Source organism: Globicephala melas, chromosome 20 (assembly GCF_963455315.2).
Source record: "Globicephala melas chromosome 20, mGloMel1.2, whole genome shotgun sequence".
Taxonomy (NCBI): domain Eukaryota; kingdom Metazoa; phylum Chordata; class Mammalia; order Artiodactyla; family Delphinidae; genus Globicephala; species Globicephala melas.
The window spans coordinates 44,621,892-44,907,952 of NC_083333.1; the positions used below are offsets into that span (position 1 = coordinate 44,621,892).

Here is a 286,061-nt window from a genome sequence, read left to right on the forward strand (position 1 = left end):
GGGTATTGTATGAGCGTAGATCTGGGTTCCGACCTAGTCTGGTGAGTCCAAGGAGGCCTGGGGGTGTGTGAAGGTGGCCGGTATATCACACCCCAGCAGAGAAAGGAGGAAACAGGAGAGTGCCCCCGGCTTCAGCCTGAAAGCAGCCTTCCTGTCCCCAGATCACATCCTCTCTAATAGCAAAGGCCTAGCCCAGAGCCAGCACCCTCCCTCTGCCTTCACACCCTGAGAAGGAAAATCCCGTGTGGGCTCTCCTGCCCGGGGGGCACAGCGGTGTGTCCCCCAGAGCGGTGGGAGACCCTCTGTGTGACCACAGCAGGCCCAGGGGCCCTGCCCCACTGCCTCGCTGCTCGACACACCCAGCCCCAGATGTTCTCACGCCCCATCGCCCCAGACACAGCCCCGGACAGCTGCACAGCTGGCCGGCCTGTGGGAGAGTGGGCCTGCCAATAGCCCTGGGAAGGAGGACAAAAAGGGGACACCTCAGACAAACAGATATGGCTCCCGGAGCCAAAGCATACACCCCGGTCAGAGGCCTGAGCAAGCAGGCTGGGGGGGGGGGGCTTAACCCCTTCTCTCCCAGCAGGGCTCCAAGCAGTCCCCAATACACTCATCTCTGCCATGCCCCTGCCTCCAGCCGGATGTCCCCGCCCCTCGGCCAACCCAGCAGGCTCTCCGGCTGGACAAGGGGAATCTTTCCCTGCTCCCTGGGGGCAGCTTCATTCATTTTCCTAGAAACAAGACACGGGTCTTGTCCCCAGGGAGCCAGGGTCTGGAAGTTCTTTCTGCTGTCTGACCTTGCTGCCACTCTCTGACTTGGTCACTGCTGTCCATCTGCTCCCCCTTGATCTCCAAGCAGAGAAACAGGAAATGCGTCCGGGAAAGGCAGGAGCAGAAGTGGCGGAGGCAGGGTCTGGAGGAGGCCCCAGAGCCTTGGTGTCCTGAGGGCGTCCCCTTGTTCTGGACGAGGCACATGCAGCGGGTGAAGCCTGGGCTCCCGACACAGTCCCCCACCCGCTGACAGCGTGTCCCCAGGCAAGATGCCGAGGTCTCTGCTGACCTGTGTGTCAGATGGAGTGAATGTCGGAGCTGCCTCCCTGGGGCTCAGAGGAAGAAAGATGCATTTTGTGCAAAGAGACGGGCCTAGACCCCTGGGGGCCACGGTAAGCGCTCAGACAGCGCTGCCAGCCACTGCTCGGGCGACAGCAGGGCCAGCGTGCTCCAGGCAGAGGCAGACCCGAGCCGTCTCGAGCTCCCACGCTAGTGGCAGGGGCAGACATGGAACATGTCAGCAATCAGCAAACGAGATCATCCCAGGCTGTGACGGGTGACAAGAAGGCATTCAGAGCGGGCTGGCTGGGGGCCTGGACAGATGGATAAGAGGCAGCGTGGGGAGGGCCAGGGTGCCAGGGAGCACCCACTTGTCCATCTCTCTGAGTCTGTGTCCCGCTGAGCAGACGGAGACTTAACGGTGAGTGGCCGCCAGGCCCCGTGACAGAGACCTCGCAGTGCTGACAAACGCTCAGAGAGACATGAGGTTACAGGAGCACAGAGCAGGCATCCTTCATCCCCGGGGCAAGCAGAGGGAGAAGAGAGGCTTGGGGCTCTTGGAGAGAACGTTCAAGGCTGGGATGAGGCAGGGAAGCCCTGTGAGACCAGGTATGAAAGGCTCTGAATGCCAGAGAAGGAGCTGGGCATGGTCTCCTAGGGCAATGGAGAGCCATGGGAGGTTTGGGCCCAGAAGCGACAGTTCAGATGTGGGTTCTGGCTGCGGTGAGGAGACGAAATTGGAAAGGCTGGCCTGAGGGGAGGCAGGGAGCCCAGGCAAGGGCCAAGCCTATGTTTTATGGAGGAAAACCAGTAGTTCCTGGCGACTGATGGGACCTGCAGAGAAACACTGGGTTTCCCTGAGCTGCACTGTGACTCTTCCTGCCCTGTTCAGTCCAACACATCTCAACACATCTGCTGGGGGCGAGAGACAGCCGCGAGCAAGCCAGGTGAGGGCCTCGAGGAGATCTTAGCTGGTGGGGAAAAACAGACAAGACACAAACCGCACTGAGAGTGGCGGTTTCTGAATTATTAAAGGAAAGTGGGACGGGCTGTCTGCTTTAGACCTGAGCTCCCTGAGGGCAGGGGCTGTGTCTCCCCTCCACACTCCAGATGCCTGAGGTCGGGACAATGTTTTCTCCATGAGGCTGGAGGCTCCCTAAGAGAGGGTCTGTTTCCCGCCGGTCCTGGGGCTGTAGTAGGGCAGCCAGGCGCCTGCCCACTCCCCACCCATCCTGAGGGGGCAGGAACAGAGGGAGCGGGTCATGTCATTCTGAAACACTCGCCAGCCGCCCACCATTTCCTGAAGCCAGCCCACGGCTCCCAGGGTGGCAGGACCACCCGCTCTATCTCAGAAGCATCTCTTGGGGTGTGACCGGGCCAGGGGAGGATCAGTTCCCCATGGAGGGTCTCCGCTGGGGCTCACCACCCTCCCCCAGCTCCAACCTTACCTGCCTGCGCTCCCCCAGCTGTAAGCTCACTCAGTTGCCCATGTCAGGGGAGACTGCTAAAAGGGCCCCGGTGGGCGCTGGGCAGAAGCCGAAGGTCCATAGTCATCCTCAGGAGGGGCCTGAGGGGGCAGGACCAGGGTTGGAAGAAGACCCTGGAGAGATTTTGCTAGAACAAGGAGGGTCTAGGAACAAGAGCTGGGAGACAGAGCCCCCAGCCTCTGCCCTCCATTCCTGTGGGCCTAGGGCAAAGCTCTTCCATTCTATCAGCCTGTTTACCCACAAGGTGATGGGCCTGGGGTGGTCATTGCCGTCCCTCTGGCCCTCAGTCTTTTTTTATTCCAACAGGGACAATCATCTTAGAAAACTGTAAGGTCAGGAGACCTCATGTGAGAGTGCCAGAAAGCCAAATGAGAGGGAATGCTGTAGAGCATGAGGGGTGTGAGGCTGACACTGAGGAAGCCTTCCTGGAAGGACGGGCAGGAGCCCCTGGACAGGCCCTGGGTCACTGCTGTCCAGGGCTCCATCTGGCTGGGCAGCAGGAGGGACCTGTGACCGAGGCATCGGGGGCTACCTCCTGCCCTTGTCGCCGGGATGGCCGGACTTCGTCCCGGTCCGGCTGGATATCCCCTCCTGGCACGCATGAGGTTTGACCTTTGACCTTTGGCTTAGTCATGGGGCGAGGCCGTTTGTCCACTCATCCCATGCCATTAGGTTCATGCGGAGCCCTTTGCAGGCTCTGAGCGGGGCGGGCAGTCTGTCTGACGGGGAAGACACAGCCTCTGCCTTCAGGAGCCCAGTGGAGGAAAGGAGGCAGCCCCTCCCTCAGGGGAGAGGCCTATCACCTGGAGAAATGACCTAGGAGTTAGGCAAACACCAACCCCCCCTCCTCTGGAGGCAGCTGGACCCCCAACTGCGTGTGAATCTGAAACTGGATCAGGGAAGCAGGGCTGGCAGCATGCCCAGCAGTGAGTGCAGTGTGTTGGGGAGCTGGTGGGGGTGAGGAAACCCCCATGCATCCCCCTGCCCCCGGCCTGTCTGCAGACATGTGCACGGGTGTAAGGGAAGAGGGCTGGGTGGGGGACTGTGTGCGCATCCTTGGGCAGGTGTCCTGGTACCTGTGTTCAGGCCCGGGAGATGGGTGTGGTCACCATGGGGGCGTGGTCATGGGGGCGTGGTCCTCAGTGCTGGTGACGTGCTGTGCACAGGCTGCATGGAGGGTCTGCAAGGGTGTGAGGTGCAGCTGTGTGACTGCTCCTGCAACATGTGTGCGTGAGTCAGGATGCAGACCCCCCGGGGGAGTGGGGAGACTGGGCCCAGTGTCTGCCCCACGAGGTCATGCTGGGTAATCTGCCCGCCCTCCCTGGACCTCGAGTCCCCTGCACACAGGGAGGTGTCAGCAGAAGGCTGTGTGAGGCTTCCCCAGCTCCATCAGTCTGTGCTCTGAGCACCAGGGAAGACCCCAGGGGCCCTGCCTGCCCACCGCCAGGCCTTCTGTCTGCCCTTGATCCCTCGCTTTGGCGCCTGAACAACTGTGCCTGACCAGCGAATGCAGGCCGGGCCAGCTGTCACTGTGACATCCATTCTCCTCGGTGGGCCTGGGAGCTCCCACCCAGCTCCCCCAGCTCCTCTCGCCCTTCTCCCTCCCTGTTGCACCCACATCTGGAAATTAGGCAGGGTGACACCTGGAAGCATCCCATGGCCATGGGGTCTCGTGGGGTTCTGAGCCTTAATCCAGGAGCTGGGAGAGACGAAGGTGACAAGGAGTTCCGCTCCCAGCACCCCCAGAGCCCCACTTTCCACTGTCTCTGCCCCCAGCGTTCCCGGAAGATTCCTGGGGCCCCAGCCCAGACCAGGAAGAAGCCTTCTTATTTGCATATCACGTACATCTGATTTGCATGTGCCTCCTGGTTGGCCATTTCTAAACAACCCTGGAATTCGGATCTCACAGGACGCTGAGCCTTTTCTAGGAGTTTGCTCCTCTCCGTCTCCCCTTGACCCAGGTGTCTCCTAAAGGACAGTCACACACACACAGACCCCTCCCTACACACACCTGTTCCTGCACACAGGCACAAGAGTATACCAGCCTCCACCTACATGCAAAAATGCAGAGTCCTGGGCTTCCCTGGTGGCGCAGTGGTTGAGAGTCCGCCTGCCGATGCAGGGGACACGAGTTCGTGCCCCGGTCCGGGAAGATACCACATGCCGCGGAGCGGCTGGGCCCGTGAGCCATGGCCGCTGAGCCTGCGCATCCGGAGCCTGTGCCCCGCAACGGGAGAGGCCACAACAGTGAGAGGCCCGCGTACCGCAAAAAAAAAAAAAAAAAAAAAAAGTGCAGAGTCCTGTTTCTTATCCCTGTGCACCCTCCCCCTTGCCCTGTGGAATACGCGCTGAGTATACCTCACACATGCAACTGCACAGATGCCCGTGCTTCTGTCCTCACACACACTCAAAACTCACACACATTTGTCTACACACATGCCCCCACAGCCCCAGTGCACAAGCAAACACAACTCAGCTTCACGTAGGAGTTGGGGGGCTGCACACAGAAGCTGCCAGTGAAGTGCCCTGAGCAATAGATCCCTCCCAGACCCCCAAGTGGGCAGGACTAGCAAGGGCGCTCCCGTGTGATTGGCTGGGAGGAGACAGCGCGGGTCAGGTGGCTGTTTTCAGTGGTTTTACCACCAGTGGGTCCCTGGTGGTAAGAGTAGCACAGTCAGAGTAGCGGTCCTTGAGAGTTTTGTCTTCCCTGAAATATGGCTCCATCCTGCATTTTCTGCATCATTTCTGTTGCTCTCACCCCAGGCCTCCTCCCCTTATTGGTCCCCAAACACAGCTTCCTTGGGTGGCCCTGCCTCTGACCTTTTTCTCCCTGCTCCCCACCAAGAACACCTCCCTGCCTTCCTCCACCATAAACACTCACACCTTTTTTTTGTGCTGTGCTGTGCCCTCTTCCTGGATGGGCCTCTTTCTCTGTCCACCCAGCACACTCCTATACATCCTTCAAGTCCCACCTCCTAGGTGAATCCTTCTCTAATCTTACCAGGCAGAAGTAATCTCGTTCCTCACTCTGAACATCCAAAGGCAGAGCAGTGGGGTGGAGAGACATGGTTGGTCCTAAATATCTGTACGGGGGATGCCTAGGGGCTTGGAGGCTGCAACCTTTCATTTGTATGGAGGGGACAGACTTTTCTGAAAATTGCAATTACATGGTGAGCACTTCGACTTAAATGATATTTTGTGTTCATTTTCAGGGGAAGAGAATAGGCACAAGAATCAGAAAATGCTGCTTCCATCCCTTCTGCTGTGCACCTTTGGGTGATTGTTGCAGCCTCTCGGGGTCTCAGTTTCCTTGTCTGTAAAATGGTCTCACTGTTGGGGATTATGAGAAGCCAATTAGAACTTGAACAGTTATGGCCTTAAATTCTCATTTCATTGAACAGTAAAGATTATTTTTGCTCAAAGGATTTTTGCTCACTTCTCTGTCTCCCCACTGGACTAGAAGTTCCTTCACAGCAAGGGTTATATCTCTATCTACAAAATGGGGATAATAATGGGATAGACCTCATTTGTGAGGATTAAATGAATTAGCTCACGTAATATGCTTAGAAGAGTTTGCTGGCACTACTCAGTGTTCACTATTATAGTTATTACCACATACCTTATCATTTAATTCTTACAGCCATCCTGTGTCGTTGGAGATATTGTTATCCCACTTTACATAGCATTTAGGAGCTTCCTTGCCAAGGTCACACAGCGAGCAAGTATCAGAATCTAGATTTGAACCTGGATTTAGCAGAGTCTTAACCACCGATCAGGATGTGACAGTTCTGGGCAGACAGATCAAATGTCCAGCCCACGACTTCCTGATACAGTTTATTTGCACATGCCCACATCCCTTACTGTGTCCCTACAGCACATAGGCCTGTGTTCCATCTGGACTCAGCAACTGATAACAGTGTGGGGCACCCTGAATAGGAGCTGCCCATTGGCCCAATCCCCACAGCTGACTGAGGTTCGTAGGTACCACCCTGAGAACAGGATTTCACCTGGGGAGGGGGAGACAGGCCCGGGGTGAAGCCTTTGTCCACACTGGCCCAGGATGCTGGTCATTCAGCCCCACCCCACATATCCATTCAGCCTTCCAGCCCAGAGCACCTGGATGGAGAGACACTCTCTACCCCACATGTCATCCCGTGAGTGCCGGACACTCGTGCTGGAAAGCTTGACCTGGAACGTGTTTCCATGCAGCAGGCCAAGCCTCACTCACACCACCGCGCACCAAATACTCTGGTGCAACAGCCTCATGGGGCCCCCCAGTCCTGCTGGGGAGAGCCCTGGGGGCAGCAGAGGTCCAGGGAGGAAGGGAAACATGGAGTTCCCCAGTGTGCGTGGCAGCTGAATTCCTCCAGATCACACAGCCCGGCTCCCGGAATCAGTGGGAGCCCCTTTTCCTGGGCCTGCTGGGGGTTTGGCCAACAGGCAGCTGGAGTCCTTGGATGTTCTGCTGAGGGCCTCTCGTCCTATCCGTGTGCCCAGTAGCTCCAGAGAGCATGGCCCAGATGGCCAGAATCCCAGGAGGGAAAATCTCGGCTGGAGCCCAGCCAGCTCTGGGCTTGGGGAGGGCTGCAGGGAGAGAGCAGGGGAGCAGAAGATTAGACGCAGGGGCATGGAAGGAATGATTTCTCGAACCCCTTCAGGCTCCAAATCCAGTCTGCCCACTTCGGCCCAGGCTCAGAGAACCGGACACCCGAGACCTGTGGACACGGTCGTGACCAGGGCTGTGGAGAGAAGAATCTGACGGATGGGGAGGCAGCGGACTGCTGGGCACACCCAGGAGGACCTCAGCTTCAGCAAACGGCTCAGGGACGCGCTGAGCCCAACCAAGTACTGCGGTGCCGCAGCGCCCTCTGTTGGCCAGAGGCGGAGGCCGCCTGTCCAGAGCTCTGCAATGGTTGGGGGAAAGCGGATGCCCGCAGGACTCAGGCCCAAACACAAGTTCCCTAAAGGGCCCCAGGAGTCAGCGCCCATTGAAGTGGTCATCCGAGCTGGGAGAACCTTGGCGACTCCTGCGTCAATCCCTATTTTGTCGCTGGGAAAACTGAAGCCAAGAGAGGGGAGATGATTGACCGCCAAATGGGCTGGCGCCAGGGACTGGATTACGGGGCTGGCTAAGTCCCAGTGCTGGTGCCATGGGATGGCCTGGGATTTCCCAGTCACCCCCACCGCCATGCTCCCCACCAACCACCCGGAATCGACCTACATCCGGGCAACTCCAGACAGGTCTCCCAGCCCCGTCTCTGCCCCACCTCTTCTACCCAGACCCCTCCTATAACAATTCTAGAACCTCCCTGTCTCGCCACCAGCCCCCTCCTCAGACACCATACCCTCCAATCTTCTTCAGCACCCCGTCCCCCAGACTCAGGAGGCTGCCTGTGCTCCCCAACAAGCAACGATTTCCCACGTAAAGCCTCCGGCTTTTTTCTTATTTTTTTCCCCAGGAAATGAAAACTTCAATTTATTTCTTTTCTTTTCTTTTTTTAAATTAACTTTATTGGATTTTCTTTTTAATTACAAACCACAGTACTACATGTTCTTTGTAACAGCTAAACAAACCAGAGGTATCTAAAGAAAAAGTCGAGAATCTCCTCTCTCCCTTTCCAGCCCCACACCCCTGAGATCACTAACGTGGTCGAAGGAGTGTTGTCTTTCCTTATTGCTCTAAGGCTGTTCACTCAATAGGTAGGAAGACTTGAAACCTGCTGTGCATCGGGCCCTGTGCGAAGCCTGGGCTACTGAGGAAAATAAGACAACAGCCACGATGCCCACTGCCCTCAAGGGGCTTACATTCTAGAAGCAGGAGGAGAGGCAATAGAGAGTAAATAAGAATATTTCAGGCAGTGATGAGTTCTCTGGGGGGGAAATGGTGGGGTGATGGGCTGGGATTGATGGGTTCTGAGTCAGGGACCCGGCCGCTTTGGGTGGAATTGCAAGAGGAGGGACATTTGAGTTGAGGCCCAATAGAGGGCACTGTAGGCCACTGTTCGAATTGTTATTCTAAGGGCACCAAAAAGCCACTGAGCATAGGAAGGGGTTGCACAAGGACCCCTTGGGAGAATGGATTGAGGGTGGGCCAGTATGGCTGCCATGAGACAGAGGGAGAGAGAGAGAGATTTCTACTTTTAGATATTCCTTCTTTTTTATATAAAAATGGGCTTAGACTACATCCATTGCTCTGCTCATGTTCTTTTTCCTTCCAGTGCTTCAGTCAGAAAATGCAACTCCAGTTCCAAAGGGTCGGCAGGTCACACACACCCTGGGCAGCCAGCACCCCTCAGCTGCCGTAGCCCTGGTGGTTAAATCAATCTTTTAATTTTTCCAATCCAAAGGGTAAAAATTATATCACAGCAATTTAAGCAACAAAATTAATAAAGGAGTATTGGATTATAACCCAAAGTATAAAATAAATATCCATGAGTCCATACTGATTTAAATACATGACTGAATAAATTAATAAATGGGGAAAGAAGAAAGACATCTCCGGTGCAGAAGAATTCCAAGTAAATGACGTAGATACTTCATCCTAAAAGAGAAACGTATAATCCCCCACTCCTTACCTGGGGGCTGCACATAACGACTTCCTTCTAAAGGCATAATTTTACAGGGAAAAAGCCTGGCAATTAAGTCAAGAACTGTCATAAGTCACGTTGACAGTGTCTGTGACCGAGTCCAAATTGGCTCGTCCTGCTTGCCACACAACAGGCCAATGAGACGATGAGTTGTTCGGGGCAAGGAATAGCAGCTTTATTTGGAAAGCCAGCAGACGGAGAAGGTGGTGGACTAGCGTCCCAAAGAGCCCTCCTGGCTGGGTTTGGACGCAGCTTCTTTTATAGAACAAAGAGGGGGAGGTGAGGAGGTGAAGTTAAAAAGGCGATAAGTCGCTGCAAATATTTCCTGGTTCCGGCCAGACTCTGGAAGGGATGTGTTAATTTCTTCTTTCCTGCAGACCTGGGCAGGATGTTTCCTGTGAGCTAAGGCTCAGGCATGGAGGCAGGTTTCCCAGAGATGAGCCATTACGTATACTTTAAGCTCTGCGCAACATCCTTTCACTGATTAACTTGTAGCAAAAACAATATAATACAAAGGTTAATGTGAAAGAAACAGATCCAATATGGAGTCAGGTTTGTTCTTCCCTATTACGTATGTACCCTTGATATGATGTGATAAGAATGGCGCTTTACCTCTGTGGTCAACCTCCCCAAAAGGCATAGCCCCCGCCTATGAGAAAAAGATCAAATTCCAGCAGAGGGGCATTCTACAAAATCCTGACCAATACTTCTCAAACTGTCAAGTCATCAAAAATAAGCACAGGGCTTCCCTGGTGGCGCAGTGGTTGAGAGTCCGCCTGCCGATGCGGGGGACACGGGTTTGTGCCCCGGTCCAGGAGGATCCCGCGTGCCGTGGAGCGGCTGGGCCCGGGAACCATGGCCGCTGAGCCTGCGCGTCTCTGCAACGGGAGAGGCCACAACAGTGAGAGGCCCGCGTACCGCAAAAAAAAAAAAAAAAAAAAAAAAAAAAAAGCACTGTCTGAGGAAAGGTCACAGCCAAGAGGAGCTTAAAGAGATTAAATGTAATGAGGTATCCTGGATGGGATCCTGAGACAGAAGAATGTAAAAACTAGGAAGATCTGAATAAAGTATGGACTTTAGTTAATAATAATATACCAGTATCGTTTCTTTAATTGTAACAGATGCACCATGCTAATATAAATTGTTAATATCAGGGGAAACCGTGTATGGGGTGGGGGGAGGGTTGCCTATGGGAACTCTCTATCTGCTCAATTTTTTCTGTAAGTCTAAAACTGTTCTGAAAAATAAAGTCTACTAGTTTAAAAAATACATATCTCATGCAACTGACAAGGGCTTAATTTCCAAAATATACAAACAGCTCATACAACTCAACAACCCAATCGAAAAATGGGCAGAGACATAGATATTTCTCCAAAGAAGACATACAGATGGACAACAGTCACATGAAAAGATACTCAACGTCACTAATTATTAGAGAAATGCAAATCAAAGCTACAATGAGGTACCACCTCACACCGATCAGAATGGTCATCATTACAAAATCTACAAATAACAAATGCTGGAGAGGGTGTGGAGAAAAGGGAACCTCCTACTTTGTTGGTGGGAATGTAAATTGGTGCAGCCACTATAGAAAACAGCATGGAGGTTCCTCAAAAAACTATAAATAGAGTTGCCATATGACCCAGCAATCCCACTCCCGGGCATATATCCAGAAAAAACTATAATTCAAAAAGACACAAGCACCCCTATGTTCATAGCAGCACTATTCACAATAGCCAAGACATGGAAACAACCTAAATGCCCATCAACAGACGAATGCGTAAAGAAAATATGGTACATATATACAATAGAATACTACTCAGCCATAAAAGAGAATGAAATAATGCCATTTGCAGCGACATGGATGCAACTAGAGATTACCATACTAAGTGAAGTAAGTCAGAAAGAGAAAGACAAATACCATATGATATCACTTCTATGTGGAATCTAAAATATGACACAAATGAACTTATCTACAAAACAGAAACAAAATCAGACATAGAGCACAGACTCGTGGTTGCCAAGGGGTTGGAGGAGGGATGGATTGGGAGTTTGGGATTAGCAAATGCAAACTATTATATATAGAATGGACAAACAACAAGGTCCTATTGTATAGCACAGGGAACTATAGTCAATATCCTGTGATAAACCATAATGGAAAAGCATATGAAAAAGAATATATATATGTATAGCTGAATCACTTTGCTGTACAGCAGAAATTAACACAACATTGTAAATCAACTATACGTCAATAAAATAAGTTTTAACAATACATATCTCATTGTTGTTTTAAATTGTATTTCTCTGACACCTGCTGAGGCTGACTGACTTTCCATATATATTTTCTGTTAACTGCTTGTTTATACTTCTGCCCACTCTTTTATTTTTTGCCTTTTTCTTATTGGTTTATAAAATTTTTTTCATAGTAAGGATATTAACCATTTGTCTATTACACATGTTGCAAAGGTATTTTTTTTCAGTGTGTTGTTGACCTTTCTATTTTGTTTGTGGAAACTTATGTCCCTCTGAAATACTTTCTTCTGTAACCAAATCTTTCTCTCTCTCTTTTTTTTTTTTAAAGAGAAAGTCTTTTCTTTGTTAATTAATTAATTAATTAATTTGGCTGCATTGGGTCTTAGTTGCGGCATGCAGGATCTTCATGGTGGCACACGGGCTCTTTGTTGTGGCACGCGGGCTTCTCTAGTTGTGGCGCGTGGGATCTAGAGCACACGGGCTCAATAGTTGAGGCACGCAGGCTTAGTTGCCCCGTGGCATGTGGGATCTTAGTTCCCTGACCAGGGATCGAACCTGCATCCCCTGCAGTGGAAGGCGGATTCTTAACTACTGGACCACCAGGGAAGTCCCTTTCTCTCTCTTTTTTATGGCTTCTGGGTTTCCTGTTCCCGCAAGGTTAAAGAATTATTCTTCGAATTTTTCTCCTAATATCTTTAGCTTTTATTTTTCACTCTAAAACTTTAATCCATCAGGGGTCTATTTTGTAGGTGTTGTCAGGTCAGAGGGAAGGATTTGGCTTTATTTTCTTCCCGATGGGTCACCGATATGGCAGCATCATTTATTAAATAAATCGACTTTTCCCCTAAATTGACATTCCCCTTTAATAAATAAGTTCCCATACAGATCCTTACATCTGCGTCTGGAAGACTGAATTCCCCAGTTCTCCATGCTGCCATCGACATCCAGCTCAAGAGCCCATACCCACCTTCTCCTTAAAGGCTGTAATCCCCTACCCCATTCCTCCCAGCTGGAATCTGCCTTATCCCCACCTGACTTGCCATGGAATTCATCCATTCAAATTGCATACACGTTTATTGAGCTCCTCCTGAGTGTCAGGCATTGGACCAAAGAAGACTGTCCCTGTCTTCTAGGAATTCACAGCCTGGGGAGAGAAGGGAGAACAAAGTGAGGACAGGTGACTCTGGGGGAACAATGGTGGGAGAGGTGTCAATTCCATTCAGAAAAGCTTCAAGAAGGGAGTGCTGCCTGAGGTTGGTGAATGGTCCAATGGAGAGCAGGTGTTCACCCGACAGCCACGGAGGAAGGGGCCGCCAGGTGGCAAGAACTGTGTGTACAAAGGCACGGAGGCAAGGCAAAGCCTGGTGTGTCTGGGGAGCTGCAAGTGGTTCAGAGGCCCCAGGAAAGGAGTGTAGGTAGAGAAGAGAAAGCAAGGGGCAGTCTGCAGAGTGAAGCGTGAGACAGGCTGGGACCTGGAATCTGGGACCCTTTGCTGCCATGCTTGCACCTGGACAAAATACAAAGAAACTACAAGGGACTAAAAATAACTGCGTGCATGTACAGTTGGGGCAAATTATGGACAAAAAGATACAAAAAGACCAAAAATCCCGATTGCCGCTTCTGAAGAACGGAGAGCAGAAGCAGGGTACCGGGCATGCCCCCTGCACACAACACCGCCGAAGGGGTAGGCAAACCCCCTAAGCCCCCCCTCAGGCATGACCCCTGGACCCAGCTTGCCCTCCCTTTGGAGCGACTGAGCAGGGGAATCTGTTGCTTGTTCTCACTCCCCTCTGCTGCAGCAGGGGTCCCAATAAAGCCTTGCCTGAATTTCTTGTTTGGCCTCTGGTCAATTTCTATTGGTTAAGGACGTCAAGAACCCTGGTCCGTAACAAGTGGGGCCAGAGCACATGCAAGCGTACTGCAGAGTCTGCCATTTCTCCCGAGAAGCACAGCGTCGCAGCGAGTGCACCGACGCTCATTTCCCAGCTCCACATTCCGCCCAGGCTGTCACGTACTTAGTACTTTGCTTTCAGTTAGCTACTCTTTTCCCTTAAAATAAATTAATTTTAAAGGGTCACTTTGTATCACCTCCATAAATGGGAAACCAGTATCCCTTGCTATAAATAAAAGAAAATAGAACAAAAGCCTTAAAAGGAAACATTTCTATGAAAATTAAAATTGTTCATCTGTACTACTTTTTTTTTTAAAGGAATCTCCCAGCCAACACAACAAATACTTCACTTTAGGACACACTGGTGTGGTGAGTAAAAGCATGGGTTCAGCAAGCCAGGCCGCCTGGGTCCAAATCTCAGCTCTGAAGAGTATTAGCTACGGATCCTCGGGGAAGCCAGCTTATCTCCTGAAGCCTCAGTTTTCTCATCTGTAAAATGCGGTAGTAATAGAAGCTACCTCAGTAGGTTGTGTGATTAAATGAGAGGATGTTGGTACCATTTCATGAATGTTCTCAATATGCATTGTCTAGTTTGGGGCTGCGGAAAGCCTTCCCAGGATTTGAAATAGGAGAAGGAGATCATCTAATTTGCATCTTGGAAATTAACCTCCCTTTGGCGTGAGGTACTTAAGGAATGATTGGGAGAGACCATTCCGGGCTGCTGTGGTCCCAGTGAGCAATGATGGAGTCCTGAAGCCTCCAGTGGGTTGGAGGAGAGGCAACTGGACGTTGGGAAGAGAGGCAGGGGGCAAGGCTGGCACCAAGATTCCAATGAGGTGGATGGTGGCGCCCTTCAAGGAGGGAGGAACACAGGACGCCACAGGACTGTGGCTCAGGATGTGAAGAGGATGATTTTGAATACTTGGAGTTGGCAGAGTCTGTGGAATCCCACGTCCAGAGTTGGCTGACTTTGGGCCTGGCGTTCAGGAGTGAGTAGGTTATGCCTTTGGGCTGAGGTCAGTCCCCGACCCCCAAGCCTGAAAGGCTGCAGAGCAAGCCAGTGCTGAGTCTGTGTGACGCAGGTGTGGGCAGCCGTGGTGGTCCAGGGCAGAACAAGGGTCAGAAAAGCACCCCCAGTGGCGTCCTTCCTGCTGCCTCTTCATGGCTGCGCTGACCCTTCCAGGAGTGGCCTGACTGAGGTCCCTTTCAGCCTGTGGCCACTCCCAGGCTCATTCCCCCCATGTTCTGCCCTATATTGAAATGTGGGAAGGGCTATGGCACCAAAGGGGAACAGTGATGACCCCAAATGGGGTGGAGGGAGAATACTAGGGAAGTCTTCCTCCCGAACTCTCTGGGGTCTCATCTGGCTACCACCCCAACCCTGCCCCCCTCCTCAGTGCCCTTCGACTCCCCCTGCCCCTTTGATCAGATTTGGAATCGGAAGGTCTTGATGGCATCTCCGCAACAGAAGCTCAGGTCGGTGCTGCTCTGGGAAGCCCTTCAACCTCCTGGATCCCCCTGACACTGTCTCCTCATCTCCCCCACCCCCAACGCCCCGGCCCCACCCAGCGGTGCCCAAGAGTTTAGATAGGAGTTCCTTGAGTGGAGGTTCCGGTTGTCCTTCCTTCCGCCGCCAGGCGTCACCATCGGCCTGGAAATGGAAGGTGCAGGCAGGCCGTCTGGACGCCCGGGCGACCGTCGGAGGGCGAGGGGGTGATGCGCCCCGCCAGCCCTATGGGGGAGGAGGGGAAGGGACCCAGCGGGGTGGACGCCTCGACCTCCGGAGGAGGCTGCCACGGGGGGCTCTGGACCCAGTGTCCGTTGGGGGTCCAGAGGGGCGCGCGCCCCTGAATTCGGGCCGGAATGGAGGCGAACCCGAGGGCCAGGGTGCAGGTGAGCGTGGCCTCTACGCCCACCCTGAACCCCTTCCGTGAAAAGGAAGCGGGAATTTCTCACTACAGATGTTGTACTGACCCTTTCACAAATAAAGAACTCGAGGCTCCCTTCGCGTGCCCGAGGGGGCACGACCCCCCTCCCCGTCTCAGTCGAGGCTATTTTCGCTCCAGAGCTGCCTCCTGGTCCGACAGCGACGTGAAAGCCTGTGGTTGACTGAATAACTGAATGCGTATATAAGAATAGGCGGCGTTTATTGAGTACTAACTATATGCCAGACGCCGTTCCCAACAAATTTATACTGTTATTATCCCTATGAAGAAACCGGGCACAGTGAGGCGTAATCATTTGCCCAAGACACAGTGGCAAACGCAGGATTGGGACCCAGGGGATCTGGCTCCAGAGCTCGATCGCGCAACGACGTCTCTGAGCAGCACAGGCCCTTCATTGTCTTAAGGCGTTGTCATCAAACGCCTGGGCACCGGGCACTGGCGAGCGAGAGGGGGCAGCGCGGCGGTCAGGTGAATCCTCGCCTTCCTCGCGGCGCAAAGCGCCCGCAGGCAGCGTCCCAAGTGCCCACCAGGCGGCGCGCTGACCCCACTCACGTCCGACACGACACGCCAGCGCGGTCTCCTTATCATCCCCCGGGGGAGTTGGCTTTGACCACGGCGACCTGTGTCCAGCCGACAGGTGGAGAACAGATGACCTGGTGCCAGGTGCGGGGCCCCTGCCAGGTGCCCTGCAGTCTAGCGGTGCAATTCAGGCCCTGTTTCTCCCCCTTGCTTCCCACCTCCGAAGATAACTGACGAGTAGCTGGAAGGGGCACGGCCAGACTCCTTTTGTTCAAGTGCTTCACTGTTTACAAAGCACTTTCCACCAGCTCGATGCAGATAAAGGACCAGGGTGTACATGTGCCCAGTGGAGAGCCAGACGTTCTCACCCTCACCAAGTCCTCACCCCAGGAGAGGGGCAGTGTGATCCCCCTTTACAGACAGGGCAGCTGAGGCCCAAGGAAGACAAGAGGTTCTCCCAGATCACCCGCACAGCCGATCTCAGAGCCAGACCCTAATCCAGGAGGGCTGGACCCCACGTCCTTATCCTTTCCTCTCAACAAGAGCACACGAGGGAGCCTTTTGAACAGGAGGGCCCTCCTGGCTGGAGAGACCTGTGAGAGGCAGGGGCATAGACAAAATGACCCCTCAAAGCCGGAGGCAGGAGGTAGGTACAGTGTGGGATGTGAGTAGCTTCCCTCAGGCTTCTGAGGCCAGGGGGTTCCCACCTGCTTCCTGGCTCCCCTGTCCCTCCCCTGCCCCATCCCCCCTCTCTTCCATCACTCTTCCCTGCATGACTGGCCCTGGCAGCCCCATTCTGCACCCTCACTGTGCTCTGTCCTTTGCGACTTCCTCCCACTCTCACCTCTGATAACTCTCGAGGCTCACACGCCTCCCAGTCTGGTCCCTTCAGTGGGAACTCCACTCTGCACCCAGCTCTTTGCTGCACCTGAAGCACCTGACGCCACCTGTCCAGGGTGGGGCTCTGCATCCTCCCACAAACCTGCCCTCCGTCCTGTGTCCCGCGGGCCAGAAAGCTGGGGGCATCTTTGACCCCTCAACCCCAGTCCTAGAGCCTAACTCCTCTCCATTCCACTCCTTAAATGTCTGTCAAGGCCATCCCCTCCTTCCCATCCCAAGGGGTTCTGCCCTAACCCAGGACATCATCACCTCCCAGCTTCCAGTGTCACCCACTCTCTTAAATCCTCTGCCATCAGAGTGATCGTTCTAAAGTGCAAGTCTGCCCCTTGTTTAAAACTTGTAAATTAAAAACCTGTAATACAAAACAAACACCTTTATCACAGGAGGAAGCCCCAAACCTTTCACTAGACCCATAGAGCCCTGAGCCGTCCAGCCCCGGCGCATCTCTCTGGCTCTGGCTCACTCCCCACTCCTTCACAATCCTTACTGCCTATGGCTTCTCCAAAGCACCAAACTCTCCCTAGTCTCTGAGCCTTAGCATGCGCTGTTCCCTCTGCCTGGAAGCCCCGTCCCCAGCTCAATGGCTGGCGACGCCTCCTCGCCCTTCTGGTCCCAGCTGAAACGTCACATCTCACAGAGCTTTCCCTGACCACTTCCAGGTAAAGTGGGCCCCCTACTTGGTTTCTCTCTTACTCAGAACTTGGTGATCTTCATCCTTCATACCACCTTCCAGCATCTCAGAGCTTGTGTTTTTGTATGCTTAGCTATTTAATCTCTGTCTCTCCCAGAGCCCCAATTCTCCACGCGAATAAGGACTGCCATCTCTCAATCACAGCTGTACCCTCACACCCAGCCCAGGACCCGACATACAAGTAGACACCCGATAACTATTTGTGGAACAAACGAGTCTTTCATCTTGTCCTCATCAGAACCCCATTCCCAGCCTTTCTTTCATCTCTGGCCTTTGCATGAGCTGCTTCCTCTGCCTGGAAGGTTCTTTCCTTCCCCTCCCACCTGAGCTGATCCACATATCACAAGACCAATTTCTCTGGGATTCGTCCTTGGCCCCCTCATTAGAATTAGGGTTTTCCTCTGGGCTCCCCTGGTTCCCTCTATGTAGCATTCTATCATAACACTTAAAAATTGCAATTTTCCAGGTAAACATGAGAGATTGTTAGCAATAATGAACTACTCCCCCCTCTCCCCCGCACCTCTCTGCTCCAAGCGGCTCAAGGGCATCCATTCTCTGCCTTTCAAAGCATCAGGAGCCCCATTTCCTATTTATTCAATAAGCGCTGACCGGGCACCCCTCTGTTGTTTTCTTTCCTCCAGCACTGGGGTGGTAGGGAGGAGGGGAGGCATATAGACAGGATTCTTCCAAAGGTGAGACTGAGGCAGGCGAAAGCATCAGGGGTGCTAAGCAAATGCCCAGTCGACCGACATCCAGGGTGCAAGTGGGTGCCAAGGAGGCTGGGGGCCGCGGGGCGGTACTAGCAGGTTGAGTTCTTCCCCTTTCGTTGGGCATCTGCTGTGTGCAAGGTGTGGTGGGGAGGGCATTGGGGGTAAGAGGAGAGGTGAGCCTGCATGGCAGACACACCTGGGGTTACCTCCAGCACAGCTGCGCACAGAGTTCACTGAATCTGCCATCTGTCTCCCCACCCTGGGAGCAGGTGGAAGGACCGAGGTTGGGTACAGTTGCCGGAGGAATCTCGGCCAAACCTGTGGTCACTTTTTTGTCTCTGCCTTGCCAGGCTGCTCTGCTCCTCTGAGCTGCTGCTTGTTCCCTCTATCCTGACACTCCCCATACACCAGTTTATCAAAGTGAAGTCCAGAGACCACCTCCATCGGCATTACCTGGGAAGGGGGCAAAAACGCCTGGTCCTGAGCTCCCATCTGCTGACCCTGGGGTGGCACCCTAGCATCTGCATGTGTACAATAACCTCTGCTTGGCACTCTCGAGTGTGAGAGCCCCAGTACTTCCGCTGCTTCCAGGATCAGCCCACACGCCCTCCTTGCCCCTGGCTGCTGGCTCCTGTCTGGGATCCTTTGGGGGCTGTTCTTCCTCTGCCCACCCCTTAAATGCCAGGGTGCCCAGGGGTCCTCCATCCAAGCCCCTTATTCCTCTTTCACATCCACACCTCCAGTACCCCCAGCTAGACTTTCATCTGCCCTTGTTTGGCCAACAGCACCCAGATTTGACATGACTGATACTGACCTCCCCACTTCCCCAGAAGCCACCTTCTACCCCCCAACACATCCTCTCGCATGTAGTGCCCACCTCAGCGAGCATCCTGCCTATTGCCCAAGCCAGAAACTTGGGTATCATACTTGACTCTCTGTCTCCCTTCCTTCCTCATTTCAGCAACAACTCGATCCTGATTTGCCTCCGTCCTAAAGATGTTTTCAGTCTACCCCTCTCTCTCACCCCAGACCACTGCATTTATCCCCTAACTGGTTCCTTTCCTCAAGTCTTTCCTCTTTCCAGTGAATTTTCCAAAAGCTTTCTAAACTGCAAATCTGACTACACTCACCAGCCCCCTTAAAACCCTTCAAACGATTTTCAAGGTCCTAACCCCCTTGACCTGCAGGAAGGACCTTCCGCCACCTGGCCCCAGCTTGCCGCTCCAACTTCCTCCCCTCCCCACTGAGCTCCAGTAACAACAAACTGCTTCTTGTTCTGGCCTCCAGACCTTTGACCATTCAGTCAGTCCTTCGGCATCACCTCCTCCAGGAAGCCATCCCTCTCCGATCCCCCCACCGCCCCCGCCACCCCCCACCCCACCCCACCCCACCGCGCATGGTCCTTAGTGTATCCATCCTGCCTGGTAGAGGGATCTGTTATTCTACTCACCACACTGAGTTATACTCATTGATTTTCATGTCTCGGTTCCACGCTACGCAGTGAGATCCTTGAGGGCAGGGATGGTGTCCAATTCGTCTCCGTGTCCCAACCCCTGGCCTGGTGCCTGGCACTGAGGACAGGCTTGGCCGATGGATGATGGATGAATGCAGAGGGGAAACTTGAAGGAAGTGACAGCCAGGAAGAGCCAATAGGGCAGTGAAGGCCAGCCTGGCAGGAGGCGCAGCCAGAGCAAATGTGTGGGTAGTAGAAAAGCAAGAGCTTCCCTTCATCGAACGCCATGACTGCCTGCCAGCCATTGCGCCTGGGCTTCGCTTGCACATTCGGTCTCATTTAGTTCCTGCAACAACAGATCAAGACACTGGCATCAGAGAACCAAAGCAACTTGCCCAAGGTCACACAGCCAGGCTTGGAGTGGAATCCAGGGCTGTCTGGCCTGAAGACCTGTGCTCTTTCTGCTGGGTCACACTGCTCTCCTGGGGATAGCACCTCCTGGAGATGGACAAGGAGTGGGCCCAGCTACACACCTGCCTAGCTGAGGGCCAGAACCAGCTGCTCACGCTCAGGCCGACAGCTTCTTCCTCCCAGCCGGACCAGAGGCTCAGAGGCCAGACAAGGATTTATCTGTTCCTCCCTCCCCAGGCTTTGGGTGGGGGAGGGGGGTCTTTGACTAGACATGCACACCCCCCCACCGCCACCACCAGGGAAGGGCTGCTGCGTCCCATACTGCCCAGGGTGCCTGGGGAATGCAGGGGGCTCTGTGATGCTGTCTGCGCTCTGCAGAATCTGTCTCCCTCATCGCACTTGGCCCAGGCTGATGTTAACATTCATCTGCATTCCCCGCTCACCCGCCTGGCAGATGGTGGGGGAGGAGGCTGGGTGTGTGCTGGGGGCTGCAGCCAGAGACCAAGCTGGGCCTCGAGGGCCAGAGCGGAGTGCCCACCCATCCTGCCCCATGGGCCCAGCCCAGGCTGGGGCTGTTCCAAATGCTGGGGTACCTCCTCACCCTCACAGCCTCTGAGGGGTGCTGGGTGCTAGAATCCGACCTTTGATTTTTCTAAGGACTAAAGGGGCCCTGCAATTCCAGGGAGAAAACCCAGAGATGTGGGGGGATGGGGGATGGGCCCCACCTTTGGGAATCTTGGATGAGGGTCATTTTCTTCCTCCTCGCCTGGGAAGTTTGCAGAGACCGGAGATAGAGACCCTGCTGGCATAGGAGCCCCACATCCCAGCCTGGGGCTCCCTGGATCACAGGGAGGGCAGTAGTGAAGAATGGAGGTACAGCCTCCAGGGAGGCCTTGCCCACCTGGCTCCCCAGCTTCTCAGGAGGCTTACCCCTGACCCCAGCCCCAGAATCCAGTCTGGACCCTAGTGGCCTTTTCAGCCCAGCGCTCCAGCCAAAAGTTTCCTGTTACAGCGACTGGACTGAGAGGTATTGGGGGGAGGCAGGGAGGGTTATCCCTGCCCCTCTGAGTAACGTAGAAGAGGAAAGGAACTGACTCCTGAGCAAAAGGAGTACAGGCTAGACACCTAGAAGAACTTCCCTCAGCACAAACGCAACTCTTGCGGAGAGAAGTGGACTTTGGGCTGTGGGAATAGGCTACAGTAAGGAAGACGTTCTTTTCTGGCTCTCGTAATGAGTTCGGGATAAATGACCTTTCCAAATTCCAGGTCTCTTGGGATTCAGGGCAGGGCAGCGGATCCCCAATGCTCGCGACCGGGGACAGGCGCCCTGCCAGAGGGGTGGAAAAAGTAGTGTCCCTATTCCCGAGGCCACCACCCTCCTCTCCCTTCCTCGCCCAGTTACTCCGCCCCCACATCCTGCCCCTCGCGTCCTAGGCCCCTGGGTTGCTGGCCGGCAGGGGAGGAGTTAACTCTGGAGGTACCGGCTGGGCTCACAGTACCTGCCGCCGCCGCCGCCGCCGCCGCCGCAGCCGGTGGGAGGGACGAGGAAGCAGGAGCCGCCTGGGCGCCAGAAGCGCTCCAGTCTGGCGGGGCGCTGCGCGGGTAGCGGCGGCGGGTCTCGGCGCGGCCAGGGGTGTCCGCCAGGGGGCGCGCCGCGACGGGGCGGGAGGGGCCGTCTGGTCTGGGGAATTAGCACAGGGACGAGCGCGCGCGCGGGTCCCCAACACATCTGGGCGAGAGCGGCGCCGCTGGAACCGAGGGGGCATATCTGGAGCGGCGGAGCCACCGCGCAGCTGGGGCCCTTCGAGGCGCTCAGGGCACCCATCTGGGACCTCGAGAGGGGGCCGTGCCGCGCACAGCTGGACCAGGGGAGGGGGGCGGCGGCTGCACAGCTGGACCGAAGGGGGCGGGGTCGGTCCCGGGCGGCTGGCAGAGCGAAGGGCCGCGAGTGGCCTGGGACTGGAGCATGGGACGGCACGCCTGAAAGAGCAGGGGTGAGGAAGGGCCTGGTACCCTGAGGGGGAAAGACGAGAGAAAGGGGCACGAGAGCAAAGGAGGAAGATGCAACTGACTCGCTGCTGCTTCGTGTTCCTAGTGCAGGGCAGCCTCTATCTGGTGAGTGGTCCGCGGGGAGCGGCGCGGAGGGGCGGGGGCCGAGAGGATTGGGGGAGAGCGCGGGAAGCTTCCAAGCCCGAAAACTTTCTCCCTTCCCCTCAGCATCCCGGGGATGGAGCGGAAGCCTGGAGGCTGGGGGAGAGGGCGGGGCCGAGGCCAGAGACTGGACAGTAAGGGTTAATAGGGGCGGGGAGAGGGTGCTGGGCTGGCCCACCCACTCGGCCTCTGGTGGCGGGAGGTGCGACGGGCACGAGGGAAAATGCCCGCAGCCGTCGCCAAGGGTTACTCGACCCCTTCCCGGGCCCCGGGCCGTGCGGAAGGGTGGTGGGGGATGGCTGTGGAGCTGATGACCTGCCAGAGTCATCAGAGCTGTGGGGCTCTTCCCTGACCTAGGGGCCCCGCGCTCTGGGTCCATCAGCGTACGAGCCAGTACAGGCGCGGGGCGGCCCCCGCGTCCCTCGCTGCCGCCTTCCCTCCCGCTCCCTCCCTCCCCGCCTGTTGTTTTCCTCTTCTCTCCCGGCTGCGCGCAGCCGGAGCCCCACAGGACCTGGGCAGGCGGCTCCCGCCCCGGGCTCTCGCGGCAGCTGAGCGGAGCGCCCAGAGCCCGCTCCCCGAGCGCTCGCTCGCTCCTTCCTGGCGGCCCAGGACGCGCGGAATCGACCCCAGACCCCAGCCCAGGGCTCAGCTCCCCTCCGACCCACCAATTGGGTCGGGTGGCCAACCGCCACCCACAAATCCCGTCTTGGAGAAGCCTCAGCCCCACACCTGGGTCTGCCCTTCTCCTCAAAACAATAATTATCTTTGCCGCCGTGTGGAAGAAGCCCTCCCTTATCACATCCCCACCCGGGGCCCTTCTCCCCATCCTCCAGCCATTCAGCTGTGACCCCCGGCGGCCGAGTACACACAGGTCTGCCGCCTTGAGCCCAGCCCTCAGAGCTTCCCCTCCTACTGTCCCTCTGCCCCACCCTTGGGTCCTGGCAGGCAGGGCCACCGCACACAGCCCCAGGCTTGGCCAGGGCCAGAAAAGAGACCACAAACCCCTTTGGAGCCCTCCAGACCTCAGGCATCCCCCACCCTCATCCCAGGGTCACCAGCAAATCCAGATGCTGCCCAGCTGTGAGCTGGTGCCCCGGTGCTCATAACGAGATACGTAAGGTAAGTACTCTCTTCAGAAGCTGAGCAAACCCACACCAGGCAGCTGTCCTCAGGAAACCCGGTTCACTCCCTGATGCCCTCCTGAGCTGTCCTGTGTTTGAGCTCGTCAGGCTGTCCTGCTGGCCTTCCCCACAGCTCCTTCAGGAAGCCTCCCCAGATGTTGCCTGTCAATAGAGCTGATGCAGCAGAGGCCAGCCAGGCCTCCGCAGTTTACAGGAGATCCTGGGTGGGGATGGGGCTTGGATCAAATCCCAGTAGAAGGACCCATCTGGCTTGTGCGCCCGGGAGTGCAGTGGCTTGGGAGGTCTGACCCTGTGTGACAGCCTTGTAGTGATGTAACCTGTGAGTCTGGTGTCCCCATCTGTGAAGTGGGAATAATAAGAACTCCTACCTCCTAGTATAAGTAATGTCCTGGCAAGTTATCACCAGTGGTCCCCGGAGGAGAGTGTGGCCCTCCTGGGTATGGAACTCACCCCAGGTCTCCCTCAAATCCTCCTGCCAAAACCTAAACTGCATGTGTACTTGAGAGAGAATTTCGCTGGGTTCTGTTTTCTTTTCCATCATCTGTTGGTTCTCTTCGCCTCTGAAGGTAGAAACTACCCCAGGATAGGGGTGGTGTCTCATCCAACAGACTAGGAAGTCCCCAAAGGCAAGGGCTGTACCTCCCCTGTCAAACTAGGGGCTCTCTCAGCATAGAGATGGAGCTCTCCTATCTGACTTGGGGCTTTTTGAGGGCAGAGACTGTACCTCCCCCATCAGCCTGGGAATTTCACAGAGTGGGGGACTCTACCTCTCCTATAAGAAAGGGGTGCTCTGTCATCACAGCTTCTTCTATCAGATGAAGGCTCTCCCAACATCGGGAGCTGGGCCTCCCCCATTAGACTTGGGGCTCCCTAGGAGCTGGGGCCATGTACCTCTGCTGCCGTGGTCTACTGGAGAGAATTCTCCACCATCCTTCCAAGACTTTGAACAGTGACCAGAGGCAGGACAGTGGGGAGAGGAGCTAGGGGTGACCTGAGTGTCAGAACATGAGAGGGAACCACGACACAGGCCAGAGTGCATACCCAGCCCCCAGAGTAGGTGGGCAACGTGCAGGGCCCCCTCAGCCCCAAGTCAGAGTGGAAGGGAGGGCAGAGCGATGATGCCGGTGGTGGGAGGCAGTGAACCAGAATTCCTGGGTCTTCTGGGGACCCAGGTGCTCATTCTCCTCCCAACTCCCTCCACAGGTCATCTGTGGCCAGGATGATGGTCCCCCTGGCTCAGAGGACCCTGAGCGTGACGACCCTGAGAGCCAGCCCCGGCCCCGGATGCCTCGAAAGCGGGGCCACATGTCACCTAAGTCCCGCCCCATGGCCAGCTCTACTCTCCTAGGCCTGCTGGTTCCACCTGGCGAGGCATGGGGGGTCCTCGGGCAGCCCCCCAGTCGCCCGAACCACAGCCCCCCACCGTCGGCCAGAGTGAAGAAAATCTTTGGCTGGGGTGACTTCTACTCCAACATCAAGACGGTAGCCCTGAACCTGCTCGTCACGGGGAAGATCGTGGACCACGGCAATGGGACCTTCAGCGTCCACTTCCGACACAATGCCACGGGCCAGGGCAACATCTCCATCAGCCTCGTGCCCCCCAGTAAAGCTGTAGAGTTCCACCAGGAGCAGCAGATCTTCATTGAAGCCAAGGCCTCCAAAATCTTCAACTGCCGGATGGAGTGGGAGAAGGTGGAACGGGGCCGCCGGATCTCGCTCTGCACCCACGACCCAGCCAAGACCTGCTCCCGAGACCACGCTCAGAGCTCAGCCACCTGGAGCTGCTCCCAGCCCTTCAAAGTCGTCTGCGTCTACATCGCCTTCTACAGCACAGACTACAGGCTAGTCCAGAAGGTGTGCCCGGATTACAACTACCACAGCGATACTCCCTACTACCCCTCCGGGTGACCCTGGGCAGGCCACAGAGGCGAGGCCAGGACTGGAAGGACAGGCCTGCCCACACAGGAAGCCATCTGTCTGGATACTGGGCAGGGAGAGGAAGGGGCCTCAGGCGGGGAGCGCGGGGGTGGAGAGGGCGCCAGGGCCAAGCCTCAGGTGGCGGGGAAGGGGGCGCAGGTGCTGGCCCCAGCCTGAGGCTGTGGAGCGACCAGGACACAGGAGCGCTGGCCGAGGAGTGGGTTCTCTGGGCGGCCTCCCAGGACTTCCCCATGGAGCAATAGAGAGATGCTGGGTCCAGGAGGCCCCTGGAGCAAGCAGACCAATAAAGTCATGGAGGGGAGCCCAAGACCTTGGCTCCCTCCCTGCCATCCTGCGGAAGAACACAGCAAGGAGAGGGCTATTTCATCGGTGAGGACAGCACGCGGGCACTGAAGGATGGCGGAGCTGGGGCTTCCTGGGAGCCAGCACCGGAACTCTCCAGCCCCACCCAGTGGGCCGACCCGAGCCCTCATCCTGGACTGTGGCTTGAGGCTGAAGTGGTGACCTGTGGAGTCTTCGATGTCTTGACAAAGAGACCATCTGCCCCCAGCCAGGCCACCCCTTCCCAAAATTCCTTCTCTTGCCATTGCTCCCCACCCCCACCCTTGTGCTGAAGGGGACCCTCGTCCTTAAGCTGAGACAGGGGGCGATCGTAATTCTCGCAGCACCAAGACCACACGTGGAAGCCCACCCGTGAGCCACGTGCATCCCACTCCTTGCTGGCTCCTCGGGGAACGACCTTATCCAGCGAGTGAGCCTTCCATAGCCAGCCTTGCCCATCAGCCCAGGTCTTGCCAGGACAGAGATGCTGCCTCCCCTGTGGCCCATGGGACCATCTGCAGCTCGGGGCAGGGTGAGGCCACACCGCAGCGGGTGTGCTGGGCCTGTCCCGTAGTGTCTGTCTGTGGGGGTGGGGAGGGGGGAGGTTTTGTGAAATCATCAGTTTGTTGACTTCTGTGTGCAGACTCTCGTTCTCAGATCAAGGAATAAAGCTTTCCTGGGCACTGGACTCTGAGTTATTGGGGAGGGGTATGGGAGCGGGGGTGGGGAGGGCCACAGGCACCCCGTGGTCCGGCCAGAGTTTCTCAGATGGCAACAGGACATTTTCTGGAGTCCAGAGCTGCAGGGCTCCAACAGCTACTGGAGCTCATGCTCCAGGGCTTCCCTCTCCACCCCCTTTCCAGCCACGAAAGCTGGGCCGGTGTTGTGCCGGGGCTGGTAGGGGGTGAGGGTGGCATCTGCGAAGTAGCTGGGGAGGAAGAGGTAGTAGGTGGGATGGGCCACATAAGGTGTTCCCTGTCACCTTCCTGGATATCCGTCTGATGGGCCCACTGGGGTCCCAACACTCTTGTCAGTATTTTGCTCTGTGGCCTTGGGCAAGTCCATTGTCCTCTCTGGTTCTCTTTTCATTTTTTTTCTATAAAATGAGGAGCTTGCCATTTGGGAACCCAGAGGTTCGCAAATGTGAGTGGGCTTCTGCATCACCAAGAGGGTTGTTAAAACCCAGATTTCTGGGTTCTACCCCAGAGTTTCTAATTCAGGAGGTCTGGAGTGGGGCCTAAGAATTTGCCTTTCTAACGAGTAATGAGTGCCCAGGTAGACGCTGATGGTCCCAGCCCAGGGACCACACGTTGAGGGCCTCTCAGATGTCCTCTGAGTTCCCTTCTGGCCCTGGCTTCCTGGGACGAGGAGACACCTCTGATGCTTCTCCTCGTTGTGATTTCCAGCGGCTCCTCCTGCAGAAGTCTCCTGGGAAGGGTCCCTTCAGAGAATCAGGGGTATTGGGTGTTCAGTCTGATGACATGCTCGGGGAGAAACTAGGCCAGGGTGGGGTAGGGACAGAAGGGGCTTGAAAGCAGCCATGCCCCTGCCCCAGCCCATAGGAGGGCCTCAGAATGGAGGGCTGCCCAGGCCACCTCATCTGGGAGTTAGCTGGGCTAATTCCATTCGAGCTCCATGTGGGGAAGGCTGGGCCCCTGCTACCAAGATCACAGTGCCCTCTCTGGAGGCCATTGGAGATCTGCTCTCTTGGGAGGGTGGCGTGCGGGCCCCCTGGGTCCCTTTTGGCCAGGTAGCCAGAGTGAGGAGAGTCCTAGCGTGAGGGTAGGGTGCTCTGGTCACCCGCAGCCTGTCTCCCCTGCCCAGCAGCACTCAGCTCGGACTATCGCCCTCACACCGCACAGCAGAGCTGGGTGGGGTCTCAGAAGCCACCTTGCTGTCGTCCCCCTCATAGGAAGGGACCCAGAAAGGGTGAGTGACTTGAGCCCACACTCCTATCCCAGCCTCTTCCCCGCCCAGCCACCGCACCTTGCTTGTGGGGCATCTCTCCTGAGCCGAGGTTTGAGACTCCCCAGCTCCTTCGCGCCACCCTCTCCCTCCCCACCCTAGGGACAGGGCTCGGGCCCTGCCTGCCATGGGGGGCTTGGGCTTGCTGGGCTCTGGTGCGTTGTCCCACCTGTGCACACACGCTGGAGACCGACCACGAGCACCTCCCACAGTCCTGTGGCTGCGCTGGGCCCCTGCTCTGTCCCCCCTGACTGAACTGTCAGCAGGGCGGGGGGCCCTCTGGCCCACCCCCCGGCTCCTCTCCTCCTGTAGAGAGCCAGATGCTGCCGACAGCTGGAGGGCTGGCCTGCCTGGCACACAGTTCTGCCTGCACGGGGCGGGGGGGTTCATTTCAGTAACTTCATTTTGCCCGCGTGCAGCCTCTCCCTCCTTTTCCGCCTTCCCCAGTAACACGGGCGGCTCGTCTCAATTAGGACCTTGCTAACAGATTTCCTCCCGAATCATAATTCTGCTGGAATAGACTTTGTGCTCTACCAGTCTTGCCATCACCAGATACTTCCTGTCCCCCCTGGTCCCCACAGAGGGAAGGGGTCCATCTAAGCATCTGGCTATGAAGAAGCCAACCTCTTCCCCCTTGGTGAGCAATGTCTAGGCATCTCCTGGGCAGATAGACCCCCAGTCCTCATCAATTGCTTGGACCTCCCACTCTTGCCATTCAAAACACAGGAGAGGGCTTCCCTGGTGGCGCAGTGGTTGAGAGTCCACCTGCCGATGCAGGGGACGCGGGTTCGTGCCCCGGTCTGGGAGGATCCCACATGCCACGGAGCAGCTGGGCCCGTGAGCCATGGCTGCTGAGCCTGCACGTCTGGAGCCTGTGCTCCGCAACGGGAGAGGCCACAACGGTGAGAGGCCCGCATACCGTAAAAACCAAACCAAAACAAAACAAAAACACAGGAGAGCAGATTCCTCAGGAACAAACCTGTCTCCTGTCCCAGGAAGAAGCTCTAGGTTCCTATCCTCACCCCCAACCCTTGCCCCCTCCCACTGCCCTTCAGTGGTTGGCCTGCTGGCCCCGTGGCCCTGTTCCCCCATCTGCTCAACTTGGCTGGGGGGCCGCCCCAGGGCAGGGGCCTTGGCTCCTCTGTTCGAGTGGAGCCTCTGGGACAAGCCTACCAGACTGGGGGCTCTTTGGGGACATGACCTGTATCTCCCCACCAGACTGGGGAGCCCCTGGAGCCAGGGTCTGTACCTGCCACGTCAGATCGAAGAGCCTCTGAAGCTAGGATCTGTGCCTCCCTCATCAGGCTGGAGTCTCTCTGAGGGCAAGAACTGCAATTTGGACGCAGTGGGGAAAGCTTATTCTTTTCTAAGCACCGGAACACCTGGAGGTGGTCTCTGCCCTCAGCCCTGCGCACGTCTGGGCAAGGATTCCCACCTGGGCCTCGGCATCGCCATCTCTAATGGAGTGAATATTCCCAGCGGTCTGTGAAGCTAATAAGAGGGAATACATGTTAGGTCAGCTGGCAGCAATGCTGAGTCTTCCTCTTGATGAAGTTTAAGGCAAAAGCAAATGGGTGCCTGGGCCCCTCCTCCCTCCCTCCTTACCCACTTCCCAGGGATGAGCAAGCAGGAACTGAGTCACCCACTTTCCCATCCTTGGCAGGAATGCTGGTGACCTTGCATGTGGCAGACTTGTGTGGCGAGGCCCACTGCTCAGAGATGCACAAGGTGGTAGGTGGGTAGGGAAGCTGGGGGAAGGGCGTGTATGGGGGTGGAGGCAGCTGAAGGTCGTGGAGTGACCAGGGTGCTGGATTATTGAGTGGGTATGTGTAGGGGGTCGTGGGAGACACAATGAACCAGTGGCTCTGTGCTGGGAAGTGATCCAATGTCATGGCTGGGAGTAGGAGAGAGAAATGTTACTTCCGAAGGTTCTGAGTCCTCTGGTACTGCCAGGAGAACCAGAGGCTGGGGTGATGGGCAGGGAGAGGCACCACCAGCCCCGCTAGGCGGAGGCGAGATTGGCGGGGGACAGCACCTGCCAATTATACCAAAGTCCTGGAGTGGCAGCTGCTACCATCACCAGGACACAAATGCCAGAGGAGACACGGCACTCAGCAGCCGGGCGCTGGGTTCTGGTTCCACTGAAGCCCCTGTTTCCTGTCGGCCTGCCAAGCTCAGAGGCTGACCTGAAAACCACCCAAGCTAAGGTGCCTAGTTCAAAGCCTCCCAGTTCATCATCTCAGGGCCGCCTGGCTAGATGGTCCCAAGGGACAAGCTGGCACCTCCTGAACCAATGAACTGACAACAGGAGAGTTGCAGAAAGATATATCTGGATCCCAATTCTGAGTCTGTAACTTATTAGTCGGGTGCCCGGGACAAATGACATAATCTTCCAGAGCTTCCTTATGTGAAAAACCAGGGACCTACTACCTACCTTGGGGCATTGGTGGGAAAAATAAATGAGTTGCTTGACAAATGTTCCTCCTCTTCTTTGCTTCTGGAGATGGGGGTCTGTGTTAACTTCAGCCTTGCTCCTGGTGTGGAGAGGTAAAAAGGCCCCAGGCTGGAGGTAGGCGACCTGGGTTTCCATAATAAGTGCGGCAGAGACCACTAATATCCATTTCCCCTCTCTCCGCAGTCATGGATTCTCCAGTTTTAGTTGGGCACTTGGCTGCCTGAAAAACATACTTCATTTCTTTGCCTCCCTTGTGCCTAGATGTGGCCACGTGACTAAGATCTAGCCAGTAAGCCAGTTAGGTGGCAACTTCCAGAAATCTTAAGAAGTTGATATACACCCTTTGCCCCGTCTTCTTTGTTCTAGCCTCTGTCCTGCTGCCTGGAACATGTATGTGATTGCTGGAGCTCTACCTGCCATCTTAAACCACGAGGGATAAGAGCCATACCCTAGAAGTGGCCATGAGCTGGAAGAAGTCCTGGTCCCTGAAAATTTTGTGGAATAGAAATATCATACCAGTCCTAGGCTCCTACCTTCAGACTTTTATGTGAGAGAAAAATCAAATTTCTATCTTACTTCTATCAAATTTCTCTTACTGGGTCTCCATTTCTAGCAGTTTAGTCCAGCTCCACTTGATTTCGTGGATGTGGTTGAGCACTTCACTTCTGTGGACCTCAGTTTCCTCATCTGTAGAAATGAGAAAATGCTCACATATCTTGCCGCACTTCAGAGAGATGTTATCGACTCACGGGCAAGAAGGAACTTGGAAAAGCTCTGGTTCTCTGCCCCCTCTCCAGCACTGAGGCGCACAGCCGCCATTTGCGAGTTGGAAGAAGTTGCTGCTGCACTGAAGGGGGCTCCCAAGAAGCTGAGAAGCATCCTCTAGCCCTGTCTGAAAGGCCTCCAGTCCCCAAATTCAGCCCCCACACATCTGAGTCCCCATCCACATTCTGATGTTGGTGACACAAAATCGTTGTTCAGGGCCTGACTGATCCCAGCCAGATGGGATCCTAATTTAATTAAAACCCTTTAATTACCTGCAGCAACACAGCTTTGGAAGTCCAGTGCAGAAGGGGGCCTGTAACGGGGGGGGATCCTTGACAGGGCAGAGTAGGGGCTGCCCTTCCATCACTCTGGGAACCTGGGGTTGTAGAGCGTTTCTCCCACCAGGGTGGGCACAAACCGTACAGAGCAGCCTGTGTGGCCCGTGCTTCTGGCTTGGTTGGTTGACTGCCAAGCGGGGAGTGAGGCCCTTGGGAGCAGAGTACCAGCCACTTGAACCTGAAGCTGTCAGTGTTGGTTTTGTGCTTACACTGAGACCAGCACAGACTGTATAAGCTCAGGTCTGAGTCCCTCAAGACGCTGGCCCTGCCCGGGACAGTCTGGGTAGGAGCAGGTACAGTTCTGATTCCTGCTAATTGGCCTGGCTTAAGAAACAGGGGTACCTCTGTCTCCACCAAGGAAAAGCAATGCCCCTGTGAACTCAAGGTGTTATCCATCTGGGGAGGGAGACGAAAGGGGGTGACTTAGGTGGGCTGCAGAGGAACCATGTGGTTTCTTCGGGTCTAGTAAGGAGCTCCCTTCCTCCAACGTGGTGCTGGCCCTCCACTGGCTTCTCCCTGTGAAGGCAGAAGGCAGTAGCCCAGGCCAGGCCAGAGCCTGCCAAGCCCTGGCAGGGCAGACGCAGAAGCCTAGACTCCATGAGCTGGGCTGTTTTTAAGCCTTGTGGACATAATACGTTAATACCCTTCAGTTCTCCCTTAGTACTTATTCATTTAACAAATATTGTTTAATAAAGTCTCTGAAAGCTCCAGCTGGGCTCCATGGGGCCAGATCGTTGGGGGAAGAGGTTCAGTTCGCACTTGAGCCATAGCCTTAAAGGACATGTTCTACTGCGGTCAGCATGATGTCAGTGGCTAGAATCGAAGCAAGAAACCCCAAGAAGAAGAAAAATCTCAAGGGGAAAAGGTAGGAGCCGTGAGGCCCCACCACTCCACACCCCCAAATTTCTCCTTCCGTAGCTGAAGCCGGGAGCACTGCAGTTGAACGTGTTCCGCGGTACCCAGGCCTGTTGGCTCCCGCCTTCCCACCCCCTGCCTCTCTTCCTGCATCCAGCCGCAACTCCCCACTCCACCTTGCTTCCTCTGTTATCCCCCAGCATCCACGGCCCTCTTGAAAGAGACTGGTCCTACCTCTGACCCAGGTTGAGTCTGGAGTGCTATGTAACTGCCAACTTGGGGACTGTCACAGCGGGAAATGTGGATGTGCCCCCAAACTAACTAGAGACGGGACATAGGAGCTGTCATTCCCCATCACATCGAAGACTTGTGAGCACAGGGGCTGTGTGTCCTGTCCAGCTGGCCTGGAGGCTCCCCAGAGACAGGAGGGCCTTACTTTGAGGCATATCTGCTCAAAGGTGTCCTGCACACCAAACTCTCCCTGGGGAGTCATCCCTGATGGGCCTCACTGGACGGTGTGCTGAGGCATGATCACAGCCTTCACTCTGCCACCTTGGGAGAGGAAGTGACAACAGGGGGACAATCTGCTGCACTGTTCTCACTCCAGCAGCCCAGGTCCTCCTGGCTGGAGGAGAGGGTGGGCAGGAAGGGTGAGGACAGCAGAGGAGGAGGGCAGCATGTGGGTGTTCGCACACCCCTCCTCCCAGCTGTCCCGATATTGTGTGTTGTCTTCTCTAGAACAGTCTTCTGAGACCTGGCTCAGCTCCGGGGGCACAGTGAGGGGCACTGAGCGTCACAGGAAAAGCCAGGGTCTTCTGGCTCCTAACCCGGTACCTGCTTTTTCCTGACCCCAGGCTTCCTTGATCCGATCCCCTTCATGACTTGAGGGGTGGCCCCACCTGGGGTAGGATGGCCTGCACAGCCCCAGGGAGACTGGGCTCCCCCTCCTTGGGCTCAGAGCAAGGCCATTCCCCAGCTAGGGTGCGTTTGGAGAGAGTTGGGTTTGAGTACTGGTTGCCGTGTGGCCTCGTTCTGGTCCCCTCAGCCCTCTGGGCCTGGATGGCAGTCCTTCCCCCACCTGCTCACATGGTTCCTGCAGAAACAGCCCTGGCAGCGGTGGCTCCGGGTCCGTGTAGGGCTATTGCCGTCTGGCTGGGGCTCACGGGCAGCGGCAGAGGGCTGGTTTCTCCTTCTTCCTGGGGGAGGCTGTGGAGAGCAGCAGTTGAGAGCACAGGTTCTGGAGCCAAGTTGCATGGATTCAAGTCCTTGCTCTGCCGCTTCCTAACTGTAGACTTTCAGCAAGTTATTGTCTCAATTTCCCCATCTGTAAAATGCGGGGGGGGGGGTGATCTTTACCTGTCAGAGGGCTGTTGTGAGCTGGAATGGGTAAAGCAATTGAACCGTGTTTGGCACAGCTGCCCTGAGTACAGTCCCAGCCTATAGCCCTCTCTGTTCCTGGCCAAGCCTGGGTGTGAGGGAGGGAGAAGTATGGCCATGGGCAGGAATGCGCAGGAAAAAATACCCACAGGGAAGGTCAGAAGTCTACAAAAGATGACTCACACAAAGGAATCTACTTTTCTTTTGATTCCAGTTGAGAAATGGAGCTCTTGGTTGTATTTCTACTGATCCTTGGGCCAGGAATCCCCCACTTCTGCACTCCAGAAGCCCCTGGGTACTCCCCCTGGGGACCTCGACTGGTGAACACGACACAAGGCTCGGGGAATGCAGGGGGCCAAAGGGTCTTTATTTAGAAGCAGAGTTAAAGACCCACAGCAGTCAGCCAAGTGTACTCCCCAGGCGGCTGAGGCAGCCTGCAGGGGCCCCTCCTGCCTTACTTGCCCCACCCTCACCTCACCTGCCTTTATCACCTCCACCCAACGGATCAATTTCTCATCAGCCTGGATGGCCTGTGGTCCTTTGATGGTACTCCTGGGAACTGGGTGTGTGAAACAGGCCCATCTTGGACTGTAGCCCCGAGGGTGACTCCCTGAGGACTGGGCCTTACGTGACCCATTTCTTCTACACTTTGAGAAGGGCCAAGGGCATGGGGTAGGCACAGGGCCTGGCAGTAAATCTGCGACTCGCAGAGGGACTCTGAACGCTCTCTATCGTGAGAGTCTTTCACAGGGACAGAGAGGAGGAGAAGGGAAGACACAGGTCAAGGGGCAGCTAAAACCCCGACAGGCGGCATCTGCACTTTATAAATGAGGAGGATGCTGTTTGGGGAAATCGCGGGAAGGTGGAGGATACAAGAGTGTGGAAAGGTATATAGATGCCCCATTTACCAGCCTCGGCAGCTCCCAGGCCTGGGATAGGAGGGGCCTGCCGCTGCTCAGTCAGGCGCTGCCATCTGTCACATCTCAGCGGAGATCAGCACTGGAGGGCTCATTGTAGGCAGGTTTTTATTATTTTTTTTAATGCTGCAGGATCAGGCTCAAGACGTCACTCTAGTGAGCAGTACTGGAGACAGGGGAGAGAAATGTCTAGGAAATCATGGAAGCTTCCATGCTCCAGGAGGAGGGAAGGACAGGGAGCGGAAAAGGAAAGACAAAAGAAAAGAAGCCAAAGAAGGAAAACCATGTAGAAAAGACGGCCTTGCATTAGCAGGTGTGCATCATCCCTCTCCCCCTGGCCCCTCAGGAGGCAGCAGCTGCCCGAGAAACTGGGCTCCAGGGTCCTCAAGTTACATCCTCTCCCCAGTCCCTATTTTCACACCTCCAAGCCGAAGTGCTTCTGCCCTGCCTCTTACCTTCCTCTCTGGAATGCCTAATGTCAAGCACTCCTAGCTTTTGGAGATTATAACAAAGATGACGGTGATGATCATAGATGAAGAGCTGTTCCAGGTGACTGAAAGGTCTGGGGCAGGCTGACTCTTCCTGAGACTCCCCCACGCGTTACAGCAGGTGAGAACCTCAGAGCTCGCAGGACACAGGGCTGGCCAGGGGATGGCTCTCCCTCTCCCCACAGGGAATTCTGGCTCAGAAGATCCCCACACTCCCAAAGGTGCCCATTTCAGAGTCTCGTCGCAGATTTACCTTCCATTCCAAGAAATCCTAAAAGGCCACGGACTCTAAAGGCTACATATGGCTTAGGGTAGGACCAACAAGAAGTACACGGCAATAACAATAGCATCAGTGGCAGTTAACCTTTCTGGAGCTCATGAACGGTAGTCACCATGTTAAGGACTTGATATGTACTACTCATTAATTTCCACGGGAGGGCTTCCCTGGTGGCGCAGTGGTTGAGAGTCCGCCTGCCGATGCAGGGGACATGGGTTCGTGCCCCGGTCCGGGAAGATCCCACATGCCGTGGAGCGGCTAGGCCCGTGAGCCATGGCCGCTGAGCCTGCGCGTCCGGAGCCTGTGCTCCACAACAGGAGAGGCCACAACAGTGAGAGGCCCGCGTACCGCAAAAAAAAAAAAATTTCCACGGGAACTCTATGAAATACCCATTTTACAGAAGAAAAACTAAGGCTTATACGTGCAGGTGCTTTGGCCAGGATCGTGAGTGGTGGCAGGAGATCAGAGCCGGGCTCCTTGACTCCAGACGCTGTGCTCTCTGAACACCAACCTTGGCTAGACCTCCAGCGCTGCCTGCACTCTCACCAACCTTTCCCCAGCCACTAGGCTCATCACACCTCCCAGCCCCGACGCTATCCCAGGGATTCTCAGCCATTGATCTTATTTCCTACTTAACACTCAAAAACGTACACGTCACCAGATGCAAGCTTGCTCAACTTCCTACTATGGGACAAACCCACGTTCTATAGGACTCTCCTCATACCCAGAGAGGGTGTCCCTCCTCTTCCTACCTATGCCCACCCACCCGCTTCTCCTCCCAGACCACTCAGAACCTCCCAGCACAGATGGTCCTTTCTCTACTGGACCTGAAAGCTTTTAACTGCTTCCTCTCTACTGGATCCCTCTCGCCAGCTTTAAACGTGCTCATGTCTCTTCCACACTATAGGAAACAAATGGAACTCCTCCCTCTACTCATTTCCTTCTTCCAGTTTTGCCCGAACTTTTCATTCCTCATGACCCACCCACTCCTCACCTCACCCAGATTGGGTCCCTTCACTGAAATGGCCCCAGCTAAGCTCACTAATGACTTCCATGTTGCTACCTCCAATGGGCGATTTTATCGTTTCTCTTATTATACTGCATTTGACACTTTTAACAGTTTTGTATTTGTTCTCTGACATGTTTCCTTCCTGTCTATCTCTAGCCAACTCTTTTCCTTCTTTGTGGCTTATCTTTTTTTACTGGCCCTAAAATATAAGCATTCCTTAAGGTTTAGGAAGCTTTAGGTTCCTTAAGGTTCCTGGGCCCCCTTCTCTCTTCACTCTATACTCCCTGATGATCCAACACACCAAGGGCTTCACAATTACACCTCGAAACCAGTATATCCCAGAACCATCTCTCCAGTCTTGATCTCTCCTCTGAATCCTAGGCTCAAAAATTCAACAGCCCATGTGATACCTCCATTTGGAATTCTCAAGGCATCTCATAAGCAACAAGTAAAATGAATTTAATGATCTAATTCCCCAGTTTATCTTCCCACTGGTCTCTATGTTGGTGAATCCATCCTACTCACCTCGTTGTCCTCACTCTATCCAATCAGCAAGTTCTAACAAATTTGCCCCCTTAACCTCTCTCAAATGTATCTCTTCTCCAGCTCTGCCACCTCTGTAGTTCAAGTTCTGCTATCTCTTGCCTTCCTCCATCCCCACTCTCAACATCAACTTTTCTACATTCAAGCCAAAGATCTTAGAATAAAAATCTTGTCACCCCCTCCTGCTTAATAAAGCTTCCATGATTTCCCCACTGTTCTTAGTATAAGTACCCAGATTCTAAATGTGACCTGTGAAGGTCCTGCCAGGTCTGGCTTCTAGCTTGCTCTCACACTTCTCCACACTCCAGCCACCCAGCCTCCTCTGGGCTCCTAGAACACAGGCACCATATGCTCCCTCCTGAGTCTGCGCTCCATGCAGGCGATTTCTTCTGTGTGGAACGTGACTCTCCAACGTTACCAAGTTGACAGCTCTTCATCCTGCAGCTCTCACTTCAAAAGTTGCTTTCTTAGGGAAGCCTTTCTGGATGCCCCAGATGAGATTAACTCCCCACTCCAGGCTCTCACGGTGCCTTCCACATTTCTTTCAGAGCACTCACCATGGCTTGACGTCATGTCTTTGTGAGATTATTAAGGACACTCTCTTCCCCATTAGACTTGTCAGGTCCAATGAGGGCAGGGAGCAGTTAGTTTTACTCACTGTTTTTCCCTAGAAACAAGCACAGTCCCTGGCACATCATATATGGTATAGATAAATTTTTAGCAAAGAAAACAGAAAGGGCTCTAAAAATTCATTCTTAAAAGGCCAAACCAGGGCTTCCCTGGTGGCGCAGTGGTTGAGAATCCGCCTGCCAATGCAGGGGACATGGGTTCGAGCCCTGGCCCGGGAAGATCCCACATGCCGCGGAGCAACTGAGCCTGCGCTCTAGAGCCTGTGCTCTGCAACAAGAGAAGCCAAGACAATGAGAAGCCCACGCACCGCAACAAAGAGTAGCCCCTGCTTGCCTCAACTAGAGAAAGCCCATGAGCAGCAACAAAGACCCAATACAGCCAAAAATAAAAACAAATTAATAAATTTATTTAAAAAAAGAAAGGCAAAACCAATGCAAGGTTCTTAAACTTCAGTGGGTGCAGAAGACCTTGGGGATCACCCATTGGTATGCTGACCATGCTCAAACGCCCTCTTTTTTCCCTCTTTAACTGTTGTTCAGAGGTAATGGAGACATGAATAGAGGTAATGGAGACATGAATGATACACTGTGGAGACCACTTCCCTGGAATGACTGAAGATTACATTGGATTTATCAGGGGATGTGCCTACTTTTCATTAGTGTTTCAATAAAAATAAACACTTCCAATACCTGTAAGAGATAGCAAAAAAATGTTTATTTACCCAGAGAGATTAAAATGTGTAATATGACTATTGGTTCATGTATCAATGTCAATCTATCTATAAATTTCCAAAAAGGCAGTACTTCATTCTACCATTAAACTAGTAAGTGCATTTTAAAGTGCTGTAGGATAACAGGAAATAACAAAGCACAGATGTTGGAGGGCAAATTTGAAAGCACACCAGTGGTGTGCTGGAACCAGTTCACACTGGCTCTATAAAGCCATTCGTTAAAATTTTCAGAAATTTTGAGAGATGTTTGTTAAATGGCCAATTAAAAATTAAATTGTATCAATGTACAACTAACAGCAAAAGTAATAAATACTCAAAATTCATCTCTTCCTAATTACCTTACACTTTACCATTGCCATGGCTTGAGGTTCTACTCGTTTACCCCATCTGTATGGTGGCAGTACTCGACAGTGGGGAGCTGCACACCCCTTCCAACTCTGCACCCGGTAACGTCACCTCAGGGTTTGAAATGGCCACAGTGGGGGTATTTACACCATGGAAACTAGCAAATGCTACCAATCAGGGCTGACATTTTGGGGAACTAAATGTTATACCTTTAAGTAGCACGCCACTGAGCAAAACCACTGCCCAGAAAAACATTTTAAGGGTCTATAAGAAATGTGAAGCCAACTTTTACTTGGAAGATGGATAGGTTAAAGAAGTATAGAAACATGTGTCTGTCTTGAGGAAATCATTCTCAAAACTGTGGAAGGGTTGACGGTGATTGTTTTCTCAATTTGAAGCTATAATTATTCTACAGACATGACTTTTATTACAAACATCAGTCACTGAAGTGTCTGTAATTTTACGGAACAACCTGTATACCATCACTTCTAAACAAACATAAATGTGTTGACTAAATTGAGATGTTAAGTTCTTAAGAGTGGGTGGGAGAGATTCCCTTCCAAACTTCTGGAAAGAGTGGCTTACACTCAAGCCATGTTTGCTTACCTTCTCATCAGTCTTGGCTTCTGCCTCCACCATTTGACAGAAACTGCTCTAAGGTAACCGCTGACCTCCTTCCTGCTAAATTCAATAGCTTTTCAGTCCTCCGTGTTATGACCCCCCGGCTTTGTTTCTGTGGGCCACTCCCGTCTCCTCCATTAGACTGGATTAGTGGAGGGAAAATCCTACCCCTCACCTCAAACCTAGCCTAGCACTGTGTTTGCCACTTTCTAGGTGCTCAGGCACTGTTTGCTCAGTCAGTGGCCTGAGTTTTCATCTCTGTGACCTTGAGCAGTCATCTCACTTCTCTGGATGTGTTTTCTCAGACATGAAAAGAAGATGAGTTATGTGGGGGCCCCTTTTTTCCCCTGACGTTTGTCAAAAGCTCACCTTTCAGGGTCTTGAGGGGGCTAAAGCTCACCCCATTTCAACTGAGCATTATGAGCAGGGGTGCCCACTTGGGCAAATTCTTAGATTTCCACTTCCTTTCTGGTCTGGGGGCCTAAGGCCCAAAGCTATTCCTTTGCCTTCTGCTGCTTCTTGGCTCAGAGCCAGGTTGAGTGACCTCGAGGATGTTACGGTTCTATCACCTTGGGATGAACGGGAGCTGCACAACACAAGCCGGCAAGCGTACAGAACTCCCGTGAGATCTGTAAGCTACAGGTCCTGGTGCAACATTCCCATACTGGAGTAATGCATATTTTATCTTCATAATGTTTTCCCCCTGAGGTTGATCCCCTTCAACTCCTTAGTCATTTCTGTTGCTTGTACTGAATTCCCTCAAGTCTAAAATTCTCTTTTCCTAGAGCTGCAGGAATCAGAACCAAAGAGTATTCCAGATGCCACTTTCTACTCCAGCATTACAGGATTTACAGAGGGGGAATGATATCTTGCATTATAATAGCTTAGCCACATAAAGATCCCATCAGTCGACAACATTCAAGTTTCCGCTCTCATCTGGAGGTCAAAGCTTCTGGTTCTCCCAGCTCATTATCCCCAATACTGATCATCCTACATTTGCTTCCTTGCTTACTGTCTCCAGGAGGTGTCCACCTATTGGGTCAAAGTCCCCAAGGTGGCAAGGTCACTTCTGAAATTAAAAGGGGGGAAACACATCTACCTTGTGCATACACATACATAAAGAGCGGTCCGACCATACTCACCTGAATGCTGGATTAGTCAGCGAGCCATTAGAATTGAATCTAAATGATACAGGGCAGGGTTCAGGGAACAATCATGAGCTAAAGGAAACACACAGGCCCGGGCTGATTAAAAAGATAATTAGCTGTGGAAAATAAGGTTGGGCTCCAGCCAAGAATTTGTCTTTGACAAAGATAAACCAAAGGATCCAATATAGTCATGTTGGGGGGATTTAGTTGCTGTTCTTTTATAGGAGTTGAAGAGCCAGAACAAAGCAACAGTCAGTTTCAAAGTACAGCTCAACTCCGCCGCCCCCCCCCCCCGTTGTTTTGCTCATAAACATACAGGCTGTTTCCTTTCATCTGCACAGGCTCACGCAATATGGAGAACCTACAATAGGTTTAAGCCAGAATTATAAATGAATGCGCAGAGTGGTGGTCAAGCTAGAGATTTTTTGGCCTAAGAAAGAATCTTGATGTCTCTGGCTAGAATTTAAAAAAAAAAAAAAAAAAAAAAAAGAAGAGGAACCTCTTAAAGGCCTAAAAGCCCAGCAGACTTACCAGTGATAAGGAAAAGAGAGGCATCTCTTACCTGAATTGTTAAACCTCATAAAGCTGTTTGACATGCCTAATAACACAGCTTTAATCTCTACATAAGGAACAAGAAAAATTTTCCGTGAATGGCCAGATAGAGGGGGGCTGACAATAAGGAAGGAGGGAAGTTGGGGAATGATGCCAGATACAGTATTTGGACCTGAAACTGCAACTCCAAAGGTTCTGTGAAACTACTTGCCTGAAATATTGTTTTGATAAATAAGCCATATCCTTGTGGAATTGAAATCTCCAACTGTTCCACTGGCACGGACATCTCTGCAGTGACAGCACATGCCCCAGACTGTGGAGCTAACTTGAATTAAATTTCAGATGTGGGGGAACTCAGGGAGGGGCTGGTGGCAGTGGGAGGTTTATGAACAGTATGCTGGGGCTCTGATGTTGTCATAACCAGATGGCTTCAACTCTATCATTTAAACAGAAACAAACACGTCCAGAAAGAATAATGACAGGAGAGGCATCAAACAGCTTCACCTGTACCCGAAATCCTAACTGCTTTGTACCCAACAGTAAAGCCCACAGTGGAAATCCCGTAAATTTTGGGAAATCCCAGAAGAGACTTTCATCTTGCCAGAAGCTTGGTGCCAGAACTGCTACCCTCCTGAGGACATGTTCCCTGAACCTACCAGCCCCCAATCCACAGCTTTCTGTGATGAGGAAGGGCAAATCTGAAGCCCGGTTTGTCCTCCTGGATCCTCTGACACACAGGCCAGCTGAGGCACCTTTCCAGAGCTTCTGCTCTTGCCATCCCCACAGAAAGAAAGCTTTACCTCAGATTGCGTACCTAAACATTTCAGAAATGGAACTTCCTCCAGTTGCTTACATAATCTTTTCAGGGTATCACATTAGAAGAACTCTCACTCAAGTTTTGTAACCTTAGGCATGTCCCTCAGGGTCTCAATTTCTCTCACCTATAAAATGGGAAGATGCTATCTGTCTCTCATTTATCCTACCCAACCCATCGAGTTGTTGGGAAGTTCAAATGAGATACTGTACAGGAAGGTTTGCTGAAACGTGAGCAGTGCTGAGCCAGTGCAGTTACCTGAGAGACAGTGTGCGTACAGGAGACCCTGGGTACGCCCTGGTCCCCAGATCCACGTGCTGATCTGGAAAGTGAGGACTCAGGAGGCACAGGACAGCAGCCAGGACATGGAGAACTGGGCACTTGCTCACATAGGTGACACTTAGGAGGAAACCGAGAAGCGCAAAGGAGTGGTTTCTAATAAGCAAATCCTGCCTTTGATTAGACTGATAATAGGTCAAATAATACACACCTTGGCCCAATGGCCAATGGTTCTCCAGTGTATCCCACTGCCCTGTCCAGCACTGCTGCAGGAAAGGCAGAGGAGGAGCCCCAGAGCATTCCTGTGAGCTCACTGGGAATTTGGACATTAACTTTTCTGCAAACACATCCAGTCAGTGACAGAACCAGTCAGAGATAAGAACTTCCCTTTATTAAGTCTCCACATTCATGTCCCCTTGATATTTTTGTATTTACTTAAGCAGAAGGGGGATTGGGAATTCGGTCTTAAAACATGTAGGGCGCAGGAAAGCCCACTCCCGTTACTCGCCTTGGCAGAAGCAGCCTGATTCCTCAGTAGGATGTGGACTGTGAGCTAAGAAGGACAAGGGACTGGCGGATGCTGGTAGCTCACAAAGGAAACTTGAGGTTAGGGAGACGCAATAAATTCCTACCGCTTAGACGTCCGGGGCATAACCTCTGCAAGCTAAAGAATCGAACTAGGCCTTCAAAATCCCTCAAGGGACTCAGGCCCCGAAGACGAGCCAGGTGAGTGAGACAAAAGACCAGAGATACCACACAGTACAAAATAGTCATTATTTATATTTTCAAAAAGAAAAAAATTAACATTTGGAAGTTCTCCCCTGTAGGAAGAGGGGCGAATTGGAAGGAACAGGACTGGCTCCTATGCAGGTGGCAAGTCAGGTACGAACAGCTGAGCAATCTGGGCTGGGAGTTTTTCCACACAGCATTAATAATAAAATTTCCTTTTCTCGTCTTTTTGCTCTGTTTTTGTTTTGTGTGTGTTTGTTTTTTAGAAAAAGGAACAGGGGAGAAGAAATAAAATCAGAGAAAAATGCCAAAAAACATTTTCCACAATATCTAAAAACAGAGAACCATAGTTTTTGTCAAGACAGTATGAATTCTGGATGAATTACTTTTTCCAGTTTTCAACACCAAATAAAGATTTTTTTTTCCAAAAGCTACCACATCAGAATACTCATCTTCTAGATCAAATCATCTCCTTCCCCTTTCACCTCTCCTTGTTGTTTTTCATAAAAGGGTAACGGGAAGTATTGTGTTCTTGCAAACAATAAGTGCTAACAACAAGAGAGCTCTTCTGATACTTGCATGGTGCGTGGTGAGTTCTCACAAATACCCAAGTTTTAGCACAGCTGGATGTACTAAAACTTAACATAAATACTACTGGAATCCAAAAACTGATTTTTGAGAAATTCTGCAAAAATCCTTTCTTCTTTCCTTTTCCCTTCTCTTAAAACTAAATGTCCTTTTTTAATTTTCGTTTTGCTCCAGGCACCTGACGATCTGTTCTGCTCAGTCAGATGCAGACAGGTTTCTCCAAAGTACCACCGCTGGGATGTCCTCAGGGCTAGCGCCTAAACTGAATCCCCGCAGTATCAAACTCGGCCAGGCCAAAGAGAACACAGTGACGCAGCAACAGGATTTTCATTAGGTTGAACAGCCCCGAGTCCCGGGCCCTTCCCTCCCCCCACCCCCATTTCCCCCAAGTTTACTTAGTGCTGTTTTAAAAGTCTGGGGCCACGATGCAGTCTTTTCCCCCCACAACGGAGTAGAAGCTCCACAGATTGCGCTGTCTACCTGGTGGTTTGTGGCAGCAACAGTGGCTGCTGCTTCTGGAAAGTAAACGGAGTCTTACAACAGGCAGGATCTTAGGACTGCTTCAGGCGCTTGCGCGGGGGTCCCAGGAACGGGCACTGTGCTGAAGCCAGAGAGCGGTACGCCTCAGCCACCAAGTGGGGATGTGACACCACCATTGACTTCCACCCGGAGGTCTCCAAGACGTCCGAAGCATGACTAGGAGAAATGCGAGAGATGGGTTACCAGAGGGGTGAATGGAGGATGAATTACACAGCCACCTAGACAGCCGAATTTCCCAGGGTTTGCTGCTTTGGGTGTCAATGCAAGACGTACTCAGACAGAACCCTTAACATGCATGAGAATTTGCTTGTTAGAAAACGTGCAGACAGGTGACCGGGTTACGACTGTTGTAACTCTGAAAACTAGGACTCTGAGACGCTATGTTCTCAGTTACAAAAGATGAAATGTTCCTCAGGCTCTTCTCTACATCATCAATGCTCTTCATATTCATTGGTGATGCTGATAAAGAGAAAGAGCAAGACTTCTCTGGGTCAGACAGCTCTGAGCTTCCATCTGGCTTTGCCACTTACTAGTCCCATAACCACAAAGCAGGTCATAGCCTGGGGCCTATTTGATAATCGAAAAAGAGGGGCTAATACTCACACTTCACTGAACAGTTAACATCTAAAAAGCACCAAGCAGGTGTCCAGCACAGAGTGAGCACTCAGGACAAAGAACACTTTGCTTCGGAACAATCTTACAGACTTAGAGGACATCATTTCCTGTTTTCAGGGCATTTTCTGCGTTAAGTAATGCTTACTCACCTACCCTGCGACCTCTTAGACCTCTCACCCCCCAGAACTGCTGTTTTGAGGGCTTTAGTGGTAGGCCTGCTTCTCTTCCTGGGGTTTTTTCCAACTTTTGCTCCCCATCAGGCAAAGGAGTATAACATGTCCCACTGAGAATTATTTCAGAAAGTAATATGGTCATTTAGGATGAAGGAACAGTTCTACTGGAATTTACACTTCTTTCTCAAAACAGTTATTTTACGACCTCGTCTCCTGATCATGCCTTCTCTTTTCCCCCGTTCTGCAGTCGACCGCTGGACACTCTTACTAACTCATAAAAATCCACTTCTGCTCTCCCAGAGATCTGCATGTCTTTTTTTTAAGCCGGTGAGTGTGAAGTACAGATACTATCGCTTTAGGGGACACAGCTTTTTCAGACCAGCAAGTTGTCATTTTCATCAATTCTGATCCTGCAAGGTAGTAATACACTTCACTCACCAATCAGATTAGACTGATGAAAGCAGAACCATTTTTCACACCGTCAAGCTGAAGGAAAAGATGGACACTCTCTACTTACTACTAAAAAGCTTAATGAAGCTACTCACCTGTTTCACTCACCAATTCAAAGTCTTCCTTTCTCATTCGTTAACTAACCCAACTACCCTGAAAGAACTTTGAAGATGACAACTCACTAGTTGATGAAATCCACTGCCTGAGTTTTCAGCTGATCTGCGCTGTGGAGGTCAGCCAGGATGAGAATCTCTGCGGCGTTCTCCACGGAGAGGTTACTGCAGAGGGCATCCTCACACATGACCTTTAAACGCTCCAAGGCATACTGTAAAACACAAGCGTGGCTGTCGTCAGAGCAGGAATGCTCTGGACTGACTGCTACTGAAGTTGTTTTCTTCAGCTGTACCATCACGTAACTGGATACCTTAACAAAACTGCACAGACCACGAAAATGCTGCTACTGCAATTATAAAACAAAACCACACTCCGAAGGCCGAAATGAACAGCATAGCTGTTGCATAGCTGCCATTCAAGTTCTAAAGTCTATTAGAAAAATGGCAATTATGGAATAGACCCATATCTTCAAGTTTTCCCCTACCCTGACTACCATTAAAGTGTCTCTTAAACCATCACCACCTACCCTTACAATGAGGTATTTCTCTGCTTCAAGTCGACAGGGACATTACATTTAAATTTCTGCAATCCTTTTATTTAGAGCCAGACTAGGGTGCAGCACAGTCCTTTCTTTCTACTTAAGCATTGTCACCAGCCCAGCAGGATATTCCAACTGTCCCATCAGGCTGTGAAAAGGAGCCCTGTGGTGACATTCACCAGCATCTCTACCACTAGTTATTCCTGAATGAGTGTCAACTAAAGGCCTCCTTTTCAACAGAAAAGGATAAATGGAGTCCTATCTTATCGGGGTTGAGGTTAAGATTCTTAGGGTAGAAGAACAAAGCAACAGAGACCCTGGATCCAGTTTCAGCCTAAAAACTTCCTGTTTTCCAAGTAAAGGGTATAAATAAATGTTCTGGAAACGAAGGCCTAGGTTAACATTGGGCACATCTGATCTACCTGATTTGTTTTGATGCAACTGTGCTACTTGCTCTCAAATATATTATGAACCTACTAAGGAATTTCAGGGAAAAGGGGGAAGAAGGGATAAAGGAAGGCACAAAATAAAATGTCATTAATCAGCTCATGGGAGAATGATTTGCTCTGAGGGTATCCACAGTCTCCATATAGGTCCCATCTTGAGGGCCTGAGAACTGAATGACACAACACTCCTTCAGGCTGAATCATGACGGTCAAACCAAGACACTTTTATTGTTATGAATTCTGGGTGAGGAGGCATATCTGCTGGCACTGTGATCTCCTGCAGCAAAAAGAGAATTTTATTGGTTTTGGGTGCAGCTTTAATTTCTTACATTTGAGTAACTAGAAAACAGTTTCCGTGGAAAACGGGAATGACACTACACAAGAAAGAAATTAGGCTGCCGTTTTTGTTTTAAAAGACTGGAAAAGGTTAAGTAAATGTTCAGTCTTCATACAGTGCTGCAGAGAATATTCGTCTTATCCTTTCTCAATAAAATTCTTTTAAAAGGACTTTTACTGTGAATAGCTCTGATCCCTACTGCATAATTAGACAAGAGTAGCCATTTTCGTCCCTTGGGGACAAAGGTTTTTTTCTTAATTATGCTTCTGAAAAACCTGCCTAATGGTAGTCCTTACCCGGGAGATTGAAATTTGTCTCCTAGGCCTGGGCTATGTGTTTTGTTTTGTTTTTGGTCTAATTACATATGTCCCCAGGAGACTGGAAAAACTTAGAAGAAGCTGTTTTAGCCTCTTGGGTAAATTCTAGATGTTTAGATCCTTCCATGAAAATTTTCTTATTCTGTTTTCCTGAAGCTCACAAGGAGGTGTAAAGGTAAAAATGTTTTCAAATAAGCTTAGAGCAACGACTGTCTAATGGGAAATTGTGAATGGAATTTGAAAAACGCACCCTTCCGTTACTTCTCATTCATAAATTTAGAGCACCGCTGTGATTCAACTGCTTTAACTAACACATTGTACTGAAAAGCACCAACCTCAGAACGTCAGTTCAGGCTGACCCCCGCTCTCTCTACTTACAATAGGTTCCCAGTAGGCTCTCTGGCTGAGGAGCAGGAATGAAAACCCAGGGACACAGATGTCTAACCCTGGCCCTGAGAATGTACAACTCTGAGTTTTAGTATTTCTGTCTAAAAATTGGACCTTGTGATGCTACTCATCCTTATGGGAGCTAGACAATGAGGGGGATAAATGCCTGGCTGGTATGTATAAGCACAAGTGGCTGCTTCACTGAAAATCAGAGGAAGGGGACTTCCCTGGCAGCCCAGTGGTCAGGACTCTGCTCTCACTGCCGAGGGCCTGGGTTCGATCCCTGCTTGGGGAACTAAAATCCCACAAGCCATGTGGTGAGGCCAAAAAAAGAAGAAGAAAAAAAAAAAAATCAGAGGGCAGATGAGGCAGAATCATTATAAACTCATGTTTATAAGAAGCAGCCATTTGGGCTGTGTATTCTACTTCCCCAGAACTCACAGCGAATATTTTCTTTGCGTTTCCACTGGAGGCAAGTTTCCTCTGGTCAGAACTGAGCTAGACTGGAAGGGTATAGGATGTTCACATTGCTTAATTGTACTTAATAAAGTCTTGAAAGGTGATAAGAAAGGTGCAGCTATTACTCAATCCTTTTCACCGGTAGCACTGATTGGGTTTACATGCCTCATCCTCTACAAACACTCCAAAAAGATGATCAATAAAGATAAAACCTCCACTGTAAACACAAATACTCTCCTCCGGGGTGCTAAGGGAGAAGGATGGAGATTACTCCCGGGAGTGAATCCTGAGAAGGCTCTAGTGCTCTCAGGCCAGAGCCAGCTGTGCCCCTCGGGTGGGCGCTGCAGCATCACGGCAGGAAAAGGAGGCACCTCCAGCAGAGAACCATCTTTCTCACGGGGTCTACTGCTGGCCGGGTTTAAGCCCTTTAACACCCTTGCCTCAACTGCCCCCCAAAGTAAGAGAAGCTTCCACAGGATAAATAGCAATCCTTTTACACCCCCCCCACCCCCACCCCTCAGTCACGTTTCCTCAGACCACAGGGCCTTGGAGGAACAGGTCACTGCTCTCTCTGGTCTATCTACACAATGAAAGTCAGTTTCCCAAAGTGTGTTTTGGGGAACACTAATCCCCAGAGGTGATCCTTGAGAAAAGTAACTCCAGGGTTAACTAAACTGGAGAAATTTGTCTATTATATTCTCTTTTAGAAAACTAACAGTACACACTGACATACTAAAGGTTCTGAGAAAGGTCCTGCTATAAAAGAGCAACACAAAAAAACCCAGTTTGACTTGGTGTTTCATTAACCTCTTCCCCTCAACCCTATTTTGGGAATCACCAGCCTGTTGTTTCAGGTAATAACCATATTTCCTTAAGGCTAAGATCTATATTTTTATTTTCACACTTTAACATTTCTCAAATTAAAACGTGTCTTACAATCAAAGCATACATTTATTGTAGTAGTCTCTCTTTTTTCCCAAAGATCTATTCGTCATCTTTCAATTCTGAATATGGTATATTTCAATAACTTCTAAGATAAAAGCTGAAAATGCTAATAAGCAGGATACTAGGTAAAAGTTATTCTCTTACTGACAAAGTTTAAATAAAAGTTAATGAACTCAAGAATATTTTTGTAAATTACAAAGCCAAATTATAAATCCAAATGTTAGTATTATCTGAATCTTTAAAATCACTGTGGTTAAATTTGAGATCGGCAAGAGAAGAGAGGTAAACATCAACTCATCCTTCTTCTCCATAATTAGGATGACCATATAATTTGCCCTTCAAAGCAGGATACTTTTGAAAATAAAAAGGGCGCTATCAGTAACTGTGTTGGAACACGAGTGTAAACCAAGACTGTTCTGGCCAAACTAAGATGTATGTGGGACTTCCCTGGTGGCCCAGTGGATAAGACTTTGCGCTCCCAATGCAGGGGGCCTGGGTTCAATCCCCGGTCAGGGAACTAGATCCCACATGCGTGCCGCAACTATGAGTTCGCATGCCGCAACTAAGAGCTCGCATGCTGCAACTAAGGAGCCTGCCTGCCGCAACTAAGAAGCCCACGCGCTGCAACTAAGGAGCCCGCCTACTGCAACTAAGACTGGTGTAACCAAATAAATAAATAAATATTAAAAAAAAAACGTAACTAAGATATATGTTCATCCTGCCCACAAAGCAACATAAAAGCCCAGTCATGAAACTCAAGAGGTCACCAAGACTCCTAGTCTTGTTGTTATTGTCCTGTTCTCATCTCACCTTGTCAGCAGCTGCCAGCAAATCGTCAGCCATTTTATCGAGGTTCGGAGCCTTCCCCGTGTAAATGAAGCACATCATTTCCTTAAAAACTTCAGGCTCCACATCATTGATTTCAACCCGATTCTATGCCAAAGAAACTAAAAATGAGAAACATTCCAACGGAACAGAATCCCTAAACAATTTTCATGATTTTAAGCTCTGATGAAGAGAGGAGCTCATACCATTTTAAATCTAACACGAATGGGAAAGTTCTCTTTGCCCTATTTGATTGTAATAGCCTTTTCTCCCATCATATGTACCACCTTTGTTTTCTCAAATACAATAGCAAGACAACTATACCTTTGATTTTTCACCTTTCTTTTCCTCAGTAGAAACACGTGTCTAATACCCTCACCCAAGACTATTTGGATGACCTGCCTGGTATAGTGTTTCTGCTTTACCTAGAATGCTTCCAGACTACCTCTCTCTGCTCTCAGAAATTGTCTGTTCGGGGAACTCTACTCCATTTGAATAACATAATAAGACAAAAAAAACCAGGAAAATAAATCTGCTGCCAAACTGGGAAATGATCTGATTCTAGCCACCTAGCTAAAAAGAGGTATCTCTATCCTGTTACATACCTTTTTGCTTTCCTCCATTTCATGTTCAAACATGGCACTAAAAACTGGAGAACGAGCTACAAAGTGAAAGGAAAACAGAAACAGATATGGTTATCACACCAAAATCTCTTGGTTCTTCTGTTATGAAGAAGAGATCATTTTCTTTTTTTCTTTTCTGGCCACACCATGTGGCTTGTGGGATCTTAGTTCCCCGACCAGGGATTGAACCTGGGCCAATGGCAGTGAAAGCACCGAGTCCTAACCACTGGACTGCCAGGGAACTCCAGAAGAAGAGATCATTTTCTTTCCTGTCCCACTACTACAGAAATGGTCTTTTATATCAAATTATGCCAGAATTATAAAATTACTTTCTTTTTATATTATACAATAAGTCAATAATTATTATATAATACGTAGGAAAAATAAGAAATCACTTCTTTCAAAATAATTTATTGGCTTCATTCCAACCATTCATATTTCAAGGAGATTACTCAAATTACCTATGTTAGATGACAATGATATCCTCTGAGTAGATCTTGGGGTTCAAATGGAAGCTCCTTCATGGTCTAAGCAGGGTGTCCTAATACCTGCATTTTTGCCTGGAACAATGATACCTACACTTCCTCCGCTTCCAGGGACCACACAGCAAGGAGGTCAAGAACAGGGCTCAATGGCATCCCTTAGCTAGGTGAAGTGCAGGCTTATTTATGGCAGGCTGTCTGTTCCTCCAAGCCATGCATTATCAACAGAGATGGTAACGCCCCAAAGAGGTGAAAACAATCTTAGGTATCACAATCATTTGTGGCCCTTCAGATCTTAACCCAACTAGACAAAATCTTATTCCTTAATGTCTTAGTTTTTTCCTTAGGGGTGGGAATAATGAAAAAAGGTTCAGAAACAGTGTTCTAAGCCATGCCCATTCTAGTCTAATGAACACCATGAAAAATAACTAAACTTAATTTCAACCATGAAAGTAATAAAATGGCTAAGAAGTCAAATTTTATCATGTCCAATAAATCAGGGGTTTTGGTGAAAGCTGAGACTACCAACCTCTATCGAAGAGAGGAGGGACAGATGGAATATATAGAAGGAGTTTCAGCTAACAGGCACCTGGAACTTTGACCTAATTTATGTCAGAAAGGACTAATTTTAGATTGGCCATTTTCTAACCACATAATCTTGGGCAAATCACGTAACCCTCTGAACCTCAATATTTTAATCTATTCCAAAAGAATATCAGTTCTCATTGTTCTTATCTCTGCAAGGCTATAGACTATAAGGTACTATATAAATACATTACAGAAGCTGAAGACTAAAGGGCTGGTGCTTTTAATAAAGAGGGAAGGGTCCAAGGCAGCAATACGCCTAGAGGGATCAGTGGATAGAGAGAAGCTGATGTTACGAGAATGAAGAAAATGATCTAGGGAGACTAAAGGAGAGTGAAAAGAGAACTAAGGCAGACCCTTAGGGGATCACAACGTTTAAAGGGATGGGTGAAGAAGAGGGAGGCCACACATTAGAAGGAGCCAGAAAGCCAGCCAGAGAAACCAGAAGAAAGGCGTCAAATAATATATAAACTAGAGTCCCTCAAATTTAGGAACTAGCAGGTCATGTAACTTTGGAAAACCGCTTTTGTGGCATGGAGGCAAACTGAGGGTAAGTGGGAGGAAAGAATAGAGAGAATGAATATGTTAACTCAAGAAACTTAGCTCTGGGAAATAAAGAGAGAATTAACTAGAGGGAGAAGCTTGAGCGTGTTTACAGGCTGAGCGTGAACAGGCAACAGGAGAGAGATGGCAACGATACCGGAGAACAAGGGTCTAACTGGCAGAGTAAGGCTTCTGAGAGGGCAGCGTGAGACAGAACAACGGTAGAAAGCAGTCTGCTTTGGACACGAAGAACACCTCCTCCACTGAGAAGGCAGAGAAAATGCAAGGGGGAGGCAAGAGCCGAGGGAGAAGGGCCTTGATTTTCTCTTGGAAGAAGTAGCAAGGTCGTCTTTTAGGAGCTGGAGATTAAAGGAGAGTGGTAAAGGTGTGAAGTGTCTATTGTTGAGAAAAAGAAAAGGAGCTGACTACGCATCTGTAGAAAGGGGTCTCGGCAGTGCCGAGGGCCTAGCTGAGCACAGAGGCACGCACACAAGAGTTAATGCCTTCCTTTAGCAAGTCTCAGTAACACCTAGTTGAGAGAGGGATCAGGAAGATGGTTAGACTGAGCCAGACAGAGGTTTTGCCAGGTGTGTACTTCAGAATGACAGGGCTGATGGTCTTGGTAAGAAATCTGTTACCTGAAGGTTCATGTGATTTCCTCTTACATCTCTTGGCCTGAATATAATTTTGTGGCTGAAAGCTACGCTTCCCTGTGAGGTAAGGCCATCAGTCTGCCTTAACAGTTCCTGCTGTGTGCCAGTCTTTCTGGTCTTAAAGACCAAGGGCCTATTACTAGAACAAGACCTGATCTTCCACGTCACTGGCAACATTCTCATTCTTCTAGTAAGTTTGTATGGAAGAGAGGGCTAAGACCTCCAGGGCTGGGGATTTGGCTATGTGGTGGTTTAGTCCTGAGTCCAGAATCCTCTCCATTACATCCTAAGTCCCTGTCTAGGGGCTGATACCTGCTCTTAACCAGTGTTTTGACATCTAGCCTCCAGGTGCAAAGGCATCCAATACACATCATCATCCATTCCTTGCAAATGATGGCCTAAGTCCACTACAGAGAGAAAAAAAGAAGGAGCATTTTTATGGAGAGTAGCCTTTTTGGTTTTGACAACGAATGTCACCACAATATAAAAATATATTTAGCTGCAGTTTTTTTGGACTAGTTCAAAAAGTTGAAGTCATTCAAAAGGTGATTATGCAGCCTACTGTTTTTCCTCGTTTAACCACAACTAAAGCTCCCCATGAATAAATACCAACCTGCTAAGATAGCTTTGTGAGCCTGGAATTCCTGGCCAGCAACACACAAACAACAGTCTGTGAACCGGGAATTCTCCCACAGTCCTCCTAACTCATCCGCCAACCGGCACTCAGGAACCTTCACCATATTCATGGTGTTCTGGCCAGAAATGTTGACAGAATCTTGCACCACACTCACCTGTGAAAGATAAGAAAACACAGTCCAAAGCTTTTATTACCAGGAATTTTCTTCCCAGCAGGAGGAGAGATGACTTTTACCTTGTTGTTATGGTACATTTAGAAACTGATGTTAGGCATATTCTCTTGAAACCACCTTCACAAATGAAGTCTTTAACCTCTGGATCAAGTAATTTCCAAACTATCATGATCATACTTATTCTACACCATCTCAGGACAGTAAGGAGAGAGCCCCACAGATCTCCTTCTCTTCCAAACTTCTAACAAGCTCCTCCTTCCCTGCCCTGAAGACCTGGGCAAAACCCCCAGAGGGAAAAAACTGACAAAAACAAATGTTAAACCTCAAGTATTTACCTTATTCTGCCTTAAGCAAAAGGTTAAATATAAAGAACTCTATAGAAACTACCATTTAAACTAAACTCTCCAGAGAAAAGACTCTAGTAAGCCTAAGAGCACTTCACTTTTTCAGTTGGGTCTGGAACAGAAAAATAAAATGCAGCTTCCATAAGGCATTTCCTCACAAATGTTAGTTTAATGAACAGGACTGGGCCTGCAAGATCTTGCGTAGTGGTAACTGGGTGGGTATCCCACACCATTTATACCCTCACTCGGTCATTGGTGACAACGACATACAAGATGACTGGCTCCAGCTGGGCATGCACTTACAGCTGTGCAACACAATGACGACAACGGGTTTATAGAGGAATCCAACTTGCCGCTTGGCTTCAGCAGCAGCATGGTTTAACCAGTTGAATTAACTGTTCAGTCTAGAGAAAAACCCTGGTAACTTCTAGATGGATCAATGAAGCTCACATAAGTTTGTCAGGATACAAAATACAAGGATTTATAAACCATATAACATCATAAAATAAATGTAAATGACCAAACTGAAGATGAGACCGAACAGATCAGTCTTCCGCCTGACAACCCTGGCTATGCGTCCTCTCCTGTATCACATTAGGCTAGAAATGTTCAAATGAAAGCAGAATTCACAAACCCTGAGAATCAGCTCCCCACTCTTGCTATTCCTATGAGTTAGATGAGAAAGACAGCTGAGGAGCATCCTAAATGACCCAAATTTCTTTTAACCTTCAAGAGGCAAGTCATCCCTTCCTTAAATGCAGTCATAAACCCAGAGGCAAAGTTAATGCCCCATCCAAGTGACCTGTAGTCCCTTCTGCGTAGGAGTGAGATATTTACTATCAGGTCATGAAGTTTATTCATTTGTTTAAAGCTGGCTGTTACGGTCTTGGGCAATGAAGCAACCAAGCTAATGAACTATGAATGTGCTTAGCATCAGTACCACATTTATCAGAGCCAGAGTATAACATTATTTTAATAGCCCAGGACCCAACACAAACCACTCCACAGAGATCGTCCCATGTAAGATCTCTAATTTGGTTCAGCAACTTTCTCATATTAACACCCTTACTTCTTTGATATAATATTAACACCGAAAGTAGAAGTGGCCTACTTCCAGTTTTAGCTTCAAAATACTGCTGATTTAAAAACAAACAAACAAAGCACCAAGGAAAAGACCAATTAAATCCAACTTCCTCATAGGGAAAGGCAGGAATCGCTTGGGATGGCCAATGAAGGGAATGGAGAACGCTTTTGGCACTGGGTTCCTAAGCTTGAATTAAACCAGGCTGACAGGAGCCCAAAGTCATTAACACTTGATGGCAATCTACTAGACTGGGTAAAATGAACTGGCAAGAGCCAAGCTGATTTGCAAACTGTGGTGACCAGTGGACTCTGTGCTGGTTGCACGTGCACTTGGTAATGAGTGCGGCCCAAAGACTGTGACTCCTCTCACTGGGGCAATTCCTCTCTTCAGACACAGACAGGAACACAGCAGGAAGGAGAATGTACCTTTACTGTCTGAGCCAGACTTGTTCTGCAGATATATGGATGCCTGGAGTCTCCAGAGCTCTGAATGTCTGGCACCTCTTACCAACATTAAATACGCTTAATTAAAAATAAATTTTAAATGGCATACACAAATGAGTCTTCAGAGCCCAAACTTTTAACTTAGAAAGGGATTGTTTTCCTCTGCAAATGATGATGCTAAAATGATACCATTTTGAGAAAAACTAAAGATTTTTTTTTAATGCCTATAAAGTTGACTACGGAGACTCATTCAAAATTGCAGCTGTGAAGATGACGTGACTGTGACATTTATGTCTTAGAAATGACTGCATGAAAATGTCTCAGGAAGGCTCTATAACCCTCTAAATTTCAAGTTGTAAAAGGGCCTCACTTTTAAAGTCAATTCCTTTTCTTAAAAAAGAAAATTTCATAAAAGACATAAAATTTCATAAAAGATTGTGCCATTTCTTGTTTACTTTGTCTAAACATAGAATGTCAAGGTAAAACCACTGAAATATATTTTTAATTTCTGTATAATTAAAACAATCAAGAAAAAATAAACAGACGGCATATAGATTGTTTATAGCAGCAGCACTATTGCTAATCAAAAGACTAGCAACAAACTAAATGTCCATCAGGGGACTTCCCTGGCGGTCCAGTGGTTAAGAATCCGCCTTCCAATGCAAGGGACGTGGGTTCGATCCCTGGTCAGGCAGCTAAGATCCTGCATGCCACAGGGCGACTAAGCCCACACGCCGCAACTACTGATCCTGCACACTCTGGAGCCCACACGCTAAACTAGAGAGCCTATGTGCTGCAACTACTGAGCCCGTGCGCCACAACTAGAGAAGCCCACGCACCACAACTAGAGAAGCCCATGCACCGCAACTAAGACCCAAAGCAGCCAACTAAATAAATATTAAAAATAAATAAATAAATGTCCATCAGCAAGAGAATGAATAAACAATCAACTGTCGTGTGAATACACAGCAAACTACTGTACAGCACTAAAAATCAAGAATTATAGTTACATTCACAATATAAATAAATTTTAGAAACATAATATGAAAACAGCAAGTCCTAGATGACTACATACATCCTGACACCATTTTCATAAAGCTCAAAAACAAGTGAACCTAAACAATATATTGTTCAGGCATGCAAATAATGAACAAGGGAATGATAAACAATTCAAAAGCGCTATTCATTATCATCATCTGAGTAGGAAGACAACAGGTCTAAGGGACAGGGGAGAAGCATATATAGTTCTCAGTTATTGGTGATGTTGCTGGGTTGGGTGGTAGGTTTACTACATTATCATGTTTTATAACCTATAATGATAATACATATTTAATCACCAGTTTTGTAGGTCAAGATCAAATATTATTAGCATTTTCATAAGTTTAACTAATATATACAAATAATCCATTTAAAAATGATAAAAAGAAAAATTAGTAGACCCACATATTTAAAATTTGGCAAAAATACATATTCCCAGGCTTTGAACGGATATTCTGTGTTTGATAAGGAAAGAGATGTTTTAAGAGTTAACTAGGGGCTTCCCTGGTGGCGCAGTGGTTGAGAGTCCGCCTGCCGACGCAGGGGACGCGGGTTCGTGCCCCGGTCCGGGAAGATCCCACATGCCGCGGAGCGGCTGGGCCCCTGAGCCATGGCCGCTGAGCCTGCGCTCCACAACGGGAGAGGCCACAACAGTGAGAGGCCCGCGTACCAAAAAAAAAAAAAAAAAAAAGAAGAGTTAACTAGTATTGAGATATTTCATATTTGGTATTTCATATTTCATATGGTATTTAATATTTCAACTTTAATTGCAACATTACAAAGAGGCACTGGAATCTTCTACCTGTCAGAGGCATAAACACTGACGGTGGAATACACGTATATTTATTGCTAACAGCTACTTGCTTTCAATATAAATAAGTGGAAAGAAGATCAATAGAAGCTGAAACATTTCAAGTAGATTTTCTATGGTCCAAATTGTTACAGAGAAAATTAAAAGTGTAAAGCTTTCACGATTCTCTCTTTCATTACCAAAAGAAAACTTGGTAGAGCCCATGTTTCCTTGGGTAAATGGCATTCAGTTTCACTTAGTGTAGCACAGCAGACTAGAGATGGAAAATGGAGAGCTGACATAGCCCTGACACTAATTTGCTGCACAATGTTAGTAAACTTACCTGACCTCCTTAGGCACTGCTTCTCTCCCCAGTAACATGAAATGAAGAGAAAAGAACGAACCTAGCTCAAAGGATTGTGATAAGAGACAATTAAGGGAATGCGTTAACTAAGCAACATCAACTTGGAAGAACTGCCATACTTCCTAATAGTCAGACAGAAAGATCACCGAGAATCAAAAGTGAACCCAGTGCAGCACATTACAAACAAAGACTACTCAGTCGGCATTTTTCAGAGTTTCATTAATGGTTTTACCACTGAAATACAACCCAAACACACAAATGTGTGATTCTCAGTCTTTCGCCTTCGGATTCCCTCTTGTGGCCTCTGGGAACAGACCAAAAATATCCACAAAACAACTGCACTTATTACTTACATCAGGACAGGACAGAAGTGCCTGGGCCAAAGACCGAGTAAGGAATGGAACAGTGGAGTACTCATAACCTAAATTTGTATGTGGACATCAACTTCATAAAGGCCTCTAAATTATAACAAAATACTAACTAAACCAATAATAAATAAATATGAACAAAATAAATTTGTTTATAAATATTCTATTGATAGAAGTAGCACAGGTCAGAAGGATAGAATTTGCACCAAAGGACGATCCAGCTCTGAAATGCACTAAGAACTTAGATGAGCTGCAGACATTTTTAAAACCCACACATTCAAAACACACCCCCCACGCAACTGTCTTGCAATGCTGAATGCTACTAAGTCCACAGAGAGCCTTGGAACAGAAACGAGTCTCACTAGGCACAAGCCCAAGAACAAGAAGCAACACTCAGCACCTGTGGCCAACAGAGAAGTGTGAGAGGAACAGATGGCACACCTGGTCCGATGGTAAGAAACCGATGGCATCAGCAGAACTCAACAGACGTTTCCCTGTTCAACATCTCCTCATTTCCAAAGTGTCATCTCACTTCCCTTCTAAGTCAGTAAGGCATTTCTAAACTTAACCACAGGATTTCTCCTAAGAGAATTTCATATGGGGAAGCAAAGAGAGAGTGCACCTCGGACTTAACTACAGGATGAGAGATTGCCAAGTGAGGGCAGGCCAACTGGTTTCCAAATCAAGAATGTCAATACAAGGGCTGGAGCAGATGGAATGGATCTGGTGATGGTATAGAGGGGAAGCATGTAAGAAAAGGCTGGACCCACTGTGGACTTGAAAATGCTACAGTAAAGGTTTTGGTGTTGCCTAAAGCACCAGATGCATTATTTAGAGGCGATTTCTCTTCCTTCAGAGAGCAGTTCAAAAATTGGCTTTCATTTCCAACAGAAATTAGAGTTTTCCACTCTTTTAATTTTTTTCTGAAATATAGGATCTCTAAGGTGGGTGAATATTAAATTGATGGTTTGTTTATGTAACATCCAACATGACATAAAACCACCTAATTGTTCTCATTTCTCCACTTGGGCAACTGAGTATGATCTATAACTACTTGGATTTATGTAGAATTCAAATTCCAAGTCCATCAGACAAAAAACAACTGCAAAATTTTATGTATTTTTACAGACACCATCACTCTAGTATTTCCTTCTTTTACTTAGCAATTAAAAAGGAGAAAAGGTAGTTATTATGCAAACTATACTTTATGTATTCAGTGTGATATTTTAATAAACTATAGCTCCCAAATTTCCTAATCATCAGCAACTATTCCGTGGAAATATTCAATGAGCTGTGACTTGGAAAAGAAGCTGGCTACTGCTGGCCAGGCCTCGTCTACAAAGGGGCAAGGTTCCTAAGAGACACGTTTCCTACTGTGCAGGCGGTGATATGCCTATTATTTGACAGAGCACACTGCTAGTTGGGGAACTTGCCTGCACCTTCCCCATGAAGGCACAGTGGTCATTTTCATAAAGTGGTGTTGCTCAGGAAGCAGCTCCTTGACCATACGATGTACAGGGAATGCCAACATCCCAGCTGACTGGAGGTTTTATTCATTTCTTACACTGTGAGCTTATGAGTATTTATATATGTATTAACAGCATGAAATGACCAATTTGTATATACTCATTAAAGAAACCATTTTTCAACTCACTCTCAGTTTGGGAATTTTACTTCAAGGCTTCTCCTATAAACCTGAAAAAGGCTCTTTAGGTCGTTGGGGAGAGAAGGACTCTCCTAACTGACTACAGATAACTCTCTTAGCTAACTATGAGTTAGAGAGCTTTAACCTTTTTAACCTTCACTCTAGAAAAAATGGTTCTCACCTTCCTATTTCACAATTACCAGCAAGACAAACTGGAGACACTCAACAACCGGTAAGAGTCATTTAGTTCGAAAAGCAGAAAAGGAAAGTGCTCTATCAAACACACGTGGACTTCATACTCAAGGAGGAGCCAGAAAGCTCAAGGAACAAATACGTTTACATATCTAGTTGCTGGTCATTCTCCTCAGCTTAAAGTTAACAGTCCTTCCAAATGCTTTCTGAAAAAATCCACAAGGAAGAAGCCAGAATTCTGACGCAAGCAGCTAAAAAATCACACATACCAAGATAGTGCACAACCTTTGTTTTTAAGAAAGTAACAGGTGGAAAGCTGAGATGCCCAACAACCTTGAAATCACGGCACAGCTTTTCAGTCAGTCACACAAATCGCATTTGTGCAGCACCACTCCACTTGGGGATTTTTCTCACTCACCATCCTTGATACAATACAATTATGTCTACTGATACCCATCAGGTCTGGGAATTGCTACTCTCACAGCAGGGTAAAAGGACTCACCTCACAGAAGAGCGTAAGCTTGTCGTCAGGGAGAAGCCCATTGGCCTCATCCAAGAGAAAATCTCTACGGATGAATTTTTTGAATCCCCAGTCTTTGCCTTGCACAAACCTATATGCCCGTTGACTCTCTGGTGTGAAAAAAAAAAAAAAGTTATATTTAGGATTACTCAAAAAACCGTATCAAACCCACAATTTGTCAATGTATAAAGTTGCCATATGTGAAAATAAAGAGTCGAACAAAGGTAACATTTACCCATAGCTTTGGTTTCTTCTCCCTTGGCATTCAGGATGGAGAATTTGAATTTTGCTCGAACTTCACTCTTTGGACAGCTGACCAGTAATAGGTAAAGTGACAGGTAATCTTTGCTCTCTTCATCTAGCCCTTTTGGGTTTACCCGCAAACACCTACCCAAAACAGAAAAAAAAAATGTCGAAAGCATCCATGTTTGTAGGCTCATGAAAGGACAGGAGGGAACTAGAACATTCAAATCGAGAGGGAGATGTTAAAAAAACAAAACAGACAAACAAAAAAAAACCCAGGCCCCATAGAGGAGATTCTGATTCAGCGAATGACTACTTGGAAATCACTTTTCTAGAGCAACCTGAGGCACCTTTTAAAAAGTAAACAATAAAGGGGCATCCTAGGATCTGACAACACATCCCCTGCATCTCTTCCTCTTTCCTCATAATCTCCCAAATCAGTCTTTATTCCCCTAAAATATTTTAAAATTCAGCCTAGGCTCAATCTATTCTAATCCTCAATCTCAGGAAAAGCAGCCCCTTATTTTGCTGGGATTGCAGTGAAACCAGGAAAAAAAAGTCAGTGAGCCTTTCAATATCACCTTGGGAGAGAAAAAGAATTCTAGAGGAATATGTTAGTAGTAAATAATCTTTTATAGATATTTTATCAATCTGGCAATAATATTCTAAGATTAAAATAAAGGAGGCAGCATGGAGGAAGCACAGACAAAAGTAAACTCCCATTACACAGGGTAGAGTTCTAAGCCAGACTTCTAAACAGAGTTAGAGATGCCAATATGTTACCAATGGATCAAAACAAAATTCAGACAGAATAGGTTCAACTCAGTTAAGTTGTAAATGTCATTAGCTGAACTGCATGTGGTTCAAACACGGCTTCTACCACATATAATACACAGGCCATATGTATCCTTAGGCCTTGCCAGTGTTATAGCACCTCTCTCAAACAGGTGGCCCAATTCAGTGCTTCTCCAGGAAGTGCATATGCCACATAGATCACTACACAATTGTGCTAAAGATGCGGATTTAAATACAATGCCTAAGAATAAGCCTTCTCTCAGCACCTAGTAGTACACTGCTTATGTACATGGCCAAAAAGGACTAAACGAAAGGAGAGTTGTTAAAACTTTTCAGTGGGATATCAGAGGTCAAAAATGGTGGTTCACAGATATGTGTTCTGGTCTTTGTAGAGAGCATATGGTTGTATCCATAACTGCCTGCCCCTCCTAAAGAAAACACATGGTTTGGATAGGACTGACCCCCACTTCCAGATCCTATTCCCCTTGCCACAGGGATCAACTGAGGGAACCTAGATCTAAACCAATCAGTGCATTCTTGGCCACACAGTTCAGAGCAAGTTCAAAGCACTTGTGGGATGGTAGCGGGTGATGCTCATTGCTACCGCCAGTCACCCTTCAACCACAAGGGAAGCTAAGCTTGAAATGTCAAACAGTGTGGAGAGCAGGGCAGAGCAGAGAGCGATGGGGTCCTTAATCTAACCATTGGGCTGGCTGCTGGATCAAATTACCTTCAAAGACATCCTACACCATGGGCATTCCAGGTACATAAGTAAATAAATCTCCTTTGTTGTTTAAAAACAGGCAATCTAAAAGTCAAGAGATATTACATTAAAATCTAGATCTCTTGCTTTTCTTGAAAAATCAGAAAATAGGGCTGGTCAGCCCTTATTCACACATGCCTCTAGTCAGCTGGAGCTGAGAAGCCACCACTTCTTTTAGAAGGACATTCACTAGTTTGCCAAGTGGTCAACACTCACACCACGTATGGACGTTATTTACAACACTGGCTCTCTTTACACATTTACATTACCCTACAGCCATGTGAGTTTGCTGATCCCCTGATATACTCATTGAATTAATTCAACAAATATACAGTGAGCATCTGTTATGTATCAGACACCAGGGAATACATTAAGAACAAAACAAAGTCCCTGCCATCAAGGATCTTCCACTCCAGTCAGTATCCTGTGAAGCCAAGCAAAACAGGCAACTTATAGAAAAATTTGTATAGCTAAATGTAGTCTTCCTCACCATTTCAGTTTATCATTGGCTCCTGATGAAAAGGTTGAACTTTTAATGACTTCACCCATTTCCTCCCGGCAAAAGCTAAAGTTATTGATGGTCCACATGTAGGAGAATTTCACTACTTTGATCTGTTGATAGAAAACCAGGAAGCAATTAAATAGGAAGTGGGCAACCTGAAAACCAGGCTGGAGATCAGATAATTTTCCCCCTCCCTCCCTCTGCATAATCCCATAGGAAGACAGCACTGTTTTTTTTTTTTTTTTTTTGGATTTATCATGGGTAAATATATATTTTTTCCATTTATTGAGAATTCAGAAATGCTGCTCATCTGTGTCCGGAATTCCTGTGCTCGCTTATTCATTCTGTACTGTCACTAGCACAAATCCCAGGTATCAGGGGCCGTCACTTCTCTGCAGACACGGGTCCCTGAAGGACAGCACTGTTTGGCCAGCATGGAGGCTCAGCCTTTTCTGTCTCTCATCTACATTTTAAGAAATCTCACGGTGACCAACTGTTTTCATAACTTTTCTCAGCTTCTGAGAAACACTAGACGGAAAGTGAGAAAAACATGGACAAGGTTGGGAAAGCAGGTGATTAAGCCACACCTAAAATGAACCTCTGCTCAGAGCAGTTGCTTGATGATTTAGATGTTGATACCACTGCCTGGGGTTGCAATCTCAAACCTGGTTTCCCCCTAAATTCCCCAACAGAGGAATACACTTCCATCAAGGTGGATGTAGGCAGCAGATCCAGTTTCAAAGATTCCCCTTTCAAGCTCCCGTGAATGCCTAGGGCATTCAGATTCCCCGTGGAAAACCAAGGCATGGAAAGCTGACAAGTACTTTATCTAACTATTTGGCAGGTATGACCCAGAGAAAGCAGGAAAGCCAACGTAGAAAAGAAATCTGATTCCTTTCGTCCCCCAAAATCCTCCCAAGAAGCACCTACCTGTGTGTAACACCAGCTCTCAGCTACTGGGCCACTCGACATTTCTGCCGGAGGTGGAGGACTTGGAACCCTTGACATCGCCAGTTTGAAGGTTAAACAAGATTTCCAAAGTCAGGGGACAAAGACTTCTGTTCCTCTTCACCCTGGATGATGCAAGAAGCAAGAGAATTTTATTAGATTAATGGTATACTATCCTACTGTTTCCATTTGACCTTCCAGAGACTGGAAACTTTGCCTCCTGCCTGGAATTCTCTACCCTTATCATTCAAATGGCTTCTTAGCATTCAATGTTAACCTCAGAGAAGATCACCTAACCTAAAGCAGTCTCATCACAATGATATCACCCTATTTTAATCTTCTGCACAATACTATTTAATATTATCTTACCAAATGAGTGTACTCAAAGGGTACTTAAAGTACATCCATGAAAAGGCTACCTAAAGAGGAGACAGCATGGTGAACACCACATACAGCTTTACCACTGTACGTGGGCTCCTTCCCTTGAGGGTACAAATACTTCACTCCTAAAGGAAAATTACTTTGTTATCTTTCCAAATACTGTCTCATCTTCTCCTACACTTCAGTGCAAACTTATTATTAAGAATAAATAGTCTTCTGGGCTTCCCTTGTGGCGCAGTGGTTAAGAATCCGCCTGCCAATGCAGGGGACACGGGTTCAAGCCCTGGTCCGGGAAGATCCCACATGCCTCAGAGCAACTAAGCCCATGCACCACAACTACTGAGCCTGCGCTCTAGAGCCCGCAAGCCACAACTACTGAAGCCCGCACGCCACAACTACTGAAGCCCACGCACCTAGAGCCCGTGCTCTGCAACAAGAGAAGCCACCGCAGTGAGAAGCCCACGTGCAGCAACGAAGAGTAGCACCCACTCACCACAACTAGAGAGAGCCCATGTGCAGCAACGAAGACCCAAAACAGCCAAAAATAAATTTTTTAAAAATGAATAGTCTTCTATTTATCAACCCATTGCTGGCTGCTCTCTGTAAGGGCAACATTTATCCCTTTCTTAGATGTTTTCCTTTCTCTGTATCATTAGAGATCTCTCTCCACTTACACTTCACTGGTATCTGATTTTCCAGATTCTTCTTGCTTTCTCTGTTCCTCTGTTCCACAGTATGGAGCTATAGGAACTCTCATACACTGCTGGTGAGACTGTAAATTATTAAGTATATTTAGGGTAGGAATTTGCCATATCTAGTAATGTTTAACCTACTTATACGTTAAGACTTAGTAGTTCTACTTTTAACTATATATGTGCTAAAGTAGTGGTTCTCAAACTTTAGGTGCATCAGGATCACTTGCTAAACAGATTGCTGGGCCCTGCCCCCCAGAGTTTTTGATTCAGAGGTTGGGCCCAAGAATTTCCATTTCTAACAAGTTCCCAGGTGACCCCGATATGCCCTGGAATACTTTGAGAACCACTGTCCTAGAAAAACTGCAGACGGGCACAAGAAGACATAGACAAGGTCGTTCAATGTGGCAGTTTGTCTGTAGACAAACAAACTAAAAATCCATTAGGCGGGAAACAGATAACTAAATTGGGTTATTTCCATACAATGAAAAACTACTTCAGGATTTAGAAGTAATGAACTGCATCTACAGCACCATGGAGATGAGTGAGATCTAACACGACACTAATGAAAAAAAGCAAGTTTTGGAATGTCATGTGCAGTACACTATTTATGCAAATTTAAGATTTATATATTATTTACAGATATATGCATACAGCAGAAGTGAAAAAAATCATTGACAAGCTATGTATCAGATTCCTGATGGGAGAGCAAGGATGAAGAATGAAGCTGGGAAAAGAATGTAAGACATTTCAAGTTGATCTCTCATGTTTGTTTAAAAATTAGGATGACCTGAGGCAAATATGACAAATGTCTTTTAGTTTGGGATGAGAGCTATTTTAGTATATACTACCTTTGTACTGTTCTGCTTTATCTTTAAAATATATTTTATTGGGACTTCCCTGGTGGTCCAGTGGTTCAGATTTCACCTTCCAATGCAGAGGGTGTGGGTTTGATCCTTGGTCAGGGAGCTAAGATACCAACCACATGCCTCTCGGCCAAAAAATCAAAACATAAAACAGAAGCAATACTGTAACAAATTCAATAAAGATTTTAAAAATGATCAAAAATGATAAAAAAAACCCTTAAATACAATAAAATATATTTTATTAATTGTGGGAATAGTGTAAGGATGTACTTACTCCATCATATCATACATTGTCTGGTTTACAATATACAAGGGAGAAATTTCTTTCCTGAACACCTGGTGTGTTTTCAGCTATGGACAGACAATATGAATCTATATCTGATAATGCTGCTCTCTTTGCTTGGCTACTAGGAAGCCCTGAGACAAATCTGACCCATCTCTTGAAACTACAGGCTCATATGCTCATTCTACATGCTATACTCTATATAGGCTCATATGATCCCTCTACTATAGCTTTATTATTATTTTATTTTATTATTTTTTGGCTGCATTGGGTCTCTGTTGCTGCGTGCGGGCTTTCTCCAGTTGTGGCGAGCGGGGGCTACTCTTCGTTGCTGCACGTGGGCTTCTCACTGCGGTGGCTTCTCTTGTTGCAGAGCACGGGCTCTAGTTGGGGGGGGCTTCAGTAGTTGTGGCGTGTGGGCTTCAGTAGCTGTGGCTTGTGGGCTCTAGAGCACAGGCTCAGCAGTTGTGGCACATGCGCTAAGTTGCTCTGAGGCATGTGGGATCTTCCCGGACCAGGGATCGAACCCGTGTCCCCTGCATTGGCAGGCAGATTCTTAACCACTGCACCACCAGGGAAGTCCGAATAGCTTTATTATTGTCTTAACATTGTTATTCACTTTGCTGTAATTCCCTGAACTGATTTATTTTACTGTTTGATATATTAAGTATTTCTGGAAACTGCCTCAAATCCTTCGTAGAAAGAGGTAAAAAAAAAAAATCACTCAACTCACATTCACTGGCCACTTAATAAACATGGAGGAGTAATAAGATATAGTTGCACCCTCACAGAGTAATACCATCAGTATTACCAGAGTCCCCATTGGTTTTAACACTATCCTACATGTGTTTATAGTTAAAACATCCCATGTAATCACACATGAAATTAAGTCTTATATACATGATGTGCTATTTCACTTAAACTAAGCACTGCAATGGAATCTGGGCCTCCCTGGTTTGTGCAATTCAGGAGTCATGATAATATCAAGAAAAGAGACCTGTGATCAAGGTAGACTTGCATTTGATGGAAAACATATTCTCACAAAACTGTTTACTTATCTAGTAGTGAGTAAATGCACCTTAGGCGGTTTTACAAATCCCAGTTACCATTACTGCCAGTAGGAGCCAGAATGAATTTTCAAAATTCCCAATTAAAACTATCTTTTGAGCGGGTTGGAATGAAGATGTGAATTTTACATGTTAGTTAAGAGCATAAAACTTGGCTCTGTAGGTGTGAGGTGCAGGCTCAGCTCTATATTGATAGATCATAAAATACTAATTTGAGTTTATTTTTGAAGTTTAAAAAAATACTTCAAATTTATCTAACAATTAACAAGTTAAGAATTCTCTAAGCCTAAGAAAAAGACAAGTTTAAAAACCAGTTTATTTTAATGGCTTAACTGTTGCTACTGAACCATGGTTCACTATTACAACCAGGAAAAAAATACAACCTTGGTCTTGGCCATTTTTACCTATCTTTTTTGCTTCTCATTTATTCTGTAGAGAAGTCTTTGGTTTCTTTTAAAATATCACCAACCTTTCTTCCAATTTTTAAAAGTGTCCAACCCAGCAGTCAGTAGAACTGGAGAATCGGCTTTAGACTCTGAGGAGGTCTAACCACACAATCTGCTGGGAGGGAAATCGACTAGGACAGCACAAATCTAATTAATTTCACTCACAGCAGGCACCATGGGCAAAGTGTTCATAAGCAAAGTAGCCTCCCTGTACGTGAACTCTTCAGCACTTCATGCCAACTGCCGCAGATGCCCAGCAGAAAAACAATTTTAGGAAATAGGAGGTCTATTTGAGGGTCATGGTTTGAGAACCTTTGTAGGAGACAACTAGCACCAAAATATACTGTTCCTGGCTTCAAACAAGTTAAAACAAGACTGCCCAAGTTCTCTAATGAGAAATTTATTTTCCCAGGCTTAGCAAACTTCCCAGTATGCTGACAACTCAGAGGCTGAACATATCTGTTATACACCACCATTTATTTTCCTGTTCACTCTATTAAATCCTGACAATTTCATGTTGTTTAATATAATACACAAACATGCACAAACTAGATGGCTGGGAACATGGTTTCTTGCCAAAGAATGGTTTGTTAGGGACTTTTTAAAGCCTGTAACTATTTTTTCTCTTGGTTTAAAGCCTGGTACAGTTTCCAAGTAAGGAAAAATCCCAATGTTGTAACTATTTTAAACTTGAGAGACGTTTGCATTTTCCAAAACAGAAGATGCCAAAAAGACTTGACCAAAAAAAAAACAAACAAAAAACAAAAAAACCCCCCCAAAACTATAGAAAGATTTGGGTATATTCATTTTTGAGAAACTTTTGGGACCTCAAAGGAATGTCTGTATTTCTTCTGTTACAGTGTCCTCAATCATATACAGCCCAGGAGGTAATAACTTCTTTCTCATTACCCCAAGGACAGATTATTACAGGTCATACTGACTTCCTCTCTTGCAAGGTTTGAATGACTTCTGAATATTTGTTATGGGTAAACTTTTTGCAGATCAATCTACTCTAACAAAACACTAAATGCACTTTTTTCTTTTTCTTTTCTGTTTATTTTAATTTAGAGACACTTCTTAAAATGAAACCAAGGGCAATCAAGAGAGACTTCAATCAGCAAAGGAAAGACTAGGGTTTATCGTGTCTCATGTCTCATGTCAGGTTCATGTTTCCTAAAATTTACAAGTTAAAGATGACTGCTTTTTTAAAATTGAGATATAACTGACATGTAACATTGTATTTTTTAAAAATTCTTTAACAGAGGGAGTTAGAATTGAGTGAATCTAAAGATCAAGAAGAAAAAAGTCAATAGCCTAACAAAAATGCGTAAAGAACAGCCAATGGTTTACAGACATGTAAGTATCAATGGTTCTTAAATATGTGAAAACATAAATGCAAATTAAACCACACATTAATTCACCCAGTGAATTGGCAAAAATTAAAATGTTTGATAACACTTGCCCAGGATAAGGAGAACATTTCTGATTAGAGTATAAATTGTTATAAACTTCATGAAGGGAAATGCATATCAGAATGAATAAGAAATGCATATACCCTTTGATCCAACAATTCCATGTCTAGAAATTTATCCTACTAATATATTTAATATGATAAATATAAAAGGTTTTTCAATGTGGCACTATGTGTAATCACAAAAACATGGAAATAACCTGAAAATCCATCAATAAGGGATTGATTAAATAAATTATGATACAGACAATGTAATAATAAAGCTATTTAAAAAAGGAATGGGGAAGCTCTTTCTACCTAAAGAGGCAGAAATATTTACGTATGTATGTATGTATGTATGTGTGTGTGTAAGATATCTCTGTCTGTAAAGCTACACAAGACTCTAGAGACACTGGTTACTTCCAAGGAAGGAAACTGGGTACTTGGGTGGGAAGGAGAATTCCCACTGTTCCCATTTGTACTTATTGAATTTTGAACCATGTGAATATATTACCTTTTCAAATAATGAATAAAAATATTTTAAAAGGAATTAGCAGACTTCACAATGAATTCTTCTTGGTTATGAGACGGCTTATAAGTCAGACCCTTATGAGAAACGAGACAGGAATTCTTCAGTGACTTCCACTCCTATCCAAATAAAATCTACCTTTTGTCATGACTGCCAAAGCTTCAGTGTACCTCCCTGACCTCATCTAACACTTACCCTTCTCAATCACCATGCTTTAGTCCCTCAGGCCTTTAATTCTACTTGGCAAACACATCAGCCTCTTTCCTCAGCCTGGAAAGCTCTTTCTTCCCTCAGATCTTTTCACAGCTGGCTCCTTCTTGTCATTTAGGTGTCCTATCAAATGTAATATCCTCAGAGAGGTCATCCCTGACCACCAGACCTGAAGCAGTCCCCACTTCTAGCCTCTTTCATCACATTACCCTATTCAAATTTCTTTTTTAATACCACTATCTGAAATTACCTTGTTTTTATATTTTCACTTGTCTACAGTCTCTCCCACTAGAAGTTAAGCACAATGAGAGAACAGCATCCCCCTGTGCCTAAAATGGTATCATAATAGGCACTCAATAAATATTTGTTCAATGAAATTGCTGTTGACTAACTAGACTACTGTCTTTTGGGATCATATTTTTCCTTAATGAGCTCTAGTTAAAAGATTAAAGTTTGGGAGTTGCTGAATGAGTAACAGCTATAGGAATCCAAGCATACTCTTAAAACAAGAAAATATTTTAAAAAGAAAACTATCAGTTGATCTCCTATTTTGAAGAACTAATTTAATACATTCCAAAACTACATTCTTCTTTGATAAAAAAAAAAAAATCCAAGAAAAGTTGGGAGAAAGAGAAGTGTGCAGGGCTAAATGGGAAGTTCTTGAACCCATAAGACAATAGTAATCTAAGCACATCTTCCAGGATAAGTCGATCCTGAAAGAACCATTACAGCAGCTGTCAGAAACAGAGGACCTCTCAGTTATTTCAAGTTAAATTCTATACAGTAAAATTCCAGTATACTGATAAAAATGAGGCAGATTCTTAGTGTTTATTTAGATTTGATCTATAATTTTCATATCTGACACGGGGTTTGATTCCCTTAAAACTGACATGTAGAGAAACAATAATTAACATTAAATATATACACATGTACACATGTGTACAGATATAAAGAGAGACAGGGAGACATACCTTTAAGACATGTATAGACACATTAAGTTTTTTCTATACCAGGCTAAGATGCAGAACTTATTTTCTACCATAGCCAAATATTTAACTAAGAGTTCAACTGTTCTTGCAACTGTTGTGTATAAGGGAAACTTAGAAGAAACTACTGTATACAAGGAAAACTCAGAAACAAGTATAGTATTACATATGCATGTCAGTACCTTTAAGGTTTTCCCAGTTTACAGATCTCTTAGGCAAGCATAGACTCTGAAATGACTGTGAGGATTAGACATGCTTTTGTACATAAAAAGGCTATTTTTCCTTCTTCTCCTCAATCTAAGTGTTACAAGATAAGAGTTTTATAGAAATACCCCAGCTAGTAAAGTCCATCCAAAGTCAAAATGAAGAGGAACAAGAAGATACATGAAAGAATTTCAAGCCGTGGAAAGCAGAGTAAACAACAGACTGCTCCCACTGGCTCCCAAACCTCATCATGTGCTGCCTGTTCACAGCCTTACTGCCCTTCTCTATAGGTTATAAATAACTACAAAGTGTCCTTGTCCCCAAAGAGACCTCAGCAACCAGCTCAAAGGTTAAAATATGGAATAATTCTCAATATGGATGCAACTTTTCCAGTTAGGAAAAAAAAAATCAAAGAGCAGAAAAATTTATTGCCAATTTTAGTTAAGGGCTAGGGAATCATTCCCTCCCCCTAAAAACTATCCATTATGTAAGAGTTGTTGATATGGACATATTAGCATGATTCCCTACCCCAAAAATACATCCAGGGACAGCACGCTCTGCTCCAAATGCAGAGGTCTGTCCTGGAAAGAGGTAGGTGCCATTCAACAGAATTGTAGGATTGCATCTCCTTAGACCTTAAAAAGACTTACTGAGTTTTTGTTTTGCTTTTTAATTTAGGCACAAATGACTACATCTACATAACAACATAGAAGGAAAAAATTCCTGCCTCCACTTGGACGGAGGGTCCTGCAGCATAAACCATGATGGCTGCAACAGGCACAGGTTTCACAAGGTCTGGGATCTTTCCATCAGGTGATGTGCTGCTGTTGTGAGTTACTAACCCCCTGCTAGGGAAACAAAAAAAACCCTCCTCTAACTGCTTTAAAAAAAAAAAAAAAAAAAGGCAGATAGCGTTCATAGGATTAAGCTTCTCCACACATCACCTTCAAAATGCATCATCTGGGAGATGTCTGAAATAGAATGACATGAATCCAGATCAGCAAACAAACCTGACTATAAAGGGGCTATTTCACTTCAAAGTGGATCTCAGTTCCAAAGGAAAACACCTTTAGAAATGAAATTAGATAGGCAGAGGCAATCAGCAACTCCTCTCTTTTCACAAATTATAATAATGTGTTGATTCCACTGAATGGCTTGGGCAAAAATCTCTGGGGCCACAAAGAGCAAACCTAGGAAAGATGAAGATTTTAACACATCCCACATGTTATCAAAGACTTCTCCTCTAGGTTGAGAAAATTTATTCTAAAACAAGAGCTGGAACAGAATTTTAAAAAAGAAGAAGGAAGAGGAAGAAGAGGGAAAAAACCTTATGGCTAAGAAGACTCTCTTTATTATATAATTATATTCCCAAAGCTGTTTTGAGATATGAGAGACAGTTTTTCACCTTTTCTCTCCCCTCAGCTACAATTATGAAGAACCTTATAAAATCAAATAGTAAACAGATGAATGCCTTGGCCTTAATACAATTTAAGCATGTCTAATTTGCAAGGAATTCAGAAACAAAAGAGTCATTTCATGAAACAAATAGGCAGAGTTTGCATAACCCCACAGGATCCTCTGGCCTTTACAGAAGCCAAATTCAACAAGCAGTTCTCTTTGGCCATCGATGTTTCAGTCAAGCCATTTAAAAATATTTCTTGTTAACACAGTCTGGCTACAGAAAGGGCTCAAGGAAGGCATACCAAAGAATAAATTCTAAACTGGTCTTAAGGTATATAATTTGGAATAACTTCATTAACTTAGAAGCTGAAAAGACCCACCTGCTCCAGAGGATTTGGTCTACTACAAGGGCAACCGATCCTCTTCAGCGTTTACTACTACATACTATCTAGCAGTACAGAATTCAGTGTTCCCTGGAGACTCTTACCTTTATGAGTGACACTCAGACCTCCCCCTACCTATGAAAGAGAGATTGAGGTATATGTATGCTTTACTCTCCTCCTTTAAGTATGGTCTTAAGTAAAGAAATCTGATGATTGTTTACATGGACCCATGTTCCTTACCTAGAAACCACCTGCAAAAAATAAATTCTCCCTTCTTCCAAAGTTATTAAAAAATAAGCCAATTTCTATGTTAATGTTAAGGTTCTAACTAAATTAAATGGGACAAAGGATGAGCAGGAAGTTCTCAGTTCGAAGTGTTCATTCCAAAATTCGTGACGCAAGGAAAAAGTAAAACCACACAGGCAGACAAAACAGGGGAAAGTTAGACAGAATGTCCGTCTTAACACAATTTCCTGGCTCCCAATGATTTTTGTCAGAATTTAAAAGATTAAAATGCAATAACACCTATTTTACCCAATAAAACTGTGTAAAAACATACATAAGCATTTGAGGCAAGAATCTCATGCCACAAAGCAAAACTTTTAAGATGGTAGCCAGAATGGTAGAAACAGCTGTCTAAGTTACCCATAGAGAGATGAGCTCTAAGGTTCATACACAAAGGCAACCTGCTCAGAATCAAACTCCTTTTATATGTAGAGTAAAAGGGAGCCCATGAATTGCTTTAAGGTATCTCCTTTTATAAGCTGGAATTCAAATTTCCCTGAAGATCTTTTCTCAGGAGAAAAATAATCTTACTCTAAAGTCTCCATATCATGTAATATCAAAAAATGTAAATCCAAACATCTTTTCTCCTCTCCATCATTAGTGTAAAGCCTTATCCTGTAGGTACTAGTCACCAAAGAAGATCTGAATAAATAACTATTGTTTACTCCAGGAAAGAATATTTAGAATAAAACCTCTTTTGAAACCATTTATGAAAAATGTTTCTTTAACACTGATTGTAATCCTCATTATTTAAAAAAAAAACTTACATGCTCACCTTACATGACTTCCAACTATGCATACTATCTGCACTGAAATGAAACAGTAGATTGCACTACAAGATGTGCATTTTTTAAAGTCATGATAAATATTTCTATGCATTTCATTCCACTTCTGTCCTCATGATCTTAAACTATATTTAAAATTAAACTATGTGAAAACTCACCAAGTCAGTAGGAAGACTCTAATTTGTCTTGTCTAACAGGAAATCTTCGCTGGAAATAGAGATGATGAATCAGACTTAACAAGATTCTGAATCTCATGCAAGTCTTTACTTACTTAGGCTATTCTGAAAAGGGAAAATCTTACAAAAGCAGGTGATACATTAGCTAGGATTTACTAGTCAAAATTACCATTCTTATATCTCATCACTAGTTCTGAGAGCTCTATTTTCTAGTCATCTCTCAAAAAGATTATACTTAGAAATTAAAGTCAGAAATATTCAAGCTAATTCCTCTAATGAACTGGCCTATGAGTACAGCAAAAATGAAATAAGTGGCTTGCCCTGTGTCAATATTTACAAGATTTACAAGAGGGGAGTGACCACTTTTGCCAGCTACTTCACAAAATGCTAAAAGAATTACTATCAAGTTTCCATGTAAAAAAAACCCTTTATAAAAAGTGCTCTTGGTTGACCAGATGGCTTCACAGGCAAATCCTATCAAATGTTTAGAGAAGAGTTAACACCTATCCTTCTCAAGCTCTTCCAAAATATAGCAGAGGGAAGAACACTCCCAAACTCATTCTACAAGGCCACCATCCCATCACCCTGATACCAAAACCACACAAAGATGTCACACAAAAAAGAAAACTACAGGCCAATATCACTGATGAACACAGATGCAAAAATCCTCAACAAAAGCCTAGCAAACAGAATCCAACAACACATTAAAAGGATCATACACCATGATCAAGTGGGGTTTATCCCAGGAATGCAAGGATTCTTCAGTATATGCAAATCATTCAATGTGATACACCATATAAACAAATCGAAGGATAAAAACCATATGATCAACTCAACAGATGCAGAAAAAGCTTTCGACAAAATTCAACACCGATTTATGATAAAAACTCTCCAGAAAATAGGCATAGAGGGAACCTACCTCAACATGATAAAAGCCGTATATGACAAACCCACAGCCAACATCATTCTCAATGGTGAAAAACTGAAAGCATTTCCTCTAGGATCAGGAACAAGACAAGGTTGCCCACTCTCACCACTATTATTCAACATAGTTTTGGACGTTTTAGCCATGGCAATCAGAGAAGAAAAAGAAATCCAAATCAGAAAAGAAAAATTAGAACTGTCACTGTTTGCAGATGACATGATACTATACACAGAGAATCCTAAAGATGCTACCAGAAAACTAGAAAACTACTAGAGCTAATCAATGAATTTGGTAAAGTAGCAGGATACAAAATTAATGCACAGAAATCTCTTGCATTCCTATACACTAACGACAAAAAATCTGAAAGAGAAATTAAGGAAACACTCCCATTTACCACTGCAACAAAAAGAATAAATTACCTAGGAATAAACCTACCTAGGGAGACAAAAGACCTGTACGCAGAAAACTGTAAGACACTAAAGAAAGAAATTAAAGATGACATAAACAGATGGAGAGATATTCCATGTTCTTGTATTGGAAGAATCAACATTGTGAAAATGACTATACTACTACCTAAAGCAACCTACAGATTTAATTCAATCCCTATCAAATTACCAATGGCATTTTTCACAGAACTAGAACAAAAAAATTTCACAATTTGTATGGAAACACAAAAGACCCCGAATAGCCAGAGCAATCCTGAGAAAGAAAAATGGAGCTGGAGGAATCAGGCTCCTGGACTTCAGACTATACTACAAAGCTACAGTAATCAAGACAATATGGTACTGGCACAAAAACAGAAATATAGATCAGTGGAACAGGATAGAAAGCCCAGAGATAAACCCACACACATATGGTCACCTTGTCTTTGATAAAGGAGGCAAGAATGTACAATGGAGAAAAGACATCCTCTTCAATAAGTGGTGCTGGGAAAACTGGACAGCTACATGTAAAAGAATGAAATTAGAACCACTTCCTAACACCATACACAAAAATAAACTCAAAATGGATTAAAGACCTAAATGTAAGGCCAGACACTATAAAACTCTTAGAGGAAAACATAGGCAGAACACTCTATGACATAAATCACAGCAAGATCCTTTTTGACCCACCTCCTAGAGAAATGGAAATAAAAACAAAAATAAACAAAAAGGACCTAATGAAACTTAAAAGCTTTTGCACAGCAAAGGAAACCATAAACAAGACGAAAAGACAACCCTCGGAATGGGAGAAAGTATTTGCAAACGAAGCAACTGACAAAGGATTAATCTCCAAAATATATAAGCAGCTCATGCAGCTTAATATCAAAATAACAACCCAATCCAAAAATGGGCAGAAGACCTAAATAGACATTTCTCCAAAGAAGATATACAGATTACCAACAAACACATGAAAGGATGCTCAACATCACTAATCGTTAGAGAAATGCAAATGAAAACTACAATGAGGTATCACCTCACACCAGTCAGAATGGCCATCATCAAAAAATCTGCAAACAATAAATGCTGGAGAGGGTGTGGAGAAAAGGGAACCCTCCTGCACTGTTGGTGGGAATGTAAACTGATACAGCCACTATGGAGAACAGTATGGAGGTTCCTTAAAAAACTAAAAATAGAACTGCCATATGACCCAGCAAACCCACTACTGGGCATATACCCTGAGAAAACCATAATTCAAAAAGAGACATGTACCACAATGTTCACTGCAGCACTATTTACAATAGCCAGGACATGGAAGCAACCTAAGTGTCCATCAACAGATGAGTGGATAAAGAAGATGAGGCACATATATACAATGGAATATTACTTAGCCATAAAAAGAAATGAAATTAAGTTATTTGTACTGAGGTGGATGGACCTAGAGTCTGTCATACAGAGTGAAGTCAGAATGAGAAAAACAAATAGCATATGCTAACACATATATACGGAATCTTAAAAAAAAAAATGGTTCTGAAGAACCTAGGGGCAGGACAGGAATCAAGACACGGACGTAGAGAATGGACTTGAGGACACAGGGAGGGGGAAGGGTAAGCTGGGATGAAGTGAGAGAGTAGCACTGATGTATATACACTACCAAATGTAAAATAGATATCTAGTGGGAAGCAGCTGCGTAGCACAGGGAGATCAGCTTGGTGCTCTGTGACCACCTAGAGGGGTGGGATAGGGAGGGTGGGAGGGAGGCTCAAGAGGGAGGGGATATGGGCTACATGTATACATACAGCTGATTCACTTTGTTATACAGCAGAAATTAACACAACATTGTAAAATAATTATACTCCAATAAAGATGTTAAAGAAAAAAAAAAGTGCTCTGGGTAAATTACACTGAAGCAAGATACGTTTAAACAAAGCCATGTATCCTACGGTTTTAATAAACAGCTGCCACACTGAGGTGGCTGTTGAAGACTGGTGAGGCATCTTAGCTAAACACCACCCCCCCACACCTAAATAATCTACCATAGCCTACAAAGTCACTCAAAACAGAAACAGGGATAAGAGCGGTTGCAAGGGTTCTAGGAGTATAACCTAGGCAGGAAATTCTGGTGCTATCTTCCTTTTTGTGGGAAAATGAAGTACTGCATACACTGTAGGTGATTCTTAAAAAACAGCATCTTGGGACCTCCTTGGTGGCTAGTGGTTAAGACACCACGCTCCCAGTGCTGGGGGCACGGGTTCGATCCCTGGCTGGGGAACTAAGATCCCACATGCCACAAGGCGCAGCCAAGGAAATAAAAGAATTAACAATAAAAATTAAATTAAAAAAATTTACTAGCTCCTCTTTGCTGCTTTCATTTCAAAAACAAAAACAGAATCTTTTCCTGAAAATGTAAATGCTATCTTTAACTGGTACACTGGTACAAATAAGTTCCTCTTACTTTGGTTAACCAAGTCTAGTTACTGTCAGTAATGGAATGAGCCCTCACCAAAAGCTGTACTGAACTATTGACTCTAAAACAGGACAAGTCACGATCAGAAGATTTAGAGTAGCAAGAGTCAGGCCGAATTCATTTAACAGATTATTTACTGCACACCAACTGTGTTTAAGGTTTCGGTTTCTCAGTTAATTTGTTTGAATGAACACTTTTAGGCCTAGTGGACTGGCAAAATTTAGAGTCTGACAATACCGATAAGGACTGGGAGGAACAGGAGCACTTTCACACTGCTGGTAGGAAGACATATTAGCACAACCACGTTGAAAAACAGTTTTTTCTTATCTAATAAAACTAAAGATTGGGACTTCCCTGGTGGTACAGTGATTAAGTATCCCCCTGCCAATGCAGGGGACAGGGGTTCGATCCCTGGTCCAGGAAGATCCCACATGCTGAGGAGTAACTAAGCCCGTGTGCCACAACTACTGAGCCCGCACGCCCTAGGGCCTGTGCTGTGCAACAAGAGAGGCCACCACAATGAGAAGCCCACTTGCCGCAACTAGAGAAAGCCTGAGCGCAAGAATGAAGACCCAATGCAGCCAAAAATAAATAAATAAAATTTTTTAAAATGTTAAAAAAAAATTAAAGATCCATTGTTCAGTTTGTTAAAAACTAAACAATTCTACCCCCAAACACAGCCAAGAGAAAGTCCTGCACATGTCCATCAGTGCACATAAATAAGAACATGCACAGCAAAAGTGTTCCTAACAGGCAAAACATCAACAGTAGAATGGATACACAAATTGGGGTATATTCATGACAGGGTTCTACATGGCAATGAAATTACGGTTCTACGTAACAACATGGATGAACTTTACAAACATATAGTTAGATTCTGAAAGAAGACATAAAAGAACACATATAGTATTATTCCATTTAATGTATATAAAGTTCAAAAACAGACAAAACTAAGTTCTATTGGTTTGCAATGAATCCCAGGTAGTAAAATCACAAAGGAAAGGAAACTACCATCACAAATGTCAGGTTAGTGACACCTGGCTATGGGTTACGCTCTACAAGTAACACAACACAGCAAGCTTCTTCTGGGCGCTGGCAACGGTATATTTCTAGGTCTAATTGGTGGTTATATAAGTACTTGCTTTTTTTTTTTTTTTTTTGCGGAACGCGGGCCTCTCACTGCTGTGGCCTCTCCCATTGCGGAGCACAGGCTCCGGACGCGCAGGCTCAGCGGCCATGGCTCACGGGCCCAGCCGCTCCGCGGCATGTGGGATCTTCCCGGACCGGGGCACGAACCCGTGTCCCCTGCATCAGCAGGCGGACCCTCAACCACTGCGCCACCAGGGAAGCCAGTACTTGCTTTTTATAATTAAACTTTAAACTATACAGTTATGTTTTGTGTATTTTTCTATGGGTTATATTTCAAAATAAAAATGCATTAAAATAAAATCATAATTTAAAATGCATTAAAATATGCAATAAAATTACTCAATAGAGTATATGTGAATGTGTGTATATATCTCCTCCAATGTCTAAGGGTGAATATAGTGTATTGCACAGAATATACCCTTGATGTTTTTTTTTCAAAGACAGTTCAGGATGAGAACTCAGTAATAAATGCAGGGCCACCCAGGAATGAATATCTATAGACAGGCTTTCCTATTATACATTCTTTCTCTGAATTTAAATGCAATACCTAAGATCTGCATTCCTGCGAAATTTTCGGTACTGACACAAATGTTTAAATCTATGTATGACTACTCACCAGGAGCCATTAGTTAATATCCAAATTATTATAAGATACAAACAAAAGCTTTTGAAAAAGCAAAGCCAGGACACAAGTATTTTTTGGTATTACCTTTTTAGTTTAATCATGTCCTCTGATGGAACCTCCAATGATTTCCATCTCAACTCTGAGTAAAAGCCAAAGTTCTTACAATAACTGAAAAGGCCCTGCACAATCTGGACCTCATTACCTCTCTGGCCTCATCTCCAATTATTTTCTCCGGAGTTCACTGTGTTCCAGCCACACTGGCCTTCTCTGCCGCTGTTCCTCAGACAGAATAGGCTCATTCCTGCCTTAGGGCTTTGCATTTGCCCTTTCTTCTACCTGGATAACTCTTCCCCTAGATATTCTCTTGGCACACTCCCTCCCCATTGTTGGGGCTTTCCCTAATAACCACCATCTCTGTGAGGCCTTCCCTGACACCCTTAAGCATGTCATCCCCTCCCCCCAAGCCATAATCCTATTTCTCCTGCATTGCTTCATTTTTTTCTATAGCACACAAAGTCATTTACCACACTTTACCTGAGATGTAAGAAGGCAGACTCTTGTCTGTTTTGTTGCTGTACCCAGACAGTGTCTGGCAAGTGGAAGATCAGAAACAAATACTTATCTAATAAATGACTGAATTAATCTCCTCTTCTTTTGGATTTCTATCCTTGAAAGATTAGACAATAATTTTATACATTTGAAAAAAAGAAGGCTTCCCTTCTCTGTAAGTCAAATTTATTAACAAAGTTTGTTTTACTAACAAGTTTCAGATTTATGCTCTTATTAGTACTGAGTCACAGGTAAGACTTATAAAAAGTTGATACAAACTAAACTGTATTTTCCCCTAAAACAAATGTGCAGTGCATGTTTTAGTGACGGCAATGCTGGGAGAGCCCAGAGAGACAAAAGTCAAGAGCTCTCCTGTACTGCTGGTGCAGGTGTGCGCTGCCGTAACCACTAAGGGAATTACTCAACAAGATGTAGCAACGAAGACTGAGTGATTGCTTCCTTTATTTATACTTTTCATTAAAGTTTCTTTTTTTAATGAGCTTATTTTATTTAAAGTCAGGAAAAAAGGTGTGTTAAATAAAGAATTATGCAAACAAAATATAATTTCAAGAAGAAGGTTCTTTATATTATACTTTGATGCCCACAGAAACAGTAAAGTCTTCTGTTATGTATCCAGATGAAATATCCCAAGACAGTAACTACAGTTAAAAGAAAAAATTATTTTTGACTTAGGAACTAAAACTTTTTATAGCAGAGTTTCCAGAGTGGAAGGGAAAACAAAACCCCATGGTGTTAGTATTCCACATAAGAACATACTTTTATTCTAAAGAAAGATTTAAAATAGGAACATTTCTCTGCAGCATAAAACATGGAATTGACAGGATAAAGAGCAGGTAAAGAACTCCATTCAAACTTAGTGATTACAACATAAGGAAGAAAAGTCACTGAACAATTCTCTGCCTACTGAGTGATTACACATACTTCTGAGTATGCAGATAGAGCTTATACTTTTGGTGGAATACTTCACCTAAAATAAAGGCAGAATAAGCCTAGATCCGAAGGTTACTTTCCAACCACAATAACTTGTGACATGAACCATATCCTAGGACATAAACAAATCTGAAAGAAAATACACAGGCACCTGATATTCTACAGTTATGTTTATTACTAAGATTTCCATTTTAAGGTCTTATCTATTACTTTTAAAAATACTTAGCACATAAATTCTTAAAGATAGTTGATATATTCAAGAAAGGAAGTCCTACTCAAACACTTCAGCTGGCGGAGTGTATTATTAGAGAAGAGTAACCGTTTTCATTTGTAACACTTTAACATTCCAAGTGCTCAAAGCTCTGAACGGGATCTACCTTTAAAGTGGGAAAAAAAAAAACAACCCTAGAACATAAAAATTAAAAATATACCCTGGGACTTCCCTGGTGGCTCAGTGGTTAAGAATCCGCCTGCCTGTGCAGGGAACATGGGTTCGATACCTGGCCCGGGAAGATCCCACATGCTGTGGAGCAACTAAGCCCGTGTACCACAACTACTGAGCCCGTGCTCTAGAGCCCATGAGCCACAACTACTGAGCCTGCATGCCACAACTACTGAAGCCCGTCCTCCACAACAAGAAAAGCCACCGCGATGAGAAGTCCGTGCACCGCAACGAAGAGTAGCCCCTGCTCGCCGCAACTAGAGAAAGCCCGCACACAGCAATGAAGACCCAACGCAGCCAATAAATAAGTAAATAAATAAATTTAAAAAATACACCCAACCTCACAATAATGACTAAAGTATAGTGGATTAAAGACTCCAGAAAAAAAAATATAAATGAAAACTGGGACTTCCCTGGTGGCGCAGTGGTTAAGAATCCACCTGTCAAAGCAGGGGACACGGGTTCGAGCCCTGATCCGGAAGATCCCACATGTGGTGCTGCAACTAAGCCCATGCGCAAACTACTGAGGCTGCACTCTAGAGCCCATGAGCCACAACTACTGAAGCCCGCATGCCTAAAGCCCGTGCTCCACAGCAGAGAAGCCACCACAGTGAGAAGCCCATGCACTGCAATGAAGAGTAGCCCCTGCTCATCACAACTAGAGAAAGCCCACATTCAGCAACGAAGACCCAACACAGCCAAAAAAAAAAAAAAGAAAAGAAAACCATTGGTCATTGAAACATATGGTCCCTGAACAAAATTTATCTGTAATAATTCTAATCTAAGGTAAAGGTTTACTTTTTTTTTTTTTTTTTTGAGGTATGCGGGCCTCTCACTGCTGTGGCCTCTCCCATTGTGGAGCACAGGCTCTGGACGCGCAGGCTCAGTGGCCATGGCTCATGGGCCTAGCCGCTCCGCGGCATGTGGTATCTTCCCGGACCGGGGCACGAACCCGTGTCCCCTGCATCGGCAGGCGGACTCTCAACCACTGCGCCACCAGCAAAGCCCAAAGGCTTACATTTTTAAAATGTCTAATTTGGCTAAGAATGCTCCAAGAAACTCCTTCATAAGTATCAGCTACATTTGGTTCATGATGAATTTGTAAGACAAGAATTGAATGAACTAGGTTGGCAATCAACCAACTAAATACTAGTCCTACATTTAATGAGTCGGAAGTATTCTAGGAGTTAAAAAGTAATGACAGAAAACATATAACGGAGAAAGGGAAAACGTGAGTAGTTACTGATGTTTATGAAAATCAGCTATTGGATATGAGACAATAAAAATATAAAATGTTAAATGCAAAGGTTGCCAAATTTATCAGAGTCCATAAAGAACCCACAGGATGGGCTTCCCTGGTGGCGCAGTGGTGGAGAGTCCGCCTGCCGATGCAGGGGACACGGGTTCGTGCCCCAGTCCAGGAAGATCCCACATGCTGCGGAGCGGCTGGGCCCGGGAGCCATGGCCGCTGGGCCTGCGCGTCCGGAGCCTGTGCTCCACAACGGGAGAGGCCACAACAGTGAGAGGCCCGCGTACCGCAAAAAAAAAAAAAAAAGAATCCACAGGAAAAGAACATTTCAGAGCCTCTGGCCTTAGTAAAAGAAAACTGGCATTTCAAGTTAGAGAAGGTTTTCCTCATCCCTTCCTCTCCTTCAAAGGATGATTGTGAATACCAAAGTGGTAAACCAAATGGGAGAATTCAAATAAGATATTTAGGACAAAAATCAAGCCACCCAAGCAATAACAAGGAAGAAGGAGGAGGAGGAAAACACCACATGAGGTGGTTGTTCACTGAAGTTCTGTCTGTAATGGCAAAAAAAAAAAAAGGAAACAATTTAAATATCCATCGAAGGGGTTTGGGAAAACTGTGAAATATACATACAGAGAAATTAAAAAATTAAACAGCTGAAATGAGGGACCTAGATCTACATGTATCCAGATGGACAGATCTTGAAAAACAAGAATAAATGAAAAAATGACTGCAATAGAATTTATTTATACATTCACACACACACTCTGCACAGGATGCACACTAAGTTTATGGTCATAGATTGTCTCTGGGGAGTGAGGTGGGAAAAAGGACTGAGAAAGTGAATGAAGAGGACTTCAGCTGAAGGTCTCACAGTCTCTCTACTTTTTGTTCGGCTTTCTTTTTCTTTTTTTTTTTAAATATTTACTTATTTATTTGGCTGCGTTGGGTCTTAGTTGCAGCATGCGGGATCTTCCTTGTGGTGCGGGATCTTTTGTTGTGGCACACGGGCTTCTCTCTAGTTGCGGCACACAGGCTCCAGAGCGTACGCACGGCTTAGTTGCCCCTGGGCACGTGGGACCTTAGTTCCCCGACCAGAGATCAAACCCCTGGTCCCCTGCACTGGAAAGCAGACTCTCAACCACTGGACCACCAGGGAAGTCCCCAAAAACAATGAATTTAGAGGGAAAAGTAGATTAGAAAAGCTTTAAAAAGTTGACATCAGAGTAGTCTGAAATCAAACCAAAAAAGCCAATGAATTCAGTCCAGATCTTCTCAATAATAAAAAATTTAGCTCTTGGTGAAATATTTTCCCCAGTTGATGGGAACACAGCACCGGGGTTACTTAAGCAGAGGGAGTAAAGAGACTGACGTTATATACTTCAGTAAGAAAGTACATTTTAAATAAGGATAACACTCATCCTAACCCAGTATATCCTCAGAGACTGTCAATCCTCACAAGGAACCATATTTCCACAGAACACCTTCTCCTTCCTCTCCATCATCTACCTCTAACCTGAACACCTGTCCTCCCACTTTCCCTAATTTTACTCACTCTCCTCTAAGACCAACCTCTCCTTCAACCACCTCAAAGTATAGTACCTAAACTCAAAGACAGATTTTTAAAAAGAAAACTTGAGACTTTTGGAAATGATTTAAATGCTTTTCCCCCCTTTCAAATCTGTTTTTCCTCCCTCTTGCTTCACTTTTTCCATTCCCCAACCTGTTTTTTTCCTTCTTTTCTCTGGCTGACCAACAGTTGCTTTCAACTGCTAGCAAGCCTCTGGCATGTTTATACTTTTCCCTTCTTAAGGAAAAGATACTCCAAGTAAATCGAACAAAATGCCTCTCCATAGCCCAAGAGCAAATAAAGGGAAAATAACTTAAAAGTAAAAAATACTAATATTTTGCTGCCTTTCATTTTCATTACGGATAGGAATAAAGTTCTAACTACCAAATAAGACAGCAAAACCAAACTTACATTTTATCATCCTCATAACATTTAAATTTATCTAGGGTCCTCTGTTTCACAAGTCCCTTTGGTTAAGAATTATAAGGCCACTGAGAATAGGTCTGTACAGTTGAGTACTACAGCCTAATGGAAACCATAATCTCAAGATTCACAGTAGAGATACAACCGGAGCACTCCCACCCCCATCTTCCTTGTCTTTTTATTTTTTAATTTTTTGGCCATGCTAATTTTCTCTGTATCATTCAAATTTTAGCAGACGTGCTGCCAAAGCCAGCGCTTCCTTATCTTCTTTAAAGGGACTTCTAAGGTCGTTTCGTGGTAAATGCTTTAAGCTATATAACCATTCCCTCACAAGCAGTATTCAATGCTTCACCATCTTCCAAGTACTTTGACATTCATGATCTTATTTGGGATTTATTAACAGCTCTGTGAGGCGTGCAGGGCAAGTATTTTACAAATAAGGAAACAGAAGCCCAGAGGTTACAATCTACCATGGTTACATGGCTATTAAGGGGGCTGAGTTAAGACTGAAGTCTTTCAACTTCTAATCCAATACTTTAATTCCTGTGGCTAGGTGATTCTTAGATGAGGTATTATTCAACACGGAGGAACTGGAAAAATACCCGATAGAAGATACATACATACATATATATATATATATGTGTGCGTGTATATATATATATACCCTAACTTTCGATTCTGATTTCGTTTTCAAGTGGCAACTCTGTTGAAAACTATGCTCTTTTGTTCTAACAAATTCTGAGCACAATTATTAATGACACCTGGGCAAACTGTTGATAGGCTCATGCCTACTTTCAAGACTAGACCCTGGGAACAAATCATATGTCCTCACATTTTTTTAAGGACTTTCCATATTTTAGCACCTAATCATCATTAATTTTTAAAAATAAAATGGCTACTTTTCTAACATGCCAGAGTATTTTCTAGCCTGAGTTTACAAAAAACCAGTGTCTTTTCCCCAGGAGATCTCTCTCTCCTTTGCCACAAGCTTACAGAATTAAAAAGCACAATTTCTATCATTCCTTAATTATATTCATCTGAAAAGTCTAACATGACGAAAATACTAAATGGCACTATCTTCTACCCAGTTGCTCAAGCCAAAACCCCTATCTTCTCATATCCCAACTATCAGCAAGTCCTGTCAGCTGTCCGGCTTCCTAATACAGTCCACATTTATCCATCTCAAATTTTACCCATTTCTGTGCAGTTTTCTCTCATCTGAACCAGCGGTAACTGGTGTCTAACTGATCTTCCAGCTTCCTCTGTAGCACAATCTATTTGCCACACAGTAGCCACAATGAACTTCAAAAAGGTAAATCATATCATGTCCCTCTTCCATTTAACCACACTTAGAACAAAATTCAGTCTCTTTACCTGACCCTATAGGGTCCTATAAAAACTGGTCCATTATGCCAAATTTATCACCTATCCCTCACTCCAAACACACTGACTGGCCTTTCTATAAATAAGCCAAGCCTGTTTCCACCTCAGGGTCTTAGTGCTATCTTCCCTCAGCCTGGAAGACCCTTCTCCTAGTTATTCACATTACTTGCTTCTTGTTATTTATGTTTAGCTCAACACTCATCTCTTTTAAAAAAGGCCTTCTGGGGACTTCCCTGGTGGTCTAGTGGATAAGACTCCCAATGCAGAGGGCCCAGGTTCGATCCCTGGTCGGGGAACTAGATCCCTCATGCATGCCGCAACTAAGAAGTCCTCATGCCGCAGTGAAGATCACTCGTGCTGCAACTAAGACCCGGCACAGCCAAAATAAATAAATAAATGTTTTGTTTTGTTTTAATTAGAAATTAAAAAAGGCCTTCTGTGACCACAGCCAAAAGTAGCAGCCCCATCCCTACTCTTCCATGGATTTGTTTTGTGTGAATTAATCCTCTACACTGTCTACAGTTTATAGAGCCTGATCATCTTCTGAGTGCACTTATAATACTGACATTCTGGTCCTGCAAGTCTGAAAACCAGAACCTAGACAGTGGGGGCTCTGCTGAGATAACGCCCAGTTCAAGGTCAGAAGCAGCCCCTGGTCTTTTTCTTGTTTGGGTCCAACAGACACTTGATTAAACTTTCTTTCTTCTTTCGGGGGTAAAAATTTTTAACAAAGCCATCCTTGATCTTTGAAACTTTTCTTATTGTATCCACTTAGGCTTCTCTTTTTAAAAATTATAATATCAAGCCTGTAGACTCTGTCTTGCCTTAAAGAAATCACTAGTTTTGCTGACCACTAAGCCTTATTCTGTAGTACACAGTTTATTTTCTATCAGTTAAGGGAAACAACTGATCATAATGGGACTGGGAGCCGAGATCTGTTTTCTGAGATGGGAAACTGGCTTACAAGTAGAAAAATAAAAGGTAGACGTAAAAGCATTTTTGGAGATGGAGATATAAATAATAACAAAAATTGCAACAAACGCCTTTTGGGTGATAGTAAAAAACCAAGAAAACTTGCTAATGCTACTTAATTCTTCAGGAGTAAAAGACTGAAGTGATCTGAGTAAAGTGAAGGGAGTTCTCGGCTATGAGCCTGAACACGCTTTGAGGGCAAGGGACGTGTACCCAGATAATCCTGTATTGTGCCTGGCACACAGAAGGTGCTTCATAACATCTGGTGAGTAAAGGAATTAGCAAAATATTCTAGAGATACAAAAGGATTTAAGGGACATCCAGTAAAATGTTTTACAGATTGTTTTCCAGTCTTACCTAATGCGACTGTTCAAATTAAGTCAACTGTCAGGATACCCAATTCTACTGCTCAGTCTACATTCGCAACAGAATTAAAGCGGCTATAGAAACTGGATTCCTCCCCAAGGATGCGAGGTTACAAATATAAATTTGCAACTCTATTTGTTCTTGGCCCTCTGTAACCTCTTCTTCCTTTCAATTCAACCAAACCTTAACTGATTAAAGCTGCACATATTTGACTCTGATCCTCAAGCTGTAAAAAGGCTCTTTTACTCTATTTCCTGAAAACCCTTTCCTTCAAAGCAACGAGTCATCTTATTAGCTGAATCAAATTATTATCAAATAGAGGTCCCTTTTTGGGAGAGCTTATGGATTATTTAAATTTTGGAAGACTAAGTTTCTCCCACCTATACAACTAGTAGAGTCACAGCAAAAAACAGATTTTTATCCTAAGTCCAACAACTACTCTGAGCATTAATAAATGTGTTCCCATTGCTTAAGCCCTAAAGTCAATCAACCATAAAAAATATGCACTGAATACAGTTTGGATGTCCAGTCCCATGTTAAATCACCAGCCTCACTACTACCAATTTCTTTGCTTGGTTTGAATTAAAAGAAAATGTTTCTGGCCTTGAAGAGCCAGGAAAAGACTCAACTTATAGTTAAAAGAAGAACTCATATTTTCAAGAACTGAGGGTTCCTCCTCAATATATAAATTTTCCTCCTTTAAACAATTTCCCTACCATCCTTTTCAGTATACTTGGTCTTTAAATAGGAAGCCATTTAGAAGACACAAAAATTATTTCTCCATCTATTCATCCCTGGAAACTAGATGGAACAAAAGCTCAGTAAAATCAGTTTTAAAAATCTAGATAGGGCCTCCCTGGTGGCGCAGTGGTTGAGAGTCCGCCTGCCGATGCAGGGGACCCGGGTTCGTGCCCCGGTCCGGGAAGATCCCACGTGCCGCGGAGTGGCTGGGCCCGTGAGCCATGGCCGCTGAGCCTGCGCGTCCGGAGCCTGTGCTCCGCAACGGGAGAGGCCACAACAGTGAGAGGCCCGCGTACCGCAAAAAAAAAAAAAAAAAAAAAAAAAAAATCTAGATAGTCAGCTAGTATTCAAATAAAAAAGGGAAGCTTTGGACTCTAGACACAAATTCATTTCAAATATTAAAAACTTACAGAACTCATAAATAAACTCACTTTTAAGGAAAAGTTACAAAATGTAGGTAAGAGTTAACACTACCACTTTACCTTTATTGCCAGAGGTAGTTACATGAAGATCTGTCTCACAAAGGTCAACATTTTATTGGGTCTTTCAAAATCAATTCTTCACAATGAGAAACGGACATCAGTTAAATAAACTGTTAGAACAGAACAAGTCAATATATTTATAAGCTCTTGCTGTCCTTGGGACCTGAATTCTAGTGTAGGCTTTGTAGATACTTTGCTAAATCTAAGTTTTCTTATATTTAAATTGAGGGCAACTGTCCAAGGCTCTCTAAGCTCCCTTCTAGAACTAAAGTTCTATGACCCTTTGGAAAAACTGTTAAAATGACATCTGCCTCTCTACACATATGCTTTTAAAAAAATAAAAGCAATATGTACTCAGTATAAATAATTCAAAAGTTATAGGAAGCTATAATCGAAAAGTAAAAGTTACCTCCCAGACACCCAAGTCCCTCTTTCCTAAGCCTAAAGACAACCACTGTTTTCTTTTGTAGCCTCAGAAACAAGCAAAAAAACACACAAAACCAAAAAAAGGCATGTACCAGCACAGACACACACACACACACACACACACACCACACACACACACTCATACTCCTTGGAGGCACACACATACCTTGATCTTTCTAAAGGCTGCAAGGAATTCCACTGTACCCTGATGTGTGGTTTCTGGGTTTTTGCTACTGCAAACAATGTAGCAGATAGGTGTATCTGAACATAAATGCAGCAAGCCCAAGTCTAAGCACTGTTTATTTTGATAGATAATGCCAAAGTGCTCAACAAAATGTTGTACCAATATATACTCCCCATCCACATGACTGAATGCTCAATTCTCCCACACCTTTGAGTACAAGGAAGCACAAAGAGTAGGTGAGAGTGAGCAACTTGTACTGCAGATTCTATTAATTCCAAGGAGATCAAGTTCTATCTTAGATCAGGATGTGGCTTTAATAGCATGTATGGCTAAATTCCTCCGCATATAATCTGGCCACTTTCACCCAGAGATGGATATCGGTACACTGAAAAATCAATTTAGTTCCTTATCTTCTTCACTGCCAGAGGATCCCTATTAATTCAGCTGTTTATTCCCAAGTTAAATGGAATAGTACATGATCTCAGAGTTGGTAAGTGTTAACAGAGCACACAGAAGTAACTCCTGGGTATTTTTAAAGTGTTTTTTAATTAAATAACTGGTATAATGTCTAGCATGGAGTAGATACTCAATAAGTAACTTAATTAAATTAATGAATGTCATCCACGTTGAAAATATCATCTTAGTTTACTAGGAAGTATTTGCAAAGGACCATATAAACATCAGGCAACTCCAGGAGGAGCACATGAGTTTCTAAAAACAAAGTAAACATATATAAAAGTTCTCATTTTACTTTTCTATAATTCATTATTTTAAGTATTTCTTACATCTTCAGTTGTAGTATGCCATCACATGGTGGGGAGGGAGCAACAACTTTGGTCTTACACTGAAATGTGGAAAAATAAATTTTTAAAAAATTTTAGAACCAGGGAAATGAGGTATCTCTAATGCCGTATGTTTTCAGCAGAAGCTCCCTCTAATTTTATAAGAAAAGTGGTTAAACATAATTTAGGAACACCCACTATGAGATTATTCCCAACACATAATCTTTCCTTTCCTCATCCAAGTAAACCAACCACACACAACACTAAATCTCTTAAGAAAACTGCCCCCAGTTTCTTCTATTATCAGGAGATCACTAAAAAAAAAGCCTCAGTTTTAAGGATCAACACGAAGCACTCAAATCAAAGCCGACCTTACATACACTTAACACGTAAAACTCACCAAACACAGCAAGTCCTATGCTAAGGGCCAGAAGCATCTTTCAAAATGAGGGAAGTCTTCTCAACCCTTGCTCTGACTACAGCACAAATTATCAATGGGGCCCAACTCCAGACACTGGGCTCAGAGCATATAATCCAACAAGGCATCAACTAGGAAAGGGAGGGGCGGTTGAAGTAAATGGGACACGAAGTCAAATATAAGGGTTACCTGGCAAGGGTCCTGCCCATGACCTTATCAGAAAATCACATGGGAGGTCCCCAAATTCCACCACTAACAACAACCAAAAACATACCCTTACCTGTAGGCCCTTTAGGATTGGTTGCAGCTGAAAAGAATTAAAGTCTTCTAGGTGCTAGCAAATTCTACCTAATGGAGTTCAACGTCCTATCTACCAGAATGAACTCCACAGATTAGAAGATAAAAATTTTAGGTTAACAGTTTTCAAATAAAAATTATAAACTACAGAAAAAACAAATATTACAATCACATAATAAAGGAGGCAGGCCTCAGACTGAGATGAAACAATTACGCCCTTCAATACAATCTACAGTTTCCAAGACACACAAGAATCTGTTTCTTGGACTTGAGATTGGTATTAAGTGGCAATGGATTAAGACAGAAAAATGACGACCTGAAACTAAACCAAAAATCAAAGACACTCAATTTAACACTGAGTTTGCACACACTGTCAGGAACAAACTAAAGCCACTATTAGTAGGGTTGCTGTGTTAAATGGCAAACTACTATGACATAAGTAACTGGTCATAATTGGCTGGTAGACAGTCTGATAACCAAAGTGCATACTTATTGGTTACTGCCCATACTTGCCAGAAAAGTTCATCCAGTCAGATCATGTAATACAAATGACTTCCAAAAGTAAGCAGTAGTTGACCTCTGTCCCCCACTGTATGAGTTTTCAATGAGCACGCGCTCCAAACAAGGCACAGCAGTCAAGGCACAGGCCAGCGGAGGAAGGGAGGTGTCTTCGTTTTCCACTGCTGCATAACAAATTATCAAAAATGAAATTACATGTCCAGTGTCTTTAAGACTGCCACATAATTTATAATTAACCCAATCACTCCTATAAATATCTCATGTCTATAAACTTTGACTTTCCCAACTGTTGTTAATTTAGCTAATTCAAAATATTTTTGTTATTCTTGGCATTAAGATACTGTTATCCTCATTCTTTATTCTAGAATGAAATTATAACCTTTATTTCAATCCCTACCATACTTGAAGGAGATGAAAACATTCAAAAATAAATTGTTTACAATTATTTTAAAAAATACTGTAGATATCTATGGGGAAAAATCATTCACAATTTACTGGTGGAAAAGAAGACTGGGTCAGTATAATCTGTAGACTCTTCAGACCCTTTCCTGCCCCTCTGTCTTCAAGTAGGAGATAACCGAAGTAGGGGGAGGACGGATAAATTTAAATCCACCCATTTTCTTATTTGTCAGATTGGTCAGAGAACTGGTGGGAAAGTTTAGAAAACTTTGTTAATATGAGACTCTGGCATTATAAAAAGTTCTAAACAGATCCCGTTAAAAGGATACAAAAGTATCCACAGAACTCTGGGTGCATTCATTTATGTATTTAGCATTTGTATATACAGTATCATTTACCTTTCTGTGTACAAAATTTTTGACAGAATTCACATGTAACAACCACCAAAATCAGAATACAGAACAAAATATATGCTTTCAGGCAAGTTATTAATACTCAAAAAAACTCCCTGTACCTCAGACTCCTCACCTGTAAAACACAGGTAAGAATACCTCCATCATAAAGTTACTGTGAAGATTAAATGAGTTAAATACAAGTAAAACGCTTAGCGCAGAGCCTAACACACGATAAGTGCTCGGGAAACATCAGCTATGTTCTTTCTTTCTTTCTTTCTGGCTGCTTTGGGTCTTCATTGCTGCACACGGGTCTTCTGAGTTGTGGTGAGCAGGGGCCACTCTTCGTTGCAGTGTGCAGGCTTCTCATTGCGGTGGCTTCTCTTGTTGTGGAGCACGGGGTCGAGGGCGCGTGGGCTTCAGTAGTTGTGGCTCGCAGGCTCTAGGGCGCAGGCTCAGTAGTTGCGGTGCACAGGCTTAGCTGCTCCGCAGCATGTGGGATCTTCCCAGACCAGGGCTCGAACCTGTGTCCCCTGCATTGGCAGGCAGATTCTCAACCACAGCGCCTAGTTTTTTAATAATACTCTGACACTAGGAGGGGAAGGGACTGAGCAGACACATTTTCTAGGTCATGGAAAAGACTGCCCCTCAATGTACCTTAATAAAACCCTCACCATGTACCTTAATAAAACGTCATTCTGGTTTACCTGTCAGCCCAATGTGAGTTTGGCTAGCCACTTTTCTCTGAGACCAGTCAACTCTGGCGCACCGAAGAAACAAGTTTACTTGAAAAACTGAGGAATGGATCCTAAATCCTAAAGGCCCAAAAAAGTTAACAGCATCCTGAGAAGGCTTGTCCGAAGAGCTAGTCAGTCAGCTTATGACCTTGGTTCCCTCTAAAAGGCAACACTGGTCAAATATGCTTCAGTGAAAAGAATGTGATGCTAGGAGGGAGATACTTGAAGTATACCACAAATTAGCTTTAACACGATTATGTACTTTAAAGAGAGAGTCTGAGTTTTAAAAAGTACTAGTCAGTTCTCAATTATCCACACTAAAGGAGGTGAAAAGTGGTGTAAATAATTCAAAACAGACAGTAAAAAAAGAAATCCTTAACATTCTACTTTAGAATGTAATTTTTCCTATAGATTTATATCCAAAATTGCACCTGGATATGATCAACCTCACAGCATCCATTTGAGGCTCAATCTTAGGCCACAAAATTCTTTCAAATGCAAGTCTCTAAATGTTATAAAGAAGTAAAAGGTGAGAACAAATGAGTTTAATCGGTCTAGGCCTGGTAAGCCATGAGAGATCATCCAACTGAGGATTTTTGCTCCCACAGACATGGGGGTGCATTATTGTGCCTAAGGAGCTGGAAGTGGGTAGCAGCCTAACTGCAGGCCAATTTATTTCATAAAATCAAGGTATTCTTGAAAGTTTATGTAATCATCTCAAGTGCCAGAAGACTTCAGCAACCACCCTGTCTAAACCCTTCGATTTTACAGAAGAAACTGAGATCCACAAAAGTTGCAACATGCTGTCAAACTATATAATAAAATGAATATTTAAGTATTGGGAAGTTCACTTTTTTTTGAGATATAACTGACATATAACACTGTGTTAGTTTTAGGTGTACGACATAATGATTTGATATACATATATATTGTGAAATGATTACCACAATATGTTTAGCTAATATCCATCATTACACAGTTACCAAAAAAATGTGTGTGTGTGTGTGTGTATGTGATAAGAACTTTTAAGATCTACGGGAAGTTCATTATTTAAATAATTCACTTATATAAATAAATAACCTATATTTCTTGCAAAAAATTGACTATTCAGTTTGCTTAAATTGGGCCACATATCTGCTTTATCTTAAAGTTCCCTACTGTACAACTTCAGATGTACCAAAAATAAAATCAGTCCTCTGGAATATAACTTAACTCCAATAGAAGCCTCTCCACTGCACCACAACATGAACCCTCCTTTCCAATTAGTCTAGCCGCATACTCTAGCCTATCTGTCAGTTGATACACACCTTCCTCAAATTTGTTCATACAATTCTGAAGGCCAGGAACATTCTCCTACCTCGTATCTGAATACTACTCTTCTGGATCCAGGTCAGGTTCCACCTTGCCTTGAAGCATTTCCTAATCACCTCAGTTCACTCTGAATTCCTATCATATTTATTGTCACTTCTTAGCACTTAACAAATGTTACTTAGGATCCCTTATCTGATAATATAAGATGCCCAGAATTGTAATTGTTCTTTGTATGTGTTTTTCCCTACCCCCAAATTCTCTTTTTTGTAGGTGTAGTGAGAACGTGGAATAGGTATTTAAAAATCAAAACAGAACAACTTAGATGAGAAGAGGAAAACAGCTGGTAAAAGGCTAAAATCGATTTTTTTCCTTTATTAAAATGTCCTTTGGGGACTTCCCTGGTGGCGCAGTGGTTAAGAATCTACCTGCCAATTCAGGGGACACAGGTTTGAGCCCTGGTCCAGGAAGATCCCACATGCCTTGGAGAACTAAGCCCGTGTGCCACAACTACTGAGCCTGCACTCTAGAGCCCATGAGCCACAACTACTGAAGCCCGTGCACCTAGAGCCCATGCTCCACAACAAGAGAAGCCACTGCAATGAGAAGCCCGCGCACCGCAACTCGCTGCAACTAGAGAAAGCCCGCGTGCAGCAACGAAGACCCAACGCAGCCAAAAAATATATAATTAGTTAATTAATTTTAAAAAATGTCCTTTAATGTTGTTTAAATATCTTTTCAACTATAAAGATATTAAAAGAATAATTAGGAAAATATGGAACATTGCATAATCTTCAACACAGCAATTCTGTCCACTTTAGGAATCCATCCTAAGGAATCAATCTGATCAGTGTATAAAGATTCATCACAGCATAATTTATAAGCAAAAACTGGAGAAAAAGGAAGTTCATTAGGAGGGAACAGGCCAAATAAAATATGATGCATCCATACAACATATTTCTATGTAGTTACTTTAAAAGAGTATTAGTAATGACATGAAAATTTTAAAGTTGTTTCTATTTTTTCCTATTTCTCCATGATTTAATAATCAGAAAAAAGCAAATCTTTTCACTCTGAAAAAAATATAGTGTAGATTTGAAATAACATACAACTATTTACCACTTAAGAAGTGACACACTAGCTCATGAAGAGTAATCCTTAACAATGTATCAAAGTCAACATGTAATCAACTTCCCTGCTGTTTTCATGTTGTTTCTTCACGCCAGAAGTTTCTGAAATAATTACCAATAATTTTCATTGAAGGAAGTTTTTACCTATTCAGAGGACAGACATCTCCATAAGTGGTGACAGGACGGCAATGAGTCAAGTCATCGTCAAGTCAAGTTATATTCCAAAGGTCAGTGACGATGACCACCACCAACACCCCATCATCAGACCAACAAGGCAGAGGGGAAGTCCACTGAGTTAGCATCTCTAATCAACAGATGTGAATACTGGAGTACATGAAGACCAAGATGGTACTCTGTGTCTTTTTGTTGACAGGATTTCAACTCCAATGGCTCCCACAGCCATTCCACTTCAGATGCTCACTGACATTCTCATACCTTAGCAAGGATCTCTTGGAATTTTTTCTACTTCCCAGATGCTAACTTCCGAATTTTTCTCTCTGAACTTCTATTCCATCTACCAAGAGGAAGGGAACACTCAAGATGAGAAAACAAGTACAAAAGCCCTGAAGGAGGACCTAGCTGGGCATATTGGAAGAACAGAAAGAAAGCCAGTGCAGCTTGAACATGGTGCACAAAGGAAAACTGCAGAAGAAACTGGAAGGGATGATATCACAGAGGGCCCAGCAGGTCATGATAAAGACTTTGGATGTTGTGTTTTCAAAAATGTTTCCACTCCCATGGTGAACCAATCTTATGTAAATAAAACCTAGATTTATGTTTCAAAGCTCACCTGCTCTTCCAAAACCCAGTGCAATAGATTAAACTGCCTGCCTGCTAAGCAGCCTCTCTTAAATGTCAATATATGCAAAGTCAAACACTATCTTTTTTCCCAAACCAGTTCCTCCTGACTATTTTATATCTGTTAACAGACCGACCATTACACCCAGGCCTGACTGACATCTTTTAAAGCTATCTTTCATTCCTTGTCTACTGCCCATCCCCACTACATACAGGCTCCACAGGTCCCCAAACCTCCAACCTACTCTTTCTTTTCTAGTCCCAATGCCCCCATCCTAGTTCACACTAGCACCAATTCTTATTCAAATTACTGGGATAGGCTAAACTTCCCAGACCTTCAGTTCCTTCCCCATCAAATATATCCTATATGATGTCATTTAGATACTTTTAAGACCATCAACAAGCAGGTTATATACAAATTTATCACCTCAAGTTCTGACTTTACGTCAAGCTCCACTCACATTTCTGCCTACTTAATGTATTTATACTCAGCCTCATTCACATCTCAAATTTTAACATGTCTAAAACTGAACTCCTGACTTCTGATCTTCCCTCCAAATCCCACACCTACTCTTCCCATTCCTATTTCCCACTCCCATCTCAGTAAGTGGCACCTCTACCCATCCAATTACTTGAGCCCGAAATCTGGGAGTCATCCATGACACTTTCTTCTCCCTAAACCCCCACATTCACTCTAAAATTAAACAGATTTTCTTTGACATACTTCTCAAATAATCTACTTCTCTCCATTCCCTCTGCCACTGAGTTCCACCTGCAAAGATGCTTATTCAGGTTGTATGAGGTGCAGCCCAGGCTTCAGGAGCTTTAAAAGCTCCCCGGGTGGTTCTGGCATGCAGCTAAGGGCTCACCCTCTGCTCTACAGGTCCTGGGCTCCTACGAACCACTCCAAGCTTATTTCTACTACTTTCTCCCTTGTTCACCTAACTCTACCCATCCTGACCTCCTTGCTGGTGCCTTGAACATGCCAGGCACATACATTCCTCCTGGCTTTTGCCCTTGCTACTCCCTCTGCCTGGAGTTTCTGGTTTACTCCTCCACCTTCTACTTCTACAGATATTTACTCAAATATTACTATTGTAGTGATTTAGTGAGACATTCCCTGGCCGTTCTATCGAAGATTGCAATCCCCACCTCCACCTCAACGCTCAGCATCTCTTTCTCTGGCTTTATTTTTCTCCTTGGGACTTACCACATTCTAACATAACATATATTTTATTTATCTTGTTTACTGCCTGAATATGCACTTCATGAGAGCAGGGATGTTTGTCTGTTTTGTTCCTTAACTACATCCCCAGCAGCTAGAACATCATCTGGCACAAGGTAGGTACTCTATTAAAAATTTAACTCCTCAGCAAGGCCTGCCCAGATTCCTCAATTAAATTTAATTTCCCCATTATCCCCCATAGTAATTTATTCCTTTCCTTCATAACATTTACAGTAATTTGTAATTATATTTTGTTTATTTGTTGAAGTTTCTTTCCTAGAATGTAAATTCCATGAGAATAGGGATTTTCTGTTTGGTTCACCACTATATACAGCATTCCTCATGCTTAAGTGGCACAGAGCAATTTAAAAATTTTTAGATGAATGAGTTAATAAATGATTGAGGTCAAATACATTTTCTGAAAGCACACTCTGATCATGTTATTGTTTCAATCAAAAACTTTCAAAGTCTCTCCATCACTCACCACATTAAACCCTAACTGCCTGGCCTTGGTAGAAGACCTCCCACGTTCTGGGCCAATTTACTTTCCTGTCTTGCTCCTATTTTCCCATGTGTCTTTTGCTTCAGCTACACTACACTGCTCATTATTTCCAGTACGCACCCTATACTAACACTGCATTTCCTCACCTCCACATTTTTACTCATGACATTCCTTCTGCCTGAATTCCCTTCTTATTCCTGCCTATCAAAATTCCAGCCTTTAAAATACCTACCCTTCAAAACCCAGCTCAAATGTAACCTTCACAAAGATAGTCCTCCCACCCTAACTTTCCCAATTGAATGGTCTCTTCCTCTTCTTTTTTTGTTTTTGGCCACGCCATGGGGTTTGTGAGATCTTAATTCCCCGACCAGGGATCGAACCCGTGCCCTCTACAGTGGAAGTGAGGAGTCTTAACCACTGGACCGCCAGGGAAGTCCCTCTTCCTCTTCTAAACACCAAAACACATAATACTGGTTTAATTCCCCACTCATTTCGGAACATACCCTCCCCCACCTTTTACAAACTCTTTTGCTTATAATTACTCAATAGATATTTGTTGAAATGAAGTCAGTTAACACCACTAGTCCCCCTTCTCTGTCATAAAACATATTTAAATTTGGGGAGAGGGGGTGTCCTCTTTCACAAGACTCTTTAATGACCAAAAAGACTTAAAGCTGAAATAGCAGATTCCTAGCCTTAACCTTCCCTTCCATGCTTTTTCTGAAAAGGCAAGATCTTCCCAAATGTAATTTTTGGAGCTCAGATTTTTTAATGTACTCAACTGCTTGAAAAAAATGTTAAGCTGCACGTGCTACTATGATGACATAAATTCCATATGCCATATTAAAATGGGTTACCCTAAGATTATGACATATTTGAAAGACTATCTGGCTAAAAATCTGAATACCTTAAATTCTGCAGTTTGAAAACGATAATTACTAGGAAAATATTTCTGTTCAACAAGAAATCTGAAACTTTTTATGATCTTTTAAGTATCCCACTCATTTCTACATCATGTTAAATGATGTTAAGTAACACTACCAGCAATCCAGTAAAACTCTACCATGAAACACTTGTTGTACCTCAAATAATAGACTTTTGTTTCCCTACCCACTGGGGTTCCCGAAGCGTAGTTCAGAGATCCCTGAAAAGCCCCTTTCATTGAGTCTGTTAAGTTGAAACTATTTTCATAATACTAAGAAACTACTGCCTTTTTCATTGTGTTGGCATTTGCACTGGTGATACAAAATCAATAATGGGTATAACTGTGGATGCCTTAGCTTAAATCAAGGTGACGGCATCAAACTGTACTAGAGTTATGTGTGTCTTTTACCATCATGGACTAGTGATCTTTTTAAAAAGTCAATTTCACTTAAAAATGTTCTTGATGAAGCAATAAAAATTACTAATTTTATTAAATCTGAGCCCTTGTACAGGTCTTTTAAATATTCTGCGTGATGAAATGGGAAGTACGCAAAAAGCACTTCTACGGGATAGTACATTGGTTGTCTCCAGGAAAAGCAATTGTGACTCTGATTAGTGAGCTAAACTAACTGCTTTTTTCATGGAACACTACTTTTACTTGGAACAAAGGGCAAACTGTCCTTATTCAGACATGAATATTTAGCAGGCATTTTCTTGAAAATGAAGTGATTCTGTCCCTTCAAGGAAAACAATTGATAGTATTTGTTGCCAATGATAAAGTCCAAGCTTTCAATCAAAAATTAAAATTTTGGAAATACTGTAGCTGCTTAATAGACGCCCAATACTTACAAATTTTTCTGATAAGAAGGACAGTGATATTAGCTAATGTGGGTTTTTTGGTATTATATTATGAAACGTGTCATTTGGAAGATCTGCTTAACTCAATGAACCAACATTTCCTAAACAACCAATGCATGATATTATAAAATCATGTATCATGATATTATAAAATTCATGTAAATGAATTTTAATGTAACAGTAACATCGTATGATTTCAGATTCCACACTGCAGCCTAACTTGTGAAGAAACTACCAATTATCAAGTTTTGGTGTAGTATCAGAGAATAATATGCACAATTGTCTGAAAATACTCCTCCCTTTTCCAACTACAAGTCCTTTAAGGCCATATTTTCTTCATGTATTTCAATCAAAACAATTTATCACATCAGATTGAATACAGAAGCAGATATGAGATTCTAGCTGTTTTCTATTAAGCTGGATATTTAAGAGATTTGCAAAAATCTAAAAATGTCACTCTTCTAATTTTTTAAGTTATTTTCATAAAAATATATTATTTGTGTTAATATGATAGCTTTTTAAGTAATTAATATTTTTTCATGTTTTTTGTTTTAATTTCTAATTTAGTAACTATCACTAGATATAAACCACATAAAGAAAATCTCAATAATTTTTAAGAGTGTAAAGAGGGACTTACCTGGTGGTCTAGTGGTAAGGAATCCGCCTTCCAATGCAGGGGACACAGGTTCGATCCCTGGTCAGGGAACTAAGATTCCACATGCTGCGGGGCAACTAAGCCCGCGCACCTCAACTAGGGAAAGCCTGCTCGCCACAACTAGAGAGAAGCCTGCGTGCCGCAACAAAAGATGCCACAGTGAAGATCCCGTGTGCTGCAAATAAGACCTGACGCAGCCAAATATAACATATAATAAATAAATAAAACAAATATATATTAAAAAAAAAAGTGTAAAGAGTTCTGAGACCAAAAAGTTTTGAGAAACACTGCTTAAGAGAATTTGCCTCTGATTCCAACCCCAAACTGTTTTTTGTATCCTCAACCAGAGTTGAACCTGGGGTAGATATCTGGCCCAGGGGAAATCAAGCCTTAGACTGACCAAATCAGATATTGCTCAGGAATCTGAATTAAGCTTCATGGATACTGAAGTCTGTTTATGGTGGAACACTAGACTCCATTAACTCTAACTGCTGAAGTATTGTACTTGGAACTGTTTTGGTGCCAGCCCTTTCTGAAGCCTTGCCGTTCACCTTTTCCTTGGATTCGACGACAGCTATTTCCTTCTGATAAATCTTTTATATGAGCTATTTTAAATGGGCTTCTTTTCCTTATGATCAAGAAAGCCTTAACACCACAGAACCTCAATGCTGTTACCAGAAGTGTTTCATCTGGTGTCCTTGTATGAAACAACAAATTATAACAAGATTCTCCTCCATCTGAAGACCATATTCCCATATAAAAAAAAAATTATCACTCCAACAAAACTAAAAATTGAATGTAAATTATCGGCTCATTCAGAATAAAAGACAAACTTAATGACCAGCTGCAGATAAGGGAGGCTTGATTTTTTTCTCTCTTTTGGAGAAGACCATTATATATCATGTCAATACAATTTAGACAGCAAATGGCTTCACTGCAATACACCAATCTGACAGGGTTTTTCAGAGAGGTTGTTGAACAGAAAAAGAACAAGGTAATGAGACCTGCCCTACCAGATATGAACAACTATTATAAAGCTATGATAATTAAGGCAGTGTAGTACCAGCACAAGATATGTAAACAGACCAATGGTACAGAATATAGAGAACACAGACACAAATCCTCATATATTTGGAAACATGTAGGTGGTATTTCAAGTTGTAGGGGGCAAATATGACTATTCAATAAATGATGGTGGCATATCAGGTTATCCTATGGAAAGAAAATTAAATCCCTACTTTGGGTTATCCTTATGAAAATAATTAGATCCCTACTTAACACCAAGCATCAAAATAAATTCCAGGTGGATTAGAAACCTGAATGTGAAAAGCATAACTTTAAAACTTGTAGAAGAAAATACAGGATGTAACTATTACCTCACAAGAAACACACACTATAAAGGAAAAAAAAAATCCTACTTTAAAGTTTAAATTTAGTTTCAATAAAAGATAAAGTTAAAAAACAAATTAGGGGCTTCCCTGGTGGCGCAGTGGTTGAGAGTCTGCCTGCCGATGCAGGGGACACGGGTTCGTGCCCCGGTCTGGGAAGATCCCACGTGCGGCGGAGCAGCTGGGCCCGTGAGCCATGGCCGTTGAGCCTGCGCGTCCAGAGCCTGTTCTCCGCAACAGGAGAGGCCACAACAGTGAGAGGCCCGTGTACCGCAAAAACAAAAACAAAAACAAAAACAAAAACAAATTAAAACATACCCATTATGGATGGCTATTATTTTTTTAAAAAAGAAGAAAATAACAAGTGTTGCCAAGGATGTAGAGAAACTGGAACCCTTGTGCACTATTGGTAAGAATGTAAGATGGTGCAGCCACTACATTAAACTGTATGGAGCTTCCTTAAAAAAGGTAAACATAGAATTAACATATAATTCAGCAATTCCACTTCTGGGTATATACCCAAAAGAATTGAAATCAGGGTCTCAAAGAGATATTTGCCCGCCTATGTTCAGAGCAGCATTATTCACAACAGCAAAAGGTGGAAGCAACCCAAGTGTCCATTGGTGGATGAATGGATAAACAAAATGTAATTACATACATACAAAGAAGTATTATTCAGCCCTGGAAAGGAAGGAAATTCTGACACATGCTAAAGTATGGATGAACCTCACAGACACCATGCTAAGTGAAATAAGCCAGATACAAAAGGACAAATACTGCATGATTCCGCTCATATGAAGTATCTAAAAGTAGTCAAAATCATAGAAACAGAAAGTAGTACCTGTTTCCAAATACCAAGAAAAGGATTATGTAAATCTCAAATTAAGGAGATGAATGATTACATATACATCTTTTTTTTCTTACAAACAAATAGACTGATAGGAGGAATCAGAGGTCTTCAGAGAACTACCGCAAGCCCTCCTTTGATGTAGCTGGTGCCACAGCCTGAAGATTTATGCCAACAGCTTCTTAGAAAGCAACAGTCAAGAATAAAGGTCTCTAGGGCTTCCCTGGTGGCACAGTGGTTGAGAGTCCGCCTGCCAATGCAGGGGACACGGGTTTGTGCCCTGGTCCGGGAAGATCCCACATGCCGCAGAGCGGCTGGGCCCATGAGCCATGGCCGCTGAGCCTGCACATCCGGAGCCTGTGCTCTGCAACGGGAGAGGCCACAACAGTAGAGGCCCAAGTACCGCAAAAAAAAAAAAAAAAAAAAAAAAAAGAATAAAGGTCTCTGGGACTTCCCTGGTGGTCCAGTGGTTAACTCTCTGCGCTTCCACTGCAGAGGGTGTGGGTTTGATCCCTGGTCAGGGAACTAAGATTCGGCATGCCGCACGGCGTGGCCAAAAAATAAAAAAACTTTTTAAAAAGAGTTGTTGGGGCTTCTCTGGTGGCGCAGTGGTTAAGAATCCACCTGCCAACGCGGGGAACACAGGTTCGAGCCCTGGTCTTGGAAGATCCCACATGCCGCGGTGCAGTTAAGCCCGTGCGCCACAACTACTGAGCCTGCACTCTAGAGCCCACGAGCCACAAGTGCTGAGCCCACGTGCCACAACTACTGAAGCCTGCACACCTATAGCCCGTGCTCTGCAGCAAGAGAAGACACTGCAATGAGAAGCCTGTGCGCTCCAACGAAGAGTAGCCCCCGCTCGCCGCAACTAGAGAAAGCCCGCACGCAGCAACGAAGACCCAATGCAGCCAAAAATAAATAAATAAATAAAATAAAAATTTTTTTAACTGTGAAAAAAAAAAAAAAGAATAAAGGTCTTCACGGTCAAGCAACAGTTACTGTCTGAATGTAAAATTCCCATTCTGCGGTCTGCATCCAGCTCTCCCAAAGCAGCATGACCAACTCTGCCACACAGAGCAACTAAACAACTCCTGCCAATTCTATTAAAACATGACCATAGTTGTAAGCATGAAGGCCCAAGTGTTCCCTAAAGAGGCTAAACTTCAGAATCTTTTTTCCTATAATGGGAGCTTGTCAAAAACAAAAGTAAAAGAAGCTACTGGATCTTAGGAGCAAATGTATCAGCATAGCCTTTCAGAGTGATTCACCATGACTGAAAACAAACACAAGAAACAGGTGTGCTTCCCTGAATACACAACCAGAGTTTAATATGGAGGCAGTATTGTTATGAAACTAGGTTAAGAATAACCTTATAAAATCTGAAAGTAAATATGACAAGATGGTAAAAAGAAAAATGAATTTCAGATAAATATCAGAATACTGTTATTGTCAGGCTCTGAGTAACTTGAAATCAGTAAGTTACTCAAAATACCACTAAACGGTAAGAATCTTATAAATCATTTTCTGCTAAGGCAGGAATTAGTTTAGCCCCAAAACAGTTTTAGAATGTAGTTCCACTGTATCTTTCATTTATATTATCCTTCATTAGTGTGATGGATTTTCAGAAAACACTATGGATGCATCAACATTTCTGAGTCCATAGTACACGATAAAAATCCACAGGATCCAGCACTGTTCCACAACCTGTGATAAGACAGCTAGATATCAGAGTTCACGGCCTATCTGAAAATTTCCCCTAATTAAGAAAAATTTGTCTCTTTTTTATGATGAAATCTAGTGATAATGAAAAAAACATGCTATTACAGCATAATCTTACATAACAGTCCAACTGTGTTGGAGAAATGTGTGTAATTGAGGAAAAGGGAGGAAAGACAAACACATACTTGTACATATATACATATACACACAAAGATTTATAACAATCAAAACCCCATATCCCCAAAATACTACATACAAATTATCAGTTTCTAAATTTCATCCTGTGTACCTTTCAATCTCAGAAAAAAAGCAAGGTTGCTCATGAGAGAAGAAACTCCCCAGTCTCCTCTATAGCTAACCTTATATTAACGATGTCGGGGTGGAAAGCAATGCCCTCTTCAGAGATACTACCTGTCTTTCACAAAGACTATTCAAGATAAGAAATCTGTGAGGTCTCAGATTCAGAATCCAGCAATGCCAGTGGCACAGAAGTGAGTCAAACACTAGGTGCACTGTGTTAAAAGAAAGCCACCTTTAGTTTTTAGAATGTGGTGCCAGAAACTCCCTAGGGAGATGAACAACATAATTTATTAAAAGGGAAGAAAACGTAATTAATGTATATATAAATGTACAGAGGTGAGGTGAGGGGACATTTGAGACAAGAAAAATACAAAATGATCCAGGGACTTCTTTTACTAGAAGCATTCAGACACCAAGCTTAAGGGTTCCCACAGGTCAAATATGGGACATTTTGAGAATCAAAAAACGGCTATAATTATTGGTAAAACATAGACTAAATTAAAATCCACGCGTTTATAATGATACTAAAACCAAGAGAGCAAGAAAAAGAAACAATTCATTTGCTATCATTAAAGGTATACCAACTCCTTGTTCAGAAAATTGCTAAAGGGAAAATTAAGAATTTACCTGAACTTTTGGGAAGAAATTATGATTTATTCCTAACTGATGAGGGAAATCTTTACAGAAGATGGAAGGCAAAGGAATGGCAGAATTCGAAAATTACCATTTTGTAATAACCAAAGAAATAACTGATTCAGGCAAGGATCATCATCAGAAGGTGAAAGGTTGCTGGAGAAGTAAAACACTATCACGCCAAAGTGTCACCACGCTACAGATTACTTGCTAATTACAAAGGGGAAAAGAGTCTTTACAGTGGAGAGAGCTGGTATTTATGATCTTGAACAAACAAATTCATCACCATTAACAGTCAGACATTATGACATGATGTTTCTCTTACTGTGATGTGACACGAGGTACATAGCATCACCTATGAAGTATTATTACCAAAAATGTTTAACCTGAATCTAACCAAGACTTCACTGCCAGTTTGTAGGAAATACAGAGATAAAGGAACAAATTAAATGAAACTGTGAGGAAACACTCAGAAAATTCCAGAAGTGATATGTTATACAAGACAGATGGCCTGGTCTCTTCAAAAAGGCAGTACTGCATGGCTCCTAAATAAAGGGTTCTAGATTGAGAAAGAGACTAAAGAGGGGACTTCCCTGGCGGTCCAGTGGTTAAGACTTCACCTTACAATGCAGGGGGTGCGGGTTCGATCCCTGGTCGGAGAGCTAAGATCCCACATGTCTCGTGACCAAAAAACAAAAACAAAAAAAACCCAGAAGGAGGCTTCCCTAGTGGCGCAGTGGTTAAGGATCCGCCTGCCAATGCAGGGGACACAGGTTCGAGCCCTGGTCCAGGAAGATCCCACATGCCGTAGAGCAACTAAGCCCGTGTACCACAACTACTGAGCCTGCACTCTAGAGCCCGTGCCCTGCAACAAGGGAAGCCACAACAGTGAGAAGCCCACACACCACAACAAAGAGTGCCCCCTGCTTGCCTCAACTAGAGAAAGCCCACGAGCAGCAACGAAGACCCAACACAGCCAAAAATAAAAACAAATTAATAAATAAATTTATAAAAAAAAACAGAAGCAATATTGTGACAAATTCAATAAAGACTTTAAAAAAAAAAAAAGAGAGACTAGGGCTTCCCTGGTGGCACAATGGTTGAGAGTCCGCCTGCCGATGCAGGGGACACGTGTTCGTGCCCCGGTCCGGGAAGATCCCACATGCCACGGAGCGGCTGGGCCTGTGAGCCATGGCCGCTGAGCCTGCGCGTCCGGAGCCTGTGCTCCGCAACGGGAGAGGCCACAACGGTGAGAGGCCCGCATACCGCAAAAAAAAAAAAAAAGAGAGACTAAAGAGACATGTTTGGAGAAAAAAATACCAATAGCTAACAAGCGTTGCATTGGAGACAATTGGGAAAATCTGAACATGAACTGGGTATCAGATGGTATTAGGAAAGTATTGTTAATTGCCTCAGCTGTGACAATGTAAGAACAATTAACTAAAACAATGTTTTTATTTTAAAAAGATGCATCTAAAGTAAAGCATTAAAGTATTAAGGTGTCATGATATCTACAATATAAAGATTTATATATTATATGTAAAGACACATACATAGATAAAGCAAATACAGAAAACATAAAAATTGTTGAATCTAGGGGATAACTGGTATAAAGGTGATAACGGTACTGTTCTTTCAATTTTTCTGTATGTTTAAAATTTTTCACTTAAGCAGTTGTGAGGGGGGCTCAAAATGTACTTCCTCCCGGAAGGCCTTCCAAATGACCTCGCCTCTAAATCTTAATCGCTTCTTTACAAAGTCCTCTCAGCATGTAGCACAGTATATTTCTGTTCCTGTTCTGTTTTCTAATTGTTCTCTTATAATTTGATACATTCGGATTTGGTTTTCCAATAAAACTGTAAGCTCCTTCCAGCACAGACATCTTTTAATTCTTTTCTATTTTCTCAGAGGTCATAGCGAAGCACAAATTCTGCAATTAGCAGACTTTTTTTTTTTTTTTTGCGGTATGCGGGCCTCTCACTGTTGTGGCCTCTCCCGTTGCAGAGCACAGGCTCCGGACGCGCAGGCTCAGCGGCCATGGCTCACAGGCCCAGCCGCTCCACGGCATGTGGGATCCTCCCGGACCGGGGCACGAACCCGCGTCCCCCGCATCAGGAGGCGGACTCTCAACCACTGCGCCACCAGGGAAGCCCCTAGCAGACTTTTTTAAAGTACCAGTAGCGAACCGGTTTTCAAGGCAGAAACAGAGACACAGATGTAGAGAATAAACGTCTGGACACCAAGTGGGGGGATGGTGGGACGAACTGGGAGATCAGGATTGACATATATACGCTAATATGTATAAAATAGATAACTAATGAGAACCTGCTGTATAGCACAGGGAACTCCACTTCGCTGCACAGTAGAAACTAACACAACATTGTAAAACAACTATCCCATTAAAAAAAAAGTAAATAAAATAAAAATCAAAAAAAAAAATAAAAGTACCAGTAGCAGTATTCTGTGCAGGCACTCAGAAAAGCACCTTAACTAACTGGGTTAGCTTTCCAACTCCTCAACAGAATGGCAGTTCGCTCGTATAAACAATTTTGAGTCACTGCTATCAAAAAGAGATCATCAAACATCACTTATGGGCTTACAGAATTTCACATAGAGAAACTAGCAGCAAGAGTTAAAGGGAGAAATTAGAATATAGGTTCTACATGTCTTCCTAGCGTTGTTAATGGATTTCCCGTGTTACCCAGGCATACAACTTTATTCTCATTATTCTTCAGTCCAACAATGTCTATCACCACCACCACCCCCATCTGCAAAACAGTGACAGTATTTATCCACAACTCCTGGGTGTAATGAATCTTAACAAGCTACATAATGAACTTTAAAAACTTAGACAAAAGAGTGCACACTTTTTTTTTTTCTCTTTTTGGCAGCGCCGCGCGGCATGTAGGATCTTAGTTCCCTGACCAGGGATCAAACCCATACCCCCTGCAGTGGAAGCGTGGATTCTCAGCCACTGGGCCACCAGCGAAGTCCCCTGCACAAAGATTTTTAAAATTTGATAATACAGTGTTGGTGAGAAAAGAGGCAGACTCATACACTGCTGGCAGGAATATAAATACAACCTCCATGGAAAGCAACTTAGCGATATCTAACAACATTAAAAACGCATATATCCTTCCACTAGGAATTTATCCAACAGACACCCATGTACATAAAAAGTACATACAAGGAGTTAATTGTAGCACTGAAAACAACCTAAGTATCCAATAAGAGCTGGCTGAATGACGGTACATCTATACAGTGGAGTATCTGCTATCTTTCAAAATGGGAGAGGTACTCTATGTACTACATGAAATGACAGTCAAGATATACTAAGTAAAAAAAGCAAAGTGCAGAATAGTGGGTACAGTATCTTATTTGTATAAACAACAAATAAAAACAAAATACCAACGAATACATAGTTGTATATGCTTATAAAAGCATTACCTCTCGAAAGGTACACAAAATACAAGTAACAATAATTTCCTTTGAGGGAGGTAACTAGAACGATGAAAGGAGGACAGGAGAAGAAAGATTCTTCCCTCTCTCTGTGTAGCGTTTGAGTTTTATTTCATATGTATGTACATGTGTTACCCATTTAAAGAGTTATTTTTTTAAACATGGCTCTGCACCAGTTCGAATTATGCAATTAATATTATCTTAACCTAAAAGCATTTCATGTCTTCATACCATGAAAATTTTACATGAGACTTCAGTGAATTCAATCAGATAAAAACAAAGCATCCTACAGTACAGAAGCCTACTGAAAAGAGAAATGGACATTTATTACCTCCATAGCTTTACTACAAGATTTTACCAGACTACCTGATGGAAGTCTGGACATAGGCAACATTAAACATCTCCAAGCACCAAACTAACCACTATGAAGAGCTCTAAAAGGAGAAGTCCCAAAGTACCAAATGGACACCAGCCACCCCCAGCCTAAGTGTGAAGCTGTCACAATAACTTACACTCCTCAGTCTTCACACAAGGAAAAAAAAGATGAGTCTCTAGCTCTTGCACAGGACACAAGAAAATATATGCCCCCCCAAATTCCTGTGCTTCCTCTGTGTCCTCTCTCGGCTCCAGCTGTAACCATGGCAACAGAAAACAGCACAAAAGACAGCTGAACCATGAGAAGGCCAGAGTTAAATGGAGAAGTGAAAAAAATATATATATACTTTAAGGCCCAAGAACATAAGGTCCTAGAGTTAAGAATGGCAGCAAAAAAAAAAAAAAAAAAAAAAAAAAAAGCCTTGAGAGGCGAATACCAAAGAAAGAACACAAAGGAAAGAGAAGAGAAAATAAGGCTCACTAATATGTCCCATTCCTAAGTTATCCAGATAGGAGACAAGGTTGGCAAAGACAACTGAAAAACACAGAAAATGTGCACACACACACCCCCAACAATTTAGTTATTCATTTCAATGCTATTCAGCAAACCTTTTGCTTGTAACAGTTTATTAACTCCTCACTCTGTTCTGATGGCAGAGGTAAGAAGCAGCAAGTATCCATAGCAGTGGCAACACAGGAAGGAGTAAATTAAGGGACCACGTGTAATCTGCCAACTGAAAACCCTGGTTCTAGATCACTGAAATATTACTGTACCTTAAAGTTAATTTTTAAAAATTTGCTCTTTGTTATTTGCAAATGTGAAAGAAACACCACTCTTGTTACTTAAAATTAAAACGTCCACTGGGTAATTTATTGTCCACCAGTAGTTTCAGATTGCTTTTGTTTTCATGTGCTCTTCAGAGCATCAATAATGTACAGCTAAAACGAAAGCGCTAAGGAAGATCTTTTACCAAAAAAGAGGCAAATAGGTCACACAAAGTAGGAGGGCTGGAGATGAGAGAACCCTGACGTCTTGATTTACAATTACTATTCTAAGCCCTATACCCTTCGCTCTTTATCTAGTTCTGTGAGAATAATAAATAACTTTACTAAACGAAAACTCCCCTTACTTTCGTTTTTATGACCCTAGTCCTCCTTAGAAAGGCTACCAAAATCCCCTGCCAGAATAACTGAATGGGTTGGGGCACCTACTCCTAAATTTAGGGGAAGTTTGCATTAAAGATACAACATGACGATGGGAGTATTCGAGGAAAGAAAAATAATGCTAGAACTAGGAGCTGCAGTGACAGTTTCAAAAGAAGGGTCAGCGTGGGGCATGTTGGCTCTGGGAGGCGTTTGTAGCCTGGGAGTCTCTAGGACAACACAAGATGCGAACGGTGCTTTGCCATAAACTCCCTTAAATAATCTAAATTCTCCCTTTTGGATAAAAGCAACAGGCTCACTATCTGGCACCAAGTCTAGCCCACTGCCCGGGAAGAAGGCAGGCGCGTGGTCAAGGGTCTCTTTATCCCGCAGGTCCCTGCAACACAGCGATGCGCATGCGCCCCGAGGGCAGCGAACAAGCACCCCTGGCTCGTTCACACTCGCGCATGCGCAGTCACCCATCTCGCCGCAGGCGACAGCTCACTATTTGGCAAGGGGGATGGGGCTGGGAAAATTATGGGGGGGGCCGAAGGCGGGGGCGCGTTTACGGTTGATTAGGCTCTGGCATTCGCGGGCCACGTAACCCGGCATGTGGGAAACGGGGCAGAGAAGAGTTATGTGAGGCGGCGGGGGGGGCGGGAGTGTGTGGGGGGTCAGTCACCCCTTAAGGGAGACGCCCCGCCCCCACTCCGACAGGACAACCCTCTTCCTCGACTCTCCTCCCCCCACTCACCTGAGAGCGGCGGCGACAGCTGCTGGTCCCCGTCCCCCTGCACTCGCCTCATACTGTCCGCAACATCCGGGACCTGCGGAACCGCCGATACACAAATACACACACACTCGGAGCGCGCACACTCACACATACACACACACACCGAAACACACCAGCCGGGGCGTCATGGCGTCAGCACGTCGACGCAGCGAGCGCGTACCCGCCAGGCCCCACCCCGCACGGCCTCCGCCCCCTCTACTCCCCTCCCCTCCCCTCTCTGGGTTCTCATGCCTCTCCTCCCTCTGCTTCAAGACTCCGCCTACCTTCCCTAGTGCGCATGCGTCCCGGTTCTCACCAGGCCCCGAGGATTTGAGGGGAAGGAGGGGCCTGAGAAGAAAGAGGCGGGAACTCGGAGGGGGTCGCGTGCAGGGCGCGGCAGGCTTCGCGGAGGTGCGAGGACGAAATAGAGGCACACCAAGAGTGGGAGTGGGGTGGCCGTAACAATAAAGGCATTTAACAACAGCAACTTATACTTACAAGCAGGGTGTGGTTTACTAACGACTTTACCTCATTTTTTTCTAACCAACTGTCAGTAAAATATTTTTTTAGACTTTATGATGATGTTAGAGACTCTTTTAAGTAACATAAAACTGAGCATTTGGAAACAGAAAGGAGAAGGACCGTTCTTTTGAGGGAAGGCAGGCATATAGGTGGCTTAACTGAAAGGAAGCTGATTCAGTGACAATTTATTGTCTTGGACACCTGGGTCCCCAACTGGTCTCACATCCTAGCTCCCCAAGGGCTATGGTTGATTCCTGAGTTGAGTAAAAGAAAAAAGTCTCAGGGGTTTCCCTGGTGGTCCAGTGGTTAAGACTCCACGCTTCCACTGCAAGGGGCATGGGTTCAATCCCTGGTCGGGGAACTAAGATCCCGCATTCAGTGCAGTGCCGGCAAAAAAAAACAGGAAGTCTCAGGGCATCTTGGCCCTGGGAGAAAAAAGTCATCTCCACGTTATTATGTTAGAGTCATAATGTCAGTGATGGGATATTTGTTATTGTTACAATTCTTTCCTTTAGCTTCAACTGTAAAAAAATTATTCTTACTGAATCAAGCCAAATAATCTGGAACAGGCGTTGTCTCTTTTCCATACTGAGATTATACCATTACGTAGACACGCACACAAGTGCACGAGAAGGCATCGTATCCAAAGGAGCAACCAGATGAATCTATGGGTCGTGGGGTGACAAAGTGTGGGCCCTGCCTTGGGGATAGCTACCGGAAGCTCTGCTTCTGTGGGACTGTCTCCTGCCACATGCATCCTGGCTCTGGGTGGCTGGTGAGTCTGTTCAGCAGGGAAAGCTGGGAGCCCATGAGCAAAGCCACCGGGGAGGCTGTGACAGTGCCAGGCTGCCTTCCACTTTCAAATATGCAAGCACACCCTACAATCCCACAGCTTAAAATGTCCTAGGAATGACAGACAAAACACTCTAAACTCCTTAAGCTTGCTCAACCCATATTTCAGCCAAAATGATCAAGAAATGGAGATCCTAAATTCAACAGTGATGTGGTTACGGTGCCTGCCCCACTGAAAACAAAAAGCACTTTCGTCACCTATTAGGCTGGTGCCTGAAACTTTCCAATTAGATTTCACTCATCATCAGCAGCAAATATTTCATTTTGTTAGCTGAAGCCAGCGAGGTTTTTGGTCCTTGGGAAGAATCAGAGTGCCCCCCAGGCAACCCAGTAACCAGTTACAAGTAACTGATTCCTGGTGTCACTGAAACTGTTCAGTTCCTGTTCTTTTGACTTCAGATCTCACAGGATGGCAGGGAAGAAAGAAAAGGGGTACTGCTTGGAGGGAGGAGCATGGAGGTGGGAAGGGGTGCAGAAGGAGGAAACTGGAGGCACGGACAACATACTTTAGCTACCTTACAACTGGGGCTAATCATTACAGTTTAGTCAGATTCTGCCTGGGACCTGGGAAGTGACTCCTCAGAGCTGGTGAGTCTGCGCCAGCAGCTTGTCCAGGCTGGCCCTGAATCTCCAGAGAGGTAGAAGGACATAAGAGTCCTATCTCCATCTGTAGCCTGGTGTGACGAGGCTCCCATTCTACTGTGGGGACCATACCGCCCACCTGAGATGTGATCCCACCAGCCTCTGTACAAAGGACTTTGATTTGGTGTGGATCTGATTAAATGACTGTAGATGTCCTTGGAAGCACTGTGTGGAAGAATTTTAAACAGCTTCTCCTTTTTAATATGCACTTCCTCTTCAGTTTTAATTATTTTGTTCCTACATTTTCCCTTTCAATTTACTAAAATCTAGAAATGTAATTAGAGCAGAAGCTGGGCTCAGAGAAAGCTGCCAGGATTTCTACAGCATGATTAAATACACTAGGCATCCCTTTAGTGTGGGGCTGAAAAATAGGATTCTCATTATTATCTTTCCTTATCCAGGAAAGAATCAGTACCACGTACAGATACGGATTTATTGAAAACGCAGCACTAATTAAAAACTCACCCAGCCTCTTGATGAGGTTTGGGAGGGGAGGAAGTGCAGTTATTTCATTATTTCCTCCATTTACTGTTTCATTGTTGTAACCACAACAAGCAAGGAACCCCCTCTTCTCTCCCCTCACGAGGGACTTAATGAGGCTTTTATCTGTGCAACAACAATCAACCTTACAATGGTACCAATTCAATTCACTGCTCTTTGTGATGGTAGGAAACACACAGAACTTGTTTTCTTAATCCAAAACACAAATGACAAAGTGTTCTTTGGCCATCACGAGCCAGGTCTGGACAAGGAATCTGTCCCAAAGACCCCTAGACGTCTGGTATTTATTCTGCCAATGAGGATCTTCAGCTCCATTTTACAGTCCAATAAGCAAAGATATGGTTTCCCTTGAAGGTGTAGGGGAGGTAGAGGCAGGCAGGAATGAATAGAAGATGAGTGCCTGGATAGGAGGTGGAAATTCAGGAAGGAAGATCCTTAGTAGGGGCATGGTCCTGTCTAAAGTGACAGATGACACCCCCTGGGATACAGATGTAAGACCACACTCAAGGAAGCATACCAACAAGAACACACTGATGAGGTTGTGCTAGGGCTGTGATGGGGTTTAGTAGAAAATTGGCAGCGATGAATCATTTATTGATTGATTAAATTTCATAGTGAAGCAGCTGTGGCTTAATGAATGAGCTCCAGCCACCTCGGAGACTCAAGTTCAAACCCAGCACTATCGCTTTCTACATATAAACTTGGACGAGGTTCTCTGAGCCTGTTTTTCCATATGAACAATGGAGAAAATAATGCTCACCATATCATAATGTTGTGAGGATTAACTGAAATAATATATGAACATAGCACAATCCCTCTACACGGAATAGAATAGACCCCACTTATTTACGGATGTATTACTGAATGTGGATTTGGGGGTAAGTGTTCACATGCCTGCTGGTCTTCAAGCCTCACTCTAATCGGTGTGCCATCCGTGCTCCTTTCCTTTATGCCGTTCTTCAGAATTCTTCAGGAAGCATGGAATCAAAGAGAGCAGCACGGGCTTCTCGGCCAGAACACTGACACTTGCTAGCCAGGGTCCCTGAGCAAGCTCCTTGACCTCAGGGTCTGTTTCCTCACAGATCAGTCAGGTTTCTGGTTGTAAGAACTGCCCCAACGCTGGCTATATCAGCCCCAACTGGAACTTACTGAAGAAATATCTCTGGCTCCCAGAATTGTCAGGAGCTGAAGAATCAGTCTTGGAAATTCGGCAGAAACCAAGGGCTAGTGGAGGAAGAACGACAACCTTCTTTAGTAGGACCTTCTGGCCAGGAGGTCCAACCGCTCGGCACTGCCACAAAGTGCCACCAGCAGACACATGGCTCCGGCTGCTGCCGTTGCAAAAGGACCTTTAACCTTTCTTCCATCTGTGTGCCTCAGGCTGCAAACCCAAAGCCCAGGCAGCAGCACCCTGTTGACTAATCCTAGACCACATCCTGGGCCCTGACCACCATGGGAGAGGGGGGAGGGGCGGTGAGGAGGGAAACGAAGAAAGGTCTCGCTTGCCACGGTGTCCACGGTGTAACGTTCAGCACTCCTTCTCACTGACGCTGTCCGCAGCAGGGTACTCATCCCAAACAGGAAGGGGGTCAGATGCTGGACCACCAACCCTCCCACCTCATCCTTGAAACAGGGCATTCATCATAGGGTAGTAAGCAGCGTCATATGACATGTTTGTTCAAAAGTGCTTGGCATATGAAAGACATTCTGTTACTTTACTTCCCTCTTTTATAAAAGGCTTGGAATGGTGTGCTTATCTGACGATTTGATCAATGTGCTTATAGATATTGAAGTTCTGAGTTTTTCAGATGGTTGGGAAAGATCATGTCTGAAGCGTGGAGTATCAAGCAGACGAGAAGCAGTGGGAAAGAGAAGAGAGGAAATGGCAAGTCTGAGTCCACCTTGTCTTTGATTTTTGTCCTGGACTGGCCACGCAGCTCCATCTCCATCTTGTTCATCTTTAAAATGGTTCTAAGAATTACCTAAAGTCATTGTTTCAAACTAAGTTTTAGAGGGTCAATATTTGCTTTCAAGAGAGAATATATTACCAAAAAATGGATTACATTCACTGTTACGAATTATGTTCAGTGGTTTCTTGGCCCTATTCTGAATGGGCTTGATCCACTACCTCTTGGTATTTGCCCTAAAATAACATTTACCTAAATGTAGATAAGTTGTTTAGGAAAAACATTTTTTTTCCTCTGCCTCCACTCAAATAGAAATTACTATGGATTTTACAACTTTAGATTATCCTTGCCATGGCTCTACTTTATCAAGGTGAATTGATTTCAACTGAAAGTTTATTCTACATTAGAATCCTATTTTTAAAAGGGAATTTAATCTAAAATTCTATCATGGAAGGTCTGTGCCCAAATGAACAGTCACGTAGCACTTACTGAGTGCTCCCCAGGTACAGAGCTCTACGGAGGTAACTACAGGAGAAATCAAAAGAAATAGAAATAGTGTCCCTATTCGCAAAGTTTTCAGTTTAGAATTTAAAAATTTCAAAACCGGAAGGGACCATACTGATTCTCCAGCCCAGTGGTTTTTGAACAATGTTTGCCTCTCAAGCTCTGGGCTTCTGAAGATTTGCCTCAGGGGTTCCAGGGAAGGGGGAGCAGCAAAGGGGGCTTGGGCAGTCCAAGCCAAGCCAGTCTGGTTCTCTATCCACTCATTCAGGCCAGAAATTGGGCACCATCCTTGAGTCCTCTTCTCCCCTAATACCTTACCTCTAATCCATCAGGAATTCCCATAAATTCTAGTTTCAAAGTATCCCTTGAATCCATCCACTTCTCTCCATCTCCCCAGTCCCATTCAAGTTCTAGCCAACATCCTCCTTGGCCTGAACCACAGCGAGAGGGTCCTAACTGGTCTTCCTAATTCTTTGCTGTCCCTCAATCTATTCTTCACTCAGCAACCTGGGCAATCTAATTAAAACTTAAGTCAGATCATGCTTCACCCCTGCTTAAAAACTTTGAATAGCTTCCCATTGTACCAAGAATAAAACCCAAACTTTGTACCACTGCTTTTAAGAGTCTCACGTTCAACTATGTCCCCCGTTGCTCTTTTCTTCCCCATCTTCATTTCGTCTTCTTCTGGCCATCTATCAATTCCTAGAGCCCATCAGTCTCTTTCCTCCATGAGCATTTGTGGTTACTATTCCCCCTACCTTGAACAATTTTCCCCTAAACTCTTCACATTGGCTGGTTCTGCCTCTTCTTTCAGGTCTCAGTTTAATTTTTACAGCCCCAGAGAACCTTCTCTGACCACTTGCCTTATCTAAAATAAGGACCTTCTTGGTATCTTGGTACTCTGTTTACTTCCTTTACAACACTAACAATAATTTGTAATTGTCTTGTGTATTTACTTGTTTATTATCAATCTCTCCTAATCAATTGTTGGCTCCAGCCTGTTTGTTTCTTTTGCTCTCCATAATGTCCCAGCATTCAGCACGGTGCTGACACATGGACAGAAGGTGCTTAGTACATACTGAATGAATGAATGTACCACAGAAAACCCTAGACTTGTCTGGAATGTCAAAGAAGGTTGGAAGCATGAAAGGAAGGTTAGTAGGCAAAGAGCGTGGAGAAGGGGAACGAGGAAGGAAAGCAGGCCAGGCGGATAAAGATCCTAAGGCCAGAGAGAACATGGAGTTTTTGAGAAACTCAAGGAAAATTAGTGTGGCTGGAGTACACAGAGTAAGTGGGAGGGCTGCGGGGAGTGGGTCAGGAGGGTTAGGAATAGCCAGCCAGCGTGTCTCCCCTATGAACCAAACCGCAGGACTGAGAACAGGGGAGGAGTGAATTCCCCAAAGGAAATTCAGGGCCCTCTTGGCAGAAGGAGGAAATGAATGCAGGGGGCCAACAGCGGACGACCATTACTCCTGGTTTTTCCTTCTACCTCTCTGGCTACTCCTTCTCAGTCTCCTTGACAGGCTCTTCCTTTGGCCATCCTTTGAATATCAGCTTTCCTTGGATTGTGTGCAGTTCCTCTCCTCTTCACACTGTCCTCTCTTGCCTTGAGATGGCTCCTTTATTCTCACCGCTCCACTGCCATCGATCTGCTAAAGAATATTCCAAATCTATCTCGAGCCAGGTCTTTCTCTTGAGCTCCACTTACATATCCAACTATCAACCTGATATCTTCAGTTGGATGGTCCATAGGCACCTGAGATTCAGCAGAGGTAAAACCTGATTCTCCTCCGGTGCTCTCTTGCCTCACCAATAGCTCAAGCCTGGGAACGGGAAAGTGTCCTTGACTCCTCAATCCCACTTCTAATTCAACACCAAGTTCTGACAGTTCCATGCTTTAGTTATCTCCCAGTTCTGCCTACTTCCTTCTGTCTCCACTGACACCTCCCCAGTCCTTTCTGGGATTGCAGCAGCCTCCTCCCTGGGCTCCCAACCTCTGGTCTTCACCCTTCCAGTTCATGACTGCTCTGCAGCCCGAGTGAGATGTCTAAAAAGTCAATCTGATTGAGTCACTTATTTGTATTCCACCCTTCACTGCCCTCGATATAAAAACCATACTCCTTAATAGAGGTGAAAGGCTCTTTGCCAGTGACCTATGCCTTAGTCTCCAGGTGGTCTCTGATGCTTCCCACCGCACCTAGCAGTAAGGTTTCCTGTCACACAGAGAACTACTTTCAATTCCCTGAGTAAACCAAGTTCTCTCTTTTTGCACATACTGTTCTCTCTTCCCAGAACAGTCTTCTCCACAGATTTCCCTGCCCCTACCCTCACCTTCCCCTGGTTAATTCTCTGCTGATTCTCCAGCTTCAATTCATCCGTCTGTTCCTCCAGGAAGCTGTGCATGTCCCCTAGCCCTGAGCTAGGTCTTCCCATATTCCTCCTCTCACTGCAACCCCTGTATCGTGGTTGCCTGATTCCCTCTCTGTCCCTCACTAGATGGCAAGCTCTTTGCGGGTAGGGATTTCCCTTTTTTTTCTCTCTCTATTATGTTTTCAGCACAGGGAAGCATTCCTAGCATGTAATAGGTATTCAGATAAATGCTTGTGTGATGAATAAATGAATTAACTAGTGAAAGAAACATCCTTTCAGGAACTTGGATCCTGTCGTTTCAGGCACAGAAGCCTCCAGGAGCTTCCTCTTCCTGCATCCTCTGTTTGGTCACAGGCTGGTCGGCAGCCTCTGAGAACCCTGAACAATCTGCTTGAGAGGCTCCTTGACTCACTGCATCCACTGGGAGCCCAGTCTTCCCTTAAAAGGCCACCTTATCGGAAAGTACCAGTGATGGCATTTATGAGCTCTATTTTTATCTGTGTTGGAAAAGTCTCAAAGTTAATTCCCAAGCCAACGACATTAAACTCAGGAACATGGATGAGCAAGAAAGCATCTACGTGATGCCTTTGAGTCACAGCTTTGTTTTCCGTGGCAAGACTTCCAGTCCTCCCGGTCACTGGGCCCTTGTTTTTCAGGACCGGCTGACTCTAAAAAGCTTTTGGTCCCCCATTCGTTAGAACTAGATCCTGCAGCCCTTAGTGGTCTAGGAAATGGTGTCCTCTTCCTTAAGCTTTGCTTAACTCTGCTGGGGCCTTCAGAGAAGAACACAGAATAGATTGCCAGACACCTCCCAGTTTATTCAAACCAGCTTTCTACCCCCATTCCCAAATGGGAATGAATCGTGGGTGATAGCATTGCTAGCAGCAGGAAGGAAGGAGGCGCGTGGCCAGAGGAGAGGGCTCCCGATGAGCTTGGCCAGAGAGATAATTGGACAGAAGCTACAGAAATGAGAAGAGTAACCCAGCAGAGCTGGCAAGCAAGTCGAGGGCCTGTGCCAGGGAAAGGATTCGCTGTCAGAACTGGGGGAGATTGAGAGAGAGAGAGAAGGGAGGAGCATGGAGAGAGGAAAATGGCATGAAGGACTGAAGGAGGAAGGCTGCAGGAGGGAAACAGGGAGCAGCAGAGATGGGAGGAACCACAGGCTCCTCCCAGGAAGGGGAGGAGGGAGGGGGCACACACTTCCCTTTAATCCAGGTGGGGTCCTTTGGGGAAAGGGGATGTTGGAGAGTCAGGTGGAGGCCCCGGAGAGATGGTCAGTCACACCCCCCCACGGCAGACTCGCAATGAGACAAGGAATGTTCTCACTCCCAGATTCAAGGTACTAAACTGGCCACGATCCCTGCCTCTGGAAATTTAGGAAAGATAGTTTTTGACAAAGGATGCTGGAACTCGGAGGACTCGAGCCACTATTTGAGTCTCCTCCCCTTTCCCTTAGCAAAAGCCTAAACAATTCAGGATCCATGCCCCACTGTCTTGCACCCCGATCTCCCCTTCCCAGCAGCACCCACACAGCCCAGGATCACAGCCCCCTGTGCGTCTCTGCCCCTGCTGGCTACTCTGGGCCAGGGACCAGCCTGAGAGCTTGGAGTCTGGGCTGAGTCAGCACTGCCTGTGGGAGAGATTGCTTCCTGGAAAGTCTTGCTTCAAAACTTCGGGCTGGCCAAGCGCCGGTAGCGAGCAAGAGGCACACTGGAGGCTGGACGATGCATCTTTGGCTTTCAAGATACCTCTCACCAGAGAGAGAATCATGGGACAGAAATTTCCATAATCCCGCTTAAAGAGTGACTCCAATGTACTTCAGGCTGCCCCTCCACCCTCCACCCTCTCCGCTTCGGAAAATCACATTTTTCAGGTCTCACAAGAGATTTCAGGGCCAAGGTGGAAGTCTGATTCCTGATTGATCTGGTTACTTCTCCTGTAAATCAGACAAAATATATGTTCTGAGCCTCAGATATCTATTTTCTGAAGATATGTCCTTATTCATTGGGGCAGCAAGAATGCTCCCTTGTGTGGGCACAAGGCAGAACCCTCTCTTGATAAAAAGGACAGCATACCGTTAGTAGGACCAGCAGACTGCTCCAGGGGCCAAGCCCCCGCTCTGCCTCTGGGGGCTGCGATGCGGAGTCTAAGCCATCCCCACCCTTCTCTTCAACTTGGGAGTTTTGATCCCCCCAATGCAGGGTGAAGGGTCATTTTGATGGTCTCACTTTGGACAAGTGAGAAGAGGGAGCATTTTACTTTGACCCCCACAACTGCTTGCTATGCAGCGGGCACTCTAGCGGGTAGGCAGTGAGTGGGTGGCAGCAGCTGCCAGACACCTTCCCCTGAGGATGTATCAGTTGGTGCCAGAAGCCTCTATAAGCTCTTTCTGATCTCCGTGCCAGCGACTACGGGTCCTGGAAGGAAGCCAGGCGTCCACCGTGAGCCCTGCATTCTTCTCCACCCCCTCATCCGCCGAGAATGAGGTGGGATGGCTTGGGAGCTCACTGAGAAAGGAGCCGATGGTTCTTAGACACATTTTCCAGCTGTCACACCTGCTAACGTGGGAACTCACACTCATGAACACGTGCACACTCAGCAATAAATTGTTTCAGGCTTTCTTGTTCCATCCGTCCCATGCCCAAAGCAGTGGGAATAAGAACTTCCATCAACAAACTGTGGTTCCCAGTTTGCCTCCTTCTCCCTCCCTTCTTTCCACCCTTCCACAAACACTTATTGATGTCTGACTGGCACCTACCCTGTGCCAGTCACTGTTAGGGGCTAAAGACACACGGACACAGTCTTGGGGGAGAAAATATATGTAAGTACTAATCAGACACAAGGCAGTGTGATACAGTGTTGCAATATGAGAGGTGGCAAACCGGTGGCCATGGGCCAAATCTGACTTGTAGACACGTTTAGTTTAGCTGGCAAGGAATTTAAAAAATTGTCAGAGTTCACATAAAAATCAATATTTCCATCTGTTTTTGAAATAACACATCTGGCAGTAATCTGGAGGAGGTAAAACACCACTGTCCCCTTTAGCTGGGATGTGCTCTCAGTGTCATAGGCCACATACCCACCCCCCACCTCACCCACTTCCCTGTTGAGTTAAACTGGTTCGTTTCGTTCATCCACGTTCACTACCACCATCGTGCACGTGTTAGAATTTGGGACCCTTAGAATGAAAAGCCATCAGAAGACCCAAAGGATGGAACCATCAGCTCTGCTCAAGGGAGTCAGATCAGTTATCCCTTGAACTAAGTCCAAGGACTTTGTTGATTTGATGACTCGTATACTGTTTCTCCCCTGCCCCCATCGTCAGATGCATAAGGGAAAGGCTCCAGTCGGTTCCCTCCTCCAAGCATCTCCAGCCCACAGCAGAGTGCCTGGTACAGGGATGATCTCAATGCACACTTGTGAAATGTGTTGAATGAATGGAGCCGCTAGAAGCATCAGGTGGAAAAGGGAATTCCAAGCAGAGGGAACTGTGGGTGCAAAGGCGTGACAGTGAATAGTATAGTGGGAAGCTGCAAATAGTTGGTGGTGAATGGGGGTGGGGGTGGGGTGCCGGAAGTATGAGGAGGGTGGGATGAGGTAGGGTGGAAACAGCAGGAGTTGAAGCCGGGAAAAGACTCCCGTGGGACCCGGAAGGGCTTTTTAGAGTGTATTAGGAAGGTAAGCACGGAATCTTGGAAGTGATTTAAGGAGTGGAGTGACAGGATCAGAGTCTTGCTTCACACGGATGACTCTGGCAGGGTGGTGGGGTGGGGAGAAATGGGAAGCTACAGAGGGAAGACGGAAGCAGCAAATAGAAACTTCAACTCAATATTCCCCTTTCTGAGGCCCTTGAAATGCCACTGGGGATCTATTTTAAGAAAATGGTGCCCCCTGCTGACTTGGTCTGGGCTTGCATCTCCCCCTGGCCAAGAGGGAAATTACAAAATGTTTTGGCCCTGAACAAAAGTATCTGGAGGCCCTGGGCACGGAATTGCAAGTGGTGATGCATCTGAGAGTGCCTTCCTTTCCTAGATGAAGAGGGGCCCATGAGAACGGGTGACAATGACTAATGCCACAAACTGTTGCCAGATAAATACAGAACACCAGCTAAATCTGAATTTCAGATAAACAAGACACAATTGTTTGGTATAAATATGTCTCAAATATTGCATGGGACATACTTATACTCAACAAGTATGTGCTGTTTATCTGAAACTCAAATTTAGCTGGGCATCTGGTATTTTTATTTGCTAAACCTGACAACCTTAGATAAAGTGTGTTGGAGGGGCCAGGAGAAAACTAGAAATGAAATCGGATGCGTTACCCTCCTTGGGTCTCTCTGCAAACTCAATCTCACCCCTCCATCTAAACAGAGCTGGAGATGATACTTTCTCATACTTTATAGTGTTGCCCAGTTATACGATAACTCTATTTGGGAAATCAGTTTTCATTAAATGAGCCCATGATTACAGCGGACCCCTAAGAGAATCTAAAGAGAGCTGTGGACCCTTTTTACAGCAAAACTAACCTACTAGCTTGACATATGTGCGAGCACCTGTGTTACACACACATTCGTACATTAAAATTTCAGGGAGTTCTCAGCCTTCGTGTAAGAGTGACGTTCCCTCTAGGGCTATGGTCTGAATGTGGCAGTTCCAGGGTCCTGAGTAGGAGGAAATGGTGTCTGGTCAGCCCCTAAGCTAAAACATGATGCTTCTGCTAGCTCTGGCCACCCACACACCATGACAAAACACAGAAGTGGGCAGGAAGACATATCCTGTCCCCCCCCCACCTTGGAGAATGCCTTGAACCTCTTCCCTCTTCCACCTCTCCCAGAAATAACAAGGAGTTGGGCATATTTGGACAGAAAACCCACCAGCCCTTGTGGACTTGTCCCTCAGCCGAGTGGAAGGCACGGGATGAAATCGCTCCCCGTTCCAAGACCCTCTTTGTTCTCCTTTCCAGCCTTCTTGCCACGGCAGGTAGAGCACCCTGGTTCCCAGTCTGAGGACTGTCAGAAATTAGCTTTCAGCAGTAGGTGGAAGTTCTTCCAGGATAAATTCTGGGTGCTCTGAGCTGGGTGATGAAAAGTCTCGGCCTGAACATCCTGGGAGCAGACCTTGGAGTGGAGGTGCCGCGTCTTGTCTCCCTCCCGCAGCCCTTAGAGCCTGCTCTCCTCTTGACCCTGCAGAGGGAAGGCAGAAGGTCAGGCAGATGTTGGTTTAGACTCTCAGAATGTTCTAAATGATGTAAAACCTCATCGCCTGCTGCTTCCATCTTTGTCAGCATATGCTTATGCGACATTCAGCTTCAGTAGACTGAATCATGGAATACAAGCCCCAAACTGACCCAGGTGTTTCAAGCCAGCAATCATAGTGATATGCCTACAATGTATTACCATAGGATGACATTTTATGTTGAACATTTTCTGCAGTTAATCAATTTTTCTTATTACCTATATAGTGGTATGATTTCCAACTATCATTTCTTTGGAAGAAGGATTCTTTATTCCGAGGTGGATAGCCTTTCCTAAAATTTTTGGACTTAAAGTGTCCTTTTGTAAGCCATAATGATATTAGATTTTTTTTTTTAAGTCCTTACTTGAAAATATAAAAAGCCAGCATACTTATATCAGCCCCCCAAATTATTTGAAAATTCTACTGGATCAGGAAATCCAAACAGCCGGAAACCAGTGCCTTAGCCTTAGCTTGCTGACCTCTGACATGTGCTAAGTGGAGGCTCACTCTGGGCCCTGCCCTGCCACGGAGTCGTGTGACCTTCAGCCGATGCACTTTGGTGGACTTTGGGCTCCCTGTTCCGTATATGGGGAGACTTGTTTTTGGCCTAAGCTCTCCCCAGGAGTGTTGTAAGGATAAAATGCCATGAACTAAAAGAGCTTTGGGAAAGAAGGAGCTCAATAAATATGAGATTGCTGTTCCTAAAGACAGCTGGTGTGTTTTCAGTGGGAAGGGCTGAATGATCCCGCAGAGACCCAGGACACTTTCTCTGCCAGGACATCTGGGGAGAGTGACCAGCACCACTCAGAAAGTGTGCAAACTGTTCCACCGACAAGTGGGACCAGACGGCAGAGGCAATGGGCCTCCTGAGGAGGTTGGCTTCTCCCCCTCCAAGGGCATAGGTCCAAGATGCAACTAGAACTCGGGGAACCTTGAGTTCTAGTTAATCTCTCTGGGACACACCCAGGGACCTACTGCAAGTTGCCCCCTTCCCTAACTTGTTTTTCCATTTATAAAAGGTGCAGATGCCTGCTCAGTCCTCTTCACAGGGGTGTTACAGGGCTGTGAGAAAACACATCACCCAAACCTAAAGAACTCACTTTAGAGATTATACACAGTGAATGTTTAATTCCTGCCTTTAAGTCCTTTGAACAACAACATATAATTTTTCTTCCTTATAATGATTAATTGCAGAATAGCCTTCCCTATGGTTTTACCCCAAATCACATTTGTGCATCGCTCCCCTAGCCCTAGGCTAAGAGGTGTACAGGAAATGGAAAAACCACTCTACCATGAACCTGAGCACAAACACCTAAGGAAGTAAGCCAGATAGTTTGACCAAAATAGACATTAAGTACAGTACACCCCAAAAGAAAAACACAGTGCTTGGGAAAATGTGTGTCCGGTGCCCTCCCTTATACACATAGCCGAGAATTAACTGCAGATGAAAGTCCTTTGATGCTTAGAAACCTGAGACATCAGGCTGCCCAGGGTTAGTGATCAACAGTACTTCTGTTTGAACTTGCCTGGTATTTCACGTTTATCGGTACCATTATAACCTAGCAGAGTGTTACCAACGCCGAGTCTGACTTGGCACTCTCAGTTCCTGTGATCCTGTAGGTGAGTACGCCACCCCGAACGAGCTGGCAGCTCACACAACATTTTAAAATATCTTGCAGTTGAGCTGAAATGACGCCTCCCTGTAGAGCCACTCACCTGCTCCTGTGCTCTCACTTGAACTGAGTTGAAGCAGGAGCACAGGGAGAAGCAGGCAGTTTAAAACCCCATTTCCCACTTGGCGGTAGAGCCAAAGCTGCCTTTCCACTTCCTTTCATCTTTACGTGCTCTCTCCAGCTCAAGCCTCACCTTGCCCAGACACCTTCCTTCGTTGTTAGCTCTGCATTTCTGAGATGCAGTGATTTTTCTACCCGTCTCCCTATTAGACTGTGAACACCCTAGAGGGTAAGTACTGGTCCTACTCAACTTTGAACTCACAACATGTTCACAGGACATGTCACACTGAAGGAAGGGTTAGATGAATAGACACAGGACTGAATGAATATACCAGACCTGGGCTCCTGGCTCACCTAGGACAGGCTTGCTCTAGTATCAGGTGAGAGCCAGGCTGAGCTGTTGGAAATCCTTCTTGCTCTTGGTGACTGGTATGAGGCACGTCTGAGACCCCTGGCTGGGGATGGCAGGGGGTAGAGGTGGAGGGGACTGGCCTGATAGCTGGGAACACGTCTCTGGTTAAAACAACAGGCCCAGGTGAGGACTGCTTATAGGCCCCTGGCCCTGGTAACGTGGTCTCACCACCTAACCAATCCACAGAAGACAGTTTGGAAGAACTATCAGTCCAGTAGGGAAGGAGCTAATTGATGCAACTTTCAGGATGAGAAACAGAGAAAACAAAGGGGTGGAGAAAAGAAGGAAGTTCAGCCAGTTGTATTTAAAACCTCTTCTCTCAAGGAGGAGTTCAAGATGAGAGGGGGCCTTTGGGGGCAGAGCTGCAGTGAACTCGGGCCCCTAGAGAGTGAGATGAGTGCAAGTGAGGCAGGTCTTGAAAGGCTGGGCGGGGGGTGGGAAGGCAGCCGCGCAGGAAGGAGGCTGGGCTCCCATCTGGAGAGCCAAGGGGCTGGGGCTGCTGAACAGATGGAGCGAAAGTTGCAGCTGGTGGAAATGCACTTTCATGTGTAAAGTTTGGTCCACGGAGGATTTCGACTTCCAACTCTGAAGGCAGCACTGGGCAGGTGGCTCTGCTCCATGCTCCGCCTTCCCCTCCCACTGCCACACAGAAAATTCGACAACGGCGGCTCTATGCCAGGACTCAGCCACCGTGCCTTCCACCAGCATCCCTTTCAACAGGCAGGAGTTGGCATGGGGACACCAGGGCACAGCCAGGATGGCGGAGGACTGCAATGTTTTAGCAGCTGAAGGGGGCAGGGGAATAGGAAGGATTAATCCAGCCTTCCCAGGAGGGGACCGAGAGAACCAAGAACAGACGCGGAGGTGGAGAAAGGGAATCAGACCTTCCAAAGCTGTTCATGACATACACACTGGGTCTCCGCTCTGGACTTGGTTGAGCTTTGGCTGAAGGGGACGCACTGGGGAAATGTGAACACACAGCAGACTCTGAGGCTCTGGGCTCATTTTAGCTCAACCTTGAGAGAAGTTTCTCAAGGGGAGAATATATCTGTAGTTTTTTAAGAAATATTTGCCCACCAGAGCTTTAAGAGAGAAAGTGATTTTTACATCCTCGGGCTCTGACAGTTACCTGTCCTGATATTTAGACCTTGGCCTGTGGGAACAGAAGCCACAAGCACAGCAGCTCTTGGGGGAACTGGCCACCCAGCCAGGTTAACCACACCCACGAGGGAGCAGCCTGGGCCATGAGCACCAAGCTCTGCCTCTTCCCCCTCTTTCTTTCTTTACTTGTGCGAGGCTGTGCTCCTGGCCATCAAAAACAGAAACAGGCACTCTGTCTTGTTAAAATCCAAATGCTGTTTTTAGAGTACGTGATTTTGCTTCCTTAAAAAAAAAATAACAAAATAGCCGACTGAGACCTAGTCCTTTATCTCTATTGTGTCCATTTTCCCAAAAGATGTCACTGTTCGAGAAAATAACTTAAAATATTCTTGGAGTGGAGGTAGTCTCTCTCTTCTTAGTGGGATGTCTTCTTGGCTCCTTTCCCAAACTTGGCATCGAGACCAAGACCTATAGAGAGAGAGAACACGGGCTTAACTTTATGGGGAGAAATGAAGCCTACAAATGATTTGGGGGTGGGGGGGGTGGGGGTGAGCCTTGGTTCTCCAAAATTGGAGCTTTAAATAAAACTAGTTTTCAAACATTGGTTTTATAAAAGCTCCTCAGAGAAAAGAGATTGGTATCAAATGAAAAAAAATCACCAAGATACTGGTAATTAAATGTATATTTGAAATACAGCAGGGACTTCCCTGGCAGTCCAGAGGTTAAGACTCCACGCTTCCACCGCAGGGGGCACAGGTTCGATCCCGGCTTGGGGAACTAAGATCCCGCATGCTGCGTGTGGTGCGGCCAAAAAAAAAATAATAATACAGCAAGACTGAAAGAAATTTAAGAATCAAACTTCTAAGCTAGGTCTCTCAGCTTACCCACAGCAGCATAAATGAGTAGGGAATAAGTATAATAATTTTACCCTGCTCAGTATCTGGGGAAAGCAGAATCACTGGAAAGAAATCACTCAAATGAAATGTTCCTTAGGAAAGCTAGAGTAGAGGTAATGCTTCCTTTTCTCTTTTAAAAAATTTTCTCTAAAGTAACCTAATGAATTTCACAAATATACAAGTAAATATTAAGGAAAAAGAATAACGCTCTGTCACTGTCCCTTTGTGTGGTCCAGAGCTGCCCGCTCTGGACGGAACTTACCCAAGAACACAAGCACAGTGCCCACCCACTGCATGGGGCTGATGGGGTTGGCGAAGAGGATCACAGAGGCCAAAATGGTGAAGAACTTTCGAGTTGTGGTGATGATGGAGCAGGTCAGGGGACCAAAATACACCACTGTCATGAAGATGAAGCTCTAGAGAAAGACAGGGAAAGACTAGGTCAGGCTGGTTCTTGGCTATCTATCTGCCAAGAGGTCTAAAGTCTGTAACAGGACATCACGGCTAATCTTGCCACCCCTCTTCTCGCAGCCAGGCCAATCTCTTTTGGGGAAGCCAAGCCATCCTCCATCAAGGCACTCACCTGGCCCAGGGCACTAGTCAGGCCAAAGAGCAGGATGTTATAGATGATGGCAGGGTATCTTTCGGCAAAGCTCAAGAACTCCCAGAGCTCCCCAGTGAACAGGATTCCTAGGAAGAAACGTCAAAAGATGAACGGTGCATCTTGTGTGCCCGTATTCACACCCCTGCAGAGGCCTGCTAAAGCACTCTGAAGGAGGCCATGGAAAAACATATGGAGTGAGTTTGTATTGTCCCATCAGGCATCTCCTATTTTTCTGATAAGAGAAACTAACTAAAGACTCTTCTGGGAAATACTTGGAAGTTAATGAGTTACTTCTGCCAAAGTGATTGAACGCAGCAAACCTCAGATGCTGTGAAGATACTGATCCACACATCCCGAGCTCAAGGCAGCCCCAAGCACCGCTCGATTCCAGCCATCAGAAGCCTCCTCTGTTAACCCTAGTGTGTTGTATGAAAAATACTCCCTGTGTGTGCCCAGATTTGAAAAAAGTTAGGAAGCACTGATTTAAAAGCAAATACATCCATGTTTGAACAATATTCAGTATTCACCACATACCAGTGTCTCATCTCCCTCAGAAGAGGGCGAGTTCCCAGGGCACCCCAGCATTTTACTACTGTGTGTCCTCCCATGATACCTGGCACAGGTCTACCCGATTGTGCCACTAACAAGTAGCAAGTAGAGCCAACTGGTGAAGGTTTCTCCAAGGCTTCTCAGGGGCCTGGACATAAAGGCATCTGAGAACTGATGGGCAAAGTTAGCAACTGGCACCAGAGCTAGAGATTATGTGGATGAGGGCAGTCTGCCCTCTGCTGATACGTAGAAAGAATAGCAGAACTGCTCCTTACCGGCTCCCAGCAGCAATGTCGACCAAAGGTTGACGTTCAGCATCATGTGGTTGGAGCCTGTTTGGTAGTGAGCCCGCATGTGGTCCTGGGAAACGCCGGTCAGCCCATCCAGGGTGAGAGACAAGAGCTGGGAAAGAAAGAGTACAGCCTGCAGTGAGAAGGCCACCGGGACCCTCCCTAACGCAGGACACAGAACTCTCACCTTTCTGAGACCCCTCAGAAAAGCCGCTGCCTTAAGACAGAGTCCTCAGAACAAAATGCTGCCATTTGTCCACAGGTGGAGGATGGGAGAGACCACGTGAGCTCCCTCCTCCCCTCAGGCACTCAGAACGACAGGCGATCTGAGCCACATGGATGTAATGTGATCGGAGCAGGGCAGGAAGCCTACCGCTTCCCAACACAATGCTGTGAAGTCTGGCGTGCAGGGGCCTAGAACGGCTCATGGTGAGCCACACTCATTCTTCCACTAAAGCTGGAGAGAGGAAATCTAGTCCCAGCATGTTAGCCTCCTGGCTTGGAGTATAGGGCTCCAGAGACTGGATTCTGTGGTCACACTGCCTGGATTAGAATCCGGGGCAATGTAAGCCACTAACTCTGCCAATTAACAGCCATGTGACCATGGGCAAGTGATTTAACTTTTCTTTGCCTCAGTTTCTTCACCTGTAAAATGGAGATAATGCTATCTAAGTTATGAGGTTATTGTTGTAAAAATTAACTAGTTTACACGTAGAACACTTGGAAAAGTGCCTAACACCTAGTAAGTAATAGCTACTATAGTATTTTTTTAATTAATTAATTAATTAATTAATTAATTTATGGCTGCATTGGGTCTTCGTTGCTGCGCACGGGCTTTCTCTAGTTGCGGTGAGCAGGGACTACTCTTCGTTGCAGTGTGCGGGCTTCTCATTGTGGTGGTTTCTCTTGTTGTGGAGCACGGGCTCTAGGCGCGCGGGCTTCAGTAGTTGTGGCTCACGGACTCTAGAGCGCAGCCTCGGTAGTTTGTGCACGGGCTTAGTTGCTCCGCAGTATGTGGGATCTTCCCAGACCAGGGCTCGAACCCGTGTCTCCTGCATTGGCAGGCGGATTCTCAACCACTGCGCCACCAGGGAAGCCCTATAGTATTATTTTTAACCCTGGCTTCCATGTTCCTTGGAAAGCCACAGTGAGAGACACACTACTCCTTTCCTCTTTGCTCTCAGGTCTCTGGAACCTCACACCAGCATTTAGACACAGGCCTCAGAGTCATCCCTTCCCCAGAAGGAGAGCTGACCCATAGTGAAATATTTTAGGCTCCCCACTATGGCCTTAGCAGAGCCAAGGGCTTTGCAGCCAGAGACAAAGACCAGAAATGTGGGGCAAGAAACATCACAACCTCCCTCAAAACATATAACTGGCCTTCTGCCTGCACAGGTGGGGATACTCCTCTGTTAAGATTACGGGAAAAGGCTTCCTTTCCCAACAGAATTGCATACCAGGAGCAGCTCTCCATAGCCAACTGTGTGTTCTTCTATCCCGACTACTTTCTTGGGTTTGTACATGAAAAGGGCCACTCCAGCCACAATTAGCAACACACACAGGTACTTGGCCATTGGATACTTCTTCTTCAAAAGGGTCACTCCAAGGAGCATGACTACAGGGAAGAAACAGAGTGGAAAATTCAGGCACCCATAGGCATTGATGAGCCCAACACTCTCCTTCTAGGAGCCAAAGACTCACGGGAAAAAAAGAATGTCTGAGAAGGAAAGCCGACACAGGACAAAAGGAGGGTGCAACGCTGGCACCTAGACAGAGACGACTGAGCAACAAGGTTGAGCAAAGAGTATAAGGAAGGGAAGAGGTAGAGAACAAAGGTGAAAGTTCCAGGAAGGAACAGGGCAGGGGAGGGGCAGTAGGGAAGAGTGACAGGTTGAGGAAAAGGAAACTGATGATCAAATGGGATTTAGGGTGTCTAATGACAACGTGAACACATGGGACACCAAAATGATTGACTATGTGAAGCAGGTTAGGTCAGCCTCTGGCTCTCAGTGAGGATTACCAGCTAATGAACACCCAACACCACAGGAAGTGATAAAGGATGGGCAGGGGGAAGGGATGGAGGGAACCCGAGAGATAGCTATGGTGAGATGACAAAGCCCAGAGGCATAGAGCTCTAGCAGAGGAGGATCAAGCTCACTGCAGGAAGAGTGAGGAAGGAAGATGGCGACCATCTTCTTCTGCTTACCTGGGATGGGCTTGCACGATTTACCAAGGACCTGAAATTAAATTCAGCAAAAATAATTTCTGAGCGTCTTTGATGTGCCAGGTACTGTACTAGGTGCTACGATAAGATGAGTTAAGTGTGAGGCCTGCACCAGAGACTGCAGCCTCGGAAAGCAGCCCTACCACGGCCAGCCCACCACCACTAAACCTCAGATCTATGGTTCTTCACACTCTTAACTTCCCAAACACACTCTCTTTTTATTTAAGTCACAGGCCAGAGGGAAGCATCTTTCATCCTTTTCAAGCAACTTCTGAGCCAACCCTCATTCCACCCTAAGGTTTCACCTGAGTTGGGTAGTTGACAAACTGTAGTGCTGAGTTGCTGGAGACCATGGCACCCAGATAGGAGACAGAACAGGCAGCATAGAGCCAGCTCCGAGTACGATCCACCCTGGCAGTGTCAAAAAACTGGATCACTGGGAGAAGACAAAAGAAACATACAAGAGAAAGCTGGTGGGCCTAGGATGGACCACTGAGCAAAAGTTGAAGCCACATGAAAGGAATTTGCCTGTCAAATAAGATGAGAAGCACAAACTATTTCTGTCCTCTTAGACTGGGAAATCTCTGAAGATTCTCCAACTCTCCAATCCCACCTAACCCTAACACAAGACCTCATGGAGGGCAGGGGTGGGGGTAGGGTGTCCATTCAGTTCAAGGGACTAGTTATCCCTGCTGCTAGCCCCCAGGGAACAAAGAGAGAATGCTCAAAACATGCTTGAAGCTGACACATAAAGGAAAATCAAAAGGACAAAGGAAAAAGCTTTAAGTATTCTCATGGGGATCTGGAACACAGAAGACCCATTTCCTGCACATTTCTGACTGACAAGTTGATTTAATCTAAGGAAATGGGGTTTCACCCTTTTCCAAAGCCACTAGTTTTCTCAATCGAACAGAGAGGCTGTTGCAAGCACTAAAGGGGCTGAGGGTGCTGAGACTTAGACCTAATGCCTAGGATACAAAGGGGAGGGGACACACAACAGATTACTATCTAAGTACTCACAGATCTTGGCAAACACGGCATTGATCACGCATTGGATGAAGACCAAAGTTAAGGCAAAAGTGAACGTCTCCTGCTTGGCTCCCTCCCCATACTTTCCTCTTGTTCTAAGAATGAAATGCATGAAAAAGAGGGGAGGAATTAGTATACTTCCCTCAGTGCCATCTACCTACTAATCCAGAGCCACTGAACACTTTGAAATTTTCTAGCCTCTCTAGACGTAGGGAGAGTTTGGTAAGGATCACCGGGCTCATTGACATCAGAAGCTGATTTTATGGCATCTAAAAACTAGACATTCCAGGCTGCTGATCCCGTAGCCGAAGGAAAAAATATCCGTACAGGATGGAGCAAGAGGAAACGTGAAAAATTAGTTGGTGAAACGAGGTATCCCGGGCAGAACAAGGGATTTGGGCTATAGCAGCAGGGCCGAGGGCAAAGGAATCCGCTACCTGCAAGCATCTGGGAGTTCCCAAAAGGGGCCGGCACAGGTCATGGAAACCTAAGCCTGTGAAACCTAGCTCCTTAGAACCAACAGGAAAAAAGAGCAACCAAGGGAAGAAAAATAACCAGCTCCCGAGAATCCAGAGACCAACTTTCACGTTTTGGAAACCTAGGGAGGTTTCAGCGGCAAAGGCGGTCAGGATGCCGGGAGGGCGGGGCGGCGTGGGGGTGCAAAAGGGAACAGTGGGGCCAGGGGCGGGAGGACCGTGAACCTGACCACAGGCTGGGGAGACAAGGCGGACTGGTTAGGGGGGCGGAGGTCTGCGTTCCGACCCGGGGGATCCGCTCACATCTTTTCCTGCAGGATCCCATAGTAGAAATAGCAGACAAAGACGCCGAGGAAGCAGAGCGGCAGGCGCAGCCGGTCGGGCACCAGGGAGCTGCTAGCGGCCATGAGACGCCCGGACGACCCGACCGGAGACCCGCTCACAGCCGGCAGCGGCGGCGGCGACAAGTCCAGCCGGACATCGCCGACCGGCGACAGGGGCCTCATAGGAGCTGCATGTGACCGCCGTTGGGCAGGGCCTCAGCAGCCACCGCCAGAACTGCCAGCTCAGGACCGCCGAGGGGAAACTCTTCAGAACCCTGAACCCGCTTCCAAGGAAAGGACACCCACCCTGGGGCCTTGATCTCGTCCCTGGTGGCCAGGGGAGCCCGCTGTCCCGAGGGTGACGCCTTACCCTCGAGACTTTCCGACCAGGCAACTCCGAGGACAACTGAGACCCGGAGCTCGACGGGATGGCCTAGGAGATAGGTGGACGTGGAATGATGACGTGTAAGGATGTGGAGGTGACCAATTGGCTGCGCTGTGCAAAGGCAGACAGGTGGGCGGGAAGGAGGAGTGCGCCGGCCCGGCAAATCCAAGAGTCTTTTTCCCGGTCGGCTGTCAGGCTTCTGCTGGGTCCTAACGCCCGGAAATCGCAATGCAGCCTTAGCGCCCTCTAGCTGCTGCCCAGCGTCCCTGACTCTAACCCCTCTACAAGAAGAGCGTTGCTCAAGGCCTGGCTTTTGGGGAGCCGTCCTCCTCCTAGGGCACATCACTAGGCTCCCAAGGGCGGCAGAGCTTTTGTTTCAGCTCTGTCACTTAAAGGCAGGGTAACCTACGCATGTCACCTAAATTCCGAGCTACAGTTTTCCTAGTCTATATTATTACTAATAATAGCCACCTTGTCGCCTCTTGACTGTTCTGAGGATCAAATGAGCTGAGGCTGTGAAACGGTTTTATAAACTGTAAAGCGTGCTGTGCAAGCTTAAGGTATTTATTAGTCATTACTCTTTCTCAACTCTAATCTTATTTCCTCACATCCTCAAGGTGGAAATGGAAGCTTGCCGAAGTGGATTTTCTTCAGGGTCTTACAACTCACCGACAAGGGAGCAAACCCTCCTGCATTGATGAGCTCCTTGTTGGAGCCCCTCCCTCATCCCAGTGTTGGACCTCCACGCGCTGACACCAAGAACTAGGGCCGGACTGACCCCAAGGCTTGCCACTACCGGGCTCAAGCCCCCCCGTAATCACTGGACTCTGGGTTGCTCTTTGGGTAGAGACGTCTTCTCCCCTTCTAGCAGCCTGCTCCTTTGGCACAGCCTCACGCAAAGGAAGGAAACTCGGGGCAGCACCACACCCATCCCTCCGGGCCTGACTCACTAAGACTTTGGGGGTAGGCCAAACATCTTTCAGGGGAGGGGTAAGAAGTAGAAGATAGGGTCTGTCTGCAACCCCCTGTGTCCTTTATATAAGTTGGGGAGGGGGACCCCCACACATTTGTTCTCTTGCCCAGTGGTTTACTTTACTGTATTAGCCGACGATTCCAGGGCACGGAGCTGGGGTTCCAGTCCCAGCTCTGCCTCTTTACCAGCTGGGACTTCAAACAATTCACTTGACCTCTGAGTCAAGTTTCCTCATCAGAAATTAATGGAAATGTAACAAGCGATAGAGTACTGTGGTTAGAAGCACAGGCATTGGATTCAAAAGATCTGGTTCCCAGTCCTAGCTTCCACGCTTTGTACCTGTGTTTTGGGGGCAAGGTTTATCAATTTTTTTTTTGTCTTTCCCTCATTAGTACAGTGGGGTTTATCACATCAGATGGTTTGTGATATTTCAATGACATTTTATGTAAAGCATTTTACAGTGTATCTGATGCTTACCTAGCCAATACATGGTAGTTGGGATAGCCTGGCTTAAGAGTTTGTTTTGAGGTTTTATGAGATAGATAGATATAATTGTAGTTATTATGACTGCCCTTGGGGTAGTCAACTTTTTACCCATACAGTGGGGATAATGTGTCTTTTGTGAAAATGCTTTGTAAATTGCAAAGCACTATCAGAATGTTCGGATGGTTATTCTCATTTTCCCCAAAAGCCTAAGAGCTCTTACGGGGGGGCACTATAAAGCTGAGGAACAGTTTCTTCCGCCCTCTGTGTTGTGGGCACTCACTGATGTGCAAAGAATACTCACAAGGAGCTACAGCTTCCCTAAAACTGTGCCCAGAGATTCGATCTGAATGCCATTCCCTCATCTTGTTTTCCTTGCTGATGCAAGGAGCACCCACAATGTCAAACGGTCTCCCCTTGGTCACCCTTATGTCCCTGCTAAAATCCACTCTCCCTTAGGGTGTTTTTCCAGACTCACCCAAGAAAGGATGACTTCCCCACTGACTCCTTCACCCCACCTCCACCACACTCTTCATTCTGGACAGACTCTCCCTGGCCCTACTGTTTCTATGTCCAAGTAGAGAATGCAAGCCTGCTGTCCTGAGGACACAGACTCTGGATCCATCCCCCCAACATTATGTATTAAGTAAAGGCTCCTCTTAAAGACGAGGATGAAGTGATTAATATGATAGCCTCAATCTCCATCCCGCTCCCTCCCCCCAAAAATATTTAACAGAACCTCAAGCTGCTGGGAATACTTATTTATTTGGTCTATTAACACCAAGATCTGCAAAAAACAAACAAAAAAACACAACTTCTAAACACAGGATAATAAAACTTGAACATTAACATTCTTCTTCGATTTTGTGTAAGCTCTGCAGTATGGAAAATATACAAACTTCAAACAGCTGCAAAAATAGTGTCTTTGGGAGAAAATAGAGTTTCTACATCGATACAAGAAAAATAGGCATTTTTCTAATCCAACCCAGTCCTGGGGCAGGTGGAGGGTGGAGAGTCACCACTTGCCACCCGGAGGAATGCCAGCTCTCCCTCTCCCCTACTACCCACCTGGGGCTGGGCAGGCTGGGCTGCTGCTTAAGACAATCTTAGGGTGAAAGCGAGATGAAAATGCCACTTAGGAAAACGCTTGGTTCCCCCTCTGCCAGCAGCTGGATTGGTCAAGTGTTATGGCCCTTTCGGGCTGCTTTGGTCAGCTCCTCCAATGAGAGGGAGGTAGGGGGATGGGACTGAGAGGATCGGGAATCTATTCGGGTCTCCTCATCTGTGTCTGGGGAGGAGAGGTAAGGAAATCTGTGGTGTCCGCTCTCCTTTAATCATGGCCAGCTTGCTCCATGGTAAAGACAAGGGCCCCATACACAGTCCTCCGGACTCACACCCAGGGGTGGGGGACCCAAGACCTTCTGGGTGAGTTTTCCACCAAGTGAGAGAGGTGACAAGAACACGGGTGTGACTCGTGAGCTGCCCAGCTGCTAGTGGAGAAGGCAGGTCCCCTCACATTCGAAGGGGCAGGGGTCCATCGGGAAGAGGACCCAGGGCTTTGACACAATACATGAAAGTGCTCAAAGGCCAGGAGGAAAGGGCTCCTTCATCCCCCGTCTCAGGGAGCTCGGGAGGGGCCTGCCACCAAGGCACTGGTCTCCATGGTGAAGTGGGGGTGGGGCCCTCAGACCACCAGGGAGCTCTGGAAAAGCACGGGCTCTTCTGACGGTGGGGGGCGCTGCCAAGGCTCGAATGGCAGCGAGGAGGCCTTGGGGGCCTCTGGATCCTTCCGAGGCGGTGGCCTGGGGCTGGCCGGGGGAAGGGGGGACCCTGGGCTTGAGGGGCAGTTACGGAAGATGAAGCCCATGCTGGGGAAGAGGGGCTTCATCAAGCTGACGGGGCAGAAAGCCGAGCCGGTTGGGTTGAAATGGACTTTGTTCTTGTCAGGACAGGAAGTCAGGAACGCCAGGTCAGGACCTGGGGACCTGGAGGATGGAGAGAGAAACACAGACATACATGTGTGCATGCACACGAACAGCTGGTGAGAAGGGGCGAGAGGTGTCCCAGCGTCAGGGGAGCAAGGGAGCTAGGGCTCTGTTCAAACATGGTGGTGACTTGACCAAAACAACGACAGGCTGCTGAGCAACCGCCAGCGCTCAGCAGGCCCCTCAGCTCTCCATGTTCTAGAAATATGGCTAAGCAACAGGAAATCTACTTGAGCTAAAAACAGGAGGGATTAAAGCTAGACGGGAAGGAGAACTTCCTGACAGTGTGATTCTAGAAGAGGAGACCGAGAGATCTTTTAATTTGAGAGATTTCATCACTGAACAGTGGTTTAGGGGCAGACCACTTGCCTGAAAGCAGAGATCCAAGCAGAGTGACTTAGACTTTTTATAGCCTAAAGCAGGGTTTCTCATCCTCAGCACTACTGGCATTTGGGCCTGGATAATGCTTGGTTGTGGGGGCTATCGTGTGCATCATAGGATGTTTAACAGCATCCCTGGCCCCTACCCACCATACGCCAGTAGCACCCCACTCCAAATTGTGACAGCCATTGCCAGATGTCCCCTGGGGGGAAAAGTATCCCCCATTGAAATCTACTGACCTCAAGAATCTAATTCTCGAGAAGATTTGAAAGGTGTGATTTTCAAAACCCTTGCTGGGAGGAAAGGACAGCAGCTAGACCTTCTCAGGAGATCTAGGTTCTAATTCACCATGTGCTCCTGGCCTAACCTGCCTCACCTCTAACATGGCAAGAATCCCTATCCTTCTGCTCATGTAGGGGAAATGAAAGGATTAAAAGAGGTCAGGTCAGACAGTTCTAGAGTAAGGAATCCTTATGATAAAAAAGGAAGAAGAATGTCTGGCCATGCTTCAAGGGTGAAGAGCCCTGAGAAGCTGCTGGTTATGAGGATTCCGGGCAAGGAGACAAAATTGTGGGAAGACAGTCAAGCTCTGCACCAATGCTTCCCATCGCCTAACTTTTCCTTGAAGTGTAATGTATACATACAGAAGAATGCACTTAGTGTACAGCTTGACAAATTGATTACTATTTTAATTGTAGAATTCTAATCATTCCATACCCAGGAAGAAGAGCGAGGCACGCAGAGGAGGGCGGATGTTGGCCCAGCGTGAGTGATGGGAGGAGAGGTAGAGGGAAGCTAAGGCCTGTGTGCAGGGTGTGTTTGGAAGCCTGGGGTCCCAGAGGACTCCGCAGCAGCAAGGTGCCCCCTGACTGAGAAGGGCTTAAAAGAATCCCACTTTAGGAAGAGGTGGGGGATGGGCAGGAGAGGGAATGCTCTCAGTGTGTGCATGCATGCACGAGGAGGGTGACCCAGGGGAGACCAAGTAACACTCGAAGGACGTGAGGGCAACCAGCGTGACCCTGAATGGCTTGATTCCCTCCCTGGGAATCTCACACGATGGGCAGCCAGGAAGAGGAAAATGTGGCAGAGGAACCACTAAACATAAGAACTTCCCAGTAGGAAAGTTCATACAATAAAGAGACACCAATGAGCTGAGAATTTCTATCCCCGGATATCTAAGAAAGTAACTGATGGATCGCCACCTCTCTCAAAGGGTTAACATAGGGGCAGGAAGCTGGATGAGATGACGTTAAACCTCTTCTGTCCTTATGAGCCTACAAAAGAATAAAGACAAGCAGCAGCCTAACTGCCACAAGCAATTCCAGGTTGTAATTACTCAACTATACTGTGGACTGGGGAAGGGTACACGAGCCCAGAGTCTGCTTGAGCTACGAGATCTGGCCTCTTCCCCACACACGACCCCAGAGGATCGAGGGTTCTTGGAGGGATGCCAGGCAACAGTGATGATGGGAGCAAACCCTCAGTGCCCCTGGTTTTCTCCATAATTCCCCCTCTGGGTTATATAAGTGCCTCCTGCTACTACCATGGGCTGTCCTCTCCCTTATCTGAGATACAGGCAGAGCCATCAAGGCCCCACACCCTGTCCGAGCTAAATCTCCACTCACACACCATAACTAAACTTCCTCACTGCCATCGAATCCACAGCTTCCAATGTGAATCGGCCCCGATGAATATTACAGCGGCAGTGGGAATATGGTGAACTCTCTTCTTAGCTCCTGCTAAGGGGGACCGTGGGACATTTGGAAAGTTCTGGCTCTTGATTCTCTCTGCTAACGGGAGGGAACTGTACTAAAGAAATCAACTTAAGAATGACTTCTGAATTGTCCAGTCTGGTTTGGGAATATTCCATAGTCCTTACTTGCAAGGACTGGAAATTTCTGTCTGGGAGTTCATGACACTTGAACCACTGCAGCTGCAGGGTGAAGATTTGACTTAGAAGCAATCAGAAAGCTTTTTAGGCTCCCCCTGCCACACCGGTGGGCATGAGGCGCTTCTAAGCTCTGCCTGAAGAGAATTACTAGTATGTTCTCTCTCTGATTATGGTCTAGCAAATTCTCACACCTTCCCCGGGGATGGAAAAAAATAGAAGAAGCAAAGGATTTAGGTTTCAGATCTCTTTCCTTTCCAGCTCCTGTTGCGCTTGTGGCTGGCATGTGGGCAGAGAGCAGGTTTCTATGGAGATCATGATAAGCAAAGACTTAGGTGCTCAGAGGAGGTAATGTCAACAAGTTTGGTCATGGAAAGACTGCAATACTGATCATCTACAGCTGACAATGTCTCCAGGACAATAGGGAGTCAGACTAAAGAGAGGCCTATCAGGTGGGATGCCACAGGGCTCAGCCCGCATCCCTGTCCCTCCCTCGCACATCCTGACCCCCACCGACTGGCTGAGGAACTCACGACCGGCTGAGGTACTCACGTGGCCTCTTCAAACACCCGCACTCTCTCACAGCCTTCCGGGGGTTCCCGTTTGAAGACGTAGCTGTGATTGGGCCGAGGGGAGGAGGCAAAGGCAAGGACTGGAGATGGGCTGCCCTCTTCAAGGAAGGCTGGGTGGCCTGGAGGGGAAGCTGCAAACAGAGTAAGGCTGAGTCCCATGGTGCTAAAGGAAGGTCTCCGCTTTCCCGGACTCAGACCTTGGTGTAAAGGGGCAGGACTGGGAGATATGGTACGGTGGGTGGCAGTGGTTATGTTAATCCAGGTTGTTTGTCTACACTCTACCTTAAAACATCTTTGAGGCAGCCTTACAAGAATACAAACCTTGTATATGTGTGGCTGATTCACTTTGCTGTACAGCAGAAACTAACACAACATTGTAAAGCAATTATACTCCAATTAAAAAAAATTAAATACCATAAAAAGAGGCCCAATAAAATAATGATGATAAATAAAATTAAAAAAAAAAAGAAAAGAAAACCAGAATTGTAAGGGGGAAAAAAATACAGACCTTGTTATACAGGATAAAAAATCACAGTTGAACTGAGGGAAAAGTTGGGTCTAATACCAATTCCATATTCCCCGGAGGTAGACTGCGACTGGAACTCCAAGTCTCAGACTTGAAAGAATCCTAACATCTCTATCTCTGCCTTCTTCCAAGACTGCACCGCCCTGCCTGCCAACATACCACAGCTTCTTCCCTTCCATGTCTTGAATATCTATCCCTTCTTCCAGGAAGAGCTCTTGTACTGACTCAGACAAGCAATCTTTACTCAACCCAACTTGTGGGATAAGATTCCTCTCACTTTCCACACAGCAAATGTACTTTGCCGAGGTTGCAAATATTGACTTTATCTATCTCACATTTATTCTTTATTTTCTATGCTCTGTTTACCTCGGTATTGTTAGATCATGCCTTTGACCAGCCTACCTCATGGGGTTGCTGTGAGGATCAAGTTAGGTGATGCAGGCAACAGTGCTTTAGAATGTCAGGATCATTATGACGGGGAGGAGGGACTCTTATCTTGTCCTCTCAGTGACGCAGCCACGGCGGAATAGAAAGTGGAGATTTGGAGTCAGAAAGCTTGGGTTTCGATTTGGGTCAAACTGTGTGACCCTGGGCAAAAGACCACATTCTTTTATTTACAGCGTTCACACCCGCCTTGAGGTGTATTGCTGGTGACGGGTCCAGTGGACACCTGAACGGGCTCATGGGCTCTCCACAACGGCATGCTGAACCTCAGCCAAACATGGGGGTGGGAGGGACTGCTTCTTTGGATTACAGTGAGGATTAAACAAAACTGGAAGTGCAGAACCTTCATATAAATTATAAATTAGAATCTATATCAAGGACCACTATAACGTATGGAACACAGATGACTCCCAAAGATATTCTAGTTGGTTAGTAAGTAAAAAATGCGTGGCCAGAAATTGATGAGAGTTGGAAAAGGGCATGGAGATGACCCCATACCCCATGTGGGCCCCGCAGCCTGGGCCTCCCCAGCTCACCTTTGTCACTGGGGATGGACGTCAGCTCCTCGGCTGCACCCTGGTGTTCCTCACGGCTAGTCTGGCCAGAAGGCTGGGGGGATGCCAGGGGCGTGGAGGGAGAGCTGGCAAGGTTTCCAGGCTCCAGGAGGAGGAGGGGATGATCACAGCTGCCACTCTGGGGGGGAGCTGGGGCACGGTGCCCGTCAGGGATTTCAAGGATCTGCCGAGGAAGAGTGGGGGTCAGGCCTGTCTCTGCAGGCTGGCAGGGCTGCGGTAACCCTTAGGGTCATCCCCTTGCCATTGTCCTTGTCCTCGACTCACAACACACAGTGACAGCAGGACACCATTTCCTCATGTCACTGACTTTCCCAACAGCCCCCAATCTAAGAGACACCTCCTCCTGCTTCTCCCAGAGTGCTTCATTCTTTCCCCTCATAGATAGAACTTTATGACTACATATTTATTTTATGGTTTCATCAAGGTGTTGCCCCACAAGGCTGTAAGCCTCACGAGGGCAGGGGCCTCCTGTGTGTCAGGCTCTGGGAACACAAAGGTGAATAACACATGGGGGCACAAGAGGGGGCAAACCACCAGGACACTGTAACAGCTATAGGCCGTTGCAGGACAAATGTGCAGATTACTTCCATGTATTAAATACACCCCCCTCGTTTTTTTTAACATTCAGTGGTACTTGTGTCCACAGATCACCAGTCTGTGTGCACGTGTAAAATCCTACATATATGCACATTAAAAATCAACCAGCAAGTAAATCATAAACTAAGGAGTGTGCCCATTAGAATTATATTAATGTTGCCCAACTGGCATTCCGCAATTGTCCTGTGTCAGTATAAAAATGTGCCTGAGACTGCAGAAAAGGGAGCAAATAATTCTGCCTGGGAGTGGAGCGGGGGAGAAGGCTGCACAAAGGCAACTGGGCATGAAGGATGAACGCATGTCACCAGGTAGAGATGGAGGGAAGGGAAGCATAACTCTAGTACTGGGGCCACTTGAACTGAGGCACAGCTGGGTGACACTGACAGTGACAGTGATGAGTATGCCAGGAACACTGAGCTGGTGCTTTGGCTGAAGAGTGATCCCTAGTCCCTTCCTCCCAGCCAGGTGCCTTCCACCCTGCTGACCCCTGGCCCCTTCTCTTTCCATTCAATGCCCCAATGTCTTCCCCAACTTCACCCACCCGGCTCTGCTGTTCTTGTGGTCAAGTCCATCTGAGTCTAATAAACTCAATTTGTGTTCCTCCCATGGGGTGGTTTGGGCATGTTTCTCTGTTGACATGTGCACAGCCTGTGAGCCCCCAGACAGCACGAGTCCCAACTCCCTGTGTCCAGACTCAGCAAGACGCTGCCTATGTGTGCATCCGGGTGCGGCCCCCACTCACCCGCAGCAGCTCCTCCTCACCCTGCTCTTTCACAAACACCTCCTCCAGCTCTTGGTTGAGCCCTTCCAGGCTCCGGTGCAGGCAGGGGCTCAGTCGCAGGACAGCGGACCCTGAGGGGAAGCTGGGAGGGGACGCCTGAGGAGGAGGTAAATGAAGCCATCACTGAACCCCACCAAGCCCCGTGCAGTTATCAGTTCTGACCAGGGGGTAACAGTCATGCCTACACAGCAGAACCAAGTGAGTAGAGGAGAATTCAGGGACAGTTACCAATTGCAATAGGTCCATTCAGCGGGGTTTTCTCCAGAAGGCAGAGCTTTGAGGGGTCCAGAGTGTGCTTTTAGAGTCTGCATCATGGCCTCAATTGTGCGGGGGGTGGGGATGGAGGACGGAGACATGCAGCACAGAAAGAAACCCTTTCCAAAGTTGCACCAAAACTTCACCCGGCACCCACGTGGCCACAGGCCCTGCAGTGCAGGAGGGCTCACAGGACCCGCCCACCCCACGGGGCCCACCACAGAGGATGACAGAGGGGTGAAGGCTGGGGAAGAGACGTACCCTCAGTGCTCCCCGCACAGCATGGTCCCCTTGGAGGGGGGAGCCCCGCTCCTTCTCTTTCCCACTGCGGCTAAGTTTTGTCCTCTGCAGCTGCTGCTTCAACTTGGTAATCTGGCGGCAGGGAGAGGGGGAGAGGACAGGCAGGTGAAGCAAAGCAAAAGTGCAGTGGGTCCTCCCTCCCAGGCGTGGCTCTTGCCAGAAGCCCGTGAAAATACGTAAAAGGAAGATGGAAGTTAATCTTCCTTTTACGTATTCCATCTCAAAATACCTCAGTGGTGTTCAAAACTGTGATGATAGGCTCATCAGGCAAGCTGGACACCATAGTAACCAGATTATCGGATTTTTTGAATTACCATGTATTCCACAGATGGCTCACGTTCCGAAAAATTAAAAATATACAACACTGAAACCATTTTTGTCTTTCACAGATTCCAAAGGCATGGAATACTACTCTATTAATAGAAATGGAAAATGATGTTTTTGAATTCACTCCTCAAAATACATTCACAGCTATCTCAAAGGCCCTGGGACCAGGAAGGATGGAAGGATTTCCCCCCATTTTAAAGTAGACTGCACCGAGCAAGGAGCAGCCTCTCCAGAAGGAATATCAGCCTCTGTCCCAACTTCACATCCTGTAACAATTATGGAGTATCATCAACAATTTTAAATATTGTCCCAGTCGCATTTGTAATTCTGGACCTACTGGTCCTTAGTGTAAATACTCTGATAATTACAAATTGTAAATACTTTGTATTTCCCACTAGCCTTAAATACTTCATATTCTCTCTCTGTTCTTACAACCGAGAGGGCAGAAGCTACTGCCCTGTAAAGGGTGGCCCCTGGTGAGTTGGCCCTCCTGGGGGCTCCCCACAGCATGCCAGGCGGAACTGGGTTGGGAGCCCTGGAATCCAGTCTATGGCTTTCTCTTCTCACCCTCAACCCCTGTGGCCCTCATGAGAGGCGGGGGGGCCAGGAAGAAGTGTTTGAGGACACATCGTTATTTATCTCTTCTTTTAAAAATAAGGCTGGATGAGTAGTTAAGTAGTAAATGAGGTTGGGGGCTTCCAACTCCCAGAAACTCGCTCTCTTTCTCCAGTCTCTGAAACGCTTATCTGGATCCAACCTCAAAGTGAAGTGAGAACAATGGCCACCCCCACCCTGAGCTAGGCTGCTGGAGGGCCAAGCCCCTGCCTGCAGGAGGGTCTGGGCTCATGAAGCCAGGCCGCCAGGAGGCTGGGAGGCAGCTATGAAGGGGCCATCTCATTAGGAAAAGGCTACGTCGAGGCAGATGAGACTGGAAATGTGGGTCCACTTTGGAGCGGATGTGTCCATGGTGCTGGGGGGTAGACAAGAGGCAGCTTCCCGGGCCAGGGAGTCAAAGGGGGCAGTTACCTCTTTTCGGTGGTCTGTGCTGCCCCAGGACGCTGAGCGCTTGTGTGTACACGAGCTGGCCCGCTCACCTTCAAGCTCTTGCCAGGACAGGGGGGTCTGCAGGGAGAGAAACCCAGCGAGACAGAGCAGCTTCTCAGGCTGGCTCTGGGGAGACAGACACACCATTTCCCAGACAGAGGTGCTGGCTCTTTGAAGTCTTCTCTCATCTGCTCATCAACCTCCTGGACCCTGCCAGCCCCTTTTATTCTTTCAGGCTTCTCCACCTGCACTGCCTCTTTCCCAGCCCACATCCTCCAGGAAACCTTCCCTGATGAGCCAATAAGGCCAACCTGCTCTTTACTCTCTCCTGACTTTTACACATGGATTATAGCCCCAGCTACTCCGAGCGCTTCTCGCCAGCAGTGAGGGCCAGAGGGGCCCCTCCCTCTCCCAACCAGTTCCCAAGAGCACATTTTGGAGGCTCAGGGCAACACTGGCATCCTCGATTCCCTCCCCATCTATGTGCCCAGCACGGGCCCAGGTTCCTGGGAGCCTGATGAAGACAAGTTACCAGACGGGACTCCATTAAGGAATCATTAATTGGTAAGACAGGAAAAAGCTCAGCAGAGATGCCCCATGTTCTATCCTGAACCGAAGCAGAAGATTTCTGTGCAGTGCAGTACCTCAAGCTTGTTCTGTGATTTTTCCCGGTCCACAGAGGGTTAGGGTCCCCAAAGTCCTCCCGAATACATAGGGAGGGGAGATTTTCGCAAAGGAGGGAGCCAGAATTCTGAACTCAGCCCTGACTCCTGACTCCTCTTGGCTTTATCACAGCTCCTTCTCCTGGGCCCTGCTCTGCCCCTGTGAGAACTTGACTCTCAGTCCGCCATCCTCCCTCCCCCACTGCACAGAAGACAGAGGACTCATGATGGAGGCAGGGGGAGTTGTAGACCCACTTCCTGAGCCCCTAACAGAGGGAGGAAGTGGTTGGCTCTAAGCACGAGGCAGAGAAGGACACAGTCCCCCCCCACCACCACCAGCATCCCTACTTCCATTCCAAGGGAGGGGCCCAAGGGGAAAGGCTCTGGTGGAACCAGTTCCTCTCTAACTTCTTTGCACAAGCTGCCAAAACCATGAGGGCCTGGGAACTGTCTCCTCCAACAGATCCGCTGACCTCCCCCGAGAGGTTGTTACAAACAGAAAAGGGGGAGGATAAGAGGGAAAAAGCCCAACAACTCACCACCCAACAGCTGTTAAGAAGAGCTCGGTGATGGCAGTCTGAGCGGGGCTGTGGGAGTAGGCTGCCCTGCACAACAGCTGCAGAGGAGAGGGTCCACGGGGGTGCCGAGGCTTCCTGCCTCTTCCTTCTCCCAGCTGCCCACCAATCAGGGTCTTTACCCAGCCGTGCGACACAGTCGGGGTGAGACAACTGCTGGACTCCCTTCCCTGAGGCCAGCACCGCAAGGGAGACCCTCCAGAGATGCGGCCCCACTATTTCTTCTTTAGAAAAAGGGCAGAGAGCATATCCTCAGGCCTATACCCCAAAGCCTCAAGGTGGAGCTGGCTCTGACAGTAGAAACCAAGCAGCTGGTCTACTTCCAAATGCCTATCAGGGTGTTGGCAGACAGAGCCTCAGAAAAGGCTGCTGCAGATACTGAAAAGAGAGGAGAAGCCCACAGCCCCCTGAACGGAGCAGATGCACGAACACTCCTCCCCTCCCAGGGCTCCAAGCCAAACCTATAGATAACTAGGTCTGCTCATCAAAGCTGAGTTCCACACAAGCTTGTTGTCCCTGGAAAGGTGGCAGAGACTACAGAGGAAGGGTGACAAAGGCTAAGGTGTTGATGCCTGTTTCTCTTCCTCCGGGAAGATACTGAACTCACAGGTGGGTGGTGAGAAGGAGGTAAAAGCAGCCACATTCAGGTCGCCACCGGTTCTACTAATATCTCTTGCAAACTCTTCAACTGCCTCTTTCTTCTGAGATACGTGAGGGGGTGGAAGGAGAAGTAGGCTATCGCTGGAGGCTGGAATGCATGTGAAAACTCATGGCAGCTGGGATCGTCTCCTCTCTCAGTCCATCTCACCTCAATCTGCTCGGCAGCATCTCCCAGCAACTATTGCCTACTCTGTAAACTGTGCTACTAAGGCCATCGCTTTGCCTCAACACCCACCCCTGGCCATAGACATCACCATCTTGCCCTCCATCCGTGGGCTCTCTGTCCCACAGGCAAATGTAGCTCCACCTCCTTTTTTTTCCTTATCCCTTGACCTCTAAGCCTGGTCTAACCACCTAAGATGGCCCGCCGTACCAGCTCTTCCCAGCGTTCCCTGAGCCCTTCCTAGCCGTCCACCTCATGAGGCCTGCTGCCTCACTCTGCAGCTTCTCTGATCAGATGGGTTCAGGGTACACATCACTCATGTACTCAACAAAGAGTTACTGAATGCAAACTGTGTGTCAGGCGCTGTTTCAGCTGCCGGGGACATAACAAGGCACAAAATGACAAAAATCCTTGTCCGCTTTGAGTTTACGTTCTAGCTGGAGGCACAGTTTAAACAGTGATAAGTACTAAGAGAGAAATACAGCAAAGAAAGGGAATAGGAATGCTGGGCTGGGGAACATGATTTTAAATGTCAGGGAAGTCCTCAGTGAAAAGGGAACATCTGCTGAAAACATAAAGGAGATGAGGAGTGAGACATGCAGATATCAGAGGTGAGAGTGACCCAGACGGAGGACATAGGAAGTGCCAAGGCCCCCAAGCAGGAGCCAGTCTGGTGGCTTTGGGAATGATAAGGAGGCCAGCGTGGCTGGGGCAGAGTGGGTGAGGAGATGAGGAGACGAGGTCTGTAGGTGTGACAGGTTGAAAATGGGCCCCCAAAGAAATCAGGTCCTAGTCTCTGGAACCTGTAAATGTTACCTTACATGGTAAAGTTTTTGCAGATGTGATTAAGTGAAGGATCTTGAGATGCAAAGATTATCCTGGTGGGCCCTAATGCCATTAAAAGTGTCCTTATGAGAGAGAGACAGAGGGAGATTAGACACTCACAGAAGAAGGTAAGGCAATGTGACCATGGAGGCAGAGACTGGAGTGACGTGGCCACAAGCCAAGGAATGCTGGCAACCACCAGAAGCTGGAAGATGCAAGGAATGGGTCTCTCAGAGAGCCTCCAGAGAGAGTATAGCCCTGCCAACACCTTGATCTTGGCCTAGCGAGCGGAATGAATTCAGACTTCTGGCCTCCAGAATTATGAGAGAATAACTTTCCATTGTTTTAAGCCACTAAGTTTGAGGTAATTTGTTACATCAGCCTCAGGAACCTAATACAGTAGGTTATCCTGTGTTTGAAGCTGTTTACATGCTGGCCTTGAGTATTCTTCAGGCAGGCACATGCACAGGTATGGGCTTTGGCCCCTCCAAGGTGACCTAGGAGCATCAAGAAAGGGACCATGCCCACCCCTTATTTCCAGTGCCCCTGGGTGGACAGGCCCTTCCCTCCTGGGTCTCACCACAGACATCTGGGCCAAGGTCTCCTTGGAGCACAGAAGAGACACAGCTAAGGAAGGTTACCCTTCAAAGAGTGACCCTTCATGGCACAATGGGGGTCAAGCCAGGCTGTGACAGCACCGTATGTAGTTGTTCCAGACAGTCCTCTGGAAGCAGGATAAAGCTTGAGCTCAGCAGGCCCGTCATGTTTGTCAAAGGGACTCACACACTGGAGCAGATTTATTTTAACACCCTGGCCCAGGGGGAGCAGCTAAGGGAGAAGCAGGGCTACTTACTGGCCATAGTGGCGTCAGCCAACTATGCAGATGATGCTCGGATTATGCAAAACTGGATGTGGGTTAGACCATGGAAGCTTTGCCTGGGATTCTGAAGTCCCAGAGCCACATGTGGGATAACTGCGTGAGGGCGAGGACAGCTTTATAACAAGAAGGCAGGGGTGAGATGGAGCCCAAACCTTCCAAAGTGGAACCCCTTTCTCTGCCCCCCACTCAACTAAGCCTCTACCCAGATTCTGAGACAGGAGAGTCCTGGTCCTTGCTGTCTCCAGTGACCTTGGCTGGGCCCTGGGAACATAACCCAGTGTACCTATGCGGATGTGTAGAGCAGCGTGGTGCCTGGCCTAACATATATGCTCAGTAACTACTTGCTGAACTGAAATTCAGCAGGGAATCAGCCTCTTGGGACTCTGGCCAGAAAAAGAGGCAGGAAAGGCTCTGAGGGTGGTCTGCCGGCCAGCGCTGAGAACTCTAGCAGCAGGTGGCCAAGGCCACCATCTGTGGCCCTACGGTGACTGTGCAACCCTCAGACTTTCCATCATGGACCCATTTTCAAATACTCTATGCTGATGTCAAACCATATACTGAACAACTGGTCCTGCTCACCAGTTTGGGAAATAGGCACTGTGCCCAGGCCCTCACACCCTCAAAGAAAGGCCCATTATAAGCAGACTGAATCGTGTGTCACCACCAAATGCTGAGGCACTGGATTGGGAAAAAGAGGAGGACAGCACACAGGTAGGGAAAGTCACAGAAAGGGAAGTCTTCCCAAACAAAGCATGCCACCTCTGCCTCTGCCCCTCAGGACACTCCATGAAGTTTGTCAAGGACTTAAGCTAATTTTTTTTCCCAAAGGGTAACTCAGGCCTAAAACAAAAAGGTCTCTCATAAGGGCATCCCTACCTCACCTGGAGCCTGCAGAGGAAATGGGGCTGGGGATGAGCAGAACGGGGGGCCAGGCAGAGCAGGCACCCAGGGTCCCATCTGTCTCCAGGATGAGAACACCAGCGGGGGAACTTGGCTCCAACAGTCATTCCAGCTGTGGTGAGACCACTTCCTCCCTCCAGAAGAGTGCGAGAAGACTCCCAGCAAGAAGGGAGGGGGTAACTGCAACCACCAGCATGTGCTGCCGTCTCCCGTCCCGGCTCCGGGCCCAGTGCCAGGAGTGGCCAGCCCACAGCACTTGATGGCCAGCTCTGAGTGACCAGCTGACCTGGGGGAGGGCAGTCAGGAGAGGGGAAAACAGGTTCAGATTTACCTGGACGATCCTGACAAAGTCCTCCGAGACACAAAGAAACCTCCAGATGATGGTGACACCACACAAGAGCCTTCCTAGTCCTCGCTGACTGGCCCCTCTGCACCCAGCACCCACTGTACCCAAGCTGTTCCTTACACCCACCAAGCTGACCTCTGGGAGACCTGGTCATCCCGCTCCCATCACCCATCCTGGCTCAGAACATGTAGCCGCTCCAAAGCCCTCCTTCCCCGATGACCACATTCACACCTCCTTAGGAGAACCAATTTCCCAAATAAGATCCATCCACCTCTCTTCCTCACTTGCCCCAAATATTTGGGTAAGCCCGCTCTCCATGTCAGACTGCAAGTTGCTTGGGAACCACCCGTGCTATCCTTTGCGCCTGCCTAAGGGCTTAAAACACAGCTAAGCCCAGGGAGGGAATACTGGGACTGTTGGCAGCCTGCTGCAATTCGAGAACCGAGAGCTTTTAACCCATCTTCTGCCTTGGGAGAAGCCTTGAGGACGCAGTGTGCTGGGCTATCTAAATGGCAGGTGTTCTGATATGAAACGTGCAGGGCTCTTGCCTGCTCTAGGGGGTTCAGAGAGGGAAGCCGAGCTGCTCGGCCTACACCATGACTATGGCTGCTGTCCTTACTGCAAGTCCTGCCCCTGGGAGTGCCAGGCTGATGAGGTCTCCAAACACACACTCTGGTGGCTGGTTGGGGTGTGTGTGGGGCTGGGTCGGGGGCACAGATAAGAGAGCAGAAGTGAGGGCCTGCCAGGTGCAGTGGAGATACTTCACTGGTGTGGCTAGAAGAGAAAGCGCAGAAGGTGGGGGTAGGGGTGGGAACAGCCCCCCTCGAGCTCAAAGGAATTAAGGAAATGTGCTGGCATCATCTATTTTTAGTGACTTAACAGCTTTCAAGGACTTTGGTAGATCCTGCCTCCTACCTTCCCTCCACTCTTCTCTGCACCCCCTTGTGTCTCCCCCATAAAACCTCTCCCTCATCTCCAGTCCCTTCTGGGTGACGTAGCCATGCTCAGTAGGGAAGGAGCACCAATTTCTTTGGGAGATGTTGAAGAAGGCAGCTTGTGCCAGACCAGGGTGCTCAAGCAAGAATTTGAATGGAGCCCAAAACCTAGAAGCAGAAAATTCCCAGAAGGCCAGGAATGAAAGATGGGCAGAGCACATACTGGGGTTTGGATGCCCACGTTGATCAGAATTCTCCCACCTCCTGACTGCAGCCACAATATTGACAGGTTGCTAAGGGTTCCTCGAGGGCTGGAGCCCAGCCCAGAGAAAGAGGAAAGCTGCACAGCTCGGCCTTGCCAGACCCGCGGAGGCGCATCGCTGGCCTCTGTCTTGCTGTGGCAAGAAGCCCGGACTTGTTATATAAAAGATCTGGCCTGCAGCTGGAGCCTGAGCAAAACACACAGCCTAGAGCCCATGCCTCTAAATCCGGCCAGGGAACATCTGAGGCCAACCCTGCCTTGAGTTGACAAAGAGAACGCCATCTGAGGAGTGGGATGGAGGCTTCCTAGAAGGCTGGTAGCAGGAAATGACAGTGACGGGGATATGGGGATAGGTAGGTGGGCTGCATGGAAGCCTGCCATCTGACGAAGGGGGATGTAATCATGAACTTACACAACCAAAGCAACCTCAAGTCCTGCTCCTCCAGGAAGCCCTCCATGACTAGACGCATTATTTGGACTAAACACGCTCTCAAAAGAGAAAGGGGTGGTGCTTCAGGCACATGAAGGGGAAGTATAACCTATCCTACTTGCCCTTTTCAGGGGACACAGGGAACAACAGTGTCTGGGGCTTCTGGGAAGTCGGTGTGCTACCCGGAGCGTACTCTCCCTTCACAGTCTGTTCCTAGATCTAAAGAATGCCATTGGACTTCCCTGGTGGCGCAGTGGTTAAGAATCCACCTGCCAATGCAGGGGACACGGGTTCGAGCCCTGGTCAGGGAAGATCCCACATGCCGCAGAGCAGCTAAACCTGTGTGCCACAACTACTGAGCCTGTGCTCTAGAGCCTGTGAGCCACAACTACTGAGCCCACGTGCCACAACTACTGAAACCCACACACCTACAGCCTGTGCTCCACAACAAGAGAAGCCACCGCAATGAGAAGCCCATGCACTGCAATGAAGAGTAGCCCCCGCTCGCCGCAACTAGAGAAAGCACACACGGAGCAAAGAAGACCCAACGCAGCCAAAAATAGATAAATAAGTAAGTAAATTAATTAATTAAAAAAAAGAGTGCCATTAATTTTAACTGCAGCAACTCTTGTTGGTCCAAGGTGGCATATTCCTATGAGAATTCCCCTCCTGTAAACTGTGACAGACATTTGGCCCCATCTCATCCTTTGGCTCCCTGTTCACTGGCCTTCATGGAACTGGCATCCAGACACACCAAGGTCAAATCTTGTTCTCATTTCCTTGTTCTCCACTCTGACATGCCAAGAACAGTACTGGGCATTCAAACATTCACTAATAACATTTGAAAATGGATCTCATTTAAAAAATAAATAAAAGGGACTGGGAGATGTGCTCGGCAGAGGAGGACAAGGGAAGCGAGCGCACAAAACCCTTTCCCATTTGGCCGGCACCCCACCTCCAATCAGGCGGGGCGGGCACACTCCAGCGACATGCAAAGGAAGAGTGACTGGCCCAGCATCCCCCAGGACATGGGCTGCCTCTCCTCTGAGCCTGTGTTCTCCCCACCCTGTTTCCTCTTCCCTGAGAACAACTCATTTGTTCTGAAGTTGAACAGGAATGGGCTTAAACTGCATCAAAAGGGAGAAGATCTGACTCTTAAAAACTTAACTGCTGAAAATGTTGAAGTCCTAAGTCAGATGAAGAGATATCTTTGTAAAATTTCACACATGAGATGACTTCTTGCTCAGGCTAACACTACCTTACTCAAAAGCTGACCAATGGACTGGATGATTACAGAGATCCCTTCTAAGTTTAGGATTCTTAATGAAGAGAAAAACCCTGAAGAGGGGACCTGGGCTCCATCAGACTCAAATGGGTCTACCGAAATCCCAGGAGGGCTGCTGATTAGGGATCAACTCTCCATTATCTGAGAACTTTCCACTCCTGTTACTCTAGTGGGATCTATCCTGGCTCAACACACTTTCGGGCCACCTCTTCCAGTTGTCTGGGGAATGCATACTCAGTTGAATGTTGGTCTGTTTTAGCAACGTAAATCTCATTTATTAAAACCTAGGATAAATTCCAAAATCAACTCTTGTATACCCACACATGAATACTCAAAGCCAAACTGATAAACCCAGATTGCCTTCTCTCTCCCACCAGTCAGGTGGAATGCAAACTCATTTTCAGGTAAATTTACGAAGAGAACCAAGTTGGTTAACATGAGATGATGAAAAGCTACATGGTGCGTATGTACAGCCAAAACCCAGGACAAGTCACATCAATGACTGAGTATTGGTAAGTCGACCCAAGGCCTCCTCGGCCAGCCCAGCACCCCACCTTTATCCCTTATCCCATTAGCAGAGAGCTTCATTACCTGGGTGGCCTTGTCATTGGTACAGCAGGTGAAGGCCCCATCAGCATCTCGTGGCCACTGGCCCAGAAGGTAGGAGCTGAGGATGGTGTCCAGGGAGAACGTACGCCGGACCTGGGGTGGCTGAGGCCTACACACTGGCTTTTCTGGGGCCACGGAACACGGGACGCTGGCTGGAAGAGAGCACAGCCCGCACACCTGGACGTCAGCATGGAGGCAGCAGACACAGTAACCAACCTTCCCTCTTTTAGGAAGCCTCACCAGACTGCTGCATCTTCACTTATATTTACCTCCCTCCTACAGAATTTGAAGCAGCCCATAAAAGCACATACAGCGTGATGAAAGCTCTCCTGACTTATCCAGCTGGTCTTTGTCACTGGAAACAATTTACACCATTTCACACTGGACGAGGGGTTACTTTACACATGTCTTCTTTCTCCTGTTCCTAATGGACTACAGACTGTGAACTCCCAGGTCTCCGCACTGAGTTTCCTGAGAGCAGGACTGTTTCCCATCATTAAAGAAGTAACTGGAAGTGGACAAAAACCAAGTTTTCCTCCATCTTTTATCCTGCCTTTTATTTCCTTTTATCTCCTGCCTTCTTCCAGCACTGATTGCAAGGCTCCTATGTACAAATTCAACCCAGTTAACTGAAGGACTCTTCCTATTTCCTTCAAGACCATTAGCTCCAGGGAACCTAGGTGACTGAGACAAAGAGAACGACATAACTACTTTCAACTCTCCAGGATCCAGGAGAATATCCAAGTCTTTTGGTTCTCTCCTCTGTCTCTGACTTCTGGCTAAATAGAACAAAAATAAACCAGTTACAAATCCACTTATTTTTCTTTTTACCTTGATTAAAGCTTTCTGGGGGAAGGTAAAAGTTGAAACTGTTGCTAAAGTCTAAGCATTCTGGAATCATCTGTAAGTTTCAGTCATCTGGGTTGACCGTGTTTTCCGCAGCCACATTCAAAACACGCTACTATCTTAAGGTCTGTAAGGCTCTTTCCTTTAAGCAGAGCAAAATGCTTTCACATCTGTACTAATCTCTTGATAATTCATGTGTGCATTAAGCACAGCAAAAGAACTGGGGACTGTAGATATAAATAAACTTGAAGAGCTTTATATTAAAAAGACACTAACAGGTTGGCAGGTTCCTCAAAAAGTTAAATATAGAATTACCATACCATCCAGCAATTCCGCTTCTAGGTATATATACAAAAGAATTGAAAAGAGGGTCTCAAAGAGATATCTGTATACCCATGTTCACAGCAGCACTATTCACAATAGCCAAGAGGTAGAAACAACCCAAGTGTTCACTGACAGATGAATGGATCAACAAAATGTGTTCTATACATACAATGGAGTCTCAAAAAGGGATGAAGTTCTGAAACATGTTATACCATGGATGAAACTTCAAAACATTATGCTACATGAAATAAAACCAACACAAAAGGACAAATATTGTATGATTCCACTTATATGAGGTACCTAGAATAGGCAAATTCATAGGGACAGAAAGTAGAACAGAGGTTACCAGGGGCTTAGGGGGAGAAGGGAATGGGGCATTATTATTTAATGGGCACAGAGTTTCTGCTTGGGGTGATGAAAATATTCTGGAAATGGACAGTGGTGATGGTTACACAACATTGTAAGTGTACTTAATGTCACAGAATCATAAACTTATAATGGTTAAATGGTAAATTTTATGTTATGTGTGTTTTACCACAATAAAAAAAAAGGAGAGAAACACTAATAATACTATCTTCTCCAAATCCATTTAAATATTTACACACATTTTGACATAGTATAATCAATACGAAATGTATTACATGATATTCTGCTTTGTTCTACCCATTTCCAAGTATCAACAATCTACATATCTGTCATTTTTAAAGACTACATAATATTCCACCAAGTTGATACACAGTAGTTTGCTTAGCCCCTCCCATATTATTGGAGGTTTGAGAGGTTTCCCCCACCCCAATTTGAATATCATAAATGTTATTGCATGGATAACTTTTAGTCTCAGGTTTTATCTAATTCCTTACATATTTCTAGGTCATTTTCCTCAGCCATCATATAGTATGTGCTCATTTAAAACAAACTAAAGGGACTTCCCTGGTGGTGCAGTGGTTAAGAATCCTCCTGCCAACGCAGGGGACATGGGTTCGATCCCTGGTCCGGGAAGATCCCACATGCCGCAGAGCAACTAAGCCCGTGCACCACAACTACTGAAGCCCACGCGCCTAGAGCCTGTGCTCTGCAACGAGAAGCCACGGCAATGAGAAGCCTGTGCACTGCAATGAAGAGTGGCCCCTGCTCGCCACAACAAAGCCCATGCACAATGAAGACCCAACACAGTCAATAAATAAATAAAAATAAATTTATTTAAAAAAATAAATAAATTTTTAAAAATAAATAAATTAAAAAAAAACAAATTAAAAATGACTTATAAAAGTAGTGGGGGGGGCTTCCCTGGTGGCGCAGTGGTTGAGAGTCCGCCTGCCGATGCAGGGTATGCAGGTTCATGCCCCAGTCCAGGAGGATCCCACATGCCACGGAGCGGCTGGGTCCGTGAGACATGGCCGCTGAGCCTGCGCGTCCGGAGCCTGTGCTCCGCAACGGGAGAGGCCACAACAGTGAGATGCCCGTGTACCGCGCAAAAAAAAAAAAAAAAGTAGTGTGGGGAATTCCCTGGCAGTCCAGTGGTTAGGACTCCTCACTTTCACTATTGTGGGCCCAGTTTTGATCCCTGGTCAGGGAACTAAGATCCTGCAAGCCATGTGTTGTGGCCAAAAAAAAAGTACTGTGAATTGTGGAAAATTCAAGAAATATGCAAACAAACAGAAAAAACTGCAAATCTCAACACCCAGAGATAATCACGGATAATACTATGAGATATATATCCTCGGGGGCCTTGCCTTCTATGTACTTGCATGTATGCGTGTGCGTGTGTGTGTATGCTTTAAAATGAAAAATGGGATTATACTGTACATATTATTTTGCAATGAGTTTTTACCTTATATCATAAACACCTTTCCAAATCAATATATACTGACCTACAACACACCCTTTTAAATGACCTTAACACTCTTTAAACTCTTCAAAGGCTTTCTTTCAAAGACAGTACTCATAGGCCTTGTGTTCTGGTCCCACTTACCTTTCCTTTACACGTCACTCGTCTTCAAGATCTCTATGTCCTGGACAAACTACACTATGCACCATTTCCCACCCATGTCTTGGGCCTGCCCTCCTCTGAGGTTTTGCACATGTGCTCAGGGCTGAAATGTGATCCATCCATCAGGGCCAGCCTAAACATCTCCACCTCCACGGAGCTTCCTGAGTCCCCTGGAAGGAATGTCTCAGGATTTTCTGATTTTCCCCAGTACTTTGTACTCTTCTAGTACTTCCCAGTCTCTATTGGATTACAAGTATTTGTAAATCCCAGCTAATAAACAGCCTGTGGCCAAGGCCTGTCTAATTTATCTTTGAACCCCACACAGCATCTAGAGCATAGGGTTGGAGATTGGCAGATGCCTAAGTATTCTCATAAAATCAAAAACCTGTTACTATCAGGGAGAGCCTGCTCTAATTACACCTGGTTTCTAAGTTTGTGTGCCTTGCACATCCATGCTCACCCTGCTCCCTGTGAGTAAATCCCCCTGAGCTGCTTGTCCCCTTTCCTCTCTCTGAGGCTCAGGGAGGCCCAACCTCTTTCCTCCCCTCCCTGCACCTGTCACCCAGAAAGTTAGTGACAGGCACGCTGGGTTCAAGCCCCAACTGCATCCCCTACACCGGCATTTCAACCACTCGTTTTTCTATCGTGGGCTTAAGATCAAAAGGTGGCAATCTGGATACTTCTGGGAGATCCTGACCCATGCCGGCAGCCTGGCCAGACACCAAAATGCTGTCCTGTGGTTCTCCCAAACTGTCTCTAAGAGCCCACTGTTGAGGCAGGGGCCCTTGAAGGCAAGTTTACAAGATTACATGACAGAGAAGCAATGAGGCAGGTGGGAAGCAGATGAGCCAGAGACTGGCAGAGAGGCCAGAACACCATGATTCTAACAGCTCCTTCACTGCTGTCGGAAGAAAGAGGGCTGGGACTCCAGGGCTGAGAAAGAAGCACTGGGGAGAAAGATTTCTTGGGGCCACCTCTCTCAGCCCCTCAGCAGAAATTGCTGCAAAAACCTCCTTTAGAAATGTTTCCATCCTGAGGCCCTACGTATATGCTCTTCTAAGTTTGTGTGCCTTGCACCCTAAGTATGGATAATACTTTCAAGTTTGTATAATACTTTCAAGTTTTGCCCCCTCCTCACAAAGTACTTGTGTGTGTACAGTCTTTTGTTCTCCTAAAGGGGCTCCAGAAAGACTGATAAGGAGACCAAGGCACAGAGAAGTCCAGTCTCAGATTGGACTTGGTCGCCCAGAAAGTCAGGAGGCAGTCCTACATCCAAATCCAAGCCTCCTTCTTCCTACATCAGTCCACAGGGCTCTTGGCCCTTTTGCATCGGGAACACCTCCAAGGGTGCAGGACACCTGCCCACATACCTGAAGGAAGGAATGCCTGGCAGCCCCTTCAGGAAAGGGAGTGAGGAAGGAGACCACAGAGCAATTTTTTGTTTGGGGTGTTGGCTGGTTGGTGTTTTGGAGAAGCCTTTGAAGCCTAGTGGGAAGGATTCTAGTAAACCATATGCCCATTTTACATCTTCCCATCGATACCCTTCACAGCCCACCTCATTCGCGAGTTACAGGAGGAGTCCAATTTCAAGGGCAGTAATCAGAGATGACATTTTACTCCCCAGCACCCCCGGGGTTGGGGAGGACCCAGGATCCTGGAATTTGGTATAAGAATCCAACCACCCATTTTGATCAACTCTACATCCAAATCTGACCTAAGTTATTCATAAAGACTCTGAGCGCTTTGTCGGTTCTGACTTGCTCCTCCGTATACAAAAACAAAACAAAACAAAAACACGAATACAAAAAAAAGAAAAAGGGGAAGGAAGGGCGAATGGGGAGAAACCAAGTACCCCAACAGAGAACCAGCTGCCTCTGACCCAGCCCCCTCCTCCCTGCTAGGCCTGCAAGGATGTTGCTGCATCTAAGACAAACTGGAGGACTCGCCTCAGTTTCTTTTCCTTAAACGAGACCGCTGGGCCTCAGACTTATTTCTACAGTGACTACATCTAGCACAGGGTGCCAGCCCAGCTCCTGACCAGCCGCAAGGTGACGGAATTCCCTTCTGTCTCAAAGCGCTCAGCAAAGCCCAGCTCCCCTCCCAAACCCCCACGTTCTTAGACCCCTTGAGGTGATGAAAGTGCATGTTTCCTTCACGCCCAGAAACTAAGGGAGGGGGCACTTCAAAAAGATGAGATTTTGGGCTTCCCTGGTGGCGCAGTGGTTGAGAGTCCGCCTGCTGATGCAGGGGACACGGGTTCGTGCCCCGGTCCGGGAAGATCCCACGTGCTGCGGAGCGGCTGGGCCCATGAGCCATGGCCGCTGAGCCTGCGCTCCGCAACGGGAGAGGCCACAACAGTGAGAGGCCCGCGTACCGCAAAAAAAAATAAAAATAAAAAAAAATAAAAAGATGAGATTTTGACAGGAAAACTAATCTACCACTTATTAAAAAAACCCCACCCCAAATGGTTTGGTGATGACCTGCTAATTTGGGCACCAGAACTGATTAAGGGCGAAACCAAGGTTCCCTCCAAACGCAACACAAACTGAAGCCAAAGCCAGACATTGACATGTTCTGTGCCATTCTCGAAGGGGCCACAGGCTGGAGCAGTGTGGCCCCCGAATATCTGGGAGGGGCTCAGGTGTGAGGGATCTGGTTCTGACTGCAGCTCTGCCCTCACTGTGGCGTGACTGCAGCCCACACCTCATGCCCTCCCCCCTCACCAGGCCTGCTCTCCCATCGGGCAGGCAGGAGCACAGTCCCAGCCTCAGTTACCTCTCAGGGACGCTGTAAACAACGAAAGATGAGATGCAAAAAGGCTTTAAAGTCTTCATTAGATAGATCACGTCAAACCAATTACCAATTACCAATCAGTCAGCCCCTCCCCACACCACAATCTTTTAGGACTGAAGGTGTGGGTGGGGAAGGAAGAGGAGACATGCAGGGTGAGTTCCAGCCACCACTGTCCCCTGGGAAGGCCCACAGCTTCAGTCAGAGCCCTTTCCTTTCCTAGTGTTGGTCTAACCCAGCCAGGAGAGCACCCAGAGTGAATGATGCAGGCGAAAGAGAGCCGCTGGGAGGCGTGGGCATCAGCAGCGCTGTCAGCACCGAGACCTCCCTCGGTCGGGAACATCCTCTAAGAAATCTCACAAGTGAGTGCAGTTGAAATAGGGGCTCCTGGGCTTATCCCTCCCTCATGGGTGCACCCACCGGAAAGATCTGGGGATGGGGTTCTGCCCTGCAATTGTGTGATTATGGTTAACGGAGAAGTGTTGAGAAGTCACAACGGTTGCTTGTGGTCGGAAGATGAACTGGTTTCATTTCTGGAAAGTACCCCTCTCAGATTTGGGAAACAGGACAATTGGCTGCCCTGTCTGAGAAGAGACGCTCCTATCATGACAGGCCAAGACAAAGCAGCAAGTTGCGGGGCCCTGGTTGGGTGGCTGCGGGAGGGTGGGGTGTCCTGTTTACAGCACTGTGGGGTATTATCGGCCCATCGCATGCAGCAGCCTCCACAGCCCAACCACCTGGCGAAGCTCCCTGGCACAGGGCCAGGCCATTTCACCATACAGCTGAGCAGTGGAGGATGCTTTGGTTCTTGGGCAACGGCAAATGGAAAACACAAAACAAAACAGCACACACCAGAGATAAGAAGCCTTAGGTGCTATCTTCCGGAGCCACTTGGCCCTGTCTCCCAACTGCTACATTTGTATGGCTTTGGGGAGAGCAGGCTCTGAGTGGAGTGGACCAGCGGTCAAGTGTCTGCTGCACCTTGGGGGACAGTGAATAGGGCAGAAACACACAAACAGCTGACGAGGGGCCTGGCACACCACAGTAGACTGACTGATTCCTTCAGTAGCAGGTTCTGGGTGCCCACCACAAACCAGCCCTGTGACAGGCACTGCAGACACAGGAGGAGCAGGACAAGAAGCTGCTGACCAAGCTGAAGTGGGGCAGGCCGATACGAGCCCCAAGGGCCAGGCTGCCAGCTCAACCTCCGGGGGATTCCTCCAGCCACTGACTCTTCAGAAGGACCACCATTTGGTCTCTGCTGTTCCCTCATATTCCTGGCTGGAAATCAGCTCAGGCCTGACCACACCAGCAAACCCCCACTGCGGGAACCCGAAGGAGGAGGGCGACAGCTCTTAGGAGGGGTCAGGGAAAGGAGGAAGGCAGCAGACGACACAGGAAGTGAGGCATCTGTGGCTGCCCTTCTCAACTTGGCCAGAGATAGACTGTGGGGTGGAGGCTTAGCAGCTTACAAGGAGAGACCAGCCGCTGACCAGAGGGTCCTGGCTGGGAATCTAGGGGGGCTACTTCACTTACTTTACTATCTTTGGGGCAATGCAGTAGAGAGAAACCTGGGAAACCAGACAAGGCTACTCTCCACCCATCCTCCATTAGCTTGAGGCTGAGTGACCGCAAAATACCCAAGAAGGACTACAGAAGGAAGAAGAGAGACAGCCAATGAGATTTCACAGGTGGCAAAAACTCAGCAACTGGCAGGCTCAGCAAACAAGTTACCAGTCACTTTCTCATGTCACTGGGCTTTGAGCCATTATTAGCACTAATCTTCTTGCCTTCCCTCTTTAAAATAACTCTCATTATAACAGAAGCTGTACATAGACAGGAGGAAGTTAAAGGAAAATTTAAAAATGCAGATTAGCAAAAACTGAAAAATAAAAACGATGCATGCCACCACTCAGAAATCACCATTCTGCACATCCTTCCTGATCTCTCCCTGTGCACCTATGTGTGCATATGTATTTTTAATAAAATGAGATCTTATTACACGATTTTCTAACAATATGCTTTTTTCAGCCACTGATCTTCACTTCAGGAGAAGTAGGCAGGGAAAGGGCCACCCAGGAGGCTGAGGCAGGGCAGACGGTTAGACACTGAGGGAGCAGGCCCTGTCCTGTCCCGTCTCCTAGCTGTGATGCAGCACTTTTGTTGGGGGTGGGGGAGGCGGGGGGAATGATAACCTGGAGGGGAGCAAAGTAAAACAGGGATGCAGAATTTCTAAATATTCCCCAATACCAGATTTGCAGTAAGTAGGGGAAGTTCCTCCTCACAGCTTCACAGGGATTACTTTTCCATTTCAGTATGTGTGCTGGGATTAAACAGTGCAGGCAGTCTTCTGAGCTGCTTGCGGTCCTGCGCCGCTTAACTGCTTAACTCAGGGACATGTGGGTTTTGGAGGGAAGCTGTGGTCAAACCGAAATCCTCAATATGACTGTACAAGAGTTAGAAGCCCTCCTTGGAAAGCCCAAGGAGACCCCATCCATCCCAGCTGGGAAAATTAAACCTGGGGCTTTAAACACTTCTTTCAAACCCAAGCAATAGCTCATTTCAATCATAACAGGGAGAAGAAACTAAAGAAGTGAGATTAAAAAGAAGGAAGAAAAAAGGAGTAACAGCACATTTCCCTTACCAAGAAGGCTTACCTAAAGAGAAAAAAAAGTGATATTTGTATACACATGAAAAACTTCTCAGCCAGGACCTTAATACTAACTCCATATTTAATACTAACTCCATATTTAATATTAACTCTGTATTTAATACTGTCTCCATATTTAAGTGTGTAGCTCAGGTGAAACCTTTTCTTGCTGTGTGTCTGACTCCCCAGGATGCAGACCACATCCATGGGCAGCTGGAGAGAAGGGTCAGGAGAAACCCATTTGGAGGGGTCACTATGGGGAAAAAATGAGGAACACCCTAACTCTTCTTATCAGCAAGGAGGGAAAGGGTGATCCCAAAGCGTACGTGTGTGTGTGCGTGCGCGCGTATGAAGAGTAGACAGCAGTTACTTAAACGTTTGTTCAATTCTCAAGAAGCTGCAGTTCGAAAGAAAGGAAGTGGTGTGAACTTTTCACCTTTTATCTGAATTCTATGAAGAGGAGTTCTGAAGGATTTCAACATTCTTAAAACAGGACAAGATACTAGCAGTCACTGATTGGAGCATGCTTTCCTTTGGGATCTATCTGGCCTTTGTTAAGAACAGCATAAGTAGCCATAGCCTAGCCTTCTCCATCTAACAGCAATCCTCACCGCCTGGCTACCTGGGAGGGATGAATTTCTGGGTGGCTACAAACTCAGAGGACAGGCATAAACCCTTCAGTATCTTCACTTCAGACGACAATCTGATTCTTATCAAGTAGAGGAGAAATCATGATGTCCACTTAGCTCTTTAAAGATAAAAGAGGTGAAGGAAGAACCAGAGATTGGGGAGGCTCATCTACAGTAAATCCTGTGAGAGGACAACTGTGATTGAAACCCTACTCTGATTTTTGTTCTGAATGTGTGCGCCCCACACACTCTCAGGGATTCTCTGGGTGGGAGCCCAGGAACACCCTCGTGTAGACAGGCGAACTGATTTCTCCAACGCCACACAGCAACTTGGACACAGGCCTTTCTTCCCCCACAGAAGACTTATCAAAGTGCATTTCCCCCCTTGTGTTTCATTGTCAGACTCAACTGTCATGACTGTCTGGCTGCCTTAGTTCAGGAACTTCCCCACGGACTGGAAGAGTTCTATTATTTTCCCTACTGGGAACCAGCACAATCAGACCTGGGTCTCGGGGACACTGTTTTACCCACTGGGCATGTAGGGCAAGTGGAGGAAGACAATTAAAAAGGAGGGATCCCTTTTCTAGTGAGGACAGTGGAAATCGAGTGAAAGAAAAAAAGGAAATAAGAATAGAATTATAGATCATGTTCAAATAGTCAAAATAATTTCTGCTTTGTGAACAAACCATGACTTATTTTTAGCTTCATCCAGCCTGCCTTCTCCCTGACCTCACGTAAACTGCCAGACAGCAACATATGTGTGAATACCTAGAGTTTGACAGAATTTGATGGCCTCATTTTGCTGCCTTCCCGCCAATGATTCTAAAAGCCCAAAGAAAATTTTTTTACTCCTCTTTAGAACTCACATCAATACTCATGTCCTTCAGTGTTAGTTTAGAACTGGCTTTATGCAGCTCCCAAAGTAACAGCTCAGTCAGGAGGAGTCAGCAATGGATGCCAAAACAACTGGGAGAAACACTGTGGGGAACAGAACACTTACATAATGTACCACATATAAGAGAATAATGTACTTTTACAAAGGGAAATCTGGTTGTCACCACCTCAAATGATCAAACTTAGCATTACTAGTGATGGACATTCTGACACTGTGTACCTCCTGAAGCAATGTATTATGAAGTACACAGCTTCACCCACGAAATGTTCATGCCCAAGATGTTTTACCTGAATCGAATTGGGCCCCAGACTTAACTTCCCACTTGCAGGAAATACAGGAGATGGAGGAACAAGTCAAGTGCCATTGAAAGGGAACAGTCACAAAACTCCAGAATGTGGGACAGCTAGAAGGCTGTCCACACTTTCAATAAGTCAGTAATCAAAAAACCTGAAAACAAAAAGACAGGGATGGGAGGGGAATTTTAAACAGATTTTTTTAAAGACATAACCAAATGAGAACCTTGACTGGACCCTGGATCAAAAATAAAAACAAAAAAGCCACAAAGAGGAAATCTGAAAATGAACTGGATATTAGATAATATGGAATTATAGTTTCCTTATGTGTAATAATGATATTATCATTATGTAGAAGAATGGTCTTATTCTCAGGAGATGCCCTTGAAGTAACGGGCAAAGTGTCAAGATGTTCACAACTTGTTTTCAAACAGTTCACGAGAAAAAGTGCCTATGGATGCACATATGTGTATGTCGAGACACACATATACATAATACACACAAGGAGGGAAGAGAGATTAGACAATTGTGGCCAAAAGTTATCAATGAGTCTAAGGTGAAAGATAAATGGATGTGTACTGGGCTTATAACTTTTCTGCAGGTTTAAAACTTTCCAAGATAAAGCTGTGAGGGAAAAAAAAAAGAACTGGCTTAATTTGGAATTTGGGAAGACAGAATTAACTTTACTCCTTAGCAAGGATCTAAGCTGTTTAGCAGTTCAATCTTGGCAGGTTTTAGTCAAATTCAATTGGTTCACTGTTCTGGTCTTCTAATTTGGGGAAAGAGAAGGTGGGCAAGAAGAAATGAAACAGTCAATGAGGCTTACTAGGAAGCAAGGAATTGAAGGATGTAAATCAGTACAAGGTAGAATAAAGATACTAAGGGAAGGAGACTTTAAATTAAGAAGTGGCAAAAAAAAAAAAAAAAAAAAGAAGTGGCATGTCGGGCTTCCCTGGTGGCACAGTGGTTAAGAATCTGCCTGCCAATGCAGGGGTCACGGGTTCGAGCCCTGGTCCAGAAAGATCCCACAAGCCGCGGAGCAACTAAGCCCGTGCGCCACAACTACTGAGCCTGTGCTCTAGAGCCCGTGAGCCACAACTACTGAGCCCACGTGCCACAACTACTGAAGCCTGCGTGCCTAGAGCCCAGGCTCTGCAGCAACATAAGTCATTGCAATGAGATGCCCGCGCACTGCAATGAAGAGTAGCCCCCACTCGGCACAACCAGAGAAAGGCTGCACGCGGCAACTAAGACCCAATGCAGCCAAAAATATTAAAAGAAAAAAAAAAGTGGTATGTCATCCCAGGAGAAAGACCCAGATTGTGCACAGAATTAAAGAGTTCCTATGATCCAGAAACACAGTTGGAGTTGGATATAACCTCAGATATGCCCCACCAAGTTACCCTGGGCATCCATTTGCTCATTCATTACAGGAACATAGAAACCAGTGAGATCCCAGGGAAGATGGGTAAAAATAGCTAAAGTGAAGGTAGCTAGATCCCAAGAGGAAGATGAAGTGAATTAGAATTTATGTCTTCTTCTGCATGAGTGTAAAAAGGAAGGGCAGAAGAGACTTAATTAGAATAGGAGAGATTCCAGCTAGATAAAAGGAAGAACTTCCTGCTCATCAGAATGAATGAGGGAGATTGTAGAGTCTGCCCCTGAACAGCTCCAGGGAGAGATCATTACATGCCCCCAGAGGTCTCAATATTCACCCACCAGAAGGCAGAAGGTTGTACCTAGAGAGTTTGAGCCTCCTCTAGTTCTAGAATTCTCCAACTATTAAAGGGTAAATAAGAGATGGCTACTGACCGATTCAGCTAAATTGAAAGCCCCAGAGCCCATGCTGTTATCCGGGGCAAAATTAGTTAAGGGGGAAAAAAAGGCACCAAGTCAAAAGGAGATATGCCTTACCTAGGCTGATCAGACAGCTGTGTTGTGCGCTCCCAGACCATCTCTCAAACTTCCTCACCCAAGCAGGAGAGTATAAATAGTGCTCAATTTACCTGTGGCTCGCCACAGGCAGAAGGGCTGGTCACGTGGTAACTGCCTAGTAGACATCAGAGCTCAGAGGGTAGGTTTGCTCACTTGCTACACCTCAGTAGGTCTGTCAGGACCTCTGCTCTGGTTCATTTTGCTCTGGGCTGGGGGGTGGGGAGGGGGGCTTAAAGGAGCAGTTACACAGTTATGTCCCTCAGGGCCATGAAGGTATAGTCACAGAACTTGCCTTGCCTTCAGGGTCTAAAATCTTATTAGGGTTAACTCTGCACAACCCTCAAAGCTTTGAAAATCTGCGTGGATCATTTTGTCCCACTTGCAAAATCTTCTCTGGTTATGTCCATCTCTTAACTTCTACTGCGTCCCCAGTTTCAAAAAGGAAATACCTGAGAGACCACTACATCCCACCTAGTGATTCCCTACCTGGCCCCTGGCATTCTGGAACTGATCCACCCTGACCCCAAATCCCACGCAAATTCCCAGGCTGGGCCTGGTGGAAAAACCCCAGTGTGTGCTGGGCAACATTCCAGGGCAGCCCCTGCTCTAAAGCCCTGGTCTTGCTGGTTGCTCAGATCTCCTAAGGGAGGCTCAAAGGCTATATAGTGCCTCCAGGGTAAACCTTGTCTGAAACACAAATTAGATGGTCCCTCTAGAAAGAGCCTTGAAAGGTATGACCTTGGGAAGATTTTTCCTACCCTCAATGTCTGCCTGAGACCAATGATAACTTCATAACAGAAGGATGCTTGTCAGGTCACCTCTCCACATGTGCTTCCAGGCACAAAGGAGGACATGGCAACACATACCACTGGATGGTGAGTTACACCATCTTCCCCTTTTACAATGGGCTTTGTATCTGCTCTTAAATCAAAAGCTGCTTAATAGTAATGACACCTTCTTTTATAAGTCAGGTAAAGAAAAGGCTTATCCTCCTGAAGCAAGAGGAGAATATGATCCAGGGAAACAGTCTGGTGTGTTAATTACCAAGACACCCCATCCATGCCTCTAAGAACTGGAAGGGAAAGCGCAGTGGTCCCAGTCCCCTCCAAACAGACAGCTCTGGCCATCTGCACGGCAGCTCTAACACAGACCTCTACACTGCAGACAACCCAGTAAGACTTGGGGGCAGCCTTTTCTCATCCTCCTGCAACCTGTCCGGATTCCGGATGCCATCCACCAGGCGCTGATTTTGGAGTGGGACAGAGCCAAGAGAATACTGGAGACAGCCTATATAGCTTGATAACTGCTTAAGGACAAACAATCTAACTGTATAAACTGGTGTAATAATATAGTAAATGCTCACGGGTCTATTTCACAGAACTGGCTGGAATCCATGAAAAAATCCTTTGATGCTAACTTAACCACAGTCTCACATTCTAGGGCGGCTGCAGGGAGGCATTTTAGATAAAGGACACATAGTAAAGATTCTCCAAAAACTGTTTTTTCTATGTTAAGAAGTAGAGTCAGACTCATTCACTTACCCCAATTCTGGAAGCTGGTGGGAAATGTCAGTAAGCAAAAATGTCAGGAATAATTCTAGTGCCTTCAAGGAGCACAGATAGATGCAGAGCATGCGGTTTGGAGGGAGAGAATAGGGGCTGGGAACAAACAGTAGTGTCTGAACCTCTAACTCTGCTTAGCGATGATTACCAGATCCACCCCTTCTGGGGCCCTGCGGTTAGTGGAAAGTTTTCATTGACAAAGAGTGAAGCCCTCCCTTTGTGTATGAAGTTGTAACTCCGCAGGCTCCTGTACATTCACAAGGCGGTGGGCACAACAGACCGACTGGTACACAGGCAAAAAAGCTGTCTGGCCTGGCCCATAACCTGACATTGCTTTCTAGACAAAACTCAACTCCTTTTCCCCTTGGATCTCTACCATAAAAATGCGAAGTAGTATTACTCTATGGCTCTGGCACATGAGAGTCTTCCGATTTCATGTATTTTAAGAAAATGAAGAGAGTTGAGTGAAGAGCAGAGTGAGAGTTTTTCTCAGAATGAGGAAGCAGGTTTCCCTAGAAGGTACCTGGACATCCTGAACATGCTCAGTGTGGATCAGCAGCCTGCTGCAACCCTGCTAACCCCGCTGCTGGGTCAATGTGGGGCACGGACTGGGCTCAGACACACGGCCGCAGGTGCCCAATGGTTCTCAGAACCTGATGCCAACCTTGTCCAGCTCGAGCAGCAGGGACAAGCTGCAGTCTCCTACTATAACAGTCAATACCTGGGCCCAAATCCTGCCTCCGCCTCAGTGTGCTACATGAACTCAAGACGAGTCACTTAACTTCTCTGGGCTTCGGTTGTTCTTTCTGTTAAATGGGGAGAATAAGAGATGTTATAAGGATGATAGAAGAAACTTTAAAGAACTCCTGGTACAGTCAAATTAGTCTAGCATATATTCATTTTTTAAAACTTTTTATTTGGAAATAATTTCAAACATATAGATGTAAGAATAAGACCAGTACCCAGAACACCCATACGCCCTCTACCCAGATTTGCCTATTCTTAAACATTTGACCCATTTGCTTTATCATTTGCTTTCTTTCACATGCACTTTTCCTCACATACACACTCATACACATGCTCTCCCCTACATTCACACCCAGCACCCACACATTCACACTCAAGACACACACACAGACGCTCACATCCAGATACATACACACACTGTCCTTGGTTGGGGTTTGTGTGGTGGTCTGTCTGTAAACAATCAGGAGGGACAGGAGGGTGGGAGGTTCGAGGCGAAAAGAAAGTAAGGGGGCCGTGCTACTTGGTGATGGGTCCACAGCCCTGCTGCCCGCTCCCTGCCTCCAATGCAAACAGCAAGCCCTCGAGTGTTCTGATTTAGAGATGAACGAGTACACGGACAGGGACCAGGAAAAGTACTTGTTACATAAGGTAGCTGGTCACTCTTTTCCTCTGAACGAGAAAAACCACAAAAAACAACAATAAAAGCATTTAGATGAAGCATGGAAATCGCTTTATTATGTAGAATCATTTTTATAATATTTGTTATAATGGGGCTTTACCTCATGCAGTTGGGCAATAACTGGGAAAGGAAGGTCCCACATAAGCATATGGTTATTAGAATATTCAAGAATTCTACACGAAATCTGGTTTTGTAAGAGAAATAAGGAGGTAAAAGCTGCCCATAACCCTCTCTATGAAGCAGGTCAGGCACTTCTCCATGACACCACGTCCCTAGTTGGAACTTTCTCCTGAGTTCAAGTCCCTTCTGGTCCCCTTAGTGGGCACACACTTGTCTCATAAAGGCACTATCACGTATCACAACGACTCCACTCCCAGTTAACCTAAAGCTAGGAGAGGGAGACACGCCCAGGCAGAGTATGGCAGGGGTGGGGGAGGTCTGGACCAGCCGTCCCCTACATGGAGGACTAAAGTGTCACCTATGACACAATGCCACCTGCACCTAGCCCCCCCCACCACAGAAATGCACCACCCACATTTACTCCTGAGTGCTTTTGGGGGGTTCCACATAGTCACACAGAAGAAAAACACCCTCTCCTGTAAGCTCCATCTTAAGAGTATCTCCCTGACATGGCCCCAAGCTCAGTAACCATGACCATGACCCCACCGAGGCAGGAAAACCCTGCCTCCTGGGCCCTAGCTGTCCCTGGTTAGCTTCTCATTCCACGTGGAAATTGCATATCTACAACCAGTTGGAAACACTCAAAAGCTGTCACCACATCACACATATAATGTAATAACCATCACCCTCCAATCAGCTGAACCAAGTGGATAGTTACTTATGGGGTGCTAAAGGAACAAACAGACTTCTCTGCAGCCCATTTTCCTCTCCAATTCTCTTCTGGTCAGTTAAACAAATGAAGTTTTGCTCCTGGAATACAGGTATATAAGCAGAAGGGAAATAGGCCGGGTGTGTGCTGGGCAGGCAGCAGAGGATGCCAGCCTGAGGAGAAATTCCCCACAGACTCTGCACACATATGTGGGAAGAGCCCTGGATCAGGAGCAAAAGGGCGTTATTAGTCACATGGTCTTGGGCAAGTCACTTCCTCTCGGGGCCTCAGTTTCCTTATCTGCAAAAACAAGCAAATGCCACCTGCACCTGCAGGACTGTGGCAAGGTTGAATGAGAAACGTTCCAGGGTACCGACTGCGAGCAACAAAGAGCTGAACACGCAGAACGTGTTGTCAAAACTAACACTATCCACACTCTCAGCTTCCCTGAAAAATGCAGATGAATTTTGGGGCCTTCCAGGGTTGGGATCCACAGACTCTTCCTTTCCACAGAAGCAGCTGCTTTAGACTTCTCCTGTGAACACAAAACTCCCCAGGATTACGGTTCTAATGAGAAAGAGCCCAGGGGCTGCCTTCAGCATTAAGATGTGCACATACCACATGGATGGCCTCACGTGGGCCTCCTCTCCCCAACTTCGAAATCCAGACGACATGATATTGTGAAAGCTCTCTGGTTGCATCCCCTCTGTCATGCCAAATGCTATCCACTCCACCCTCAACTCCAATTTGTGTGTCATATCTGATGGGCATGAGTTACAAAGACAATCCCCAAATAGGGGCTGGGCGTCAGGTTCTCAGCCAGCTTGCAGGTGTAGGGCAGGGAGCGCATGTGTTATCAGCCGCAGCTCTCAAAGCCGTGTGGGCGATCAAACACGCATAGAGCACAGAAAACTCTTAAAGGGAAGGCAGTGTGGCAGGTTGGGGAGAGAAGGGGGGAGGAGGGAAGAGAAGCTGCCTTTCTTTCCTTGCAATCACATTTTCATTCTGTTCAAAGTTACCCACAACTGAGCAGGTTTATAAAACCATTTTGACTAAGCCACCAGGCCCGTGGTTGGCAGGGGAACACAGGCTCCATGGATGACAGTGTAGGTATCAGGGCTTGGGGAGTGACAGTGAGCATCTCTTTCCAGCATTTCCCCCATTTGGTGGGGAAAAGAGAAGAGGAATCAGCAGTGCTTCATATAAAGGATGGTGCCTGGCTTGGGAAGGGGGGCTTCCTGCCTGATCATACCTCTAAAACCACCCTAAAGCCAATAGGCAATTCTGCACCCTGGCCTAGAAAAGCTGCTAATTCAGATTTTGTTTTCCTGCTTTCCTTTGCTATACATTATAGCACTACTAGGAATTTGGTGCAAATTTACCTGGAGTGAAAGAACATCCCGCATTCATCTGTCTCCTTGGCCTCTCACCCATATCCACATATAAGCCTAAAGCCAGGTCTTCTGGCTCTTTTACAAAATCACAACAAAATCCTAAACATTGGCTGTTTCCATGGATCAACCTGGTAACTAACGGCCCAAGCTCACCCTCTGGCTTTAAGTGTGCGGCGAACAGAACCTACAGGCCTAGCGAAGACATCCATGGAAATGCCACGTCTTCGCCACCAGCTGGGCTTCGAGCCCAATGACCAGGATGAATGGGAGACCAGTGATTTGAAGAGAGAACACTAACACTTCGGGCAGGGTGGGGGGGCCTTGTAAGTAGCTAAAGAGGGGTATTATAAAGGGGGCACAGAGTGTGGGGGCCAGAAGTGGAAAAAACCATTTCAAATGAGCCTGGGGAAGTGTGGTTCACTCTCCCCACCCCTGCTGCCTTTCCAGCAACTCCATCCAACAAGCATTTATTGAGCACAACAATCCCCATCTGCCCTGGCCCTCCCTCTGCAAAAACACTCAAATCTGTTCAAGCTGCAGGGTGAGTTCCATTGCACTTGAACTTGAAACATGAGGTGCCTACCTTTTAAAAAGGCAGGCACACAATTTCCAGCATGGGGCAGAAGGGACTAAAGAGATCTGAGAAAGTTAAAGTACACAGCTGACTAAACAAGGACACACCAGTGCCACTTTCAATAGGGAAGGGAGAGAGTAAAAATTTAATTTAATGGTAGGGAGAATAATATACTGGCCAATTAAAAAAAAAAGCCTACTAGAGACATCTCAGTAATTCTCTAATTAACCCTAACTAACACTGAATATTCCTTCACTCTATACCTCCTCCAGCTTGAATTTATCTTTTATTCACTGGTGCACATGTTAGTAATTTGCTTTTAGAGTTGTATGTTTAATCCTACCTTTGCCTCTTGAGGAGGTTAGACCTCCATGCTCTCCTGCATGTTTTCATTTAGGATCAGATGATGAGGGATGCAAGCGGCAGAGCAGGTGGTAATCTAGACCTACGCTCATTAACAAAGCTCCCCCCGGAAAAGCCACCCACCATTTGCAAGATAGGGAGTACAGGGTCAGAGAAGAGGCACCCCAAACTTATCACTCTGCCTGCCAAATACTGCCCAACTCTAAGAAGCCACACTCAGGCAGGCTCTGAGAGAAAACTCCCCCACCCCTGAAGCCTGCCGCTTCAGGTCGACCAAAGCCCCCGGAGGAGTCTTCCCAGGCCTCCCCCAACCTCCCCCCTTTTAGAATGTGCAGGCAGAGCTGAGCCCAAGGCACTCGCCACCCCTGGTGTCAGCTGTCTGGGGCTCAAGAGCAGGGCAGGTTAAGTGTCTGCACACAGTCCAGACTTCAGTTCCAGGTTCCCCAGGGGCTGGAGTTGTAAGTTTTTCTATTATGAAATACTTTGATAGCATTCTTTTAAGTTCGTTGAAGCCACCCTTGATTGGCTGTGGTGCTCCCACACAGTAAAATTCGATTGAGGCGTACTCAGGGCCTAAGAATAAACATTTAAATGACTCCAAGCTGGGCATTCAGCTTTGTAGCGACCCTGAGGAAAAGTGTGGAGGAGAAAACAAAGTGCCAGGAAGAATTTTCAAAACCAGGAGGTTCACTGAGGACCATGAGCTTGAATCCTGGGTGACAGCAGCCAGCTGTGCAGAGCTTCCCACCAGACAGCTGTTCCCAAGAACAAGAGCCCCTTCACAAGCGCCACACAACTGGAGAGGAACTGGAAACAGATAATTTACAGCTTCAAATATAATCCAAAACGCTTTTCTCTCTGAGATCAGAATTTGTTTTGGACCCAACAATGTGACTAGATTTGGCTAATGTTTGGTTAATTCATAAACCAGCAAACCAAATAATGGAGCCCTCTGTGAAGACTCAACTCAGGCAGAGGTGGAAAGTTGACCAGATTCCCCACTCAACTTTGCTTTGCTTCCACTCTTCCCTGCTCCCTCTTCTATCCATCTCAGAGGGGGATAAAACTTACTAACTCACGAAGAGACAGTCCAGTCTCACTAAACTAACTTGCTGGTGGTCACCCACCTTCACTCTGAAACGGGAAGGAAACACAAGGTTTTCCCTTCCAGCCCTTTCAAAGGGCTCCAAGCTGCCTGTGGAATAAGAGTAAGCCCAGGTAAGTCTAGTAAAGCATTTGACCTACTGTCATATAGCATTTGATATATATGATAGTGTCAATAAGAACTCAAAAACCAGGCCTGCCCCCAGAATATGTCACACCCTAAAGTCTGAATCCTTTGGCACCAAGGCTCTATGTGAGAGCTGTAAGAATCCAGAGGATGATGCTCCATTCAGATTCCCTGGTGGCGCAGTGGTTAAGAATCCACCTGCCAATGCAGGGGACACGGGTTTGAGCCCTGGCCCGGGAAGATCCACATGCCACGGAGCAACTAAGCCCGTGTGCCACAACTACTGAGCCTGCGCTCTAGAGCTCATGAGCCACAACTACTGAGCCCGTGTGCCACAACTACTGAAGCCCGTATGCTTAGAGCCCATGCTCCACAATGAGAAGCCACCACAATGAAAAGCCCACGCACTGCAACGAAGAGTAGCTCGCCACAACTAGAGAAAAGCCTGTGCGTAGCAACGAAGACCCAACACAGCCAAAACTAAAACAAATAAAATAAATAGATTAAAAAAAAAAAAAGAGCCAAGGAATAGTGTGGCCTTGGTGCCCATCACATCATTCATTATAAACTAGCAGAAAAGGAAGGTAAAGTGTTCTCTGGCTATTAAAGCCCACCAACCACTTTGGCAATGCTCATATTGCCACCACAACTATGAAAATTTTGCAATCAATCCCGCCTCAAATTTTCTAGAGGACAATCTATATCTAGAACCAGAGAGAACAATGCCCTCTTACAGCCACACCCCACTGTTGTTCTCAGCCCTTCTCCATTTGACCTCAAATGGTTTAAAAAATCCTCGCTCTATGTGACCTGTGGAGAGCTTCCGTATGTATAATCCCTTACTGTCCAAAATACTGAAAAACACATGGACGCACTCTCCTTTGGGTACCAAAAAGATAAAGTAGTTAGGCACCTTAGCCCCCAGTTTCAAGATGCCATCATTGGTGATAACATTTAAGAGTCAGATATTTCAGCAGTGCATTTTGCTGACCATGTGCCTAGTGCTAGCAAAGCTGTCAAAAGCAAGCTAGCAGTGTCAGGCTGGGAAGTGCCTGGTGTTTGATGCCTCCCAAACAGAAGCTGCCTCAATCACAGGTTTTCAAAGCACAATTGTAGCTCTTAAAGGATTTTAACTGCAGCCCAAGCTTCATTATAGCAAGATGGCTCCGTGGCATAGAAAAGTTACACTCTATTCTAATCTCCAGGCTGTTTCAAACCAAGGACCATGGTTTGATGAGAGCTTCTAATAAGCAACCTCCTTTATGTGGTTCCATACCTCTCTAAACACCCATCCCCTAAGGACTAAGTTTACAAGAGCACTGCAAGGAAAGGAGTTTAATAATTACCAATAGCATTTAATAACAATGCTGCCTTACATTCATTGAGACAACCATCCTGGAGAACCTAATGGACATTTGAAATAAACCCTTCCTATGTCCCTGTGAGGAAGTCAGTATTTGAGGGCAGCCATGACTACCACCAGCTCTCAATGATCTGTTCAGAAAAATAAAAGGTAAGGAGAAAAATCCAAAACAGGAGATAAGCCTAAAGTAATTTCCAACTGATTTTGAAATATGTTCACTGCAGTTGTGGGTTGTTAGATTTGGAAGGAGGGTAAGAGGGGAGGAGATGCAAATTTGCCTAACAGTTAAGCTTTTATGTAAATGTAAATCCAAACTAGTTTATATCTACCGAACACATGTCACCTGACAAGGGTGGGGGTGGGCAGCATGGATTCACATGTGCTGATCTTCTATAAAGATTGAGAACTGACTGGAAGCTGATGATCCCCCTTTCTTTTTCCCTAAAATATGAGTGGGGATATAGGCTTCTTAGTTTTCTTTACCCCCTTAGGATTTTCTGCAGAGGTGTATACTACACACATTTGAAACTCATCTTTTTAATAGGAATATTGGTCAGGAACATCGTTGAAGACAACGAGTAGGCCAATTTTTTTCTGAAAAGTGTCATGTAGTAAATATTTTAGGTTTTGTGGGCTATTCCGTCTCTATCACAACTACTCAAGTCTGTCATTGTGCGCAACTACTCAAATTCTGTCAGTGTGCAAAAGCAGCCACAGTCAATACCTAAATGAAGGAGCAGGGCTCCATGTGTTCCAATAAACCTTTATTTACGAAAACAGGCAGAGGCTTGGATTTGGTCTGCAGGCCATAATGCCATACCCCGGTTTAAGAAGAGTCTGGTGGGCAGAGGAGGCACTGGACCCCCCCAGCACCCAGCTGGCCAGCGGGGCTGGTCCACTAGAGAAGAACTTGCAAAGCTGTATTGAACATTAGCTTCTGGACATGGATATGGAGACACTAAACAGAATAGGTAAGACTGGAACCCAGAACAATTCACCTCCTAGCCCCGTTTTGTCCATCATCAGTGGTCCCGGAAGAATATAAAAGTCAGCAGCCTCCAAGTGACTAAAGACATAAACGAGAATTTAATTAAAGGGGAAATTGCAGTAAGAAATTTATCCTGGATTTCTGTTACCCACTAGTAGCTCTTAGCATCTTAGAGTTGACCTTCATTTTTCTCTCCACTCTCTTCTACCTTCCACACCCCTTGCCCAGGCTTGTAAAAATGAAGCCATTCCTCACTTTATGAAGACATCCCTTACAGATAAATGGCCACAGAAGGTAAATCCTGCTCTTTACACCATAACTCTTTTTTTTTAAAACAACATCTAATATACCTAGTCAAGAACACAACAGGGTGTGTGGTGGAGAGATAACTGCACAGCCCTGAGCACTACGTCACTTTGAGATGGGAAACAGAAAGTGACGACACTTAATTGTTCCTAAAACTCCGTCTCAGCTCACATGCTTTTTTAAACAGTTGGGTTTCACAGCCCTGTTTAGAAAGCTCATTTTAAAAGATGAGCGAATAAAAGTGCAAGGGGAGGCCCTGAAATTCTGAAACCTGCAGTACTGGTTTCAGACCAATATGGGTTTGCTCTTTGAAGCCTGAAAAGGCAATGGGCTCTGGCCAACAGTGCTCTCACCTTGGCTGGGTGGAGAGAATAACAACAATATAAGCAGCAGCAAACACTTCAGAGTACCTTCTACTTGCCAGGCACTGTTCTAAGCACTTTATAGTTACTGACTCATTTGATTCTTATGATGTAGATATTATCATTCACACTTTACAGATGAGAATATTGAGGCACAGAAGTTACTTAACTTCCTCCAAGCCACACAGCTAGTAAAAGGTAGAACCTGGATTCAACACCCAGGTAACTGGCACGCAAAGCCATTCTCTTAAGGGTTTATGACTGCAAGGCTTTTACTTCTATCACATATATCCTACGGGCCCAAAGGAAACCACTTCTGCCACTTCTCAAGGCCGAGGAATGGAAACAATCTGAACACACATAAAGGTAAAAGTTAACATTCAGAAGACCTGATGTGCTCCCAAACCAAAGGCCAGGAACATCTCCTTAATGTCTGGCCACAAAGAACTCCACAGGCTCAGGCCACTCTTTCCTCCTCCTGTCTTTCCTCTCTCCTGCCTCACTGAGAACTATAGATAATCCCACTACAGACCAGGTAAGTGCCTTATTAGGGTCTCTGGGATACTAATAAGTGGAGAAACAATCCATCAGCCCAATCCATAAGCAAGAGATCACCCAATCTGCCTTAAATCACCCAACAAATTGTGCAAAGCTCTAGCTTCCTATGTTTTTACCAGTATCTTGGGTTCCCTGGCCCTAAAAAAGGAACAGGCCATGTGAAGAACCCAGTCATCCAAAGCTACACTCTTCTTTCCACAGTGTCCACCAGTGTTTGTCCTTTAAATATTAGTTCTATAGTAGACACAAAATAACTGCTGTTAAAATATGACCGCTAATAGATTTCCAACTAATACACAGGCAGGCTTTCTGTTGATTTCTACTAAAAGCAACTAAGGTTCAGGTGCTTGCTGTTCTACTAACTTCCCTGGACTCCAAGGAAGCACAAACAAAACCAACAGGTTTGTAGTCTTCTGGTTTGCTTTACAGCAGTTCATGAAAGGCATGAGTTTATCTGGGCATTGCCCTGCTCTACAGATTCTGGGTATACTTTTACTAGTTGGTTACCATCTTGCTACCAGATTTGACCAAGTTTCTGCGTTCCAAGATGCAATGCTATCATTTACAATGAAGTCCAGACAGACTTGGATTTTCTACTTCAGAGACCCTCTTAATCACATTCCTACCTAGGAAGGCACCGTAGCAGCTATACTTTCAGGAGGGGGTGTGCTGAAACTAAGTTTAGTAATCACAAAAAGCTCAAGAAACTCTGCTTTAGAGAATGTCATTAACCATCAGATGGCAGGGACCATGACTTTTGTGCGTTTGGTAGACCCTGAGGCTTTGGAAATGTGCAGTGATCTTTTCACATTTGGTGTGAATCAAATGCAAGTCTCACTTTCAACTTCTTGCCAACCTCCTCATGCAAGTAGGTTCCTTTTCCCATTCCTAACTGCCTGCATTTGCAGGGGATCCATTACAACTTTGAGTGTGAAAGCAAGATTAAGCTTGCGCTCCCCTAGTTTCCCCATATCGACCACATTATTAAGCTGCTATCAAGACATCTTTTTGGTGCTGTTCAGAAAGTGTGGGTATTTGCCACAATGTACTTGAATGTAGCCCTCACCCCACTGCCACGTTGACTGACATGCCCAGGACAAAACAGCCTTGATGGGGGGAGGAGGGAAAGGCAGGGGGCAAACTACTCAGGTTCTACACACACACACACACACACACACACACACACACATGCACGCACACACACACGCAATGGTTGGAAGCCATATTAAGCAGGTCAGTGATCTGGGAACATACAACTTCTGGGCCAACCAAGAGGAATGTAGGGAATAGGAGCGGAGCGTTTGTATGGTAGTAAAAGCCGTTAAACTAAGTTATTCCAACGGCTCAGAAGAAATCAGCTCCAGGAGGTGGCAGAAAGGGAAGCCCACGTGAAGTGGTGGGAAAAGGAACTCTAGAGCTGCAGAACGGGATGCTGGTGCCAAACTCAGGTTGGAGAACTAACACATAGCTCCACGGGGTTCTCCTCCATGCCCCTCCCCCTTCCCGTGCAGACATCCAGCGCCCACCGGCTCCTCGCTCCAGCTCAAACCCTACACAGGGCGCCCCCATCACGCGCAACTCACTCCTTCCTCACACCTCGCTGCCACCCCTGCATCTTCCACTCACCCCCACACGACACCTCTGCCCACTTTTCGGTTACGCCCCCAAAGCCAGCCTCCATCTGCCAGGTTCCTTCCCTCACCTCTCGGCCCCGACTCCTTGCACACTCTGTCCCGGCGGTGCACTCCGCGTTCACGACTCCTTGCTTTTGCTCCTTCCGTCCTCGCAGACTTTGCACGACCCCCTTGCTCTTCCTTCGCCCCATCCACTTCCCCCTCACACTTCTCCCCATACCCCTCCCCCCAGTCACGCGCCCCCCCTCCCCCAACGGCTCCCCTCACCCCCCCGCACCCACTCCAGGCCCGACTCACCTGCGCGGCCACCCCCGTCCCGGCGCTGGTGCGGCTGCTGCAGCTGGAAGGGGACGGTGGCCCTGAGCGGCTGCAGCCCAGCTCGGGGGGAGCCGGCGGGGGCTGGGGGAGAGCAGCCCCGCCGGAGCCCCCCTGCCCCTCCGCGCCCCGGCCCCCAGGCACCTCCGCCTCTGCCGCCCACTGCGGCCCCCGCCATCGCCCGCCCGCCTGACTGCCGGCCTGCCTCGGCCCCACAGTGAGCCCCACACAGCCCCCCAACCCCCGCTGCTGCTGCTTATCTGCCCTAGGAGGTGGAGACCGGCCCCCCTCAGCCCAGAGCCCTCATTGGCCTACGGATCCCCAGACCCCTCCTCCCAACCAATCCTCGGCTTGATCTTCCCACACCAGAGGACGATTGGTCGATATGCCTAGCGATCCAACCTAAGACCCCACCTCCACCCCACCCCTGCCTGCTGTCCCACGTCCGAGGGTCCGCTGATTGGTCCGTCCGGAAGAGGGCTGGTTTTCCGGCGCCGCCAATGAGAAGACGCAGAAAAGGGGAGCGTTACACCCAGTCCCAGGTAGTATGCAAATACGATATCACGTGACGTCAGGCTAAGCGGGACCGGGTGTAAAATGGAATCAAGCCGTAGTGAAATCATTATGGGGGGCAGGGAGGAGTGTCAAACTTTCAGCAGTTGAGTCCCGGCAAGTATGGAGAAACCAATAACTTCAAAAAGCCTTACTTTTGGTTTAACCTAAAAACATTAGTTTTGAATCCTCATAGGATCTCAACGCTGCTTGCAAGCTCCAAAGTAAGTTTCTACAAATTAATGCCAAGTTTTCATAACATTTGCATGCGATTTGCATTATATCCGTGAACTTAATGGCTACTGTGCCTCAAATGACACCACATTTGTCTTTCTTCACATTTCCAAGTCCTTACTTGGTGTTGGTCCAACCTAAAAAAAAGCAGCTGCTAGCCTGTAAATTAAATTGAGACTGAAAAGGAGCAGAGTCGTCCCTTCCAACTCTAGCTCAGCAGAGTGGAAGGAACAAAGTGACTGAGAAAGTTGACCAAATTTGCACAGTGACTCCATAAGCAAGTCCTGGTCTTCCCAGTTCAATGCTCTCTGACCTACAAGTCAAAATGAGACTGGACGGTCCCCAAAAAGAATGCACGCAGTTGTGAAAATCGTATACTATAATACACATGATGAGATTTGGGGAAGAAAAGAGGGTTTAAGTTACTATTTAAAATTATTACTCTTCAAAAGAAAAAATTGTTACTCGTGGTATTCATTAACCATTTTGTTCTCTTATATGGAAAAAGTGAAAGGCAATCAACCCTGGATTGTCTGTGATAAGGGACCATCCAAATAATTAGATAATTCCCTCCAGGTTTATATTTAGCCATGATATCTATTTTTGATCTTGCTACAGATTTATCTTTCTATTTCTGTTTTTGCCCGGCTTAACGTTAAAATGAAGGTATTCCCTGAAGCCATACTAACTAATCAGAGAAAAGGAGGTAATCTGGGAGCGTGCTGCAAGGCAAGGAGAGGTCACTCTTGGGATTAAATATTGAAAGCAGAAAATACCCAAAGTGGAAATTCATGAACTGGATGAATATTAAAATCAGCCTATGTACAGAGAACAAATTGAGGCAATGCAACGTCCTAAAGAAAGGTTTTCTTTGCAAAGAGTATATCCTTGCAGATTTGAAAAATTTACTTTGAGGTCTGACATTTGAAATCTTTTTCACTGACAGGGAGATGCTGTACTCCTTTTCCATGAAGAGGACAACTTTACCAAAGGCAGGTAGGAATGAACAAAAGTTGATGAACTGATGAAAATTCAGTCTTTATAAACTTAACTCAGTTTTTAAAAAATATCTTGCAATTTATAACATTCCTCAATTCCAATTAGTTCAAAGTCTTCATATACTTTTTTTTTTTTTAAATCCCCATGACAATCTGGAAAAAGAAAACCATAGATTCTTATTATGGTGCCAGTAGAGAAACTAAGGCCCCAAAAGGTAAATCTTTTTGATTCCTAGCACAGATCTCTATCAGATCTTATTGCACCACCCTGCCTCACATCTTCATTAATAAAATCAGTAATAGTAGCTGATAACATTCAGTGAGTTCCTTTCTCCATGCCAGGTATATATTAAGCATCCTGCATACATTATCTCATTTGATTCTCATCATGATACCTGTGAGATGGGTAGTATCTCCTCTTCATTGAGTCTTCAGACTGAAGCAAGATTACTTATTGCCCAAGGTTACTCAGGCAGCCTGACTCCAGAGATGAAATACTAATCTCTATTCTTTTAAAACTTTCTTATGAACATAGAAGGATTACTATGTACATTTTACATAAAGAGTCTCCAAAGATGCAATTTGGCTGAGATGTTAAAATTAACTCTTGTCTAGTACTTCACAGCTTTCACGTACATCATCTCATTTAATTTTCACAATAGGCATGTAATAGGTAGAATATTACCAGACAAAGATACTACAAAAAAAGAAAATTACAGACCAATATCACTGATGAATATAAATGCAAAAATCCTCAACAAAATACTAGCAAACAGAATCCAACAACACATTAAAAGGATCATACACCTTGATCAAGTGGGATTTATCCCAGGGATTCAAGGATTCTTCAATATACACAAATCAATCAATGTGATAACCCATATTAACAAATTGAAGAAGAAAAACCATATGATCATCTCAACAGATGCAAAAAAAGCTTTTGACAAAATTCAACACCCATTTATGATAAAAACTCTCCAGAAAGTGGGCATAGAGGGAAACTACCTCAATATCATAAAGGCCATATACAACAAACCCACAGCAAACATCATTCTCAATGGTGAAAAACTGAAAGCATTTCCTCTAAGATCAGGAACAAGACAAGGATGCCCACTCTCACCGTTATTATTCAACATACTTTTGGAAGTCCTAGCCACGGCAGTCAGAGAAGAAAAAGAAATAAAAGGAATACAAATTGGAAAAGAAGAAGTAAAACTGTCACTGTTTGCAGATGACATGATACTATACATAGAGAATCCTAAAGATGCCACTAGAAAACTACTAGAGCTAATCAATGAATTTGGTAAAGTTGCAGGATACAAAATTAATGCACAGAAATCTCTTGCATTCCTATACACTAATGATGAAAAATCTGAAAGAGAAATTAAGGAAACACTCCCATTTACCACTGCAACAAAAAGAATAAAATACCTAGGAATAAACCTACCTAGGGAGACAAAAGACCTGTATGCAGAAAACTATAAGACACTGATGAAAGAAATTAAAGATGATACCAACAGATGGAGAGATATACCATGTTCTTGGATTGGAAGAATCAATATTGTGAAAATGACTATACTACCCAAAGCAATCTACAGATTCAATGCAATCCCTATCAAATTAACAATGGCATTTTTTACAGAACTAGAACAAAAAATCTTAAAATTTGTATGGAGACACAAAAGACCCTGAATAGCCAAAGCTGTCTTGAGGGAAAAAAATGGAGCTGGAGGAATCAGACTCCCTGACTTCAGACTATACTACAAAGCTACAGTAATCAAGACAATATGGTACTGGCACAAAAACAGAAACATAGATCAATGGAACGGAATAGAAAGACCAGAGGTAAACCCACGCACCCATGGTCAACTAATCTATAACAAAGGAGGCAAGGATATACAATGGAGAAAAGACAGTCTCTTCAATAAGTGGTGCTGGGAAAACTGGACAGCTACATGTAAAAGAATGAAATTAGAACACTCCCTAACACCATACACAAAAATAAACTCAAAATGGATTAGAGACCTAAATGTAAGACCAGACACTATAAAACTCTTAGAGGAAAACATAGGAAGAACACTCTATGACATAAGTCACAGCAAGATCTTTTTTGATCCACCTCCTAGAGTAATGGATATAAAAACAAAAATAAACAAATGGGACCTAATGAGACTTCAAAGCTTTTGCACAGCAAAGGAAACTATAAACAAGACGAAAAGACAACCCTCAGAATGCGAGAAAATATTTGCAAACGAATCAACAGACACAGGATTAATCTCCAAAATATATAAACAGCTCATGCAGCTCAATATTAAGAAAATAAACAATCCAATCCAAAAATGGGAAGGAGACCTAAATAGACATTTCTCCAAAGAAGAATACAGATGGCCAAGAAGCACATGAAAAGCTGCTCAACATCACTAATTATTAGAGAAATGCAAATCAAAACTACAATGAGGTATCACCTCACACCAGTTAGAATGGGCTTCATCAGAAAATCTACAAACAACAAATGCTGGAGAGCGTGTGGAGAAAGGGAACCCTCTTGCACTGTTGGTGGGAATATAAACTGATACAGCCACTATGGAGAACAGTATGGAGGTTCCTTAAAAAACTAAAAATAGAATTACCATATGATCTACCAATCCCACTACTGGGCATATACCCAAAGAAAACCACAATTCAAAAAGACATATGCACCCCAATGTTCATTGCAGCACTATTTACAATAGCCAGGTCATGGAAGCAACCTAAATGCCCATCGACAGACGAATGGATAAAGAAGATGTGGTACATATATACAATGGAATATTACTCAGCCATAAAAAGGAATGAAACTGGGTCATTTGTTGAGACATGGATGGATCTAGAGACTGTCATACAAAGTGAAGTAAGTCAGAAAGAGAAAAACAAATATCATATATTGACGCATATATGTGGAACCTAGAAAAATGGTACAGATGAACTGGTTTGCAGGGCAGAAATTGAGACACAGATGTAGAGAACAAACGTATGGACACCAAGGGGGGAAAGCCGCGGGGGTGTGAGGGTGGTGCTGTGATGAATTGGGCAATTGGGATTGACATGTATACACTGATGTGTATAAAATTGATGACTAATAAGAACCTGCTGTATAAAAAAATAAATTAAATAAAATTCAAAAAAAAATAGGTAGAATATTACATGTACAATAGGTAGAAAATGCAGATATTATGTAGAAAATGCAGATATTATTGTCCTTATTTTACAGAAGGCTAAGTCACAGAGGCTAGATGACTTGCCCAAGATTTTCCACTTAGTAAAAGGCAGACCCAGGACTAACATCCTAGGTCTTTTGACTTCAGATTCAAGTGTTTTCCCAACAAACACTCAACTTCTAGACCACCAACCTGCCTGAGAGCCAAAGTGTGAGCCAGCTAGTCTCTTGAAATCTGTTCTTACCTGACAACTTTGTGCATTTTAGGACCCAACATGTAAATTCTCAGGCAGTCTTAGAAGATGATGTGTGATTTTTATTGGTTGGGCCATACAGTGTGTGTTAGAGGTAAAAGCCCTGGAGTGAGGAATCTTGAAATACTTTGGACAAATGGCTTCCTTTCTCTATGGCAGAATCAACTGTGCTTCATCAAACTCACAGAGCTGTTCTGAAGATAAAATGGCGGGACTTCCCTGGTGGCACAGTGATTAAGAATCCGCCTGCAGGGCTTCCCTGGTGGTGCAGTGGTTAAGAATCCGCCTGCCAATGCAGGGGACATGGGTTCGAGCCCTGGTCCAGGAAGATCCCACGTGCCGCAGAGCAACTAAGCCTGTGTGCCACAACTACTGAGCCCCTGAGCCACAACTACGGAAGCCCACACGCCTAGAGCCCGTGCTCCGCAACAAGAGAATCCACTACAATGAGAAGCCCACGGACTGCAACAAAGAGTAGCCCCCACTCACCACAACTAGAGAAAGCCTGCAGGCAGCAACAAAGACCCAACTCAGCCAAAAATAAATAAATAAATAAATAATAAATAAGTAAAAAGAAAAAACAGTCCGCCTGCCAACTCACGGGACATGGGTTCAAGCCCCGGTCCGGGAAGATCGCACATGCCACGGAGCAACTAAGCCCGTGCACCACAACTACTGAGCCTGTGCTCTAGCGCCCACGAGCCACGACTACTGAGCCTGTGTGCTGCAACTATTGACACCAACGCGCCTAGAACCCGTGCTCCACAAGAGAAGCCACCGCAATGAAAAGCCCGCACACTGCAATAAAGAGTAGCCCCTGCTCTCCGCAAATAGAAAAAGCCCACGTGCAGCAACGAAGACCCAATGCAGCCAAATATAAATTAATTTTTTAAAAAAGATAAAATGGCATATTATTGGATAGAGGCATTCTTCCCTTGGAGAGAAGGGTAATGTGGGTAGTCTCAAGGATATGGAGTTTAAATTTTATTCTAAAGCCGAAGTACCAGGAGTAGAGAGCCTGGACAGTGGAAGAAGAGTTGATGGAGGTGGCACAGCTGAAGAATTGGATCTTCTGAATCCAGAGAGTCGTGGTCCTTCTTGATAAGCTGGCAAAAGACACTAAGTTGACCTAGCCGGAGGAATGCAAAGGCAGGCATGTAGAGGAGATCCCTGTCCTCTCCTTACCCAGGTATCATGCCCAATCAGCTGTCTCTTATTCCCTTCTCTATCACTGATAGCTTCTCCTGGCATGGGCATGATGGGAGGATAAAGTCCTCATCTGAAGATTAACCCCTGTCTGTTTCCTCCAATTAAAAAGGCCATGGCTTTGAGAAGGCTGCATGCTGCTAAGGGGAGATGTCTTGCCTTACAAAGCATCTTCTAGCTTGCAAGAAAACCTTTGTCACTGTCCCCCTATCATCTTTATCAACATAATTGTCACTAATTAATTCACTTGTCACAAATTTATTTAAATGACCACAACGTGCCAGACATAGAGCTAGGCACTAAGGAATGACAATAATGTTCAGAGACATACTTCCTATTCTGGAGTTCACAGCCCAGCAGGCCTTGAAGCCTGTAAGCAGAAGTGGTCTAGATGCTGTTCTGATTGAGACATGAGCTGGGTCCTGCTTTCAGGGAGGTCAGAGGCAGGCACTCAAAAACATCAAAAGTGGAGGATTACCTACACCAAGTATATCAATAAATTGTTTTTCATCTATGGGAGAATTACTTGCCTTAGAGGGTTCCAACAGCAAATGCTTAGTCCCTTGATTCCAGCCTGATCTTGGGATGTCCATAGGTGTCACAAATAAATGAAGACTCAAGGAATTGGAGTTATTTTTCCTACAAGTGTGAGTCAGAGATACAGCCCCTCCCCAAACAGTCCCTATAAGGCCTGGGGTCTTCAAAGCTGCAGAAGTCTGAGGGACTACCAAGGATGAAAGGCTGTGGAGAATTCTGGAAGATCAGAGGATCCACAGGGAGGCCTTATCCTGCTGGCTACTGAATTAAGAGAAGGCTGGGGCTGTCATAGCCAAGAGCAGCTTTCCAGTTCCGAAGGCGCTGTCCGGCCCTACTTGCAGGGCACCTTGACCCTCACCCTGTGCATTTATGCCATAATAACCAACAAGAATGGAAATTCTAAATCACCATTTTTACCCTTCAGAATCTGATACTCAGTAGCACTTGTTCAGCAGGGACTAGAGAAGTCTTGACATTCCTTGGTACCTGGGGGACTATCTCTGAACTTCCTGGTAAATGTCTGAGTACTTACGTCTTTGGCCCCTGGGTTCCAAAATGATAAAAATGAAAAATAAAATGACATAGACACACAGTGTCTCTTTCTGACCTACCTCCTTCCCTCAGCCTCTGTCTGAAATGTCAGGCCCAGTTCCTCAGGGAATGAGATCCTGAGGAAATGGGGTCAGAGCTAAAGGAGCAGAGCAGCCTGAGAGGGAATGGGAAGGAGTATTGAGGGAACGAATGAGGTTATGGGAACAGAGTAGGGAGGGGGGCCTAGCCCTCAACCTCTCTCCCACTCTGGTGGCCTCCCTCTCCCTGCATCCCTGCCCCATTACTCCCGAGGTAACCGTGGCCTGGATTTTGACCTTCGGTACTCTGACACACTTTGTCCCTTGTTGCATCCCACTACTTTCTATCCTCTGCTTAGTTATCTCACTTGTTCATTCTCCTTCTTTCAGACTGGGTGATGTTCACTCCTTAACTCTTCTTTTCCTCTCGGTGGGAATCAAATTTTCCTGTTAAGCTGCAGCCTTTTAAAACTGAAACTTCCTCATCTTTAACAATAAAGGATTTGTTGGATGTTTTAAAATAGGTAAAGGGTAAATGTGGGATCAGAGACATCAAAATTTTGGAATACAGGACCTAGTGGCGCTCCATGAAAAATACAAAGTAGATCTTTTTGGAAGAACTGGAAGAGACATTAGAGACTGTATATGATCCAGTCCCTTCATCTTACAAATGGAGAAGTGGGCGCCGAGACAAGGGAATGAATTGCCAGAGGCCACTTGGCAAATCAGAGGCAGGACAGGAGACCAGGGCTCCTGCATCCTGGTCAGTGTTGCCTCAAAACATAAATAAATAACTTCCAAAAGATTTATATGGCATACTATTCAGCAATAAAAAGGAATAAACTACTGATATATGCTACAATGTGGATGGACCTTAAAAAACATTATGCTAAGTAAAAGAAGCCAGATGCAAAAGACTACATATCGTATGATCCCATTTATATGAACTATCCAGAAAAGGCAATTTTATAGACAGAAAGCAGATCAGTGGCTGCCTAGGGCTAGGAGCAGAAGCAGGGATGACCTGCAAATGGGCACAATGGAACCTAGGGCTAGGAGCAGAAGCAGGGATGACCTGCAAACAGGCACAATGGAACTTTTTGGGGTGATGGAAATGATCTAAAACTGGAATGTGGTGATGGTTGCACAACTCTATAAATTTAATAAAAATCATAGAATTACACATGTATAATAAGTGAATTTTATGGTATATAATTTATGCCTCAATCAAGCTGTTTAAAAAAAAAGGATTTAGATATGTTTATGGATGAGAGATTTATGATGTATGTCAGACCCTGCTAATCTTTTAAGGGAACATCTAATGAAAAAGATATACCTACCCCCATGATATCCATAAAAGTTCACTGTGAAAGACATAAGATTTGGTTCTTTGACCTATGAAATACCCAGGTTAGCATTCTTCATTTTTAAAAAGTGTCCTCCTCACTAAAATATGTAAGTTTCCTGAGGAGAACAGGCGTGTCTTTGTCCTCAGGCTAATTACTACACCTAGCACTGTGACCAGCATGCAGATGGTGCTTCACAAAAAATGAATTAAAATAAACTAGTTCTGCTGTGTCATGTGATTATGGGTACCTTGAGGGACCATCTGGCTTCTAGAGCAGTACCTCGGTGGGAAGAGTCTGCATCCCCTACACACTCCCAGGCCCCTCAGAGAGTAAAGTCTCTGGAGAGGAGATGCTGGTTGCATACATTCTCAGGAGACTGTATATAAACCAAAAGGCCTATTCGTTTCACCCCCTTTAGACCTCTCTCCTCTGCTATTGTCCCCATTTACCTTCTCCAGGTCAGCCTCAAAAATACAATGACCCGGGCTTCCCTGGTGGTGCAGTGGTTGAGAGTCCGCCTGCCGATGCAGGGGACACGGGTTCGTGCCCCGGTCCGGGAAGATTCCACATGCCGCGGAGTGGCTGGGCCCGTGAGCCATGGCCGCTGAGCCTGCGCGTTCAGAGCCTGTGTTCCTCAACGGGAGAGGCCACAACAGTGAGAGGCCCGCGTACTTAAAAAAAAAAAAAAAACAATGACCTCTGGAGCAAATAAGCTACAATACCCTAAACATTCTTCATCTAATTCCACACCTAATCCTTTTCCCTTCCCCTCACACCATGCGCCAAATCAGGAATCAAGTACCATGAAATCCAGTCCAAATACATTATAAATATAACAGAAGGGACAAGTGATGTGAAAGTTGGTCTCTAGTTTAATTTCCTTCAGTCCAAGGGCATAGGCTCAGAATTTGTTTTCAGAGCCAAGAATATTATCTAAAGGGCTTTTGTAATAGACAACTGTAAAATATCACCACAGATGCATCCTCAGTTTTATCTTCTGAAACTTGGATATGTTATTCCCCCTCCCTCCCTGCAATTCCACCATCTTCATCACCAGCTTCAACTTCCAATCAGACCTCAGGTCCTTCTAGCATTACTCAGCTGACCCTGTGAGGCACTAATGATGCCCCCAGGACTTAAGTATTCGGTTTTTAGCCCATTATTTTGTGCTACCTTATGGGTAGCTTCATAATTCCTCTTCAGTCATTTTATATATGTTTGTCCTTTCTCCCCAGTTCTGAGCAAAGGGACCCATTTGCTCTGTTATCTCTTGTCAGCTACTAGTGCAAGCCACTGCGTCCGGCGATGTTGAGGCAATGTTGGTTGTTTTTCCAACTAATGTTTCTGATCACTCCTGAAGACTGAGGCTAAAAGTCCTGCAGGAACTTCCCTGGTGGTCCAGTGGTTAAGACTCCACGCGCCCAATGCTCGGGGCCCGGGTTTGATCCCTGGTCAGGGAACTAGATCCCGCATGCCACAACTAAAAGATCCCACGTGCCACAACTAAGACCCAGAGCAGCCAAATATATAAATAATAAATAAAGCAACACTATAAAAAAAAATAAATAAAAGCCCTGCAGACTAAAAGTAGGGAAGGCTCCAGGTTCTGTGAGGTCTAATACTTATATAATTTGGGGGTTCCTCTTTAAGTTAAATAGTAAAATAATTATAGAATTAGGGAGGACTTGGAAGGGTTCTGTGTAAGTGAGGGGATCTGACTCTTAAGTTTCATTAGCTTCATTGTAAATCTGTTTCTGACTGAAAAAAATGAAGCCTGGTTACATCCCATCCAACTCTTCAGCCCTGATTGATCAGGCGCCTATTCCTGGCTTTTCCTGTGGATATCCTGTACCCAGCACATCTATTCCACAAGAAGGTTCTGGCTCAACAAAATGGCCTTGGCAGCCAAGTCTCTCTATTTAGTGAAAAAGTCCCAAAGGGCTGGATTAACACTCCTCCCACTTAGTAAGTTGGAGGCACTTAGAATAATGCTCCTTTCAGAGCAGGTGATTTCTTGCTATGCGTGGTGGAGGGTGAGGACCTTGTATCCAATTCTTCCTGGAAGACCCTGATGGCTCAGAGCCTCGAGGAGTTGTGTTGTTATGCAGCAGAAGGGCCTGGAATGTTCCAGTACATTCCACCAGTGGCCTCTGTGACCCCTGCTTCTATTCAACTTGGGCAAAGGCCTGGTAATCTACAAAGTAGCATGTATTCTGCTGGGGTAGGAAGCAGCTTGGTCTTACTTCTTCCACGCCACTCTGATAGTATCATACAAGTTGGCACCTTCCTTGGAAGTCCCACCCAGAAGCTCCATCCAATTCTCTGACCTACTGGGTGTTTGCCCAGAATGTCAAGTCAGGGTCTAGATCTCAACCCTGTTAATTTTTTGGCCATATACACCCAATTTTGAATTCTTCCCCAAAAATTCTTCCTGGGATCTCTGAATCTGTGGTGGGTCTGCATTCCTCAGAATGCCCAAGAAGCTTGTGCCACCTGTGGAGACACTAACATCAGGGCCCCGGAAAGAAGGTCATATAATTAGGATGCTATAGACCATATGCCCCAACTACACAGCATAAAAGAATACTTCTGCTTTCTAGGAGCTTCCTATAGGCTAAGTAATTTGCATACATAATATCATTTAACCCTCAGTCCTAGTTATTATATCCTATCCAGTTGGTGTAACTATCCCCAATTCACAGGTGAGAAAACTGAGGCTCAGAAAGGTTAGGAAATGTATTGGAGGTTATCTAGCTAGAGAAGACAGGTTCATCTGCTTTCAAAGACTGTGTATAACCACTACTGGGGGGTTCAATGGACTAGGTCAGAGGGATGCAAACCTAGAGGTCCACCCTTATCCAGAAGTTGAAGGTCAGAGTTAGGAATACAGACCAGATCCTATAACCCACTCCCCTGCCTCCCTGTCCCCTCCCCTAGCCCTAAACTCTCTAGAACTCTGACTTTGTTTATAGCGCAGAGAAGCAGTGCTCAGAAATTATGGAGGTGAGTCTGGCAGGTTCCAGCTGTTCTTGGTGAGGGAGTTGAACATTTTTTGGAACTCCTCCTTGAAAAAAGCATGGACTAAATGCACTTCCTTTCTCCAAGCTTCCTACCTTGGGGAAGGAGAGAGATGGGGAAGCTGGGGGATTTCCATTTAGGAGAAACCAGAGACGATCAAAGGAGGTAGAACAGTGGTGCTGCCCTTTAAGAAAGACTGCCAGAGCTCTGGAACTTGGACTCTTAAACTTCTGTAAGGTGCCAAGTAAAGTGAGAAAGCTCTTCTTGGGGTCAAAAGAGGAGCTACAAGAGGAGGCCCTAGGGAAGACTTGGCAGAAAAGGGTGGGAAGGAAGTCAGACTCTATCCAGGACCAAAAGTGTGGTTTAATTCTGAACCCACCAAAACCAAAAAAAAGAAAGGGGCTCACCCCTTGACTCCCTACGTCCGGGGTGGGACAGCCAAATAAGGGGAACTCTTGCCGGACTGTGCTCTCCATTTTGGCACAAAACACTGGCTGTACTGCCTGCCCAGCCTGCCAGAGAGCTGCTGGAAAGAGCCACTGACCGCTGCATTTGGTTGATAAATGATGGGCACCCCTGCCTGCTGCCCATTCTCTTTTTTTCTCCCTGCTTAGTTTGCAGCCTTCTGCCTGGCAGGGAGCCCCAGAATAAGGGTGGGAGAGAAGGGTCCTCCAGACAGTATTTAATCCTTAGTGATTTATAGGCTGCTGGAAGGGGGTGGGGGGGAATGTCAGACAGGGGAAGCCCCTGGGACTAGTTTCCATGATGCATCAGCACACCATTGACAAGAGTCTAAGTATTTTCCTGATGCCTGTGCCTTCGGGCCCATCTTTGAGAGATGATACAGCCCTTACCGCTCTGGTACCAGGTAGGATGAGACCAGCAGAGCTGGCTGGGAAATGAACATACAACCAAATCCTCAACCTTTACTTTAAGCCACACACTGCTGGGAGAGGGAAGAAATAAGTGAGGATGAGCAGCTCAATAGCTGTTTTTGGAGGATTTATTTTTTTAATGTACGAGAATTCTTTTGAACCCTCCATGGCTCTAAGAAAAATTATTTGAAATGTCCCTGCTTAAGGGGCCGGGGTGTGGGGGGGGTGGCGGGTAAGTGCCAGGGATTGAAGGCTAAATGCCAGGGAGGCTGGTTGCAGGGATTCTTGGAACCAGGGCTATTGGCGTCCCTGCTGTGGGCTCAGGAATACCAGCCCCAGGCTCTGGTTGCCCTGAGAGATGCAGCCATTTTTACTTCTGATTGAAGGGCACCACCTTCTGGGATTTTCCCTTCTTTGGTGAAAACCTGAGTAGAATATGCCCAGGGAACCAAGAGGGCATGTGCCCAAGAGTCTGGAGGGCACTGGAGATAACAATGTGAGAGGCAGGGTGAGATCAATGCTTTTTATAGTTTAGAGTTTTGTCCCTGTTGGTGGAGAGAAGATGCATTTTGTGAGAGTGTATGGTAATTGCCCTTCATAAGGATGATCTCAAAAGGTCAAGGGATGGGCCTTGAATAGCCCTAATGTCCCTGAAATAGTCTATTGTATAGCTATTGTCCATACATGTAAAGGAACCCTTCTTGACCCTATTCATACTTTTCTGCCTCTGGGATTTCCCAAGTGAAAATCGTATTCTACTTTATCCCCAGACCCAAGCCTACCTCTTTTAAGCTTCAACAACAAAATAGTTCAACATACATTTCTTGAGCTCCTACTATGTGCCAGGCATCGTGCTAGGTGCTGGGAATATAGAGATAAATAACACACAGTCTCTTCTCTGGGGAGTCCACAGTCTAGTTTTTGAAAGATTTTCCTTCGCACTGACTTTTCGGATTTGGTAAATAAATCTGCATCTATCCCCTTTATATTTTCATATGCACGGATCATAGTCTCAGCTTCCATCTTTCCACAATCTTTAAAATTTTGCCTCATATGGTAACCTCCATTTTCCCCTTGACCAATTTAGATAACTTTCTTTGGACTCTGATATGTCTTCTTAGGAGCTGGGTGACCAGAATTAGACACGATATTTCATATACAAATGCTATATGAATGTGTGTACGAGAGTAATGCTATGTTGTCTAACTTCCTTCATTTATCATTATTATTGCCATTCTTTCATACATCCAATAGTTACTGAGTACCTCTTAAGCACTATGTACTGTGCTGGGTGCTGAGAATGCAATGGTAAGTAAAATGGACACTGCTCTCATGAAACCTAGTCTGGGTATGTGTTGGGAGGACAGAAGCAAAGAATCCAAACAGTCACATAAATAGATATATAATTATAAACTGAGACAAATGTTATGAAGAAAAACGCCGGGTGCTGTAACAGTATAGAAATAAGGGCTTTGGTCTAGTCTGGAAGCTTCGGGAAATAGTTTCCTGAGGAAATGACATTTGACCTTAGAGCTGAAGGATTAGTGGAAAGAGGTGAAGAAGAGAATGAGGAAAGAACATTCCAGACAGAGTAAAGAGTATGTGCAAAGATCCTGAGGTGGAAGGAACCAGGGACTCCTGAGAACTGCAGGAAGGCCAATGAGGTTAAAGCCCAGAGAATGAGGTTGTGTGGGACGGGCTGGAGAATTAACCAAAGGGCAGATCATGCAGTCATTGCAGCCAGGTAAGAATTTCAGTCTTTATCCTACAGAAGATCATGGAACCAAAGTCTTTACAGAAGAGCTTTTTTCCCCAGATTATTAATGCTGCTTATACTTGTCTTGAAGGGGAACAGTAATGATAGTCTGAACTGTTAGGAACTTTCCCAGTTTCCTGGCATGGTGTGGCTATGTCTGGCTGGCCCTGGGGAGGCCCAAAGCTGATGAACCGGCCCCAGCCTGGCAGCCCTCAGTCAAGGGATGGACACTGTCAGTATGGGCAGAGGGGCAGGGGTGGAGGGTGGGTGGAGTGCTTTGCCTGAGGTATCAGCCCCACAGTGACATTTGGAACAGCCCCAAGCCTATGGCTCTTGTTCCTTGATAAGTCTATCATGTGTACCCCCCCCATTTAAATGGTCTTCTCACCCTGCCACCCTTCCTACAGCAGCTGTGCGCCCCACCCAATCTGGGGAAGGCCTCTGGATAAGAACTCTGACTCTGCCCAGAACCTGAGGTCTTGGCCTTCTGAGTTCAGGCCTTAGTACTGTCTGGAACCATGTATATACATATTCCTGATAGTTTGGAGTTATTAATGGAAGCCATGGGAGAATAGGGTCATGATGGTTGGACTTGGCCTTTCTGAAGCCCTCTCTTTCCTTCCAGGCCTATCTTGGGAGAATGTGGTCTGGTGTAGTGACATCTACTGGCAAGGCTAGGCAGGTAAAAAAAATGACCAGATGCCCACTCATCCTCAAGTAATTTCCAGACTAGTAAGAAAATCATCCTTAACTTCTGAGATTGGGTTGGGTCAGTAATCGCAGTTGGTTACAGCAAGACTAAGAAGAGCAGGGTTGTGAGTTTGGACCATGTTATGTGCTGATTTACCTTAAATAGAGAAATTATTTTCCTAGTTGTAGCTCGCATCCCTCACCCTGGCAGTTGATTCACATTTGGGTACAATTAGTCACAAGGGAGATTGACTGAGCATGTGTAAGTGACTCAGAGAGAACCATTCCTGGCCCCAGTTCCTGGGAAAGCATCTCCCAACAAATGAAATGACCCTCAGTTTACAAACGGCAGAAGGCAGGGTCATTTTTCATCCTCCTGAAGTTGACTGGTTTGCGAATTTTTTTCCTAGTACTCAGTTTCTCCTAGGTCATCAGGAAAATAGTGTCAACGACCATCTTCAAAGTTTCTACAGTGGGCAAGAGTGACTACAGCTTTTTTTTTTTTTTTTGCGGTACGCGGGTCTCTCACTGCTGTGGCCTCTCCCGTTGCGGAGCACAGGCTCCGGACGCGCAGGCTCAGCGGCCAATGGCTCACGGGCCCAGCCGCTCCGCGGCATGTGGGATCCTCCCGGACCGGGGCACGAACCCGTGTCCCCTGCATCGGCAGGCGGACTCTCAACCACTGCGCCACCAGGGAAGCCCCGTGACTACAGCTTTTAAAGCGGCCCCTCAGTTCTTGCTGAGGTAAGACATAACCTGCCTCCCCACTGCTTTCATCCATGTCATCTACACATTCTGTTCATAATATCATTCTCCTTCTTAATAGCATGCATAATTGACAAAGAGTTTACCACTAGAGGTAATAGGGAAGCCAGAGAGAAAGAGCGAGGAGAAACAACTAGAGAAATCATTATGAAGCAAATCTTCTGCTTTCTTAGTAACACTGATTCCATAGCTGAATGTGGCTCAGACAAAGCATCTTTCACACAAACTTAAAAGAAAATCATCAAGACCTCAGTAGAGAAATGAGTAATACATAGGATTTCATGGAAGAGGAAACAGGACTAGTAAAGAAACACATGGAAGACTGAAGTCTATCCTAACTAGAAATAAAATGAAAAGGACATTTGAGGTGCAGTTTTCATTTTTTTACTAAACTTGCAAGATTTTATTAAGTGGTAACACTCAGTTCTGGGAACATCTTAAAATTGGTATCCTCCCACAATGATGGTGACACTTTAAATTTGGGCAAGTCTTTGGGGAAAGAAATAAAGCAACGTATAAGAGGCAGAAATAAAAACAGGAGAGCTACAGATGCATGCAGACTCTCACTGCAGCATTATTTGACTTAAAAGACACTCAATAATCCCAAATAGGGGAGTGAGGGCACATTATGTCACAGAGCCACATTGCAATGGCACACGGCAATTACAATTACAATTATGAGGACTATAGATAAACACGGGAAATATTGAGAATGTGTAAAAAATATGAAATTTCATGTAAACAATGAGTGCATTTATACAAAACGTGTACATGTAATAAAATGTACACATGTGGAGAAAAATTGGAAGGCAATATGCAAAAAATAAAAATAGCTCTATGGCACCAGTGAGATTAAGGATGTCTTTTATTTTTTCAGACATTTATTTAGTGTTATTATACTGTGTTAGTAACTTTTGAAAAGGTGGAGGGGGTTGGTGCCGGTGAACGTCATACTCCCCCAGCCCCCTCCTATACACACTTGTCCTAAATCGTCAGCTGGAGGAGGAAAAGACCATGTGTGTTTATTCACAGTGTGCACTCAGCTCCTACCCAATGCCTAGCACTTATCAGATGTTCAATAAGTTGAATGAATAAATGAAAATGTCTGCAGTCTAAAAAGTCTCAACCCATGATCACAGAGTACATTCTATCCTGGGGAATAAAGAATTTGGTTTTGCTAGAATTAAAAATAAAAAAAGAAGGCCCGTCCATAACAGCAATTCCCCGGTTTTCTTGATAAGTGAATTTGGGCATGGAGAACCCAGGGAGAGACAGTCTGTTAAAGCAAACCCAATTACCACCCAGGAACATATGTTGCCCTGAGGCCTCTGCTGCCATAACAACATTGTGTAACTATAACTACAGCCCAGGAGGCTCTGGCCCTGTCAAATAAGGAAAAGGATGTCTTCATTGTATGAGGGCTTTGTGCTCAGATTGGCTTCCCTAGGGAGCTTGGATGGGGAAAGGGAGGTAGATAAGTGGAAGAAAGGGGGAGATGAAGGGCAGGAGTGGGAGAAGAACTGCTACTGAATCAGGATCAGAGTGATTTTTTTTTTTACTTTTAGCAATTTTCAAAATGCAGTTATTTGACTATTTAGTTTTGGCCGTTATTTATAACCCCAGCTACAGAGGTGGGCAACAGTGACCGAGCCTGCTGGGATCTGTCCAATACCTTCCCCCAGGGCAGGGCTGGGGTGGGTGGTGGATAAGGTGATCCAAGAACCAAATTAACCAAGAAGGTAAGAGAAGTTTCAGGCCATCTCCAGCAAGAGTAAGAAAGGAGGGACCACTAATGACCTCACTGATTCTATTTTTTTCAATTAAAAAAAAGTATTTACTTATTTGTTTATTTATTTCTGCTGACTCTATTTTTAAGGCAGCTGTGAGTGAAAAGATTTTAATATGAATTATGGTCACATCAGCAAATTCTGAGATTCTTGCAGAGGGACAGAGACTAGGCCAATACTTTTACTCAGAAGTTGCGAGATTGGCCTGGCTACACTAGCATTGTCTTTAAAAGGTCAAGGCATGCTCTCCCACCTTACAGGACAGTTATCTGCACACAGAGGAAACTGCTATCCCTAACCCCTCCTGGTCAAAAAGAGGCTTAGAGGTGAGAGGGTGGCTGGTTCTGTGCAAGTCTTTCCTAACTGAGCGAACACCTGGCAGAGGCCACACCATTTACCGAGCCCTTTTAGATGCCAGCAAGGGAGAAGCTGGAGACGATGTGGCCAGCCAGGCAAGGCTCCCAACCTCCAGGAACTCCCAGGCCTTTGAAGCAAACAATGGACAACTACACTTTGTATTTGAAATATGGTACCCACCATTTTACTGGCAAGGGGAGCATTTGAAAGGAAATTGAAGGATCTTTTAGGGAGCTTCAAATGTAACTGAGGAGACAAGATACAGGTATGAGAAAGAAACTTCATAAGAACATACACAAAAGATTACCCCCGCTACCCCTGCCCTGTTTGGTTCCTCCTCAGCTCTGGGTAAGGGTATTACTATGGAAGCATTCTGACTGGTCTCCCTGCCACTCTGATCAGTCCCCCTCACAGCTTTCAGAAAAAGATCTCTAAAGTTCAAGTCTAATCGTGGGACTCCTCTGATTAAAGTCCTTCAGAGATTCCCCCTCACCTCCAGCCCAGGCTCCTCAGCAGGGCATTCAAGGCTCTGCATGAACTTGTTCCTAAAACCATTCATGCCTCTTCTTATGTCAACCACTCCAAATCCAGTCATGCCCTTAGTCACACACACACCGTACTGCTCCACACCTCTGTGCTTTTTGCACATGCTGTTCCCTCTGCATAGGAAGCCCTTACTCTCCTTGTCCGCTGGCAAACTTATTCGTCCTATGAAGTTCTACTCGTTTCACCTCCTCTATGCATCCTTTCCTAAACTCTCCTGATAAAACCGTCCACTTCCTCCTCTGTAGCACTTCTGAACCTTGCTCATCTTTCTATTTTTCCATTAATACCCTTATAGTGTTTTGGAACAACAAGCTTACTGGCCTGGGGAAACACGATGTTTTATCCATCTTGCTTTGACTCAATGCCTGACATATAATGCCTGGGTAATCAAACATCGAGACCATATAAAGCTATATTCACAAACATTAAGATGTTACTGCCATAACTAGGGTAACTGGAATAATAAATATCAGTAACAACAGCCATTTATTGCCAGAGTAAGAGCACTTACTCTGTCAGGAACTGTGCTAAGCTCTCTATAACAGTCATTTCCTTTAATCCTTATAACAACCCTGTGAAGTGGCTATTCTCATCTCCACTTCACAGATGAGAAAACTCAGGCACAGGTAAATTTTATAACTTGTCCAAGAGCAATGCAGACAGAAAGCGACAGAGCTAAAATTCAAATCCAGATCTGACATCAAACCCTGTACTGGATGCTAGAAGACCTGATGAGTAAAACAAAGAGGAGTTATGTTCCTCTTACTTTTTAGGGAAGGAGAGAGGGAAACAGAACATCTACCAAACTGTATAAGGAAAAGTACACATAAAGCAGTAAGTGCAAAATAACATAAATCACTATGCCCTAATACCTTAGGAAGAATAAATCAGGAAAGACCTTCTGAAGAAAGTAAATATTAAAGAAGGTTGTGAGATGCATCAAGGCAGGAAGAAAAGCCTGTGTGAAAGCATAAAAGCAGGAAGAGCAGTGGAGCTACCCATGTGAAGTCTGGCGTACGAGTGTGGGCAGGGGGCAACAGGTAAAAGGCTTTGAAACGAACATCAGTTCCTGCTTTGAGCAATAACTGTATCATGATGAAAATAAAACTCAAAGTAAAGATTATGTTTGGTTCAAAAAAAGAAAGGAAGAGAGCAGAAAGCTTTTAGGATTTCCCCTTCCCCATTCTAAATATACCTAGCTAAAAAAAAAAAGGGACTTCCCTGGTGGCGCAGTGGTTAAGAATCGGCCTGCCAATGCAGGGGACACAGGTTTGATCCCTGGTCCAGGAAGATCCCACATGCCAGGGAGCAACTGAGCCCGTGCGCCACAACTACTGAACTACTGAGCCCACGTGCTGCAACTACTGAAGCCTATGCACCTAGAGGCTGTGCTCTGCAACGAGAAGCCACCGCAATGAGAAGCCCACGTACCGCAACGAAGACCCAATGCAGCCAAAAAAAAAAAAATATATATATATATATGTATATATATATATATATACACACACACACACCTAGCTGTTTGACTTTCATCTTTAGTACACACCTTTCTTACGATCACATTTCTACCTTCTCGGTGTTAGTTTTTTCATCTTTCTGCCAGAGGGTACACCTTCCCAGGACAAGAACCATGTCTAAAGGAAACTGTAAACTCTTTTAATGCTACCTGCAGTGTTTGAAAATTCGGTGTAAGGGATTAACTAATGTTGAACATCTGTAATGCCGGTGTTTGTATTTTGAATGGCTAAGTCAGGATTTTATTCTAAAACACAAATTTCTAGGGAGGGATACTTCACCATCTTTGAGTGCTATACATTCAGAGACTGTGAAACAGTAAACATATTCTGATTGACTAGCAAGAATTTACTGTACATAGAGCGTGGTCTGGGTACTATTTATTTATTTATTATTTTTGGATGCGTTGGGTCTTCGTTGCTGTGCGCAGGCTTTTCTCTAGTTGCAGAAAGCCGCGGCTACTCTTCGCTGCGGTGTGCAGGCTTCTCACTGCGGTGTCTTCCCTTGCTGTGGAGCACAGGTTCTAGGCGCACGGGTTTCAGTAGTTATGGCGTGTGGGCTCAGTACTTGTGGCTTGCGGGCTCTAGAGCACAGGCTCAGTAGTTGTGGCACATGGGCTTAGTTGCTCAGCGGCATGTGGGATCTTCCCAGAACAGGGCCTGAACCTGTGTCCCCTGAATTGGCAGGTGGATTCTTAACCACTGTGCCACCAGGGAAGCCCAGCTCTGGGTAATATTAAGGATGGTATTAAAAAAAATGAGATATGCTCTTAACATTAGAGCTCCTTACCAATAGTCGGGGAGCCACAACATCCAAGAGTAACCTCAGGAACACTCCAGTAAGTGCAAAATAACAGTAATAGTGTGAAATTAAATGCTTAAGTCCTGAGGGGATACAAAAGAAGAAACATGAGCCCTTTCCAAACAAGCTCTTATGTACAATTCAACCTAAGTAAATTATTCAAAGGTATTTATAGTAAACATTAAAAGCTAAACACTAAATACTAAAAGCTTCCTGTGTTAACACCAGCCCAGGATATCTCCAAGGAGAGTACTAACCAAGGGTCTGGAACTTCAATTCTTCAGCGTCCTCTGTTCAGCACATTAATCAGTTGTTTACCTTCTGCGGCTTTGTTCCTTAGCTCAGCTCCAGGGGGAAATCTCCATCTTAGCTACCCTCAGGTGAAACTGGGGTCCAGGATCCTAACTTAATGACTGAGCTGGGCTGGATTCCACCCATGAGCTCTGGGCCAAGCCTTGGTCTTCTCAAGGCTTTTCTTCCAGCGAGGCTAAATCCTCAATGCCTGCTGTCCACTTCCCAGCCTTTTCTTATGACTCTTCTAGCCTTACATCTTCCAAAACTTCTCCTTTCAAGGCGCTCTCACTATTATTTAAAAATCAACGCCTTTCTGAGCTCCAGCTTTACTAAAAATATTCCTTCCTCTTCCCCCTTCCCCCAACTCCTGGCTCCAGCATCTGCATTCGAGAGGTCACTTGGGCTAACGGGTTCAATGCTTCTCCGGCTCTGCTATGGCGCCCACTCTCACCCTGCGGGCCACCCAAGGCTCTCAAACCCATACAGAATGTGCTCACCACAGAACTAAATTGGTAATTCTTTGGAGCTACAGCTTCTGGAGAATGGTTCTGTCTCCTTTCGCGAGTGATCGGATTAACTTACTTGCTGTTCGCTAAGGGCAAGGACAATGTCTCCTCTACCAGACAAGAAACTTCCCGATGATAGACGCTACCCTTTCGTTCCTTTCACAAGCCCCCATTCTCACCACTTTGAGACACAGGATGGCTGTTAAAATATAGTTTCTTCTGCAAAATACCCCTTCCCAACTTTGAGTTTATGTCATAAACGGAAACGTCCTTTAGCCAATTCGGCGACGAAGGCGTTAAACCTCAGCAACCTGATGGATTCTGGGGCTTTCCTTCTCCGACTTCGGAAATGAAAACGACCGGGAAGGGTAATGTTGCCCAAGGTAAAGATGAGAACCGTTAACTTCAACTGTCGGGCTTCTGCCCCAAACAGGAATGGCTACCCACGCCTACAAAGGGTGCCATTCCCCTAACTAAACACGGCTCACCCCGGTTTCCACCATCAGTGTCACTTCCTGACCAAGTCCAAAATGGCGCTCAGTAGCCTCACCGGAGGAGCGAACCTCCCAGCATCCTCTCTGACCCGCAACGTCAGGTGACGCGAACCCCAGCCGGAAGTAGAGGAAAAAGCGCCTCAGCCCGCGGCGCCTGCGCAGAAGGCTGTAGACGCTGTGAAGCAAGAGGCACTTGGGATCGTACGCAGGATTGGGACTGCTACAGAGGCCGCCACGGAGCCCGCCGGAGCCACCGTTCCTACTGCTGCTGCCGCCGCTGCCCGAATCGGAACCGTCGGGCCGCAGCCGCCGGCAATGCCGCGAAGGAAGGTGAGAGGAACGGGACAGGAGGGATGGCGGGTTTCTAAGGACAGTCTTTTGAGCAACGTGACGCACTTGGCCACGCCTCACAGTGGTTGGATTCCAACTTCCCGCTCCCCCGAACCTAGCTCAGCAACCCTCTCTTCTGTCCGTACCCAACAGAAAAATGTGGGCCCGACCCTGGCCTCGGCCTATGCTTGCAACTATTCCCGCCCTCTGCTTGCCTGGCTCGGAGGCGTTCTTCTCGTTAACTGGTCGCTGAAACGTCTAGAAGCATATTGATTGGCTGGTGACACCGCCCATTTGGGCTCAACGGTCACCTCCCCGCGTGTGGGGGCGGTGTCTGGGCCCGGCCCCACCGCTCTCCTACTGGCGGTAGAGAACGATCCCTTTTCTCTTGATTGGCTGGGCTTGGCAGTCTGTCCTGTGGGGGCGCGGTTTAGCGGGGCCGCGATTGGGTGGCACGAATCCCCCTCTCTTCCGTCTGGAGATGCTCATAGGAGGAGAGGCGGGGTTTTGGAGCATCCTTCCTTTCCCCGCGGGGGACACAACAAAGCAGAGGACTGGGTGGTGGAGAACCAGCGCCCACTCCCAAGGGATCTCACTCTGGCCTGTTGCTCCTACGCTGTAATTATTATTGTTTCCTTAGTTGGACAGCGCCTAGAAAATGCAGTTCATAAAATCAGAAACTTTGTAGAATTAGATGGGACTTATGAAATCACCTAAGGACACTCCCATCCCTTCTTTTCTCAGCTAAACAGAGGCTTATTGGAGTTCCCCAAGCTACTCAATTAGGCAATGGCAGAGCCAGGACTACAGAACAAATCTAATTCAGTTCAACAAATGCTTATTGACTACTTGCTACGTGCTGGTTGCTGGGGATTCAGAAATTAATTAGACGTGAACCCTGGCTTAAGGAAATCAGAGTCTGATGGGGAAAACAGACATATAAATAACTGTAGAAGGATCTAGTAAATTCTCTACTTGGCAGTAATGTACAAAGCTTAATGTCAGAGAAGTGGGAGAGCAATTAAGTCTGTTCTGGAATAAGATGAGAAGTAGATTGGTGAAAGCCAGAGAGAAGAACTGAGTTCTACAGTCAAGCCAGGAAGGGATGGTCAGAGATGATCAGGGATTCAAATATCTGGGTAATTGGACTAGATGACCTTTAAGATTCCCCCTTTTATCCTGTCAATTTTCTGTGACCCTCTCTGGGGCCTCCACTCATTATCTGGGCAGATTAGACTTGAAATATTTGGAAAATTGGGTGGTATTGTTCACTTCTGAAGAAATGTTTCTCTTCACAGAGGCTTTCAAATATTTACACTTTTTAATGTCTCCTAAAATGACGTACATTGACAGGTGGTATTTATGTTAAGGCTTACCAAATGCAGGAATAGTACTGGTGCCTTGGAATAGGCCCACAGTCCCCTTTCTTCAATTCCCATATACAAAGAGCTCTTGAAAATGTAGATTTTCTAGTAACTTATTTGGTGACAAAACCTGTCCTAAACTGTCCTGAGTTTTCGTGTGTCTCATTTAGTGTGATTGTTTACATATTTTGCTGCAGAAATGGTGTTATATGCAGCATATATGCAAATTATTCCCTTTCCAAAATTCTAAAAAGTTATGAATTCTAAATACAGCTGGTCCTGAGGGTTTTGAATAAAGAATTGGGGACTTGTAATTTGAAACTTTGGTGTTTTTTTGTTTTTTATTCTTTTAGCAAATACATTTCTCTTTCTGGTTTAGTAAAAGGTATAGTGTTAATGCTCAGTTGATAAAAGTTATCTTTATGGTTAATAATGCCTCAGGAGGCTAACAATTGACAAATAATTATTTAAAAGATGATTTTTTTTTTTTTTTTTTTTTTTTTTTTTTTGCGGTGCGCGGGCCTCTCACTGTTGTGGCCTCTCCCGTTGCGGAGCACAGGCTCCAGACGCGCAGCCTCAGCGGCCATGGCTCACGGGCCCAGCCGCTTCGCGGCATGTGGGATCTTCCTGGACCGGGGCACGAACCTGTGTCCCTTGCATCGGCAGGCAGACTCTCAACCACTGCGCTACCAGGGAAGCCCTAAAAGATGATTTTTAAAAAGCTTTTGTTTTTGCATACCTATGAGTCTTCCTGTGCAAGCCGCTCCCTTCCCCGCTTTCTTAAAGCACTTCTGCCATTCATGTGGAGAAACTTCAAAAGTAGATAAGAAAGAAGAATGTTACTCTTTTTCTCCTTAAGTTCTTTTGGGATCAGAGTTGTGGACCATGACATTTTGAATTAGTGTGTAGTTTTTAAAAATGTAATAGCTGTTGATGGAGACTTTGTACAAAAGCTACTCTGAATTTCAATGGGGTCTAGTACTAACATTTTTCTCATTACTCTGGACTTTCTGTAAGTACATGGTTATGTCAACCGATCTGTTTTGAGTAGAATACTTTCCAGTTTGTGGTACTGACCTCCAGATGGACTTGTTTCAGAATTAACGATAATACAGTAAGAATTCTCTTTCTGTGTTTATTTAATAAGGGTGCATTATTTGTAGGTTGTTTCATTTAAATGCTCTAAATAAAGGAAAGTTGTCTGTGGAATCCTTTCTTAGGTTTGAACTTGGTGTTTTCAGTATCACAGTTCGTTTTTTTCCCAGTGTTAATTCAGACCCACAGAGTAAATGTTTCTGTGCTAATGTTTGGATCTATGGTGTTACAGAGGAATGCAGGCAGTAGTTCAGATGGAACCGAAGATTCCGATTTTTCTACAGATCTCGAGCACACAGACAGTTCAGAGAGTGACGGCACATCCCGGCGATCTGCCCGAGTCACCCGCTCCTCAGCCCGACTAAGCCAGAGTTCCCAAGGTAAAAGGCGGCTTCCTTCTTCCTGACCACACCTCACAGCTGACTGGACATCACATTATGGTGCTAGTTACTGTGGAAACTGGTCCCATGTCTTGATGTTGATGACAGAATCTGGTAAAATGCAGAGTAAATGACTGCGAAGTATCAGGTTTTTAAAAATGGTTCTGTTGGAGGTACTGTCCAATTTGTAGACCCAAAGGAACTATGTCTGGTTTAATAGGTGTGTGACACATGTATGTCCTGAGTCATTTAATTTTTTATAGATTACTGTTTCCCTATCAGTAAAATGAGAATGCTATCTTTTCACTTTCGTTAGAATGGTTTAGGCCTAGGGACTTAAAATAGTCTCTTGAACTTGTTATTATAGGAGACCCAATACTTTTAAAGCCACGTTTAATTCTGTAATATAGTCAGGTACAGGTAATAAATATAAATAGTTGACCTAACTATCAATTGTAAATACCCAGAATTTTGCTTTGGTAGTAAAGAACAGAGAATCTTGGTGTCAGAAGGTTCTCTAGTGCAATTAGCTATCTGGGCTTAGATTTGGAGGGTACCCCTAAACCCTCTTGGCTCTGCTCTGGGATTCCCTGGGGAAGAAAGAAAGTTATAATGAATACAAAAAGCTGATGATCAACAGGCGATAATAAGTTAAGAGGGAAAATATAATATACTTAGAGCGCTTAAACAGTGTTGATTTGGTTAGTGCTTTGTATAAGCATGTTGCAAAATGAGAGAAGAACATCTCTTCTTTCAAGCAAGAAAGTGGGAACATTCTCAGCAACTGTTCCTTACTTTATTTTTGAATGTAATATTTGAGCTGAAGTATAGATGTTGTCTCTTGATTTCTCAACTTTTAAGTTTTATCTTTTGGCATAATGGGAATATTGATAAATGGCTACTATAATTCAGGTACTATGCTATGTACTGGAATACCATGATAGAAAAATCATACTTCCTGCACTCAAGGAGCTCACAGTTTAGTTCGGGATGTAAACTGGTATGGTAATGCATTGTGGAACCGGCTCTGAGAGAGGTTTGCATAGAGTACCGTGGAAGCCCAGATATGGAAATCTTACGGGATCTAGTAGGAATTTACAAGTTGAAAGATGGGAAAGTGTTATTATAGGTAGAGAGTACAGTATATGCAAAGGAATGGGCATAAGTTTTCTTAGAAAGTATAATTGATCATGCCCTGGACACCTGAAAGTTGTAAATATTCAAAATAGCTAGGAATTACACGAGCTCCGGGTCTCTTTCTAGTTATACTTTATGACCACTGAGTCACACAACTCCATGGGGCACCGTTCACAGTGTGGTCCATGTAAGATGACCCTCTCTAAAGCAAATGTAGACTATCAGTACCTTGTGAATGGAGCCCCCTGGAGGTATGCAAACTGAAAACCTAGCTGTGTGCTAACTTTTACACAAGAGTTGGAGAATTTCAGTTTTCTTCTTTGCAGAATCTGTAAGATATACATGTTAGGATTTTTTGTTGATTAAAATATGCTTTAATTTTAGCTCTGAATTTCTTTTATTCCTTTTTTGAGTGTCATCAGAGTAGAGATGAGAAAAGGCTACTGGGTGCTTCAGAATAGACTTCTCTAACCAAAAGAATTTTAAAAGTTGTAGTCTTGCCTTGCCCTTTACGAATCTAATACTATTTTGCTTTAGGGTATCAGATAGGGTAATCAGGAAGAAAAAAAAGAGATCCTTAAGGAAAGGAAATATTCGTATATTGATATACCTTTAGTAGCAGAGCATCTGTTTTCTGGTGGGTTAGATAAAGGAAGAAAGAGAGGACGTAGCTAATATTTATAAAGCACTAGATTTAGCTACCTAGGGATCATGTTAGGTGCCTTACATGAATTATTCCACGTATTCTCACACAAAATGTATGAGGAATATGCTACTAGTTTTGCCCCATTTTTTATAGATCAGGAAACAGGCTTGGAGAGATTAACTTGCCCAAGATGCCACAGCTAGTTAGTATGATGAAGTGGAATTGAATCACGTTCAGTCTTGATTCCAGAGCCTAAACTATTAATTCCTTGCTGTATTGCATCTCTATACCTGATCTATTTTGCTTATATTTAGTTCAATAAAATGGGTATTTTGAGGATTTGTTGGATTTTGTGAAATATGAAGAGGAGGGCCTATGTGCTAATAAGTCATACCACTGGGAAATAAAACAGATTTCCTTCTTTTTTCTTTAATTGTTTTATTGTTTTTAAAAATCGGGATCAGATTCCAGTCCTGTTCGAAATTTGCAGTCTTTTGGCACTGAGGAGCCTGCTTATTCTACCAGGAGAGTGACCCGTAGTCAGCAGCAGCCTACCCCAGTGACTCCGAAAAAATACCCTCTTCGGCAGACTCGTTCATCTGGCTCAGAAACTGAGCAAGTGGTTGACTTTTCAGATAGAGGTGAGTGGGTGTGGTATGATTTGGACCCATTACAGAGAGGGTCTAGTCAGTTTCCTCTTAAGGGAGGCTTGGAGCCACTGCAGATAGATAGATGCCCAATACAGAATTCAGCTAGGTGAATGCTGGTGTGTCTGATTCCTTTTCTGTGTCTTGCTGAGGTCAAGTTTGGTACTCTAGTACTCTTGAGGTCCAGAGTAGCTGGAATATATTTGATTGGACCTGCAGTAGGCAAAAGGGACTGGGTACCTCTTACCCACAGATGAAGAAGGCTTAAAGCACATTTTCTTACAGCCTGCTTGTCAGTCCATTTATCTCTGAATTTCTGAAGAGGAGTGACCCGTCAGTAATGGGGAATGGTAAGGTATTGAGGTTGTGATTCAGCAGCCCAAATCAGAGGCCTTAGATGAAAGGCTTTAGGCTTTTAGCCTGCCAACACCCCACAGCATGTGTAACTTCCCCAACCAGGGATGGAACTGGCGGCCCCTGCAGTGGAAGCTCAGAGTCTTAACCACTAGACCACCAGGGAAGTCTGGTCAGCTGGTTTGATGGAACCGTATTTACTTTTTAAAAAAAGTTTTGTTGCCAGTATTTGAAAAAACAAAGATTTCATGTAAAAACCTGAGTTACTAGTTTCTTTTAAAAAATGGAAAGCTCTGGGAACATTAGGTGGCCATTCACCACAGTAATAATTGGCTGGAACTGAGTAGTAGTTGTCCCCTTGAGAGGGACAGTCAGCTCTCGATTTGGCCTTGCTCAGCCCCGGTAGACATTTGGTTTGCAACCCCTAATTTAGAGTTAGTCAGGTCCATTCACAGTCTCACACCAAGTCTGTTCAGTGTCATCCAGAAAGAACCATTTTCGTTTATCTTCCATCCTGTGTATCTCCTGGAAGGAGAGTGGGGTGGTAATGTTTTTTAAAGATTTATTCCCATCCAGTTTTGATTACCCATGATTTGGGGCTTGGGAGAAACACAGATAAGTAAAATGCATTAGGTAAACTCCAAATGGAATTTTAGTCAGGATTTAAAGTTGCAAAAGAGGAATGATGTTATTAGTTTCTCTTCATTTTCTATTTAGTTTTATGGCAGATAAGTGGCTAAAAGTTACTGGTTAAATCGTAGAAAGAGGGTCTTGGAAAGCCCATAAGCTCTTCTGAATATAATAACCCTCTAAATAAAATAAACCCCATTCATGAGTTCTACCAATTGCTTTTACTTTAGAAACTAAAAACACCGCTGATCACGATGAGTCTCCACCTCGAACGCCAACTGGAAATGCCCCTTCTTCCGAGTCTGATATAGACATCTCCAGCCCCAACGTTTCTCACGATGAGAGCATTGCCAAGGACATGTCCTTGAAGGACTCAGGCAGTGATCTCTCTCATCGCCCCAAGCGCCGCCGCTTCCATGAAAGCTACAATTTCAATATGAAGTGTCCTACACCAGGCTGTAACTCCCTAGGTAAGTGTGCCCAAGCCTCATGACACCCTGTGATATGTGGTTCTCTCTCCCTCTGGAATTAGGATCACCCAGAAATGTTCAGTGTTCCATTGCGACTTAGCTTCTTAGGCTCTTCAGTGATCACTCCTCAGAGTAACTCTGAATTGCCCGCTTGAATAAAAGCATCTTTGGGACTTCCCTGGTGGCGCAGTGGTTAAGAATCGTCCCGCCATTGCAGGGGACATGGGTTGCAGCCCTGGTCCGGTAAGATCCCACGTGCCACGGAGCACCTAAGCCCGTGCGCCACAACTACTGAGCCTACACTCTAGAGCCCGCAAGCTGCAACTGCCAAAGCCTGCATGCATAGAGCCCATGCTCTGCAACAAGACAAGCCATTGCAATGAGAAGCCCACACACCACAAGGAAGAGTAGCCCCTGCTCTCTGCATCTAGAGAAAGCCCGCGAGAAGCAATGAAGACCCAACGCAGCCAAAAAAAAAAGCATCTCTGCTTCTTGGCCTCTTATCCATAGTAACAGATTTGGTTACAAGGAAATTAACTGTGATGGGCCATTCAGTTTATTGAGAGCTTTTCCCAGTGAAAAATTCTCTCATTTTTCCAGCAAAAACAAAACAGAAAACCAGTTATCTCTAAATATCTCATTGTGCGGTGCTTCGTTCAAGCTTACTGAGGACTAATAGACTGTAAGTTAGTGATGAATAATGGTTGTATGGCCATAGCTATTAAGGAAATGAGAAAAACAGATTTTTTTGGTCAAGAGGTTCTGAAGGTAAGGAGTACAGATGAGACCCTGGCCTTTTGTGACTTCTGTAATTTTCGGTCTTGTGGCTTTGTGTGCTTTAGTAAGTATAAACTAGATAAGCATTTCTTCACAGATAGATGAATATTTCATTATTTTCTTATGACTTATTTTTCCCCCTTACTGAGGGATTCTAGTAATGGTTTAAAAACCTTATTTGTGCTCCTTAACTGAGATTAGGTGCAAATGTTGGGCTAAGCTTTTGTCTAGAGTTGAAAGGTGCTGATTGGAAGATAAGGGGCCTCTCTTTCTATCTACAAATTTAGCCTTTGGGGACTTCCCTGGTGGCGCAGTGGTTAAGAATCCGCCTGCCAATTCAGGGGACACGGGTTTGAGCCCTGGTTTGGGAAGATCCTACATGCCACAGGGCACCTAAGCCTGTGCTCCACAGCTACTGAGCCTGCACTCTAGAGCCTGCGAGCCACAACTGCAGAGCCCATGTGCCACAGCTACTGAAGCTCGCATGCCTACAGCCCGTGCTCCACAGCAAGAGAAGCTGCCGCAATGAGAAGCACACACACCACAACAAAGACCCAACACAGCCAAAAATAAATAAATAAATAAAATTTAGCCATTGAATGTGGCCACCAGGTTCAGAAAAAAAGTAGAACAGAGTAAGTTGCTGCTTTGCAGACCACCAGTACATTTTCCCTAGTATTTTATTTATTTGGATCCTTTCCTGGTCTTAGCAGCAGTTTCTTAGGTAATTTCAGGCCATCAAAATGCATAAGTAAAGCAAAAGTTCCCCTGAACACTACACCAGTTGTTACTCAAGGTAGTTGTTTCAGGCCTAAATCAATTTCCTTGAGATAAATAATGAAAAACTAAGAATAGACAGTATATAAACACTAGTACAAGAGATAGCTAATATGCTTTCAGACAGTAAGAGGATCTCATTGCCACACAGCAGGAGAAGGAATTTTCCTCAGCTCTGCTTGTTGGTATCCACGCATCCTTAGATTGTTACTTTTATTTTATGTACTATGTGTAATCAGTCATTCAATACTTATTGACTGTTTTAAATTCTGGGGGTGGAGTTGTGAACATGTCAAATTCTCTACCCTCATGTAGCTTATAGTCTAACTGGGGAAGGCAAAACAGATGTGTAATACATCAACTGGAGATGTATGCTTTGAAGAGTAGGATACTGCACATACAAGCGTGTGTGAGTTGGGAAAGCCACTCTGATATGCTGATATTTGAGCAGAAACCTGAGATAAGTGAGAGAGTGAACCATTTGAGTATCTGGGGGATAAGCATTATGGTAGAGGGAACAGCAAGTGCACAGGGTCTGGGGCAGGAGAATGCTTAACCACTTTGAGGAGTATTTTTTTTGGGAGGGTTGGGGGTGCTGCGCCGTGCAGCATGCAGGGTCTTAGTTCCCTGACTAGGGATCAACCCGTGCCCTCTGCACTGGGAGCACAGAGTCTTAACCACTGGACCTCCAGGGAAGTCCCTTTGAGGAATACTTTAGGGGCCAATATGCCTGAAGCAGATAGACCAGAATGGGGAGGAGGAGACAGACCAGAATGAGGTTAGAGTGGGGGACTAATTCTGTGTTATTTATGTCCTGGACTCAGCACCCTTAATGTGGTAGAGACCAGAGAGTAAGTATAAATCTGCTGCATCACGGGAAAGTTGACTTGACTTTTGGTTTTAATATATTGGCGAAGATTGAAAAGTATGAACCGGAGCTTCCAATATTATTCTGGATCCTGTTCCACTCTTCATCTTAGGCAAAACAGTGTCGTTAATTTTTTTTTCTTGGTAATTTTGGTATGAAAGTAGGATGTGCTTTTGAAAAATTAAAACCCTACAGGAGGTCTTGAGTGCTAAGTAAAAGTTCTCCTTCACTCATATCCCCAGAACCATGCCCTAGATATAATACTACTATTGGTAGTTGTTTATGAATGCTGATAAGTTTCTATACATATATAGCACACGTGTATATGTACATGTATTTCTTTTTTTGTTATTTAGAAAAAGGAAAATATACAGTGGTTTGACATCTTAGATATTTATTGGCACTCAGAGGTCCATCTGTTTAAAGGATATAGAGAATTCCATTATATTGAAAGTTCAGAAATTATTTAAATTGTCCTGTATTGATTGACATTTATATTGTTTCTCATTTTTTAACTTTTTTTTTCTTAAAGCTATTTTGAACAGTACTGTAATTGATAGCCTTGTATGTATGTATTTTGGTGTCTCTAGAAAATCTGCTGGATAAATTCATAGCAGTGGAATTGCTAGGTCAATAGAACAGCTATCATTTTTAAACTTTTAATATAGACATATTGGTTGTAGTTTACATATTATAAAATAAAACAAACTTGAATAATTTATTCAGCAGTTACAGATGCATAGTATCTAAAAAGCTTGCCATAGCGATGATACTTTACATTTTGTACATAGTGTTTGATCAGTGAGGGTAGTATTTTGTGTCTAAGATAAATGTGTGGATCTCTAATATTACGTTTTAAATAATATAGTCCTGGAGACATGGCAGCCTGCGTATCATATATTAATTCCCCTCTCCCCCAGTACTTGGACTGTTTTTACCCTTTATTTATTTATTTTTTGGCTGTGCTGCAAGGCTTGTGGGATCTTAGTTCCCCGACCAGGGATCAAACCCAGGCCCTTGGCAGTGAGAGCACGGAGCCCCGACCACTGGGCCACCAGGGAATTCCCTGTTTTTACCCTTTAAAGCTTACTCTGTAAATCTTGTATAATTTTTAAATCCCTTTTAAATGTCTCCTTTACCCCAAGAAAGATAAAGGTTTTTGTAGATTTGCAATTTAGCTTAGCTCACTTATCTTTTTATCTCATTAGCCTTGGCTCACCATCCCTCTCAATCTTAGGTGTTTGATAAACCTTTTGATTGAAGGGACATATAAAAATGAAATAATCAATTCTCTGTGTATTTTCACAAACCACATGAGAAATAGAAAAATGAAGAGATACCCTTTTAGATAAAATGAGCTTTCTGTATTGTTTTTCCTAATATCTTCATCTTCCCTTCTTAAGAGGGCCTTGTGCAAACTTCCTGATTAAAAGTTTGATTATGTATTTTATAAATAAATGAATGAATGAATAATATAAAAGTTTGATTATAGAAGAAGGCTAAATCTTTAAACAAAACCAGCCACCCCTCCAAAAGAATGAATATATTTAATCTGGTCCAAAGTTATCAAGGTATGTTTCCTTATACGATAGAAAAGGCCACTTCCTTCTCCATTTTTCATAAGTTTCTTTTGATTTTTGAAAGAAGTTCAGGGGCTTCCGGGGTGGCGAAGCGGTTAAGAATCCGCCTGCCAATGCAGGGGACACAGGTTCGAGCCCTGGTCCAGGAAGATCCTACATGCCGTGGAGCAGCTAAGCCCATGCACCACATCTACTGAGCCTGCGCTCTAGAGCCCGCGAGTCACAACTACTGAGCCTGTGTGCCACAACTGTTGAAGCCCGTGCACCTAGAGCCTGTGCTCCACAACAAGAGAAGCCACCCGCAGTGAGAAGCCTGTGCACCGCAACGAAGAGTAGCCCTCACTTGCCACAACTGTAGAAAGCCTATGCGCAGCAATGAAGACCCAACGCAGCCAAAAATAAATAAATAAATTTTTTTTAAAAAAAGGACTTCCCTGATGGCACAGTGGTTAAGAATCCACCTGCCAATGCAGGGGACACAGGTTCGAGCCCTGGTCCAGGAGTATCCCACATGCTGCAGAGCATCTAAGCCTGTGTGCCACAACTACTGAGCCTGCGCTCTAGAGCCTGAGAGCCACAGCTACTGAGCCCACATGCCACAACTACTGAAGCCCGCGTGCCTAGAGCCCATTTTCCACAGTAAGAGAAGCCACCGCAGTGAGAAGCCCGTGCACCGCAATGAAGAGTAGCTCCTGCTCACCGCAAGTAGAGAAAGCCCACGCGCAGCAACGAAGACCCAACACAGCCAAAAAAAAAAAAAAAGTTCAATTCAGATTGTATAACATTGCATAACAGAAAGGAAAGTACTTACTATACATATGACTTGATCAGTTTAGCATAGGAAAGTTAAATTCCACCAAAAGAAAATATTCTTGCTTGTAACTGTGTGCCTTTTATTTTTATTTACTTATTTAAATTTGTTTATTTATTTTTGGCTGCACTGGGTCTTCGTTGCTGTGCGCAGGCTTTCTCTAGTTGCGGTGAGCAGGGGCTACTCTTCCTTGTGGTATGCGAGCTTCTCATTGCAGTGGCTTCTCTTGTTGCAGAGCACAGGCTCTAGGTGCGCAGGCTTCAGTAGTTGTGGCTCGCGGGCTGTAGAGCACACACTCAGTAGTTGTGGCACATGGGCTCAGTTGCTCTGCGGCATGTGGGATCTTCCCGGACCAGGGCTCGAACCCGCGTCCTCTGCATTGGCAGGCGGATTCTTAACCACTGTGCCACCAGGGAAGCCCAACTTTGTGCCTTTTAAATAAGTTTATGGGCTTAGTGACATTTTGGAATTTGAGAAAGAATTATCAGAAAAGAAGGAACTATAATTTATACTGAATATATGCAAGTGTGTTCAAAGATTGCTAGATCCAACCTGTGGAAGAAAAAAATTATTGTGGGTGCAAGTTATGACCCTAACAGCACTTACCTTTGATGGATTTAATCTGTAATCAGACATGTATGTGATAAAATGATACTGTAAAAAAAGGTAGAGAAAAATATGACTTTACAAGCTTAAATCTTTCATCTTGAGATTAAGTTTTTTCCTCCTTTAACAGGACACCTTACAGGAAAACACGAGAGACATTTCTCTATATCAGGATGCCCTCTCTATCATAATCTCTCAGCTGATGAATGCAAGGTAACTGTATTGTCATTTATTCAACATATACTTATTGAGTGCTTACCATTTGCCAGGTACTTTGCTAAACAATGGGGATACAGTGTGAACAAAATGGGCAAGGTCCATGTTCTTACATTCTAGAGGAGGAAACATTATAAAAAACAACTGTGTTAAGGAAAAAAACCAGACAATGAATTATTCTACGTAGTGAGCGTTTTGAGAGAAATTAACAATGAGATTATCTATGGACTATTTGGAACATCATCCTCCAAGTGCTTTGATATTTTCTGTTGAAAATTATGTTCAAAGATTGCTAGGGACCTTTTCCACTAAGGAATAATTTGCATAAATATGTGATCTCAATATTTATGCATTAGTTTCTCTTCTTATAAATCTATGAGGACATTTTGCTTTTTAAAAGTTTTTCAAAATTCTTTTCCTCTTTCTTTGTCTGTTTCTGTGAAATACTTTTCTTTTTGTTACTCTCAATCACACCTACTCTTGGCTAATTCTTGTCTTACATTCTTGAAAAATATAGTTCTAAATAACCTTTGGGGTTTGGAATAATGGATTTAGGAGTAGAGCCTAAGATCCTATTTTGTATGTTTCTCCATGGGTTGTTGCTACCAAGGAGGAACCAAGAAACTAATTATGGGCAAGCAGGAGTTGAAAATGTTACTAATTAAATGCATTGCTCAGGTAGTATTTGGACAGGTTACCCAAGTTGGTTAGACCAAAGTATTAATTGTCATTTTTATAGTTGTTATTTTGCTAAGAAGGCCAGGATAACAGGTTTATTCCTGTTTGGGCCAGTTTCCTCCTGAGAAAAATGAGATTCCCCAGCTAACATTAATTCTCCCTGATTCAGAAATATGTTCTCTTATTTACAAGTAGACCACAGGAGGGAAAGTTTCGTTCTGTGTTGTTTAGTCTTTCAGCAAAGTAGTATACTTTCAATGCTTACGTGGATTTTGAGGTTGTGGATACTTACTCTTATCTTCCTTCATCCCAGATCTCTAATACAAGCCAGGCAGTTTCTTCTGTTCTCTGTAGAAGTGGTAGGTCTTCCCATTATCTTCCCATTAGTGTGAGACCAGATCAAAACAGGAACAGCTCTTCCAACATCTGCATCAGAAGCTGACAAGTCATTAGGTGCTTCTTTCTCTGAAAATAACTGTGAACTCTGGTTTTTGAGAGTTGTCTGTTACCACTTGTCTTTAAATATAACGATCTGATACTATGGATGGTTTTACATAAAAGTCTTCTTAAGGTATAACTTTTTAAATTGTTGGCTAATAGCAGTATGAACATGTTGCCTTAAGCAATTTATTTTTAAAAAAGAAAAAGAGGGCTTCCCTGGTGGCGCCGTGGTTGAGGGTCCACCTGCCGATGCAGGGGACACAGGTTCGTGCCCCGGTCCGGGAAGATTCCACATGCCGCATAGCGGCTGGGCCCGTGAGCCATGGCCGCTGAGCCTGCGCGTCCGGAGCCTGTGCTCCGCAACGGGAGAGGCCACAATAGTGAGAGGCCCGCGTACCGCGCAAAAAAAAAAAAAAGAAAACAAAAGAAAAAGAAAATTTTCAGTGTGGGGAAGAAAATTCTGAAAAAAGGAACGCATTTCCTGTACTTTCCTCTTTTGTGCTCTTTTTCACAAGGGGAATCAGGCTCAGCATAACCCATCTTTACTACTGGACCATGTGCTTGTGCGGATCAGGAGAATTTCTGAAAGATACATATTTTTATTACATTTAGAATCCCAAATGGAAAGATGAGGCTAATTCCTCACATTTACTAAAAACCCAGAGTTTTTAAAGTACTTGCATGTACAGAATTACTCTGAGTTTTCCAGTAAATGATTGCAATCAGTGATATTACCATTTTATATTCAGTCAAAAGACTGAATTCAATGAGTTTACATTTTCATGGGGGAAGGCAAAATCAACATATAAAATTAGTAAGCAATTAAGAATTTCGTGTAGTGGTAATGCTGTGAGAAATGAAAAGGTTAAACAGAGTGACTGTTTTGGGAGTGACAGGGTTTGGCAGTGCTTTTGCTTGGGCTGTGGAGAAAGACATTTTATCTGAGCCATGGGTGACGGCAAAGAGGCAGTTAGTTGTGTCTAGGTCCTGAGGAGAAGTATGGGCAAACACAAAGGCCGTGAGACAGGGATAAACGGTTGCATTTGAAGGGTGGAAAGTAGGCCAGTGTGGCTGGAACGTGATGGGAAGTGAAGAAGCAGGATCCATATCATGAAGGACCTGTAGGCCTTGGCAAAAGGAGTATGCCTGTGTTCTGACGGCCGTGGGAGACATTCGAAGGGCTTTAACAGAGGCGTGGTGTAATATCATAAACACTGTTTAAAAATCACAGCTTGCTGGTATGTGGAGAGTGGACTGGAGGGGGCAAGAGTTGACACAGGGTAGATAGGCTGTGTCTGAGGCTTAGGCAGTAGATGGTGGCTTGGTTTAGTGTCATTGTCAGTGGAGATGGTCAGAATTGGTTGGACTCAGGATATGTTTTGGAGGGGGGCAGCCTGATAGAGTTGCTGATGAATTCATTGTGAGGTGAGAGAGAAAGAGAACAATCAAGCATGACGTTCAAGTTTTTGACCTGATCAGTTGTTTAGAAAGTGTTGCTATTTATTGCTACAGGGAAGATTTGGGGTGGAGCAGATTTGTGGGAGAGTGTCAGTCACTCTGTTTTGACCGTGCTGAGTTTTAGTGTTGTTGTAGAATAGGGAGTTGGATATGAGTCCTCACTGCCCAGAAGATGAATTTGAGACTTGGAGAGCCAATGTGATTTGTCTAAGGTCATAACTACAGAGTTAAATTTCTCTATAGACTTGATCCCAAGTATCTAACCTTTTCTTTGTACTTCTTTACTCTGTTCTTGCACTTCCTCACACATACTGTTGCACAATGGAACGAGTACAGAGGCTCAGAGTCATCAGACTTACTTAAAATCTTAGCTTTACCACCACCTGGCTGTAATTATTTCACTTCTCTGATTCTCGGATAATGGCTGAGAAAACAGAATGTGAAGCTTGCCTTATCTATTTCTTATAGAGATTGTGATACTAAATGTGAAGACCCTTTGAAAGTAAAAGTACAGTGTAACTTCAAGGGATTACTATTGTATTCTTGTACTTTAAGTAAACATAGTCTTAGAGGCAGGTGGATTGATTGACGTTGTTGATGGTTGCAGGTGAGAGCACAGAGCCGGGATAAGCAGATAGAAGAAAGGATGCTGTCCCACAGGCAAGATGACAACAACAGGCATGCAACCAGGCACCAGGTACGGGCCTTGTTAAAGCTCTGGCCATTTACAGTTGGAGAGCCAAGTCTTGGATCTCCTCTGCCCTGTCATGGTCTTTAGGTATATCCATGCCTCGTTTTCTATGCTGTGTCTGGCTAACTGGTCTTTGGTCATAAACTTAGAATCGTACTTTTTCCAAATAGTGAATTTTCAAGAAAAAAACTTCTCCCTCATAAAAGAAGGGATCGTGCTACCTAGAATAATAATAATAATGGTAATAATAATATTAGTAATAATAGGTGATCTTGATTATTTGAAAGATTATACTTGCTGCTCTATTTCCTTATTTGCATCCATTTTCTAACCCATTATAATTTACTTTCAGGCCCCTCTGCTCTGGTGGTATGTTTCCAATGTCACCAGTAACTTCCTTAGCATTTGACGCTTGTTGTTTATGTCAGTTTTCTTCTGCTTCTCTTTTCTGTTGGATTCCAAGATGGTGCTTCGCTCTAATCTTTCTGCCTCTCTGAACATTCATGCCCATTGATTACATTTAATTCCTTGTTCCCCCTGAATGCCTTTGGTCTTTCTCTTGCTGTTTTTCTCCCTAGAACTCTATACTTATACCAAGAATAGATTGTGTTTCTCCTTCAAGGCCTTGTGCAACTCTTAGCTGTTGTAGGAATTCTTCCCAAATCTTCTACCATAATGAATTTCTTCCTCATGTATTCCTATTTGCAATGTTCTCAGATTGTAAGTTTAGCCTTTGGCACATATTATATACACATAGCTCATCATATGGATGTCTGTTTCTGTGGTTAGATTATAAGTGGATAGCAGAGGAGGCACGGTGATGAGGGAGAAGTTTGACTTTGGAGCCAAACAGATCTGGATTTGAATACGGCGATTCTGTTACTCTAGCTGTGTGGTCTTGGGCAGGTCAGCTAACCTCCCTAAACTTTATTTCCTTGAATAATACCTACCTGGCAGTGTAGTCAGCTAAATTATGCATGTAAAGTACCTGTTCCCAGTGCTTGGCAGGTAAAAGCACTCTACACTTGTCTTCATTGTCTATCTTGGGTTCTAAATCAGTTTTTAAATTTTTATTCATTTTCGTATCAGTACTTGGAAAACTGTAAGCATTCAGTAAATGCCTATTGAATTGAAATGATCTTTTATTCCCGTTGCTTCCATCCTTAGTTTATATTCTGTTTGGATCAATATTAAAGTATTATACATTTCCTGAGCTCGTATTAACTGACAGGGTAGTGTTCTAGGTGATGAGGGAACCCCATTTAGAGTTTTAAAATTACCGCATTATTCACAGGGTGCCCGTAATGCATCTGGCGTCCCACCCCCGCCCCCCCACCCCTTCTTTGGTGTATGTTACTTTCATTTAGAAACTTAATTACATAATGAGTTTTCTAGCTAACTTCTCAATTTTCTCCTTCTTTTTAGACACCAACAGAGAGGCAGTTGCGATATAAGGAAAAGGTTGCTGAACTCAGGAAGAAAAGAAATTCTGGGCTGAGCAAAGAACAGAAAGAGAAATATATGGTGAGAAAAAGTTAAATATTTAATTACCATGAACTCTTGCTATCACATTTGATTCCTTTTGGTTACTAAGATTCTGCTTTTCACATTTGCCATTTGGTATGCTCTGTAAGTAACAGGACTCTGGCAGTTAGAGTTCACTATATATAATTCCCCAATAAGAATGGAACTGGGAGTCCTCGAAAAACAAAATACTGTTAGAATTTAGATGAAAAAAAATTGAATCCTTTAGTTTGTAATCCTCACTTTAGGTTTAAAGGGTTAAATTTACCCGCTCGAACAAATACCATGATGTTGGAGATGTCTGTGTAAGGAAGAGTATTCAAGCTAAGCAGTAGTGCATTTCCTATAATGGAAGAATAAAATACCTACATGATAAAAGGTATTAATTGGGTGATACATTGTATAATAGGTCTTTTTGTAGTGTTTTAATTTATTTTTCTAGTTTTAAAAGTAGTGCACGTTTGTAATAAAAAATATAGAAAAATTAAGGAAAGTATTCAGAAATAAACACTAATCCTACTACCTAAAAATAAGCTAGCATTTTGAGATAAAACTTTCTAGCTTTTTACAATGCCTTATTTACATAGTTTGGATATTATTATAAGTACAGCTTTTAATTCTGTGTTTTCATTTACCTATCTTAAGCTGATTTCCCCGTTTTATTAAAAATTCTTCCAAAATTTTTTTGCACAAAATATTAATTTTTAAGTAAAGATTTATTATAAATATCTTCATAGCGTTTACTTTGAAAATACCAACTATAGAAAAGAAAAATTATAAAAAAATCACCCTCCCGGATATAAACCACTGTTAATGTTTTGGCATCTTCTTCTGATGTGTATTTTTATTTTTTCATGGAGTTGGACTCTTTGTTTACTTAGTCATTAGAATAGATTATTAAAAGTATGGTTTGTGAATACTTAGCATGGCTTCATTAAGACAGAAATATGCCCAACTATGTATTTGCTTTTGTAGCAAATTTACTACCATTTACTACCATCTCCATTTACTCATAAGGGTATCATTTTTAAGACAGTGTGGTAGTCATCACTGTCTTAAAAATGATACCCTTACGAGTAAATGGAGATGGTCCAATTTGAGATGTGTGGAGGCTGTGGGGTGAGTTTGTAGCTAAACACCTGCTCCAGACTGTGCTGGGTTTGTAGAGAGAGGGAAGGCTCTAGAAATGGGCTGTGGGGGGGAAGTTGTATGCTCCCCCTCTGTCTTGTTCAGTGTTTTTATCTACAAGTTGGGTAGAGGTGTAATAATACGATAATACCATTTATTGAGTGCTTATGTGCTAGGTAGTCACTGTGGTTATGTTGCTCCCATAATCTTTGTTACAAAGATGGATGGTATTTCACCTGTTTTATAGATGGGAAACTGAGATTTAGAGAGGTAATTTTCCCAGAATCATACAGGTAGAGAGAGTGTCTGAAGTAAAACCTCCTGAAATTTACCTTACATTTGCTTTCCACTAGTTTGGGCTAGGTTATTTGGACTGAACCTTCCTGGTAAAAATGCTGGATAGGATTTTTTAAAGGTTTTTTAAAAAAATTCATGAAACTAGAAGAAATAACTTATACTTAAAACCCAAGTATTAGATAACAGCCCAAATTAAAAAAGATATCCATCAGATGGGCCCAGATTAAGCGGAAGAAATTTTAATTTCAGATTAAGCGGAAGAAATTTTAATAGATGCTGGTGAGTGGTTTCTTCATATGATAATATATGAGCGAAATCTACTGAGTTCTTCCTGGGATGAGCCATCTGCTCCTCTTAACAACCATTATCTTCTGTTCTCTGGGTAGGAGGTGGAGTCTAGGACGGAGTGGGAAGGGCTAGAATCAAAGGTTAAAAGCGAAGTTTCCCCTGTGGAATTTCTTTCTTGTGAAAGGATATTTGTGTAGTGACTGCCATGGTAAGATTTGTTACTTATTTAAAACTGGATTATTTCTATGATTCTAATTTTCTATGTCTGTTCTGTCCCTTGTTCTTGCTTAATATTGAGTAACACATTTCTCAGGCCAGCCTTTTTTCCAGTGCACTTGGGCTGGAGTTCTAGAGTAGGAGCATTACGGTACCTTTGGTGGATCGTGTAGTGGTGGGTGCTGCAGCAGTTCAAGTGAAAGAGTTTACAAAAGACTGCTTAGTCCAACTGCCCCTTCCTACCTGCAGATTTTATTCAGTCTAAAATCTTAGACTCGAAAGCTTAGAGATTCTAGTTTTTATTTGGTTTTGTTTTTAAATGGGGAGTATCCACCAAGGTTCCTTCCAGATTTTAGGATTCTAGGAATTGGTAGTGCCTTTGGGTTTGTTGTATTTTATTTCTTTGTATTGTCACGCACATTTTCAGAGAAAGAAATGGAAGCATAGAGTTCCAAAGAATGAAACTCACTTTTGGAGAGATTATAAGAGCATTTCCTTTCCAGGTTCACTAGGGTGGGTAGTGGGTGTCTTCTGGAATTAATCTGTCTGATAAATAGTTTATTTTGTACTCAATCCCTAGTGCCTAGTATAATGCCTAGCAAATAGTAGGCACTAAATAAATAGCTTATGGTTGTTCTTGGCCCTCTGGTTGGCATCCATTGAAATGCAATAGATTAAGTTCTTAGAAGCAGAGAGTATCATGCTCTGGTTATTTTCCTAGGAACACAGGCAGACCTATGGGAACACTCGGGAACCTCTTTTGGAAAACCTGACTAGCGAGTATGACTTGGACCTTTTCCGAAGAGCACAAGCCCGGGCTTCAGAGGATCTGGTGAGTAGTAAAACCTCCAAGCTGAGGACCACTTGTGAGGGGCACTTGGAACTGCCAAGAAAAATGATTAGCAGTCAATTTGATGGGGATTAAATATACCTTGCTGGTTGACTCTTTCCCCTTCCCCCAGCCATCCTTATTTGAGACTTTCTTCCTTCCCATTCATATTTAAAATTAATTACCCCTCCTCCCTTCCCTCGTCCCTTAAAGTTTTTCCTCCCCACCTCAACTCCTGGAAGGACCTGTTTTGTGGTGGTGGTTAGCTGGGTAAAACAACAGGTATCCCTTTGTGTCAGGTGGGTCATTTGCAATTCCAAGAACCTCTAGACTGGGAGATAACCCCTCTCTGTTGTCCTCTTAACCTAAACAGGAACTCCTCTTTGCAGGGTTGCCTCAGCCCTTCATTACAGCTATAAAAGAATAAAGAGAACGGTGAAGAGGAATAATGGACACAGTTGTTGTCAGATATTTGAAAATTATTCTTTGACACAGCCTAGTTTCATGTATTAAGATTTTCCTCTTCTGATTTTTATTTATAGTTACCATTTAGTTTTGATTCCCTAGGCAGAATTTTCAACAGTTTTGCTTTAAGAAAATTGTGAATGAGGGATCTTGCCTGGTGGTCCAGTGGTTAAGACTCTGTGCTTCCACTGGAGGGGGCATGGGTTTGATCCCTGGTCTGGGAACTAAGATCCCGCATGATGCACGGTGCTGCCAAAAACAAGAATTGTGCTTGAGTTTACCTCGGATTTAATGAATTGAATGTCTTCAAGGAAATTTAGCTTGTAAAGTGAATTTCATCTTCCTCTTTAAAAAAATTATATTGAATTATATTGAATACTTTATTTAAAAATTCTCGAATAGACTTGTTGAAAGTTTTGTGGGAGGCAGGGTTTGATAGCTGCCCTTGGCTAGGCTGGGTTGCTGCTGTTGGTTTCCTCTCTCCTACCCTGGAACAGAGCATTTCCTAGGTCAGCTTTTCACAACTCTTTACCTGGTTATTCAAAATTATTTCTGTAGCCAACTCATAGCCGCTGAGTGGGCACAGGCATCCAAAAATATCTTCTACTTTCTAGCTTTAGGTTCCAGAATTAAAGCATCATCCCTCTTTCAAAAATATTTTTTAAAGGACCTAAGCTGAGAGGATGGCTGCCATGGCTGTATGCCATGAAGATCCTCGCAGCTTTATAAAAGCTGCAGATATGTAAAGCACATTCTAGAGGATCTTTTGTTTAGTTTTAGAATGCTTCGTAAAGGTGCAGGGAGTATTTGTGATAGATTTGCCTTTTATCATTCAGTTTGGTTCTGGCTGGTAAAAATAAAATTTTACCAAGGACTTGTTCAGGAGATGAGGCCCAGAGTGTGGCAGGGAGCAGAGAAAAGCCACTATTGAGGTCTGTGCTCTGGGCTGTGCAGATAGTTACATTTTCTGTAAGCTTCCTAGTTCTGGTTATCTATGCTCCTGTAGTTCTCTTCAATGCAAGTTTCTCGTGAGATAGAAGCCAAATCTGATTTTTTTTTTCTCATAGCCTAGCATGGTGGCGTGCACACAGCTTAACAACAACAGAAATGATCAATTCTAATCCTCCTTTGACTTAATTTCTTGTCTACAACAGGAGAAGTTAAGGCTGCAAGGCCAAATCACAGAGGGGAGCAACATGATTAAAACAATTGCTTTTGGTCGCTATGAGCTTGATACGTGGTACCATTCTCCCTATCCTGAGGAATATGCACGACTGGGACGTCTTTACATGTGTGAATTCTGTTTAAAATACATGAAGAGCCAAACAATACTCCGCCGACACATGGTAAGTTGTTTGGGGGTCCATGACCATGGTGGTGATAAGCTGTGGGATCTCTAGATTTAGACATCTATCTAAGCACCTCTAAGTGGTCCACAGAAATGGGACGAAGGCACAGGAAATTGAAAGCCACATTTCAGAGTCGGGATATACAGCCTGTGGCAAGCCTGGGTGGCCCTTAACCACATCCTGTCATACTCATCTCCCTGTCTTTTTTCTTGCTGCCTGCTCTTGTCTGTTTCTCCCTTGGGATGTGAATTACCTCTGCCCACAGTTTTTCTATGTCTCAACTAGATGAAAATAAATGGACTTCATTAGATAGACCTTCATTAGACAGAAATGGGACGTGACTCACCTTTTGTATCCCCAGCAGCTAGCATGGGCAGTTAATGCCCCATAAATGTGTGTTAAATGAACACTTGCTTAAGAAAGACAAATTATGAAATTAACAGAATGGGTCCTTAGGTCAGCCCCTCCCTTGAGTTGCTTAGTGTTTTCTGGTTTCTGAACGGTCTTATTCCTGTGAAAATAGGAATAAACACTTGAATCTGATTTTATTGTTGACTAATGTGCTCACTAGGTATTTTGCAGTTTTAAGCCATTTTTCTTTCCTTAGTTATGGAATGAAAAGGCTTGTCTTAAAGGGAATTTCTGCCATGGAGCAGGGATGGGGAAGGGTCAGGGGTGGAGATTAGTCTGTCAGGTGGGGAAACCTATCTTTTTTCTTATTTCCATAGTCACAACGTAATTGTGGCTCTAAGGCCTTTTAGGGTGTCTCTTTTCCCTTCCCCTTCCGTCTTTATTTCCCAGGATTTCCACATGCTGAGAATCTATAACCCAGACTTCCTGTGATTTCTGTCATAAGACTCTCCTCCCCAGTTTGGTGATAACTGCTTTTTGGTGTTCCCAACTCTGGAGTACGTAGTGGCCCAGAACTGCCACTGCTGATTAAGCCCTCTAGACTCCAGCCCACTAGGCTCCCACTAGACTGGGTGGGGAAGGATGTGGGGAGGGGGGACGGGGAGGGAGGGCAGGTGGGTGATGAGTGAGGACTGGACTCCATGATTGAAGACCATGGAGATAACCTCATTTAGGGTTTGCTATGTGAAAGACTGGTATTTTTACTGATATGAACTGCTTACTATTTGTGCCCTTTTTCTTTTTGTTTCTGTTTATTTAGTGGCACTAACCAATGAAGTAGCTAAAAGGCAAGAAATAGTAGTAGGGGGAGCAAACAGAGGGCCTAGATAAATCTGAGGATCAAGTAAACATTCTGAATATTTGAGGTTCTCTACTGTATTATATGAGTTACAAAAAGTGAATTTCATGAAATAAAAACCTATTTTAGTTCACACGTCTGAAGATCCCTATTGCTTTAGGCACAATCACAGAAATGGGCTTTCTTTGGCCATTTGGCCAACAGTTTGGCTTCTGTTTCTGAAGATAATTGGTGTTCATTTGCTTATTGTTGGGAAAAGCCAACATGAATAGAGAGGTGGAGATAGGAACAAACTACAGGTGGAGCTTTCTTGAAACAAGACCAGTTACTGCATATGTGGCCTTACATGTGACAAGTTGGGGCATGATTCTTGAGTTGACCGAAAGAGTCACAATAAAATTTAATAAAAAAATATTCCATATACATATGCCTTTTAAATGATATTTTTAAAAGTATTTTACATAAAACCTTTTAAAAATTCACCCATTTACAGCGGTGGCTTCCCGGCTGCATTAAATCTATTAGCAATTGAGGGTGAGGAAAGTAGTACCTTGTGCCCCCTTGTGGCCAAGTCAGTGTCCGTTGTCCTGTCTTCCTCCCTCCTCCGCTCCCCCTGCTTCCTGCTGCTCAACCAGGCTTCCTTGTTTTTTTTTTTTTTTTTTTTAAGCCACAGAAGGACATGCTCCTATTTCATTACAGTATAACAAACGGAACACTTGGAGAGGGGGGCATGGTTTTTATCACTGGGTCTGTTTTCTAATCTGAAAAAAAGAAGACCATAATGGTTTAGGTGGTAATGAGAAGTTTCTGGTAAAGGTGAGAGTACCTTTACCTAGCAACTCTCAGCTGCTGGAAATAAGCTGCTTAAGAATTTCCTGTTGGCACAAGGCATTTTATAATAAGCTGGGGTATTTTTTTAAATTTATCTTGCTTTTACGTGGTAGATGATTTTAATCTCCTGGGTTGGAACAGTGCCAGAATATAATCCAGAAAACCTGTTCCAAACTGCTATAAAAATACCATAAATGTATTGCAGTGGCTTTAGAAACCTTTATTCGTTTCACTAAAAAGAAAATCTGTTTTGCTGTATGTTCTCAGGTTTGTCCACCTGTCCATCTCAGCTAACTAAATTTGACCTGTGATTCCTTTTCCCTTTTGAGCAGCATTCTTACTGGGAAGGTTTGTTTCTCTGATGTGAATTCCATTCTCTTGCAGGCTAAGTGTGTGTGGAAACACCCACCCGGAGATGAGATATATCGCAAAGGTTCAATCTCTGTGTTTGAAGTGGATGGCAAGAAAAACAAGGTAAAAAGTGCTGACATCAGAAAAAGGGGTGAAAGTGTTGTACATTCACAGGTTTCAGAAATTTGTTTTATCTCCATCTCACCTTGTAAAGAAGATAGAACTCTTCTGTTGGCCAAAATACACAATTTCTGCTTCATTAACAATAATGGTATGATCTTTAAATTTTAGGCCTTTATCTGATAAGTATAAGAATCACTGGCCCACACATAAACGTTGTTTCTCTACTTCCAGATCTACTGCCAAAACCTGTGCCTGTTGGCCAAGCTTTTTCTGGACCACAAGACATTATATTATGATGTGGAACCCTTCCTGTTCTATGTTATGACAGAAGCAGACAACACTGGTTGTCATCTGATTGGATATTTTTCCAAGGTCAGCAGGATCTGGAGATTAAGAAGCTGATGACCAGAGCAGGGTGATTGATGTTGGCATATGGTGACGCAGATCACTGATGGAAAGAGGCAGCTCCCTGGGCAATGATGACAGCCCTTTTCTTAAAGGGTGGCGGGGGTGGGGTAGAAATCCACGTATCAAAGATTATTTAATGAAAATGTGCAATTCTTTATTAAAAGCTTCTGATTTATTCATTTCTGGACTTGTGGATTGAAGCTGCCCATTAATTAATGGCCAGGGCCCTGCCTACTAACCCACAAGCCCACATCTTGTAGTCAAGCCAACCAGCTCTCCTGGCTTTGCTCTTCTCTGTGGTATTAGCTTAAAACCAGGAATATGTTCCTTTTGCCTGGTTTTCTAGCTGGGCTCCTTCAGTTGATAACGCCACTGTGCCTTTAAAGACTCAAGGCCAGATTTTGCTTATGACTTTTTAATATAACAACTTTATTGAAATATAATTCCCCTACCATACAATTCACTCATTTAAAGTGTATGGTGTAGTGGTTTTTAGCATGTTCACAGAGTTGTGCAACCACCTGGCAGTCACCACAATCAGTTTTTGTTACCCCAGTAAGAAACCCCATACCCGTAAGTAGTCACTCCTCATTTCCACTCATTCCCTCCCAGCCCCACTGTCTCTATCAGTTTGCCTGTTCTGGACATTTCACATAAATGGAATCATGCAGTATGTGATTTAATTGTGTTTGACCCCCTTCCAGAATGGGGACTTACTGTTTGGATTCCCTCCCTTCTCCAGTAGGCAACAGTCTTTTGAAATACTGCTTTTAAAGAGGGCTGCTCTAGACTGACTCAGCGTTCTAAACCTTCTTGCCTTGCTCTGTGCCTGTAAGGAACCCAGAGTCAGCCCCCTTAAGATGAGACTGGAAATCTTAGAGCTAGGGAAACCCTGGGATCATAATAAAGGGTGTGGATGTACCAGCTGTGAGCCTGACAGCCACTCCTCAGGACTAGTTAGCATATATTTTGCAAGCAACCTTGTTTTGTATCTGTGGGACTGCTGATACCTTTGGTTCCAAATTCTCATGACCCACTCATCTGTTTGCTCTTGATTTTAGGAAAAGAATTCATTCCTCAACTACAATGTATCCTGTATCCTTACCATGCCTCAGTACATGAGACAGGGCTATGGCAAGATGCTCATTGATTTCAGTAAGTGAAACAGGAAAGTCATAAGTTCCACAAGCAGGGACCATGTGAATATTGTTGTTTGTCCTTTTGTCCTGTGATCTGTCTATACAGTTCCTGGCATGTAGTGGAATTACACTGGTATTAAGTGAATGAGTAAGTGGAAGAAACCTGAACATTGTCAGTTGGCCTGATACACATTGAACACTCAAATGAATACAGGACCCTGAGTTGGTACCTAATGGTGGGAGATATAGAGGATAGTAAAGTAAGCTCTTTAGGATTACCCCAGTTTGAGACTTACCGACAGCACATACATGCATAAGGCTTCAAATTTGTTCTTGGGTGTTAGGAATTTTAGTTTTGTAAGCTTTTGTCTAGAGGCAGTCGTCTTATTAATCATGGATTCTGTATTTGGGAATTTGCCTACTCATTAAAATTTATTAATGAGCCCCAAATCAACCAACATGCCCATGGCAGCAAAAAAAAAAAAGTCACCATGCATTCCCAGATGAAGTTAAACAAGGTGCCTTGTTTCGGCTCTCTGTGTTTAAGCCAGTGTCCTTTTCATGGTCTATTAGTGCCATGTCATTCATATTTTTGTGCCTTTTTAAAAATCTTTATTTATGTGGCTGCGCCAGGTCTTAGTTGTGCAGGATCTTCATTGCCTCGTGCGAGATCTTCGTTGTGGCGTGCGGGACCTTTAGTTGCGGCATGCATGCGGGATCTAGTTCCCTGACCAGGAATCAAACCTGGGCCCCCTGCATTGGGAGCGCGGAGTCTTAACCACTGGACCACCAGGGAAGTCCCCATATTTTTGTGCTTTTTGTTATTGATTTTCTTTTCTTTTTTTTTTTTTTTTTGGCCGCGCCACACAGCTTGTGGGATGTTAGTTCCCCGACAAGGGATTGAACCTGGGCCCTTGGCAGTGAAAGCGTGGAGTCCCAACTACTGGACTGGTTTTAAATGGTCTCTAAGCGTAGTGCTGAAGTACTGTCTAGGAAGGCTGTGATGTGCCTTACAGAGAAAGTGCGTTTTATAGATAGGTTTTATTCAGGCATACATTATTGTGCTGTTGGCTGTTAGTTCACTGTTAATGAATCAATGATATGTATTAAATAGGTGTTTTTAAACAGAAGCACATAAAGCGAGGTTATGTATTGATTGGTTGACAAAAATGTGACCAGCAGCCCACAGGAACCTAACCCTGTATCTCCCCTAAGAGCAGTGGTTCAATATTCGCTAATTCAGTGTTCACTGTGACTTTGTAGAATATAACTACTGTAAATAATGAGATTCAACCGTGTTTTATTCGATATTCACTGTAACATGACATATTTTAGTCAAATTAGAATTCTTAGAAACAGCTTTGTGATCCTTTTTTTTTTTTTTGCGGTACGCGGGCCTCTCACTGTTGTGGCCTCTCCCGTTGCGGAGCACAGGCTCTGGACGCGCAGGCTCAGCGGCCATGGCTCACGGGCCCAACCGCTCCACGACATGTGGGATCTTCCCGGACCGGGGCACAAACTCATGTCCCCTGCATCGGCAGGTGGACTCTCAACCACTGCGCCACCAGGGAAGCCCCCCCCCCTTTTTTTTTTTTAAGCCATCTGGTAAGAGATGAATCAGGAAATGGCATAATCCACTAAGGGTGTGAGGGGATTGTATATCTTTGAATAGGTAACACCTATTTTATAATTGATATTGCAAAGCAGACTCTGCTCCTTAAATCTTTTTCCATGTTGGTACATTGTTCTTACTAGGGTGAGATACAGTGTCTGTATTGTTCCCTGGCAGGTTATTTGCTTTCCAAAGTGGAAGAAAAAGTTGGCTCCCCAGAGCGTCCACTCTCAGATCTGGGGCTCATAAGCTACCGCAGTTACTGGAAAGAAGTGCTTCTTCGTTACCTGCATAATTTCCAAGGCAAAGAGATTTCTATCAAAGGTTGGTTTTTGACTCTTAGAAAATGGTTGTTACTCAAGATGTTAGTTCCACTGAATATTCTGACTTTTCTATTTGGCCCTGTTCATGCTTTGTAACCTGCAAAGAAAATAACCCCATTCTGTGTTTCATCTGAATATGAGAGCAGAAGGCCCACTAATGTGGACCACTCACTAAAGGTGCCTAAGGATTCCAGAGTGTTTGGCCCTTGGGACTTGTTATATGATTTGGTTTCTTGGGACTGGTTATATGATTTGGTTTCTTGGGACTGGTTATATGATTTGGTTTCTTGGGACTGGTTATATGATTTGGTTTCTTGGGACTGGTTATATGATTTGGTTTCTTACAGAGAAAATGTGGTGGGTTTTTTTGTTTTTAAAATTTTTTTTTTTGAGTTTTGAACTTTATTTATTTACTTATTTTTGGCTGCGTTGGGTCTTCGTTGCTGCATGCAGGCTCCCTCTAGTTGAGGTGAGCGGGGGCTTACTCTTCGTTGTGGTGCACGGCCTCTAATTGCAGTGGCTTCTCCCGTTGCGGAGCACAGCGCGGGCTTCAGTAGTTGTGGCTCGCGGGCCCCAGAGTGCAGGCTCAGTAGTTGTGGCACACGGGCTTAGTTGCTCCGCCGCATGTGGGATCTTCCCGGACCAGGGCTCGAACCCGTGTCCCCTGCCTTGGCAGGCTGATTCCTAACCACTGCGCTACCAGGGAAGTCTGAAAATGTGTTTTATAGATAGATTTTATTCAGACATTCGTTATTGCGTCTCAAATCTCAGGTTGCTGACACTTTAATTCTCCACAAAAGTCAAGAAAGAAGAAAAACTTCAAGTCTTTTGGCACACACAGGAACTTCTAACATCCCTGAATATTTGTGAGGATGGGAGAATTTAGTTTGGTCTGTCTTTGACCTTGATTTCTATAGGGGCCAAGTGGTTTCCTGCTGTAATATCCTTCTTCTGTAGTTATTTTAACTGGTCAAATGAATGCTTCGTAAATTTCTTCTGAACAGCTTGGGTCAAGTAGTGAAGATTCCAAACATTTGGAGTCTGCGTCTAGATTTCCTCCAAGGCAAAGGGGGCCTTGGTGGGGCAGGGCGGGGGTGGTGTCTACGTTTTGGCCAAGTTCTCAGTAGCTCTTCTGTTTCAGAAATTAGCCAGGAGACAGCTGTGAATCCTGTGGACATTGTCAGCACTCTGCAAGCCCTTCAGATGCTCAAATATTGGAAAGGAAAACACCTAGTTTTGAAGAGACAGGTAAAGTTACTCTCAGCCTCTTGCTCATTGCTTAATGTCCCTTGAGGCCTAGCAGAGCAAAGTGGGGCGTTCACACCTTACAGGTAACCTTCCCTTAAAGGAGTCTGGCTCTACGCATCCTTTACTTGGTCTCATCGTTAGGCTTATCTTAAGCTCCTGTCTCAGATTTGATGACAGACGTGTAAGCAGCTCCAGTTAAGCAGCTTTATGTCGCACAGTCGCACTTCTATCCTTTGATGATTTTCTTAGATCGGATGAAGAGTGCCCATCTGTGGAGGAGAATCTTCATAAACTCCAGGGCCTGTGGAAGTGGTTTTAAATTCCTTTAACAAATGCCATCTCAACTCATGCCAATTTAAAATTTTTTTAAGTTGACTTATAACGTTTACTGATGGAAGATGAATAATGATTTTCAGGTCTTACCGAAAGCATAGTAAGAAGAAATGGATTAGGTAGGAGAGCACTAGGTAAATCAAAAGATAATTTTTTTTTTATATACTTGTCTCACACCTTAGTATATTATTAAATCTTTGGCCATTTCTTCTTTGCTAATAATCATTTTGGAATCCACTTACAAACATGTTTTAGTTGAATGTATATAATAATTTTTCCCATTGTTCTCCCTCAGGACCTGATTGATGAGTGGATAGCCAAAGAGGCCAAAAGATCCAACTCCAATAAAACCATGGATCCAAGCTGTTTAAAATGGACCCCTCCCAAGGGCACTTAAAGTGACCGGTTACTCCGAGCCAGCGAACCCCAGCAGTAGGAATCCGTACCCTAGGGATCTGTCTGTCATTTCTGTTGCTCTTGTGATTGGCAAGTACAGTATCCTTTGGGAAGGCCATCCCCCTCAGGACTGTCCTGGCTCCGACCTTCGTGTACACTGCAGACGCTGGTTCTGAGGAACTGTTGTTTCGGCCTCAGTGAGGTTGCCTGGATGGGATCTGTATTAGACTTGAGTGCAGATCCCTCGTAGCACTGACCCAAGGTGTTCTGTTTTGGTACTGTACCTGTCCAGTCACTGGTTCTCTCCTCTGGCCCCATGAGGTTGTGTCGTGTCTTCTAAACTTTGTAATAGTGCTTCTTCTTGCCGCCCAGTCACCAGACCACCAACTACGGTTACTGCCACCAGGACATTCCCAGTTACTCCTTACCTGTGTTCTTGGAGGGGCAGGGAAGAGGTAACACTTCTGAGTGTGTGTGTGTGCTGGGAGGGGTCCCTTCCCTTTGGATTTCATCTCACTTTAAGTTTTTTCCTCCATTTTAACTGAAAGACCTGTTTTTGATCAGTATCAGGCTGACCAGAGCCAAATACTTTTTTTTTTTTTTTTTTTTTTTTTTTTGCGGTACGCGGGCCTCTCACTGTTGTGGCCTCTCCCGTTGCGGAGCACAGGCTCCAGACATGCAGGCTCAGCGGCCATGGCTCACGGGCCCAGCCGTTCCGTGGCATGTGGGATGTTCCCGCACCGGGGCACGAACCCGCGTCCCCTGCATCGGCGGGCGGACTCTCAACCACTGCGCCACCAGGGAAGCCCCGAGCCAAATACTTTTGAAGACTCGCAGGGATTAGTCTTGGTTACAGCACATTATCTGAGTGAGATGGAGAAAAGAATGGAGAAGTGGTGATTCTGTATTTGGATTTGAGTTCACCTGTGGGCAGTGGGCAACGTCTTGGTGGAAGGGAATGGAATACTACTTTTTGCCTCACCAGAAAGTGCCCAGTGGTAAATGTTTTCTTCTCTTTACTCCCTGCCCGTCTTTACGTTTGCAGGTGCCAAAATACTTTCCAGTTCTCCCTTTCATGCTGCATGTTAACTGGTTAATTATACTGCAGAAACCTTTTCACCAGTACCAGTCTGATATAGCATACCTATACTTCCACATAAGTTACACTGCTTTTGTCTGAACATCCTTGGAGAAGTGATTGAAAATGACTTCCGTGTCTCAGCCCATGACTCAGCAAGGCAGAATGGCCACCCCTGCCAAGGTTTGCTTCCCTTTTCAACAGTGCCTCACCCTCCCTCTAAGACTGAAGTGCTTATGCCCTTCCAAGAACTCCTCCTCCATTTCCTTTTTGGGATTTACCACCATCCCCCCATTCTCTGGTCTCCTATTTTTGGTGGTGTTTAAGTGAAGGAAGAGATGCTCCCTCTAATTTCTCTCTAGCCCGTTATAACCTGCTATCTTGGGGCAGCTTTTGATGTATGACATGTCACCCTTTCCAACTTGGTCTCTGCAACACCGCTGTCTTCATGTGGAACCCTCACCACAATCCCAACTCTGGTCATTTGTGCCTTTCTCTTGTCATCTTTGTACACTACTTATATTCACTGTGGGTTGGGGGGAGCTAATTTTAAGCATGTTCAGTGGCAGCTCCCTGCCAGTTTCAGTGTCACTGTTAAAATTTATCCAAAAGCAACTTCACTGGGGGTTTTCTTAAGGGGTAAAGGCCTTTTACAGAAGCTAATCCTTCCCCACATGTGGTAGAATGTGCTGTTCTATATCTACTCCTCAATAAAGCATGTTCTCTGCTCAAGTCTGTTTCACCTAGGAGATCTCATTTGAGTAGAAAATGGTGCCACTGACCTGCCGCTAATAGGTAATGCACTTGGGATTTATTTTCCTAGCAGTAAACTGACTGTTGAGGGATGTGGTTTGTGGCTGGGGAAGGTTGTTTCTTCCTCTGTGATGCAGGGTATCTGTGGAGGGAGTGCTTACTCTGAGCTTGTTTAGTTGATGGGATAAACTCCCTGCCACACTCTGGTTCCAGGTAATAGGTATGCATAGCAATAAGTAGTCTGTATTATCCATTCTTCCATTAAGTTCAAGGACAGAAAACCCAGCAGGAAGTTAGGGTATGTGGGGTACAATCGATAGCTGTGGGAGGTGGGAAAAGGTGGGTCCCTTCTTGTCTCCAGGCTTATTTGCCAGTAGTGAGCAGTGCCACCTCTAATCATTGTCTCTCTCAGGTTGAGATGATTTCTGAAAGTAGCTGCATTTTCCTGTAGCATTTACCTAGAGCAGGAAAAGGGTGGCCGGGCACTTCGCTATATGGTGGAGAGGAGGAGGGTGGAAATTGTATTTGCTGGGGTGGTTTTGCCCACTGTGGCCAGCATGGTGAGAACTTCTCCTGGCAGACAAACTAAGGGTCCTCCTTGGTAAGGTTATAGTCCAGTGTGTCACTTGACTGGGGGTGGGAGATGGGATGGAGAGAAGCTCAAGCTTATAAAAAGACCCTTCTTACACATCTTAGAAAGATGTGTGCCCAGATCTCCCTGTTCTAGGTATTCACATCAAAGGGAAATTCTTCTCTCTCTCACATTTTGAAAAAATTTAGGTAGTTAATGTGGACCACGAGAATGGATGCTGAGAGGTCAAGGCACTTGAAGTTTTGTGCACAGTGCGGTCCCAAGCCTCCACTGATTGCCACCCCCTTTTCCTCACCTAGAAATCAAAGGAAGATTTCTCTGGTTTAAATCCTTGCAGGTATGGGAACAGACAGTTCACTTCCTTGGCTACTTTGAGTCAGCCTGTCCCCGCTGACTCCTTTTTACCTGCACAAAAGAAGCTCAGCTGCTTAGGCTCCTTCATTAGAAGAGCAAAAGTCTGGAGTCATTCCTGGATCTAGCTCCTGAAACTCTCTACGTGGAAGCACCTACTTGCTATTTCTGGAGGGAGGAAGAGAGCCCTAGCACGAGCTGGTTGCTTCCTCTCTGCTCAGCACCGTGCTGGATACCTTCACACTGCCTTGTTAGCGCAATGGAAATTCACACCGGTTTTGCAGAAGGAAACCTAGAGCACAGGGTGACGCAGGAAGCGTCAAAGACAAATATTTTGGTCTGTCCAGCTTGAGAACCTATATCATTTGCTTTCTTGGCTTTTTTGATTCCTTAATGATTTATCATCTCCCTTCTAGTTAGATTTCCTTGCTTCAACTGTAGACCCCCATGCTTCTAGTGGCTTCCACTGCCAGAAGGATGACAACACTGGTGAAAACTTTAAGATGAAAGAAGTGATTTTAGTTGCTCCTATAGGCAGCATTTGGAGGCCAGAGACCTAAACCAGGAAACAAAGATGTGCTTCATTCTGGCTCTGCTTCCGATTTAGGAATAAACTGTTTAGCAAGCACTGTCTGCCCATTTACTTACATGGTTTCCTTCAGTCCTTACAACGCCACCGCTGTAAGGTGAGTATTGTAGCCCTTTTCCACATGAGAAAATTTGAGGCTCAGAGGTCTTGCTGCTGGGTTATAGAAACAGAATGAGAGCCTTGCTCCTCTGATTCCAAATCCCGTGCTTCTGACAACGCTATTGTGAGTCATCTGATGCCTCTGTGCCTGCTTTCCCATTTCTCACAGGGGGAACAGTGAGTCATATTAAGTAACTTTTAAGAATATGGTGTGCCCTCTGTAGGGAAGATGATGCTTTTGACACGTCCTCAGCTTTGGTTTGACCCTGTAGTTCTGGGCAGGTTGCCTCGCTGGGGTTAGGGATGGCCTCTAATGGAGTTCATGGGAAGCCAGTATAGAAAAATACCACAGCTTGCTTACAGCACACATTCCTTCTGGAATATGAAACCAATGAAAAGCAGCTTTTTGAATGTATATTAGTAACTAGTCATAAACATGGCTGCCTTTTCCTCCTTTGAAGAGCAATTGATATGCCAAACATTGAAGAAGTGTAGTTTGTATGAAAGGTGCTAGGATCAAGCAGTGTAGCTCTCAGTGATCCTTACCCTTTTTACTTTCCTTCTGACCTTTTGAGAATCTAATCAAAGCATCGAGTCTTTTTAAAAAAATGTCCATAAATGCACATATGCACACATTTGTCTACAGTTGAGGAAATTGAGCCTTTGAAGTCCATTTCTGAACTGGGGTTAGTAAATAAGAAACCCTGGTTTGAGAAAGCTCCAGTGAAAAGGCAGGAACCCCACCTACCTGCCTTCACTCCCAGCCCATGACTAGTTCTTTGTGTAAGATGACAGGTCCCGTTAAGTGAGGTACAGTGATGACAGGGAGAAGGCCTGGCTCACGGGCTCAACGTTAGGATCCTCACAGGTGCGCATATATACACAGTGGGGTTTTGCATGTTCAGAGAATAAGGTGAAAACTCTTTTGCTAAATATATATGATGTATGCTAGGAATTCTAGAAACTACTTTTTGCTATTCGTTGATATCATGGAATTGTAGAATTGGACCTCCTCTGGGTTTGCTCCAGCACTTTCTGCTATAAATTTGTATGACAGTCTCTTCCAGACTGTCTCCTGCTGATGGGGGCAGTTTAATTGCCCACATCCTTTGTGGTATCTTCAACAAAATGCCAATGAATGTCACTAAGAAGAAAAAAAAAAGGCTGCCCAGTGGTGAAAAATGCCCCTTGCTGGAATATCAGTTTGTCTCTTCCGTCTGTGCCATACGTGTAGATGCAGGTCATGCTGCTACCATTCTGGGCTTTGGGAGTTTATTTGTGCCCAAGAGTGGAGAAAATAACCTGTGCTGTTGCACAGCTTTGGCTCCATTGCTCCTCCCAGATGTTCTATGTGAGATGTAAACACCTTTATCCTTGATAAGTCATGGCCATTCCAAGAAGTCAGTCTTTCTCAATTGGGTATTTGTTTCTGGAAACCACTCACCTTATGTTTAATCAGTTCCAAAGTTTTTAGGAACCTATACCCTTATCTCACAAAAAAAGTGCGGTAGATCACCTCCAGAGATGGCCACCAACAGTTTCTCCCATCTCTGGATGTGTGTGCCGCTCCTTCCAGTAAGAGCTAATTTTCCTTTGGAGTGTGAGCTGGACTTTTTTTTGGGAGGGGGGTGCTGGACCCTGGGAGGCCTGCAGTCAGGAGGCGGCTTGCACCGCCCCCTACTCCCACATTTCTCCCTGGACACGGGTAAGGTGTGAGAATGAGGAAGAGAGATGCCTCATGATGAACAGTCAGTCTTGAGATGGAGACCGTTTCACTACAGGTCAAACAGAAGAATCTTAACTGTTGTGCAGACACCGTCTGGCTTCTCAGGGCCTCTGCTGTCACTAAAACCTTCCCTGGTACCCAGATGAAGGGCCTGGCCTCTCCACCAATGCCTTCTTCCCCTCCTTTTAAACAGCCTAACGACCCCACCCCCAAAGAATCAGGCACCCCCCCAAGCCCCTAACCCATTTTCTTTTTGGAAAGAGGGACACAGAAGCTGAATGTTACGCAGCCCAGTGAATTAATGAATCGCCCTTTACCGCCAAGCCCACACGCCTCCCAGCTCAGTCCTTTGTTCACCTAGGTTTGGCCCCTAGGATTTCATTCTAGCTCTTTCTAAGCATCCTAGGGTCCTTTGTGTCCCGCCTGCCTATGAGCCACTGGGGCAGGACGATGGTCTCCCCGTCAGAAGGGGGGGGGGGGTGGCGGCTTCCTGAGGTGGGACCTGTTTCCTTTCTCTAGAGCTCTTCCCAGTGGTGGGAGCATGACTAGATGCCTGTGTCCCCAAAGCAGAGCAGTCAGTTGACGGGCCGCCTCATACACAAGAATTGATGAAGGACCTGGGACCCACTTCTGCCCCTTGAGGTTATGATGGTGAGTAGGGAGGGGATGTCTGCTTTCAGGCAGGGGCTTGTCACCTTTACCTGTGTCCCAAGCCTGTTTTCCTACCTCGGGTGGGGAGCACAACTGTTTAGTATTTCCCTTTACAACCCTGCAAAAAGGTCTCCCAACTGCTGACATGCCAGGCCACTGGGCAGGGTGCAGAGCCCAGGCCATCCCTGCCCTCTGCCCTGCACCGGAGAAGAAGCCATCCACTGTTCATTGGTTTATTGAGCCCCTGCTGTGTTCTGGGAGATAGAGGAGGGGGGGAGACTCATCCTGCTGTGCAGTGAGGGGGGGTGCGGGCAGGGTCACTAGCTCACAGTGGTGACAACAGTGCACTTATGCACGACTGCTGCTTGAGACCGAGAGTCCTGGGAGGAGCCCCAGTGAGTTCAGTGAGGGCCTGGTGGTAGGGACATGCTGGCGATGAGCCCAGGAGACACGGAGGCTGGCTGGTTGGCTGTCACGTCCAGGTAGGGAGAAAGGGGTTTTTCGTCCTCTGGGAAGCACGTGGCAGGGGCTCTCACTCTGACCAGTGGTCCTCATCCTCTGGGCCTGGGAAGAGTGCTGCACGTGGCCGGCGGTGAGGGGAGACTGGTCTGCCTCCTCCACCCTCGGAGCCCTTCCCTAGTCATCCACCCAAGGCCCTCCACGTCCCTAACTCGCGTTTCTCCAGCTGCAGATATCTAAGGCAAATTACAGGTTCATCTGGCACAGCTTCCATTTTTCAACCATAAACGCCTCCAGAGCATGGACGAGCCAACCCTCACTAATCCTCTAAAGAAAGGGAGTGGTAATCCACCACTCAAAATTCCAAAGGCCCTCCTGGGGCCACGGGAAGTGCCCTGGCCTAGGGAGCGGGACACACAGTGTTTAGTCCTGGCTCTGTTATCAGTTCAGTGTGTGACTTTGGGCAAATTATTTCCATCCCTGAAAAATGATTTCTAAGGCTCCTGCCGACACTCTGCATGGAGGGACATTCGTTTCCACATTGGCATTGGGTTGACTTCCATGGCCCTTCAAGTGGAAAGGCTCAGACACTTAGGAAAAACTCTTGGGGGAATATAGAGGACTTTCCCATCTTTATTCCCAAGAGCCTATGTTGGAAGGAGCAGGTATCAGGGAAGCTAGAGAGCAGTCCACAGGTCTGCGGCTCTGGGGGGAGAGGTCAGGTTTAGGAAAGCAGACTTGAGCTTGGCGTCTTTGATCAGCTGTGACACCCCCTGCCCTTCCTCTTGAGCTGACTGGCTTGAGCTATGGCTCCTTCCCCAGCTCGATTCACTTATCTACTTTCATGCCTGTTCATTTATTGAGCGTCCCCTTGAACCCCTTTGGGGTTGTGGCCCCTGCCAGAAGGCGTTAGCTGATAACTACTTAGGGTGTTACCCCTCCCAGGGCCATTTGCCTTTATTTATAATCATTGAAGATAGGAAATACCTTAAGACTTTCTAACAACGATTAGTAAGGGAATAAGGGGGATGTTCAGGGTCTGAAAAACCACACACTACTCTGTAGCTTCAGCTGGCCCTGAGAGGGGGGAGCAGAGTGTGCCTGGGTGTGTTGGGGGTGGAGAGGGTGCAGCTTCAGGGCTACGGCTGTTACAGGCCTGGATCATCAAAGGGATCATGATCTCCCTGCACCTCGACTGCTCTCTTCCGTGGGTCCTCTGCCTAATAGCTTGTGGGGAGCCTTTCTGTCTGGCCAGCTGCCTGGCCCCCACTGTGGAGACTGGCAGCAAAGTGGTCACTTTCTCGTTATGCCCTTGCAATCCAGTAGAAGCTCTCATCTACCTTCTGTAGATGGTCCTCCCCTGCCCAGGTGGCCCTGGACTACTGGTCCTCGTTGATACGCTGGTGGTGAAGAGAGGAGATAGAGAAGAAAAAGAGAGAGTGCAGTAGAGGAAGGCTGTCTTGGGAACCAAGAAAGACAGGGCCAGAGCTGGGGCCTCATGAATGGAGTCATTTCTCAATCAATCTAGGAGCTGAGGTTCATTCATTCACTGATGCATTCACTGATTCCTTCCTCTTTCTCCTCCATTCTCCCTCCCTTCTCCCCTTCCTTCCACAAACACCTCGTGGGCACCTCTAATAGAAACTGTGGGGACAGAGGAGATGGCAGACCTCTACCTGTCTGTGGGGTAGTTCCTGCTCTGGGGACACCAGCCATGTGACCCAGCAGAACAGTACAAGGCAGTGTGCCAAGGAGGGCACCGTGCCCAGGCTATGGAGACAAGCTCTGGGTAAGGCAGGCAAGCAGGCAGGGAAAGAGAGGAGCTAGGAGTCCTGTCAGTGAGGGCGCCCGGGAGGATGTGGTGAGTCTAGGGCGTTAGGTTTGCTCCTGAGAGCACTGAAGGGTGGTGGGTAAAGGTTGGTTTGTTTTCTTTTGATATTGTTTTTCCCTTTTCACCAAAAGGACAGCTTTTCACTTTTAAGGTCCTTCTGGATTGATTTGTTTCTCCAACTCCAGGCTTTAGTAAGACCCAAGGTAATTTTGGACCTTTGGCAGAACTAGGTTCATCCCCGTATTTTCCATATCCCTGCAGCTACTCCCCAGGTATGCACAGACCGCCTCTCTAAGGAAACAACCAGGGAGCCTAGCATGCGGCCAAACCATGCTGCCCTGGTCCTCCACAGTGCCAGCCTGGTGCACCCTGGCCAGAGCATCTCTCCCGCCCCCCTGGACAACTCGGTTCTCCCCAGGGAGCATGCTGGGGGAAGGTCTGGACAACACTTACCTCTTCTCTCTGGCTGGATGGGAGGTATTCCTGGGGGAAAGAGAGAGAAGGAATGAGGGCTGCACCGCTTCCCTGGGGGCCCAGTGAGGTGAAAGGGCTCATGGCTCTTGGGGATCCCGCACCTTTGGTGGGTCTTCAATGGAACTCCAGTCACTCCCTGTTGTCCTGGTGTGGCTGGGCCGCACAAGGTACACTCTGGGTAGGAGGCAGCGTGGGGTAGTAGGAAGTGCGCATACTTTGGAGTCATTGCTTCTGGCACCAGCTGGGCATCCTTGGGAAGGTATTTAGCCTATCTGAGCTTTAGCTTCCCTGCTGGTGGTAAAGGGGATATTGTGAGATTTAATCACATGTGAGCACAGTGTTGTTTGTTTTTTTTTTTTTTGGCCGTGCCACGCAGCACGCGGGATCTTAGTTCCCTGACCAGGGATCAAACCTGTGCCCCCTGCAGTGGAAGCACGGAGTCCTAACCACTGGACCGCCAGGGAATTCCTCAGTAAATATTTCTCATATAATCCCTTCCCCTGCTTCCCCATGGGTTGCTGGATTTGGAAGAGAGCTCTGAAACGGCCCAGTCCAAAACTCATTTTGTAGAGGAGGAAACTGAAGCCAAAAGTGTTTGCTCACAAGTTGATTTCCTCTTTTTTTTTTTGGTGGAGGTACTGGGAAGGTTTTCTCTATTTTTATACGCATTTTTTAAATTACAAAAGCAGTCTCTGGGGACTTCCCTGGTGGTCCAGTAGTTAAGACTCTTGTGCTTCCACTGCAGCGGGCACGGGTTCGATCCCTGGTCGATCCCATGCCATGTGGCATGCCCCCCCAACAAAAAAAGAAAAGAATAAAAAAGCAGTCTCTGAATAAATGCCCACTATAAAATGGTAATGTAGAGGATAGTGTCGTAAAAGTCCCTCTTAACTCTCTCCCTCACCTCCACTTCCTATCCTAGGCGTAAACACTGTAGACAGTTTGATATTTATCCTTCTGGAACTCTCCCTATGTTTTCATATATATATCTGTGTAAGTATGTAGTGTTTCTTTTAAACAGGTAAACTCCTATCTTACATATTGTTATATAACTTGCTTTTTCCACTTAACCAGTATCTTGGAGATCTTTATCTTTCCACAGATCTGCCTCATCCATTTTAATGGCCATAAAGGGTATGGATGTGCCCTATATATATATATATATTTTTTAAATATAAACTTATTTATTTATTTATTTTTGGCTGCGTTGGGTCTTTGTTGCTGTGCGCAGGCTTTCTGTACTTGCGGCGAGCGGGGGCTACTCTTCGTTGCAGTGTGCAGGCTTCTCATTGCGGTGGCTTCTCTTGTTGCAGAGCACGGGTTCTAGGCGCGTGGGCTTCAGTAGTTGTGGCACACGGGCTCTAGAGCACAGGCTCAGTAGTTGTGGTGCACGGGCTTAGCCGCTCCGTGGCATGTGGGATCTTCCCGGGCCAGGGCTCGAACCCGTGTCCCCTGCATTGGCAGGTGGATTCTTAACCACTGCGCCACCAGGGAAGCCCAAAGTACCAGTTCTTTCATATCCTCACCAACACTACTTTAAAAAATATACAATATTGGCAATAAGAAAAAGAAAACGGCTCTCTGTTCAGACTGTTTTCTCCTTGTCCCCCCAGGACATGAATCACGCGTCAAGCGTGCCCTCAGGGAACATAGGTTCATTTTAATAATTTTATTTGAGCCAAACAGAATCAACTAGAAAGCTTAGCTCATGCCTTTACTCACATCTACAGGCTGATCTTGAGCACCACCACCTCTCTCCAGTCATCCATTGTATTGAAGGAAGGGCGCCAGCAGGATGCAATGCATTTGTCCCCACCCTTAGGGTGACTGCACTCCCCGGATGCTGGAGACAGCCCTGGTTTGCCTCTGTTGCCTGGCATAATTACCACTCTCTGAAGTATCCTGGTTTGGATGGTAATTGACACGGACACTCTATCCCATCTCATCACATGAGCGCCTCCTACTGGACTGGAGTAAGAGCTGCTGTAAGCTAGGGTCTCTGCTTGGTGTAACAGAACCCACCCAGAAGCCCTCCTCGCTGGGCACCCGCCCACTTCTGTCACTCACCTCCCACCTGCTTCCCCATCAGTCCAAAAAACTGGCTCGCTTTGCTCCTCTTCACTTCCCAGAGCTGGAGCTGAATGCTGGGCACAACATCTTCCTGAAGAAGCAGAGAGTTCCTTAGAGTTGGGGCAAGGAGACAGCCTGAGCAATAACAATCTCAATAACACGGGCTCTGTGCTGCCACTGAGCTCTTCTGCACATTTTACACAATACTGTAAATAATAATAATAATTAATAGCTAACATTTTACCATGTTCCTAAGCACTTGCATATATTAATTCACTTAATCCTCACCAAAACCACATGAAGTAAGTACTATTACTGTCACCATTTTACAGATGGAAACACTGAAGCACAGAGCAATTACCAGCAAGGATGTGAGATGAAGCCAGAACTCAAACCCATGTCATCTGGCTTAAAGCTCAAACACTCCAGTCATAATCTCATTTACTTTTCACAACAACCATATGAAGTAGGAACTGATTTATCCCTGTTTTACAGGTAGGGAAACTGAGACTTTGGGAGGTTAAGTGACTTGTTCAAGGTCACACAGGAAGTGGTAGAGCCAGTAGAGCCACTCAGGAAGTCTGACTCCAGAGCACAGGTTCTGCTCCATCTTGGGAAATATCTCCAATATAGACAAGGAGGGGGCAGCTGATGAACTTGGGGTGGGCACCCAGTTGGCGAGATGAGACTGCTTCCCCTCCAACCCCCTCTCTAACTCCTGTTTTCCTCTCTTCCCCCGGCACTACCACCATTGTCCTGGATTTATCCTGCCCTAGAACCTGGGCCTCCCGTGAGGATAATGGCATGTGGCCTGGGGTGGAGGCCACTCCCCTGGGCAAAGACATTTTCATCCTTGAGCTGATGGGGTGAAAGTTCTGGACCAAGGACTATAGATTTAAGTTCTCATTCCTCCGTTAACCTTTGTGACCTTGGCCGAAGTCCTCTCCTTCTCTGGCCTTAACTGCAGCCTCTGATGGAGGCCCTGCTTAGCTCTGCTGAGAGGGAGAGATGCTCGCTAGTGGAGAGAATGACAGTGTGTGACGTTCATTAGACCGTCTTCACATCTCTATATCCCCAGTACCTGGCACAGTGACTGGTACACACAGGAGCTCAGCATGTGTGGGATACAGGATGCTGAATGAAAGGTCCTTTCTCTGATAGTCTGGGAATAGGGAAGAGGATGGGGTCTCCTTTTCCAGGAAGGCTGAGACAGGTGAACAGAGCCCTAGAGTAACACAAGCCACCTGCCAGGAGGCTGGCAGCTGGGGTTGGGTCAGGGACTTGCTCTTCCATTCCCAGTTTCCATGTCAAAGCTGGAAAATGTCAAAGCTGGAAAAAAAAAACCTTGGGGATCATCCTCTCCCCGCTGCCCCCATTTTACAAGTGAGGAAACTGATGTGACCTTCCCCAGTTCGCACAGAGTCAGTGGAGAAGGTGAGACTTGAACCTGGGTCTCTCCAGCCTGCTGTCTTCTCAAGGGCACACACTTCCACATTCAGACAAACCAGGAAGGAAACCTGCCATGAAGGAAACCCACCAGGAATGGCTGTTATTCGATGGCTCGTCCTGTGGCCCCAGTGTGTTCACCATCCCAGGACTTGGAGGAGCCAGGCCCCGGCCAGTCCCATCTGCCCTCCTGGAGGCCTTCCCTGAGCACCGGGCCTGTTTGTCTCTGATCCACTGGCCTTGCTCCCCTGTCTGATTGGAACTCCCCAAGGTCAGGATCTTTGTCTCCCTGACCAGACAGGGTGGGGCACAGATGCTGTGTCTCTAACTTTGAGATTTATTCCCAGTGACACAACTCAGGTCAGTTTAGTAGGAGAGACTGGCAGTCAAACCAGTACTTGTCAGGAAATAAGAGTTTCTGCATGTGAGACAAAACAGTGATCCCGCCCCAAGTTGACCCCCTTGAAAGGAAATGCTGGACAATGTCCTCTGAGGCACAAATACACAGAATCAGACCTTGGGCAAGGTGCACAGTTGTGCCTTTTTTAAAATAATTAATTAATTTATTTATTTTGGGCTGCATTGGGTCTTTGTTGCTGGGTGTGGCTTTCTCTAGTTGCGGTGAGCGGGGGCTATACTTTGTTGTGGTGCGTGGGCTTCTCATTGCGGTGGCTTCTCTTGTTGTGGAGCACGGGATCTAGGCGTGCGGGCTTCAGTAGTTGTGGCACACAGGCTCAGGAGTTGTGGCTCATGGGCTCTAGAACGCAGACTCAGTAGTTGCGGCGCATGGGCTTAGTGGCTCCACGGCATGTGGGATCTTCCCGGACCAGGGTTCGAACCCGTGTCCCCTGCATTAGCAGGCAGATTCTTAACCACTGCGCCACCAGGGAAGTCCCTGTACAGTTGTGCTTTTGAAGCTGCATAACCTTGGACAAACTGCTTGACTTTTCTGTGCCTCAGTTTCCTTATCTGTGAAATGGGGATAGTAATGGTACCTTCCCCACCGGCTGATATGAGGATTACAGGGGTTAATATTTATGAAGCATTTAGTACAGTGCCAGGAACATAGTATATGTTAAATAAGTGTTTGTTAAATGAAGTGTGAGTGCATGCACGCGCACGCGCGCGCACACACACACACACACTGTTGCTTCCATATGCATGCAGCTCTTTGGAGGTTTGCCAGGCCAGGGGCCATGACCTTGAACCTGCCCAGGGAGGGGAGGCAGACACCCTACCTTGCAGTATACAACCTGCTCTCCTGGCAGCCATAAAGGGGATCTTCTGCCCCCTCCACCATGTATCATCCCCTGCTTCTCCCCAAAGGCACCTACCTCCAGGGTCACGGTGCCCCAGGACCCAGCTTCAGCGTCAAGTGGCAGTTCCTTGTCACCTGCCACAGTGCAAGCAGACAGCCCCGTCAGGAGAGGCGGGGTGAGGCAGAGCAGCATGGTGAGCTCTGCCCTGGGACCCTCGGGGAGCCCCTCTCAGTCCACAGACCGCCACTAGCAGGCTCCGTCCTCTCTCTCTGGCTGCTCTCGGCAGGTGGGGGAAACTCCACCTGTTCTGTCCTCCCAGCTACTCGGCTTCTTCCTTCAGCTTATCTGACCCCCGGGGCCATTTCCTGTGACTGCCCCCCGCCCCCACCAGCTGGAAAAGCCAATGATACCGCGAGCTGCCCAGAGAAGGGACCAGGTCTCCTCCACTGCCGCCCCCCAGCAGTTGATCTCTGTTGCAACACCGCCTCACCGCTGGCTGCATTCCCCTTGGGAGGCAGGTGCACAATGGAGCAGTGTGTGGGGCCTGGTGCTTCCGGCTTCCTGACTGGAAGCCCCGAGCAGGCAGCGCCATCTTGGAAATGGGAAGGGGGAACTGCCTGGCTTCTCCCTTACCCTGTAAGAGAGGCCTCTCCCCAGAACTTAGTATTCTACCACTAGTCTCCCCTTCCAGTCACTGCACCCCTTCCTCGGCATTCCCCGCCATCAGTAGTCCTCATGTGAACATGGTTGCACACGTCTTGCCCTAAGAGGTAAGACAATACGTAAAGAAATAAGGGTCCTCACAGGCAGGAATTGGGATTTGCCAGAAAAATGACCTCCTGCTCAAGTGTCATCAGCTCTAAAATATCTTCCCACTGCTGGGATCTTTTCAAAGCCCTAACCTGACCTATCTCTCCCTGCTTACAGCCTTCCAGTGTCTCCCCACTGCCCGTGGCGTAAAGTTCAAGCTCCCTGGCATGGCGTTCAGGGCGCTTCTCCACTTAGTTCCTCCCTGTCTCCCATCCATCCATCTGTCCATCTGTTAGTGTAGAACAAGGGTCCTGTGGTCAGAGAGCCCTGAATTCCATTCCTAGCTCCCCCACTAAATAGCTATGTGACCTTAGGCATGTTACTTAACCTTTCTAAACCTTGGAATCCTCATCAGTAAAATGAGATTATTAATAGCACTTATTTCCAAAGTTGAGGATGAAATGGGATAATGCATGTGGAGCACTTAGCACAGTACATGATGGTAAATATTTAATACCCATTAACTATCATTCCTATTACTATTATTGACACTGGGTGAGGCACTGGGCCACAGAAGATGAATAAGACACTGTCCCTGTCCCTGTCCTACAGCATCTCACAGTCTCTAGGAAAGGAGACCTCTGGTTGGCAGATAAGCTGTGTTCAGTTTGCTCTGTGCTGGCACAGAGGTGGGGACAGGAGAAGGCCGCGCCGCCACCCCCCTTCCTAGTCTGCCCATTTCCTGCCCCCAGACAGCTTCACCACGTGCTCCCAGACAGGACAAGTTTCCCTGATTCTCTGCTTTGGCCTCAGCTGTTGCCTCTGCCTAGACTTCCTTTTCTACCTGGTGAACTCCCACTCATCCTTAAAGGTCTCCTTAATGATCACCCCCAGTAGAGTTTCTCTGTCTCTTTTCGGACTCCAGCAAGAATTAGTTGGCTCCTTTCCTAGGCTTTCCCAATATCTCCTACTCATATCTCTTGCAGCTCTGCACAGGCTGTGGTCAGAGGCTGTGCAGGTTGTGTCCTGCACAGAGGAGGCTGCCGACGGGGGAGTGAAGGTGGAAACCTGCCCTCACTCTGCTCACTGCGCCACACAGCCTGGCGAGAGGCTTCACCCCCTGCAAGAAGGTGCCTGGTTCCATTTCTCCCAGAGGGGCCAGCTGGGCTGAGGACAGCCCTGCTAGGCTGCCGTATTATGTCACGAATGCTCTGAGAGCGGGGCTGTGATATATGTGTGCTTGGCACACAGTGGGTCCTTAAGAAACGTGCAATTACTCTTGAGTCCAGGCCAGTGAAGGCAGAGATGAATATGGACAAGTGTGGAGGTTTGGGGGAGGACAGCTTCATACACACCACGTCCACCCCCTTCCAGGAATCTCTTTGGTGAATCCCGACCTGATGGTTTCAGAATCCCTGCATTTGCTAAAATGCAGGTTCCCCAGCTCAGCCCTTTTTGACACAGCCAACTCTAGTCTGTGGGTCTGAATCTACACAGCCTCTGGCTGAACTTTCCCAAGGGCAGGGCACTTAATAGCTCACAATCCACTTTGTTTTTCCACTGTTGTTAACAAGTTCTGCCTTACAGGGATGAACAGCCCCTTCACTTTACAGATGTGGAAACTGGCACTGGGTTTCACAAGCCAGCAGGTTGGGCTTGCTCTAGGTTACACTGAGAATTTGTGGCGGACTAGCATCCCGGGTCCCCAGTCAGCTGCTTCCCACCTTCCCACAAGGGCAAGCAGCACGTGGGTGGAGGCAGAGTAACAGCATGGCCCTCTGGATAGGGGTGATGCCTTCCCATTCTGCAGATCCAAACCAGGTGACCTTAGGAGCCAAGGACCCTCTCTGAGCCTCAGTTTCTCCATCTGAAAGTTGGAGCCACCCCTTATCTGGTGGTGGTAAAGGTTTCATAAATGCCCACCCTTAAAGAGCTCAGCAGAGTGCCTGGCACATAGTATGTGCTCAATTAATCCGAACTTATGTTTTGTGATTTTTCGACCTCTGGAACCCTGGACCTCAGCGCTGGTCTCCTGACCCCAGCTGCGCGGGACAAGTGTGTGGGGTGCACAGAGGGGAGGGGGCGGGGCCACGGGGCAGAGGAGAGGGCGGCGGGAAGAAGGGAGAGAAAATCCCAAAGGCCCGGAAGGCCGGGAGGGAGGCCGGGTACGGGCTGGAAACCGCGGCTATTTGCAGCTTTGCCCTTGGGCTGAGGTCGGGCCGGCGCTCGCGGGCCAGGCTGCCGAGCCCGCCGCCCCGCCCTGTGCCCTCGGCCACCCGGGCTCTGCCCTGGCCGGCGGATCCTGCCTCGCCCGGTCCTCGAGGCCCGGCGGGGGGTCGGGACGCCGCAGCCGAGCGGTGACAAGGCCGCGGGAGCGGACGGCGCGCGGGGCTGGGGCGCGGGCGGCGGGCGGGCCGCAGGGTGAGTCGCGGCCGCGGCGAGGCTGCCCGGGCGCCGGGTGGGCGCTCACGATTGCTAAAGGCTGCGGTTTGGCTAAGATTGCGGAGCCTGGAGGAGAAAGGGTGCAGGAGGGAGGAGAGCGGGGAAGAGGGAAACACAAGCCGAGGGCGGGATGAGGGCGGGAAGCTGACGTTTCCTGAGCGCCGGCTGCGTCCAAAGGAGGTGGGATGACTGGCCCCACTTTACCGGCCGGCTCGGGGAGGCTGGGTGCCTCGGACTAGGCGTCCAGCTGTGAAGTAGCAGAGTCGGGAGCCTGATCGGTCTTTCCCCACGACTGAGAACGCAAACGCGAGCCGGGGAAGGGCGGAGCGGGCCGGGGCGGGAAGGGGAGCCGGGGGCGCTCGCCTTCTGGGTTTCTCTGCCCCAGGTGACGCCGCAGGAACCCTGCGTTCGTCTTCCCCGCGCCCTTCCAGCGCCCCCGTGTGGAGGCTCCTTCTGAAGCCCGATCTACCCCCCCTTCCCCGCCTCTGCGCGCCCCTTCCTAGAGCTCGGAGTTGGCTGACCCGGGAGGGGCAAGAGCTGGGTCCGGTCTCACGGCCTGCCCCTTGGATAGAGGACGGGAGGTAAAGGGGAGGCTGGGCCCCCAGAGGAGGTGAGCCTCCTTCGGGTGGGCAGTGCGGTCCTTCCAACGGAGGGAGCAGGGTGATGGATAAAAGGAGCTCGGAGTGTGTAACTGGGGCAATAGTCTTTGCACCCTGTGCTAGGACCCTTTCGCTCGCAATGACTTAATTCTACTGCGAATCTTTGAGGTTACACTCATGCATTCATTCATTGATTCTGGATTTGCTGAGACCTTACAACACGGGAGTTGCCCCAGAACACAGGTGAAAGAAACAGACAAGCATTATAACACTTTTAGCAGTGTGGAAAGTGCCGTGACGGGGGTATCTGGGGAGAGAAGAAGAATCCTGGACCCCCTTTACCCACATTTACAGTGTGGGTACGCTTCAGACACTTGTCCTAGACAGAACACTTTGGGTTGGAAAAGTGGGTCTCTACACACGGATTGCAGATGGAGCAAACAGAGCCATAATCCTCTGTGCCCACAGGTTGTGTAGGTATGGCAGACAATTTGGCCCAAGACTGCCTTGCTTTCAGCACTTCTAGCCTCTTAATAATATCCCAAGTATCTCTGGGAGGGCCTGAAGATATAGGTAGCCCAGTTTCAGAAATTCTCAGGGTCCTGAGGGTGATTCCAAACAGTCCCTGCCCTTGCCCTTTTCATCAGGCCCCTTTCCCCCCACCAAAGGTGCATCTTGGCCCAGGCCTATGGCCCTAGGAGGTTCTCACGCCATCTCCCTTCCTTCTCCATCACCTTTCTTCCCAGGGCCCTGGCCCCCACCTACCTACCTCCTTTTCGCAGTTAGATTCTATAAGGAAAGACAAACGTGCATGGTGGGGGCTTGTTTGTCCATAAGAAGGATTTAAGTCAAGAGTAGAAGCAAAGTGTAGTGTCTAAGGATAAGACTCTGGGTTCGAATTCTGACCCCACCACTTACCAGTGTGTGACCTCAGGCACCTAACCTTTCTGATTTTCACCATGAGCTAGGGATAATAATATACTTTCTTAAAAAGGTTGTTGAGACATTTAAATGAGATAATGCATAAAAGAACTTCATGCGGCATCAGGCACATTGTAGGTCTTAGTAAATGGTAGCAATTATTATTGCTATTAATAATATAATTAAACAATAACACTCATCCCTATTTTACAGGAAAGCCAGATTAAGAAAAGTCATTTTTGGCATTCCCTGATATTTTGTTATCAGGTGAAGAGTTTCCTAAGGACAGGAACTGGGTCTCTCCCATCAGACTAGGAGCTCCCTGCAGCCAGGTCTCTCAGACAAGGTTCAGTGAACCCAACCTTAAAGTTAGGGTTCAGAAGCTTCAGGCCTGGGTGCTGAGGGAGGCCTGTGGAGCCCCCCCCTTGTTAAGGGGATGTGGGTTCTGCCCGGCCCTTGCCTCATGTATGGCGGTGAAGTCTCGCCTGTGTGCCTGTGTCTCCCAGAGCTTCTGTGCAATAAAGGCCGCCAGAGTCTGACCCCATTAGTGGGAGAGGTGAAGCTCATGATTCCAATCAGCCTTTTCTTCCTGGATCTTGGTTAGCGAGTGTGGCAGAAAAGTGCACGACTAATTGAAAATATAGTTATAATGCACTGTCCTTTGTGCCTCCAGACCCCACTGTCTGAAGAATAGTTTGTTTCTCAAGTCAGGGAGGACGCCAGAGCCGGCCACTCAGAGATGGAGGTGGTACCCACGGGTGGGGTAACTTGGCTGGTGGGGGCGGGGCACGAGACTCAGCATTGACTCCTGTCCTGCTCTCCCTGACCATGGTCTGGAACACCTGGGCTCTCAGAGGATTGCTGAGTTCAGTGAGACTCTGTACAGGCTGCCTGGGGACTGGAGAACAAAGAGATGAGGCCTTGAATGCCAGGCTAGGGAGTGTGGCTTTTATCCGGCAGACACTGGTGAGTCACTGAAGGTTTTAGAACAAAGATGTTATGTGGGATTCTGTTTTTTTCCTTCATGGGTTCCCAAATCCTCCTCACCTCAAACATGTGTATGTTAACGCCTAGAAGAAGGACTGGCAGAATGCACATAGGTGGTTGTGGTGCTAACTTTTGAGATGGACAAGTAAGCAAAGGGAGGTGTCCGTCATCTATTCAGTACCCTATATGATTTGAATATTTTACGATAAGAATATACCTTTACAATCTAAAACAAGATGAGAAATAATATAAATGTCCGTTAACAGGAAAATGGATAAGTCCATTGTGGCAGTGGAATACTACACAGCAGTGAAAACGAATGAATTAGAGTGTGTCTATCCACGTGGATAAAAGTCATAGAATGTTGAGCTAATAAAAGCAAGTTGCAGCAGGATTCCTAGAGTATGAGTCCATCTATGTAGAATTGAAAAACATGAAAAACATATATCCATATTATAAATGGATATATACACATGTAGTGAAAATATACATGGGGAGGAGGTTGGGGAGAGAACACAGGTGGCTTCAATTTTCTCTGTAATGATTCCTCTCTTAAACTAGGTAGTGAGGGAATTCCCTGGCCGTCCAGTGGTTAGGACTCTGCGCTCTCACTGCCGAGGGCCGGGTTTAATCCCTGGTCGGGGAAGTAAGATCCCACAAGCCACGCGGCCAAACAAACAAAAAAACTAGGTAATGAGCGTTCAGGTTTGCTGTAGTATTATGTATACGTTTTTATGTTCCTGATATAATTAACACATTTTGAAAAAGGAAGATTAGAAGAGAAATAGAAAAATATGGGGAGAGGGGTTATAAGAAAGAGGGAAGGGTCAACAGTATGAAATACAGAGCAAGTCCTGCAGTGAAAGAGCTGGGGGCAGAGCCTGGCCTGGCCTGAGGTAGGCGAGCTCCCACCAGTGTTTTGGGCCCATAGGCTCAGGGTCTGCTTTTGGTTTTCCTGTTAAGAGCCCTGCCAAGAGGGCCCTGAAGCCCATCAACAGCCAGTGGGCCACCTGGGTACTTCCCACTGTGGTCTCAGCCCTGCCGCCTCCGGGACACGCGAGGAGCCTTTGATGTTGCTGCTGACGATACAGTGAAGCTGTCCTCGTCTCTTACCCAAGAGTAAGTGGAGTCATCACTCTGGGAGAGATTTGTCTGAGGACCAAAAGGGGTGACAGTGGCCAGGCCAGGCAGTGCTGCTGGAGGCGTAGGTTGGCCCCGAGGCAGGGGGATGACCATGCTGACTTTGGCAGGAGCCAGCAAGTCTCTGGTGCCCAGGGGGTGGGGGGGCGAGGATAGTGTTGAGGCCTGAAGGTTTGGGGAGGCAAAAGCCAAGTCCTGGTGCCCAGGCATGGAGAGCGGGCGATGCCCAGGCTTGGCAGACAGCAGACTGAAAGATACCATGCCAAGCTGGGGCTAGGGGCTGTCAGGGTTGGAGATCAGAGGAGCGGATGGGGGAGGGCCGGGGCACTGTCAGGGCTTGAAGCAGGAGGCCGCCAGGGGCAGGGTGGCAGTGGGTGGAGTGTGGAGATCAGTGAAGACAGAGGGTCACCGGGAGGAAGTGGGCAGTGCCAAAGGAGCAATGGGAAAGAGTCAGTGCCAACTTGGGGCTGGGGGGCAGGGGGAGGGAACCCTCAAACTTATTCTTTTCCCAGGTCTCATTCAGTTTGCAATAAAAACAGAGGCCTTTATTGGTGAGTTATAAACCCTAGAGTTCAGGGTTCAGAGAGGCCTCTGGGGTCATCTTTTCCAATTCGTTCTTTGTACAGATGGGGACAGCGATGCCCACAGTGGGGCACTGGCCTTTCTAGGGCTACCCAGTGAGTCGAGAGACATGAACTGGATGGAACCTGCCTGTGTGTCCAAGTCTGTGCCACACCTGTGTGGTGTAGGGTGGGGAGCTGGAAGGTGAGGGGTGCCGAGAGTGAAGGGCTCCAGTCTTGACCAAGGACACCAGTGGTCCTTGGGGAGATGAGGCCAAACACATCCAAACCCAGGCAGCAGAGCAAGGCCACGTGCGCCCCTGGGGAAATGTTCTGGGTCAATAGTGGAGCGCACCTCCTGTGAGCTGGGACCTTTGGGAGGGATTCCATGGAAATTGTAGTTTTGGTGGAACTCCAAACAATAGGGAGGTATTTAAAACCATTAGGAATTTATTTTCAATGGAACTCAAATATCCCACAGTACTAGAACGGATTTTACAAGACAAAAATACATCATGAAGGTGAGTGCTGAGTGCCTGGAGCTGACCTTGGTTACTCTGCTGTCCAGGGGGGTCGGGCTGTGGGTCGCTCCTATTGGCAGATAATCCCAAGGCCTGCAGGTCTGTTGGGGGACAGAGGTCTGTCATTAGCTGGAGGCCCAGGAACAGGGACTGCAGGCCAAGGCTGAGATCCGTTGGGAAATGCCCCTGGACGACATTGATCCCTCTCCTCTCATTTCACAGTGGAGCAGACTGAGGTCCAGGAAGAAGTCACATATTCTCCAGCACGACCATTTTTGCAACATTCCATTTATTTCTGAGATGTGTTTGGGAGTGCTTGGCCTTCTGGGAGGGCGTTGGCCTGAACCAGGATGCCCCAGAGGGCAGGCACTGTTCCTGGATGGGTGCTCAGAGGATTGGGCCTGGCTGGGCAGAGATGGAAGGGGCCATCTGCCCTGTTGTCCTCTGGTCAGCGGAGGGGCCGGTTGGGGCCTGAACCTCAGTATCCACCCATCCTGTCTGCCTGGGAGTGCCTGATTGCTTTGGAAGGGCAGCCCACCGTCGGGGGTAGGGTGGGGCTTCCAGCAGCTCCTGGGGGCTGCAGGATCGGACCCGTTTAGCCTCCGCAGTCATCTGACCCCCATGACTCAGGCCTGGCCCTGCGCTTGGAGGGCATTGGGCCAGTCTGAGCTCATCACCACTGCCCGGAGCAGAAGTGGTAAACAAGTTTGCCCTCTGCCTCCCACCCCTGAGAGGAAGCAAGGAAGAGGTGAGGTGGGGGCCCACAAGCACCCCACCAGGGCCAAGCCATCTGCATAACACAGGTGCGTGTCATGGGTGTCCACGGGGCCTGGAGGATGTGTGCTGGGCTCTTGCATGTGGGCCACATGTACAGAAGCGTGTTTGCTTACACATGCGTCCTTGGGGGAGCTGTGCCCAACCTTTTCCAGGGACCAAGTTGGCCACGGAGCAAGGGACCTTTCACCCCATCCCTGGTGTCTGGGGGCCAACAGCTGAAGGCTCACGAGGCTGGGCCTTAGAACTGGGGGTCCCTGTGGAGTAACAACTCGTTTGACCTGCTGTTTCTCAGCCTCCTGACTTTCAGGTCTCATGGATCAGACTCAGGTGCTGGGGGTGGAGCTGGGGCCCTGTGGCCCCTGGGAGCCTCTGAGAGACTGCAAATCTTCTTGGGCTGCCATTCTGGGCTGCCGGAGCCCGCGGCAACATCTGAGAGGCACGGTCCTTGGCATTCCCCCTCTTGCTGTGGGCCCCTGGCCCCATCTTCTCTCCTTCCATCTCAGTCCCTCCTCTACTCTCTCTCGCTGTTGCCTGTCTCTGTCTCCCTCTTTTCCTTTTACACCCACTTTTCTGCCCTCCCGTCCCTCCTCCCTCTCTTCTCTCAACCCAGTAACTAGCATTGCTATTTGTAGCCACCAGATGGCACCAGTGCACCACGTGTCCCATCCTAGATGAGCGTACCGCTCCCCCCTCCCCCCAGCCCAGGGCGATTAAACACCCTTAACCCTTCACAACACCCACACCCTACCCAGAGCCTTCCTGGGACTTTAAACATGGAGGAAAACAGATGCAGCAAAATATGGGCAGGGCCAGGGTGGGGGCCCGGAGCTGGAGAAGCTCTAATGCCTCAGGGTAACATCTACCTCGCGAAGGGTGCTCGCATACATCACAGCATTCCTACCTCAAACCCGTGAGGTCCTGCGCAGTGTGCACTGTGCACATGAAGAGTGAAACCCAAAGGAATGAAGTCAGTCGCCCAGGGTGGGACATCAGACATGTAGTGGGAGGGAACTTGAACCCCAGCTTTGCAGGTTCCCAAAACTTGGGGTTCTTGGGCTGGCAGGAGTGGCTGGAAATGGATGGTGCGAGGGTCCCCAGAGCAGGTGAGGCCCTTGGGCACTTTCTCCCATGCTAAGGCCCGTGACTGTCCCTTTGGTGTCTCTTGGTTTGTTTCTTTCAAACCTGACACAGAATGATCCTTACCCAGGGAAGCGCCTGCTATTATCTTAGCCTCTGGGTCTTCTCAGAGTTGAGGCATCTTCACACTAACCAGGCTCTCCTTTTCCTTTTGGTCTCTCTACGTATATTCATGCTCTGTCTTTTCTAATAAGGCTGAAATGTAAAAGAGGCAGCCCCTCTCTGCCTTCTGGGGAGCCCCCAGGATAGTGGGAAACACAGCCCTGTCCCAGAAGCCTATTGAAAGGGGAACACAGAGGTGTAGCTTTCTGGGAGCCCCTACCGGTATAGAGCCAGAGCCAGGTGAAGGTATTCAAGGGGGGCTTCCTGGAAGAGGCAGGGGCCAGGACTAGGGAAAGGTAGGCTGAGTGAGGGCAATGGCAGCTGCTGAGTGATCCTCATGTATGGGGAGCAGAGCGGGTGGTCTGTCACAGCCCTGGAGGCAGGGGAAGGGCCCACGCTGGCCCTAACTGGGGCTAAACTCCCCGACTGGCCCATACCCCCGCCCCACCCCTCACCCCCCGTCCCACTGGGAGGCCTGCTGTGGGCTGGGACAGGAGGCCCAGGGTGGGGTCCCTTCCCCAGGGCCGGAGCAGGATCCTGGGCCGGCTGTGGCAGTGCCCAGGAGCCAGAGAGGAGCCGCCGCCCCCCACCCCCTTGGGCCCCTCTGTAATTAGGGCTATTTTTAGCCCCCTCTTCCTTCCTATTTCAGGCCTCTGGACTGGGCCGGAGAGTGGGCTGTCCTGGGGCCGAGGGCTGGAGCCGCTAAACTGGGCCTCAGCGTGGGAGCTGCAGCCACAGCACAGACCACAGCCCGGGGCGGAGTCCTGGCAGGGGGAGGGGAACGGGGACGTGGCCAGGCCTGGGGCAGGGCCCGGTGGGGGCGTGTCCTTGGCTCGTCTGACCCCTCCCTGGGCCCCTCACTGATCTGCCCCCCTGGGCCCATCCCTCTGCCCCCTCCCTGTAGCGCTGCTGATTTGAGGCAGTTAGCCCTGGGCCTGCATCTGTGTGTGTCCAAGAAGGTGCGGCCAGAGCACCTTCAGGACAGTGTCGCCCCAGAGGGGTGCCCAGAGTGTTTATAACCATTTATTAAGTGCTTACTGTGCCAGGTACCGACCCAGCACCTTACCTGTATTAATTCATTTACTGTGTACAACGACACTACGAGGTCCGTGCTATTTTATCCCTATTTTACAAATAGAAAAACTAAGGCTTGGAAGGAACCCATTTTTCGTGTGCCAGGCTCAGGGAGCATCCTGATCTTTTCCGATGGTGGTTTGGGGGCGGGGTGCCGAGAGACAGGGCTTTCTTCTTCATCTCCTTCCAGGCTCCACTCCTTGGATCCCAACACTCTATCCGGCGCAGCTCCGGGCAGCAGCCTCTCGATCTGCCTGTCCCTGGTCTGATGGCCGATGGCCTGTCCTGCAGGCGGAAGGGTGGGTCTTGCCCAGCTGGTTCCAGTTAGGCACAAGAAAGCTGGCAAGGGGTATATTTAGCCCTGGTTTCTGGAGGAGCCAGAGGTCTTTCATCGTTGGAGGCACTGGCCACAGCCAGACTCAGCTTGCCAACGCTGGGCTCCTGGGCTGCAGGGCAGACGGGCTTCGGGCAGGGAGTGGGGTCAGGGGGGAGAAAGGGCAAATGTGGCCGTGCCCATCTTTAGGGCTGGGGTCGGGGGAGTGTCAACGCCAGTCAGGACCACTCAGTTCTGAATGCCACGCTTAGGATGTGTCTGTAGGTTTGAAGGCTCCTACGGGCATTGGAGGGCAGGCCTGGAAGAAGACCTGCTGCCTGCCCCGGTGAGCCCAGGCCCAGCCGAGGCCTAGCGTGTCTGTGGCACGGGGCTTAGCTGGGCTTGGGAGTCTGGGGGCCTGTTCTTAATCAGGGAGGTGGGCAGGGGGCAGAGTTCCAGGGACAGGAAGGTGGTGGCCTTTCCATTCTCTCTAAGGAGACTGACATGTTTGAGCGTCAGTGTTTAGAGAAGATGAGGAGGGGGCAGGGATACTGTGCAGGAGGGAAAGAGAGGTGCACAGAGAGGCAGCCTCCTGGTGCCGAGTGGTGCTGGGCGTGCGGTGGTGTTTGCCCCATTGCCGCGGGTTTCGGGGTGGTGGGCTCTCACTGTGTGCTGGGGCCGGTGGGCTGGGACCCGTGTGGTGTGGGTGACTGCACGGCTGGGCTCTGGTGGCACACGGGTGTGAGATGACCCACCGGTGGCTATGGCATTGCTCCACTGTAGGTGACTAGGGCGGCATGTGACCCCGTCATGACGTTTCTGTGGGGCAGCCTAGGAGTATGGTGGTAGATGAGGGACTAGGGCTGTTTTAAACTGTCCAGCTCTGATCCTGTGGGGCTGTGTAATTATCCCCCTGGATGTGGGTCTCCGTGTGTGAGTCTGGGAGTAAACGCATGTGTGGATGCAGGGTTTAGGACTCAGGCTCTGTGTGTGTGTGTGTGTGTGTGTGTGTGTGTGTGTGTGTGTGTGTGTGTGTGTGTGTGTGTGTGTGTGTGTATTGTTATTCTGGGTGTGACTGGGTATGTGAATGTGCAGCGGGGCTACCAGTCAGTCACCCACCAGCTTCCCACTGCAAATGAGTCCTGCTCCCACTGAGGGTCATGCCCCTCTGCCCTCCTGGGGACCCCTACCCCAAAGCCACAGGCCCTCTGGGCTGGAGGGAGGGAACCCTACAAGTCGTAAGCGCCTGTCTCTCTCCTAATCCTCTCACCCCCACTCCCTCCGACCATCCCCACAGACGGCAGGCTTCTACCTGCCCCCGGGCGTGAGGCAGGGGAGAGAGAGAGGAGCCTGCCCGCCTGCCCGCCGCCCCTCTGTCGTCTCTTCATTCAGACAAAGAGCTCACCCTGGTCTCTGTGGGCGTCTGGGAGACGCTGGGGGGATTAGCTGCCCGCGCCGCCCTCTCCCCACCTCGTGCCAGCCCACCCGGCTGGCACCGACGCCTCTGAGCCCAGGGGCAGTGCCCTCACCGCAGCCTCTCCAGCCCCGGAGGGTGTGTGTGTGTGTGTGTGTGTGTGTGTCCCCTGCCCCCACACCTGGGTGCCCCCGTGAGAAATGGGTCCTGAGGTACACACACTGCTGGCGGGGCCACGTCTCCCCTGGGTTTCTCCTTCTTTGTCACTCAGCACGCGCTCGGCAGGCCTACATGTGTGTCGGCACCCCTCTGTCTTTGAACCTCTCATTCCTGGCCCTTGCACCCCTCCCCCACAGTTGACTGCAGCTCCGACCTCCCATTCCTTCCCCTCGCATTCCTGGGGGAAGGCGTGATCCGGCCAGTGAGCACTGAAAGCAAGAGAGAGAAGGCAGTGGGCGCCCGTCTGGTGAGGGCTCGGCCCACCCTAGCTGGCGAAGCTGTCCGTTTCGGTGTGGGGTCAAAGGAGCTCCATGCAGGAGACTTGGGAATGACAGTGGGTCTCGTGTTTCTGTGGCTTCTCCGTCGGGAGAGTGACTAGTCCTTTAGTCGTGCCTCCTGACGCTGAGGCTTTAAGTCTAGCCTTTTCCTTGTATTGTGCAAAACCAGAAGTGATTTTCAAAGTTCTTTCACGTTTACTCCCGTGGATTTTCTCAACAGGTGGGGCAGGTATTACCATGTTTCCTATTTCAGAGGTGTCTAGATCAAGGCTCTGAGAAGTTAAAGGATTTACTCAAAATCACACAACTGGTGAGCCACAGAGCCAGGACGGAGCCCAGGGTCTTGCTCTGTAAGTGTCAAGGGAGACCCTTTGGACCCCTCCTAATCCCCATGGCTGGGCCTCTGCCTCCTCAGTACCCTGTCCCTGCCACCCTCAAAGAGTCTGCTGTTTCAGGAAACTATGGAATGGAGATAGGCCAGTGGGAGCTGGGTGAGAGGACCTGGCCCCGCCTCGAGTCACACCCCATCCTGAAGCAATCAGGACCCCACGGTACGGACAGTCCTTGCACCCGTCCTGTGCTTTTGCAGGTATTTATGGATGCTCTACCAAAATATCATTCTGAGGTTTAGTCCCCTCCTGTCTCCTTTTATTTGGTCTTCAGTGGTGGCAACGAGGCACCAACCCCATTCCTTCCATTGAAGGGAAGCCGCCAAGCATGCCAAGAAGGAAGCTGGGCTTTTCCCAATGACTGGGAAAGGGCGTGGAGGTTAGGGGTCTGGCTCTGTGCCTTCCGTATAAGAGATGGTAAACATATGAAGATGGAAATATAGTGCTGAGTGGGTGGATGAATATATAGAAGAGGGTGAGTGCACAGGTGAGTTGGGTGGGGGATGCCCGTGTCGGCTGGCGGGTGAATGGATGGACGGATAAGTGAGCAGGTGGAATGTGTGGATGGGTGAGCGGGTGGTGTTAGGATGGATGGGTGGGTGGGTATTTAGATAAATGGATAGATGAGTGAATGGTTGAACGGATGGATTATTAGGTGTGTGGAGGATGTTGGACGGATAGATGGATGGAAGAGTAGGTGGATGGATGCATGGAAGGATGGATAAACAGATGGATGGATGGACAGATGGATAGTTGGATGGATGGAAGGGTAGAGATGGGAAAGTGGGTAGATAGGTGTGTGAGTGGATTTGTGGTAGAGATTTGGGAGCCTGGAGGAGCCTTTGAAAGACAGGCTATACACAGGGAATGAATTTTTCACAAGTATCTTGGTTTTGGTCAGCCCTCAATTCATCTGAACTGATGGAGAGAAACCATGTTATGGAAAAATCTAGAAGATGCTGGTTGGTTGCAACCTGATTTATATCACACCCAGGGGTGGATTTTGGCTCTCCCCTATGAAGTCTGAGGGTCTGAACTTTGCATATAACGTGTCAGTCATACGCATAGGTACGGCTCATCCTGGGAGTCCAGTTCCTGCTTTCCTCACAGCCTGCCATCATCTTTCTCCCTCCCATGCTGGGCAGGACGGCATCTCCTCTCAGACACTTACAGAGTGCAGTCAGTGTGCTGTGATTCTCCTGTAGCTCTCTGGTGGGCTCACTCCTTCTCTAGGGTCAGGGACAGTGGCTGGACTTCCTGAGGGTCTAGGGCTCTTCCTTCAGGTTTCTCTGAAGCTTAGTCAGCACTGGAGGAGCCCAGGACCACAGAGATTAGCCTGGCATCTGCCAGGTGGTGGGATGCTAACATGAACTTGATAGCGGCAGTGCTGCCCTGACAACAGAAGGTGGACACTGACCTGCTTTCCCGAATGAGAGGAGGCAAACGGAAGCTGTAACCAGACACATGGAGGTTAAATGCCAGGAGGGGATGGGGGGGGATGGGCTGTGGAAGCATTTCTCTGTCCCTTCCCAGGTATCAGGCCTATTCTTGGATTCAAGAGGATTCTCTGTTGCCCTCCTCTTGGGGAAAATCTTCCCTTGGGGACTCTGGATGGCCTGGCTTCCATGACAATTATAGGAGCCTCACGCATTGAGAACCTTCTGGACGCCAGGCACTTTACATATGTCATCATGTTTAATTCTCACAGTATCCTTTCAAGGCAGGGAGTATTTCTCCCATTTTACAGATGAGAAAACTGAGGCCCAGCATGATTAAAGAATGTGCCTGGTATTACCCGTCAAGGAGGTCACCAAATCAGGATTCCTATTCAGGTCGACCTGACTTCTCTGCCACATGCCATTTCTCATGTCTGAGCCCTCACCCCCTCCCTGCAGTCTGGTCCAGCTGGTTAGAACGGGTTCAAGGAGCAGCAGTTGGAAGGACACACCAGAGGGATGTAGGTGAGGCCCCCAGAGAATGAGAAGGCTCGAGACCAAGGAGATGGGCTATAGCCAAGGACCTTTAAGTGTTTCTAGGGCTCTTGTACAGAGACCTGCTGGCCTCTATTCGAAATAAGAGGCAGCATGAAGGATTTGGGTGAGACTACCAGCAGGACTTTCTGGCCTAGAGGGCTGTAGAACTCTGAAAAGGGCAGAAGAGGAAGGGCAGAAAAATACATTCATTGCAGGAGGTGACCTATGGTGGTCCCAGCGCAGCTGATTTGCTGACCTGAGACAAGGGGTGGCCAGAAGAATTCATCTTGGGACATCCTCTTGCAGCCAAAAGAGGCCACAATGGCCTGGGTGGGAGTTGGGAGTCTTGAGAGCTGGAACTCTCCGGATCCAAGGAAAGACCCATCATGGGGACCGGTGCTGGGATGCGGAAGCTGGAGCAGTTCGGAGCCCACCTCAGGATCCCAAAAGTGGGGGCTGGGAGATGCCAGGACATATTTCTGGGGAGACAGGAAAGGGGGTAGCTGCAGGAACTAGAAGGGAAGCCTGCCCCTCCCCAAGCCAGGCAGTCCCTGAGGCCAGAAGCCTGCCCTGCCCCTGGCGATGCTGAGAAGGCAGCAGGGATTCGTGGCAGCCTGAGCCCCAGGCCGGTGACCAGGTGGCCAGACCTCTGGCCAGTCCCGAGAAGCTGGGTGGAGGGGAGCTGGCGGCTGGGGCAGGGAAGGGTGGAGCCTGGGAGGTCCAGGTGGGCCGTGGCAGAGGGTGGCCCCTCCTGTGTCTCCCCTCGCCTGCTGGCCTCCCCCTTCTCTCCCTTTGATGCTTCTCACCACAGACTTCAAACAGGCTGCCCTCTGCTTCTGCCCGCCCGCCCGTAATTAGAGCCTGACTCACGCTGCCTCTCACCCTCGCTCCCTTCCCTGCTGTTGATCTGGCTCAGGCGCTCTGTCTTGCCTCTATCTCTCTACTTTCTCTCTCTTTCTCCATCTCTCTCTTTCCCTCTCTTCCTGGTTCTCTGGCTCTCTGTGTCTCTGATCCTCTGTCTAGATCAGGGACCAGCTCTAGTCTGGGCCCCAGGCTGCAGTTCCCATGGACGCACGCTCTCTGCCCCGCGGCCTCCCCTCCTCTGTCTCCTCCTGTGTGCTCTCACTCCGACTGGAGACTTGACTTCTCCGTCTTTATTGCCATACCTTCTCTCCATCTCTACCAAGCTCTGTCTCCGTCCCTCTCCTTTTCTTTCCCCCTTATTTCTCATGGGATCTGCAGCCCCTCGCCACACTGAACGTCGTCCTTATCCGTGCCCCTCCCACCCAGAACATGGGGCTCGGGCCCCACCCCCTCCCTGGTGGAGACTGCCCCAGTGCAAGCCCGCTGGGCTGTGAGCTGGGCCAGCTCCAGGCTGTCCGCCTCCTCCCTGGTTCGTGCCCTCAGCTCCCAGCACAGCCCCCGTGGCTCCTGCCCCTCCCTGGACTTCTTTCAGGCCCTTCCCACATCTGGTTTTCCTGGCCAGGCTGACCTCCCGCCCAGCGGGCTCCCTTTGCCGCCCTATGGCAGGCAGTGCCCTGTCCATTCTCTTTCCCGGGAGAGGGCGGGGCTTGCTAGGAGCCTCTCCACGGCCTAATATGGGAAAGAGGGGATTAAGAACCCTACAGATCCCCTCCCCTCCAAGGCACTGGGGCTTGGGCTGCACCTCGACCCCTGCCGGGGCCCAGGTACCTCTAGCAGCATCTGCCCATCAGGTGTAAGGGCTTCATCCCCATCAGAGAAGAGGCTCACACTCCTCTCACTGTTGTGCCACAGACCCAGGTCCTCTTGGAGAGACGGGCCTCGAGGGGCAAGGCTTGGGCAGTGGGTGGTCTTGGTGTGGATAGACCCCCCAGGGCTGACAGAGCCCTCCCTTGATGCTGCAGTTCTGGACTAGCCCCAGGGCCTCTCTAGGCCTGTTTCTCAAGGATGCCATGAGGAGGGGTGGTACTAAGAAAGACGTGACTAACCCCTAGGTTGGACTCCCTGTTTTCCAGCTGACAGTGCCCTTTCCTGGTCATGTGGAAGCCTCGTGACCCCTGACGGGCGTGGAATGAGGTGACCTCATCTTTCTACAGATGAGGACACTGAGGCACAGGGATGCCACGTGCCCGATCCAGGACCCCTCCTCAGGGGGAGGCAAGCCGGCTGGACTGGGGGCTCGGGGCCCTGTGGGAGTCCAGGTTCCGGACAGTGGCCCTGGCTGGGGCCTCACGTCCCTCAGGCCTGGGTAGTTCTGGCCAGTTCTAGGTTCTGGGCAAAGATGGGTGCCCACCAGGTGGCTGTGAACTCATGAGTCAAGGGGCTTCAGCAGGGACCCCGATTTGGGGCATTTCTGGACAGGACCCAGGAGAGGCCATGCCTGGGGGTGCTCAGGTGATCAGGGTCTCGAGAGGCTGGGGGGACACCCCCTCTGAATTGGCAGCCCAAGCATGCGTGACTGTGTGTGTGTGCACGGCTGTGAGGGAGTGTGTGATTCCGGGTGCATGTGTGAGAGTGTGCACACGAGCACGAGTGACTGTGCGTGTGCCTGCACACGCTGTGTGCCTGGGAGCGAGGGTTCGTGACTCCACAGATAAGGGTGTGAGAGGCTGTGGTTCGTGAGTGCCTGCAATCCTATGAGGTCATTTCAAATGTGAATGAGTGAGAGGGTTGTGTCGGGCGTGAGTCCTGAGTATGCGAGACGTGTGTGTGTGTGTGTGTGTGTGTGTGTGTGTGAATTGACTTGGGTCTCTGATGCGGGAGGATCTATGTACACAGGTTTATATATAAACGAGAGCAAGAGCGGGGGGAACAGACAGGTGTGGGTCCGCGTGCACGTGTGTGCGCACGCGTGTGCTGCTGTGTGAGCGGCGTGACGCCCAGGCTTTCTCCTCATCTTTAGCGTCAGCAGCATCACCTCCTCCCTCCCTCCTCCGTCCTCCCTCCCTGTCCGCTTCCTTCTCCCTTCCCTGCTCAGCCACCCTTTGGGGATCAAGTGTCAGGACCACTCCCCTATTCCAGAGGCACCCTGGGGACACTTTTCTCCCTTTGCCGGCAGGAAGGGGTCCTCAGAGCCGGGGTCGGGATGCAGGACGTGGCGGCCCTGCCTCTGAGGCCTGGGTCAGAGGAGGACTGGAGAAGTGCGTCCTGGCCTCTTTCTCCCCTCACCGTCCTGAGGCCCAGGGTGGGGGTGCGATGACAAGTGATCGTCCAGCGCCAGTGTCTGGGTCCCATTGGTCAGGGAGGCGGCTCCCAGGCCCGGGCGCTGGCTCCAGCCTCTGCCCTGGCAGCCTCCGCCTGAGCCTCACCAGCCCCTGCCTCTCCGGGCCTCAGCCCCTCACCTGTGAAGCCTCTCCTGCTGCCTGGGTCTCAGCCTCTCCCCCAGCTGCCAGCTTGGCAGGGCCCCGGTCTGAGGCCCTTGGCAGGGGAGAAGCGTGGAGGAGTTGGGGGGGGGTCTTCTTTGCCTTTAGAAACCGGAGATTTGGGCTGGGGTGGGTGTGCTCTCCCCAGATGGACTTGTCCTAGCACACCTCCGCTGCAGGGGGGCATGGATCCCCAGGGTGGCTGGATGAGGGAGACGTTGCAGCACTGGTTCTGTGGAGCCCCAATCTGAAGGCGGAGGAGCAGCCGTGGCCCGGGGAACCCCTCAGTTTGATGGGAGTGATGCGACACACTGGATACCCAGAGAGCTGGGTCCACACAGTAAAATAAGGACACAATTCCCAGCCGGCCGGAACCACAAGATCCACAGTACTTACCGAGGGCTGAAGACAGCTGCACAATTCTTTGAATAAATGAAAGGAAAGAAAGGAGGGAGGGAGGGAGGAAGGGAGGGAGGGAGGAAGGGAGGGAGAAAGGGAGGGAGGGAGGAAGGAAGGGAGGAAGGAAGGGAGGAAGGGAGGAAGGAAGGGAGGAAGGGAGGAAGGGAGGGAGGGAGGAAGGAAGGGAGGAAGGAAGGGAGGAAGGGAGGAAGGAAGGGAGGAAGGGAGGAAGGGAGGGAGGGAGGAAGGAAGGAAGGGAGGGAGGGAGGAAGGAAGGAAGGAAGGAAGGGAGGAAGGGAAGAAGGAAGGGAGGAAGGAAGGAAGGAAGGGAGGGAGGGAGGGAGGAGGGAAGGGTGGGTAGAGGGAGGACATCAGAGCGGGAAGGGATGGGGGGGACAGGCAGAATTGAGCTGGGAGGCCCTGGGCAGCTTCCTGAAGGCACCTGGGATGCAGGGGCGGCCGAGTCTTCACCTGAAACTCTGGACGGTCAAGGCCTCTGGCATTTATTTTGAGCATCGAGGCCTCTCCAGGACCCTGGAGCCCTGCTTAGTTCGTTTCTCTTTCTGCCTCAGTCTCCCACTAATATTTTGGGGACACCCCCTCCTGGAAGCCCAGAGGGCTGTAAAGGGTCCCCTTCATGCCCCTCCTGGGAGAGGAAGCAGTGTCCTCAGCAGCGGGTGGCGCGGCCAGCCTGGGTTCCCTACCTTCTCAACAGCCACTCACTCCCCTGGCCCCACTCTCTCCCTCCCTCCCAGACCCAGGAAACCTTGGAACAGGCACGTCGTCCCTGACACTGTCCAGAGGCTCCAGCCAGGGAGGCAAGGGGCTGAATGCCAGTGGAAAGGGCCCCTGGGTCATCCCTGTGGGGGTCCTGTCGGGGAGCTCAGGAGGACAGGAGCCCCTGGGGGTGTCTGGCACCCACCCATTCCCAGGTAGCCTGCTCAGAGAACTCCAGAGGTGAGTGGGAGGGTGGAAAGCAGACTCCAGGCCACTCCCCGCCCCCCACCGAACCGTCCCAACCCCCACGTGGACCTGCTTTGCCTCCCTGTGCCCTGCTCTATGCCCTGGGCCTTGTCTCCAGATGGTGGGAGCGGGTCCTGAGACCTGAGGCTGGTCTTCGCCAATCAGCTGAGAAGCTCTGGAAGCAGGGAATATGTGCCCCCCTCTGACTGGCTCCAGGAAGAGGAGGCGTGTGTGACCAAGGATAGGCAGATCTAGAATTAAATCCTGATGGTAGATCAGCCCGTTCCCTTCTTAGTAGAAGAGCAAGGTTCCGTAGGGCTGAGCGCGGGCTGCCCCTTTGCCAGGTGTTCAAAGCGCATCTGACCCAAACCAGCTTGTATAGCAGTGGCTCCAATAGCTCTATTTGCAGTTGATTGACGCAACACATCTCAAGTAGGAACGACTTCAGTTTGTGGTCACGTCACAGTTTGCACATTCACACACCCGACCTCATTTTGAGCCCCTGGCAATCCTGAGACTCAGGCAGGAGTGGGGCCGTGCCCCCACCTGCGGGTAAGGAAGTGGAGGAGGAGAGCCCTTCTCGTTCAGGAAGCGTGCCAGGTTCTGGGATCTCAGCCCCCCTCTTCCCCACTCTCTTATTATTTATCGCATTCGGGAAATAATTCGGTTTGGTCCTCGGAGCCAGGAAGGCCTTGGGTCCCTCGTGGGTAGCCTGTGTGTCTGGTTTCGACCAGGGGGACAGGGCCAGGGAAGAGTGGATGGGCTCACCTCGGCCGAGCGCAGACCCCTTCCCATTCCAGCACAGCCGTCAGCCCCTCAGGGCTGGGGCCACGGCAGTCTCCGGACTCAGGACCCCTTCTGAGGAAGTTCTGCATGGTCGCTGCCCTCTCTCCTCCAGGGACAGGGCCTGGTGGCCCCGGCCAGCATCTTGTGGGCTGCATCCTGGCTCTGGGGCTTGCTGGGGCTGGTGGGAGGCACGAGGTCCGGGTCTGGCCCCAGACTGGGTGGGCTGCCTCTCCACGGGTGAGTGGGAGACGGGATCAGGCGCCATCTTACTCTGGAGGCCGAGTGCCAGTGTGGCCCCCTGCTGGTGACTGGCCAGGCCACTGCAGAGCACATTTTTCTCCGGGTGACAGCCTCCTTCCCCCCGACCCTGGCAAGAGACCCCTCCTCTTCAGGCCCACCCAGCACCCCAGCCACCTCAACTCACCACCTCAGAGCTCTCCTTCCTCCTTCTCCCTTCCTGCTCTGTACTGAGCTGCTACCGGTGCCTGACACCTAATAGGTACTTTACCCAGGTGATCTCATTAACTCTGCCGGAGAAGACGTATCATTAGCTCCCATTTTAGGGATGAGGACCTGAGGCCCAAGAAGGTCGCGTGACTCACCCAAGGTCACACAGCTAGGTTGCCGGCAGAGGTGGGATTCGGTCTGTCAAGCTCCACGGAGGGTGTAGGTGGAAGAAATGCTGCAGAGGGAGCTTGGAGCTTGGGAGGGGCTTTGACTACTTCGATGAGAAGCCTCAGCTTGATTTTGTAGGTGAAGGGCTTTTAAACAGGAAAGTTACACCATAAAAGCAGAGACCCAGACTGCCTGGGTCCAAATCCTGCCCTGAAACCTAGCTGTGTGACTTTAGGCAAGTTATTGAACCTCTCTGTGCCTGGGTTTTAATTAGTAAAAAGGAAATGGTAATAGTGTCAACCTCATAGGCTTGTTAGGAGGATGGAGTCCATGAGCCTAAGGTGCTTTGGGCAGAGAGCGGGGCACGCTGCCCATTACGCACCATGTGTTTGCACTAGTGCTGGTGGCTCCTAGCCGGACCCCTTCCTTCTCCCTTTCTCACCCCCTTGCCCTGTCCCACACCCACCATCCTCTCTGAGGAATGAGAAATGCTGCCCTGAGCAAGGACCTGAGCCCGTGACCTGCCATGGGCACAGGCCCCCATGTGCTCTGCCCACCTTTGCTATGGCCGCTAGGTGCCTGGTGGGCAGAAGGTATGTATACTTGACTCAGATGGGGAAAAGGGGGCAAAATGGAAAAGTCTGAAATAGCCTTCCTAGTGAATGGGCATGGCTGCCAGGGTGCGGAAGAGGCACGAAGGGGCTGCCTCCTTGTCCAGGCTGTGGAGGGTCTTCAGGTGTTGGGTGAGGGGGAGTTGGGGCTGGCTTCCAGCAGGAGGACATGGGTAGCTGGGCTGAGAAGGAGGGAAGGGTAGGAGAGGGAGAGGCGGGGGGCGGGGATGGGGGGGTGGGGGGGGGAATGGGGGCAAGTGAACGGAACGTTGGGCGGGGGACGTGATTGAAACCTACCCTGGGGTGGGAGGCTGAGGACAGGCCTGCAGGCAGAGGAGGCTTGGTGAACAGATTGGTGGAGACACTGCCACCGCCCAGATGTAGAGATGAAAGTGTCCACAGAGGCTCCCGCACCACCCTAGTGTGTCCCCTAATCCCTACTCACTCCTCCAGAGGCTGGGGCATTCTCCCCCGAGCTTCGTGGCTCCCTGGCTGGTACCCTCTCATCACTCTGGAGCACGCCCCACCCACCCCCAGCTGGAGCCAGGAATGGGGCTGTGGGCAAGGGGCTGGTCTCCTGGGTGACCCCAGCTGCAGAGGTGTCCCTGAGGGGCACCTGGCCATTCTTAATGGTGGTCAGGGGGCAGTGGGGTGAGGGGGGCTGGACAGGACCTCAGCTGCAGGAAAAGGGGGTTGTCCTCAGTGGGAATCAGTAGAAGAGCAGCTCGGTCCTTCTCTTCTTCCCTCCCTCCCTCTCCCTCCTTCCCATGTGTTCTTTTTCTAGCTCTGAGTATAGTGCCGGACCCGTAGTAGACATTCAGTAATTATTCGAATTCATAAGTAGAGCTAAGGATGTGAATTCTATGGCTTCTGCTGGTGACCTAATGCCAGGATCCAGTTCCTTGGGCCGTGAGGAAGTCGGGACAGGAATGGGGATGGAGTTTGTGACGGGGCGGGGGCGCAGATGTAGGCGTGAACTCCGGCTTGAGACCCAGCGAGAATGAATCACTTGCCCAGGGTCTTTTCTCATCAGCTGGGACTGGGCAGAGGAAAGCACGGGGAAATGGGTGGAGATATGAATAAAAATTCTTTTACTTTTAAATTAACCTTCACAAACAATTAAACAGATAAGTAATTGGACATAAAATTCCAATCATGTCCCTTGAATTCAGTGCTTCCCACACTTCGGCTGAGGGAATGCCACTGGCCTGATTTCAGCAGTGAGGACATTGAAGTTGACTGATGTGATATCAACCCACTTTCTAAACTTAGCTTCTCCACCACTTCCTTCCTAGCTGTGTGATTTGGGCAAGTCCCTTGATCTCTCTGTGCGTTTGTTTCCTTACCTGTGAAATGAGGATAACAATAGTACTTATCTCATGGGGTTATCATGAGGATTAAATGAGTTAGTGTTTGTAAAGCCGCTGGAGGAGTGCCTGGCTCATGGAAAGGTCTATGTAAATGTTTGTTAGATAGAATGAGTAAATAAACACTTCTGAGCAACGACAGCTGTGAAGTCGTGGCTTGGTGCACCAGTTAGATTTTCTTTTCTCTTCTTTTTTTAAACATTCACTTTTAAAAAGTATATTTATTTTAGGCTGTGTTGGGTCTTCGTTGCTGCGTGCAGGCTTTCTCTAGTTGCAGTGAGCGGGGGCTATTCTTCGTTGCGGTGCATGGGCTTCTCACTGCGGTGGCTTCTCTTGCTGCGGAGCACCAGCTCTAGGCACCCAGGCTTCAATAGTTGTGGCACACGGGCTCAGTAGTTGTGGCTCGCAGGCTCTAGAGTGCAGCCTCAGTAGTTGTGGTGCACGGGCTTAGTGGCTCTGTGGCACGTGGCATCTTCCTGGACCAGGGCTCAAACCTGTGTCCCCTGCATCGGCAGGCGGATTCTTAACCACCGCGCCACCAGGGAAGCCTACCAGTTAGATTTTCTCACACACATTAAAATAGAGAACTAAAGGTCCAGTGGTTAGGACTCAGCGCTTTCAGTGCTGTGGCCTCAGGTTCAATCCCTGGTTGGGGAACTAAAATCCCGCAAGCTGCCAGCTCGGCCAAAAAAAAAAAAAAAGAAATAGAGAAAACTATGAACCATTAGTACAAAATGATCTTCCATACCGCCAATAGGACACTGTCCCAGATGAACCTTCCATGCTGTCTGGGTGCAAGTATATTTTACGTGGTTCAATTCAGTCCCAGTTGTAGCCCATACTCTCTTCCTGGGGGCACCATCTCTGCATCTTTATTGGCCTCTTTGTCACCATGGCTTTGTCAGCGCACCTCTGCCATGAGACGTCAGCGCTGTTTGGATCCCATGCTCGCTGTGACCCGGCTCATCCGTGGGAAGTTGCTGTTCCCAACGAGGCACGGAAGCAGGTGGGCCATCTGTGCTAGGGACCTTTCTTTCCCAGAAGTAGCTACTCCAGATCCCAGAGATTCCATGCTTTGTCCTAACTGAGCCCCTCATTTCAAACTTTTGCCTTTTATGGGAGAAAAGGGAGCCCGGGAGCTGGGAACGCGAACAGGATAATTCCGAGGCCTGGGCCGCTTACCTTCAATTTACCCTCTGGGCTGTTTGATTGGCTTGAGGACCTTAATTTGCTTGTTGTTTGAGGTTAACTACCTTCCTTAATGAAGCTGGGGGCAGCGGAGAAGGCAGGTGGGAAGAGAAACCCCTGAAGGTGCCAGGGTGCGAGGACTTCTCTTGGAGGCCCTCCTGCGAAGCAGGAGATGGCGCCTGCCAGCACCCATCTCATCCTCCCAGGTGTGACCCATGGGAGCACATCCTGATCGTTGTGGGGTGGTGGAGGGGAGAAGGCCCTCTACCTTCCAGAAGCTCTGCCCAGAGGCAGGATTTCAGGATAGAAAGCTGGCGTTGCAGCAGGAAGACTTCCCACCAGACCAGGGTGGGTAGAGGGGCTCAGGGGGGGATTCTGAGGGGATGGGAATAGCCGTGTTGGTCAGACCTGGGTGAGAATCTAGGCAGCCAGGTCACATCTCTTTGATCCTACTGTGGGTCCAAGTTGGGATGACAGAGTCGGCGAGGGGCCAGTTGGACTGCTTTCCTGAATTTGCGGCCGGAGGTCTGCAGCCGTGGTGTGCAGGAGAGTCAGTTTCCACATTCAAGTCTACATGTCCTGGGGGGTGTGTGTGTGTGCGCGTGTGTCTGAGAGAGGAGCTGCCTCTTCCATCAGACCAGGGGCTCCCAAGGCAGGGCCTATCTCTCCCGTAAACTGGGGGCTCCCTGAGGGCAGAAGCAGTGCTGCCTCAGTGATCCATTCCTGCTTCCAGAGGGTGCTCACCTGCCACTCAGGCCCTGAGCCCTGCCCTTGCCTTGGCCCTCTCTGTCCTCTGCCTGCCCACCCGCTCCTGCTCCTTCCCTCCCTCCCTCCCTCCCAGCAGCCTTGAAGTGCTGCAGAGTGTGTTGTTCTTAGGACAGAGTAAACAGGCAGGCAGAGCCCAGGTGGGGCCCTGGTAATGAGGCTTTTCCGGGGGACGGGGCCTGAGTGGACTCCCATCAGATAAGTCAGTCCTTCACTACCTTCCATTTGCTGTTCTAATGAGGGACACAGCTGAGGGGCCGGCAGGTCCAGGCCTAGCTCCATTTGCTGTTCTAACGAGGGACACAGCTGAGGGGCCGGCAGGTCCAGGCCTAGCGGCAGGTCCAGGCCTAGCTGGGCACGTGGCACCTGCCTTCTCATCTTGGCTGAGATGGGCCCGTGTGGCTATATGACCTCTGGGGTCCCCCCCGACATCCTGTGTCCGAGAAAGCCTACGACTGCTCCTCCCACCTCCAATCGAAGGCAGGAGCTGTGGTTGCCTTTCTCACCCCGTGTAGGTCCTCCGCCATGCTGTTAGAAAAGGCTTTGGGTCAGACTCCGGGAAGAACCTCCCAGGTCATGGGGGTGCATGATAATAAACCTGGCCGATCCAAGTCTGCAATGGGGCAGAATTAGGGAATTAACCCCCTGCTCCAGGTCTCGGAGGGCCGCCCTGCTGGCGTGGCACTGAGCAATTTAGAAAGGCAGGCAGCCAGTGGACAACAGAGGGAAAGAGGCACAAGGGTTAGCACCAAAAAAGACCTGAGGGTCAGGCCTTTGAACACAGGGAAAGAAATACCCCTCGTCCTCTCCTGGCTCATTTTCCTCTCCCAGGCATAAAAATCAGGTTCTATGAAAACACTGGGGAGAGAAAGGCCAACAGTGTGGTGAGCTGAGGCCTGGCACCTTCAGCAGTGATTACGAGAGGTGTACTCTCACCCTAATGGACACCTAAAGGTCATTCTACTGGTCCCTCGAGAGCAGTCACCGGAGGTCGCCCCACGCGTGCTCCTGTCTCCGGACTGTTTCACCGGAGGCTGCCTCTGGAGTCAGAGCCCCTGGGCTGGAATCCTCGCATCCCCCCTTGGTTACTGAGTGGTCTTGGGCAAGTGGTTGCCTCAGTTTCCCCATCTGTAAAAGGAGGATAAGGATGAGAGTGGGAGAAGGGATGACATTCCTGTAAAGCTCTTTTCAGAGAGTCTGACACCCACTGGGCTCCAGTGACTCTCCAAAGGCCCCTTTCAAGTGCTCATTTTCACAGCCCTCCTGGAGGTTCTTTCTGCTGTCTGCCCACCACCCCTCCTCAGAGTACGACACGGTGTCACCTTCCCAGGCTACGTGGGGAAGCAGGCAAGGGGGCGTGGGGGTCCTTTCTGCCCTCAGTTTCTCCTTAAATGCTGCCTCCCCTCCTCTTCCCCTCCCTAACCACTGCCCCCCCCCCACTCCAGGCCTGCATGGTGAGATAATGTCTAAGAGATACTTGGGAGTTACTTGGAGGAAGAGGCCAGACAGTGAGTGACCAGAGGTGATTATCTGGCGTGACTAAAGCAGTGGTTTCCCTCCCCCCAGCCCAGGCAGGAGGGAGGGGGATATCTGAGGTCACGCTCCAGAAGGAACTTCCCAAGAAGGGCTAGGATCCAGGGAAGCCGACCTTGGGGGGCGGGAATGGGGGAGGGTGGCAGCTGGGAACTCAGCTTCAGGTGGAGTTTCGCAGGAGACACTGCCGCTGCCAGCAACAACTGATCCCTTTCGGGAGGGGTTCTGAGGCAGGGGGCCAGCCAACATGGTCGCATTCTCCCCTTGAACAGACACCCTGTCTCCAGCCCTCAGCCTGCCTCCTCCCTGGACACTGCTGTCCACCCTTGCCCTTGGCGCCTGCCCTCCTCCGCTCCACCTCTCAAGTGCACCTGGCTCCCTCCCAGCACCTCCTTCCCATCCTGCCCTGGGGTCCCCGCTACGGCAGCCCAAATCCAGATGCCCCTCTGAGCAGCAGAGCTTCCTCTGCAGGAGGATGACCCATGTTCTTCTCACTCTGTACCTCCTCTGCCCGCCCTACCCTCAGAGGCCTGCAGAGGACCTGAGAGCTGCCCACTGCGGGTGGGGCTGGACAGCTGGACTCGCATCAGCTCCCCCGGCCTCCTGTCTGTGGAGCGAGCCAGCAGGCGGGAGGCACGCAGTTCCCACGCAGACCTCTGGGTGCTGCCCAACAGCTGTGGTTGGCCCTCCCCTGAAGGACCTGGCAGGTACTCACCTTCACCCCAACCCTCCTCCTGCCCCCGCAAAAGGGGCCGCCTTCATTCGGAAAAGAGAAGCAGCTGCTAACATTAATATTTTCATAAACATCATCTCTTTGATCCTAGTTATTAGTACCGCCGACTCCCATTTTACACACGGGAAAACTGAGGCACAGGGAGGCCATGTGGCTCGCTCTGGGTCCCACGGAAGGGTGAGGAATTCTGACAAAGCCTTGGGAAGTCAAAAATGAGCCTGCAGAACTGGGGTAGCCTCCAGTGCCTGTGTGTGGGAAGCAGGTCCTCTGGTTTGCTCCGGTCTCTTAGTGCCGCAGAGAGGAGAGAGAGGGGAGGGCGTGCCTAGCGGACGGAGCCCTTGGGTGGGTTTCCAGCCCAGCCTTTGCTGTGGTCCTACTTCTACGTGCTTGGAGTACGGAATTTCTGTAAACAGTATGGAAGTCTATAGAATACAAAGCACTCCATACTCCTACCCACCCCGTCAGGCAACTGTGGTTAACGCTGGTGTGCTTCCTACCAGACCTTTGTAAGCATTCCAAAAACTTTTTTTCAACACAAACAGGACTTTACTAACAAATAGTAATAAAACAAACAGTTCCTTGATTTGTGTTTCCATTGTTCCCATCCGCATTCACAGAGCGATCTCATGTTCAAGGCTGCAGAGCGCCCACCGTGTGGATGAAATCTAACTTGGTGAACCTTGCTTACCAGGAGGCATCCGGGCAGTCTCATCACAGGTAACGCTGAACAAAGAGGCTTCTCCCTTCGTGGTGGTGAGAGCGCGCTTCCGCAGAACAACTGCACGTGCGTCACCATCCCTAGAGGAAGGCATCCCGTCTCCCCCTTGGTGATCTGATCCTGGGGGCAGGGTCTGCCCATTCAGGAAGACCTTCCTCAAGTCTGACCCAAATCCCAGGGGGTGGATTGAGCCGTTCCCTCCTCACATCTCCTGGGCAGGGTCTTCCTTTTCAGGGCACCATTCATTCAGCTGGCTGGGTGGTCTAGGGAAGGCTCTGCTCTCCCGATACAGTGGTGTGAGCGCACTGGGAAGCAAGGGAGCATTCCTGTCCTCTCCTTGTTGGAAGCTTCTTGCAGAAAAGAGGAGAAAGACCAAGGAAGGTATGGACAGTCAGCAGTGGCATATTCACTGAGGGCTGGGGGTTGTGGGCCCAGAAGGCACCTTTCCGCCTCCTGGGTCTTAATGTCTGGGAAGTGCACAGAAGTCCTTCCAAGGCTACAAATGTCAAAGCACTTCCCAGATACTACAGAAGGTTCTCTTGGGAGATGTGGGGACTGTCGCTTCCATAGTGGGGAGGTGGTGGGGGGAGCAGACCCAGGTGTCCCCCTCTCCTTAGCTGCTTCCGGCACTGGCCCCCGCCCCGCCCCTTTGGTCCAGCTGGAAGACTGGAGTCGTCCTGTATGTGCATGTCTGTCTCCACACTCACCTGGCAACTCAGAATACCTGGGTTCTTGGGACTCAGCAGGCCAGAGGAGTCAGCATTAACCCTTCATGTGTTAACCTGATCCACAAGGCTGTGGGTTCTCAGCCAAAAACCAGCCAATAGACCTAATCAAAGGCAGAGCCTTCAGGGCAACACCCAACCCCTTCCGGAGGCTGTTACGGATTTCACTCTTAATCTTTGCGCTGAGCACTTATTCACACAGCAAACGCTTACTGCACACCCAGGTGCTGAGATCCACAGTCTCATGTATGTACTGCGTGTGTGTCCAGGAGACCAAACCCATACAATGTGATAAGTGCTTTGACTGGAGAAGCTGCAACAGGAGAAATGAATGATTAGAAACTCACCCACTGTTGAGCTGTTAGCTCACTTACCCCTAATTGACACTGTTCCTGGCACGCTAACAAGCCAGGGGAAGTTCCTGGCACGCTAACAAGCCAGGGGAAGTCCCAGGTGCAAGGGACAAAGCCCTGGGTGGTTTTCACCGGGAGCTAGAAGGCTGGATTTGAACTGCAGACCTTCTGACTGCAAAGCCCTTGCTCTTTTCACCCTTCTACTGCAGGCAACAATGCTGGTGATTGGAGAGGTTCAGGACAAGGACCCTTGGTGCACGTGCGGTGCACGAGTGCGTGAATGGTCGGATGTCTGAACACCCTGGATCATAAGTGTCTATTTCACGCGAGCATCTCTTGATGGTACAGAGCACGTCTTATCCACGTTTGAGCCCCAGTCTTGAACAGAGGAGGGCCTGGTGCATAAACGAATGCGTGAATGAATGATGAAGCCATCAGTGAGTTCCACTTTAGTAGTGCTTCCTCAGGAACCTCTCAGTGGGATATCAGACTATAAGGCTAGAGGCTCCTTCCCCTCCATGAGGTCTGGCACCTTCAGGAAATTTCACTCTCATCTGGACTGGGCGGCGCTGTGAGGAAGCAGAGAGAAACCTGGCCCATCCTGAGAGCCGGGGAGGGAAGGCCAGGCAGGGATGCCACTGGGTCTCCAGGGGACATTAAGAGGTCATCGTGTACATCCTCCAGCCCTCACCCCTCCTTTGCCCCTAGGGCAGGTGAGCAGGACCTCTTCTAAAATGACCAGCCACGCACAGTGGTTAAGAATCCGCCTGCCAATGCAAGGGACACGGGTTTGATTCCTGGTCCAGGAAGATCCCACATGCCACGGAGCAACTAAGCCCATGTGCCACAACTACTGAGCCCATGTGCCACAACTACTGAAGCCTTTGTGCCTAGAGCCCATGCTCCACAACAAGAGAAGCCACCACAATGAGAAGCCCACGCACTGCAACGAAGAGTAGCCCCCGCTTGCCGCAACTAGAGAAAGCCCGCGCACAGCAAGGAAGACCGACGCAGCCAAAAATAAATTAAATTTAAAAAAATTTAAAAAAATAATAAAATGACCAGCCACGGCACGTGGCACTTAGTGGGCTCGCAACAAAGAGTATTAAGTGAATGTCAAGTGAAAGGATAGAGACATTGGGGAAAGGTCTTTGTTACTCAGGTCACTTGTCAGGGGGAAGTTTCCCCTCCAGTCACACTGTTCTCCCTGGGGCTACAGAAGGCTTGAAGGCTTCTGCCCTGCAAGTCTGAGACTCCCAAGCCCCACCCTCTAGCACCTGCTCATTGGGCTGGTCCTTTGCCGAAATTCTTAAACTTCTCAGAATCACTGATGGGCTTGGGGTGGGGACTTTGATAGGGAAAGCAGTATAAAATGTTGGATTCAGTGAATTTCAATGGGGAGACTGTGGGAACATTTCGAACAAGTGCTCCCCTGATTCTGAGGCAGGTGGGTGATCTGTGGTCTACATTTTGAGAAACAAAAGCTCAGTGCCTGTCTCCCTGAATGCTAGGAAATGACCTTGAGCAGAAATTTGGTCTTTTTCGCTCCAAGAAGGGCTGGGTTTTATTTCTAGGGAAGAAGTTTTGTGGATCTATGGAAACTTCGGGGGCTTAGCCATGGTCCTTTAGAGCAGGGGTCCCCAACCACCGGTCCTCAGCCTGTTGGTAACCAGGCCGCACAGCAGGAGGTGAGTGGCGGGCTAGTGAGTGAAGCTGCATCTGTATTTGCAGCTGCTTCCCATCTCTCCCATCACCACCTGAGCTCCACCTCCTGTCAACATTATGGTGAGTCGTATAATTATTTCATTATATCTCACAATGTAATAATAATAAAAATAAAGTGCACAATAAATGTAATGCGCTTGAATCATGCCGAAACCATTCTCCTCCCACCCCACCACCCCGGTCTGTGGAAAAATTGTCTCCCACGAAACCGGTCCCTGGTGCCAAAAAAGTTGGGGACTGCTGCCCTAGAGCCCACCTCACACTTACTGGGACGACTCTGCACCAGCACCACAGCAGGCCCGGGGAAGGAATGGGGCGGGGGGCCCTCGCAGTCCAGAGACGGTGGAAGGACCCAGGTAACCGAGTGAGAATGTTCTGAGAAGAGAGCTGGGCTTGACATGTCCCCTGGGCCAATTTTGGGACTTAGCTTCGGTCACCAGTTTCCTTCTTTGTTTCTACACTAAATCTCTCTTGCTGCAAAGGATATTCCTATAGAGGTAGCACTAGGGGCTGGAGGTTTTCTTAGGTCTAACATGGCCTAGGGTCCTGGGAAGCAGCAGGGGTCCAAGAGGATAGTAGGAGAGCACCCCCTCCACACACACACACACACACACACCCATGGTAGGGAAGGAGGAGCTGGTGAAGGGCCAGTCAGCACATACTAAGGCTGCACTTCCTGGGTTCATCCCAGGCTGAAAGCCATTCTCTCCTTTTTTCCTTAGAGAATACTTCACTCCTCCCTCACTGCCATCTAATTCATCCAGGGGGAAAGTTCTTTTTGATGTCTATCTTCAAGCTTTCCTGCCTAGAAGTAGGACACCTCCTACTTCTAGGAGAGGGAAAGGGATCTGACCCTAATCTCATCTGGCTTCGGAGTCTATTAAAGATGCTCCCACCACCAGTCAAGCCACGCTCCGCACTGGCCGGAGAAGCTCCTGTCTTGCTTCCTCTTATGTGCTTCCCCTGCCTTCTCTCCTCCCCAGCTCCCCTCCCAGGCCCATAAGTGTGGAATGTAGGGAACCTCCAGTTCCCGTGACACCCTCTCCTGAATCCTCAAACTCCAGGCTGGTGTGTATTGGGGGGGCAGGAAGACCAGTTTTTCCAGCCCTGAGACCAGCCTGCCCCTGGGGGCACATCCAAGCCCAGTAGGATGGCAACCTGGGCCTCTGTGGAATGTGGCCCATCCGGCTCTTGCTGCCTAGCTGAGCGAGGTCGAGGTCGGATGTAGCCGGAGTCCAGGGCTGGCAGATCCAGAGACATCGCCTCCCACTCAGGCCAGGAATGGGTGCCAGCAGCATCCCTCCCCCCACCACTCCCCTCCCCTACTCTACCCAAGGCTCCGGCCTTTCGGATCCGTTGCACTTGGCGAGGCCACCTCTCCTCTCCTTCCCCCTGGTTGGAGGAGGTCCTCAGATTGGCCTGCTCTGCCCTCCCACACTACCTTCTCCAGCCAGTGCCCCTGCCTCCTTACCCTCCCTGTCTCTAGGAGGGCTTCTCAGACTGAGGGGTCACTGCTCCTTCCAGATTATAGGTGCCCCAGCCTCAGGGGCCCTGACTAACTCGGTCACTGCCTATGCTCAGGGCCTGGCAGTCAGTGCCCAGTAAGTAATGCCCACCTGCCTGCCAAACTGCTGAATTAAATGCACACGGAGATGAATACATCTTGCAGAGGCATGGACCGGCTGAGAAGCCAGGCTCCCCGCACGTGACATGAGCTGACATGGCTCATTGGTACCCAGCCTATCCTGGCCAGCATAGGGTCTGGAAAGAGCCCGAGTGAGGTGCCCTCCCCACTGCCCTGTTTGCTGCTCTCATCTCACCATCCCAACCCCCTATTGCATTCCCCCAGCATCCTCCTCTCCTAGCCCCCTTTGTCCCCATCCTGTCTCTGGTCCAGGATAAACAGAGCCACTTCCCTCGGCTATTCCCATTGCTCCTGGGAGTGAGGCCTTTCTGGAACTCGACTGGCTGACACTCTTTCTCCGGTGCCCCTCTCTCCCCCTGTGAGTCTTCACCATATGTAGCCATGTGCCCCCACCGACCATTCCTGCCTCTGCCTGGGGGCTTGGAGTCCCTTCTAGTAAATGGCTGGGTCAGTCTGAGTCCTGGGGGTTACTCTGGGGCGAGCTGCAGGTGGAGCGGCAGGTGCAGGGGCAAACACTGATTCGCACAAGACCAGGACCCACTCAGTTTGCAAAGGTCCAGTCTGGTCCATGGCATATGTGGTTCGCCATGTGTGAGCTCCCTGAATACTATTAATACTCATATCAATGACACCTGCCATTTATTGAGCACCTACTATATGCCAGGCTCTGTGTCGAGAACTTTACATGGTATTTCATTTAATTCTCACAACAATCTTATGTGGTAAGTACTATTATTATTCCCATTTTACACATCAGCAAACTGAGGCTATCAGCTTCCTACGGGAAGGAAAAAAACCTTAGTCTTCTTTTAAGCCCTCGCACCTAGCATGGTCCTGAGCACCTGGTGCTGCGTGCAGGAACGTGCAGATGTTCATCTGACATATGGTCTGGTTAGGGGGGCAGAGACCTCCATGCAGAGAAGGGGACTAGGCCTCCCCTCTCAGGTCCAAGGGCTCCACAGTCCAAAGGAGCTGGTGCCAGACTGGGGACTGGCTTACCCTCTGCTCATTTCCTAAGAATTCCAGGCCAAGGGTAGACAGCAGGAAGAACTTTTAGACAAAGCTAGGTGTAGCCTCTTGAGGCCCTGGATCCAGTCTGTGTCCCTATGTGGCCAGAGAGCTCTGTGGGTGTGCACATGGGTGAATGGGTGTGTGGAGGCTCAGGGCACTGGGGTGGGAGGAGGACGGCTGGGATGACCTGCCAGGCCCTCTGTGCCTTGAATCCTGGATCCTGTGTCTCAGGTCTTTCTCCGGAGGCCCTGGGGAAGTCTCTGATGGGTGGAGCTGCTGTCAGGTCTGTGTCGTGATGTTCTGGGCAGAGGGCGGGGTGCGGTGCAAGCCCTGACCTGGTTGGGCAGGTTGGCCCACCCTGAGTGGCACCTGTGACCAGGCGCCAACCCCACCCACCGCCCTTTGAAGTCATCCAGCCTGCACTCAAGGCCCAGCCCCTCTTCTGGGTCAACTCCCTGGAAAGAATTGGGGTCCTCTCAGGAGAAAGCTCCTCTTGCCTGGGGCCAGCTCCAGAGAGGGAGGGGGAAACCGGCAGGCCTGGGCCTGGCTGGAGGAGGTGTCAGCCTCCTTGTTTGGGTCTCTGCAGGGACTGGCAGGGGCCGAGGCAGAGGGGCCGTGTGAGGGGAGGCTGAGGCTGAGGGAGGAGACTGGTAAGGGGGAGGGGGGCTAATGAAGGGAGAAGGCTTAAAGTGGGGGAAAGCTCAGTGAGGGGGAGGGGATTCTGCTAGCGGCGATGGGGGCTTGGGGAGGAGACATCCCCCCCCACGCCCCAACCGCTCACCCACTCAACCCATGGAAAAGTCCTCTCCAGCAGGACATTGGGGTATTTTAGTCCCCCAGCCTCTGCCCCATGCATTGCTCTGCAGTTGGCATCTGTGTCTTATGTAAAGTATCGGGCAATCGCAACTTTAAGGCAAGTCCCGTGATACCCCCTCCCCCCAGCACCTTCATTTGGGTCTTCATCCCTTCTCAGTGCCTAGAGCCAGCAGCCACCGGGCACTGGGTTAGCACGAAAAGCCACCCCAACTCCTGGCCCGACTCTGCACATGCAGGGCCCTGGCCTATCCCACTCCGAAACCCGGCTCCCTGCCCCGCCGCGGCCCAGCGGCTCCGGCGCGTCCTTTCCCCGCCGCCCCGCCCTGCTCAGAGCAGACCTCTAATCCTCCAGGAGCCTCCTCGGAAAACCATTAGGCAGCCGGGCCCCAGCCCTGCGGGCCTCCAACCCGGCCTCGCCCCCCACCTCCCACCTCTCGTCGACACCGCCCCACCCCGGCAGTCCGGGGCGCCGGGCGCAGGCGGACCCCTTGGTTTTGGCTCCATTGCCTGATTTCTACTGCGGGCGCACGTATGCCTTAGACCCGGCCAGAGGCTGGACCGCACCTCCCACCTCGTCCCGGGGAGCCTCTGAGGAGCGCTGCAGGAGGGAGCTCACCCCTACGTCTAGGCCCCCGGGGTCTGCCACGTCCTCCTCCAGTCCCGCCAGTTTGGGGGTGGCTGGGGACGCGCTGTGGGCCGGGCGGGTCGAGGGGCTGGCTCGGGGCCCCTACTGGGCTGGGTTCACCCTGCCCCGCCCTCAAATCCCGGCATCCCGCAGCCCAGGCCGAATCGGACCCCGGCCTCCTGCCTCTCTGCCCCTGGCCGCCCCCTTCCCGGCCCTGAGCCTCTTCTCCTCCTCCTCCGAGAAGCCTGCCCAGAGGGCCACACCTCCTATCCTGGCGCCCAGGCTTCAGCCACCGTGGCGGCGATGGAAGGGCGGCACGCTCAGCCTGAGTCACAGAGACCCGGGTTTCGTTCTTGCCTTGGACAAACCAAGCCGCTTGACCTGCCTGAGGCCGTTTGCCCAGCAGTAAATAGGACGATTAACCCCGCCTGCCGCGTTATGGTGGTAGAGGAGCCTGACCCAGTGAGTGTTTGATGATCTTATGGTGGAGCGAAGGGCAAGGACCTGTCTCTTCAAACTGGTCAGGGATTGTCACCTTCCAGCTTGAGTCCACAACGGGCCCATTGGAAGAGGGGGTGAGGACCGCGGGGGACCCGTTTGCCTCACAGGTCATACCAGACGTTGGAAGCAGGCGTATCTCCTGTCCTCACTGGCTGAGACAAGGAAAGGCCTCATGTGGGGTTGGGGGCTTCTCAGCAGTTGGGAAGGTAGGGAGAGGGTGTAGCATCCTTCTTCCCAGGCCCTAGGTTGACAGGACTGCAGGTTGGGGGCGGGGGACTCCCAATGAGAGGCAGGAGTCCCCTCATGGTGCTTCGTCCATGGCCCTCTCTTTATTCAGGGCCCCTGCCAGGAAGAGAAATGGCTGCATTTGTTCGTGGTCATTGCTGTCTCAGTTCTTATGATCACTTAGCAGCACTGGGGGCAGTCACTCTCCCCACCCCAGGCCCAGGTGACCATAGAAGTGACATCTCACTGATTTCTTCCAAATTGCTCCCTCAGAGGTTGGATGACAGGTGCTTAAAGAAAATGAAGAATTAGCGATTGCTGAGCAGGCTGATTTTGGAGCACGTGGAGTGAACCATCTTCTAATCAGGATGGATGACAGAAATGGCAACAGAAGTGTTTATTGCATGAAGTAGTATGCATAATTTTGGCTGACTTCTGTTTTTCTCCTCATGAAATTTCAGTCTCTTTCAGACAGGCTGGTTGGCGTGTGTCTAATATTAACAGTTTCCATTTATTGTGGCTCACCCTGTGCCAGAGACTGCGCAGCACTTTACAGGCTTTGCCTTGTTTACTCCCCTATTCATTTAGTCAAGATTCATTCAAGGAAACATTTATTGAGCAACTACTATCTGCCAGGCATTATTCCAGATACTGGAGCTGAGGATACAGTGAATTTAAAAAAAGGTCAGATTAAAAACCCTGCCCTCAGGACTTTCCTTTGTGGTCCAGTGGTTAAGACTCCACACTCCCAATGCAGGGGGCCCCGGTTCAATCCCTGGTCAGGGAACTAGATCCCGCATGCCACAACTAAGAGTTCTCATGCCGCAACTAAAGATCCCGAGTGCCACAACTGAGACCTGGTGCAGCCAAATAAATAATTTTAAAAATTATTATTAAAAAAAACCCTCTGCCCTCTTGGAGCTTACATTCTAGTGAGGGAGAGAGAAAATAAACAAGTGGGAAAACAGACATATAATGTTGGGTAAGTGCTCTGAAGAAACCTGGAGCAGCATGAGGGGACAGAGAGTGGTGGGCTGGGCCTCCCAGAGGGAGCCAGCCATTTGAATATTGAGGGCCCAGCAGTGGAGGCAAGAGGAACAGCAAGTTTAAGGGCCCTGAGGTGGGTGTTTGCTTGCACGTGGCACAGCAAGAAGGCCAGTGTGTGGGAGCAGAGAGTGCTCAGGGGAGCACAGGTGGCAGGAGGTTGGATGATGTGAGGGGCACAGCAGGAGAGGAGTCTATGGGGAAGTACTATTATTAAGTCCATGTTACATGGGGAAACGGAGGATTGAGAGGTTCAGTAGTGAGTGTGGAGACTGGATATGAACCACTGAAGCCTGAGTGATGACTCACAGTGCTCTCCTGTGTCCTGCGTGGGGTCTTCACTCAGTACAGGGGCAGGAGCAGGGCTGGGCACCTCCCCAGGCCTCCAGAGCCTCTGGTACTTTAAGATTTGTTAAGTGATGAAGAAAGGCAGTCTTCCAACATCACGCTAATCCCCACATTTGAGTGTTGTGTGGGCAGGAACCATGCTTTACCTGCAGCCCTGGTACATTGCATGGAGCTGGGTATATAGTAGTTGCTCAATAAGTGTTTGTGGAATAAATGGAAGAATATTAGTTTTGAAGTAAAGAGACTGATTTTCTAGTGAAGCCTACAGTTTCTATAAGGAGGTTAAGATTCTTGCTGTAGGAAGATCTTCAGAGACCAAAATTCAACCCTGCCGATTTGCAGATGAGGAGATGAGGAAACTGAGGCGTGGAGCGATGGAAGATGAAGAACGCTGCTGTGTGGGATGGTGTCGGGGTGTGCTCTGGGGTGGAAGGCTGTGTTTTGCTGCTTCCCAGAATTGGAACTGCCAAGGGCTCTTCTCTGGATCAGAGCAAAGGTTTGGCTCGGCTGGAATTGGGGATGGTGAGCCTTGAGGGAAACCCCACTGCAGAAAGATCTGAGATAAATGGGGCATGTTTGGGACTTAGGGCTGGAGAACTTGGCCTCAGATAAGGTCAGATTAGCAAGGGAAGGGAAGAAACGATGTTCTGGCCAGCCCCAAGGAACAGGTACCAGAATTTCCCACAAAATTCCCTGACCGCCTGTTCACGCGCTCCATCCAGATGACCTTCTCCCTGTTCCCTCAGCCCTAGCTTCTCACATCGAGAAACTGATGTGCCCCACGCCACACAGGCTGTGCCAGGCGATACCCCAGACATTGCACATCTTTCTGATATGTCTATTTGACCTAAAGATTTTTGGAGAGAAAATAATTCAACTATCTATTTTAGAGCACGCTTTTTATTTTTTATCTATTTTTTATTTTTGGCCGCGCGGCTTATGGGATCTGAGTTCCCCAACCAGGGGTTGAATCCAGCAGTGAGAGTGTGGAGTCCTAACCATTGGACCAGCAGAGAATTCCCAAGAGCATGCTTTTTATATTAAAGCAAACTTGGACATAACATGGAGTAAAGTGTGCAATACCTATGTACACGTCTATTAAAAGTAAACCAGAGGCCTGAAATGAACGTATTTATGAGTGAGTTGCTCTGAATGGCCTTCCCGCCCACCTGTGGATCCTGCTCTTACAGGTCCCCCATGGGGAACTTTGAGAAGTACTGTTTGCCAATAACCACCATATTTCCTCTCTGCCATTTGGGCTAGGGCCCACTTTAGGAGGGGTGCAGGTCAGTCACAGTGGGGAAAGACTGTCTAGAGAGGGCCAGAGCCCAGGCAAAGACCACAGGCCCCACCCGAGGTGACAAGCTGGCAGAGCTGTCCCAGGACAGGATCTGGTAGGTAGGGAGTGTTGGTTTCTAGGTAAAGGTGTTTGGAGCTCGCTTCCTGGCGGCCGCGAAAGGGGATGAGCGTGTGTCCACAGGGGCTGGGAGGTGGCAGGTTTCAGCAAGAGGAGGCCTGAGCCGCCGGCCCGGGCTGGTCTTGGCACCCCATGCTCCTCCCAAGACCTGCTGCAGACTCAGTCTGCACACAACCGCCACCCGCCACCCAGGAGAGGGAGGCCCAGCCGCCAGGTGGAGGGGCAACAGGGAGGAGGGTTGAGAGGGAGGTCCCTGGTTGAGAGCATGGCAGGGACACGGGAAGGATCAGTCCTGGAGACAGGGAAGGAGGGGAGGGCAGGTGGCCCAAACTGGGTCCTGGGTGGGCCCGGGAGGGCTCTGAGGAAGTGGAACTTGTCTGGAGTTTCTACAGTCTTGGGGAGAGTATTTCTGAGAGAAGAAGTGTACTGAGGAAAGGATTTTCTGATCTCCAAGTGGGGAGGACTGGGCCTGGGGAGGGGCGGGCAATAAGATAAAGGGAAGAGAGGGCTTCCCTGGTGGCGCAGTGGTTGAGAGTCCGCCTGCCGATGCGGGGGACACGGGTTCGTGCCCCGGTAAGGGAGGATCCCACATGCCGCAGAGCGGCTGGGCCCGTGAGCCATGGCCGCTGGGCCTGCGCGTCTAGAGCCTGTGCTTCGCAATGGGAGAGGCCACAACAGTGAGAGGCCCCCATACCAAAAAAAAAAAAAAAAAAAAAAGGAAGAGGAAGTGTCCTGGGGCATCTTAGCTCTTTGAAGATAGCATGGTGTGGGCTGGAGGGAAGGCCCTGCTCTGTGCTGGGGGAGAGACAAGGTGGCCTTTAGTGGACCAACATCAACAATGACTGGACTCTTACTAAGTACTAGGCGCTCCTGGAAGATCTTCACCTGGACGCGTTCATCCAAGCCTCACAATAACCCCACCAGGCAGGGAGTCTCATTATCACCCTTTTTACTGCTGAGGACACTGAGACCTGGAGGGGTTAAGTTGGAAATCCAGATGGTGCCCAAGAATCTGTAAGGAAATCAGGGAAAAGACATAAACAGCTCTTCAAGTCCGTCCATCCATCCATCCATCCATTCAAGGATACTGACCCAGCGGCTGTGTGCTGTGTGCCGCTAGGCCAAAGGCTTCCATGACCTCAGAGAGTCCTCACAGCATCCTCTGTGGTAGGTTTCCCACTTCACAGATGAGAAACCTGAGGCTCTGAGAGGTTACATAACAGCTCAAAGTTATGGAATAATAGGTCATGTTCACAGAACAAGTAAGTAGCAGAACTAGAATTCACACTTGGGTCAGTGTGACTCTTTGGGTGGGAGGAAGAGGTCTTATTCTTAGGGGAGATAAGCCCACAAATCAACTAGGAGCTGTGTGAGAAAACAGAAGGTAGAGGGTGTTTCTAAGAGAAACAAAGGGACTTTCCTGCATTCCTCCTTGCCTGTTTGGGCTGTGCTCTCTGGAAGGCAGGTCCATAACCCTGCCAGGAGGGGGCACTCTGCTTAGTCAGGGACATCTAGGGAGGCAGGTAAGGTAGGGAGGAGTAGGAATTATTGAAAAACAAAATTAAGTTGCTATTGGAGCAGGGTGGACTCTGTTCAGCCCTTTGCTCCTTCTTCCCTCTGCCCTTTCTCCCCAGGATGCCCCCTGACTTCGCCTACAGGGTTTGCCTGCCTCCGTCATCTTTGTCCATCTCCTGAGGCCCTGGCTCCAACCCTGTCCTGCTCCTCCCTCCTGGAACAGGCCACACCTGGTCCCACAGGTTATCACACCAGGTGACCTCTCCTCCTCAGGGCTGGCCTCACCCTCCCTGGTTTCCCGGGTGGAATTCCCCCTAAGGGAGTAGCACGGATTGCAACAGGATTGGGCCTTGGGAAGGTTGGGATTTGGGGTGAAAGGTGACCCGGGAAAGTTCTTTTTTTTTTTTTTTTTTTTTTTGCGGTACGTGGGCCTCTCAGTGTTGTGGCCTCTCCCGTTGCGGAGCACAGGCTCTGGACGCGCAGGCTCAGCGGCCATGGCTCACGGGCCCAGTCGCTCCGCGGCATGTGGGATCTTCCCGGACCGGGGCACGAACCCGTGTCCCCTGCATCGGCAGGTGGACTCTCAACCACTGCGCCACCAGGGAAGCCCCCGGGAAAGTTCTTAAGGGCCATCCCCAGAGAGAGCAATGGCTTAGCCCAGAGGTGGGCTGGAGCAAGAGGAAGGAAGGGGGCCTGGGGACGGGAGGTGTCCTCTTCCCCAGAGCTAGCTGGGCTGGGGCACCTGGATGCCCTTTACCTTCTCCCCAGCCCTCAGGCAGGAAGTAAGTGCTGGCAGCAGTATTACTCTTGGGCTGGGCATGGGGGGGGCCCCTGCCTTAGGCCCCAAGGTTACTAGCCCTGTTCTGGCCCTCTTCCAGCCAGATCCCCCTCCCCAAGAGTAAGGACTCCATGAAATTAAGGGGGAGACTTGGCACAATTCCTTCTAGACCACAGAACCTCAGAACCCCCTGCCCGAGCAGCCCTGAGCCTGCTGTCCGGGCCTACACAGACTTTCCCCTTCACTCCATCTTCCCTAGGCCAGGCCCGCTGAAACTCCGAGACCCCAGGGTGGCTGTTTGGGTGGGCGGTGTGGTCAGGGGGCAGGGGGAGGGTGGACCTCAGATGGTGCACTAGGGCACCCAGACCCACGTGCGTGTCTCCTTTTCCTGGTCCAGGGCAGAGAAGAGAGAGATTTCAGAGGCTGGGGCCTCCATTTATGCTCCTGCCCTAGCTGAGCCCCCATCATCACCCCTATCCTACCTCCTGGAACCCCCAAACCCCAGTAGATGCCCATCTCATTATTGCCTTTTGATCTGCATTGGAGAAAGAGAGGCGCACGTGAAGCGGAAGGTGAGAAAGTTCTTCTCCGAGTCTCACTGGCAGCCTTCCTGCTACTCCTACCTTCAGTACATGATTTTTGTAGAAGCATTTAAGGGGTCAGTTTTCCTCAGAGTTGGAGAGAGGGGGAAGGACCCTCCTTTGCCCCCACCACGCCCACCACCGTAGCCTCAGAGTCTGTGGCCCTGATGGGACCTGGTAAACTCCACTGCCTCCAAAAAGTGACTTCATCTTGCCTGAAGTGACCCCCTAGCCTTTCCCAAGACCCCTCCCCACTCTTCCCAAGAGTATCTCTAACTCCCTAACTCCTGCCTATGGTACCCATTTCCAAGGGAGCAGATGCCTCAGCCCCCTTCTCTTCCTCACCCCCTTCCCCAGGGTCCCTAAACTCTGTGGCCCTCAGCACCTAGGGCCTAGTGGGCTGGCAGAGATGGAGGGGATGCAGGCCCAAGCCAACTTCTGGGCTCCCACAGGGAAGGGTGTGTGTAAATCTGGACTCATCCCCTTCCCCCGCAGCCTGCTGTCAGCTGGCCAGCCCCAGCCCTACAGCAAAAGCACTTCCCTGCGGGAGGGAGGGAGCCCGCTCGGTGGGAGAAAGATGAGGCCGGTCCCCCCACGTGTCAGTGAACAAATTGGGCCAATTTGGTGTGATTAGTGAAGAATTCACATCTGGCCAGCAGAGTCCTCCCCCCGCCCCCAGCCCAGCCTGGCTCCTGCTCCCCATTAGAAGCTATTTTCTCTGACGGCTCCATTTGTCTCTGTAGTGGGGGATTTGACAGCTCCCTGGCCAGCCTGGGGGGCCTGGCTCTGAGTGAGAGGCCCAGGCTAGGCTGCTTGCCCACCACCCCTTAACCTGCTTCCATGGGGGATGCCATGCTCCAAACAGGGCCCAGGCACCTGTATGCCCTGTATCTCTGCTCTGTGTGTGTGCGTGTAGATGAACAGCTGGGTGGGGCCTGGGGAGCAGCATTCTCTAAGCTTTCCACCAGGTCTCCCTTGGACCTTGGTTTCTCATCTTGTGCAGTGATGGTTATGCTTTGAGATCAACAGAGATTGTGTGTGTGTGTGTGTGTGTGTGTGTGTGTGTGTGTGTGTGTGTGTGTGGTGCGGGAGGCAGGGGTCTGGTGTTTCCTAAAAGAAAACAGCTGGGCGTATATAAGGGAGGGCCTGCCC

At 47.3% G+C, this 286,061-nt stretch overlaps 6 protein-coding genes and 1 long non-coding RNA gene across 16 annotated transcripts; 2 read left to right on the forward strand and 5 right to left on the reverse strand.

The window, feature by feature from the left end:
• Positions 1-21,407: 21,407 nt before the first annotated feature.
• NXPH3 (neurexophilin 3) lies at positions 21,408-26,079 on the forward strand. 2 transcript variants are annotated; one of them, XM_030839984.2, is made up of 2 exons: positions 21,408-22,013; positions 24,395-26,078. In XM_030839984.2, the coding sequence occupies exons 1-2, from the start codon at positions 21,960-21,962 to the stop codon at positions 25,097-25,099; spliced, it is 759 nt and encodes a 252-aa protein (XP_030695844.1). In that variant the 5' UTR covers positions 21,408-21,959; the 3' UTR covers positions 25,100-26,078. The 2 variants fall into 2 exon arrangements, with proteins under 2 accessions (XP_030695844.1, XP_060146949.1); XM_060290966.1 differs by lacking the exon at positions 21,408-22,013 and adding an exon at positions 22,200-23,168 and having other exon boundaries at positions 24,395-26,079.
• A 16,239-nt stretch (positions 26,080-42,318) lies between these two features.
• SPOP (speckle type BTB/POZ protein) lies at positions 42,319-109,971 on the reverse strand. 2 transcript variants are annotated; one of them, XM_030839694.2, is made up of 11 exons: positions 109,785-109,971; positions 90,233-90,402; positions 62,738-62,880; positions 61,796-61,917; positions 59,740-59,891; positions 59,487-59,614; positions 52,521-52,698; positions 49,627-49,682; positions 49,007-49,129; positions 44,836-44,978; positions 42,319-43,571 (listed from the first exon to the last, which is right to left on the reverse strand). In XM_030839694.2, exons 3-11 carry the CDS (start codon positions 62,813-62,815, stop codon positions 43,427-43,429), a joined length of 1,125 nt encoding a protein of 374 aa, XP_030695554.1. In that variant the 5' UTR covers positions 62,816-62,880; positions 90,233-90,402; positions 109,785-109,971; the 3' UTR covers positions 42,319-43,426. The 2 variants fall into 2 exon arrangements, with proteins under 2 accessions (XP_030695554.1, XP_030695558.1); XM_030839698.2 differs by lacking the exon at positions 90,233-90,402.
• Positions 109,972-119,910: 9,939 nt separating this feature from the next.
• SLC35B1 (solute carrier family 35 member B1) lies at positions 119,911-132,435 on the reverse strand. 6 transcript variants are annotated; one of them, XR_009560375.2, is made up of 10 exons: positions 131,955-132,305; positions 131,167-131,270; positions 130,452-130,582; positions 130,129-130,159; positions 129,380-129,537; positions 127,908-128,034; positions 127,063-127,169; positions 126,742-126,895; positions 124,425-126,051; positions 119,911-122,285 (listed from the first exon to the last, which is right to left on the reverse strand). XR_009560375.2 is itself a non-coding variant. In XM_070044480.1 (9 exons), exons 2-9 carry the CDS (start codon positions 131,196-131,198, stop codon positions 125,999-126,001), a joined length of 768 nt encoding a protein of 255 aa, XP_069900581.1. In that variant the 5' UTR covers positions 131,199-131,270; positions 132,345-132,435; the 3' UTR covers positions 119,911-125,998. The 6 variants fall into 6 exon arrangements, 5 of the variants coding, with proteins under 5 accessions (XP_069900581.1, XP_030695829.1, XP_069900580.1 ...); XM_070044480.1 differs by lacking the exon at positions 131,955-132,305 and adding an exon at positions 132,345-132,435 and having other exon boundaries at positions 119,911-126,051; positions 130,452-130,557; XM_030839969.3 differs by having other exon boundaries at positions 119,911-126,051.
• Positions 132,436-134,567: 2,132 nt separating this feature from the next.
• FAM117A (family with sequence similarity 117 member A) lies at positions 134,568-177,475 on the reverse strand. Of its 2 annotated transcripts, XM_060290056.1 has the most exons (9): positions 177,033-177,155; positions 152,005-152,174; positions 148,132-148,441; positions 143,473-143,568; positions 142,081-142,191; positions 141,526-141,660; positions 140,148-140,349; positions 138,622-138,772; positions 134,568-135,800 (listed from the first exon to the last, which is right to left on the reverse strand). In XM_060290056.1, exons 1-9 carry the CDS (start codon positions 177,153-177,155, stop codon positions 135,500-135,502), a joined length of 1,599 nt encoding a protein of 532 aa, XP_060146039.1. In that variant the 3' UTR covers positions 134,568-135,499. The 2 variants fall into 2 exon arrangements, with proteins under 2 accessions (XP_060146039.1, XP_030695827.1); XM_030839967.3 differs by lacking the exons at positions 148,132-148,441; positions 177,033-177,155 and adding an exon at positions 177,262-177,475.
• A 20,415-nt stretch (positions 177,476-197,890) lies between these two features.
• On the reverse strand, positions 197,891-200,036 carry LOC115843697 (uncharacterized). Its single transcript, XR_009560225.1, has 3 exons — positions 198,542-200,036; positions 198,273-198,367; positions 197,891-198,157 (listed from the first exon to the last, which is right to left on the reverse strand). It is a non-coding gene; the product is annotated as an uncharacterized lncRNA (long non-coding RNA).
• On the forward strand, positions 199,750-231,407 carry KAT7 (lysine acetyltransferase 7). Of its 2 annotated transcripts, XM_030839962.3 has the most exons (15): positions 199,750-199,908; positions 202,600-202,747; positions 204,995-205,171; positions 206,392-206,631; positions 212,181-212,263; positions 215,451-215,540; positions 216,960-217,058; positions 219,709-219,819; positions 221,436-221,627; positions 224,056-224,145; positions 224,377-224,517; positions 225,615-225,708; positions 227,482-227,628; positions 228,769-228,875; positions 229,504-231,407. In XM_030839962.3, the coding sequence occupies exons 1-15, from the start codon at positions 199,894-199,896 to the stop codon at positions 229,603-229,605; spliced, it is 1,836 nt and encodes a 611-aa protein (XP_030695822.1). In that variant the 5' UTR covers positions 199,750-199,893; the 3' UTR covers positions 229,606-231,407. The 2 variants fall into 2 exon arrangements, with proteins under 2 accessions (XP_030695822.1, XP_030695824.1); XM_030839964.3 differs by lacking the exon at positions 215,451-215,540.
• A 4,437-nt stretch (positions 231,408-235,844) lies between these two features.
• On the reverse strand, positions 235,845-243,174 carry TAC4 (tachykinin precursor 4). The gene is made up of 5 exons (XM_030839801.1): positions 243,058-243,174; positions 240,275-240,368; positions 238,187-238,216; positions 237,243-237,302; positions 235,845-235,951 (listed from the first exon to the last, which is right to left on the reverse strand). The coding sequence occupies exons 1-5, from the start codon at positions 243,172-243,174 to the stop codon at positions 235,845-235,847; spliced, it is 408 nt and encodes a 135-aa protein (XP_030695661.1).
• Between the last annotated feature and the right edge of the window lie 42,887 nt (positions 243,175-286,061).

Coding starts and splice junctions, on each gene's coding strand:
- NXPH3 (XM_030839984.2), top strand. CDS start 21,960: ATGCAACTGACTCGCTGCTGCTTCGTGTTCCTAGTGCAGGGCAGCCTC. Junction 22,014..24,394: donor TGCAGGGCAGCCTCTATCTG/GTGAGTGGTCCG, acceptor CTCCCTCCACAG/GTCATCTGTGGCCAGGATGA.
- FAM117A (XM_060290056.1), bottom strand. CDS start 177,155: ATGGGGCGAAGGAAGAGCAAGGGGGTCGTGCAAAGTCTGCGAGGACGG. Junction 148,442..152,004: donor CCAATGACAAGGCCACCCAG/GTAATGAAGCTC, acceptor GCCCTCCCCCAG/GTCAGCTGGTCACTCAGAGC. Junction 138,773..140,147: donor GTCCATCCCCAGTGACAAAG/GTGAGCTGGGGA, acceptor CTCTGTTTGCAG/CTTCCCCTCCAGGCCACCCA.
- TAC4 (XM_030839801.1), bottom strand. CDS start 243,174: ATGCTGCTCTGCCTCACCCCGCCTCTCCTGACGGGGCTGTCTGCTTGC. Junction 238,217..240,274: donor GATGGGGAAGCAGGTGGGAG/GTGAGTGACAGA, acceptor TCTTTCCCCCAG/GAATACCTCCCATCCAGCCA. Junction 235,952..237,242: donor GGGAGGACCATCTACAGAAG/GTAGATGAGAGC, acceptor CGTGCTTCCCAG/AGGACGAAAAACCCCTTTCT.
- KAT7 (XM_030839962.3), top strand. Junction 205,172..206,391: donor GGTTGACTTTTCAGATAGAG/GTGAGTGGGTGT, acceptor CTTTTACTTTAG/AAACTAAAAACACCGCTGAT. Junction 206,632..212,180: donor ACCAGGCTGTAACTCCCTAG/GTAAGTGTGCCC, acceptor CTCCTTTAACAG/GACACCTTACAGGAAAACAC.
- SPOP (XM_030839698.2), bottom strand. CDS start 62,815: ATGTCAAGGGTTCCAAGTCCTCCACCTCCGGCAGAAATGTCGAGTGGC. Junction 49,130..49,626: donor AAATGGAGGAAAGCAAAAAG/GTATGTAACAGG, acceptor TCTTTGGCATAG/AATCGGGTTGAAATCAATGA. Junction 44,979..49,006: donor TGCTGGCAGCTGCTGACAAG/GTGAGATGAGAA, acceptor TGTGTTTTACAG/TATGCCTTGGAGCGTTTAAA.
- SLC35B1 (XM_030839969.3), bottom strand. CDS start 132,157: ATGAGGCCCCTGTCGCCGGTCGGCGATGTCCGGCTGGACTTGTCGCCG. Junction 130,583..131,166: donor TGCCGTGTTTGCCAAGATCT/GTGAGTACTTAG, acceptor GTCTTCTCCCAG/TGATCCAGTTTTTTGACACT. Junction 126,896..127,062: donor TGACTAGTGCCCTGGGCCAG/GTGAGTGCCTTG, acceptor GTCTTTCTCTAG/AGCTTCATCTTCATGACAGT.